General features: G+C 42.2%; 2 protein-coding genes across 4 annotated transcripts; one reads left to right on the top strand and one right to left on the bottom strand.

Moving 5' to 3' along the window:
• Positions 1 to 14,875: 14,875 nt before the first annotated feature.
• On the bottom strand, positions 14,876 to 164,598 carry slc4a1ap (solute carrier family 4 member 1 adaptor protein). The gene is made up of 15 exons (XM_060849116.1): positions 164,509 to 164,598; positions 135,312 to 135,994; positions 125,180 to 125,375; positions 121,905 to 122,027; positions 109,584 to 109,644; positions 108,764 to 108,903; positions 90,637 to 90,797; positions 87,934 to 88,003; positions 80,474 to 80,663; positions 77,624 to 77,735; positions 56,545 to 56,755; positions 39,825 to 39,938; positions 32,900 to 32,970; positions 18,066 to 18,138; positions 14,876 to 15,961 (listed from the first exon to the last, which is right to left on the bottom strand). Exons 1-15 carry the CDS (start codon positions 164,561 to 164,563, stop codon positions 15,912 to 15,914), a joined length of 2,310 nt encoding a protein of 769 aa, XP_060705099.1. The 5' UTR covers positions 164,564 to 164,598; the 3' UTR covers positions 14,876 to 15,911.
• A 58-nt stretch (positions 164,599 to 164,656) lies between these two features.
• Positions 164,657 to 202,456, top strand: supt7l (SPT7 like, STAGA complex subunit gamma). 3 transcript variants are annotated; one of them, XM_060849132.1, is made up of 6 exons: positions 164,657 to 165,101; positions 167,815 to 167,938; positions 181,415 to 182,104; positions 188,787 to 189,111; positions 194,007 to 194,247; positions 199,180 to 202,456. In XM_060849132.1, the coding sequence occupies exons 3-6, from the start codon at positions 181,692 to 181,694 to the stop codon at positions 199,446 to 199,448; spliced, it is 1,248 nt and encodes a 415-aa protein (XP_060705115.1). In that variant the 5' UTR covers positions 164,657 to 165,101; positions 167,815 to 167,938; positions 181,415 to 181,691; the 3' UTR covers positions 199,449 to 202,456. The 3 variants fall into 3 exon arrangements, with proteins under 3 accessions (XP_060705115.1, XP_060705106.1, XP_060705123.1); XM_060849123.1 differs by lacking the exon at positions 167,815 to 167,938; XM_060849140.1 differs by lacking the exon at positions 167,815 to 167,938 and having other exon boundaries at positions 164,657 to 164,971.
• Positions 202,457 to 288,358: the final 85,902 nt, after the last annotated feature.

Consider the following 288,358-nt stretch of genomic DNA (forward strand, 5'->3'; position numbering starts at 1 on the left):
GGGAATACAGAGATGGGCTCAAGTGTGTATACTTCAACGCAAGGAGTAGCAGAAATAAGTTGGGTGAACTTAAGGCGTGGATCAGTACTTGGGACTACGATGTTGTGGCCATCACGGAAACTTGGATAGAAGAGGGACAGGAATGGTTGTTGGATGTTCCTGGTTACAGACGTTTCAGTAAGATTAGGGAGGGTGGTAAAAAAGGAGGGGGTGTGGCATTGCTAATTAGAAATGGTATAACAGCTGCAGAAAGGCAGTTCGAGGGGGATCTGCCTTTGGAGGTAGTATGGGCTAAAGTCAGAAATAGGAAAGGAGCAGTCACTTGGTTGGGTGTTTACTACAGGCCCTCCAATAGCAGCAGATATGTGGAGAAACAGATTGGGAAACAGATTTTGGAAAGGTGCAGAGCCACAGGGGAATAGTCATGGGCAATTTCAACTTCCCAAATATTGATTGGAAGCTCTTTAGATCAAATAGATTAGACGGGGCGGTGTTCGTGCAGTGTCCAGGAAGTTTTTCTAACTCAGTATGTAGATTGTACGACCAGAGGGGAGGCCATATTGGATTTGGTACTTGGTAACGAACCGGGACAAGTGATGGGCTTGTTAGTGGGTGAGCATTTTGGTGATGGTGACCACAATTCTGTGACTTTCACCTTGGTAAGGAGAGAAATAGGTGCGTGCAACAGGGCAGATTTTACAATTGGGGGAAGGGTAAATACAATGCTGCAAGACAGGATCTGAGGAGCATAAATTGGGAGCATAGGCTGTCAGCGAAGGATGTCGTTGAAATGTGGAACTTTTTCAAGAAACAGATACGATGTGTCCTTGATGTGTATGTACCTGTCAGGCAGGAAAGAGATGGTCATGTGAGGGAACCTTGGTTGACAAGGGAGGTTGAATATCTTGTAAGAAGGAAGAAGGAGGCTTACATAAGGTTGAAGAAACAAGGTTCAGACAGAGCGTTGGAGGGATACAGGATAGCCAGGAGGGAGCTGAAGAAAGGGATTAGGAGAGCTAAGAGATGGTATGAAAAGTCTTTGGCGGGTAGGATCAAGGATAACCCCAAGGCCTTTTATGCGTATGTGAGAAACATGAGAATGACAAGAACGAGGGTAGGTCCGATCAAGGACAGTAGTGGGAGACTGTGTATTGAGTCGAAAGAGATAGGAGAGGTCTTGAATGAGTACTTTTCTTCAGTATTTACAAATGAGAAGGACCATATTGCTGAAGAGGAGAGTATGAAACGGACTGGTAAGCTAGAGGAGATACTTGTTAGGAAGGAAGATGTGTTCAGCATTTTGAAAAACTTGAGGACAGACAAGTCCCCCGGGCCTGACGGGAGATATCCTAGGATTATGTGGGAAACAAGAGAGGAAATTGCAGAACCGTTGGCAATGATCTTTTCATCTTCACTGTCAATGGGGTTGGTACCAGGGGACTGGAGAGTGGCAAATGTGCCCCTGTTCAAAAAAGGGAATAGGGAAAACCCCGGGAATTACAGGCCAGTTAGTCTTACTTCGGTGGTAGGCAAAGTAATGGAAAGGGTACTGAGGGATAGGATTTATGAGTATCTGGAAAGACATTGCTTGATTAGGAACAGCCAGCATGGATTTGTGAGGGATAGGTCTTGCCTTACAAGTCTTACTGAATTCTTTGAGGAGGTGACCTATGGATGAGGGTAGAGCAGTGGATGTAGTGTACATGGATTTTAGTAAGGCATTTGATAAAATTCCCCATGGTAGGCTTATGCGGAAAGTTAGGAGGCATGGGATAGTGGGAAGTTTGGCCAGTTGGATAGAGAACTGGCTAACTGGTCGAAGTCAGAGAGTGGTGGTAAATGGTAAATATTCAGCCTGGAGCCCAGTTACAAGTGGAGTTCTGCAGGGATCAGTTCTGGGTCCTCTGCTGTTTGTAATTTTTATTAATGACTTGGAAGAGGGAGTTGAAGGGTGGGTCAGTAAATTTGCAGATGATACTGAAGATTGATGGAGTTGTGGATAGTGAGGAGGGCTGTTGTTGGCTGCAAATTTACTGACATTTGTCCTAGCTTGTCCAATATATGATGCAGAGCTGGGCTGAGGAGTGGCAGATGGAGTTCAACCCTGTCAAGTGTGAGGTTGTATATTTTGGAAGAGCAAATAAGAAGGTGGAATACAGGGTTAATGGTAAGGTTCTTAGTAAGGTGGAGGAGCAGAAGGATCTTGGGGTCTATGTTCATAGATCTTTGAAAGTTGCCACTCAGGTGGATAGAGCTTGTAAGAAGGCCTATGGTGTATTAGCGTTCATTAGCAGAGGGATTGAATTCAAGAGTCGTGAGGTGATGTTGCAGCTGTACAGGACTTTGGGAAGGCCACATTTGGAGTACTGTGTGCAGTTCTGGTTGTCTCATTTTAGGAAAGATGTGGAAGCTTTGGAGAGGGTGCAGAGGAGATTTACCAGGATGTTGCCTGGAATGGAGAATAGGTCGTATGAGGATAGGTTGAGAGTGCTAGGTCTTTTGTCATTAGAACGGTGAAGGATGAGGGGTGACTTGATAGAGGTTTATAAGATGATCAGCGGAATAAATAGAGTAGACAGTCAGAGACTTTTTCCCCGGGTACAACAGAGCGTTTCAAGGGGACATAAATTTAAGGTGAAGGGTGGAAGGTGTAGGGGGGATGTCAGGGGTAGATTCTTTACCCAGAGAGTGGTGGGGGCATGGAATGCGCTGCCTGTGGGAGTGGCAGAGTCAGAATCATTAAGCAACAATTGGATAAGTACATGGATAGGTGCTTAAGCTAGGACATATGTTCGGCACAACATCGTGGGCAGAAGGGCCTGTTCTGTGCTGTATTGTTCTATGTTCTACCCTCTGTCCTCCATGACCAAGCCAATTTTGTTTCTAATTTACCAACTCACTGTGGATCCCAATCTGGATCAGCTTACCATGTGGGTCCTTAGTAAAGTCCATGTGGACAACTCCACTGTCCTACCCTCATCAATCATCATTGTCACTTGCTCAAAAAATTTAATCAAGTTTGTGAGACTAGACCTCACCCACATAAAGCCATGCTGACTATTCCTAATAAGTTCATTGTTTTCCAATGCAAGTAAGTCCTGTCCCTAAGAATCTTTCACTGTTGTAAGGCTCACTGCTTTCTAATTTCCAGGATTAATCCAGCTGCCTTTTTTAAACAAAGGAACAAACTTTGGCTATTCTCCAATAGTCTGAAACCTTGCCTGTGGCTGAAGAGGATACAAAGATCTCTGTCAAGGCCCCAGTGATCTCCTTCAAGGCTTGTCTTCTGTACTTCAAAATGAAGAACCTTTTCTGGATTTTCCCTCTGGGGAAAAAAGTTTCCTTGCAGAACTGGCCAGTCTCAAGATCAGTGAGTCATTGAACTCCATTGCTCAGGAGTCCTGCAAATGCAGCCAGATCTATTCAAACACTGCTGCCTCCAGTTTTCCCTCTACACAAGCGAAGACATAGCATTCATGCCATCCCCCACATGGGAGATGAAAGGCTGAAGAAGAACAGCTGGGATTTGAACTCAAGACCTTCTGGGCCTGAGTCCAGTGTTCCACTTGACTGAGCTATTTGATCTAAATCACAAAAAAAGGCCTGTTACAAAATCACTCTCAATTCTTATTCCCATAGATGGTGCTTGACATTTCCACAACATACAGCGGGTAGGAAGTTGCTTCTTTTGCTTCCTTCGCTTCAGCTTTTACAGAGTAACGTTTTCTGGATTTAAGTAAAAATCTAACTATGGCTCAGCTATCTTCTTTTGGATATTCTAAACCTTCCAACTGGTATTGAGAAGGAGGTTGAGCCTGGGTCATGAGAGGCTGGAAGGAACATCCTGTCTGAATGCAGCCAGGTTTCCTTTGCGTCTAACACACTAACAGCGCCATCATGTGGCCACCTGCAGTTTCTAACATTATTCATTATGAAGAACCTGAATAGTTCTCCATATGGTGAAACCCAACTACCGTTCCTCTTCACCTCTTACCATTCAGCTCACACATGTCAGAACTATTCATTTGACTGAACACTTGAACTCACAACATCAACGGGCAGCCTCTTCCAGGGTCTGGTCACTGCTGTGATATTTTTCTCTCTTTAAAAAGTCCAGTTTAAAAAAAAATTCACTCTCACTGTGCATCTTCCATCTTGCCATTTTCTCCCTGTCCCAGTAAGGTGCAGAACACTGCTCCATAACACAAATCTGGAAGGATTCAGTGGTAGTAATAATGTTGGTGATCAAAGTAGTGATTTATTTATACATAGATCAGACAGCATCTTCCTGTGAGGGTGTGTGTGTGTGTTTTGTTGTGGAGTTTGCTGTCTGAGATTTGCTACAGGGGACTCTCTGGTCCCACATCTGATAAAACTATTGGTAATGTCACTGGATAAGTTAGGGATTCAGAGGACCAGACCAATCCTCTGGGGTAATTGTGATTTTCCAAAAATATCCCTTATCAGATTGGGAAATAGCAAATGTAATTCTAATATTCAAGAAAGAAGGGATACAGGAAGCAGGAAGCTGCAGGCAAGTAGGCTTGACATGTGTCATTGGGAAAATACTGGAATCTATTGTTAAGCAGGTTATAGCATGATGCTTGCAAAATCTTATAACAACTGATCAGTCAAGATGTGTTTAATATGCTTACCTTAATTGTTCAGTACTTTGAGTATAGGAGTTGGGATGTCTTCTTGAGGTAATACAGACATTGATGAGACCTCTTCTGGAGTACTATGTTCAGGTTTGGTTGCCCAGTTATAGTGAGGAGATTATCAGGCTAGAGAGGGTTGAGAAGAGGTTTACCAGGATGTTGCCAGGTTTGGAAGGTTTGAGTTATATAGAAAGCCTGGGACTTTTTTCAGTGGTGCGTAGAAGGTTGGGAGGTTTTATAAAATTATGAGGAGTGGAGATAGGGTTAATTATAGGATTTTATTCTCCAGGCTGGGGGATTTCAAGATATTTTTAAGGTGAGAGGAGAGAGATTTAAAAAATACACGAGGGGTAAATGTTTTACACAGAGAGTGGTTTGTGTATGGAATGAACTTCCTGAGGGAGTGGTGGATGTGAGCACAGTCGCATTGTTTAAAAGACACTTTGGTAAGTGCATGCAGAGGTAAGATTTGGACGGAAATGGGCCAGGAGTAGGCAGAAGGGACTAGTTTAGTTTGGGATAATGTTTGGCTTGGATGAGTTGGACTAAAAGGTCTGTGCTGTATGGTTTTGTAAAAAAGGATATCAGAGTTGCTTAACGAGTCAATGTTCTTTAGGGCGGTAACAAACAATGTGGTAAAAAAGGAGCCTGTAGATATGATGTTCCTGGATTTCCAAAGACATTTGCCAAGGTGCTTAAAAAGTCCAAAAGTCCAGGACATTTCAACATGCATTTGGTTGACCGAAAATAAGCAGAGATTAGGAGAGACAGGAAATTTTCAGGTTGGCAAGGACTGCCAGGCTGAGCAGAGCTTGAGCCTCAACTAGTTACAATCTCCATCAATGACTTAGATGAAGCGTTAAATGCTAAAGTTGCTGAAGGCAAAGCGATAAACAGGAGAGAAGGTTGCGAAATGGGCATAAGGATTCTGCAAAACAATCTGTTGGCTAAGTGGTCAGAAAATTGACAGATGGAGTATAATGTGGATAAACGTGAATTTGTCCACTTTGGCAGGAAGAACAGAAAAATCAGCATTTTATTTCAGTGGAGAAAGATTGCAGGAGTCAGTGGTAGTGAGGGATCTCAGTGACTTTGAATATGAATATCACAAAAACTAAAATATGTAGGTATAGCAAGTGATGAGGAGGCAAATGAAGTATTAGTGCCTGTTGCAAGATGAATAGACCATAAAAGCAGGGAGCTTTGCGACACTTATGAAACAATATCTGGATATCATGTACACTTTTAACATTGGAACATAAAAAATGGCCCTTCACTCCTGCTCTGCCATTCAATATGATCATGGCTGATCATCCAACTGAATATTGTGTGTCCACTTTTTCTCCACATCCTTTGATCCCTTTATCCTGAAGAACTATACCTAACTTGTTCTTGAAAACATTCAATGTTTTGACCTCAATTGCTTCCGGTGGCAGAGAATTCCGTGGACTGACCACTCTCTGGATGAAGAAATTTCTCCTCCTCTTGGTCCTAAATGGCCTACTCTGGATCTTTGGACTGTGACCCCTTCTTCTGGTTCATGTGATTAGCTTATATAAGGTTGGGCAGGTTAAGCCTCTGTGCACTAGAGTTTAGGACAATAACAGGAATCTTTATTACAAGGTTAGTGGAGTTGTGGATAGTGTGGAAGGCTGTTGTAGGTTGCAATGGGACATTGACAGGATGCAGAACTGGGCTGATAAGTGGAGTTCAACCTGGAAAAGTGTGAAGTGATTCATTTTGGAAGATCGCATTTGAATACAGGGACAAAGGCAGGATTCTTGGCAGAGTGTAGGGACAGACGGATCTTGAGGTCCATCTCCATAGATCCCTCAAAGTTGTCACTCAAGTTGATAGGGTTGTTAAAAGATGTATGGTGTTTTGCTTTTCATTAGCAGGGGGATTGAGTTTAAGAGCCATGAGGTTATGCTGCAGCTCTATAGAGCCCTGGTTAGACCAACTTGAAATATTGTGCTCAATTCTGGTCACTTCATTATAGAAAGCTTGTGGAAGCTTTAGAGAGGGTGCAGAGGAGATTTCCCAAGATGCTGCCTGGACTGGGGGGAATGGCTTATGAAGAAAAGTTGAGGGAGCTAGGACTTTTCTCATTGGTGAAGGATGAGAGGTGACTTGATAAAGGTGTACAAGATAATGAGAGGCATAGGCAAAGTGAACAGTTAGAGACATTTTCCCATGGTGGAAATGGCTAACACGATGGGGTGTAATTTTAAGGTGACTGAAGGAAGGTTTAGGGGAAATGTCAGAGGTAGGTTCTTTATTCAGAGAGTGGTGGCGAAAATCTCGACCCCTTGAGGGATCTCTTGGTTTTGTGATTGGTCAGTAAACACTCGCGGGGTGTGTGGAATGCATTGCCAGCAGTGGTAGTAGAGTCAGAAACATTAAGGATATTTAAGTGACTCATGGAAAGGTATTTGAATGTTAGTAAAATGAAGGTTAGCTTGATCTTAGAGTTGGATAAAAGGTTTTATATTCTAAAACATATAAAACCCTGAAGGGACTTGACAATGTGGATGCTGCATAAGTGTTCCCTTTATGAGAGAGACGGGATCTAGGGAATACAGGGGATCTCCTAATGAAGCCAGAGATATGGAGAACTGTTTTTTCTGAGGGGAATGTTCGATGACCTGAATCTACCAGCCCAGCTGCTGCGGGGCCCTTCTCCTTTAGACATTGATGGCAATCTCACATTGGTGTTCCACATAAAATTGCAGGATTCTAAGCCAGATGAAGGAAAGGGGATTTATAATCACAGTCAAAACTGAGTGAGAAATTAAGGTGATTCTATTCCCATGGCCCTGCTGATCTTATCCATTTTCTGCACCTCTGATCCCCCCTGTTCTATCCTGACTGTAACACACAGCATATCTGCCAACCACCATAAACAATAGGATCATAATAAAAACAGGATTAGGCCATTTAACCCATCAAGTCTATTTCATCATTCAGTCCGGCCATGGCTGATCTCATAATGCTCAACTCCACTTTCCTGCCTTTCCCCCATTATCATTGATTGAAAAATCTTTCTCAGCCTTGAATAAACTTAACAAATTTTATTTTTAGGATGGACTTTACTGAGGGAGATTTTGGTTAACTGGCTTGTTTCCAGTCAAAGAGTGGGTTCTTTCTTGATTTGGAATGAGCTGCCAGAGGAAGTGGTGGAGGCTGGTACATTTAAGAGGCATCTGGATGGGTATATGAATAGGAAGGGTTTGGAGGGACACAGGGTGGGTGCTGGGAGGTGGGACTAGATTAGGTTGGGATATCTGGTCTGTATGGACGGGTTGGACCGAAGGGTCTGTTTCCGTGCTGTACATCTCTATAACTCTATTTAAACAGCATCGACAGCCATAAAGTCATAAAGTCAAAGAGATGTACAGCACAGAAACAGATCCTTTGGTCCAACTTGTCCATGCCGACCTGAACGAGTTCCATTCCCAGCATTTGTCTCACATTCCCTTTTAAATAAAGGCCATCATTCCATTTGTATTCTCTACTACCCACTGGACTGAATGCTAGCATTTTGTAATTTGCGGATGAGGACTTCCAAATCCTTCTGTTTTATCCCTTCCTGCAGTCCTTCTCCATTGAAATAATATTCAACTCTTCCATTCTTCCTGCAAAAGAGCGTAATCTCACATTTCCTGACAATATATTCCATCTGACAACTTTTTGCCCAGTCAGTTTGTTTTCCTCCGTAGACTCTGTGTCACACTTGCTTGTCTTCCTATCTGTTCCTCATCATTTGTAAGCTTAGCAATAGTTCACTAGCTTCCCTCATCCAAATCATTCTGTAAATAATTCTGTCCCTAACACTGATCCCTGCGGTATGAGGTTATCATCCTGAAAAATCCCCTTATCCCAAATCTCTGTTTTCTATTAGTTAGCCAATCCTCAGTCCATGCAAAAACATTCCTCGAACACCATGAATCTTATCATATTAAGTAGCCTTATGCATGGTATCAAATACCCTTTGAAATCCAAATACATTACACCTATTAGTTCCCATTGATCTCTCTTTCTTGTCACCTCCTCAAAGAACTCACAAATTGGTCAGACATGACTTTTCCTTCATGAAGCCAGAGCCACTATTTTATTATATGATGTATTTCTGAATGCTCCAATATTATATCCTCTAAATAGACTCTAGCATTTTTCAAATGACATGTTAAACTGCCCCATAGTTAGATTTTTGTTGTTCCCCCTCCTTTTTGAATAAGGGTGTGGGATTGGCAGTTTTCCAAACCTCTGAGGTTTTTCCAAATCTAAAGATTCTTGAAAGATTACTATTAATACGCTGACTATTGCTGTAGCTACTTGCTTAGTACCCTGGGATGCAACCAATCAAATTTGAGGTCCAATCAGCCTTTAACCCCATTGGTTTCTTAATACTTTTTCTCTAATGATAGTTGATGTGCTTATTTCTTCCACATCTTTGCACCATGACTTTATATTTCTAGATTGCTTTTAGTAACCTGTGATGACTCTTCTGCCATTTCTTGGTTCCTCAATAATATTTCCCTAACCCCATTCTTTCAGAGATCTATGTTCACTTTGGCCTCTCTTTTCCTTTCTATACATTCAAAGAAGCTCTTACTAACTGTTTTTATATTACTTGCTGGTTCACCTTCACATGGTTTATTTTCTCCCTATCTTATTATGATGATCATCTCTCGTTGCCTTTTAAAACTTTGGTCTACCATTAATCTTTGCCACATTGTATGTTTTTAATTCCTTTAAATTTGATGCTTTCAAAGAGTCATAGAGATGTACAGCACAGAAACAGACTCTTCGGTCCAACTCATTCATGCTGACCAGATACCTCAACCTAATCTAGTCCCATTTGCCAGCACTTGGTTCATATCCCCCTAAACCCTTCCTATCCATTTACCCATCCAGACGCCTTTTAAATTTTGCAATTGTACCAGCCTCCAGCCGCTTCCACTGGCAGCTCATATCCTTAACTTCCTTAATTGACCTTGGTCAATTTATCTCTTGTGTGGAATCTTTCTTCCAAACTGTCTTAGTTGTGAATCATGAATTATTTTCTTAAATAACAACCATTGTTCATCAACCGTCTTTTATGCTAAACTCCTTTCCCAGTTGATTTCAGCTATTCTGCCCTCAATCTTTGTAATTACTCTTATCATGTAATTTAGCACAATTATTTCTGACTGAATTATTTCTCATACTCAAACTGAGTATTCAATCATATTTGGTCCGTGTTTACTACAGAATCTTATACTTAGAGATGTTTTACTGAACCCACCCCATTATTCATTACCAGATGCAAAATAACCTGATCTTCTTTAGGATCCAGAATGCACCATTTTAGGAAATCGTCCATGAATTCTTGCCTGTGGCTACCTCTGCCGTTTTTATTTTCTCAAATTCCATGAAGGGATATTGATCTGTGATAAAGGTAGCGCCTTTATTTCCTGATTTATTATCTGCCCTACAGAACAGTTACTGATGGACAACAGTGATCCAGTTTGTTGGGTCTAGCCATTTTCCTTGTCTGATACTGGAGATGACGTCTTTGCCATTTTTAAGCAGCGCTACTGGTGTTTCAACTTTCTCAAAATTGCAAACTCAGATGGGTTTACGCTCCACAAACGTAGGAATCAAAACACAGCAGGTGGAAGCAAGAATCTGTTTCCTTTATGTTTCTCTTTCCTTCACCAGAGTCACTGGTGCCAAATAAAGTATCCAAGCTCAAACAGAAATTGCTGGAAAAGCTCAGCAGGTCTGGCAGCACCTGTGGAGAGAAATCAGAGGAATTCTGAGGAAGGGTCACTGGACCTGAAACGTTAACTCTGATTTCTCTCCACAGGTGCTGCCAGACCTGCTGAGCTTTTCCAGCAAATTCTGTTTGAGCTTGAATACTTTATTTGGCATCAGTGACTCTGGGAAAGGTAAAGGAACCAGATTCTTGCTTGTTTCTGATTTACAGCATCCACAGTTCTTTTGGTTTTTGTAAGATATTCAAACAAATGGCATGCTTCAGATTCATTACAACAGCAGAGGGCAAACTGAGAATGGGATCTCCATGGACTGAGACCCATTTCCTTAACTCACAGAGCGCCAACTTATTAACTTACCAATCAGCGGTAACACTAACTCCGTTCAAGCCCTGCCGCAGAGAATTGAGATAACCTGGGAAGTACTTCATTGCACTACTGAGGGAGTTAACGTTGCAAAAAAATGTCAAACAAGGTCCAGTCTGCTCTTACAGAAGGATGCCATTGCCATATTTCGAAAGAATGTTGTGAGGCCTAATCCATGTCCTGCCCAATATTTATCTTGTACCAATATCAATAAAACAAAATTGAATCACTATCACATTTCTGGAAATTCGCTTTGTGGAAATTGGCTCCAGCCCTTTGTACAATTCAACAGTAACCACACACTTCAAAAATACTTGATGAGTTGCAATGGGCTTTGAGTCGTCCTGTGTTTGTGGAAGGTGCTACATAAATGCATGTCTTTCTTTAAAGATTCCTTTGGTTTTTTTTTAGTTATGGAAATATGCAAAAGATGCATTTACAATTTTGCATAATGTAGGCCTCACTTCTAATGTGGTTCTCATCTCTCAACATTTTCAAGGAGTTTGCATTGCATTTTAAGTAAAAAGCAGACCTCTCCATTTCCATCAGCATGGGTAATGTGAAACATAGTGCTGGCGTTGATTTCAGTACTGAGTCACATTCTAACAGTTCCACGAAACATGTGAAGCATAAATTTGCTGCTCAGGTTCTGTGATAACAGTGGGAGCTGTCACTCCCTGGGCTGAGAGGCTGAGGGAACTGGGTTATTCTCCCGATTGTTCAAAAGAGAGGGAATTTCATTGAAACATGCACATTTCTGAAGGGGCTTATTAGGATGGACACAGAGATTGTTTCCTCAGGGAAAACTAGAACATGAGAGTACAGCCACAGGCTGAGGGGTGAGCTCATTAAATCTCTGCAGTGTAGAAAGAGACCTTTCGACCCATTGAGACCTAGCATCCCACCCAGACGCAGACTCCCAACCCTATACTTGTTACCCCACATTTTACCATAGCCAACCCATCTGGCCTGGCCATCCTGAACTAAAGACATAGGCAGAAAGAGAGATGGAAGTCCTGTTCAGGGAGAGGAGTGATTTCTTCATTCAAATGGTTTTGAATGGTTTAAATGTTCTACTCCGGAAGATTGTGAATCACCATTGTCGCATACACTTAAAGATAGAACAGACTGATATTTGGCCTCTTACAGAGTCAAGGGGTAGGGGGAGCAAATGGGAAAGCGTAAATGAATCCAAAAACGGCAGCTATGGTAATACTGAAAGGCTGGGCACCCTTGATAGATAGTTTGGTATACGCTTGCTCTTCGGGCAGGGTGACTGTGTGAGCAGCAATGAACACATATTGATGCAGATACGATTCTCAAATATGAAGACGTTACAGGGAAGAGAGCCAGAAAGTGGGGATCCACAAACAGGAAAGAGTTCAGATGCTTGTAGCAGAAAATGCACAGTGATGGGAAGGAAATAGAGATCACAAAGCACAGTCGAGGACTAAAAACAGATGCAACTGACACAAAACAATATAGATTTAAATAAATGAACTATTTAGTTTTATTTGTTCATTGGGTGTGAGTATCACTGACTAGGCCAGCATGTATTGCCCTGGAGATGGTGGTGGCGAACTACCTTCTTGAACTGCTGCAGTTGAAGTGCTGTACATAGACACTGAGGGACTGCTAGGATTTTGACCTAGCAACAGTGAAGGAATGGCGATACATTTCCAAGCTAGGATGGGAAGTGGCTTGGACGGGAGGTTGCAGGAGGTGGTGTTCCCATGTATTGCTGTTCCTGTCCTTTCAGGTGGAAATGGTCGTGGGTTTGGAAGATGTTGTCTAAGGATCTTTGGTGAATTTCAGCAGCCCATCTTGTAAATAGTACACTGCTGCTACTGAGCATTTCTGGTGGAGGGAGTGGATGTTTGTGGATGTGGTGCCAATGAAACAGGCTGCCTTGTCCTGAACGGTATCAAGCTTGTTAAGTGTTGTTGGAGTTGCACCCAACCAGGCAAATGGGGAGCCAGGAGGCGCAGTAACCATATACCAGTACCTGCTCTTGGAGCTACTATTGTATATGGCATGCCCAGTTCAGTTTCTAGTCAATGATAATCCAGGTTATTGATTGGAAGGAATTCAGTGGTGGCACTGCCACTGAATGTCAAAAACTATGATTAAATCCTCTCAATGAAAACGACAATTGCCTGGTTTTGGAGGGTATGAATGTCACTTGTCAATTTTCAGCTCAAATGTAGACATTGAATCTTAATACAAACCACACAGACTTCTGAAATATTAGAGTTATTGCAAATGTTGCTGAAACTTGTGCAGTCATCAGCAAACCTCAGGAGTGGCACAGTGGCCCAGTGGTTAGCACTGCTGCCTCAGTGCCATGGACCTAGGTTCGATTCCATCCTTGGGTGACTGTTTGCACATTCTCCTTGTTTCTGTGTGAGTTTCCTCCCACAATCCAAAGATGTGCAAGTTGGATGAATTGGCTATGCTATAGTATCCCTACAGTGTTCATTGATGTGTAGATTAGGTGCATTAGTCAGAGAAAGATACAGTAATAAGATAGGGGAATGGGTCTGGGTGGGTTACTCTTCAGAGGGTCGGTATGAATTTGTTGGGCCGAATGGCCTGCATCCACACTATAGGGGTTCTAACTTCTGATGGAGGGAAGCTGGTCGGGCGTCAGACACTACTCTGAGGAACTCCTGCGGAGATGTCTTGGAGCGGAGATGACTGACTACAAACAACTACAGTCATCTTCTGAGTGCCAGGCCTGACTCCAACCAACAGAGCATTTCCCTCCATTTCCAATTAATGCTAGTTTTGCTGCAGCTCCTTAGTGTCGCACTTGGTCAAATGCAGCTTTGACTCCCACCTCACCATACCTCTGGATTTCAGCTCTCTGTTCATGTTTGAACCAAGGCTGTGATAAGGCCAGTTGGCCTGGGTGAAACCAAAACTGAGCAGCACTGAGCAGGTTATTATTATGAAAGTGCTGCTTGACAGCACCGATGTTCACCAGTTAAATCTCTTTATGTAATATCTGAAAGTAATCTGATCACGTAATGAGTAGCTAGGTTGTAATTGCCCTACTTTCTGTGGTCTGGACATACCTCAATAATTTTCTACATTGCTGGGCAGACGCAGTATTGTAGCTGTATTGGTCCAGCTTGGCTTAGGGGCCCCGCTAGTTCTGGAACATATCATCAGTACTATTGTTGGAATGATGTCAGAGCCACCAGTCTTAACAGTATCAGCTTCTTGATATCATATCGAGTGAACCAAACTGGTTCAATACAAACATCTGTGACGCTGACATTCTCAAGGAGGCCAAGTTGGATCATCATCTGAACACTTCTAGCTGAACTTGGATGTTAGTGGATTGTCTCTTGCACTGACGTGCTCAGTTCCTCTATCATTGAGGAGAGAGATATTTGTAGTGTCTTCTCCACCACTAAGTTGTTTAATTGTCTACCACCTCTCACAACTGATGTGACAGGACGACAGAGCTTAGATCTGACCTTCTGGCTGTGGGATCACTCCGTTCTGTCAAATGCATGTGTTGGGGGGAGGGGTGTTGGGCAGGGGAAGAAGGAAAGCATGAGATGATTATGTTGAAAGGTAACAGGAAAAGGGCGTATGGGGGCAGCTCCACCAAACAGCTGTCGCCAGCGCAACAGGCTGGACAGCTTCCACTCGACAATGTAACATTTTAGAAAGATGCCCTTTAGATGAAGCAAAACTGCCCCCACTCCACTACACTCAATGTAACAAAAATCCCAAGAGGCAAAAACAGTAGTTAAACCCTGATACTGTACTTTATTCCTTTTCAAATGAGGTGATTGCAGGGTGGAGGCAATTAAAACAGTGGACTGACAAGAAATATGCTAAAAACTTTGTTTTAGTGCTCCTGTGGGTAGTGTGTTCAGATGTGATCCAAGCTACTGAGGTGAACTATTAAACAGCAGTAAATATAGGTCTGTGAAAAACAAGAACAGGTGTGATCCAGAGCCCATGCCTGGGTAAATCCAATTACAGGTAGCTAGGCATCATAAAGTCCATTTCAATTTACAAATCCCCATGTTATTGCCTAATAACATCAACTATAAATAAATTAACAAAATCATATTCACAGTTCCAAATAAAATGATTTATTCTCATTGTAACAAAGCAACCAAATGCCATATTATTAAAGCATACCCTCTCCCTTTTATTAAAGTGACAGACAGCACAATGTAGTTGCTTTAAATGCACACACACACACAGAAGTTTCTGAAATTCTGGGAGTGCACACTGCATTGTCAATGGTGTGTAAAATGGATGCATGGTACACCCCAGGGAGCTCTGATATGAACTCAGGGTGGGTTTCCAGTTAGTCTGGAATCACAATATTAATCTTACATTGCATCTGAAGATTTCGAAACTAAACATGAACAAGCACTGAAGAAGCCAAAAACCAAGGGTAAATTAAGGCTGTACATAATAAACAGAAGGGAATTCAGAGTAGAGTTATGGCTGTTTCTTGTAGAAACCTTGCCCTAAACTTCTCAAATGATTCCTACACATGGCAGCAGCTACTGGCCACTGTGTCATTTGAGGTCATCCAAAGGCTTGTTGGTGCTGTAAGGATCTTGGAGCCTGAAGCTTGGGTTCATACTCTCAAGGGAAAATGGCACCTCAGGCATCAAATGAAAACTCTGGCTTCATTTCCCACATAGAAGCAGTCATGCTCCACTTTGGATCAGAGAATTAGGAGGATGTCCCACACGGCAACATCAAAATTATAAGCACATCACGTTAGGAGACACAGACCTCAAACTATTCCAAAGTATAATACCATCAGATGTGTCTGCTGGGACATCAGTTGGGACTGCAATTCTGCTCCAGTGGGAATGCAAAAAAGGAGCAACAGAACTTTGTGTGAAAACTGTTCTATGTGCTCAGTAGAGTTCCAAAGAGATCCTAACAGGGATGCAAAGCAACAGCAAAGTGACCTTGATGAGATTCACAGAGTTGTACTGTTCTCTAGTTTCACACAACACCAGCTGGTGCTGTAAGCTTCCAGAATCCAGACGTGGTGCTCTGAAGGTGGCAGTACAGATACAATTACAAATCCCCTCTAATGAGGAGTACGTCCTTGGGATATAGCAACTGCCTTGGGCTTTCAATAGCCATATTTGTCATTCAGATGTGTCCTACCGTCACCTGTTTGACCTCAGGAAAGAAGGAAAAAGGAAGTGAAAACCTGGCCCAACAAATATGAGAAGTGGCATTTTAAATTGAATAAAATTACACAAATTTCAATTGCAACATAATTTTTGCAAATATATGATAAAACAAAACATATTTGCCAATTAATAAAGGTCAGGAACTGTTTGATCAGGAGGTTCTGTGCACAGGAAGTGACCAACACATAAAATGGACTTCTGTATTGGACAATTGAGGCATGAATTCCACTAAATTTGAATATTTTAACTGGATGGATGAATGTAATGTAAACCTTTCTACATTTTAAGCTATAATAGGTCTAGTAATCCATATCTATTTTGAGATATTTTATTATGACCCCTTACTGAATAGAAATAATTACCTTTATTATTTCTAGTGTTACAGGGCATTGCCAAATCCTCAATATTATCTCAAAACACAGAATGCAATTGAATCAAATGAATTTATGTGGTAGCCCCCATCACTTCTGCTAGAAATGTACTTCATACACAATGAAGCAGCACTAAAGGCTGTGGAGATGAATGTTGCTTTGCAGACATTATAAGGTCCCATTAATAGCAATGAGATAAATGATCTTATGTTCAAGCTGGAATTTCAGTGAGGGCAAGGGGGAATAGCTTTTTTTTCTATTAATTCACGGGATGTAGGTGCGCTGATGGAAAGACGAGTATTTATTGCCTGACCCAAATTGCTTGAGAACAAGTATTCAATATTGATACAAACTCTTTGTAGAGGAAAACAGACAAATTATATCAATCAAGGCTTGTTGAAACTCTCCAGAAGTGCAACTGTAAAACTAAAATGTATGACAGAAAGCAACTGCATACTGAAATAACTTTCTGACCAGTTTTATTTCAACAGGAAAAATTGGTATGAGGCATAGCGGAGACAGAATATAGTTTTATATGTTAAAAAGTAAATTTGACAGACTGCAGGAACAGGGCAACTCACAGCTTTCCCTTTCTTTGCTCCACCCTTGTCTTAAGATGTTTTTGCCCTGTAAATTGCTGCATGTTTGAGTTGGTAATGACGTAGCATGGTCACAGGGCATCTGGGACATGGTTGAATTATGGGATCAACAATTTAGCTCCTTACTCAAAAAAGATGGAGAAAGAACCCGAGGAATTACTGAAGAGATAGCTGAAATCAAAGAGAGAGGGGAAAAGACATAGCAATGATTTTAAAAAAGTGCAAAAAATCCAAAATAGAACACCTCCGAAACTTTAAAGAAGTTGCTACGTCAAGGAATAAATCACTTAATTAGTTACTTCCTGGATGAGAAGTGTTTTATGGCAACAATCAACAATTACTTTGCTTGTTTCTTTTATGGGATGTTGTTGTGCAGCTCTAATTTCCCTAGAACTAAGCAGCTTGCTCAGCCACTTCAGGGGACAGTTAATGGTCAATCTCAATTTTGTGCATCTGGAATCACCTGTAAACCACAACAGGTAAGGATGGCAGATCTCTTTCCCAGCGGACATTCATAAACCAAATGGGTTTTTACAACAGTCATGGTCACTATTACTTATTTATTAATTGAATTTAAATTCTATCCGTTGCCATGGTGGGATTTGAACCCAAGTACCCAGAACATTAGTCTGGGCCTGGACATTACAATTATTCCAGTTCCTCACAACCTTTAAAGGTTTCTTAGACTGATATTTAACAGGCTTAAGTTGTTATGTTTTATATTTAAGTGTTTGCAAATACAGCAACATCATGTGAGAATCATGAGATGTAATTTTAAAAAAAAATTGTGGAGAGGTATAAAACAGCAGCAACTTTTCATGATTTATCCTTCCCAGATTATCTCTTCCTCACCACAAGTTACTGTCCATGTTGCACATTTATAGTGGCATATACCACCCAGATAACTCAACCACATTAGGGGCATTTAAACAGTCCTTGGATAAGCATATGGATAATGATGGGATAGTGTTGGGGGATGGGCTTAGATTAGTTCACAGGTTGGTGCAACATCGAAGGCTGAAGGGCCTGTTCTGCGCTGTATTGTTCTTTATATATATATAATATATAAAATTGACTTTTTTTTCAGCAAATTCCAGCCAACGTATTTGCAGAGATGTACCTGAAGGGGGCATCCACACACAATAGTCAGGATCATTCTCGGGGTAGGACTCTGATGAGAGTTGGTGAGGTGGCTGTGGGAAGAGAATGATTAAATGAACAGAAATAATTGGAGGAAAAGTCAAGTAATCAGCATCTGTTATACAATATAAAACATAGAAAAAAACTACAGTATTGGAGATCATTAACAAAATATAAAATACTACATACAGAGAAGAGTTAGATGTTTTAGTCACCTTCCCCGCTGGTAATGTTAAACTATGCACTTCGTTTTTGAAATGAGTAAATGTATTATATCAGTTTTCTTTACATGTGATTGTTTTTGGGGATAAATGGAAATTTATTATTAGTTTTCCTGAGATTATGACTGTGGTGATTGGTCAGCAAGAGTCAAAAATGTGGTGTGGGACATACATGGACTAGACCAGGAGTAAGTGGCAACTGGATTTCACAAGTAACTTTGCCTTACTCTGCCCCACCTTAGCAAAACTGGTCCTGAAATTTTCCATGTTTTCACACTTGACGATCGCAACACTTAACTAGAATATATGAAAGGCAAATAAAGGCTGACAAACTGCTTGAGCTTTTTAAGAATGTAAGGAAGCTATAAAGGCACATCGCTAGGTTAAGTGAATGGACAAAGATCTGACAAATGGAGTATAATGCCGAAAAATGTGACATTGCCTATTTTGGCATGAAGAATAAAAATTAAACACTTAAATGGTCCTACCCCGAGAATGATTATAGATCTCTGAGATAGAGGGATCTGGGTGTTTTAGTGCATGAATTGCAAATGTTTAATATGAAGGTATAGCAAGTAAATAGAAAAGTTACTAAATGTTATTGTTTATTGAGAGGTGAGTTAAGTACAAACATAGTGAGGTAATGCTACAGCTATTTAGAGCTTTGTTGAGACCACATCAGTGTACCATACTTATACCACAAGTCTGACCACATCAGATTTGTTTAGTGACTGCAAGTTAATACACAAGTACAGTAAGCAATTAAGGCAAATGGTTTATTGGCCCTTGTTACAAGAAAATATGAGGATCTGAAAAGAAATCTGCTGTAATAAAAAAACAAAGTGCCTATTGAGACTACAGTTTGCAGATTATTTGCAGATATATAGAGGGAATGCAACTCAACTAATTCATGTGATGGAGAGATTATCATACCAGGACTTAACAAGTGGGCTTATGTTCACTGATACTGAGAAACATACAACATTTGTGCAGGGATTAACAATATAGATGTAGGATGGATGTTTTACTCAGCTGGGTAGTGGTGAGGCTGTGGGGAGCATGTAGAAACAGGACACACAATGTCAGAATAAGGGTCAGGCTAGTTAGGACCAAGATGAGGCAGAATTTCTTTACTCAGAAGGCAATGAATCTTTGTAATGATCTACCACAGAGGTTCAGTTGTTGAACGTATTCAAGAGTGAGATAGATAATTGGCTACATATTATTTAAAAACATCAAGGGTTACGATACAGGAAAATGCTGTTCATGTAGCAGATTTGTCGTAATCTCTCAATGGCAGAGAGAGGTTGAAATGCTGAATGGCCTACTCCTGGTCCTAGCTTCTTATGGTCTTAGCCATTTTACATGAAGTTTAGCTCATCTTCACTCACACCAGGTTCTTTCCACTTATAATGCCACATTTGTTGACTTACCTTAGCTCAAGGCCCAGAAATGACTCAACTTCAAAATCAGTTCCTGAAATCACTCCATGGCCCTATCCCTCCCTAAGGTGTATAACCTTTTCCAGCCCACAACCCACCATTTCTGTGGTCCCAAATTCTAGCCTCTTCTCCATCCAGATGTTAATCTCTTCACCACTGCAGCTGTAAATGGTGGAATTTCATCTTTGAACCTCTTTTCCTTTCTCTCTTCATTCTTTGACCGAGATTTTGCTCCTAATACCAACTCAGATGTGGTTCTATGCCGAATTGTCACATCATGATACTTGATTAGATTAGATTAGATTCCCTACTGTGTGGAAACAGGCCCTTCGGCCCAACAAGTCCACACCAACCCTCCAAAGAGTAACCCACCCAGACCCATTTCCCTCTGACTAATACACCTAACACTATGAGCAATTTCAGCATGGCCAGTTTACCTACTCTGCACATCTTTGGACTGTGGGAGGAAACTGAAGCACTCGGAGGAAACTCATGCAGACATGGGGAGATTGTGCAAACTGCACACAGTCAGTTGCCCGAGCGCTGGAACTGAACCTGGGATCTTGATGCTGTGAGGCAGCAGTGCTAACCACTGAGCCACCGTGCCACTCCCTCTGAAGAAAGTTAGAATACTTTTCTCTGATAAAGTCACTATATAAATACAATTTATCACTGCGCATTGAATTCAATTTTCCAACTTGATGGGATTTGAATTTAGAAATTCCTGTTTGCCAGTTCACCTGTGTAAGTCCTGCCTTAGCATACCCCTTACACAAAACAAACTTTGTTCCCATGGATTTTGGGGAATATGATATGACAGTTGTCCCCTCAGATTTACCAATGAAAACTATGACGAGGGTTTGATCATCAGGGAGAGAGAAAGTGAGGTGGGAGGGGGATTCAATCAAATTGTGTGTGTGACAACTAATAATTTTTAACAATGACATGAAAAAATGAAGATAATTGTTTGAAGTTCTGATTTGTCACTTTCAATCCTTGGGCTCCATGGAAAATGTATAAAATTTTCAGCCTATACTAGTTAGTATTAATTTATATAAAACCTTAACAGATCATCCAGATTCCAGAAAGCGCTTCACACAGGAAATCATCAGTCATGTATGTCAACACATCTGTAATGAGATGAACATCAAGCTGATTTTGCTTTCCACTTTCAGGGATATATGCTGTTCAAGGTTTCAGCTTTGCGTTTAAGATCTTCATTTGAATGCTGTCATAGTAACTATCAGATCATGTAGACATAGCCTTGTCATAACTGCAATGGAGTGCCAGCCAAGATCTTGTGTTCAAATTCCTGTGAGTGAGTCGTGAGCCTATGACTCTCTGGTTCAGTGAATAGTGCACAACTGTAGAGATCATCTGACATTCATTGAAAATAACTAAGCAGCTGATGTGAAAGTTTACTTCCAAAATTACCATGTAGGCTTTGGACTTTTGCCACTGGCATAGGCGAGGGTTGTCAGTTTTGTCAGTGCTATGCCTATCCACCCACGCAACGCTCCAACACATGGAGATTTCCATGATGAGCAATGGAGATATGAATAACATCAATGTGCCCTTACACAGAGCCTTTAAAACAGAATGGCACCCAAAGACTATCTTGTAGAGGTCTAACAATATAAAAATGGCAGAAGTGTCACAGAAGTTGATATTAGGAGCAGCAAACAAAAGCTTGGTGCAATAATTATATCATTCTCTCATGAATGGTAGAAAAACAACAAGCAGCACAGCTGGAGATTTCATCCTTCTGGACTTGAGATTGCATTACACAGAATACTTTGAGCTGTATAACAATGTGGTAAAACATCGCCTCAGTTTCTTCCCATCGTAAATGCATGGGCATCACATAAGAAGCTGTCACAAAACACTGATGTGGATTGGATTCAGGGAGACTGTTTGAATTCATTTCTGGTTATACTGCTGATGCAACAGTAAGTTACAGGCTGAGAGACTAAACAGACTGAAAGGAACAAAATGCAGTGCTGCATGCTACTCAGGAGCAACAATGCATAATATTTAACACAGATAACAGTGAGCAACAGTGAATGAGAGCAGGATTGCAAAACCCAGAAACCAAAGAGGTCATTGAGCAATATGAAATAAAGAGGTGCATTAAAGCCAAGCCTGACAGACTTTTATCACTTTGCTGCTAGTGAGATTCTATTGCAGATGTTGAATTTGCATGGACAAATGTTCTGTAGAGCTTCAACCAATGCCTCCAGGGTTGCTTTCCCTCGGATCAACTTGCAGCTGCCTGTGTGATACATCACCACAACACCACCATGCCAAAATATAAATCCAACAGATTATTCACAGACCTCTTGTTCTCTGGTAGATGACAGCATTGCATTTACACCATTGTGCAGCTTTCTATAAAGGACCGTAATAGTCAAATTTACAGAAGATATTAGAACTATTTCTGCAAAACCTAGTCACTGCTGTTCTAATTTATTGATTCTGGCGTAACTAATAATTCATATAGAATTTTAAATCCAGTTGTGAAGGAGTTTACAGATTCATTCATTCATCTCAAGTGAAACTGGCCATGTCAAATCTGCTGTAAATTCTATGTTACCGAATAACTGAAAGTCTTAATGCATATATTTAAAAAGGGGGTCAGTTAGCTCAGTTGGTTGGTTGGATTGGAATGTCAACAGTATGCATTCAATTCCTGTATAAATTGCGGTTACAATGAAGAACTCCTCTTCCCAACTTGTCCCTTGCCAGAGGTGTGGTGACCTGCAGGCTAAACCACCACCAGTTGCCTCTCGTTAATGAGAGAGCAGCCTTATGGACTGGAAGGATTCCTGAAGAAGGGCTTATGTCCGAAACGTCGATTCTCCTGTTCCTTGGATGCTGCCTGACCTGCTCCGCTTTTCCAGCAACACATTTTCAGCTCTGATCTCCAGCATCTGCAGTCCTCACTTTCTCCTGGTAGGATTATGGCAACTCTACTTTTATTCAAAATTATGTGCAAGGAAATTGTATTTGTGCAATGCCTTTTATAGCTTCAGAATTATTTTCGAAGTATTTTGCTGATTTCTGGGAAATTCTGAAAGTCAATTTACAAACAACAAGTGGTAAACAGAAGAAGTGAGCATTTCATTTGTTATTATTGCTGTTGGTTCAGAGATAAATGTTGGCCAGACAGAGTTCCTGTTCTTCACTGAAGAGTGCCACAGCATTTTTTGATGCCCAGCTGAACAGGCAGACGGTATCTTGGTTTAACATATCGTCCAACAGATGGAAGCTCTGACGCAGCAATGTGGCAATGAAGAGAATGTCTAGATTGTGTGCTGGAGTGCTTGTGGAGTGTGATATACAGGGACTACATAGCTGGAGCATTATTGTTAAAATTGTAAATTGCACACAACCATTCTAAAGGGAAAGGAACACTCCATCCTTGCCTAGTTTGGATAATATACAATTTAAGGTCAATTGATTACCCTTTCAACTGGCTTAGCAAGCCACCAACAATAACTATCCAGAATAGCACATCACCACCTCTCATGGCAACAAAAGAATAGGCAATCAATGACAACTTTGGACACATTCCAAGAATACAAAATAAAACCCACAATATTCTGACTCAGAGGTGAGAGTGCTACCACTGAATCAAGCTGAATTCTTTAATCTGCCTTTGTAATATGAAAAAAAAAGGAGAGGCTCCAGAAGCGACCTGGAAGATCTGTAAGTCTGCTCTCATCCATTACATAACAACGGGTCACTCTAAAGTGTGTGCCTATTGAAAATACATGGATGCATGCCTGAAGGTTGGGGGCTGGAGGAAACAGGGATGGGTCATGTGGAAGAAACCAACTGAGGAGCTGGTTCAGAATCAGTTAAAAAAAAATTAAGGGCCACTGGACCTGAAAAGTTAGCTATGATTTCTCTCCACAGATGTTGCCAGACCTGCTGAGTTTTACCAGCAATTTCTGTTATTGTTTCAGAGTCAATTAACTTTGGGCAACTATGGTATGAGCCACACTCCTGCTTTCCCAGCAGCCTTGATTCGATCCATTGGCCAATTTCAAGTCTCCCTATGCTTTCATGTGGAACACATAGCGTTGATACAGAACGCTATTGTACAGCCACACCAGCATTGTGTCCGTATTATACAAGTGCAGGGCAGCTTGAAGCATTGGCAGCTCCTGCAGTATTGCTACAGTTATGACCTGCCTTGTTACTTCAGGTTCTGATCTAGATATTAATGATTGCTGAGGCCAAGGGAGGAGAAGGATGGATTTCAATTAATTGGAAAATGTTAGCTGAGCCACTCAAATTTTGCAGAAGATCAACGAGCTTGCCCAATTAAAATGTGCTTCTTCAAAATGGCTGAGCAACATATCAGTAGCTGGCAATCCATCCTCACACAGAGTGCCATTTGGATGAGGCATAGTCACCTCTGTAGGCATTGAAAATGAGGGTCTTTATAATGTTACCCTATATGAGAAATGAGACAAGTTCTCGGCCAGAGATACAACTGGCCTTTTTGCCTGAGCTGGGGTGTGAAGAGTGCAATCAAAATCCCTGCTCCTGAACTTTGAAAGAGATTCGGATGTGCAGGCTTGTTCCATTAAGGATAGGACTACAGTAGTGAGTAGAGTGGGGTCCTTCTTGATTATATGCTTTATTGAAATCTGTCGAGCAAATTTTAAAAATATAAACCATAAGTACTAAGTTAGTCTGGAGCACTGCTTTTCAAAGCAAAGTGACGGTGCTATATTCTGGATCTGTAGATTATGAAGTAGCAAGATGGCCTTTAGTAGAGTGATATGCTCTTCCTATCGGATGTGGGAGTTTAGGGAGAGTTTCCATGTTACTGATGATTATGTCTGCAGGTAGTGTCTTTGGTTGCAAATCCTATCAGATCATATGGATTACTTGGAGCAGCAGTTAGAGGCAATGAGAAATTTACAAGAGTTAGGTAGCACGAGCAGCCAAGTTACTGGTACTGAGACAGGCTCTAACGTAATGACGGGGTACGTCGGGTTCCAAGTGATCAATTGTGTTAGGAGAGTCTCTAGTCAGGGGCACAGACAGTCATTTCTGCAGCCAACAGCGAAAAATCAGAAAATTGTATTGCCTCCCTGGTGCCAGGATCAAGGATGTCTCAGAGAGGGTGCAGAATGTTCTCAAAGGAGAAAGGGAGCAGCAGGAGGTCATTGTACACATTGGAACTAATGACATAGGAAGGGAAAAGGATGAGATTCTGAAGGGGGATTATAGAAAGATAGGCAGGAATTTAAAAAGGAGGTCCTCAAGGATAGTAATATCTGGATTACTCCTGGTGCTATGAGCTAGTGATGATAGGAATAGAAGGAAAGAGCATACGAATGCATGGCTGAGGAGCTAGTGCAAGGGAGGAAGGTTCATGTTTTTAGATCATTGGAATCTCTTCGGGGGGTAGAAGTGACCTGTACAAGAAGGATGGATTGCACCCGAATTGGAAGGGAACTAATGTACTTGAGATTTGCGAGAGCTGCTTGGGAGGATATAAACTAGAAACATGGGCAGGGTGGGGCCCAGGGAAATAGTGAGGAGAGAGATCAATCTGAGACTGGTACAGTTGGGAAAGGGAGCAAGTGAAACAGTTAGGAAAGGCAGGAACAAACCAGAGATCAAAGGTAGGACTGATAAATTAAACTGCATTTACTTCAATGCAAGAGGCCTAACAGGGAAGGCAGATGAACTCAGGGCATGATTAGGAACATGGGACAGGGATATCACAACAATTAGAGAAATTTGGCTCAGGGATGCATAGGACTGGTAGCTTAATGTTCCAGGAAACAGTACGAGAAGAAGGATAGAAGGGTGGGGGGGGGAGTGGGAAAGCGGTGTGTGGGCTACAGAAGAGGGAGAGTAGCATTTTTTGTTAAGGGATAGGATTGCTGCTGTACTTAGGAAAGATATTCATGGGAGTACACCCAGGGAAGTTATTTGAGTGGAACTAAGAAATAAGAAAGGGATGATCACCTTACTGGGATTGTATTATAGACCCCCTAATAGCCAGAGAGAAATTGAGAAACAAATTTGTAAGGAGAACTCAGTTATCTGTAAGAATAATAGGGTGGTTATGGTAGGGGATTTTAATTTTCCAAACATAGACTGGGACTGCCATAGTGTTAAGAGTTTAGATGGAGGGGAATTTGCTAAGTGTGTACAAGAAAATTTTCTGATTCAGTATGTAAATGTACGTACAAGAGAAGGTGCAAAACTTGACCTACTCTTGGGAAATAAGGCAGACCAGGTGACTGAGGTGTCAGTAGGGGAGCACTTTGGGGCCAGTGAGCATAATTTTATGAGTTTTTAAATAGTGATGGAAAAGGATAGACTCGACCTAAAAGTTCTAAATTGGAGGAAGGGTAATTTTGAAGGTATTAGGCAAGAACTTCAAAGGATGATTGGGCACAGATGTTCACAGGTAAAAAGATGGCTGGAAAATGGGAAGCCTTCAGAAATGAGATAACTCGAGTCCAGAGAAAGTATATTCCTGTCATGGTGAAAGGCTGATGAGTGCAGGGAATGCTGGATGACTAAAGAAATTGAGGTTTTGGTAAAGAAAAAGAAGGAAGCATATGTCAGGTATAGACAGGATAGATCAAGTGAATCCTTAGAAGAGTATAAAGGCAAGAGTATACTTAAGAGGGAAATCAGGAGGGCAAAAAGGGGACATGAGATAGCTTTGGCCTACTGGGTTACTGACAATCTAAAAGATTTTTTATATAGAATGTGGAGAAATCGGTGGTGACATCTTGAAAAATGTCCATAATACAGAGGAGGACGTGCTGGATGTCTTGAAACGCATAAAAGTGGTTAAATCCCTAGGACCTGATCAGGTCTACCCTAAAACTCTGTGAGAAGCTAGGGAAGTGATTGCTGGACCCCTTGTTGAAAGATCTACATCATCAATAGTCACAGGTGAGGTGCTGGAAGACTAGAAGTTGGCTAATGTGGTGCCACTATTTAAAAAAGATAATTAGATAACCTACAGTGTGGAAACAGGCCCTTCAGCCCAACAAGTCCACACCAACCCTTCGAAGAGAAACCCACCACCCTATATTTACCCCTGACTACTCCACCTAACAGTACGGGCAATTTAGCATGGCCAACTCACCTAACCTGCACATCTTTGGACTGTGGAAGGAAATCGGAGCACCTGGAGGAACCCCACGCAGACACAGGGAGAAAGTGCGAACTCCACACAGACAGCTGCCCGAGGTGGGAATTGAACCCAGGTCCCTGGCGCTGTGAGGCAACAGTGCTAACCACTGAGCCACTGTGCTGCCCTGACCCAAAGGTGGTAAGAAAAAGCCAGGGAACTATAGACTGGTGAGCCTGACATGGGTGGTGCGCAAGTTGTTGGAGAGAATCCTGAGGAACAGGATTTACATGTACTTGGAAAGGTAAGGATTGATTAGGGATAGTCAGCATGGCTTTGTGCGTAGGAAATCATGTCTCACGAACTTGATTGAGTTTTTTGAAGTAAGGATGGACTTCAGTAAGGCGTTCATAACAAGGTTCCTCTTGGGAGACTGGTTAGCAAAGTTAGATCTCATGGAATACAGGGAGAACTAACCGTTTGGATACAGAACAGGCTTGAAGGTAGAAGACAGAGGGTGGTGGAGGGTTGCTTTTCAGACTGGAGGCCTGTGACCAGTGGTATGCCACAAGGATCGGTGCTGGCTCCACTACTTTTGGCCATTTATATAAATGATTTGGATAGGAGCATAGGAGGTATAATTAGTAAGTTTGCAGATGACAACAAAATTGGAGGTGTAGTGGACAGTGAAGGAGGTTACGTCAGAGTAAAAAAGGATCTTGATCAGATGGGTCAAGGGGCAAAGGAGTGGCAGATGAAGTTTAATTTAGACAAATGCGAGGTGCTGCATTTTGGAAAAGCAAATCAGAACAGGACTTATACATTTAATAGTAAGATCCTGGGGAGTGTTGCTGAACAAAGAGACCTTGGAGTGCAGGTCCATAGCTCCTTGAAAGTAGTGTGGAAGGTAGATAAGATAGTGAAGGTGGCATTTGGCATGCTTTCCTTTATTGGTCAGAGCACTAATTATAGAAGTCGTGAGGTCACGTTGTGGCTGTACAGGACATTGGCTTGGCCACTGTTAGAATATTGCGGGCAATGCTAGTCTCCTTCTTATCAGAAAGATGTTGTGAAACTTGAAAAGGGTTGAGAAAATATTTACAAGGATGTTGCCAGGGTTGGAGGAGTTGAGCTAGAGGGAGAGGCTGAACAGGCTGGGGCTGTTTTCCCTGGAGCGTTGGAGGCTGAGGGTTTGTATTTATAAAATGACGAGAAGAATGGGTAGGATAAATAGATAAAGTCTTTTCCCTGGGGTGGGGAATCCAAAACTAAAGGGCATAGGTTTAGGGTGAGAGAGGCAAGATAGGAAAAGGACCTAAGAGCCAACTTTTTCAGACAGAGGGTGGTGCGTGTATGGCCAGGAGAAGTGGTGGAGGCTAGTCCAATTACAGCACTTAAAAGGCATCTGGATGGGTATGTGAATAGGAAGGGTTTAGAGGGATATGGGCCAAGTGCTGGCAAATGGGACTAGAGTAGGTTAGATATCTGGGCGGCATGGACTAGTTGGACCAAGGGGTCTGCTTCCATGCTGTATTTCTCTCTGACTCTATGACTTAACTGCAGAGAGCAGTCTGCTTGATACTCACTGTCGGTGCTCAACAAAAGAGGTCTCTTATAACAGCTCCCAGATAGAAGCCAGTTTCCATGGGACTGGGCTCCAGTGCCTTTGGGAGAGGAGAAAATTGGCAAAGAGTAAAATAAAAGTGAAAATACTGCCTTAAGTATTTTTTGAACCCACCTGTTTATCAATCCTTTAAGTAAGGATAGCAGATGGGCAGAATATTTAAACAAAGATTTTGCTTTAATATATAAAACAGTGCCTACTAAAGGGCCTTCTGTAACAGATTGTATGTGAGTGCTGAAATGCATAAAATATGATTTGAGCAAGTAGGTTTTTTCCATTAGACTTTCATTAAAAAAAAACTTTGTGCATCTTACTGATATCTCCACAAATTTATCTTTCAATAAGTCATGCATGTTTTCAATTGTCTCAGGATGTTCACTTAAATTAAATTCATTATACTGGAGCTGGCTCTCAGTGTAACTCAATATTGAGAGAGGGCATCGGTTGCGAGAGACAGTGATATGTACAGAAGCCTGCACAGAGTTGTTGCTCGAAGTAGATCTGATCGACTAGTTTAGGAAATGATGACCTCTGACCTTAAACAGGACCTCCTAGTTCCTCGAAATTAAAAGAAACACTTGTATGCATACAGCACCTGATAATATTTCAGAAAATTACAATACTTCGTACACAATGAATGATCATGAAGCTGTTCCAGTACACCTTTAATCTTGGTATCTACCGAAGTGGAAACCAGGCATGTACTGTCCACCTACTCAACTATCAGCTTAGCAGTCTACTCACAATCATCAGGAATCACTGCCTATCGCGTGATACTTGCACAACAATAACCTCTGCTCAGTTTCAGTCTTTTCATCTCCAGATCTCATTGGACCAAACATGGACAAAAGAGTTGAATTCCAGCGATGGGTTGAGGCTGTACAGGACATTAGTTAGGCCACTATTGGAATACTGCATGGAAATTTGGTCTCCCTGCTGGAGGAAGGATGCTGTGAAACTTGAAAGGGTTCAGAAAAGATTTACAAGGATCTTGCCAGGGTTGGAGGGTTTGACCTATAGGGAGAGGCTGAACAGGCTGGGGCTGTTTTCCCTGGAGTGTCAGAGGCAATCATGAGGGGCATGGATAGGGTAAATAGTCAAGGTTGTTTTTCCAGGGTGTCATAGTCTGTAAGTAGAGGGCATAGGTTTAGAGTGAGAGGGGAAAGACTTAAAAGGGACCTTACGGGCAACCTTTTCATGCAGAGAGTGGTGTGTATATGGAATGAGCTGCCAGAGGAAGTGGTGGAAGCTGGTACAATTACATTTAAAACACATCTGGATGGGTATATGAACAGGAAGGGTTTGGAGGGATATGGGCCAAGTGCTGGCAAATGGAATTAGTGTTATTTAGGATATCTGGTCAGCATGAACAAGTTGGACCGAAGGGTGTGTCTCTGTGCTGTATTTCTATGACTTTATGCCCTTGTTATCAAGCAGCATCTGTCAGAACGTGGTATTAGGAGCCTTAGCACAAAGAGATGATTGTTGCTATTGGAGCCAGTTATTTCAGCCCCAAACATCACAACACAAATTCCTATGGTTAATATCCTCAGCCCAACCTCTCTCAGCCCCTCTATCAATGATTTTCCCCCCCTCATAAAGTCAGAAACAATAATGTGTGCTGATAATTGCACAATTTTCAGCATCATTTGAGATTCCTCAAACAGAAAGCAGTATGTGCCTACATGCAGCAAGACCTGGGTTGCTAGGAACATTTGCACCACACAAGTGCCAAGCAATGACCATCTCAAATAAAAATGAATTTAACCATAATCTGACATTCAATGACATCATCACTAACTTCTCCACAATCAACATCCTGGGGTTTATTATTGACCAGAAACAGGCCTGGACCAGTCATAAATATTGTGACTACAACAGCAGGTTAGCGGTGATGAATTCTAAGGTGAACTCTGGTAGAGCCAAGGAGACTGTCCACTTGCTTGGATGACAGCACCACATGATAGCAGCTCCGCGCCATCCAGGACAAAGCAATCCACTTGATGGACACACTACCTTTAAATTCTCTCCACCACCGCACACCATGGCTGTCCTATGCAGCAACTACAAGATGCACTGCAGCAAGTCACCACCTCTAGCATGATGGCAATACCAAACACTTTTTCCCATTTCCTGCCCTCTGTATACTGATGTACTGCTGCTTCCACGACACCCCTCAATGCCAGTTGTGTGATCTTTCAATTACAGAGATCCAGCACTTGGCTGTCTACCTTCTCAGCATCCAAGGCCCCAAGACTGCTTCCGCATGAAGCAGTGACTTTGTAAAAATTCCTTCAATTTAAGATACTGAATTCACTGTTCACAATGTGGCACCACAAGAGAATTCAAATACAAATTGTGACAGTGATCTGCAGAACATCTCTATTAAGCCTGCAGGATGTGGTGCTGAGCTTCTGATGCATTGTCATTTCAACTCTCCCTCTGCTACTCCTGCAGACATCTTTGTCCTGGGCCTTGTTCCAATGAAGCTCAATACAAACTAAATTGAAAGCATCTAATCTCTCAACTATGCACTAGACTGAACACCGAGTTGAACAATTTGAGACTAAAATCTGAAGATTATCTGCAGGAAGAGAGAAGGCGGTGGTGCAGAGGGGTTAACAGGGCAGGTGGAGTGAGGGAGAGATGGAGTGAAGGGAGAGACAGTAAGGGGAGGCAGAGATGGGGAGTGGAGGAGAGATAGGGGAGGGGAAGTCAGAGGTGAGGATTCATTGGAAGATGCTGCAGGCATAGGGGTGGCGAAGGAGAAGAAATAAACCACACACAGATTTTATTTCTGAGTTTTACAGTGAAAACATGACAGGAGGAGTGAACAAGTATGTGGAAGCACAAGAAAGGAAAAAATGTTATTAGTTTGTGGAAACAAGAATTTGTCATCTCATCCCCCTCTCTTCTCCCTCCTCCCCCCTCCACCCACCACCACCACCCACCTTGCACTTCAATGGGTGAATTTGTGTCTCAAGAAACCCACAGCAGTCAGGAACTGTTTTGTAAAGATTGCCAATTAACAGTAATGTGTCACACAGTCCCTTTCAGGCAGGCCAGTTGTTTCACAATTTTATACACTATGAATACAGAAAGTGCTGGTATACTCAGCAAGTCTGTTTGTTTTAGTACAGATGCTGCCAGAGTTAATGCTTCAAATCAAATATGACTCGTATTTAGAATGATATTTTAATATTTATCCAGATCTGGGGAGCCCATGCTTTTGTCTTCAATGTCTGTCACCTGGGTGGTTACCAAGGGAGCAGGAAAAGGGAGGGTGGTGGTGGAAAATTACATGGAAAGTTTAAACTCATGTTTCGTGCTAACATGCTGATTTCTCAAATTGCTGATGCTCACATTCCAACTGAGAATTTACATACCATTCAGAATAGTTCATTCAAGCTTCCTGGCCCAGAGAACGCAAAAAAAAGGAAACTGTGTTGGCGTCAGCAAGGTCAAAAGATCCATTGGTGCTGTCTCAGTGGTAGCAAAGCTGAGACTGAACTCAACATCTTGGGAAAACTAAAGTGAACGGTGTGATTGCTCAGTGGTTAGCACTACTGTCTCACAACACTAGAGACCTGAGTTTGATTCCAGCCTCGGGTGATTGTCTGTGTGGAGTTTGCACGTTCTTCCCGTGTTCGTGTGGGATCCCTCTGGGTGCTCCGGTTTCCTCCCACAGTCCAAAGATGTGCTGAATAGGTGGATTGTCCATGCTATATTGCCCATGGTGTTCAGGGATGTGCAGGCTAGGTGAGTTAGCCGTGTGAGATACAGGATTACAGGGATAGGGTGGGGTATAGGTCTCTTTGGATGCTGGTCAGAGAGTGCGACTTGATGGGCTGAATGACCTGCTTTCACATTGGAGATATTCTATGATTTCTTCTATTAATTAACCAGCTCTCTGTCCAGGCTAATATACTGCTGCCAACAGCATGTGATCTTGTCCTATTGGGGTAGCACAGTGGCTAGCTCTGTTGCCTCACAGCGCCAAGGACCTCAAGTTTGATTCCACCCTCCTGCGACTGGGTGGAGTTTGCACATTCTTCGTGTCTGTATGGGTTTCCTCCGAGAGCTCTGGTTTCCCCCCACAGTCCTAAGATGTGCAGGTTAGGTGGACCGGCCATGGGAAATGCAGGATTACATGCATAGGTTGGTGGGTTTTGGTGGGATGCTCTTCATGAAGTGGGGTGGAATTGACGGTCCGAACAGCCTGTTTCCACACAAGGGATTTTATAATAACTGTGAAGTATACCTGCCAACAGTCTGTGACAACATCATGATTCCAGTCACTTTGATACACCTAAAATATTAAATCTAAAATTTTCTTTGCATGACCAATATACACTGACAGATAACACTCTTACCCTGCAGAAGTGATTATATTGATAAGTTACTTACTTTCTTAGGACCATATATTTTCTTCTTCACAACTTTTTCATCATTTTTGTTGGCCTTAGGCTGTATCTTAGCTTTAAAGTAAACAAAAGAATATTCATTTAAAATTAATATATTCATTCAATTCTGAAAATTTGACTTGGTATGTAATTCTCAAAAGATGTACATTATCAGTGACATTTTGGTCCAGCTTATTTTTGTGATCACACATGTTCTGCTCAAGGCCTGGGTCCTTTGGTAAATAGACATCGCTGTGAGGAACATGGAAATTATTAACTTTTAAAGCCCAAGTTTTGCTGCCAAATAGGTTAACTTGTAAGAACATGACTTCCATATGGAGTTGGAACACCAAGTAGGGTTATAAACTGGTATTTTGAAGTCCTGAGCTCCAAGGCTCTAAGGGGAGATGGTTGTGTAGCGGTAATATCAAGACCCCAAGTTAAATGGTCTGGAGACAATGGTTTAAATCCCACCATAGCAGATGGTGACATCTGAATTCGATAAAAACCTAGAATTTAAAAGAAATGCTGGTCTAATGGCGACAATACAATTATTGTCGATTGTAGAAATGACCCATCTGCTTCACCAACGGCCTTATGGGAAGGAGATCTGCCACCTTTACCTTGTCTGGCCTACATGCGATTCCAAACCCACAGCAATGTGGCTGACTCTTAAACTGGCTTTCCAGATGATTTCAGATGTCCAAGGACAACTGGATGGGTGACAAATGCCAGGCTAACCAACAATGTCCAGATTCCCCACCAAAATCAAGGTGTGGCAATTTTCAAGCCTTGAAGTGGGGTCACAATCAGAAAATCTTAGTGAAAACCTGTTGTAAAAGGACCGGGAGGCAGAACATTTATAGGCCAAAATGGTTATGTTAGTTATCGGCATGTTAGCATGTTAAACAGTCAGGTTAGGTGTTATCAAACTTAGTAATATATTTGTTACTGACATCATATGCAGTGAATTCAATCCCAATTGTCTTATTCTGAAAAAAAACCAGCATTTCCTCTTAGAGCTACTGAATTGTAGAATTTGGCAGTACAGAAGAGTCTGTAAAGCCAAACATATACTATTAGTTACACTATTAGAACATAAAACAGTACAGCACAGTACAGGCCATTCGGCTGTCAATGTTGTGTTGGCCTTTTATCCTACTCTAAGATCAGACTAACCTACATACCCTTCACTGTACTATCTTCCATGTGCCTGTCCAAGAGTTGCTGAAATGTCTCTAATGTATCTGGCTCTACTACCGTTGCGGGCAGTGCATTCCACACACCCACCACTCTGTTTAAAGAACCTACCTCTGACATCTCCCCTAAACCTTCCTCCAATCACCTTAAAATTATGCCCTCTTGTGTTTGCTATCTTTGCCAAGGGAAACAATCTCTGGCTATTCACTCTCTCTATGCCTCTCATCATCTTGTACACCTCTATCAAGTCACCAATCAATCATTCTTCTTCTCTCCAATGATAAAAGCCCTAGCTCTCTCACCCTCTCTTCATAAGACATGTCCTCCAGTCCAGGCAGCACCCTGGGAAATCTCCTCTGCACCCTCTCGAATGCTTCCATATTCTCCCTATAATGAGGCGACTAGAACTGAACACAATATTCCAAGTGTGGTCTAACAAGGGCTCTATAGAGCTGCAGCTCGGCTCTTAAACTCAATTCCCCACTAATGAAAGCTAGCACACTAAATGCCTTCTTAACAACCCTATCAATTTGGGTGGCAACTTTATTGGATCAATGGAGGTAGACCCCAAGACTCCTCTGTTCCTCCACACTGCCAAGAATCCTGCCTTTAACCCTGCACACTGCATTCAAATTCGACCTTATGACGTGAATCCCTTCACACTCCTCCAAGTTGAACTCCATCTGCCACTGTGTTGCTGGTTAAAGCACAGCAGGTTAGGCAGCATCCAAGGAATAGGAAATTCGACGTTTCAGGCATAAGCCCTTCATCAGGAATGACCTGATGAAATGCTTATGCCCGAAACGTTGAATTTCCTATTCCTTGGATGCTGCCTAACCTGCTGTGCTTTAACCAGCAACACATTTTCAGCTGTGATCTCCAGCATCTGCAGACCTCATTTTTTATCCATCTGCCACTTATCAGTTCAGTTCTGCATCGTGTCAATGTACTGTTGCAACCTACAACAGCCCTCCACCAACCTTTGTGTCATCAACAAACTTACTCACCCACCTTTCCACTTCCCCATCCAAGCCATGAATAAAAATCACAAATAGCAGAGGTCTCAGAACCAATCCCTGCAGTCACCAAGCTCCAGGCTGAATACTTTCCATCCACCGCCACCCTCTGTCGTCTATGGGTCAGCCAATTCTCTATCCAGACAGCCAGATTTCCCTGTTTCTCATACCCCCTTACTTTCTGAATGAGCCTACCATGGGGAATCTTATCAAATGCCTTGCTAAAATCCATGTACACCATATCCACTGTCTACCTTCATCAATGTGTTTTGTCACATCCTCAAAGAATTCAATAAGGCTTGTGAGGTATGACCTGCCCTCACAAAGCCATGCTGGCTATTTCTCATCAAACTATGGTTTTTCAATGAATCATAAACCCTGTCTCTCAGAATCCTCTCCAATAACTTTACCCACCACAGAAATTAGACTGACTGGTCTGTAATTCCCAGGATTATCCCTGTTCCCTTTCTTGAACAAGGGAATAACATTTACTACCATCCAGTCATCTGGCATGACTCCAGTGGACAGTGAGGATGCAAAGATCACCACCAAAGGTGTAGCAATCTCTTCCCTCGCTTCCTGTAGCAACTAGGGTATGTCCCATCTAGCTCAGAGGATTTATCTATGCTTATGATTTTCAAAGTTTTCAGCACATCCTCCTTTTCAACATCAACCTGTTCAAGCAAATCAGTCTGTTTCACACTGTCCTCAGAAGCGTCAAGTACCCTTTCAGGAACAAATACTGAAGCAAAGTATTTATTAAGGTCCTCCCCTACCTCCTCCGACTCCAGGCGCAAGTTCCCTCCACTATCCCTGATCGGCCCTACCCTCAGCCTGGCCATCCTCGTGTTCCTCATGTAAGTATAGAATGCCTTGAGACTTTCCTTAATCCTACCCGTTAAAGCTTTTTCAGGCCCCCTTCTAGCTCTCCCAAGTCCATTCTTCAGTTCCTTCCTGGTTATCTGTAACCATCCAGAACCCTGTGTGATCCTTGCCTCTTCAACCTTAAGTAAACTACTCCTCTTGACTAGATGTTCCACATCCCCTGTCACCCAAGGTTCTTTCAACCTACCATCCATTCCTTGCCTCAGTGGGACAAACCCGTCCAGCACTATCAGCAGGTGCTTCTGAACAACCTCCACATTTCTGTTGTGAATTTCCCTGAGAACATCTGTTCCCAATTTAGGTGCCCTAATTCCTGCTTAATAGCATTGTAATTTCCCCCTCCCCCAATTAAATACTTTCCCATACTGTCTGCTCCTATCCCTCTCTATGAGTAAAGTAAAGGTCAAAGTGTTGTGATCATTATCAACAAAATGCTCTCCCACCAAGAAATCTGACACCTGGCCTGTTTGGTTGCCAAGCACCAACTTCAAAATGGCCTCCCTTCTATTCGGCCTATCTACGTACTGAGTCAGGAAACCTTTCTGGACACACCTGACAAAAACTGCTCCAACCGAATTATTTGAACTAAGGAGGTTCCAATCCATATTAGAGAAGTTAAAGTCACCCATGACAACAACCCTGTAACTTCTGCACTTCTCCAAAATCAACCTCCCAATCTGCTTCTTCATGTCTTTGTTCCTATTGGGGGTCTGTAGAAAACTCCCAATAAAGTGACTGCTCCTTTCTCGTTTCTGACTTCCCTCCCCATTGGGACTCTGTAATCAAACCCTCCGCGACAACCTCTCTTTACGCAGCGGTGATACGAGGCCTGATTAGCAATGCCACTCCTCTACCTCTTTTACCTCACTCCCATTCCTTCTGAAACATCTAAACCCTGGAACATCCAACAACCATTCCTGCCTCTGTGATATTCAAGTCTCCGTAATGGCCACAACATCATAGTTCCAAATACTGATCCATGCTCTAAGTTAATCACGCTTATTCCTGACAGTTCTTGCATTAAAATAGACACACTTCAACCCCTCACACTGACTGCATCTTTGCCCTATCAAGTGCCTATTCCCCTTCACACACTCTTTGCACGCTGCATCTCATTGTTTACTACCTACTCCATCATCTGATCTATAGCTCCGGTTCCCACCCCTGCCAATCGAATTTAAACCCTCCCGAAGAGAGTTTGCCGAGTTCCACAGTCTGGAATGTTATGACATCTCAGGTGTTCATCCAAATATTTCTTTAAAGGTTGAGAGTTTTCCTCATCAACTACCCACCTAAACAGTGCATTCCAGATTCCCACAAATCCCCTGTAAACCTCTTGCCTTTCACTTTATGACCCCTTGCTGTTAAACCTCTGACTAAGAGGAACAGTTGCTTTGTATTTACTCTGTCCTTGTCCCTCAATTGTACACACCTCTATCAGATGTCCCCTCAACCTTCTCTGTTCCAAAGAACACCACCTAAGCTTATTTAGCCTCCTTTCATAGCTAAAATCCTCCATCACAGGCAACATCCTGGTGATTGTGCTCTGTACCCCTCCAGTGCAATCACATTCTTCCCATAGTGTGGGGACAAGAACTGTACATAGTACACCATCTGTGGCCTAACCAAAGCTCTGCAACATGACCTGCCTGCTCTTACAATCTATGCCATGACTAAGCTAGTGTCCTGTATGCCTTCTTAACTAACCTATTAACCTGTGCTGCGATCTTCAGGGATCTGTGGGCAGGCATCCCATGATCCCTCTGCTCTTCAGAACTCTGTAATGCCTTGCCATTTATTGAGTATTCCCTTGTGTTGTTCCTTCACCCCACATTTATTACATTTAAATCCATCTGTTACTGAGGTGCCATCCTTTTTATATGCTCTGTAGGCGGACTACCAGTTGGGACTAGCTTGATAATCTCAGAAGACCACTGTGCACAGGATGCAGAAAACAAAACAAAATTCTAACCTTGAGCAATCATCTGTAAGTACAATAGCACATTTCTGTATCTCCAAAACATTAGAAATATAGTTACACTCCCTCCTGTAGTTTTCCTATCTCCTTTGGGCACCAACTTTACTGTGAGATCCCTGGCATCTTGTTTCGACAGTGTCAGCAAGCTCTTCAGCCAAGGCTGCATGTCACATCCAAGCTTAATTGTCTCCTCATCAAAAGCCTAAGTACAAAGCTCAGCAGCATTGCAGGCAGCAATTAAAAATGGAAATCCTGCTGGTTGTCCTTTTCCTAGCAAGGATTGACATGTGTCATCATAGGTCTCTGGCTGAGATTAATTAACCTAGTGATGCAGAACGGATTGTGGTTTCTTCTAGGCTACGCTTCTTAGGCAAGCGTGCTAAAGGTCGGTGTCAAACCATTTTGAGTGGCTTCTTTCTCGTGATCATTTTCTCTCCTATTTTCTGTCTATGAAGGCATGAACTAAATATGTTGCAATTGGCACTGGGTGCATTACTCTCCCTGTTCTTGCTTACACTTGTGCAAATATCTCTGGAGAGTACATATGGCCAACTTAACCACATTGGGCATCACAGATTAATGATTCCATTCTCGCTGGAAATTCATCCACAGTTTCAGGAAGAGGTTGCTAGGTAGCAAATCAACCCGATTTCCCACAAGCCTAAATATAGCTGTCAACGATAACTATAGGATCCCATCAACTGCTTGTCTGATGATCAGTGAACTCTGTGGAAAGCAATTAAAAACTAACTCAATGGGAACTAGTTTTAATCTGGAAATCATGTTGCAGGTGTATAGGACTCTGGTGCGGCTGCATCTGGAGTATTGTGTGCAGTTTTGGTCGCTATACTATAGGAAGGATGTGGGGACACTGGAACGGGTGCAGAGGAAGTTTACCAGGATGTAGCCTTGTATGGTAGGAAGATCGTATGAGGAAAGGCTGAGGCACTTGGGGCTGTTTTCATTGGAAAAAAGAAAATTTAGGGATGACTTGATAGAGGTGTACAAGATGATTAGGGGTTTAGATAGGATTGACCATGAGAACCTTTTTCCACGTATGGAGTCAGATATTATGAGGGGGCATAGCTTTAAATTAAGGGGTGGTAAGTATAGGACTGATGTTAGGGATAGATTCTTTACTCATCGAGTCGTGAGTTCATGGAATGCCCTGCCAGTAACAGTGGTGGACTCTCCCTCTTTATGGGCAATTAAATGAGCATTGGATAGGCAAATGGAGCAAAGTGGGCTAGTGTAGGTTAGGTGGGCTTGGATCGGCGCAACATCGAGGGCCGAAGGGCCTGTACTGCGCTGTATTTTTCTATGTTCTTCATATGGTCCAGGTAAACACATGATTCCTAAACAAAATTATGGGCCGAAAGGCCTTTTCGGTACTCTACGACTCCATACCTCTATCAACCAACCTCTGGGGAAAAGACCCCATCCATTTGCATTGAATTTTTGAAACTTAAAATGTGTTTTTTTTATGAAACATTCTCAAGTCTGATAGTCCTTTGGCTGAAGTGAATCCTTCTCAATTGCCAAGTCCACTTCTTGACTTTGTCCACATGGTCAGCTTACTGGGGATGGACGAGCTTTGTAAAAAGACATTTGCTGGGTTAAAGCCTGCATATCACCAGACTGGTTAACTGAAGACAAGGAAGTCCTAAGCAGCATTTAACCCTAGTCAGTAAAAGAAATTACTGTGGTATAGATATTTTACTTCAATCAAACAAAGCTTTACGTGAAACTGAACATCATTTCAACAATCAGTTTTATACAAACTTGACTGTTTCATGACTTTTATTCAATATGTACAAAACTAAGTGGTGATGTGTTTAAGTTGACTATACCTGGCATCAAGTCGTTTGATGGAGAGTTAATGCAATCATCACTGTCTTCTGTTGAAGGAACTGCACCATCCTCATCTCCTTCTTGATTGGAGACCTGAACCGACAGTGAGGTTTCTATTCAAGGGAGTAAAGCAAAACAGATCAGTATGTTCTGTGTCAGACGTTTGTGCGCCAGACTTATTCGGTTGTTGTTATTGAAACTGCACAGTAGTTAATCCCACTGAAAGACATTTCAAATGAATTGCAAAATCAATATCTGAATGGTCTTGCGTGAAATTATCTAATATCACTCGGAAGGTCCATCCTTCGACTGGCTTAGTCAGGTGAGAAATCAGCTAGGTTCCGATGAAGAATTTCCATGGATCATACAGTACATTTCATGGATAGTGGCGCAGGATAGTTGCTTGTGTTGCGTTAATAACTCAGATTTGAACTCCAGCTGTTGGTGAAGAAACAACCTAATCTCATCTAATACAGAATTGTTAAGTAAAGCAAGGGGATCAAATATGAAAGATAAGCATTCAACATTTGCAAGTGGAGCAGTGGGAAGTGACATTTTATTCTCAAAGCCAAGAATCCTGTAAGATTAAGTCACCAATGAGGGCCATCAAGTGGACAGCGGATGGAGGTCACATCTTAGCATGATGTATTTCTGGAGATAGAATATGCTGAGGAAAATGTGGTTGATCCAAACAGGGCTGACTACTTGAGCCCAAGGACTTCCCTAAACTATTGCTAAAACCTGTGTCTCCTTAAGTGCTTGGTTACCACAAACATACTCATGGTAAAAACATGCTTCTAGATGTTATTTACAAATGAATGAAGTTGGATACAATAGTTCAAAAGAGTACATGGAAACACAATACTTTGAGCTACAATTTAATTTCCTTCAATGGAGCTTTACAACACAAGGAAATCAATATTTTGACAAAACTATGTATACTTTTTTAACCAAACAGAAGATTTTTCCACAGGCTATAATTCGGTGTCCCTGACAGAGTTTTCTATTAACCTCAGCAGGCCAATAAAAGGAGCTGAGTGCTTCAAAGAAGCTGCTGAATTGGAGAGCTCACTGAGACCATTCTGAAGGTAAAGAATGTAAAATAAAGCTTTGTTTTACTAAATTCCCTTTTGGACATAGTGATTATCACATATTTATGGTCCTTTCCGTCCCTCAACTTAACTTGAAAATCAACTTGAGTATGTAAAAACGAAAAATATACAAGAACAGAAGAAAGAGGTAAGGAACTGGAATGGGAGTACACAGGACTGTTCACTGAGCTAATGCAGGAACCCTGCTCAGTGCTGTAAGTCCTGACTGTCTAATCAATATAGCAGCAACAATGGCCTCAAACTTCTCTGCTAAAAGGCTCTCTCTCTCTTATTCCTGATGAAGGGCTTATGCTCGAAACGTCGAATTCTCTATTCCTGAGATGCTGCCTAACCTGCTGTGCTTTGACCAGCAACACATTTGCAGCTGTGATCTCCAGCATCTGCAGACCTCATTTTTTACTAAATAGGAATTACACCCTGGTATAAGTGTAAATCCAGTCTCAGTTGATGAGAGGAAGACTCTTCTCTCTGTTGGCTTCAAAGTGTTTGGGCCACATACCTGTAAGCCCTTGTGGAAGTGGGACTGTATATAAAAAAAATTAAAGTTACAATCACACTTCCAGAGAGCTCAAGTATGAGTGATTTTGGAAGCAAATAATCATTTGGCTGCTGTAATGCAGTCCCTGTGAGGGGGCAATGGAGATACATACTGAGGCAAAAGAAACTTCAATTTGCAATTAACTAACTGAGGAATCTCTGATGCTGACACTGGCTCCTTAAGACGTACTAACATCTTTTAAGTTTGCAGACCTCGAAAGCTTAACAAAAAAATGCTAAAGTTCAGCAAAAATAATGATTTAGTCATTATGCATGAATTAGACAGTGTCTGGTGCTTGGAAAGACATCACTCCTGGTGAACCTCTCAAACTTCCATTGCAAGTTTGACTAACAAACTGCTAGTATGCAAGACAAGGAACCATTGCTTTGTTCTTATGCAGGAAAGTACAAAAGCATATGGGGAGGCTTTTTTCAAAGCCCTCACTAGCTATTTTCATGCTTTATTTTGACACTACTCCAAACTTCTACATTTTAAGTACGATGGGAGTGAGTATGAACTAAGGATATCATCTTGATGGATTATATTTTTTGGTCAGCTTATTTGACAACTGCTTCCATTCGTATAAACATTAGAACCGCATACTTATCAAGGTATTACACATGATAAAATGTGACACCATGCCACCTAAGGAAATAGGTTGTTCTTAAGGAGATTTTTAAAAAGAACAGAGAGAGGCAGAGACATTCAGATGTTACTGCCATGTTTCCATAGTCTCCAGTGACAGGATGAAGGTAATTAGAGATGCAGAGAAGGCCAGAACTGGAGAAACAGAGTTTGCAGAAAGGATTGGGTTGTACAGAGGCTACAGATAAATAGGGGCGCTGCTGTGGAGAGACTTGAACAGAATTATAAGGTGTTGATATACTGGAAATAAATGTAGTCTGGCAAACACAGGGCTGATGGGTGAATGGGACTGGATAATGAGTTAGAATATGGATTTTTGAATAAATGAAAGTTATAAAGGGTGCAAACAAAGGCATACATGGGTAATTATAGGAGAGCACTGGATATGTATCCAAATCTAACAAAGACATATATAAGAGTTTCAACAGGAGATAGGTAGTGGAAGGGCAGAGCCAAGCAATGGTACAGAGGTGAAATGGGAAGCTTTGGAGATACAGAGGATGTCCAGTGAAAGTTTAGTTTTTCAGGAACTTGGAGATAGATTAAGATAGTTGGATGATAACTGGCAGTGAACCCATTTCAAATAGTAACTGACAGCAGGTTCATCATCCTAAGCAGAATTCAGTAGAACAGTAACTATCTGTTTGCTACTAACATCAAACACAAATTTGAATGGCCAAATTCAAAAGATTACTAGACAGTTGAATGCTGATGTTAATTTAACTAGCTTAGTATTTGTTCAAGCTTTTCATTGTGAACTCAACAGGACAATTCCCAAGAAATACTAATGTGAAGGGAAAAACATTTTTATACTGTATGAGAAAACAGAGCTGTTTAGTCAGCAAGTATACTCTGATTGGTGTTGCCATGGAGAATGGACCAGTTGGATGATGACTGACAGTTAAATTTAAACCAGGCAGGACAACACCGATTGGTTAAAGCATTGCCTGGAAAAATGAACCAGAGAATATCTGTCATTTATTTTAAGTTGAAATAAGCACAAACTGTGTTCGTGCTGGAGGACACTTGTGGTGCTCTCATATCTGAGCCAGGAGGCCCTAGCTCAAGTCCGACCGGCTCTATTGTTGCGTGATAACATCTCTGAGTGGGTTGATTAGAAAATACTCCTGTATAGATGCTGGAAGGCTATTGTAGCACAGTGGTGGTGTCCTATCTCTGAGCCAGCATGCCCAGATTAAAATCACACCTGCTCTAAGGAGCGTATAACATGTTCTGCCAGCAAAGAACAGGGCCTGTGTATTAATATGTAGCTTCCATCATGCACAGGCCTATCATAGCCTGAGTTACAATCTTAAATTTGTTGTCAGTGCATGTTTTAAAAAAAAACTCAGCATCCTTTAGCAAATGCTATCAAAGTGTGAATCACTCCATTTTATACAAGACTGATCTGTACATCAATCCAACTTACCTGATGCAGTTCTAAATCCCCCAATATCAAGTGATCTGCTTTGCGAGTGTCAATAGCCTGGGCCAAGATAGTGCATTCCTGTCATAGAGTCATAGAGATGTACAGCATGGAAACAGACCCTTCGGTCCAACCCGTCCATGCCGACCAGATATCTCAACCCAATCTAGACCCACCTGCCAGCACCCAGCCCATATCCCTCCAAACCCTTCCTATTCATATACCCATCCAAATGCCTCTTAAATGTTGCAATTGTACCAGCCTCCACCACTTCCTCTGGCATCTCATTCAATACACGTACCACCCTCTGCGTGAGAAAGTTGCCCTTGAGGTCTCTTTTATATCTTTCCCCTCTCACCCTAAACCTGTGCCCTCTAGTTCTGGATTCCCTGTGCCCAGGGAAAAGACTTTTATCTATTTATCCTATTCATACCCCTCATAATTTTGTAAACCTCTATAAGGTCACCCCTCAGCCTCCGACGCTCCAGGGAAAACAGCCCCAGCCTGTTTAGTCTGTCCCTATCCACCAACCCCGGCAACATCCTTATAAATCTTTCCTGAACCCTTTCAAGTTTCACAACATCTTTCCGATAGGAAGGAGACTAGAATTGCACGCGATATTCCAACAGTGACCTAACCAATGTCCTGTACAGCCGCAACATGACCTCCCTACTCCTGTACTCAATACTCTGACCAATAAAGGAAAGCATACCAAACGCCTTCTTCACTAACCTATCTATCTGTAACTCCACTTTCAAGGAGCTATGAACCTGCACTCCAAGGTCTCTTTGTTCAGCAACACTCCATAGGGACCTTACCATTAAGTGTATAAGTCCTGCTAAGATTTGCTTTCCCAAAATGCAGCACCTCACATTAATCTGAATTAAACTCCATCTGCCACTTCTTAGCCCATTGGGCCATCTGGTCCAGATCCCGTTGTAATCGGAGGTAATCCTCTTCGCTTTCCACTATACCTCCAATTTTGGTGTCATCTGCAAACTTACTAACTGTACCTCTTAAGCTCGCATCCAAATCATTTATATAAATGACAAAAAGTAGAGGGCCCAGCACCAATTCTTGTGGCACTCCACTGATCACAGACCTTCAGTCTGGAAAAACAACCCTCCACCACCACCCTCTGTGTTCTACCTTTGAGCCAGTTCTGTATCAAAATGGCTAGTTCTCCCTGTATTCCATGAGATCTAATCTTGCTAATCAGTCTCCCATGGAGAACCTTGACGAACGCCTTACTGAAGTCCATATAGATCACATCTACTGCTCTGCCCTCATCAATCTTTTTTGTTACTTCTTCAAAAAACTGTCCTGCATTGTTTTTTGTTCTTAGGCTATTCCACTCTATCCTGAACATGAAAAAGTGCTTCCTCATTTCACTCTTGAATATCTAGCTCTAACTGTAATTCATGACTCCTCGTTCTCAATTCTCTCACAATGTGAAACCGTTTCTGACACCACTTCACTCTTGCATTTTAAACTGCTCCACCAGATCACCTCTCAATCCTCTATATTTAAAGGAACACAACCCAAGTGCAGGCAAAAAAACCCAGAAATTGCCGGAGAAACACAAAGCCTTACAGCATCAGTTGAGAGAAAGCAGAGTTAATTCTTTGAACTGAAAGTTCTGAAGAAGTGTCACTGGACTTGAAATTATTAGCTCTGCTTTCTCTCCACAGATGCTGTCAGACTGGTTTCATCTCTCCTATATTTTCTGTTTTTTTCAGATCTTTAGTTCTTTGTTTTATTTTACCATACGTCATAATGCAATGATCAAAGCTAGAGAATCTGCACCATACTCCTTCCAAGGCTTAAGATTTCCAAGCAGAAAGCCAAGTAGTTCCAGAAAAAGGTATCACATCAAAAGAGAAAGGCTAATAACTCGATTGTTTGACAGAGCTTTTACCTCAAACTGTCACCTGTCCTTTCATTTGAAGGCTGACAAACTGGCTGTGCAAGTTTTTTTGATTTCCATTCCGATTTCTTCGATTTACAGAACTTTCATTTGTATTTTTCGTAAATTTTTTAAAGCCTCAAACCAGTTACTCATGCTGCAAATGAAATCTAGGTTGAAACTTATGTTTGTCAGCAATTTAAGATTTTACAGGCCAACGATGGACAATGTGCTGGGCTGACATGTTGAGAAGAATGAAAACATGAATAATTGAGGATAAAGCTTACACTTGAATTTAACATTACAAAACTGGAGAGCTTAGTCTTTGCACTGATCAGTTTGCATTTAGAATGAATGGTATTTAGTATGGGAATTCTCTTTGGGACAGGAAAGTGTTAATCTTGTTAACCATATCATATCAAAGGTACGAAGATTATTTTGTGTTTGGAAGCCTGTGATCAGTGGTGTACTACAGGAGTTGGTGAGGGGACACTTGCTGTTTATTATGTATGTTAAAGATTTGGAAGTGAATGTATATGGTATAATTAATAAGTCTGCAGATGGCACAAAAAATTGGTGGTGTTGTTGATAGTAAGGAGATGGTCTCAGGCTCCGGTCTGACATTGATCAGTTGGTAATTTGGGCAGAGCAATGGAATTTAATCGTGGTTAGTGCGAAGCAATGTGTTTTTGGAGGTCAATTAATGGAAGGATTTACACAATGAATGATGGATTCCTAGAGAGTAACAAAGTGACTCTGACGTATGAGTCCATAGATCTCGGAAGGTGTCAGAACAGGTAAAAAAAAAAGGTGGTGAAGGTGGCATTGGTGATGCTTGTCATCATTAGTTGGGGCATAGAATATTGGAGCAAGGAAGTCTTGTTGCACCTTTACAAAGCATTAGTTAGGCCACAGATAGAATATTACATGCAATTTGTGTCGCTACACTATCGTAATGACATGGTTGCACTGGAGAGGATGCAGAGGAGATTCATCAAGATGTTGCCTGGGATGAAACTGGACAGGCTGGGTTTGTTTTCCTTGGAGCAGAGGATACTGAGGGGGAGAGGGAAATCTGACTGAGGGATATGTTCTAAACTTCTCTTTACATTTCTTCTCTTCCTGCCTCCATGACCGTAGGTGTAGGAGGTAATGTTTTCATCCATTAGCTTGTAAATTATGCATACACACATATTTAACATAACTTGGCACAAAGGCAGATATGGCCCAAGGGAAAACAGATAAGTTTTTGGCAACAATGTCAATCTGGATCCTGTATTCTTTTCAAAAGCACCACTAACATTAGAAATTAGGGCAAATTGACTTTTTTTTAAAAAAACGCAATGGCTTGTTCTATTTGGAATGTTTTTGATGATTTTAGAATGTTGTGGATTGCATCAGCTATCAAATGATGTGATGAAACTTTTTCCAGTCATCAAAAAGTTAGCAGAGCTTTTAGAGCATGTTGTTAGAGCATGAAGTGGATTCAGTGAGACAGAAACTCTTAAGAACACCATTTGCTTTGTTGGCTTCGCAATTACAGAGCATCAATCTGGTATATGCAACAGCCTCAGGGAAGAGCTGCGCCATTGCTGGTGTTCTGGTGCGATGAGCTCAAACTGCAGATTGAAGCAGGGAGATTCCTGATTCAGAAATCACACAATGCCTAGAAGACGGGACAGAATCCATTCTGTTAGCTGTTGGGTGCCTCAGGATTCCCTAGTGACAACGGTCCCATTTTCCAAGCTTGTGGCAGAGTGCCTGAACTCAGCTCCATAGCACCATGCTCAACTTTGAACAGAATTAAAATTCAAAATGCAAGAAGTTATCAATATGAAAATTTAATTCAAACAGCTTGGGATGGAAATACAAATCCAATCAATGCAACGGGACTATCAGAGCCATACAAAAACCCATGCAGACAGTAGGTTCAAAATCTAATTGTTCCTTCTGAATGTTTCTTGTTTGCAAGGCTGGTGTGAAATCTTCCTATTAGTGTGAAGTAAGGTACGTCTTGCATTGTTTAATCAATGCTGTCACTCGGTATATTTATCACTACAAATTGCTCTGTAACCACTTCAGCTACTTTCACACATAGCTTGAACTGATCTCTTCAGTCACTTCATGAATTTGGGAAAGATGGCTAGAATTTCCATTTGAATAAAGCACCTAAAGACACCTTCATTTAACAATTAATGAATTACTTTTTAAGTTTGTCACTGCTGTTATGGGATAGTTCATTTGTGATTAGATTAGATTAGATTAGATTACTTACAGTGTGGAAACAGGCCCTCTGGCCCAACAAGTCCACACCGACCTGCCAAAGTGCAACCCACACATACCCCTACATTTACCCCTTATCTAACACTAGGGGCAATTTAGCATGGCCAATTCACCTGACCTGCACATCTTTGTGTCTATGGGAGGAAACCGGAGTACCCAGAGGAAACCCACGCAGACACGGGGAGAATGTGCAAACTCCACACAGTCAGTTGCCTGAGTTGGGAATTGAACCCGGGTCTCTGGCGCTATGAGGCAGCAGTGCTAACCACTGTGCCACCTTGCCGCCAATCAATGTGTGGTATAATTCCACTTTCAACAGATGAGATGTACAGCAACTATGCGGTCTTGCTATTCTGCTGAAGGATGTTGACCAGGATGCTAGGAGGAGTCCTTGAGTAGGAAAGGATCACATTGAGAAGTATCATTGGGCATTTTCTCCTCAACAGTTTAAAGGCATATTGTATTGCATAATTATATTATACTGGAAACCTGGTAAACGTACCAGTTTAATTTAATAATAGGCAAATTATGGCATCAATATACCAAACTAATGTTCGTTCCAAGCAATGCCAAAGCAATCAATGGAGTAGAGAAACCTCGAAATATTTGTTTCTGAGAGACTAAGAATCCATGTTCCAAAGCTGATAGCACAGATGGTGGAGAAAATTGTGGAGAGATTTAAAATTAGAGCTTCATACTAAAACGGAAGTTGGGAGGGGAAACTGGTAGAAACTGTTTCTAATCACAGGTCTTATTTTAAGGTAACAAACCAAAGGGCATGGAAAAATGAAGAAAACATTTTTATTAGGTGTTATGCTGATCCTGGATACATTACTTATAAGACTACAGGGAAAGATCACAAGCATGGGATTGATTGGATAACTCTTTCGGAGTGACAGCATGGCATAATGGGATAAATAGCCTCCATCAGTCCTCGATTCTCAGAATTGCCCTCCTTTGGACATCCCATTGCACTTACACTATCATTTGCTAATGGCAACAGGCCATCTGACTACTACTGTGAAATGCTGTGCCTCCAAGACAGTACTGAATAGAAAAAATGAGACTAAGTCATTCAGAAAGAAGTTACAGTAGTTTTGCTCTGTTAGTTATTTTAACACTGTTGATGGCCTTCAGTAAGTAAGACGTGTGTTGCAACACATGAAGTAGAAATACTGGAATTTCAGAAGATTTGAAACATTAACTCAGTTTCTCTCCTCACAAATGCTACCAAACCTGCTGAGTTTGTCCAGCATTGTTTTCATTTCAGATTTCCAGCTCGGCTGTACTTCGATTCCATCAGAACACTGGACATTCAGTCAAAACCTTTTTTCAGTTGGAAAGTGGAAATTTAGAAACTGTGTTTTATTTTCCCCATTTTCTCAGATCAATCTCCATGTTTTACCCTCTTTCCCAATGAAATCCATTAAACAGCACAAATTTTGTCAACAACTGTGCAGACAAGAGTTAAAACAAAAATAATTCAGAACTGTCGCGTGGAACTGCATCAAACCACTAAGTGCTCAGAAGTGTTGATGCTGATGTGAGGGGCTCTGAAGATGCTAGAAATTTGAGGGTTTACTGAGCACAGCAGGAACAGTAAGCAGCTGCAGGAAGAAAACATAACTTCAATCTGCATTTGTTAGCCTGGGGTTTGCCTGACCAAGTCGAGGGGTCAGGTCCGGTGGTAGAAGAGGGAAAGGAACGCTGAACTGATTTGAGCTGGAGACGAGTTGCTGTGTCTGCTGAGAGGGTTGGGTGAGCACAGCGAATGGGGTGTGCCTGCACCAGTGGAGTGTCCATAAGTAGAGCTGGGGTTGAGGAAGCATGATCTGGTTTCTCATGTATCTTTGTCAAACAAAAAAGAAAAAGCCCAAACCTTCAATAGTGAAGGATTTTAATGTAATGTGTAAAGTTAACTTGAATCCACATCTCTATTAAATAAAGAATTCTCAATGTCCCATCACTACATACACAAATAATCTTCTACAAGCACGCAATGAACTTGGTGTGAATCGAGCTGCTGAGTACACAATCACAAGTTTTGTTTCTACATACAGGTAAAGTTTTAAAGGAATATGGAACTGAAGCAGGAAGATGAACAGTAATGATCTAACTGAGTGGCAGAACAGACTGAAGAGCTAAATGTCATACTCCCGTTTTTGTATTCTGCTCCAATGCTAATGAAGAACTGTGCCTGCCTAAGGCTCAAGATATAAGCTAGTGTAGCCGCTTGCTTTCATGACAGAGGATGGTAACCAGGGTCACTTCCGAGTTGCCAACTTTTCTGAACTACTTGCACAACATTTATTCATGTTTGGGGCGATTTGCACACATTTCAGGAGGAGTGCATTACCAAAAGATAAACTAGAACCAGTCCTGTCCCCTTTTACACTGCTGGAAACAAGTGGATTGTAATTGAGGTCAGGCTCCTTGAAGCAGAACACATTCTTTCAAACCTGAACAACTGAAAAACAACGGGTGTGGAGGGTGAAGACAGCCAAGCAAGAAGGAATGATGATTGAGGTCATGCCAAGAAAATTGTGTGCCACCAAGAATAAAACGAAACAAGTGATGGAGCAACTGGGCTGATCCAAAAGAATTGGGGTTAAGGTGATACACAATTACTAATAGGAACGAGCTAGCTACAACATAGCCAAGTGGTGCAAATATTCCATTTGACAAGCTCAACTCATTGGTATAGAACAGAACTTTCACTCTCAAAAACTCCTGCTGGCATTTATTTATACAGCACCTTTAAGGCACTTCAAAAGGAGTGAAAAAAAAACAAACTCATTACACAGAGTAACTTCATAACAGTAAAGTAATTCACTCAGATTACTGTAATATGCGGAACTTCTCAGCATTTAAGTAGTTGAGGGACAGTCAGCCACTTCAGAAAGTTCTGAGGGTCACTTGTCCCGAAACGTCAACTCTGATTTCTCTCCACAGATGCTGCCAGACCTGATGAGCTTTTCCAGCAATTTCTATTTTTGACACTACTTCAGAAACTTGCTCTAAGTGCCATCTTGTGGTCAAAACTGGTCATTAGACTGTGACAGCTGACATGCCAAAATAAAAAATGTGGCAGAGTGGTAGTGTCTCTAACTCTGGACTGGGCCAAGTCTCATCTACTCCAGAGACATGCAATAGCATAAGTTTAAAAAAGGAAATGTCTGTATGACAATTTCCAATGGCAATTGTTAACATGCAAGTACCACTGAAGGTCGAGACAGTACACCAGGAAGTGCAAGCTGTCAGCATGATACATTTTTTTAAAAATCTGGGACCTAATACTTTCCAATGTAACATAGAAGAAGGTGAAAGTTCAAACTGAGCTTTATGAATAATTAAATTGAATTGACTGATCTGTCACATGCACTTTACAGTAAATAATACAGTAAAATACAGTGAAAACCTTCAACAGTTGTCACAATGTGGCACCATTGTAAACAGTCCAAGAATAAAAGACATACCTGGGAAAAAGTATATCGTTGTTTCTCCGTCTCTGCCATGAGCTGGCTCACCAAAGGCACTTGCACCTCCATGCCTCGCTGCCTCCTTTGTCTGACTCACCAATGTAAGAGTTGCCACTCTGTAGGTACATCTCTTTGCCATTGGGCCCAGCACACTGTTGTCAACGCTGGGTCCCGTGCTGAAAGCACACTCACCCTGCAACCAGGAGGCCCCAGCTCAGCTGCTACTGCTGTCTCGCTGATAACCAGCAGCTGCCGCCTCATCGAAAACTAGGAGTCCCTGCTCCGGGGATACCATGCTACCACCCATTAGTCCCCACCCTCGACGTACTGCAACCAGCTCCACTGTCACGCCAGGCTGCTGCCACCTTGCCTGAAGTCCTGCTCCTGCTGGTTTTCTCCAAGATGTCACCTTGCTAGTATCACTATCTTGAAAGGTCTGCCGCTGCCATCACCTCCGATTACTGGAGGAGCCGAGGCTGCCACCATTCTGCGTATGGCCCGCTCTTGCTGCTGTGCTGGTGCAACCGACTAACCCGCCATAAAAGACTTTGAATAAAAGAAAAAAGCAAGCAGATGGGAGCGGATGAGCATTTGTTCAGCTAGAGGTGATGAGTGGATGATCCATCTCAGCCTCCTCCAGAAGCCCTAACCATTCTAGACACCAGTCTTTAGCCAATTTGATTCACTCCACGTGATATCAAGGAACAGTTGGAGACACTGGATACTGCAAAAAATATTGGCCCTGACAACATTCCAGCAATAGTACTGAAGACCTGTGCTCCAGAAACTGCCGGTCCCCTAACTAGGCTGTTCCAGTACAGTTACAACACTGGCATCTATCCAACAATGTGGCAAATGGCCAGATATGCCCTGTACACAGAAAGAACATAACATAGGAACTAGGAGCAGGAGTATGCGGTTCGGCCCTTCGAGCCTGCTCCGACACTCAATAAGATCACGGCTAAACTTTTCGTGGACTCAGCTCCATTTACCTGCATTTTCACAATATCCCTTAATTCCTTTATTTTTCAAAAAATTAACCACCTGAGCTTAAAAAGTGAGTACTGAAGTAGCACCAACTTCTGGGTGAAGAAGTTCCTTCTCAGTTCAGTTCTAAACTACTTCCTCTACTCTTGAGTGCATGCCCTCTTGTCCTAGTCTCACCAATGAGTGGAAACATCCTATCTATTTCTATGTTATCGATTCTCTTCATAATTTTATACGTTTCTACAAGATTAGCCAAGGATAATAGGGGTATCATGTCGAGATTTCCTGTTCCAGGCTTCCATGGTAATATTTCTGAATCTATAGAATGATGCCTTCCTTTTGTGTGATAAGTGTCTGACAGGAGTTAACAAATGAAATAAGCTGAGGGATGTACAAAGTGATGTACACCTGGGGCAGCAATCCTTCTCACCTTAGCCAGATGTGGTTAAACAAGTGATGGACATGGGATAGGTTGGCAACCCCTAGAAAGAAGGTTTAAAAACAAATGTCAGGAAGAGGGAGAGTTCAGTCTTCTTCAAATGCAAGAAGAATGGAAGCACCCGGTTAGCATGGAGTGACAGAGAATACAAATGAAGAACAACGAACCCACCACCTCCAGGTGTAGAAAATGGCTTCATCCATCTGCTCATCTTCTGGGACTGGCAAACTGTGCTCTCCTGTCATGGGTCATGTGTCTTTTCTGTCTACATCTGACGCACAGGCTCAACTTCTTAAGCAAATTTAGTGTATTTTGTTATGAATGCAATCCTTTGAACAATCCGTAACTCCCAGACTCAAATCTTAGAAAATGATATCAGAAGTGGGTTACCACATTGGTGAGGGTCTGATAGCTCAGTTGGCTGGACGGTTGGTTGGCAATGCAGAATGATGCCAACAGTGGGTTCAGTTCCCAGACTGGCTGAGGTTATCATGAAGGACTCTTCTTCTCAACTTCTCCCCTTGCCTGAAAAGTGATGACCCTCACCACCACCTGTCAGCTCTCACTCATGAAAGAGCAGTCCTGTAAGACTATGGCTACTTTATCATTCTAGTTCAGGTCATGGTTGATGGGGGAAATTATGATTGCATTATCAGTAAGCATATCAGGAAATTAAAGCATAATCTAAAGAAATGATGAGAAAGGTTGAGACAAAGTCTGGTCAACAAGTGCACTTTAAAAATGTCAAGTGAATACTGACACCACATTAGGTCAATGAGAAAGAAGGGGGGAAAAGGGGGCCCAAAATATAGCACAAGATTCTACTTACTGATAACTCAGGATCATTCTTTCTCCAGCAAAATGGAGTGAGTGGACAACAAATACATTTTACAGATAAAGACTATAAAATTAATCCCTGTATGTTGCACCAGTGCGGTCTTCAGATCTGACTCTGAATTAGTGGTGCTGGAAGAGCACAGCAGTTCAGGCAGCATCCAAGGTGCAGCGAAATTGATGTTTCGGGCAAAAGCCCTTCATCAGGAATAAAGGCAGAGAGCCTGAAGTGTGGAGAGATAAGCTAGAGGAGGGTGGGGGTGGGGAGAAAGTAGCATAGAGTACAATAGGTGAGTGGGGGAGAGGATGAAGGTGATTGGTCAGGGACGAGAGGGTGGAATGGATAGGCGGAAAAGATGATAGCCAGGTAAGACAAGTCATGGGGACAGTGCTGAGAAGAAAGTTTGGAATTAGGGGGAGGTGAGGGAAATGGAAATGAGGAAACTGTTGAAGTCCACATTGATGCCCAGGGGTTGAAGTGTTCCGAGACGGAAGATGAGGCGTTCTTCCTCCAGGCGTCTGGAGACACAGAAGACGGTGAAGGAGGCCCAGGCAGTGTGGGAGGGGGAGTTGAAATGTTGGGCCACGGGGCGGTGTGGTCGATTGGTGCGGGTGTCCTGGAGATGTTCCCTAAAACGCTCTGCTAGGAGGTGCTCAGTCTCCCCAATGTAGAGGAGACGGAGCAATGGATACAATAAATGATATTAGTGGATGTGCAGGTAAAACATTGATGAATGTGGAAGGCTCCTTTAGGGCCTTGGACAGAGGTGAGGGAGGTGGTGTGGGCGCAGGTTTTACAGTTCTTGCGATGGCAAGGGAAGGAGCCAGGATGGGAGGGTGGGTTGTAGGGGGGCGTGGATCTGACCAGGTAGTCACGGAGGGAACGGTCTTTGCGGAAAGTGGAAAGGGGTGGGGAGGGAAATATATCCCTGGTGGTGGGGTCTTTTTGGAGATGGCAGAAACGTCGGTGGATGATTTGGTTTATACAAAGGTTGGTAGGGTGGAAGGTGAGCACCAGGGTCGTTCTGTCCTTGTTACGATTGGAGGGGTGGGGTCTGAGGGTGGAGGTGCGGGATGTGGACGAGATGCATTGGAGGGCATCTTTAACCACGTTGGAAGAGAAATTGCGGTCTCTAAAGAAGGAGGCCATCTGGTGTGTTCTGTGGTGGAAGTGGTCCTCTTGGGAGCAGATACGGCAGAGGCGGAGGAATTGGGAATACGGGATGGCATTTTTGCAAGAGGTAGGGTGGGAAGAGGTGTAATCCAGGTAGCTGTGGGAGTTGGCGGGTTTGTAAAAAATGTCAGTGTCAAATCGGTCGTCATTAATGGAGATGGAGAGGTCCAGGAAGGGGAGGGAGGTGTCAGAGATGATCCAGGTAAATTTAAGGTCAGGGTAGAATGTGTTGGTGAAGTTGATGAATTGCTCAACCTCCTTGCGGGAGCATGAGGTGGCGCCAATGCAGTCATCAATGTAGCGGAGGAAGAGGTGGGGAGTGGTGCCGGTGTAATTACAGAAGATCAACTGTTCTACGTAGCCAACAAAGAGACAGGCATAGCTGGGGCCCATATGTGTGCACATGGCTACCCCTTTGGTCTGGGGGAAGTGGGAGGATTCGAAGGAGAAAGGTTTAAGGGTGAGGACCAGTTCGGCCAAACGAATGAGAGTGTCGGTGGAAGGGTACTGTTGGGGACGTCTGGAGAAGAAAAAATGGAAGGCTTGGAGGCCCTGGTCATGGCGCATGGAGGTGTAGAGGGATTGGATATCCATGGTGAAGATGAGGCATTGGGAGCCGGGGAAACGGACGTCTTGGAGGAGGTGGAGGGCGTGGGTGGTGTCTCGAACGTATGTGGGGAGTACCTGGACTAGGGGGATAGGACTGTGTCAAGATAAGTAGAGATGAGTTCAGTGGGGCAGGAGCATGCTGAGACAATAGGTCGGCTTGTGGATCTTGGGAAGGAGGTAGAACCGGGCAGTGCGGGGTTCCCGGACTGAGGTTGGAAGCTGTGGGTGGGAGATCTCCTGAGGTGATGAGGTTCTGTATGGTCTGGGAGATGACGGTTTGGTGATGGGGGGGTGGGGTCACGGTCGAGGGGGAGGTGGGAAGAGGTGTCCTCAAGTTGGCGTTTGGCTTCAGCGGTGTAGAGGTCAGTGCGCCAGACTACTACTGCGCCCCCTTTATCCGCTGGCTTGATGGTGAGGTTGGGATTGGAGCAGAGGGATTGGAAGGCTGCGCGTTGTGAGGGTGAGAGGTTGGAGTGGGAGAGGGGGGTAGACAGGTTGAGGCGGTTAATGTCCCGGCGGCAGTTGGAAATGAAGAGGTCGAGGGCAGGTAATAGGCCAGCACGGAGTGTCCAGGTGGATGCAGTGTGTTGGAGGTGGGCGAAGGGGTCCTCGGAAGGTGGGCGGGAATCCTGATTGTGAAAGTAAGCTTGGAGTTAAATACTCATTGCCATTCGAGCTATGATTCGGATTTAAACTTAAAAATTAGGATTGAATGTATTTTTCAGTGTTTGGGAAATTGGTTGGATTGAGTTTGAAATCATTGAGATGCTAAATTAATTTAGGATGATTAAGCAATCAATCACTTCAACAGAATCACCATTTTTTTCCATGTAGTATTTCACAAAAAAAACATTGTGAAGAGAAAGGATGCTGGATTATTCCTCGAGCATTTTGATTATTTATTAAAAAGTTTGAGAACAGGTGGAGCTGCAGATTTTCCTAGCTTTGATATTTTTCTCCTTCATGCTGTGATTTTTACTGAGGTACGGTACCAGCAACTCCAACCTTATCATGTGCAAATGTCAAAGGTGAGCACCGTGAAACTACTCAAGCACTGACAACATCAAAGCCACTCATTATGGTGTTTGTAATTGACGACCACTCAGTGGGATGGCACATCAGGAGCAAGAATGTAGCCAAGTCAATCTTTCTTTCTCTAACACAAAGGCATGATGGCCTCCTGTAGCACATCTGCAGCGCCTGAAGTGAGATTAATAAAGGACACTTGGAGAGCTCCCTCTTGCTGGTCCATGCTGCCAGAAGTTAACAATTCATGTCTTAACTCACCGTTATCCTGGCTGGGATTCTCCATTAAATCAGTGGGGTAAGACAAGCCTGCCTCTTGTTCTGTCTCTTGCCCTTGGGTCAAACCAGTAGACTTGTTCTTTGGCACTTCTTCCTTTTCCTCCTCCTCTTCCTCCTCCTCTTCTTCAACTACTTGGCTTTCCTTCATGTTAAAACAACTACTAGGTGGCTCAGGACGTTTAGGTGGCAATCTCTGCATGGAAATCAATGATATAAACAGTTTTTTTTTAAAATGCCACCAAGGTTTGGAAGGCTTTTCTTTCAAGAACAGAATAATTTGTCATTAAACCCAAACAATGCACCATTTTATACAGAATAATATTGTCAAATGCCTATTCAGCAGCTGCTTTGTCTCATCAAAATTGCTCTTTTACTTATTCATAGGATGTGGGTGTCACTGGCAAGAGCAGTTTATATCGCCCAATCCCACTTCTCCAGAGAAGGTGGAGATGTGCCCTGATCCTGGACTGTTACAATCCATCAGATGTAGAGGCTGCCACAGTGCTATTAGGGAGTTCCAGTATTTGGGCTGAGATGAAGAAGAAACAATAACATAGTTCCAATTCAGAATGATCTGTGGCTTGGGGGTAATTGAAAGTGCTGGTGCTCCCACACATCTCCTGCTCTGTGCTTCCAGGTGTGAGAGGAAATTGGTTTGGAATGTGCTGTCAGAGAAGTCAGGATGAGTTACTGTACTACATCTTACAGTCATAGAGGTGTACAGCATGGAAACAGACCCTTCGGTCCATCCTGTCCATGCCGACCAGATATCCCAACCCAATCTAGTCCCACCTGCCAGCACCCACCCATATCCCTCCAAACCCTTCCTATTCATATACCCATCCAAATGCCTCTTAAATGTTACAATTGTCCCAGCCTCCACCACATCCTCTGGCAGCTCATTCCATACACATACCACCCTCTGCGTGAAAAAGTTGCCCCTTAGGTCTCTTTTATATCTTTCCCCTCTCACCCTAAACCTGTGCCATCTAGTTCTGGACTCCCCGACCCCAGGGAAAAGACCTTGCCTATTTACCCTATCCATGCCCCTCATAATTTTATAAACCTCTATAAGGTCACCCCTCAGCCTCCGATGCTCCAGGGAAAACAGCCCCAGCCTGTTCAGCCTCTCCCTGTAGTTCAGATCCTCCAACCCTGGCAACATCCTTGTAAATCTTTTTTGAACCCTTTCAAGTTTCACAATATCTTTCCAATAGGAAGGAGACCAGAATTGCACGCAATATTCCAACAGTGGCCTAACCAATGCCCTGTACAGCCGCAACATGTCCTCCCAACTCCTGTACTCAATACTCTGAACAATAAAAGAAAGCATAACAAATGCCGCCTTCACTATCCTATCTACCTGTGACTCCACTTTCAAGGAGCTATGAACCTGCACTCCAAGGTCTCTTTGTTCAGCAACACTCCCTAGGACCTTACCATTGTGTGCAAGTCCTGCTAAGATTTGCTTTCCCAAAATGCAGCACCTCACATTTATCGGAATTAAATTCCATCTGCCACTTCTCAGCCTATTCTGTAAATGGTACACATTGCCGACACAGTGCCTCAGGAAAGGAGTGAATGTTATGACTTATATTTACATCACTCAATTCAGTGTGTTTCTTCTTTACCCCAACTTTGTCTCCTCATATTTTTAATTTCAAATCAGTAATATGTATCTAGAAAAAGCCCAAAAGGTAGTTCACAGAGACTTCAGAGATTAAATAAAAAGAAAATAGATGGTGAATCAATGTAGCAAATATTAGATGACCACAGCATGGCCAAACAGACAGATTTTAAGCATGGAAAAAGATTCTTTGGTCCAACACATCCATGCCAACCAGGTTTCCGAAACTAAACTAGTCCCATTTGCCTGTGTTTGCCCCATCTCCCGCAAAACCTGTCCAATTCATGTAACTGTCCAAAAGTCTTTTATATGTAGCACTTCCAATATGTAGCATTTAGCACTTCCTCTAGCAGTTTGTTCCATATATGCCTCACCCTCTGTGTGAAAATGTTGACCCTCAGGTCCCTTTTAAATCTTTCCTCTCTCACCTTAAACTTAAGCTCTCTAGTTTGGACTGCCCTACGCTAGAGAAAATATCTTCACTATTCACTCTGTCCAAGCTCTTCATGATTTTATAGGCCTCTATAAGGACACCCTTCAATCTCCTAAACTTCAGGAAAAATAGGCCCAGCAGATTCAGCATCTCCTTCTAACTTAAACCCTTCAATCCTGGTAATATCTTTATACCCTTTCCAACTGAATAATATTCTTCCTACAGCAGGGTGACCAGAACTGTCTGCAGTACTCTAAAAGTGGCCAAACCAATGTCCTGTACAACCGCAATATGATATCCCAATCCCTACACTTGTGCCAAACATTCAAGAAACTAGGTACCTGAACCTCTAAGCTTCTCTGCTCAACAACACTCTCCAGGGCCCTATCATTAACTGTGTAAGTTGTTAAAAGAAAAGGAGTTAGTGCCAATTTGGAGAGATTTGAAGAGCAAATTCCAGGTGGGGCAAGGATCGTTTTGCCAGTTATGGGAGGAAATCTAATTTGAAGGATTCAAACAAGGAGCTGTCAGAGAAATACACATTGAAGCTGTGTGGTGACATTCAAGGCCACCAAAAAGGAAATGCAGGAACAGAACAATTAGGAGATGAACTCTGAAAATTCTTATTTAATTCTAAAGCCATCAAGCAGATGACCTTAAAGTCTCTTCACTTCTCCCATTTTATTTGGGGTCGCCACAATGCTGGTAGATTACACACATCTTTTCCTGTCAGTGACTGATTCCTCTTTGAATTCTCCGCATTTCAATCTCTTGCCACCCACCACAATTTACTAAATGGTTTCAGGCCTCCTTTTCCCTGGCTGTCCCATCTCCATCATCTGCCTTGACACATGAGCTCTCTCTCTCTCTTTTTAGAATGATAACCATACCAGTTTAATTGATTCTCAGATTCTTTCTCATGATCTTCACTAATTCCCATGCATTAGTCCCTGATCGTGTCCTTTTTCATCATTCCACACATCCATCTCAGCTTCCACACTTCATTGATATCACACCCATCACAAAACTGTTGTAGATTCTTCAATGATACCTATCAATCATATAACAATCCATTACATCCCTTTCAACTACTCCAACTAGAGCTCATTTGATACTCTAATATTTACTCCAGATACTTGAAGGTATTCACAATCTTGCCATACTTTTTAGACCCGCTTGGCGGGGTGAGGGGGGCGGGAGTTAGCGGCATGGTGGCTCAGTTGTTAGCACTGCTGCCTCATTGCTCAAGGACTCTGGTTCAATTCCACCTTCGGCCAACTGTCCGTGTGAAGTTTGCACGTTCTCCCCATATCTGCATGCATTTCCTCCAGGTGCCTCCAGTTTCATCCTACAGTCCAAAGATGTACAGGTCAGGTGGATTGGCTATGCTAAATTGCCCATATTGTCCAGTGATGAGCAGGCTAGGTGGGTTAACCTTAGGCATTGCTAGCTTATAGGGTTAAGAGGTGGACTCTATGAGCTGATTGGCCTGCTTTCACAATTAGGGATTCTATGATGGTCTTTTCAGTGTCGAAACCTCAAAGTCTCCTGTTGTCTAAGGAAAATGTAGAAGGTATGAACCCATGTTGGAGCCCAACCAGAGATGCTATAAATTAAAATAGAGCAATGACATTAACTGTGACAGAGAGGGGTGTCACAGGCAGATATTTTCCAATCAATCTGTTCAAACAGATGTTAATATACACATCTGGAGCAGGTGGGATTTGAACCTGGGACTCATGATCGAGAGGTGGGGACTCTATCACTGCACTACTAGAGACCCAGGTATGTCACAAATAAAATGGAATAAAGACATCTGTGACCTTTGAGATGGTCAAATTGATGGTATTGTCTGAAGGAAATTAGAACAAAGCAAGTCTATTGCCACTTCAAGCACATAGAGTCATATGTGCTTGCAGCACAGAAACAGACCCTTCGTTCAACCTGTCCATGCCGACCAGATATCCCAACACAATCTAGTCCCACTTGCTAGCACCTGGCCCATATCCCTCCAAACCCTTCCTATTCATATACCCATCCAAATGCCTCTTAAATGTTGTAATTTACCAGCCTCACCACTTCCTCTGGCAGCTCATTCCATACACTATCTGTGTGAAAAAGTTGCCCCTTAGGTATCTTTTATATTTTTCCCTCTCACCCTAAACCTGTGCCATCTAGTTCTGGACTCCCCGATCCCAGGGAAAAGACTTTGTCTATTTATCCTATCCATGCCCCTCATGATTTTATAAACCACTATAAGGTCACCCCTCAGCCTCTGATGCTCCAGGGAAAATAGCCCCAGCCTATTCAACCTCTCCCTATAGCTCAAATTCTCCAACACTAGCAACATCCTTATAAATCTTTTCTGAACCCTTCCAAGTTTCACAACATCCTTCTGAACAATAAAGGAAAACATATCAAACGCCGCCTTCACTATCCTATCTACCTGCGACTCCACTTTCAAGCAGCAATGAACCTGCACTCCAAGGTCTCTTTGTTCAGCAACACTCCCTTGGACCTTACCATTAAGTGTATAGGTCCTGCTAAGATTTGCTTTCCCAAAATGCAGCATCACACATCTATCTAAATTAAACTTTATCTGCAAGTCCTTAGCCCGTTGGCCCACCTGATCAAGATCACATTGTAATCTGAGGTAACCGTCTTCGATTTCCATTACACTACAATTTTGGTGTCATCTGCAAACTTAATAACTATACCTCTTATGCTCACATCCAAATCATTTTAAAAAATGATAAAAAGTAATAACCCAGCACCAATCCTTCTGGCACTCCACTGGTCACAGGCCTCCAGTCTGAAAAACAACCCTCCACCACCACCCTCTGTCTTCTACCTTTGAGCCAATTCTGTACCCAAATGGCTAGTTCTCCCTGTATTCCACGAGATCTAACCTTGCTAACCAGTCTCCCATGGGGAACCTTGTCACATAGAGAGTGAAGTGACACCCCATTTTCCTAAAATTCATTTGGTTTCCTTTGGGATTTGTCCAGAAATTAGCATCCATCTTTTTCATTTGCAACAAGTTTATATTTAAATATATATTAAGATTTTAAAATACTTTGGATATATTAAAAATAACCTTTATTTCAGGTCTAGTTGCCTTCTTTAAGCATAAGCTAGCCCTGAAACATGTGAATCGAATTGATTTGCTCCCAGAACAGTTCTAATGGAAATGTCAGTTCTCTAGACTTTATCAGGCAGTATTCGGTACAAAACCCAACTGTGGAAACTAAGAAGGTGGGTGCAGCACTCAGCTCTGTTGGCTTGAGAGAACCAGGTTAAAATTCCCAATTTCAACAATTTTCCTTAGGGTGATCTGGTAGTTTTGGCAGTGATGATGCATTGTGCTCTGGTCAGGAATTTCACTCATCATTTGGGACAAATTTGCTTACTTGATTGAGATCCCATTCACCATCTTAATTATTCAGTCCCTAACCCACCAGCAGACCATGGTATGGACCATCTATAGAATGCACTGCAGCAAGTTGCCAAAGCTTCTTCATTAATATCTCCAAAACCAGTGAACTTGATCACCAAGTAAATCAAAGGATAGAGGCGAACATTGCCACCTCCAAGATGCGCACCTTCCTAACTTAGAAATATATTGTGTTTCTTAATTATCACTTAGTCAAAATTCAGGAGCTCTCTGCTGAATAGCAGTGTGACAGTATTTTCACAGCACTGATTGTGGCAATTAAAAAAAAGGCAGCTCACCATCAACATCCTAAGATTAACCAGGATTTGGAAGTAAAAGTAGGACGTGCCAACATTGCTAATATCCCATGAAAAATACCAGCTTGCATTGGGGTAGGTCTTTCAGGGGTGATGTAATGGTAATACCAACACAAATTGTAATCCTCAGGATAATGTTTTAGATACATGGGTTTGAATCCCACCATGGTAGGTAATTTGAATCCAATTTAAAAAAAAAAGTCTGGAATTAAAAGCTGTTCGATATTGTAAATACCCATCTAGTTCATTAATACCCTTTAGGGAGGGAAATCCATTACCTTTATCCGGTCTGGCCCACACGTGACTGCAAACCAAGCAAGTGGTTGGTCCTTAACTGACTCTGAACTGGCCCTACAGATCAGTTAGTTCAAGTAGAAGTTAGGGATGGCAAATAATTACTGGCCTGGTCAACATCACTTATAGTCCAAGAACAAATAGAAACAAAACTTAAGGATCTGCTGAAGTACACAAGTGACAAAGCTATACAATTAATTAAAAATATATTCCACAACTGTAGTCACCATTGCAAGATACCGATTATACAAAGATGAAAAAAATTACTTTGCAATTTAAAACACCAACTCAAGACAGATTCAGGCATATTGTACATCAAAGTAAAAGAAATGAATCCCTAGAGCTCTTGACCAGAAACAGCAAGTGACAACTCAAGTCAGGTGGAGAATAATGCTCTCTTTTAATTTGCCTTGATAAGCCTTAATCCCAACCTTATCAATGGCACCCCTACTGTATCAGCATTACACTTCCATCTCTAACAGCTGCCACTTTAATGACACCTCTAATTAAGATTGCCAATTTGTGTCAAATCACTAGCAACTGTGTTTCATGGGCTCACACTTGTTGATCTGAACATGGACAGGGTCATTTTATGTAAGACTCTTTACAACCAGCTGAAATTTGAAAGTTTTGACACGTCAGCCTAGGCTGGGTTGAAACTCTGATTCCAGAAGAATAAGATAATTAAGCAACTTTGAACAAAATAATGAGATATTTTACAAGTATATCAAGAAAAATGGAAAGCTGTGATGCGCCATTAGAGGTTAGACAGGACAATACCACAGGTTAACATGGAAGAGATGGCAGAAATAAGTGTTTTGGTTCGATTTTTACCAGATTGAAAAGGTAAACATGACTTTGAATGATGAGCTGAATAATGGGATAAGAACATTTGAAATAAAAGTGGTGATGTATTGAATGAACTAAACAAACTCAAAAAGAATAAAGACACTGATCTAGAATTTATCCACGTATTTTAAAGAATTTAGGGAACTGATGCCAGAGACATTAATACTCATATTTAAGATTTCATTAAACAAAGGCACGGTGGCACAGTGGTTAGCACTGCTGCCTCACAGCGCCAGAGACCCGGGTTCAATTCCTGCCTCAGGTGACTGACTGTGTGGAGTTTGCACATTCTCCCCGTGTCTGCGTGGGTTTCCTCCGGGTGCTCCGATTTCTTCCCACAATCCAAAAACGTGCAGGTTATGTGAATTGGCCATGCTAAATTGCCTGTAGTGTTTGGTGCAGGGGTAAATGTAGGGGAATGGGTCTGGGTGGGTGCGCTTCGGCGGGTCGGTGTGAACCTGTTGGGCTGAAGGGCCTGTTTCCACACTGTAAGTAATCTAACCTAATCTAATTCAGCAGGTATAAAGTGAAAGGTAAAGTTGCCATAGTCTTAAGAGACCACAGACTGCTCTCCCATTATAGAGGGATGACTAGTGGTGTTTTAACCTGTGGGGAAGAGGTTGAGAAGGTGAGTCATTCATGTAGTGCCAAAAGACTAGCAGATGGCTAATATAATTTCTATATTTAAGGAGCAGAACTGGAAATATCCATGGAACCATAGACAAGTCAGCTTAACATTAATGGTAGAAAAATAATGAATCCGTACTAGAGGACCAAATAGAAAAAAATTATAAATTAGAAAGATAATAATAGACTGTGCAAATGGATTTCAAAAGGCAAAGTCTTGCTTGAAAAACCTTAATGCATTTTTTGTGAAGGTAACAAACCAAATAGACAATGACAATGCCTTACAACGGATATAATTTATATTGATTTCAAAAAGATCTTTCATAAGGTGGCCCACAAGAAAAAAGGACAAAGAGGATAGAGTAAGGTCAAATGGAAGGAGGAATGTCTGGTTTTAAGATGGAAAGCAGAGAATGGAAGCAGAAAATGGGATTAATTAGCAATTACTTGGAGTAGAATAGGGGAGTCTCACAACATGGAATGTGTGCATTGCTAGCAATTCCAATATTTGTTATTTAACTTTGGTTGCTATTAAACTGAATGGCTTGCTAGACTATAGCAGAGGGTAGTTAATAAATTTAATTACATTGCTGTGGGTCTGAAGTTGCATATAGGTCACACCAGATAAAGGTGGTAAATTTCCTTCCCTGAAGGACATTAGCAAACAAAATTAATTTTTATAACAATTTTAAATAATTTCATGCTTTCAATTCCAGATTTTATTAAAGAGTCAGAGTTGAATAGAGTTGTCTGAAACAGACCCTTCAATCCAACTCGTCCGTGCTGACCAGATATCCTAAATTAATCTGGTCTGATTTGCCAGCATTTGGCCCATATCCCTCTAAAGTCTTCCTACTCATATACCCATTCAAATGCCTTTTACATGCTGTAATTGTACCAGTCTCCACCAATTCCTCTGGGAGCTCATTCCATACATGCACCACTCTCTGTGTGAAAAAGTTGCTCCTTAGGTCGCTTTTAAATCTTTCCCCTCTCACCCTAAACTTATACCCTCAAGTTCTGGATTCCCCTAGCCCAGGGAAAAGACATTGTCTACCTACCTTATCCGTGCCCCTCATGATCTTAAACCTCTGTAAGATCACCCCTCAGCTTCCAATGCTCCAGGGAAAACAGCCGAAGCCTATTCAGCCTCTCCCTATAGCTCAAACCCTTCAACCTGTTATTAATGAACCCATGTTGAGGTTTACAAAATTATGAGGGGCATGGATAGGATAAATAGACAAAGTATTTTCCCTGGGGTGGGAGAGTCCAGAACTAGAGGGCATAGGTTTAGGATGAGAGGGGAAAGATATAAAAGAGACCTTTTTCACACAGCGGGTAGTACGTGTATGGAATGAGCTGCCAGAGGATGTGGTGGAGGTTGGTACAATTGCAACATTTAAGAGGCATTTGGATGGGTTTAGGAGTAGGAAGGGTTTGGAGGGATATGGGCTAGGTGCTGGCAGGTGGGATAGATTGGGTTGGGATATCTGTTCGGCATGGACAGGTTGGACTGAAGGGTTTGCTTCCATGCTGTACATCTCTATGACCCTAAGACACTAGTTTGGGCCTCTGCATTACTAGTCTACATTTCCACTGTACCATCATTATTCCCTCCATGAGGGCAACCATTGTTCACAATTTCCATTTAACAATTTGGGTTTTGAAATCAAAGAAATAATTTCTAAATTCCAACCAACCAATACTAAATTTGGGAGAATAATCACAACCATTGAGAATGATTGCAACAAATTACAGAAAATATTAATGTATTTGAAGCAAGGGTAAATACTTATTAAATAAAGTTAATGCACATAAATATGGGATAGCATATTTTGATAACAAAAATAGAAAGTCACTTATTTCTTGCAAGATACAGTCCAATCTAGGTGAATATTTTGAAACCAATTTTGCCCCATCAAACTTGGGTCCTAAATTTTTTATTACAATCAGGGATAACTGAACCAACTGCTTCTCATAAGAGACCAGAACTGAAGTTGTACAATTAATCTGTAAAGGTTCCCTGGTATAGGATCTCAGTCCAGTCGAGGTTTTACACAAACCTAAGGGTTGGAGTCCAGAATGAATTTTTTAAAAGACTAATAATACAGCCATTCCGATGTCAACCTCCATTAGAACAAACTGAACATTCACTGGATGTTTATTTTGATATATTCTGATTTGAATATCACTAAGCAATTTAATTGCTCCAAACCTGATGCATGACTTTCCAGGGTGTGTACTCTCCTGGATACCAGCCTATGAGTTCTCTTACTCAATTTAGGTCTAGTAGGTCTCTTTTGTTGTCTTGATACCACATACTGACATCTTGCTGGCCCTGATCTTGACTTTCTTTTAAACCAATAGGCTGATTCTTGGCTTTGTTTTGGAGTTTTACTGCGGGCTGACCTAGAGTCCCACTGTCCAGGATATGTTCTAAGTTAGGCTGTGTAATTGCCTTCATTCAAGTGATGTTCCTAAGCTCAGTAAGCTGGCGATGGTGTCCACTTCCATCAGAACACCCTGCTCCACTTGCTGCATTTTCCAATATTAAAGCCAGTCGTAGTGCCTGTTTGAAATCCAGTTGGGCTACAGCTAGAGGGTGCTTTTGCATGGCGCATTATTAATCTCACTCTTGTCGCCACTGAAATAACTCCAGAGAGGCCAATATCCCGTCAACCTTTATTTACACTTGGAGAGTCCTTGACACTGATTCAGTTCCCTCAGAGCTAGCTCTGAGAGTGAACAGGATGTCAGACACTCCCATTTTTATCTGTCAGCCAGGCTTCCTGATTGGACCAGATTAATTGCCCCAAATCAGGGAAGACATATTGTATGAAGTCCAATAACCTGGCTGACCATGTTACAATTTCTAGAGTCTTCACCTAAAGCTAGGTTAGATTGTGGGACTTCCTCCTACATTCTAGGGGAGAGTCGGTTGAAGTAAATATCATGACCACATTTAAGGGAAACTTGATAGGCACGAGTCATAAAAGAATGGGTGGTCAAATGGCAATATTGGATGAGAGGAGATGGGGACAGAGGATGCATGAGTGCAGCATAAAAATCTGTATGGGCTGATTATGCTGTTCGGCCTATTTCTATGCCATATAATGAAAGAAAATATACTTTAAACAGTGAAATAAGTCACTGAGTCAACATAATGAATTCTTTGGCTTTCAGATTATAAACCAGAATGGAATAACTCTGGAAATAGGCAATTTATTGACTGGATGGTAAAGAATTTTTCAAAATCAAATCAGTCATGGTAATGTACAGAAGTCCATTTTCTTTGAAGTTGCAAAGTGAGTAGATAAAATTCATGTGTTTCTTTTTAAAACAGCTGATTGTTTAGAACAGGTGAAAGTATAAACTGTAGAATTTTTTAAAATGTTTCAGTATTTGCCACTAAACCAGCTCCTCCAGGCACAGGCCCTACATAGATCAAAGCCTGGCACTGTCCTGTAAAACTTAAGATTTAGTTTTGTACTTGGAAGATTTGAGTGTCAAAACAGCTACTAAAATTAAATTTGACATTTTGTAACTATGTTTGAGTAAGCATATTTGGAGCCTGGATCAGCTGAAATCCAAACTTTGTAAAAGCTGCATGCTCAGTCTGATTAATGGGCTGCAAAATGAACTGCTACAAATTAAACACAGCTCCAGTGTTGGGGTCAACGGAATAATGAGCCCTCCACCCTCAAAAGGGCTCTGCTTTACACAGTGAACTCACCCCCACCAAACTCGCCCTCTCCCCCTTGCCATGGACATACTATTGACCCTGAACCTTTCAGCAACTTGGAAAAACAATTCCTTTTGCCGAACTCTTCCCTTCTCAGCATCTCTCTCTTTCTTGTTCAGTGATAACGTCTGTCACATCTCAGTTGGAAAGTTATGGATTTAAGCCTTAGTCCCGAGACCCAGTGCACAATTCAGTTTCATACTTCAGTGCAGTGCTGAGGCATTGTGTTTCAGTTTGGCTATTCTTGGGAATGTGGGCATCATCAGTTGGGCCAGTATTTATTGCCCATTCTAGTGGCCGAGGTAGTGGTGAGCTGTCTTCGTGAACCGCTGCAGGTCGTGTCCTGTAGTTAGCCCCACAATGCCATTAGGGAGGGAATTCCAGGATTTTAACCAAACAACAGTGAGGGAATGGTTATACGTTTCCAAGTCAGAATGGTGAATGGCTTGGAGGGGAATTTGCAGGTGGTGGTGTTCCCATGTATCTGAGCCCTTATCCTTTCAGATAGAAGTGGTCATGGGTATGGAAGGTGCTGTCTAAGGACCTTTAGTAAATTTTTTGCAGTACATCTTGTAGATGACCATATGCTGCTACTACAGAATGTCACTGGTGGAGGGAATGAATGTTTGTGGATATGGTGCAAATCAAATGTGCTGCATTTTTCCTGGATAATGTTAAGTGTTGAGTGTTTTTGGAGCTGCACTTATGCAATGTAGGAAAATGCGGAGTGGTCCATCACACTCCTGACTTATGTTTTGTTGATAGTGGACAGGGTTTGGGGAGTCAGGAGGTGAGTTACTCGCTAGTTTCTGATCAGCTCTTGTAGCCACTGTTTGTAAGGCTTGTTCAGTTTAGATTCTGGTCAAATAGTGGCACCAGAATGTGGATATTGGGTGAATTCAGAGATGGTAATGGGATTGACCGCTGGGGGGGATGGTTAGATTGCCTCTGGTTGGAAAGAGTCATTGCCTGGCATTTGAACAGTGAATATGTTACTTGCCACTATTCAGCCCCTATTTGGATATCATTCAGGTCTTACTGCACTTGTACAGTAAGATGACATCTAAGATGTCACGAATGACACTGAACTTCGTGCAATTGTTGAACATTTCCACTTCTGACTCTGATGGAGTGAAGGTCATTGATAAAGCAAGTGGAGACGGCTCAGCCTCAGATACTACAGGTAGACAACATTTTATCCAAAATCCTGAAATCTGAAAAGTTCCAAAGTTCGAAGGTTTTTTGTGAAGTTTTTTCTCATTAACAAGGTTGCTTGGCATGCAAACAGTTAACCCAAGTTGATACCCACTCTATGCGTGTCACTCAGACGTGGCACGGAGGGGTGTGGCCCAGTACTGGCAGGCTTTAATTGTGTCTCCAAGGCCCGTCTTACTCAGTGAGTCTGCTCCTCCGTGAAGATTTTGAAAAATTTCACCATCAAACTGCCACTTATTCCGAAATTCGAAAAATTCTGAAAACCAGCTGGTCCTGAGCATTTTGGACAAAGGATTGCGCACCTGTACCCTGAGGGACTCCTGTAGGCATGTCCTTGAGTTGACATGACTGACCTCCAACAACCACAAGCATCTTCCTATGTGCTGTCTGTAACTCCAAGCACAGACAGATTTCTCTGATTCTCACCGACTCCGGTTTTGCCAGGGCTCTTTGATGCCATGCTCAGTCAAATGTGCCTTGATGCCAAGCACAGTCACTCTCATTTCACCCATGGAACTAAGCTCTTTTGTGCATGTTTAAACCAAGGTTGTAATGAGGAGAAGTACTGGTTGGTTCTGGCTGAACCCAAACTGAGCTTCAGTGAGCAGCTTATTGCTGAGCAGGTGTTGCTATAGCACAACTGACGGCAACTTCCATTACTTTACCAATGACAGAGTAGACTGATGGCATGGTAATTGACCTGGTTGGACTTATCCTGCTTTGAGTGTGGAGGATGTGTCTGACCAATTTTCTATATTGTTGGGCCTGTGTTGTAACTAGACTGCAACAGCTTGGCTAGGGATGCAGCAGGTTTGGGAGCACAAATCTTCAGAACTACTGGCAGAATATTATCAAGGCCCATTGCCTTTGCAGTTTCAAGTGTTTCCAACCATTTTGTGGTACCATTTGATGTAAATTGAACTGATTGAAAACTGGCATTTTTGATTCTGGGGACCTCTGATGAGGCCAAGATGGATCATCCATTCGGTACTTCTGGCTGAAGATTATGCAAATGTTTCAGCTTTTTCTTTTGCATTGACCTTCTGGGCTCCCTCATCATTGAGAATGCAAGTACTTATGGAGCCTCCTTCTCTATTGAGATGTTTAATTGTTCACCACCATTCATGACTGGATATGGACTGCAGAGCTTACATCTGATCCATTGGTTGAGGAACTGCTTAATTCTGTCATGTGCTCAGACAAGCTCAATAAATCCCAAGACATTTCTCTCTCTATGTCCTTGCTGACTTGTATTCTTCATTTAAAAGCAGCTCCTATCTATAAATTGGCTGTTGCATCTCAGGGTGACTACACTTCAAAAGTACTAAAGTTGCTATAAAGGGTTTTTGGTACATCCTAATGTTGTGAAAGACTCCATGTCATTGCAAGCCTATCATTCTTTTTATTCAGATAATTTTGCCCAAGGTTAACAGACATCAAATTGCAGCAACAGTAAAGCCCGTTATGTTAGCACAGTTACGATCTGCACTTGGATTACCCAAGGATCCAAAGCCACAGTTGCTGCAATTCTCTCTTAAGCATTCTGAGTCTATGTTTATTTATTTCATAATAGCCTGAAAGCATGCATCCACTTTCCAAAGAAAACATTAACGTTTTGTACCAATTTAGAAAAAAGCATTAAAATGCAAATTTTTCGCAAAACATTTTAAACCTATTGTTGTTCTTTAGAATTACAAAACAAAGCTCATAAAATTCAAGACTTTTTTTTACAACGGGAGTTAGAGTTTTCTGTTTGTAAACATTCATTTTTTTAAAAAAAACACGCTTTTGAAAAAAAGGTGCATGATGTCTATGTATGGGAGAGCCACTGAATGTTTTCTATAGTTAAATGACTCTCTTCAATCACTGGGGTTCAAAGTGGCTCAATTAATTAGAGAAAAACCTTTTTATTGCCTGCTGTCTGTAAGGTTTATTCACTGAATGCTACTGAGTAGCATGAAACTAGTTACTAATGAGCCCGAGTACAGGGAAAATGATCTCCTGATTTAATAATCTTACTCAGCCAAGATATGGGAATAACTGATGTGTAAATTGAAACCAGTCAGGTGTTCTTCTCAAATTTGATCGGAGGCATATTGTTAGGCAAGTTAGAGGACATTCTTCTCAAAATATATCTCTGGTGTTCTTACAATGGAAGCATCTACTATTGACATCAGGTACTCCAAATCTATTCATCAACTAGCAACATTTGTCACCCTTCACCTTTGTTAATGCACCATTAAATTAAAACTGAAAGATTAAAACAGACGTTCATATATTTGATTAGATTCCCTACAGAGTGGAAATTGTAGCTTTAGCTTTATTCAAAACCATATTTGCACATATCTAACACATTCCACATCCTTAGGGTGCCACAAAAAAGGTTTATCTACAGTGAAGCATTCAAAGTAACTGACTGAATTTCAGCTCTCAATTGAGGTGGGCACAAAAAGGAGGAGGTGTGAAAATTAGTGCCTTCAGGTGGTGTGTTGATCTTACTGTTCCTGCTGCTGGTATTTTTCCTTAGTTTGCAGATACATGCCACCTGATTTGAAAATAAGGCCAATAATTATCGGCTTATTGTCAGCTCATTGAGGGGTACTTTGGAATTTTGATGAAAATACATTGAGTAAGAGACTGTATTGGAGGTGACAACCTAATGGGGATGGTGTCATGGCCTCATCATTAACTTAGCAGGGCTCTTAAAAGGGGGCATAGTGAAGGACTATTGACACACAGGTTTCATTGGGTGGTAGAAGTTGTGCTGAGTGTAGTGCCTAGGGGCTTGGACAATGGAAGAGATTGTGACCCTCTCAACTCGGGGTTATAAGAGGAGCAGGTTAGGATCCAGAAATCATTGAGATTACAGCTTAATGTAAGTAAGGTAACTGGATTACAGTTCTTTGATTTTGGGCTGAATGGCAAGGATAATCAACAGTCTCTGTTCCTCAGTAACAGAGACAGAGCTCTGGGCATGAGGCAGATGAAGGTCACTGAGATTTAAATCTTTGTCTTGGAGGAATTCACAACTTGCAGTCCTACTTATCACGTCCTGCCAGTAGCTGTCAAACTCACCAAGACCTTGAGCAACGTCTTTGGCTCCTTTCAAGAATCAGCAATGGACCACTTTATCTCACAGATCACAATGCCCTACATTTACTGGATAATAAGTAACTTTCAGATAGTGGGGCCTTAGAGGCACAAAAGGCAGTGGGTTTTGTCTCCATTACTACAATTGCCATAATGCAGGGTATTATCAATTGTGTATGGGTGAATGGCCAGTGAATTTCATCAATAATTATAAGTATCTAGCTCCCTCAATGTTCATTTGGCTTGCAACTGCAGGAGCTTGCTTTTTGGGGCACCATGAGGTGCATGCTCATTGTTCCAGTAGTTGCCATGACTCCTGCATTGTTGGCAGCCCAAAGCATCACAGTTCTCCACTCCACCCCCAAACCTTGTGGACGGAAGCTAGCGAATAAAGTTGTTCCATAAAGAGATGGCGACTCACCTTCTGCCAAGAGAGAATCACAGAGGCACGACAACCAAAGCTATTTGTTCATAAGGACCACCATTTGGTTGGCCATTGGGCTACTGAATACATGGTTCTGGTGCCTGGACAAATCAGGTGGCACCCTATACAACATTCCTCACACACGGTGGTGTCATTGCATTCTACACAGTGTCTGTTGCACTCACTATAACATGTTTAGAGTCCACACCAACCTGCCAAAGCGCAACCCACCCAGACCTGTTCCCCTACATTTACCCCTTCACCTAACACTATGCCCAATTTAGCATGGCGAATTCACCTAATCTTGTCTAGAAGGTTGTGGACCTTGAAATGATATAGCTCATCACAGTAATAGGGAGCAGGGATGTCATAAAGATATTGCAGAGTGAAGACGTGCACCAGTCATGCTGAGAGGTGGTGGGACTTGTGCAGTACTCAAGGGTATCAGTTCAGGACTCATCTACAATCAATTGAGCTCTCCTAATACCACAGGGGTTGGCCTCTGGAAACCATTTAGTTAGTCTGAGAACACTTTCACTGAAGATATAAATCATGAAATAATGAATAATACACATCTGTTCAGGTGTCTCACTGACCCCTTTCAAACTCTTTCCTTTCCTTCACCATGTCTTCCTTCTTTTACAGTCTTACCACTGAAAAGTGAAAGCTCACACTTATGAAATCATGTTGTCAATATTTATAGGGTATCTTAAAGGTGAAAAGGTACACACTTACAAACGGGGCATACTTCAGTGAACCACATGATGCTCTAGCAGATTTAATGCACTCTGTTCTCGGTGAACTCGAAGCCATGAGCGACATCTAATGGCCTCAGACAAGGCAGCAGCATCCTTCTCTTTGGCATCTGCCTGTAGCTGATAGCCATTGTTCTTGTCACCAAGTCCAAATTCACAGATGGTCCCTCAATCAGAGGGATCAAAAAGGCCACTGATGAAGAATGGTGGCCCCCTTGACCTCCTCAGTGACTGCCTCAGTCCTTCAATGGTGCTCTGGATTGGAGAGGATCACTAGCTGAGGTATAATTGGCATTCACTTGATGCACCATTGTGCACCCTGCACACTGTCCTGTTCTTACAGTCAAGAGGAGTGCTGCCATGTACAGTTTCTCTCACTCATTGCAGAAGCTTGTGTGTTCCAAGTCCTATGGTGATGCAAATAAGCTGAATGAATTCCTTCATTCTCAGCCCACGACTGCTCGCTACCGCAGGGTATTCTGATAAATAGGATAAGATATGCTGCAGTCGAAGTGGATCCCTCTTTTATTTAGGAATCCTGAAGCTCGATATATGTGCCCAGATGAGAATTTGGGCTTTGCTCTTCATCCAGTATTGTCCTTTCTAACCACACATGAGAAACTACTACTATTAATGAAGGTTGCGCTCATAAGGTATGCTGGTGCTGGCTCTGCTGCCTCAGCCATAATCTATCTTCCTGGTGCTGTGGCAGGATGCAGATATGTCACTATGATCGAAACTTTAGGTGATACAAGGGAGATCATCATAAGAACTCTGGCAGAAGCCACTTAAGTGCTGAGGTGTCCCAATTCAGTTGACCTTGGCATGTTGCAAGTTGGGTGGGATGGGCAATGCACTCCAATCCCTTCATCTACAGATTGCAATGAGGGCAGCACAGTGGCACAGTGGTTCGCACTGCTGCCTCACAGCTCCAGAGATCCGGGTTCAATTCCCGCCTCAGGCGACTGACTGTGTGGAGTTTGCACATTCTCCCCGTGTCTACGTGGGTTTCCTCCGGGTGCTCCGGTTTCCTCCCACAGTCCAAAGATGTGCGGGTCAGGTGAATTGGCCATGCTAAATTGCCCGTAGTGTTAGGTAAGGGGTAAATGTAGGGGTAGGGGTATGGGTGGGTTGCGCTTCGGCGGGTCGGTGTGGACTTGTTGGGCCGAAGGGCCTGTTTCCACACTGTAAGTAATCTAATCTAATCAATAACTTTTCATTCTCTCCTCTGAGTTACCTTTCTCCATTGCTCACTTGAATCTACACAACCATGGCTGTTTTCATGGCAATGGTGTGCTGAGCTGCAGCACACCCTCTCCAGTGACAGCCCTCTGCTGGTACTATTTGCCTATTTTCCTCATGCAAAGACAAAGATTAAGAAAGAAAGAGAAAATAAGCCCTGTTCATCCTTTTGACCAATGCCCTTACTCAAACCTAGGAAGCTGCAAGCACGGGTCTTTATCTGTGTTCAGCCTAACTGAGGTGGAATGCAGTCTGCTCAAATAGCAAATACCCTGGACTGTGCTCAGGAACAGCATGTACTATCAGGCTGAGGAAAACTGAATAGTCAGAGGCTTGCCAGAGACTCAGGATGCACTCATCTTACCAGAATGAAGATCACTGCACTTTTTCTTGTATTGCTTCAGGCTACATTTCAGTTGCTTATTGTTTTGCCCAGTGACTGTTTTGTGAGGCTACGTGGGCTTTCTCTTCTTCTCTCTGGAAAGAGGCCTCCCTCTTCTCTCACGACCTCTAGGAGGATGTATAAGTCAGCATTTGAGAACCAAAGAGCATACCTCTTCCTCAAGATCTGATCCCATCTCTCAGGTTCTTGAACATTTTATTTCCCCAGACATCTGCCACAATTGGTTTAAACCAGGCTTGCACTTCAGTAATCCTGTCTGCATCCTGCACTCATTTACATGTTCACTCAATCTGCTCTTCAGTCAATTAGTCCGCCGCTGGAAAACGTGTGGGCTGTGGCAACTTGCTCCTGAATCAGTTCTAAACCCAGAGGCACCATACTGCCCATCACCTTTATTTTATCTCATTGGGGAGCCTAAAACACTCCTCTACAGGGGACAATTTCATAATAAAAAGGGATTCCTACTTAAGGTGGAGATTAGGATGAATTTCACATGTCAAAGGGTTATTAAGTGTATGGAATTCTCTCCTCCAGAGCGCAGTGGAGGCTGCGTCTTTGAGTGCATTCATGGCTGAGTTGGACAGATTTTTGGAGGGAGGCAGGGAGTTAAGGAATGATCAGCTATGACCTTCTTGAACGGTGGAGCAGACCCACTGGGTGAAAAAGCCTGCTTCTGCTCCTATTTCTTGTGATTCTCTATTATTACAACCCCCCCCCCGCCATCCCAAAATTCAGGCATCCATGCTTAATTTGATTCTCCCAACATTTAACCCATTTCCTTTCTCCTTTTGGCTCTCCTTGATTTTGAGGAGAAAGTCAAAGAGGAGCAGAAGTTTCTTGCTGATTAGAAATAAGGTAACTGAAGCTTAGTAATGAAGGAAGCGTGTGATACAACCTGGTTAACTTCCAAAATGCTATCACATGTCAAAAGTAGGAAGTGAACTCAGCCAGAGGGCTCAAAAAGTAAATGGAAAGAATGCTGATTTGTAACAACAGCAATAAACATATTTAAACACGCAAGGTCTGAAACTTTGCACAAAAACAATCCACTTTATCTTCCCTAATCCTTTGCTATTTATAAGGAAACAAACGACTATCAGATTTGGATGAGACTTTGGCTTGGCTTACTCCACAACTCACCATGCTATGAAGAGATGAAAACTAAACTCAGCAGTTAAAAACAAAAACTACTGAGGTGTGAGCAAAACTTAAATTTACCAGCCAAGATCAAGCAGCTAAGTCATTTAGTCCTACAATGAATATCTAGTTAACTGTCAGCAAGAGGGAAAGAGGAGGCAATAATTAGTAGCCTCAGTAAGATCCTTACAGTAACCATTGGAAACACAGACACAACTTACTTTACCCTGTGGCTCAGTCCAATCTCATAAGTAATTTAAAGTTCTGCAGCTAAAAAGGTTTACTACCTCTTTAGCTATCAATAATTCAGATGATAGATTTTCGTGTTAAATAATCAAGCTTCTTGTCATGCTGCATAAATATCTCATTTTACAACCAGAGCAGCCTGTGGGGGGTTTTAAATTCTTAAACACATAGTGATCCAATTTGTTTTTACTGAGACACTCATCTTTAAATCACTGCTACAGGAGAAAGGGGGAGAAAACACCAATATTTTGCCAGTTTGCTGGATTAAAAAAATGCAGGAAGATTTGGTGAAGGACCCCTCAGGTATCACCAAGGCCACCTTATTTAAAAGAAAGAGAGGCATTTTGCATTTTTAATTGGCTTGGACATCCAGCAATTCACAGCCAAGGATGTGATGCATTGCTATACTCACCTCCAGGAATGGTACAGTGGGTTTGAAGGCCTACTTCCCTTCCTCATTTGTTCAAAATTTCTCTTGATCCTGTGCTTTTGACAAAGAAAGTACTCATGTGGAATGGGAACATTGGCAAGGCCCTAGATTAGATTCCCTACACTGGGGAACACAGGCCCTTCAGTGCAACAAGTCCACGTTGACCCTCCAAAGAGTAACCCACCCAGGGCCATTTCCCTCTGATTAATGCATCTAACACTATGGCAACACCAATTCACCTGACCTGCACACCTTTGGTCTGTGGGAAGAAACCCACGCAAACACGGGGAGAACGTGCAAACTCCACACAGACAGTTGCCCGAGGAAGGAATCGAACCCAGGTCCCTGTGCTGTGAGGCAGCAGTGCTAACCACTGAGCCACCTGTTCGACTGAATGGTCAGTTTCTACACTGTAAATACTATGCAACTGACTTTAAAGGGTTGTCGAGTTCAGCAAGTCTCAGAATAAAACTGACAAAGATAATTATTAGTGATGCTCGATTGGGTTAATGACAGTATCTGCACAAATGTTCATTTAACTCCTTCATCAGATCCTGGTAACTCTTTTAAATTGGAGCCTTGGCAAGGTCGTTGACAATCATTCTCAACAAAATTTAAATTTAAATAGATAAAAACAGATGGAATAGATTAACCAGTGAATCTTCCATGGCATTGCTTTGATTGCCTAGTTGTTAAAAGAATATTTATGTCCCGGTAGTAGTAGTCAAATTATGTCAATAGCAAAGTGTGTAGAGTAACTTCTTCTTTAGATAAAAATCATATTTCACTTCACTTACCCCAATGGTGCCTGTCTTCAGTTTATACTTTTTTCCGCCCTTCATTGCGCCAAACATGGGCACAGCAATTTTCTTAGGTTTGGGTTCTGCGTCTCCAGCCTGACTTGCAATCCTTGGAATGAAACGTTTTCTTTTAAACTTAAATCATCTTCAATACTTTTCCCAAGTTGTATTATCCAATTAAACTTTTAAGTAGCAGGAATTTCAGCTCATGCAAGTTGTATATCTATATTCATTCTCATTCTGAAACTTAACTTTTTATATAAGAGTTTTCCAATACCCAATACTGCTCCCTGCAGTATAAGAAGCTTAAACTGAGACTCTCACTAACGCCATTTTTGGTATTAAATAAAAATATTAAATAAAAACCAAACATTCTAAAGAGTTCCATGAGTTTTTCATAAAGTGGGACTTTAGGTCATGAAATCAGGAACTCTCCAAACCAGCAGTGGTCTGCTGGAGATTGTCAGACTGGAGAGCCACAACTTGACTTTGCATCCTTGGGCTGGAGTTGAGGCATCAGTTTATTATTAACAATTAGCTTTGCTACAAGTACATAATTGTTGGGTGAGGATTGAATCAGATCAGATCAGAATTAATGAAATGGCCTGTCAACAACCCATCTGGAAAATATACTCCCTTAACGTATGGAACTGCACCTCCTCACAAGTCATCACCATCTTCAGGATTAGCATGGATGACGTCCCTGATGACTGAAAACTTAAATACTGAGCAGCTGAATCATAAAGCGTCAGCTGTAGCACGGTTGGTAGCAATCCTGTCTCACAGTCAGAAAGACAGAGTTCAAGTCTCACTCCAGAGACTACAACACAAAACTCTGCATAGCATTAAAATTGTGCTACGAGAGGAAACTGTATGAAGGACAGAGAACTCAGATTGTGCATGCACATGTGGGAATGATTATTTACAGGATTATTAAATGAAGTTCTCTATCAAATGATTAATCAAGTTGAATTTGATATCCAAAGCTAAGTTATGAGAAGCTAAAATTCCAACAACTACCATTAAAAATTAGAAAATCTACTGACAGCTTATGGTTCAGTTATATCATCTTCAAATACTGCAATGAGTGACTGTTGAATTGCTTTAGGTGTCAATATAAGATGGTAACAGGTAGGGAATTTCAAGATTTTTATTCAGCATGGTAGAGACAAATGGTGCATGTCTTAGTGAGTTGAGCATTCAGGTAAAAGCACCACTTCAGTCTTGTTGATCTTTGTCCACTTGATGGTAGTAGTCTGAAGGCTAGTCGCTGCAAGATCCTAGCCTCTAATCTGGTTTTGCAGCCACAGTATTTAAATGACAAGTCCAGTTTGGTTTCTGGTCAATGGAAACCCCAGTATGTTGATGTTGGGAGATTCAGCAATGTTAATATCACTGTATGTCAAGGGGCAATGGTTAAAAGGTCTCTTGTTGGAAATGATAAGTGCCTCGCACCCATGTGACACAAATATTACTCATCAGACCAAGCCTGGATGTTGTCCAGGTCTTCCTGCATTTGGATAAAGACGGTTTCAGTATCTGAGGTGCCCCAAATGGCGCTGAACATTGTGTAAACATTGTCTGATATTATCAGACATTGATGAAGCAGCTGAAGATGGTTAAATTGACTCCAGCTAGGGTTCTTTGATGCTAAACTCAGTCAAATGCTGCCATGATGTCAAGACCAGTCACTTTCTGCTCACCTCCTGAGTTCAGTTCTTTTGTCTATATTTGTTGCACAATTAGCCAAGGTTGCTAGATTGGTGTTTAAAGTATGGAAAGATTAGCCCTGCTTCTTGCTATTCCAAAGTAATCTTGTTGAGATTCTATTTTCTAAATGTCAATTCTAGTATTATATGAATCTAAGTAAATTGCAGACAGTATTTTCCAAGTCCCATTGCCAGCATCTAGGCTTTGAGCAACACATCGGGAACACAAAGTATTCCCTCAAAAGGTCTGCCCATGAATGTCAATGGCTGGAGGTTCACCAATGATTTTCCAAAACTTTAAGGCCTGGATGCATTAAAGTCTTAAGAAAATTCCTCTCCATTCTTGAAAAGTTGAAGCAATTGAAGCTTTGTGCTGCAAAATTACTCATTATTTAGAGAAGTGGGATATTTGATAGGCCTTTTGCTTCTTACTCACTCCCACCTGAGGTTACCTAAATAAATAGTGAGATGAAATTAGATGTTGGTAAAATGTGAAGCTGGAAAAGCAGAGCAGGTCAGGCAGCATTGGAGGAGCAGGAAAGTTAACATTTCAGATCGGCACCCTTCATCAGAACTCATTAGGACTCAATTAGATGTTCCTTGTTTCACCATTCGGTAATACTATCACGTATAGTAGCTTATGTTCCTTTGAGGACAGAAAATTAAAAGGCGATTTAATGAAGATGATTAACGAGTTGATAGAGGGAAGCTATTTCCTCCAGTGGGGGAGTTCAGAACAATGGAGTGTGACAATATTATTGTCATTAGGAGAAAATCAGTAAGCATTTTTCATACATAGGAAATTTCAAACCTTGTTTCCCAATAAAGTCTTGAGAGACTGGGCAGGGCAGGGTGAGTACCATTACCATAAATGATGGATTTTTCTTATCAAAGGGTATCATAGGCTATGGATCAAGATGGATAAATGAAGTTAAGCTACAGATGAGTCACAATCTAAGTGAATGGTGAAACAGTTATGAGAGGTTAAATGGCCTAGACATGTTCCTCCTTTTGGCAATGAGGGATTAGCAGTGTTGTTCAAGTGCAGAGGGCAAACATTATCTATCTACTGATGTAACCATATGTAGATTGAATGACAACACTGCAATAAAAGTTTAGGACTGCATACTTGACTTACTCCATTTTCAGCTCTGGTAGATCTGCTGGTGTCACTATCTTTATTAGTTTCTGTAGTCTTTGCTGCTCCCTTTTCAGTTCAAAGGATTTAATGTGCAATTTCTTTCGAGTGACGCTATCTACTGTTGCTCCTGTTCGGATCTTGGTCATGAAGGCATCCAAAGGATCTTCCCCAGGGGCTTGCACACTGTCTGTGATGAAAATGACAGCACAGTTGAAAGATAAGCATTTGAATCCTTATTAAATTGATAACAATCTGAATGATTAAACTCAAGATCTAGTATTGATAAACTAGTTTATGCACTTATTTGGTTACTGCACCCATTTCACAGGACAGATAAGAATTCAAAAGTTAGTTTGATCCATCACAATTCAATCAAAATGACTCAAAAATCTACCTGTCTCCTTCTCTCGGGAAGTTTACTCTCCAGAGTTTCACATCACAGAATGATTGCGCTTAGCAAAGCAGTTCTAGATACACAAGATGCAGACACATCTACTATCTCACTGTCTTCCTGAAACACTTCTTTTGGTTGCAAAATACTAGATACTTTGCTGAATTTAGAACATAGAACAGAGAACAATACAGCACAGAACAAAAACGCAATTGATACACAAAGTCCAAACATTGTACCTTGTTGCTTTATAGCTGTATATCTCTTTTCTAAAGCTTTTCACCTTATATGGTAACTTCATACCCCACTTTGTTTTAAGGCCATAAGATGTGGCAGAATAGACAATAGGTGCAGGAGGCGGCCATTCGGCCCTTCGAGCCAACACCACCATTCATGAGGATCGTGATTCTTGATTGGTAAGGGGATCAAGGTTAAGGGGAGCAGGCAGAATACGGTTGAGAAATAAATTAGCCATGATCGAACAGCAGTGGAGACTTGATGGGTTGAATGGCCTAAGTCTGCTTCTATTTCTTATGGCTTTATACATTTACCTTCGCTTCTTACCCATATACATTTCACTTTTTAAATATTCATGTAATTCCCTTAAAAAAGTTACTACAAATTATGCACATACTACTGTTTTTGGTAAAATCCTCAGAGCGTATCAACACTGTTCATTTGGCGTTGATCTACTGCAAACCAATCATGAAAACCTTTCCTTAACCTCTTCATCAACATATCTGAATTTTGATAAAATTGTCGGGATTCCTTTTTTACTTTTCTTTTGCTCATAAAAGCGACATCCATTTTTTTCAAGTTTCTGCCTCATACCTTATCCTGCGTATTGATTAGAATAGCCCTCCATGACTGAGGCACCTTTTTGAAGTAGGGGACCCAACTATGTTGAATCAAAACAGGCAAGACTAACTGGGTCATATATCCTATACCTGATGATACCTAGCCTGCAATCTATTCAATAATTTGCACAAGTTTAGCAACCCATCATTGCTTTTGTACTCTGTACCACTATTTATAAAATAGAAAAGCTTTTATGAAGGTTTTTCTTTAGAAAATGAGTGTCATCAAAAGGATGGCCTCTTTTAAAGAACTATGGATCTGACTTCTGTATTGCTTAGTGTATGATCACCATTATTCTGTCGCCTAAAATGATTGACTTCACCTTACTCCACCTTAACTTTATTACCTGGTGTCCATTGAAATAAAAACCATCGACTTCAGAATAAGTCAGAAGTCTCATATCTGTTGCGTAGGAATTATTCTGGAAATTGAATTTTACAAAGTGCTTTTAGTAACAAGGAAAGGATACTTGACCTGAGCAATCTTTTTTCCTTTGACTGATCACAACACCACCTATTAATACTATATCCCTCAATCCTTTCCTCCTCCTGTAGAATTATCCCATTACTTGCCAAATCAATTTACATAATCTACTCCACTTGTTTTGCTGATGATTTAGATTTGATGATTCCCTACAGTGTGGAGACAGGCTCTTCAGTCCAACAAGTCCGCACTGACCCTCCGAAGAGCAACCCACCCAGACCCATTTCCCTCTGAATAATGCACCTAACACTATGGGCAATTTATAATGACCAATTCACCTAACCTGCACATCTTTGGATTGTGGGAGGAAACCGGAGCAGCCGGAGGAAACTCACGCAGACACGGGGAGAAACTCCACACAGTCGCCCAAGGCTGGAATGGAACCCGGGTCCCTGGTGCTGTGAGGCAACAATGCTAACCACTGAACCACCATGCTGCCAGTTCCTGCTTATTTTTTTTTCTCTTTCCTGATTCATTGTTACTTACATTTATTAAACTTTGGGTGAAAAAGCTTTATCCCTTTTAGCTTGAAATTGCTCATTTCCAAATTTGCATCTTCAAACGTTTGAGACTTTCACCCCTGAGTAACTTGTCCAGATTACTGACCACGTGGGTCCTGTATAGACTTCAAGGAAATCATTAAAGAATCCACAATGAAGCTTTTCTAATGCTAAGTAATTGAAAACTTCAAGGCAATCTCTCATAGCATTGCAGCTGTGGAAAACATGCAACAGGACAAAAATTGTGGATATTCAAAGGGATAAATTTCTGTGCATTAAAAGGATTTGTGGAGTGGAACATTTTTTAGAACCATTATTCCTTTAGGATACACTACTCATCACACAATTCATCAACTGATTGTGGAAAGATGTGGGTGGAGGAAAAGGGAAGAACAGACAAGAGCGGGAGGAAGAGTGCGAGTGTGTGAGGCACAGTTGGTATTGAGATTTATTATCATGCTGTTCCTGTCTGCAACAGGAGCTTAGGTAACAAATCGCCTGGAGGTCAATCAATAAGATGATGCATGGCAACCTCCACAAAGCACAACCAAGGGCAGATTTAAACTTAGAATTGTTTTGCTCTGTGAGATTCATTCAAAACAAAATAGCAGAACTTAATCTGCATTTCATTGAGATGCACAATGCAGAATTTTATACCAGTCGCCTTTTGTCAGATTAAGTTTTGTGGTCCAATGCAGAATCTTAATTGAGACATGTAAAAACACAAATAAATAAAAAGTTAGCTACATTCAAATGTGTGCCTTTTCACATCAATTAATATGTTCTGCTATATGTTTTTAAAATATTTCAATGACAAAAATGGCATTTTCCCTACAAATAAAATGTTACTGTCAGTGTTGGAACCAATGCATAGGAGTATTTTGACTTGAAACTATGTGCAGAAATGCATTTTGACTGATTCTAATTGCCTGTAGACAGGGCTATTATGAAACAGTCATAAAGCTGTACAGTATGGAAACAGACCTTTTAGTCCAACTCATCCATGCTAACCAGATATCCTAAATTAATCTAGTCCCATTTGCCAGCATTTTACCTATATCCCTCGAAACCCTATCTATTCATATACCCATCCAGATGCCTTTTAAATGTTGCAATTGAACCAGCCTCCAACACTTCCTCTCGCAGCTCATTCCATCCATGTACCACCCTCTGAAAAAACTGCCCATTAGGTCGCTTTTATATTTTTAAGCTTAAACCTATATCCTCTAGTTCTGGACTGCCCCACCCCTAGAAAGACATTGTCTATTTATGTCATCCATGCCTCTCATGATTTTATAAACCTCTGCAAAGTCACCCCTTAGCCTCTGATGCTCCAGGAAAAATAGCCCCAGCCCATTAACCCTCTCCCGATAGATTTAACCTTTCAACCTTGGCAACATGGTTATAAACTTTTTCTGAGCCCTTTCAAGTTTCACAACATCCTTCCTATAGTGGGGAGATGAGAATTGAATGCAGTATTCCAAAAGTGACCTAACCAATGTTCTGCACATTGACCTCTCAACTTCTATACCCAATGCACTGACCAATAAAGGCAAGCACACCAAATGTCTTCTGGTGCGCAAATCCACTTTCAAAGAACTATGATTCTGCACTCCAAGGTCTCTTTGTTCAGCAACACTGACATGTTTCCTGTTAGGCAACTGACATCTGGCAGTACCCATCCTGTCCCTCCCTGATTCTTATATTATTCTACGTGAACTTCTGACTACCCTACTCCAGTAGCTAGCATTCAGATGTGAACCATTGCAATGAGAGTCAGCAGACCCTTTGTTTATGGGTTTCATCATAGCAAGGCTTCATGCTACTTTTTTCCTAACTCTTTCCAGAATAAAATATTGCTGGAAAAGCACCTATGGACATGCTGAGTGAGATTCTTTCCCAACAATACTAATACTCACAGTTTATTTTACCTCCTCACTGTCTGTTGACTCTAGCTTTAAGGAACATTAAATTTCTTACCTTAGCTCCTTAAAAAAACACAAGCAACGCTGTTAGTATCTTTAGAAGTGATATTTCAAGGGAAATGAAGGAAAAGTAGATTAAAAGTAATTGAGGTAGAATTCAATCATGGCCGCAACAAAGTGGGATAGGTTCAATACCTACTGCTGATCTTATGGGCTAGATTTTATGACGGGAGTCAGCCATTGAACCACTAGGCGATCTTTTTTATTTATTCACTCATGGGACATGGTATCGCCGGCTAGCCATCAAGTCTTGCCTGTCCATAGATGTGCTTGGGGTGGTGGTGAGCTGCCTTCTTGAACAGCTGCAGTTCGCATACCGTAGGTTGATCTGCAATACCCTTATGTTTTTGGGGCATCTTTGCTTAAGCTTTGGAAGCGCCTGCTCACTCTTCTCCAAAAAAATGCATTTAAACCGTGGTTTAATGCATTTACATGCTACATTTGGTTTTATTTCTTGTATTTTTAAAAAATACAAGGCTTCGATTTGAAAAAAGGAAAAGAATGAAGAAGTTAATCTTATCTAAACAACATAATTGCTCTGAAAATCAGAAATTACTGGAAAAATTTAGCGCAGAGTCATACAGTCCAACTCGTCCATGCCAACCAGGTTTCCTGAACTGAACTAGTCCCATTTGCCTGCATTTGGCCCACATCCCTCTAAACCTTTCCTATTTATGTACTTGTCCAAATGTCTTAAAATGTTGTAATTCTACTTGCTTCTGTCACTTCTTCTGGCAGTGTGTTCAATTTCCACATCACCTTCTGTGTGAAAAAGTTGCCCCTCAGGTCCCTTTTAAATCTTTCCCCTCTCACCTTAAACCTATGCCCTCTAGAAAGGTCACTGGACCTGAAACATTAACTCTGATTCCTCTCCACAAATGCTAACAGACCTGCTGAGATTTTCCGGCAATTTCCGATTTTGTTTCCGATTTCCAGCGTTCACAATTCTTCGATTTTTCTTTGTTTAATGTAACGGTTATGGTGTTTCCTGCTCAAATCAAAGCAGGAGATACAATTGACAGAGGAAGCCCCACCATAAAGATAATTCTGTGAAGAAATACTAATTAATATCCTTTGGTCTTGGATTCTTTATGAAGTTGCTCCAGTCAACATTTTTTCTTCTCAGCCAACACATTAATGATGCTTGTGGGACATAGCTGGGAACAATTTGGCTGCCTCATATTGTCTTTAAGAAAAAAGTGACAACATTTTAGATACTCTGAAATACTGTGGGATATCCTGAAAGCACAAAAAGTGCTATACAAATGCAAGTTGTTTCCTCTTGATTTTATTTTCCAAAATAATTAAATGAAAGATTCACATTTATAAAGTACTTCCTCATGTAAAGTATTTTATTGACAATGGTTTACTTTTGAAATGTAGTCCTTTATAATGTAGAGCTGAAAATGTGTTGCTGGAAAAGCGCAGCAGGTCAGGCAGCATCCAAGGAACAGGAAATTCGACGTTTCAGGCATAAGTCCTTCATCAGGAATCAGGGCTTATGCCCAAAACGTCGAATTTCCTGTTCCTTGGATGCTGGCTGAAACACATTTTCAGCTCTGATACTCCAGCATCTGCAGACCTCACTTTCTCCTCCTTCATAATGTAGTCATCTGCACACAGCAAACTCTCATGAACAGTAGCCTGCGTTCCTTTGGTGGCACTGAGGCAGGAATATTGGCCCAGATGTTGGAAAAATCCTTTTGCCTCTCAATAAAAAAAATACAAAATCGGTGACATCCACCTAAACACAGGCCCATTTTGTTGCTTAACACTTAATTTGAATAATAGTATCTCTATGAATGCAGTATTCTCTCAGAATTACACTGAAAAGTTCAACTTAGAATCACTTGTGACCAAATCGGTGAAAACATGAAACTTCCAAGCCTTCAACTTTGGCAGGTCTCAACAATCTTACAACTGGTTTGCTGAGACAGCTACTGAGGCTGACTGCAACAGTTGGATGATCATTAGTACATAATGTGTGTAACTATTTAACATTAGCTCTTTATGTTCAGATTTTTCAGTGCCAGACTTAACAGTAATATCTTTTTTCTTCAACCAACACCACCTAAATAAGACTAAATTGTTACTATCTAATGGTCATGCTTAGCATCTTGATTGTGCAAGAATGGCTGCAGTTTTTACATGCATCCCAAATCTTGTTGTGCAAAGTATCTTGGGAGAATTCGAAAGATGGAATCATAATACTAAATACTTACAAGTCAACTGGTTTCTCATCACTAGTTAGGATGAAATGGTGGGGTCATGGTAATATTATTGGACTATTAATCCAGAAATCCAAACTAATGCTCATGAGACATGGATTCAAGTCTCACTATGGCAGCGGATGAATTTATGTTAAAAAAATGGAAAATAACATACCAGTTAATTTAACATCAGTGGTGGGAAAATGCTGGGGTCTATTACAAAAAAATGCAATGACAGAATGTTTGGAAGGCCTTCATGGGTTTGAACAAATCCGCATGGTTTTATGGTGGCAAATACTGCTTAACAAAATCGACTGGACATTTTTGTGATGTAACCAGTAGAACAGATAAGGGTGAACCAGTGGATGTGGTTTATTTCGATTTTCAGAAGGCTTTTGATAAGATCCTTCATTTCAGGCAGTGGTCAAAGATAAAGAACATGATCTGGAGGTTTATATATTAATTTGGATTAAGAATTGGTTTACAGACAAGAAACAGAAAGTAGGAATAAATGGGTCTATTCTGAGTGGCAGGCAGTGAATAGTGCAGTACCAAAAGGATCAGTGCTTGAGCCCCATTTATTCACAACATATAAATGACCAGGATAATACAACATTTCCAAGTTAGCTGATGATACAAACATGAGTAGGTTTGTGACCCATGAGGTGGTGACAAGGAGTCTTCAAGTGATTTAGACAAGTTGAACTTTAGTTTCCTTTCCATTGAGTTCTTGAATTTGACATTCTATTATCACATTACTTCCATGAATTGGAAATGCCTGGATACTCCGGCAAGCAAAGAAAAAACCACAGCCATTAAAGTTATAGCTGAAATTTATCCTACCGTCAGTGCTACAACAAAACTTTCCATCAAGCTCAAGATTTCAGCTGAACTCTTTCATTGACTTGGAAAAGGCTGGTGGTGCAGATTTTGTTTAAAATCTCGGTAGCAGCTCAGCAGAGCACTAAAGCAACATTCTATCGCTCTGGTTCATTCATACATATGTCCTCATTCAGTGGTCTATATTTACCTCTGCCAGACAATTTCAACTTGGCTTCAACATCAGAAAGCTCTTTCTGCACCTCTGTTAACTTGGCAACCTACAGGAGTAAAGAAGTGATTACATGCACAGAATGATTTTGTTGGAGAACACAATTGCCCAAAACCAATGGATGTGCAGCACAAATGACAAGGTGTTTTTAAAAATAAAATTGCTTGACTGAGAAGCTGGAGAAACAAGAGCAGTCCTCTTAAACTATTTTCAATGCAGTTTATACTGGAAACAATATTCCACCCAATATAGCTCTTCTCTTCTCCTTGTAAAGGACCTCTTAAGCCCAAATGATTATTACTGAATTCCTCACCCACCACCCATAATCAACTATTACCATATCGCACGCCCCAATTTCTAGCCATAATTATCTGAATTGGAAGCAGGTGTACTATTAAATTGGTCAACCTGACATTTAGTGGGGATAAAATCCATAATACATTTACAGGAGTAATTCAGATTGAAGTTGTTCCTTTAATGGCTCAATTCTTGAAGACCTAGTCATACTCAAATAATTCTTTCTGATAAGATTTGTCTGGAATTTTGTATAAAGAAGAATACGGAGTGTCATGTCAGACTGTAAGAATCCCTGTTGCCACCACTGGGTAGCACAGCTAAATCTAAGGTCATTTTAGAACTTCTAAATGTAAATACTGTGAAATGTCTCCTTCTCGCCCCCATTAATTTTCTCTCCACTTGCTAGTTCTACAGGTTCCAATATCTCTTCCAAAGGGTATTGGTTTAGCATAAATCTGGATGGACAGCGAACTGATTGAACTGGTGAAATTGAAAATGAATAACAAACTACCTTCACCCAAAATTTGTATATGCACAACTCCAGCAGGTGGTGCTAGTTAGTAACCAGGGATTGGAATCCAGACTGATGGCCTCAGTGGCTTGATGGACAAGGCATCGGCTTACTAAGCTAGTGATTGTTGGTTCAAGTCCCATGTGGGATGCAGTGAGTATTGAGCACATTTGTGGTGCAATGGTAGTATCCCTAACTTTGAACCAAGAGGCTCAGGTTCAAGTCCCACCTGTTCCAGAGTTCTGTAATAACATCGCTGATCAGGTTGATTAAAATAAATTGAAAACCAGACTGGAAAACCCATGTGGTGCCATAGTACTCTACCCCTGAGCCTAAAGGCCTGGGTTCAAGTCCCACCTGTTTCAGAAGTTTGCCATAACATCTCTGAATGGGTTGATTTCTGATCTAGAGATGAGCCAAAACATACCTGAAATCAAGACTGACATTTCACAGTAACTGCAGAGCTACAAGATCAGTTAATGGGTTCATATTACAGTCTAGTAGTGTCCATACCTTCAGTCTAGTAGACCTGGGTTGATAGTCTATTTGCATTTCTCAACAGGTTGATTTGAAAAAAAAATCAAAATTAGCTAACTGAGCATTGGCCAGGCCAGCAGGTCCACGGCAGGGGGTTCCCACATATGAATTCCATAGAGAACTACTGACATGATTTATTATGGTTCCTCTTGGATTTGTGCTCACTTTGAATTATTTTCATCAATTTATTTCACTTGTTAGGTCAGCATTTACTGCCATTCCTAAAAACAGTTAAGATTCAACCACATTGGTCTGCGTTACAAGTCAAATGCAGTCAGACCAGGTAAGGATGGGAAATTTCATTCTCTGAAAGAGATTAGTGAACCAAATGGACTTTTATGACAATTGACAGTGATTGCACGGTTACCACGTGGCTAGCTTTTAATTCCACGTGATTTTGTCCTCTAGGCCTCTATTTATAAAGCCAAGGGTCCTGAAATCCTTTAAAAACAACCTCCTTTGCATGTTCTGCCACCTTCAAAAACTACATTTCTGCAACTCTTTTAAAATTGCACGCTTTAATTTATATTTCCTCTCCTTCCTTCAAACAGTCAGATAATAACAAAACACAAGATTTATCTCTAAATAGTCTCAATGACTGATATCAATGAATAAATCTATAAATACATTGATGAATGATTTCTTCAAGCAAAAAGTTATCAACTACATGGAGAGGTAAGGAGAAAACATCCCATAATGTTTTGAATAATGTAGATACTGTGTTTTTTTTCAGATTAGATTAGACTTACAGTGTGGAAACAGGCCCTTCGGCCCAACAAGTCCACACCGACCCGCCAATGCGCAATCCACCCATACCCCTACATTTACCCCTAACACTACGGGCAATTTAGCTTGGCCAATTCACCTGACACGCACATCTTTGTGACTGTGGGAGGAAACCGGAGCACCCGGAGGAAACCCACGCAGACACGGGGAGAACGTGCAAACTCCACACAGTCAGTCGCCTGAGTCGGGAATTGAACCCGGGTCTACAGGCGCTGTGAGGCAGCAGTGCTAACCACTGTGCCACCGTGCCGCCAGTGTATAAGGGAATTGGAGTCTCTTTCTGGATGAATGAAAGAAGATTAATGAAAGTCTTTCTACTTTTTGCTACAGGATAATCTTATCTATTACCCAAAGGGAGGTGTCACTATTGCTGCAACAAACTCAGTGCTATGGTTGTACAATATAACCTGAAAGCAATGTTTCCCATTATTCTTTTCTCCTACCTACCAAATAGGAAACATACTTTTCATGGAGGCCTTGAATGTCCATGAGACAGTTATGTTCTTTCTACAGTGAGCATATAACTGCAAATAAAACTTTAAAATTCTTACCAAGGAGTCATAAGTTTCCACTTTCTCCTCTACTTTTCCTGCTTTCTTCATTCTGTTCAGCCTTTTCTTTTCAATAGCTCCTGTCCGATCTAAGAAAGTATCTTCGTCACTGTCATAGAAGTCCTCGGCTTCCCAGTTTTTGGATTTTCGCTTCCGAGAGACTGGTAAGGAAATAAATAGTCAGGCTTTTTTTAAAAGGTGGCCGTTTACAATTACAGACCTTTCAACTAATGATGAAAGTCCCTCCTACCTATCAAAGTTATGTCAATGTGCGCGTGTTGTCGTGCTGTAGTGTCTGTGAATAGGGTTCTAACAGTTCATCAGCAAATTGGAAACCAGAGTCCTTTCTGCTGATTACAGCATGCTGAGCAATGTCCAACAGTTCAGTTGTTTTTGCTGACCCTTTACCCAGAGATGACAGCTGAATATCACTAAATCTCCCTATTTAAAATGCGTTAACCTTGCTGCTCACAATACGCTAATACTCCAATTCCAAATGAGTGCATAATGACATGGTTCGTTTCAAGAAGATCACAGCGGTGTTATGGCAATGTCACTGCTTTAATAATCCAGAAGCTCAGACTAATGTTTGGGGTCATGCGTTCAAATCCTTTGTAAGACCCATCTGGTGCATTAATCTCCTTTAGCAAAGGAAATCTGCCATCCTTCACTGTTCTGGCCAACACATGGCAGTGGCTAATTACCATATCATAATGGAAGAAAGCTGGAAGTTTTTGCTGCAAACGTTTCGTTCCCTGGCTAGGGAACATCATCAGTGCTGTTGGAGCCTCGTGTGAAGCGCTGCTTTGATGTTTCTTCCGGTATTTATATTGGTTTGTTCTTGCCGCTTCCGGGTGTCAGTTTCAGCTGCAGTGATTTGTATGTGGGGTCCAGGTCGATGTGTCTGTTGATGGATGTTCTTGCCGTTTCCGGGTGTCAGTTTCAGCTGTAGTGGTTTGTATATGGTGTCCAGGTCAATGTGTCTGTTGATGGAGTTTGGGGATGAATGCCATGCTTCTAGGAATTCTCTGGCTGTTCTCTGTCTGGCTTGTCCTATGATAGTGGTGTTTTCCCAGTCAAATTCATGTTGCTGGTTGTCTGAGTGTATGGCTACTAGAGATAGCTGGTCGTGTCGTTTTGTGGCTAGCTGATGTTCATGGATGCGGATTGTTAGCTGTCTTCCTGTTTGTCCTATATAGTGTTTTGTGCAGTCCTTGCAAGGTATTTTGTAAACTACGTTAGTTTGGCTCATGCTGGGTATTGGGTCCTTTGTTCTAGTGAGTTGTTGTCTGAGCGTGGATGTTGGCTTGTGTGCTGTTATGAGTCCTAAGGGTCGCAGTAGTCTGGCTGTCAGTTCTGAGACGCTCCTGACGTATGGTAGAGTGGCTAGTCCTTTTGGTTGTGGTATATCCTCATTCCTCGGTCTATCTCTTAGGCATCTGGTGATAAAGTTGCGTGGGTATCCGTTTTTGGTGAATACCTTGTATAGATGTTCCTCTTCCTCTTTTCGCAGTTCTGGTGTACTGCAGTGTGTTGTGGCCCTTTTGAATAGTGTCCTGATGCAGCTTCGTTTGTGTGTGTTGGGGTGGTTACTTTCATAGTTTAAGACTTGGTCTGTGTGTGTTGATTTCCTGTGTACCCTTGTGGTGAATTCTCCGTTGGGTGTTCTCTCTACTAACATGTCTAGGAATGGGAGTTGGCTATCCTTTTCCTCTTCTCGTGTGAATCGGATTCCTGTGAGTGTGGCGTTGATGATTCGGTGTGTTTTTTCTATATCTGTGTTTTTGATGATTACAAAGGTGTCATCAACATATCTGATCCAGAGTTTGGGTTGGATTTGTGGTATGGCTGTATATTCTAACCTTTGCATAACTGCTTCTGCTATGAGTCCCGAGATTGGTGATCCCATGGGTGTTCCGTTGATTTGTTCGTATATCTGATTGTTGAATGTAAAGTGTGTGGTGAGGCACAGGTCCAGTAGTTTAAGTATGCCGTCCTTGTTGATAGGTTCGGCCTCCTGTGTTCTGTTATATATGTCCAGTAGGTTGGCTATTGTTTCTCTGGCTAGGGTTTTGTCAATTGAAGTGAACAGTGCCGTCACGTCGAATGATACCATGGTTTCTTCTTTGTCTATGTGTGTATTCCTGATGACGTCCAAGAATTCCTGTGTTGATTGTATGGAGTGTTTGGATCCGCTGACTAGGTGTTTCAGTTTTTGTTGTAGTTCTTTGGCCAGTTTGTATGCTGGTGTCCCTGGTAGTGATACTATGGGTCGGAGTGGGATGTCTGGTTTGTGTACTTTGGGTAGTCCATAGAATCTGGGGGTGTTATTGTTTTCAGGTTTCATTCTTTGCTGGTCCGCTTTGGTTATCTGTCCGTTTTTTTGTAGATTCCTTAGTGTGTTGTTTACTCTATTGGTGAGTTGTGGTGTGGGGTCGGAATCCTTCATTTGGTAGGTGTTGGTGTCTGCGAGTAGTTGCTGTGCTTTACTGATGTAGTCTGATTTATCTAGGATGACCGTCATTCTGCCTTTATCTGCCGGTAGTATGATTATGTTCTTGTCATTTTTTTTTCATACTACCGGCAGATAAAGGCAGAATGACGGTCATCCTAGACAAATCAGACTACATCAGTAAAGCACAGCAACTACTCGCAGACACCAACACCTACCAAATGAAGGATTCCGACCCCACACCACAACTCACCAATAGAGTAAACAACACACTAAGGAATCTACAAAAAAACGGACAGATAACCAAAGCGGACCAGCAAAGAATGAAACCTGAAAACAATAACACCCCAGATTCTATGGACTACCCAAAGTACACAAACCAGACATCCCACTCCGACCCATAGTATCACTACCAGGGACACCAGCATACAAACTGGCCAAAGAACTACAACAAAAACTGAAACACCTAGTCAGCGGATCCAAACACTCCATACAATCAACACAGGAATTCTTGGACGTCATCAGGAATACACACATAGACAAAGAAGAAACCATGGTATCATTCGACGTGACGGCACTGTTCACTTCAATTGACAAAACCCTAGCCAGAGAAACAATAGCCAACCTACTGGACATACATAACAGAACACAGGAGGCCGAACCTATCAACAAGGACGGCATACTTAAACTACTGGACCTGTGCCTCACCACACACTTTACATTCAACAATCAGATATACGAACAAATCAACGGAACACCCATGGGATCACCAATCTCGGGACTCATAGCAGAAGCAGTTATGCAAAGGTTAGAATATACAGCCATACCACAAATCCAACCCAAACTCTGGATCAGATATGTTGATGACACCTTTGTAATCATCAAAAACACAGATATAGAAAAAACACACCGAATCATCAACGCCACACTCACAGGAATCCGATTCACACGAGAAGAGGAAAAGGATAGCCAACTCCCATTCCTAGACGTGTTAGTAGAGAGAACACCCAACGGAGAATTCACCACAAGGGTACACAGGAAACCAACACACACAGACCAAGTCTTAAACTATGAAAGTAACCACCCCAACACACACAAACGAAGCTGCATCAGGACACTATTCAAAAGGGCCACAACACACTGCAGTACACCAGAACTGCGAAAAGAGGAAGAGGAACATCTATACAAGGTATTCACCAAAAACGGATACCCACGCAACTTTATCACCAGATGCCTAAGAGATAGACCGAGGAATGAGGATATACCACAACCAAAAGGACTAGCCACTCTACCATACGTCAGGAGCATCTCAGAACTGACAGCCAGACTACTGCGACCCTTAGGACTCATAACAGCACACAAGCCAACATCCACGCTCAGACAACAACTCACTAGAACAAAGGACCCAATACCCAGCATGAGCCAAACTAACGTAGTTTACAAAATACCTTGCAAGGACTGCACAAAACACTATATAGGACAAACAGGAAGACAGCTAACAATCCGCATCCATGAACATCAGCTAGCCACAAAACGACACGACCAGCTATCTCTAGTAGCCATACACTCAGACAACCAGCAACATGAATTTGACTGGGAAAACACCACTATCATAGGACAAGCCAGACAGAGAACAGCCAGAGAATTCCTAGAAGCATGGCATTCATCCCCAAACTCCATCAACAGACACATTGACCTGGACACCATATACAAACCACTACAGCTGAAACTGACACCCGGAAGCGACAAGAACAAACCAATATAAATACCGGAAGAAACATCAAAGCAGCGCTTCACACGAGGCTCCAACAGCACTGATGATGTTCCCTAGCCAGGGAACGAAACGTTTGCAGCAAAAACTTCCAGCTCGGCGAACAGAACCACAACAACGGATACCCGAGCTACAAATCTTCAATCAGATTTTAAATAATGGAAGAAAGTTTTCATTCATTCTTTAGGAGTCATGGGTGAAAATATCTTGGTTTGCATTCTGTGATTCAAGATCGACAATGCATTGGACACAACAGTGTCCATTTGTGCCTCCTGACATAGAATGAATCAAACTACAGTACTAATAAATGAGAATCATTATTTTTAGACTGTTATGGTGATTTACTTAAGCAAACTTAATGTGCAAATAGGGCAACATTGTGCACCAAGCTGCATTCTGCAAAATATCCAGTGGGTAATCAGTAGGGTGGTTAATGAGTGTACAATTTTTAAAAAATATTCACTTGTGGGATATGCTTATTGCTGGCTGGGTCAGCATTTATTGCACCTCCTTAGTTGTTCTTGAGAAGGTGGTGCGAGCTGCCTTCTTGAACTGCTGTAGTCCATGTGCTGTAGGTAGACTCAAGCCATTAGGGAGGAAATTCCTGGATTTTGACCTAGGTACACTGAAAATACACAGTGATATGTTTCCAAGTCAGGATAGTGAGTGGCTTGAGGGGAACTCATAAGTGGTGGAGTTCTCATGTACTTGCTGTCCTTGTCCTCCTGGAAGGCAGTGGTTTTGGTTTGGAAGGGAATGTCTAAGAATCTCTACAGTCCATCTTGTAGATGGCAACATTGCTGATACTGAGTGTCAGTGGTGGAGAGACTGGATGTTTGTGGATGCGGTTCCAATCAACTAGGTTCATTGTCCTGGATGGTGTCAAGCTTTTTGAGTGTTATTGGAGCTGGACTCATTTTGAAAGGTAGAGAGTATTTCAATACAAGAATTGCGCCCATTACAAATTGTTGTCAGACTCGAGAGAGTCAGGAGGGGATTTACTCACTGCAATATTCCTAGATTGAGCTGTTTTTGTAGCTAGAATATTTATCTGGCTGCTTCAATTCAGTTTCTGGTCAATGATAGCTCCCAAGATGTTGATAGTGGGAGATTTTGTGGTAATAATAGCACTAGTGTTAGATTTTCTTTTATTGATGATGATCATTGCCTGCTAAATTTCTGACTCTGGAATTACTTGCCACTTTTCAGCCTACACCTGAAAATTGCCCAGATCTTGCTGCAGTTGGACATGAACTACTTCAATATCTGAGGAGTCATGAATGGTACTGAGTAGAGTGCAATCAGCAAACAATACCATTTCTGACCTTATGATGGAGGGAAGTTCATTGATGAAGCAGCTAATGATGACTGGGCTAAGGAAACTACCATAAACTTAGTAAACTGAAAAGGATGTAAAAAGAGTTACAAAAATGTTACTGAGACAAGGTTTGAGTTATAAAGACAGGCTGGATTGAATGGAACTTTTTCTCTGGACATAGGTGGCTAAGGGATGACCTATTAGAGGTTTATAAAATCACAAGGGACATAGATAAGGTGAACTGCCAATATCATTCCCTCGGTTAGGGGTCTCCATAACTAGAGGGCATAGGTTTAAGATAAGAGGGGAAAGATATTAGAAGGACATGTGGGGAAACTTTTTTGCACAGTATATTTGGTACAAGCTGCCAGAGGAAGTGGTTGAGGTGAGTACAATTACAACTTTAAAAGGCATTTGAACAGGTAAATGTTTAGGTAAGGTTTAAAGAAATAAGAGTCAAACGCATGGAAATGGAACTAGTTCAGTTCAGCAAATCTAGTCAGCATGGGCAAGTTGGGGCCGAAGGGCCTGTTTCTATGCTATATGACTCTATAACTCCTGCAGAAATGCCCTGGAACTGAGATGACTGATGTCCAACAATCGTAACCATCTTATTAAGTATCATGCATGACTCAAAACAGCAAAGAATTTCTTCCTGGATTCCCATTGACTCCACTTTTGCTAGGGCTCCTTAATGCCACACTTGGTCAAAGGCAGCCTTGATGTCAAGGACAATCATTTTCACCTCACTTCTGAAATCCAGCTCTTTTGTCCATGTTTGAATCAAAGCTGTGATGAGTGACCCTGACGGAACCAAAACTGGGTGTCATCAAGCAGGTTACTGCTGAACAGGTGCTGCTTGATTAGCACTGCTGATGACACCTTCAGTCACACTATTGAGGATCGGAAGACCGATGGGGCAGTAATTAGCCTAATTGGATTGTCCTACTTTGTATGTGCACATCATACCCGGGCAATTTTCCACCGTCAGGTAGATGCTATTGTTGTAGCTGTACTGGGACACTGGAAGACTGGGAACCTCTGGAGTAGGCCGAGATGTATCATTTACTAGCACTCCTCGCTAAAAATTGTTATTAATGTAGAGAAAACTAATAGAGACTCCACTCTACACAAAAGCACCATTCAGTTCACTGCAGGCTCAAAAGGAAACAAAGGGGTCAACACAGTTTCACAAAGCAATAACATTCCAACCAGTTGATATATAGTTTAGGAGATTAAGCACATAATTACCAAATGGCCATTCCTCTCATCTTGGTTTTAGAAAGCTCTAGGCCTTAGAAAATGATTGTTCGAGAGAGATTAATCATTACGTGTATCAAGGCCCATTGGGATTCTAACTTTGTCAATCCTGAAGCATGATGCCTGACCAGATCCAAATATAGTGATTGACATAGTAAGGGAAAAACCAAGCACTAGTAAAACAAGTCAAAAGTTAGAATGGAAACAAACATCAGACTTTGCAATATAGAGATTACCTCACTTATGTGCAAATGAAACAAGGGTGACGTGAGAAAAATAAATTTCACACAGCAAACAGTTAGATTATGAAATGCACTGCCTAGAAATATGGTGGATACAAGTTAAGTGGGGGTATTCAAGAAAGCATTGGATAATTATGGTGCGCAGGGGTATAGGGAAAAAGAAGATAAGCACTAGGTAACAAAAGCAGTAGTCACAACAGACTGAATGGGCTCCTTTTGTGCTGCAACAATTCTGTGATTCTTCTGAGATTGTTTGATTGTCAAATGTACAAAGCTTATTGGGTTGGAATTACTTCAAAACTGAACATTGATGAGCATAACCTTCAATATAGGGAGTTGAAAGACTGACTCAAAATGGATTATCCAGGTTGAATTATTAATCCAATGTGATTCAATTAGATTCCCCACAGTATGAAACAGGCCCTTCAGCCCAACAAGCCCATATCGACCCTCCGACGAGTAACCCACCCAGACCCATTCCCCTACCCTATATTAACCTCTGACTAATGCACCTAATACTATAAGCAATTTAGCATGGCCAATTCACCTGATCTGCACATCTTTGGACTGTGGGAGGAAACTGGAGCACCTGGAGGAAACCCACGCAGACACGGGGAGAATTTACAAACTCCAACACAGACAGTCGCCAGAGGCAGGAATCGAACCTGCATCCCTGGCATCGTAAGGCAGCAGTGCTAACTACTCAGACACCGTGCCACCCCAAATGGGCAATATATGTAGTATGCACATTGGAAACTGGATTTAAAGCAAAGAGGTGGACAAATACTTACAATTTAAATATTTGGCGAGTGAGGAACACATGAAACAGGTTATCCAAACAGACAGTGCAGTTGGAAAAGCATCAAAGATTTCAAGACTAGACAGACATTTGGTAATTGGTACTGGAGAATAAATTTGGGTTTGGCTGCAAAGCAGTCTGAGTAATCTATATAATTTTTCTACATAGCCACCCCATTCTAACCCCAGGTATTTCCTACCAATGACCATTGATGTTTGACTCATTGATTTTCACCCAATGCAGGGTCATGCACAGATCAGCAATCTAAGATGCAGCAACAGCTGGTACGGCTCTCGGTTACTCTTGCCAGGGGATCTGCTGTCATGCAATGCTGCACTCATCTGCTTTGCGTCATCCTCACATCCATTGTAGGCCATCTGCAACCAGTCTGTGACATCCAACAACCCTTTCTCTGCCTTGTTCTCTTGAAGAGATCTCTGTAGTTTTTCCAATTTGGTTAAATGGGACAAATACTGTCATTTTCTTTCCTGGTTGATACATTCAAAGATTATTTTGATCTTGTAATCAAGTGCCCCTTCATTGTCTTTAGTCTGTATTTGGAATTTTTAGAATGTATTTACATTTCACAGGCTTTTATTTTCTTACACAGATTTTTAAGTATCGTTCAGATTTCTGCATCACAAAATAGATCAAATGAAATATCTTATGCACCTTTTTTCTTGTTAAAAGCACCAATCCAATACTGTATTACTTATTGCAAAAAATGAAACAAACTAATCTATGGGAATAAAAGAAGATTTTTAAAAATTGTTGCGCTCCTTACAACTATTTCTTAATAATTTCTTAAAACAGACAACACTGAAGGTACCTACTCCAAATAACTTGGAGGACCATCACTCTTACTCCAATAGGATGTTAAGACGTATTGTATAAACCATGCTGATCGGCTTAAATAAATCAAAAAAATTTATGAAGTAGAGTCATGGAGATGCACAACGTGGAAACAGACCCTTCGGTCCAACTTGTCCATGCCGACCACATATCCTAATTTGACCTCGTCCCATTTGCCACCATCGTATCCCTCTCAATCATTCCTATTCATAAATCCATCAAATGCCTTTTAAATGTTGTAATTGTACAACCCCCCTCACTTTCTCTGGCAGATCATCCCATGCATCCACCACCCTTTGCGTGAAAAAGTTGTCCCTTCAGTCCATTTTAAATCTTACCCCTCTCACCTTAAACCTATGCCCTCTAGTTGGAGACTACCCTACCCTGGGTAAAAGAACTTGGCTATTCACCCTATCCATGCCCCTCATGACTTGATAAACCTTTATCACGTCACCCTTCAGTCTCTGACACTCCAAAGGAAAATTGCCCCCGTCTATTCAGCCTCTCCCTATAGCTCAAACCCTCCAATTCCAGCAAAATCCTTGCAAATCTTTACTGAACTCTTTCAAGCTTCACAACATCTTTCTGACAGCGTAGAGACCCAAACTGAATGCAGTATTCCAAGTGTTGCTTAACCAATGTCCTGTACAAGTGCAACATTACCTCCCAACTCCTTTACTCAATGCACTGACCTAGACAAGCATACCAAACACCTTCTTCACTACCCTGTCTACTTGTGACACCACTTTCAAGAAACTATGAATATGCAAGGACCCTTTGTTCAGCAACACTCCTCAGGATCATACCATTAATTCCTACCCTGACTTGCCCGACCAAAATGCAACTCGTCACATTTATCTAAGTTAACTGCCATCTGCCACCCCTTGGCCCACCTGATCAAGGTCTTCTTGTATTCTGAGGTAACCTTCTTCACTACCTAAAACTGGAGATGAAGCAACACAAATAAGTTTTCACAGCCTGCTGATATGGACATTAACGGGAGGTTTAATCTGTTTATTTTCATTTTGGGGAAGTAGTTGGTTTTGTTTTTTTTTACAAACAGCAGCAAAAACTGAACAATGGAAATCTGAATAAAAATCAAGAGTGCTGGAAATGTACAGTAGGTCAGTCATCATCTCAGAAAGAAAGACTGATTGAACCTGAAGCAGTGACCAGAATTTGATCATTCTGATAATGCATTATTGCTGTTTTACCCATTCAGAATGGATATTTCTTCCTCCTGACATTTCTTTAAACTGAATCAAACAGATTAATTTAAACATTTGTTCAATATGTTACATTGCTCAGGTTTACAGTCTAGTGAACACCATGCTCACCTGCTGTCAGTATTCTCTCTAGCTCTTCCCTCCCGCTAAACTACAAAGTTCTTGAAAATACTTCACTACATTACAGATACTGTAAATGCAGATTGTAGCTGTTACGGCAATTGTATGATCAGCCAATTAGACACATGCTCATGTCGGGTAAGAAAGAGAAATGTCAAGAATTTTCTTCCTTTCTTGTTAAAGAGCACTCTGCATTGGAACCAAGAATCTGCTCAGAATGATTCAAATCGAGAACTCTGACTGACATAAGTTGTGTTTTATTCCAAGAAACCTATGGCCAACTGTATAATGGTAAGTTTCATGTCTTGCTATTGTCCATCACTTTGGATTCATAGAATAATACAAGCAAACAGTATCTTGATGCCTACTTGTATATCACTTATGTAAAAAAGAATTGACAGGAGAATGGAGAGTTGCTGAAGACAGAATCCATCCTACAAACATGCAAGGTTAAACTACTCAACTGAACATGATGTGTGTAGCAGTGGGCTAAAATTATGCAGATACTGCTTAATCGATTTAGTTTTAGTTTGGATAGTGATCGACTAGGAGGGCACTTCCCTCTCTCAAACCCTAGCTCAACATTTTCAACTTTTGTTGGAAATGTTTGAATGTAATTATGGATGAAAGCTTTTAAAATCGCATGCATTTTGCAGGTTCTTCCTACACAGTCAAAATGTCTCAAATGGGTCATGTAACAACTGTCAAACAGGTAACAACTGTTCAGTGATTTTAATAGGGAAAGCTGTTAGGAATTACTGGTAGACACAGTCTCCGTATATATTACTATATCTTCTGTTTTTCTATGCCCCGAAACCTCCTGAGACCAGGTAAAAGTATTGATCAGCTCCAGAACATGTTCTGCTCTTTTGCACAGATGTTTACAAATGCATCTCATTTTCACATTTCAGTTAGGAGGTGCTTAGCTTTCTATGTTGAACCCGCAGAAGATAGGAATTAGCCCTGTCAGGACATGTCAGCAAAATATCACATCAAACAAAGTCGCATTTTGAACCCCCAAACATCCAAAGGAATGAGGAGGCTCCTGAGGAATGAGCAGACTGTCATTATCCTCACCATCAGATGAAAACCAGACTATTTCCATAAACAAATTTGCTGGTTCTGCCAAGGTAATTCTGGTATAGTTTCAGTGGTGTTTGTCTACTCTTCTTTACCTTGATGCTCCCACAATGGAATACATTCTATTTTCACTACGCCACTTAACACATCCAGAATCTCCGAACTGTGACTCATCCATTTTGTCTTCTGACATTTTCACTGCGCACCATCTCCCCATGAGCTTCTGTTGTGTTATTGCCTACCCTTTTTTATCTCAAGTCACAGCTGCATAAAAGGGAGACATTGGCAGTTGTGAAGTGTGACATAAATAAGATTCATCAGTGCTGGCACCAGAACAAATGGTGCAGGTAAAGAGATTGTTGAACACAAATGTGTTTAATAGTCTGTGTCTACCACAGTAGCAGAATAAATTACTGCCCTGTGCATTCATGCTTTAAAACCACAAAAACACAGGCATTATTTACTGTCTTTAGGATTGAAATGCTGAACCAAGAGAATAAAGTTGCTTTAATTCAGTTGCATAACATAGCAGCATCCAGACTTACATATTCAGATCATCCGAAGCCCTTTCCCTTCCCATACAAAAATATTCTGCTTCTCTCACTAATACTAAAGAAGTAGTGTGCAAAGCAACCTTTTGGGGTGGCATGATGGCTCAGTGGTTAGCACTACTGCCTCACAGCAGCAGGGACCAGTATCCGATTCTAGCCTTGGGTGACTGTCTGTGTGGAGTTTGCACATTCTCCTCTGTCTGTGTGGGTTTCCTCCAGCTGCTCCGGTTTCCTCCCACAGTCCAAAGCTGAGCAAGTTAGGTGAATTTGCCATGCTAAATTGCTCATAGTGTTCACAGATATGTAGGTTAGGTCCATTAGCCATGGGTAAATATAGCAGAGCAGGTCTGGGTGGGTTACTCTCCAGCTGGTTGGTGTGAACTTGTTGGGCCTAATGGCCTGTTGGGATCCTATGATTCTTTCCATGATTCTTTGAAATACTTAAAACAGCTGTAAGCAATGGGAGATTTACTTGGCTACACACAAATAAAGAGAACCAAACGTAACTTGAAGCCTCTTTAAAGCAAACTGCTTCTGTTACAGAAGAATGACATGCTGCTCCCAAGACAAGACCTCAGTCCCATTACACTACTGAGGCAGACAACCTTACCAGATTATTTACTGCCTGATGAAAAGCTTGGAGTGTAAATTTCACTGTTTTCTATTTGTCACAAGCAATACAAGAGCGAGTGTCAGCCAGCTTTATCCAAGTGACCAAGCAAAGAAACATTCTTAAATCCATATGGATACATTAAGGAATAGTATGATGCAGCAATTATGCTCTTAAAGGCTCCATGCAACAATTTACTGACCTTGTCTACATTACGAGGCAGCAAGTTGAGGTTAGCTGTGGCCCCAAAGTGAGAAAGAGAAGAGAAAGATGCTAATGACATTGAAAGACTGGTCATTTTGGCAGAATCGGGTGACAAGTACAGTGAAGCCCTTTTCAACATGGAGATCAATCTTTCATGTTGTTCATAAATAGAGTGGCGAGATTGACACAAGGCAGTGGAAAAATGCCAACTGACAGTCATTATTTCTTGAAATCTTGTCAACACGGCAATGTATCTCATTTAGATCCAGCTTTCCATCTTACCAAAGCCACCAAACTGGATGCCAAGGAATTGGAGAATTCAGCTTGCAGTTTGCTCTAAATGACTTTGCACAGGCAATGACATTGCAGGGCATGACCCATGGTCATCAGCCGAATCAGTTCCTTCTCCATGAACACTGGCAGGCGGAACCAACCAATTCCTCATAATCACCCTGACAGACGTGTGCTGGAAGCACAGACTTACGTTGCACAGCACACCATCAACAAACATTCAAAGACTGCAGCAGGGACATTTTAAGCACAGGGTCAGCCATCCTGCTCACAGGCTGGACCAAGCTGCAGCTCAGGGATGCCAATTTGCACACTCAGTATTTATTCATTTAGAGTCTATTTGCACACTCACAGCATCTCAGTATTGCCTTGCCAATTAAAGCAGTCACTCAACTAAGCAGCTTGCATTGCTGAAAAAGAGTCTTCGGTAAGGAGTGGGTGCACATTTGCTGTATGGGTGTGTGCTGCATCAATCCTACATCTGTACCATGTGCATGTGGCGAATCCATTGGATCTGCAGCAAGTATGTACTCATGTCTTAGTGAAATAGCCCTCCACTGAAGTCCAGTGATGCAGCATTCAGTCAGGGAATCCCAGCACTATACGTCAAGGGCAGCCTCCCTCAACAGTCAAGATCAGGAGTCCAATCAAGATGGGGGAGGAGTCTCAGTTAGAGTTAAAGTGTTGGCTTCATTGCATTAAACCGGAGGTATTGAGTTAATGCAGTTGGAGGGATTTATAGACACCAATCAGGCTACGTACTGCTCAGGGCTGTCCAGTCATATTGGTCGAGAGGGTGGACCAATGTAAATTATAGAGTCATAGAAATGTGCAGCACGGAAACAAGACTCTTTCATCCAACTCGTCCACACTGACCAGATATCCTAACATAATCTAGTCCCATTTGTCAGTACTTGGACCATATCTCTCTGAACCCTTCCTATTCATATACCCATCTGGATGCCTTTTAAATGTCATAATTGTACCAGCCACCACCACTTCCTCTGTCAGCACTTTCCATACACGTACCACCCTCTGTGTGAAAAAGTTGCCCTTTAGGCTCCTTTTATATCTTGCCCCTCTCACCATAAACCTCTGCCCTCTAGTTTTTAGATTAGATTAGATTACAGTGTGGAAACAGGCCCTTCAGCCCAACAAGTCTACACCGACCCGCCGAAGCGCAACCCACCCATTCCCCTACATTTACCCCTTCACCTAACACTACGGGCAATTTAGCATGGCCAATTCACCTAATCTACTCATTTTTGGACTGTGGGAGGAAATCGGAGCACCCGGAGGAAACCTACGCAGACTTGGGAAGTATGTGTGAAGTTTGCACAGTCAGTTGCCTGAGGCGGGAATTGAACCCGCATCTCTGGCACTGTGAGGCAGCAGTGCTAACCACCGTGCCGTGTTCTGGCCTTCCCCAGTCGAGGGAAGAGACTTGGTCTATTTATCCTATCCATGCCCCTTGTGATTTTATAAACCTCTATGACTTCACCCCTCAGCCACCAACACTCCAGGGAAAACAGCCCCAGCCTGTTCAACCTCTCCCTATAGCTCAAATCCTCCAACCCCTGGCACCATCCTTGTGAACCTTTTTGGAACCTTTTCAAGTTTCATTACGTCGTTCCGATAGGAAGACGACTAAAATTGCACACAATATTCTAAAAGTGACTTAATCAATGTTCCATATAGTTGCAACATGACCTGCCATCTCCTATACTCAATGCTCTGACCAATAAAGGAAAGCATATAAAATGCCTTCTGCACTATTCGGTCTACCTGCAACTCCACTTTCAAGGAACAATGAACCTGCACTCCATGGTCTCTTTGTTCAGCAACACTCCTTAGGACCTTACCATTAAGTTCTATTCTGATTTGCTTTTTGAAAATGCAGAACCTCGCGTTTATCTAAATTAAACTCTAGCTGCCATCCCTCAGCCCACTGGGCATTCTGACCAATATCCATTGTATTCTGAGGTAACCTTCTTCACTGCCCACTACATCTCCAATTTTGGTGTCATCTGTAAACTTACTAACTATACCTCCTATATTCGCATCCAAATCATTTAAGTAAATGACGGAAGTTGGGCTAGTCCAAAAAAATCTAAAGTGGAAGGGGCCACAGCACTAAGGCACTTAAGTTAGTTGTCAGAACTAGGGGCATCTGGCTTTGGACACAGAATAATTGAGAGGGGTTGGGGATGGAATGTCTGAGGGACCTGAAAGGAGGTGGATATGTTGAAGTATTATTAGGAAGAGTGTAATAGAGGGAATTCATCTTTGGTCAGGAGCACCGTGACTTCAGGGGATGGCAGTATATGACTGTACCACGTCTAGTGTTCATATATGCCAGGGTCCAGATGTGAGGGCTAGGCAGTATAGGTGCATATAGTTTAGGTGGGTGTGCACATGGATAAGTGTGAAGTCTGTGGAGTTAACAGGATGTGATATTAGGAAGGAATGTGCATATCTGGGAGCTTACCAACATGGCCATTTCTGTGTCCTATATGGAAACTGTGGAGGAAAACTGTGCGTTTCCATCTCCTTCTGGTTGTCTGCTGGCACTGCTCTATCTCCTCTTAAGGAGAAGCCACCTGGACTAATGTTCAGGTTCCCTGCCCCTTGGTTTCATGCTTTCTGCCTTGGGCACCTATGCCTGGAGTGCTGGAGTACATGTGGAGCTCCATGGCAGCTTCCAACTTGGCCATGGAAGTAGACAAATAGTTGCACAATTTGTTGCACTTGAGCAGCTTCTAAGCAAAGAGCCCCTTTGCATCCCATTTGCCTGTCTGCCACTGCAACTCCTCCCTGTGTGTTTGGGTGCATTCCCTGATAGCTGACATCACATGGTCTTCTGTTTGGGGCTGAGCAGATGGTTGGTCTACAGCAGTCTTCTTAGTGCCAACGGCCTGCAGCATTTTTTTTCAGCCAACTGTGGAGATGTCACTCTGAAGGTGCTCACCAGATTGTGTAGCGACATTCTTTATGTCTACAGTTCCAACTGAGGTGTTACATCTTGGCTATTAGTGGGTACAGGAGGCAGATTTGCTCATGCTTCCTCCGAGTCCTCAATACATGAGAGTGGTTCTTCTGCTATTGGTAGCTTCTCCGTAGATGTTACAAGTGGGCTTGCAGAACCTGCAAAACTAAAGAGAAAGAAAAAGCAGCTTCGCCAGTGATTGGAAGTGGCATGCATGATTGAGAGTGACAACAGAGTTAATGGGAGAGTGGCGGTTACTCACTTGGTAGCAGGTGGATGTTTCTGCATTTCCACAAGAACAATGCCAGTCCTCTCCTGTGAAGATTAGAACTCTCTCCTTCTATGAGGGGAGGATATGGATGCTCTGACATCCATATAACGAGAAAACGTTGCAACCTTGTCAACCAAGACATACAGCCCCCATTTGGAGAAACACGGTTTCCTTCCCTGACATCTCGTGTGTATGTCCTCGATCAAGCAAGGCAGCTTCAGGATTCAAGAGTTGTCTGAGTGGCATTGCAGCATTTTAAACATGTTGTGGGTGACGGAGTTTTGGTCTTTTGTCAGATATCCGCTGAGTGGCAAGTTGCTCTGGGAGCATCGCATGGCAAGAATATAAAAGCACCATCGTGCTACTGAGACTTTATAAAGCTCTGGTTAGGCCCCATTTGGAGTACTGTGTCCAGTTTTGGTCCCCATACCTCAGGAAGGACATACTGGCACTGGAACGTGTCCAGCGGAGATTCACACGGATGATCCCTGGAATGGTTGGTCTAACATTCGAGGAACGGCTGAGGATCCTGGGATTGTATTCATTGGAGTTTACAAGATTAAGGCGAGACTTACTAGAAACTTACAAGATAAGACATGACTTGGAAAGGGTGGATGCTAGGAAATGGTTTCCATTAGGCGAGGAGACTAGGACCCGTGGACACAGCCTTAGAATTAGAGGGGGTCAATTCAGAACAGAAATGCGGAGACATTTCTTCGGCCAGAGAGTGGTGGGCCTGTGGAATTCATTGCCGCAGAGTGCAGTGGAGGCCGGGACGCTAAATGTCTTCAAGGCAGAGATTGATAGATTCTTGATGTCACGAGGAATTAAGGGCTACGGGAAGAATGCTGGTAAGTGGAGTTGAAATGCCCAGCTATGATTGAGTGGCGGAGTGGACCCGATGGACCGAATGGCCTTACTTCCACTCCTATGTCTTATGGTCTTAAGATGGGACAGAAAGCAGACATGAGACATACTATGTGGCGTGGTAGGTAATGAGCGAGGCAAGTTTGGTAAGATAGGACAAGAAAACACCCTAGACATCATACAGAAATTCTTCAAAAATATCTGATGCAACTTTTGACTTAGCAAAAGAGCATAAGATTCAACTCATACATTATTGAAAGTATGAATACAGGTTGATAAAGCCATAGGATTTATGAATAGCGGATTAAATCGAATACTATAGATACAAAGATGAATTTATAAAAAATATTGGCCAAGCCATAGTATATTATGAAATTATAATAACACAAAGAACATTCAGGTTTTGGAGATCATAGAGTGAAGAACGATCAGGATGATAGCTGTGATGAAAACAGCTTCAAGATATCTCAGAGTATTTTGATCAGAGCAGAGAAGGGCAAGGAAATTTAATTAAAGATTTTAAGAATTATGAAGGGTCAAAAGCGAATAGAATATATTTTTTCAGGTTGGGGAATTCAGTGACAAGGAATTATCAATTTAAAACAATGACTAAGGTAGTGAGGAAAGGCACTAGAGAATGCTTTTGCCTGTAACATGTTACTGCATCATGGAATGTATTTCCACAGAGAGTAATTGAAACAGAAACATCTGCATCTTTAAAGAAAAATGTTGCTACAGACTTGAAAAAAGGAAGAAACAGGCTATGGAAAGGAGCAGTGGGACTACTTTTGAATTGCTCTTGTAAAGAGCTGGCAAAGACATAATGAGTCTAATGGCCTTCATCTGTACTGTAAAACCCTATGTTCCTGAATGTTAACGTTGAACTTTTGATTACTCAATCAATGAAAGAACTGAGCCGGCTTGCTTAAAATCCTTTAGGTATATTCACAACAGTGGCTGTCCAAATAACTTGTACATAAATCATTTCAAATCATTTTCCATTCACTTTATGAATGTCCTTTCAGCAATCCATTGAGTTTTAATTGAAGCTGAAATGTTGCTGACTTTTGAGATAGAGCAAGCAGTTAGGAGGACAAACAGATTTCATTGTTGGCACATTTCCCTGTTATCTTGGTGAAATTTGCTCAAATTCAGACACACAACCACTATTAACAGCATATATTTTACTGGAAAGTGAGTGAAAAGTGTAGCTGGGTTTGTACAAACCTGCTTCTAGGCGCAGAACCCCTCTGGCATCAAGTATCTTGCAGGCCTCCAATGAACACTGAACCATAGCTTCTTTCTTTTTGCCGGTGTGTGTCACTTCTGCAACAAGTTCTCTTCCTAGAGCATCATTTACTGGGAGCCTAATAATGAGGAAGGCAGTTACCTACAAGTACCTCACAAGAACCCGCACAAATTGCAATTAAGGACTTATGAAATTAAAAGAATATATTTATAAAGTAGCAAGAAATTCTAATAAATCTGAACGCCTGAATGGACCCTGCAGTTTCTGAATTCCCAGCACAACAAATTAATTGTCACTTTGGCATTGATCTCAACAACTAGAAGAGCTATAAAAAAAATCAGGAATTAGGGTTTAAAAAAAATTAAGTTACTTGCACTTAAGCATTGCCCGATGTGCAAAATCACAGTCATCCAGTTTAAGAAAGATGTAGGGTTATGCAATGCTCGATAAATAAACGAATCATAACTGAGCAAGAAGGTTTTGATGCCAATCCTTGTTCAACGCAGACTTTTATGGCTAAATTGAACTGACAACATTAAAATTAATTTTAGCACCTATGCAAGTCTGAAACGGTGGAAAGATATGATAAAAAGTCTAATAATTATCCAACAATAAACTTCGGATTTCAAACAAGCGCAAATGTTGGATGTTGAATCCATTTTTAATACCCTATTGTCTGGTCCCCATGGGAGGGAAGAATGACAGAAATGATATAGTCAAATGCCATTGTACAAGTTAACCAGTGATGTCAGTTATCTTTAATATTTCCCTTGTTTTGTCAGACAAAATCTACTATACCTGACTCTACAGACCCAGGTACCACAGCCACGCTCATCATATTCATATTCCAACTCCTCACCTGCCAAGAAAAGAAATAAAAAGGAATGATTAGAAGATGTTTTCAACTTCTGGTTGTAGAAGGTTAATTAGCTATGCAGTTTCATCTTTCACACCATAGAATAACAAGAGGTGGTTTTTGGTGATGAATTGCAACTCTCAGAAATCACTTAAAAGCATCATATACATAATGAGGTACAGTGACTGTTATTCACACAATTGCTGCATACAACAGATTGCAATACAAGAATGATCAATTCAACCACAAACACTCTTGTGGGCCCTCAGTCCCATGACTGTGCTCTCATCGATTGCCTATCCAAAGTTAAATTGCAGATGTCAAAAGCTTGTACCAACTGAACATCAGGGAGACTGAAGCATTTTATCAAAAACTCCATACTTTGCCCATCAATTTCATCGCCTCCCTAACCATTTGTTTGGTCCAAGTGGACTGAAGCTCTGGCACCGCAACATTATAAACCCGATGTTGTCTCTATTTTGAAGGCTGCTCACTTCTCAGACAGAAACAAAATAATGTTTCTACTAGAATGCACACAAACTTGGCAAACAAAACTCACTGCATACAAAATGAAGCTAAGAGGAACTGACACTACAAATGATTACCAAGGCTGCCAGCTTCTGATCAAAGCAAGTCAATGTACTCCTATTCGATACCTCACAACATACTAGGCATCAGTGAACATGAATATTTTCAATGTCCTACTCTCTCAAAAAAGCAGAAATAACATTTCCTAAACATTTCCATGGGGAAAAAATTAAGCAGTATCAAGCTTTAGTAATTAGTCGACAATTCCATTGGACCAATCATCTCAATTCCCCTGCCATCCTTCCAAAGCAAATGAAACAGGGGCAGGTCCCACCCACTCTCTCTTGCTCCTTACATTCATTGTCACTGTCTACAGGCTTTAAGACAGGGATACTGGGATAAAAGGCAGTTAAGTCTTACTGGGTAGGCTCACTGCAGGAAATAAACAAGTGATTTACTTGACTCAGACACACTTTATGCAAATTGAATCAGCTAACACATAATTTATAAACCAGTCAGGTCAGAATATATATATTATCAGCCAGCAGCTATTCTAGGACTGTGAAAATACCACTGCGGTAATTGAAAACGCTGCTAAATATCAAGGGGAGAGGGAACAGTTTTACACTATTAAAAAACCTTTTTCTATAAAAATCGATGCTAACCTCTCTCAACAAAGCTAGCTCCCACAGCAGTACTTCGGTTAATGTGATATGCATAGAATTGCCTGCAGGACAATTTTAAATTGGGGTGCACAGAAATATGTTGGTCTTAACCCATGGTGTTGGCCAATAAGCATTTCTTTATTCTGGTTTTTCTACTGTCAGTCAAGCGTCTCCAAGTGACTGATGGAATTGGGATCAGTGGTTTCACTGATGTGGGTAGAAAAGGTCAGTATCATGCATACCTGTGTGTATATGTATGCATGCATGCGTGTGCATATGTGCATGCATGGAAGCATTTAATTTATTTTTGCAAGTTTAGTATTCGAGTCGTACTTTGCTCATGCCTGAGAATTGAAGAGCTTTCCACCTCACTATCCACAGGGAATAAATTCAGGTCAAAGCAGTGCAAATCATTAGCTTGTAAAGCGCCAGCATAACAATATACAATCAGGCCAAATGTCAGAGCAATATTTTTCCCCACTTCCCATAACAACCACCCTTAGCTAGTCAAGCAGGACTGTAAACACCACGCCAAATGGTGCTGAACTAGGGAGCTATGTGGTATCTGCCCATTCCCATGCTGAACCAGGTTGTGGTTGACAATGTGCAGATTACTTCGCTAACACTGGCTTTAACTTCACCTCTCTGCACTGAAAGCAAGCATATGAAATGGCAATCACTCTGTAGCAAGGTAGTGTCCCAATATTTTTCTCCACATTTCATCATTAGCAACAGAAGATGCGAGTAGCCCTAAGCCACAGATGCATTCAAGCCAAAACTAGATAAGTACACAAAGGAGAAAAAAAGTAAAGAATAAGCTCATAGGTTTCATAATCATTAGGACAGACATGATGGATTAGTCAGAAAATTCCATCTAATTCTGATACACCCCGAGGTCGATAACAGAATATTTTACATGATAGAAACAGAAAATGCTAGAAATTCTAAGGAGGTTAGGCAGCATCTATGGACAGATATAAAGTTAATGGGCTGAATTTTAACAGAAATTGGCAAAGTGACCATTTTGGAGAGCTACAGGGAACATTTCTCTCCACGAGGCCTAATACATTTTCTCTTGCTATCTACCCAAAGTCACCTCATTACCTTTCCATTATGTCCTTATGGCATCTCACCTGTCACATTCTTCCACTCGCCATAGGTAGAAATAGAGTCATAGAGATGTGCAGCACAGAAGCATACCTTTCGGTCCATGCCGACCAGATATTCTAAACCCATCTAGTCCCATTTGCAGCAACTTGGCCCATATCCTTCTAAACCCTTCTTGATCATATACCCATTCAGGAGCCTTCTAAATGTTGTAATTGTACCAGCCTCCACCACTTCCTCTGACAGCTTATTCCTTACCCACTCTCAGCCCAGGGAAAAGACCTTGCCCAGTTACCTGATATATGCCTGTCATGATTTTATAAACCTCTATCAGGTCACCCCTCAGCCTCTGAGACTCAAGAGAAAACAGACCCAGCCTATTCAGCCTTTTCCTATAGCTCAGACCCTCCAACCCTGGCAACATCCTTGTAAATCTTTTCTGAACTCTTTCAAGCATCACAACATTCTTGTCTGTACTGGGACACTGCAATTCTTGGCACTGGGCTATATTTAAAAGGCACTTGCACATCAGGTCTAGCTCTGGAAGTCCGCAGCTGCCCTTCATGGTTCATGGCATTTGCCCCGTACTTCTCAAATAAGGCAAAATCAGTGCCCTGCTTTGCAGACAGAGACATGGAGAGAAGGGTCTTCATCTTCCTGCAGCACCAGCAGAGGAGACTATGGCATCAAACAATGCCAATCTGAGTTGAGTTTATCAGCTTGGGACAGTGTCAACTGTCAATGGAACCATGTAGAAATGACAACATGTAGCTTCACAAGGATAAGTCCCACCATAGTCTATTTGCTACCTCACACATATGCTCACTGCTACTGCATTCACCTTCCATCAAGGTTCATTGTCTACCAATCTCACTGTTGCATATAACATATTCATTTACTTGCTCTGCTCCACAGCACCATCCCCTTCTCCCATTGTTCTCACTATTCTGTCTGCATTGTGTACTCACTCACTCAGCACATATCACATTTCCCCTCCCTGCACTAGCCATGTCCATCTCACACTATTCCTCCTTTTGTCTTATTCCAAGAGAAAATGGCCCATAATAAAAGGAGGCAGACTGAAGACAGGCGGTGGGGCACCTCCCTAGCTTGGCTGGGCGCTGGGGACCTGAGGATAACCCAAACTAGGAAGGAGTTAAAGCTGGTAACAAGAAGTTACTAGGAGAAAAAGTGAGGAGTGCAGATGCTGGAGATCAGAGCTGAAAATATGTTGCTGGAAAAGCGCAGCAGGTCAGGCAGCATCCAAGGAGCAGGAGAGTCGACGTTTCGGGCATGAGCCCTTCTTCAGGAATGAACCTTCTTGAAGAAGGGCTCATGCCCGAAACGTCGACTCTCTTGCTCCTCGGATGCTGCCTGACCTACTGCGCTTTTCCAGCAACACGTTTTCAACAAGAAGTTACAAAATGCTACAAGGGAGAAAGACAAGAGAAACAAAGCTAAACACAAAATATGTATTGAATGTGGAATTATGTCAACAAGACAATAAATTCTAGCATTTTCTATATTACTGATGTAAGCTGACAACTCTATAATTGCCAGCCTTACGTCAGTAATCTAGAAAATGCTAGAATTTATCGTTTAAAAATGTGACAAATGAACACATGCACAAAAATAGTCTTATTGGCATAATGAGCATGGATTTATAAATGGATAATCATACATGACAAACTTGGATGAGTTTTTTTGGAAGATATTTCTAATAAAATTAATGAAGAGGAGTTGATGAATGTAATACATTTGAATTTAGAGAATGCTATTAATAAATGCCCACAGAAAGTTGCTTAGCAAAATTAAAGCACATGGGATAGGAAGTAATAAAATGACAAAGATTAAGGACAGGCTAACAGACAGAAACAGAAATTAAGTATAAATGGGTCACTCTATCGATGGCAGACTGTGGGTTACTGCAAAGATCAATACTAGAGGCCTCAGCTGCTCACAATATACAATGAATGATTTGGATGCGGGGACCAAATAGAATATTCCACAGCTTACAGGTAGTATAAGCCAAAGAGGAATATGCATTGTGAAGATGGAAAGTATTTTCAAGACGATTTAAAAAGGTGTAATGATTGGAAAAGAACATGGGAGATGGAATAGAAGACCAAAAGGTTTAGAAGCAGACTGTTCAGTCCATCAAGTCTGCTCTGCCATTCAATAAGATCATGGCTGATGTGATAATCCTCAACTCCACTTCCCTGCCTTTTCCCCATAATCCTCGATTCCCTGATAACGATGTGGAAAAATGTGTGGTTATTTACTTTGGTAGGAAGAACAAATTTTGAGAGTATTTCTTAAATGATGAGAAGTCAGAAAGTTAATGGACTGTTAGTCTTGATCATTAGAGGATTTGACTATAGTGAAGTCTTACTTTTTCCAAATTTACAGTCTGGGTGTCTAGGTAATACTGTTGTCCTTTGAAGGACCTCACATCACTCAAAGGGAAACCCCCCTCTCTCAAAGAAGGAAATACCCCATACATCTAGGTATGGCGATGACAATTTTCATTTCCACTGCACACTTACTATTTAATTTGATTTGATTTATTATTGCTGAAAATGCACAGCGGGTCAGGCAGCATCCAAGGAACAAGAAATTCGACATTTCGGGCATTTCCTGTTCCTTGGATGCTGCCTGACCTGCTGCGCTTTTCCAGCAAAACATTTTCAGCTCTGATCTCCAGCATCTGCAGACCTCACTTTCTCCTTTGATTTATTATTGTCATGTGCTGAGATTCTGAGTGAAAAGCATTGTTTAGCGTGCTAACCAGACTAATCATACTTTTCATAAGTACATCACAGTAATAGAACAGATTGCAGAATACAGTATTAAGCTACCAGAGAAGGCGCAGAGAAAGTTCAGCTCCAATTTATGAGCGGCCCGTTCATAAGTATGATAACAGCAAGGAAGAAGCTGTTTTTAAATCTGTTGGTACGTGTTTTTCAAACTTTTGTATCTTCTGCCAGACGGAAGAGAGATGAAGAGGGTATAGCAGGGTGGGAGGGACCTTTGATTATTTTGGCTGCTTTCCCAAGGTAGTGAGAAGTATCAATGGCCTAAATAGAAGGAGACTGATATTCGTGTTGGACTGGGCTACGTCCACAACTCTAATTTCTTGCAGTCTTGGGCATAGCAGTTGCCATACTGAGCTATGATAGAGCCATTTGGGTGCTTTCTATGGTACATCTTTAAAAATTGGTAAAAATTGTTTTGCACATGCTGAATTTCCTTAATAAAAACTGAAAGAACTGTGGATCAGAAACAAAGACAGAAGGAGCTGGAAAAGCTCATCAGGTCTGGCAGTATCTGTGAAGAGAAATCAAAGTTAATGTTTCAAATCCAGTGACCCTTCCTCAGAACCAGACCTGAAACGGTGACTTTGATTTTTCTTCACAGATGCTGCCAGACCTGCTGAGCTTTTCCGAATTTCCTTAGCTATCTAAGAAAGTTGAAGCTACGGGGTGATTTCTTGACTGCAGTGTTGAGGTGGATCGACCAGGATAAATTGCTGGTGATATTTAGTCCTAGAAACTGGAAGTTGTCGTCCAACTCCACCTCAGCACCATTGATACAGACACAGACATATCCTCCATGCCAATTCCTGAAATTGTTCACAATCCTTTACACCATGCCACTAAGCTGTCACTTTCCTGTACTCTTTTTGTTATTTGAGATCCGACCAACTAAAGTAGTCATCAGCAAATGTGTAAGTGGAATTAGAGTGGAAGTAGATCATATAATCGTGAGTTATAAGGAAGATAGCGAGCAGCTGAGCACGCAGTCTTGTGGGGCACCGGTGTTGAGGATTATGGTGGAGGACAACGGAAGGAAACAGCAATTGCACTTTACACATTTGTTCAATGCCCAGCCTCTTTCCCCTTAGTCAACTCTCAAACGTACACATTAATTTCAGAGTTGTCCTCCAAGTCAACTGCACAGGCTTTGACCTTCCCCATATTCCCATCCAACTGTCTATCTGTTAATCTCCCCCATTCGCCTTCGGCGCTAGGTGCACTGTGACAAATGTGCTAGACATGGTCATGCAATTTCCACCCACTAAAGCCAGGATGTTGATGAAAAACAATGACTTCCTACATTATCCTGTTCCCTTCTACACATTATTGTTTCCCCTATCCCCTTTTATGTTGAGTTGGTCTCTCCCTTCACAACTGTTATCCAGCATCCTGCCTCCAACTCTACAGTTGAATTCCCTGGCTTCACTCCTGTAGCAGTGGTCCCTGATAATCCCCTCCTTTCCCTCAAACAGGATAACAATTGTTTATTCGACTGAATGCAAGAAGAGTCAGCCTTATCAGTCTAAACCTAAAACTCTGCAAAGGTTTCCAACTTTTATACACACTTAGTAAAATGTATTAAATTCTTATCTGATCAATGCAAACCATATGTTGCTCAGATGTCTCAGCACTAGTTTACTTATTTGGCACAATACATAAAACAGGCATAGTCTGCATTTTACCCAAGGCTTTCTCATCTTTGCTGATAGCTTGGTCTATCCTTTGGTCTGCTTCTCAACATCGATGATTCTTCAGCTTTGTCCCATTTACTTTTACTAAAAGCATTTGTGACTGGAAATACAACCCTTAATGAAACCAAGTCAACTCCTTCAATGTTCAACTTGTGATAAGGTAGAGTAGAGTAAAGGCTTGGGAAAAAATAATTGTAAAAGAGAAAAATGTTAACATGCAGCTTCCCACTCTTCCCAACCAAATCATTTATATCACATGAGCACAGTCCTTCGATAATGTGGAGGTGTTCAAAGAAGTCATAAAGGGTGTTAACTGCACACTATTAGGGTGAAAGCCACCCAATATCATAGCAAACAAATTTCCACCCTAAAGCAACACAGAGCTCCACACTGTCTGACCAAGATGGTCAAAGGACCAGTCCAGGCTTTGGTTTATGTCAAATTAATTGATTGCGTCAATATTGCTTTCATTAACCAGAATTAGTAGTGCTTTGTAAACTAAATTAAAATTAGGGTTAATGTTCTTACTATAGCAGGTAAGGTATCACTTAGGTCTATCACATCCTAATCATGATGCTTCTTCTACAACCCCCCCACCCCCTCACCCCTCCGACCCCCGCAAGGAAACATGGATACAATGCAGTGTTGGACCATGGCACTACAGATTGTGGTGGGTCGTAATGCCGTGAATAGTCCTCAGGGAGTCATAGATGGATATATAAATTGGTTCAGCGAAAAATCATCACAGCAGAAGGAGCTGAATTGTGACTGAACTATGATTACTTGTATTCATAATGCCAACTTATATACAAGCACACAACGTTTAAAAAGAGGATTTCACAATTACAATTATTTTAGTGTGAAACTAATGGTAAAATGCTGCAAAATGCTATTCTCATTAATTTACAGAATAGAAATAAATGTTTTATTGCAATCTCTGCTTTACATTAAAGCCCACAGATCACACATCAGTCTGATTTCATGAAATTTTTGATCATTGAGAGAGAATACTCATGAATTTTATAAACTAAGAGATTGAGTTATCTCATGGCCTATTTGTTCTATATCTTATTAAGGTCTTTTCTCCTTAATTCCACAACACAGTTACATTTTACAGGAGATGATGGTTATGGGAGGCTGGATCCAAAACTTTAAAAAAAAATTGTAGTCTTGACAGTGCTTTTTCCACATTTCAGTAATGTGCGCACACGTTCAGTTGTTTGAATGCATCAGAGCAGCTGTACGTGTTACCTAGGATCAGTCTTGTTACTTTTTTCTGACTATTTTGAAATGTCTTCGCGTGTTGCTGCATATTCAACAATAAATCTTGCACAACTATTAAGTGTAATTTTGACAGTTTGTGGTGTGTTTTGGTGCTTGAGGAGACACAGCATGTAAACTCACCCAACTGCTCTCTTAAGTGCATCATGCACCTGATTATCCTACGTGAAACCACTTTGAAAGTATACCCCCAGAAACCAAATATACACTTATGTCATCATATCTTTTTTTTTGATAGAGGGCAAAATAGTCGTTGTTGTTGTGCATGAAACAATTCCATGACATTGCACTGCACCTCTATGGGCACAATCTCATGTGATTCATTGCTGCTCATTCAATCAAAGTAATTGCCCCTTATGACATGTAGCTTTGATTATGACTCTCCCAAACAGGTGTGGCTATCCGTACATTGATAACAATGTTTAGGGATGATAAATCAATACAAGCATTGTTTATGATGTTCAAAAGTCTAATAGTATCTAACTTAGTTTCTGAATGGGAGCAAGATCATGGCATTATCCAAAAGGAAGAACTTGATTCATATTGAAAGGATTATTGACAACATTGAGACACACAATACAGTACACATGATGGGCTCACTCCTGATTGTTGACCTACACAGTTAAAATCAGTTGGCAATACTATCGACATAAAAATAGAAAATGCTTGTGAAATTCAGCAGGTATGACAACATCTGTGGAGTCAGAAAAAGAGTTAATGTTTCAATTCTGCTATGACATTTTCAGAGTGAAGAGAAGTGGAAGTCTGATGCGTTTAATGCCACTGAAAAATTGGAAACAGCAAGTTAAACAGAAAGGAGAGAACGGAAAAGTCTCTGGCCTCATCCTGCAGCAATGCAAGTTGAAGAAATATCGCCTTATTTTCCATTATGCACTTTACAGTCTTTTGGATTCAGAATTGCCTTCAACAATTTTAGACCATAAACTTTGTGATACCTTTTGATACATTTCGGGCACAAGCCCTTCATCAGGAATTCCTGATGAAGGGCTTGTGCCCGAAACATTGAATTTCCTGTTCCTTGGATGCTGCCTGACCTGCTGCACTTTAACCAGCAACACATTTTCAGCTCTGATCTCCAGCATCTGCAGACCTCACTTTTTACTCGATACCTTTTGATACCCTAACCTCCCCAACGGCTGGTTTCTGTGTTTTTATTTTCAACAGACCCGATCTATACTCTGCTATTTTCACTTATTCTGGATCCGAGAGATTGGGGATAAAGATGAGATGTTAAACTCTCTCTCAATGGATCATTTAGATCCATTGCATTATGTCAAAGGTGGTGAACAAGGAACATCCCCCTGTGGCCTTGCCGGTATTTATCTCTCAATCAGCATCACTAAGACATGTTATTTGATCATTATTGTTTGCTGTTTGCACAAGCTGTGTGTGTAGCTCGAGTGAGACACTGGAAAAAGCACAGCAGGTCAGGCAGCATCTGAGCAGCAGGAGAGTGGACACTTCAGGCAGGACCTCTCATCAGGGCTGATGAGGGATCCTGGCCAAAATGTCGACTCTCCTGGTCCTTAGATGCTGCCCGGCCTGCTGTGTGCTTCTTCCAGCACCACATTGTACCTACACTGACTCACCACCATCGACAGTCCTCACTATCTCCAAGCTTTGTGTACACAGATTGGCTGCGACATTTCCTACATCACAAAAGTTACTATGCTTAAAAAGTAGTTTGATGGCTGTCAAGCAGTTGAACTGTGAAAAGTGCTGTGAAACATCGGTTTTAGTTTACTGCACCAAAAGGTGACAATATCCTCCATCTTTGAGGTTGAAGCAAACCGACTGATTACTTGTTTCAATAACTCAGGATCTTCATTTTCTTATTATAGACAATATACTTCCAGGTTTTCTGATGCAGATGTGCAATTTTTCATTTTACTGGTCAATGGTTCATGATTTTTAGAAGTGGTGCAAGGATTTGGAACAGATTAATTAAATCTAATCATTCAGGCCCCAATTTATTATTTCAAAGCTTTAATTGTGGTCTTTTAACCAGAGTTACCTGAGAATTAATTGCATTTACTTAAATGGACAATGAATGTCAAGAATAGTGTTCACAATAAGGCGTGCCCAATACTAAAATTAAATTATAATTAAAAAACATGCATTTATGTAGCACCTTTAATGTAATGCCTTCACAGAAGTTTTATCGAATAAAATTTGATACTGAGCAACATTGACCAAAATGCTTGTTCATAGATCTGTGTTTCAAGGGCTCTTAAAGGAGGAGGGAGGTGGTAGTGTTAAGGGAAGAATCAGTGCTGGGTCCGCTGCTTTTTGTCATGATTTGGATGTGAATGTTGGTGGTATGATTAGTAAGCTTGCAGGTGACACCAAAATTCGTAGTACATTTGATAGTGAAGAAGGTTACCTCACAGTACATGACCTTGATCAGATGGGCTGGGGAGTGGCAAATGGAGTTTAATTTAGATAAATGGGAGGTGTTGCATTTCGGTAAGGCAATCAGGGCAGGGTTTATAAACTTAATGGTAAGGTCCTGGATGGTGCAGGTTCATAGTTCCTTGAAAGTGGAGTCAGAGGGAATCGAGGTGGTGAAGACAGTGTTTGGTACACTTGTCTTTATTGGTCAGTGCATTGGATATAGGAGTTCGGAGGTCATGTTGCCGCTGTACAGGTCATTGGTTAGGCCACTTTTGGAATGCTGTGTTCAATTCTAATCTCTCAAGATGTTGTGAAACTTGAAAGTGTCCAGAAAAAATTTACAAGGATGTTGCCAGGGTTGGAGGGTGAGGAGAGGCTGAACAGACCAGGGCTATTTTCCTTGGAGCATCAGAAGCTGAGGAGTGACCTTACAGAGGTTTAATAAATCATGAGAGGCATGGATAAGGTGAATAGCCAATGTCTTTTTCCTATGTAGAGGGCACAGGCTTCAAGATAAGGGGGAAAAAGATTTAAAAGGCACCTTAGGGGCAATGTTCTCATGCGGAGTATGCTGCATGTATTGAAGGAGCTGCCGAGGAAGTGGTGGATGCTGGTACAATTACAACATTTAAAAGGCATCTGGGTAATGATACATGAATAGGGAGGGTTTTGAGGAGTATAGGCCAAATACTGGCAAATGGGACTAGATTAATTTAGGATATCTGGTCGGCTAGACAAATTGGACTATTTGTGTTTTACAACTGTACAACTATGAATTAATTGAATAATTTAGGGCCAAGGTAAACGAAGACATGATCATCTCTGATGCAGCAAGGATTTATCAGAGGCCAGAATTAAGACCATAACACATAAGAATGGAAGTAAGGCCATTCGGCCCATTGAGTCCACTCCACCATTCAATCATGGCTAATGGATATTTCAACACCACTTACTTGCATTCTCCCCGAATTGAAGGACCACAGAGAACTTAGACACTTAAGTAGTGGGCGGCAACGCCAGAGACCCGGGTTCAATTCCCGACTCCGGCGACTGTCTGTGTGGAGTTTGCATATTCTCCCCATGTCTGCGTGGGTTTCCTCCGGATACTCCGGTTTCCTCCCACAGTCCAAAGATGTGCGAGTCAGGTGAATTGGCCATGCTAAATTGCCCGTAGTATTAGATAAGGGGTAAATGTAGGGGTATGGGTTGGTTGCGCTTCGGCGGGTCGGTGTGGTCTTGTTGGGTCGAAGGGCCTGTTTCCACACTGTAAGTAATCTAATCTAATCTTAAGTGCTGGAGGAGTTTATAGAGATATGGAAGGGCAAGGTTACGGCAAGTAGAATCATGAATGTGAATTTTTAAAAAGCTGACCACTAGGTTTAAACTCAGATTTTTTACCCCTGAAGGTCTCGAGTATCTGACTCCACCTAGGACATGATGACTTTGTTGTGATGTTTGACCATGGAAGGCATCAAATTGACAATTAATGTCTGCGTTAACAAATGAAGAAATGCTGAAGGGACAAGGAACTGGAAAGCTGACAGATTAAGCAGATTGCATTCCAACAAAGTCTTTTGCCTTCAGGAAAGGCTGGAGGAAACTAAAAATGAAAAGTAAGATCACATAACCTGGCTGCTTTAATGCATAAAATATTACATTTATTGAAATAATGTTATCTTTCCTGACACTGAGACAGTTTTTAATTCTGCAGTGGTCGTTTCATTTTCTGGTAGCAGAGACTTTGTTTGGAAAAAACATACCTTCCCTATCAAAGAAACCCTGGAGTGCTTTCTTCGGGTCTTTGATATAAAAAGCTTCGCGGTCCTCCTGGAATTCAATGGAATATGGGTTGTCTTCACTTTCATCTTCCACTGCATCCTCAACTGTTGAAATATTAAAAAATAAATTCACAAATTTAGCAGACACAACCTACTTTATATGCTAATTCATTGAACTGTAGATCACTGGCTGCCAAGTGAGATACAGTCTCACTTCTGATGGTCTTGGACCAAGTCTAGCAAAAGGAAATAGTTGGGTGCAAATGGGAAGGGAGGGAAACAGTGAGACGGAAGAAGCTAAATTATTTTTCTGGTTGAACTTGATGGGGACTCATTCATCAATCAACATGTTCACTTTTTACTGATGACAGTTTTCATTCCACAAATATTTTATCTTTTTTTTTCTTGATTGGGTTTACTTCTTTAGTGGTAATGTGTTAAATGTTGCAGGGTGGGGCTGATGGTGGCCCAAAATATTAAATGGAGGGTAGAGACAGGGAAAGAAAAGGGAAACACTGAAGGAAAGTTGTCCATTTCTAAATACTGAATAGCTTCACTATCATCTGGTCTCCGTTGACTGCAACATGTAGGTCCCCTGCACTCTGTTGCATAAACACACTGATCTTGAGAAATTTGTCACATCTCAGTCACCTGGAAAATGACTCCTTGCATAAGCCTTTACTGAAAATGTACAATGCAGAAACCTGACAACATGATGATAGGATGGTGCATCAATGCCACAGACTTGGCACAAGATATACTGGGATGAAGAAATCCCCTCAAAACAGTTGGTCATCTATCCAACTGGCTCCTTTATTTTTACAGCATATGGGTCCTTGTATGCAACATTACCTTTTACTCAAGATTGTGAACTGATACCTCTATTTATACATCAAAAAACAATTCAGACTCTACTTACCTAACAGAGCTTAGAGCAAGCAATGGTTGACTTGAATGTGCACAGCAATTAATGAAGGTCAAAAAACACTAATCAGAATGGCTCATGTTTCCGAGCTTGGTTATCGAAACATAGAATGGTGATAGCCCAGGACAGGCCATTTAGCCTACAGTGTGAGGTAGCTGAATAAACTAGCCACCCATTTCAACTCCTTATTTCAGTACCTGATCTACAGGTGACATCCCTTCAGGCACAGATCCAGATTTCCTCAGGGATTCCTTCTCAGTCATGAAGCTGAGCAGCAAATTCCAAGCATTTAACACCCTCTGTGTGAAAAGGTTTTCTCTACATCCATACCCTTCGTTATTTCACACACCTCAATTAGGTCACCCCTTAGCCTTCTCTGTTCCATTCAAAAGTCTAGTCTGTGCAATCATTCCTCACAGCAACAATTTTCATGCCCTGACAACACACATGAAAAGCTCCTCCATCCACCCTCTCCCAAAGCAATTTTGTACTTCCTGTAATGTGATGACCAGGACTGCACACAAAATTCCAGTAGTGGCCTAACTAGCATTTTATATTTCCCATATTATATCCCATAAAGGAAAGCATCTAGAATCATAGAGATGTACAGCATGGAAACAGACCATTCAGTCCAACCTGTCCATGCCAACCAGATATCCCAACCCAATCTAGTCCCATCTGCCAGCGCCCGCCCATATCCCTCCAAACCCTTCCTATTCATATACCCATCCAAATGCCTCTTAAATGTTGCAATTGTACCAGCCTCCACCACTTCCTTTGGCAGCTCATTCCATACATGTACCACCCTCTGCGTGAAAAAGTAGCCCCTTAGGTCTCTTTCATATCTTTCCCCTCTCACCCTAAACCTATGCCCTCTTGTTTTGGACTCCCTGACTCTATCCATGCCTCTCATAATTTTATAAACCTCTATAAGTCACCCCTCGACCTCCGACGCTCCAGGGAAAACAGCCCCAGTCTGTTCAGCCTCTCCTCATAAGTCAAATCCTCCAACCATGGCAACATCAACTCCAAGATAGTATGTTACCTCCCTCGTGCCAGGGGTGTCACGGAATAGCTACAGGGCATTCTGAAAGGCAAGGTCAGAGAGAGATCGCAGTACATATTGGTATCAATGGCAGAGGCAGAACAAAAGGATGAGATTCTCTAAGCAGAACTTTGGAAACTAGGAAGCACATTTGAGAATAGGATTCAAAAGGCAGTAATTGCTGGCACCACATGCTCGTGAGCAAAGAATAGGTCCAGATGAATGCACAGCTGGTACAGAGGGAACAGTGTTGTGGTTCTGGAGCATTACAATCATTTCTGGGGGCAGTAGGACCTGTACAAGGTGGATGAGTTGCAATTAAACAAGAGTAGGACCAGAATCATTGAGGGGAGGCTTGCAAGTCTAATAGACCTTCACCACTTCATTGGCCAGTTCTGCCACCGACAGGTTCCAATAGACAAACAGTATAAGGCTTCTGCTTTCCTCTGTTCTTCCCAATAACCTCCTGTTTATTGTACATTCTTTTGCTTTGTTCGCCCTCCCCAAATTGATATCCTTGCATTTCGACAGTTTGAATTCCACTTTCTACTTTTCTGCCCAATCAACAGTAATAAATTCACCATGCAGAACTCTTCAGGATTTTTAAAGGTGTTGCCTACACATCTAATGCAAACCTAAATCAAAGACAGAAATGCAGGGGGTTGAGTGTCTTTCGCACTTCCTGTCACAGAGAGGTGTGGGGGCAGAACCCTTGTGTATATTCAGGGCTAAGACAGATTCTTGATCATAGGGGAAATCAAGGATCAAGGGGAAAGGGAAGCAAAGCGGATGCGAAGTATGCCAGATCATTCATTACCCTATCGAAAGGCAGATCAGGCTGGAGGGACCAAATGGCCTACTCCTGTTCCTCTTTCTCATGGCCTAATATATGACACAGCCATGCGGCTCAAAACTGCCCTCTGGGCAATTAGGGTGGCTGGTCTAGCCAGCAACACCCACATCACACAAAGTAAAAATCCTCTGTTACTTCTTCAAAGTTTCCTCCAGGTTAGTTAGACATAATTTTCCTGCAACAAATTCATGTTGACTCTTCCAAATTAATCCATATTTTCCCATGTGGCTGACAAGAGAGAGCAGCCCTATGGTCCAGTAGGACTACGACCATTTTTGCTCTTAATCCTACTGTATATAATTGTTTCTGGAAGTGTGTCTACCATTGTAGTTGAACTGATTAGACAGACATTGCTGGGCTTATCTTTAGATTTTTTTTGAATCAGCTCATTAAGCTGGCAATTCTCCAGCCCTCTACGTTGTGGGTGCACCTACCAATTCCCCACGTACAACCAGTGACACTGCTGGCTGCAGGTGGCCTGGGCTGTTCCACTGACTCAACATCCGCACTTTCGTCCTCATCAGAATCTTCACCCAGCATTCGTTTCTCCAGCTGCTTGTGCTGCTGGCTCCTCTGCACCAGCTCAGTCACAGTGAAATCAGATTCCTCATCTTCATCCTCTTCTGGGCCCTGCACACAAATAGCATCATGAAATTTAAAATAAATCTGGAAGATCATAGGATCCTCCTTTAATAACCCGACCAGTCCCATAATACAACTTTAGGACAAAACTCCAGGGATACTTCATTTCAGTTATCCCAGTTTCGTGTTTAAAGTTGAGGTGGCATTGTTCTTGGGTCACTCAAATTAACTGGTTTAAAAAACTGCCCAATAGAACAAATGATAAGTCAGTTTGCGAAGCTAACAAGAACTTACAACAATAAACGTAAAAGAGGGTAACTGCATTGGATAACTGTAACAGTGGCTGCATGGACTGCCTGAGAAATTAGGTTACTATATCACTCTGCCACTCTTTTAACAACATAAATATTTACTTCTATTTGATGCAGGGCTGCAGGAATAGATATGGTTCTGAGGGCTGAAGGGCTCAAAGGGTGTGGGAAGAAAGCAGGAACAGGATACTGAATTAAATGGTCACTCATGATTGTATTGAATGACAGAGCGGGCTGGAGGGGCCAAATAGCCGAGTCTGACTCCTATTTTCTATACAAGAGAAATAAACCAGAACTATCTAGTTATATCTTATTAAAAAATAATCTCTCATTTCATGCATTGATTAAAGGTAGTAGTTATGGAAACAGATGGCCAAAATAAAATTACATCAACAAACAAGGTGTATTAGTGGGAGGGTACATGGTGCAAAGATTTATCTAAATTCTCTAACAATTTTACATTTCATACTCTCGCTCTGTTTTGTTCTTTTCTCTGAATGCTTTCTTCCTGGAGCTTGAATTGAGAGAGTGTTAAAGTGGCAACCGGCATTCATGAATGTGAATGGATCTGAAGAGGAGGGACATAACAAACCAGGAGGATGACAAGTGGTTCACATGTCTTGGTAATTAGTACATGCTTTTGCCTTTCTCTCAGTTTGACTAGAAGCTGGGCAGGTGTTACCCAATCTTATTAGATTAGATTACTTACAGTGTGAAAACAGGCCCTTCTGTCCAACAAGTCCACACTGACCCGCCGAAGCGCAACCCACCCAGACCCATTCCCCAACATTTACCCCTTCACCTAACACTACGGGCAAGTTAGCATGGTCAATTCACCTAACCTGCACACTACTGGACTGTGGGAGGAAACCGGAGTACCCGGAGGAAACCCACGCAGACATGGGGAGAACATGCAAACTCTACAGACGCCGAAGGCGGGTATTGAACCCGGATCTCTGGTGCTGTGAGACAGCAGTGCTAACCACTATGCCACCGTGCCAACTCATTACCTACAGCGATCTCAGAAATCATCCCATTTGTGCCTTTTACATGTCCCTGGTTTTCATTGTTCCATCATTGACATTGTACAAACACTTGCTCAGTTCATAAGCACTGGAATTTCTCCCTGAATCGATCGGTCTTTCTCTCCTCATTTACATAAACCCATTGATTAAGCCCTGTCCTAACATTAGCACATATGGCTTTGTGACAATTTTTAATGATCATTTTGTGTCCCGACAAAGCATCCTGGGATGGGTACTACAGCAAGGCACTTAAATACAAGATTTGGTGCATTTGTATAACCCAGCATCAAGTTTGCTTTTCCAATGATTGGGTGGGCAGCAGTGAGGGAATTAGGAGAGAAATATCTGTGACTGAAACATAGGATGCAAAGGCTCACTAGCAAAGTAAAGATAGCTGAGCATCACCAGAAATACCTTTTGACAGAAAGTAACTGCCTCAGAAATAACATGATAAGAATGGTACTGGATAAGCTGAAGAAATGATATATAAATCAGAGTCATACAGCATGGAAAAGACATTTTGGCCCAACTACTTCATGCCAACCATGTCCCCAAACTAAACAAATCCCATTTGTCTGCATTTGGCCCTTTTTCATCCAAACCTATTCTATTTATGTATTTATCCAAATGTCTTATAAAAGCTCTAACCTCGCATCCACCACTTTGTTTGGCAGTTCATTCCACACAGAAACCACTCTGTAAAAAAAAAAATGCCCTTTTTAACTCTCTCACATCTTAAAATTATTTTCCCTCCTTTTGAACACCCCTACCCTCGGGAAAAGGCCTTTGCTATTCACCTTATCCATGTGTCTCACGAGTTTATAAACCTCTCCGAGGTTACCCCTCATCCTCCTACACTCCTGTGGAAAATTTCTGAGCCTATTTTATGACTCAAGTCCTCCATTCCTGACAGCATCCTGGAAAATCTTTTCTGGATCCTCTCCAGCATAATATCCTTCTCATAGAGGGGTAACATTCTGTGATGTCATGGATTCAAAGGCTCATGGTGCACGGAACAAATGCTAAAACATTTTTTCACATTTAAAAATAAAAATTACAAAAACATTTATAAATAAAGTGCCTACCATTTAAGTCTGCAATGTGTTGAGGGACAGCATAAAAAACAAAGAAAAAGCTGCACCGGCAAAAGGGGACCTCTTCATGCAACTGTGGTATGGCAGGATACAAAGTGTGGGGAAACTATTGGGAGGTTGTAGGGGTGTAGACTTTCTCAAAGGCTACAGCAGAAATAAACAAAGGGCAAAAGTTACCCTGGACTTTTGGTGAACAGGTCTGGTATTGACCAAGGCAAAAAAAAACAGTAAATCCAAAGATACCTGGATACCACAGAGAATGTGCAGATGGGAAATTCCAAAAATCATAGCAAAACGGTTGGAGACCGGACATAAAAAGAAATTGAAGCACACTAAGCCAAACATAGGAAAAATAAAAAGATGCTGACAGAGTGACATCAAAATCGATACAGAGAGAGGAACACCAGAACCTGAGGGGTTTAAATAGAAGGCTTCAATATCTCCACCACATGCAAGCATAACATATTTTAACAGTTAATCAATTCATTGAAGAATTGAACAGCTTGGAGGTAAGGGAGCATGAGGGTCAAGTAGTAAGGTGAAATGACACCTACAGGGGCAGGAGTACTTGGGAAAGAGCAGACTGGCAAGTAGCTAGCGAACAAATTAGGGCAAGTCTTGACTTCAAATCTGTTCTGCTGAGATCCAAATGTAAGATTGGACATTACGTTCATATCTGAATTCATATTCTGTCACGTGGGAACTCCAGACACTTCAACCATACTTATGTGGAGTGTTGTCAGTTGGAGGAGTTTGAGTTCCAGATTTCAGTGCTTGAACAGCAACTGGCATCACAATAGCCGATCTGAGGGGCTTTGTGGATAGCAGGTTATTGGAGGAGGATGGTCACCCTTCAGCTTAAGAGCACAGGCAGAAAAGGGAATGGCAGAAGGTCAGACAGACAAATGTGCACAAGTACAGGACATCGGAATACATTGTTCTTTAACCAGTTTTCAGTCCAGAATGCTGGTGAGGGTGCTGATTCTCTGGGGAGAACAGTCAAAGACTGGCATCATGTCTCATTCAGTCATACAGGGAACAAGATAATTGGGAAAGCAATAGTAATAGCAGGTGCTTCTGAAAGGATTATAATGATTCTGTGGTGATATGGTGCTAGGATCAAGGAAATCACAGAGCATCTGTGAAATATTGAAGGGAATTTACAGAATCCCAATAGTGCTGAAAGAAGTAATCCGCTCATTGAATGTGCGCCAATCCTCCGAAGATATCCCACTCAGACCCAGATCCCCACCCCTGTCTTATTTTATATCGCTAATCTACCTACCCTTCACATCAATTTAGCAGGGCCAGTCCACTTAATCGGCATTTCTTTGGACTGTGGTAGGAAGCCGGAGCTCCCAACTGAAACCCACACAGACTCGCCGGAGGCTGGAACCGCCTCTGGGTCACTGGCACTGGGTGAAACAGGAGTGCAAACCACTACACCACTCCAAATGCTAAACAAAGAGATGTCAACACTCACATTTGTAGCAGATAAGGTTCTGCAGGCAGATTTGAGAGATCTAGCATATACAGAACAACCTCGATTATTCGAACAAGACGGGTGGGGAGTGCTTTGTTCAGATAACGGATCGGGGGGTGGCAACAATAGCAGGAACAGGGTGCCCGTGGCAGCAGCATATAGGAGGAACAGGGTGACCGTGGTGGCGGCATATAGGAGGAACAGGGTGACCGTGGCGGCTGCATATAGGAGGAACAGGGTGACCGTGGTGGCGGCAATAGCAGGAACAGGGTGCCTGTGGTGGCTGCATACAGCAGGAACAGGATGCCCGTGGCGGAGGCATGCAGCAGGAACAGGGTGCCCGCGGTGGCTGCATGTAGCAGGAAAGGGTAGCTGTGGCAGTGTCAATAGCAGGAACAAGGTGCCCGTGGTGGCGGCATATAGGAGGAACAGGGTGACCTTGGCGGTGGCATATAGCAGGAACAGGGTTCCGGTGGCAGTGTCAATAGCAGGAACAGGGTGCCCGTGGTGGCGGCATATAGCAGGAACACGGTGACCGTGGCAGTGGCATATAGCAGGAACAGGGCTCCGGTGACAGTAGCAATAGCAGGAACAGGGTGCCCGTGGCAGTGGCATATACCAGGAACAGGGTGCCCATGACGATGGCAATAGCAGGAACAGGGTTTCCATGGCAGTGGCAAAAGCAGGAACTGAGTGCCCGTGGTGGCTGCGTATAGCGGGAGCAGGGTGCCCGTGGAGACGGCATATAGCAGGAACAGGGTGCCTGTGGTGGCAGCATGTAGCAGGAACAGGGTGCCCGTAGTGGCAGCATATAGCAGGAACAGGGTGCCCGTGGCAGTGGCATATACCAGGAACAGGGTGCCCATGGCGATGGCAATAGCAGGAACAGGGTTTCCATGGCAGTGGCAAAAGCAGGAACTGAGTGCCCGTGGTGGCTGCATATAGCGGGAGCAGGGTGCCCGTGGAGACGGCATATACCAGGAACAGGGTGCCTGTGGTGGCTGCATATAGCAGGAACAGTGTGCCCATGGTGGCAGCATATAGCAGGCACAGGGTGCCCGTGGCGGCGGCTATAGTAGGAACAGGGTGCCCGTGGTGGCTGCATATAGCAGGAACAGTGTGCCTGTGGTGGCAGCATGTAGCAGGAACAGGGTGCCCGTAGTGGCAGCATATAGCAGGAACAGGGTGCCCGTGGTGGTGGCATATAGCAGTAACAGGGTGCCTGTGGCGGTGGCAATAGCAGGAACAGGGTGTCCGCGGCAACTCTCTTCCTGCTCCCGCTGCCAGCTCTCGCTGATGCTTTTATTTAAATTTAATAAAATTTTTCCAGGGTTTTGAGATTTTGTTCGGATAACCTGAAATTCAGATAGAATATAGAACATAGAAAAATACAGTGCAGTACAGGCCCTTCGGCCCTCGATGTTGCGCCGATCCAAGCCCACCTAATCTACACTAGCCCACTTTCCTCCATATGCCTATCCAATGCCCGTTTAAATGCCCATAAAGACGGAGAGTCCATCACTATTACTGGTAGGGCATTCCATGAACTCACGACTCACTGAGTAAAGAATCTACCCCTAACATCAGTCCTATTCCTACCACCCCTTAATTTAAAGCTATGCCCCCTCGTTATATATGACTCCATAGGTGGAAAAAGGTTCTCACTGTCAACCCTATCTAAACCCCTAAACATCTTGTACACCTCTATCAAGTCACCCCTAAGCCTTCTTTTCTCCAATGAAAACAGCCCCAAGTGCCTCAGCCTTTCCTCATACGATCTTCCTACCATACCAGGCAACATCCTGGTAAACCTCCTCTGCACCCGTTCCAGTGCCTCCACATCCTTCCTATAGTACGGCGACCAAAACTGCACACAATACTCCAGATGCGGCCGCACCAGAGTCTTATACAATTGCAACATGATCTCAGGACTCCGGAACTCAATTCCTCTACCAATAAAAGCCAGTACACCGTATGCCTTCTTCACAGCACTATTTACCTGGGTGGCAACTTTCAGAGATTTGTGTACATGGACACCAAGATCCCTCTGCTCATCCACACTATCAAGTATCTGACCATTAGCCTAGTACTCCATCTTCTTGTTACTCTTACCAAAGTGAATCACTTCACATTTAGCTACATTGAACTCCATTTGCCACCTTTCTGCCCAGCTCTGCAGCTTATCTGTATCCCGCTGTAACCTGCCACATCCTTCCTCACTGTCAACAACTCCACCGACTTTTGTATCATCCGCAAACTTGCTCACCCAACCTTGTAGCCCCTCCTCCAGGTCATTTATAAAAATGACAAACAGCAATGGTCCCTAAACAGATCCTTGCGGAACACTGCTGGTAAACTGCACTCCAAGATGAACCTTTACCATCAACTACTACCCTCTGTCTTCTTCCAGCCAGCCAATTCCTAATCCAAACCTCCAACTCACCCTCAATGCCATACCTCCGTATTTTTTGCCGTAGCCTACCATGGGGAAATAACTGAGGTTGTACAGTAAATCAATCAGTAGGGCCTGAAAGATGGTAATTCCTCAACAACTCCTGGGGTCAGTGTGCACAGAAACAAGAGGTTTGTGCAAATGAATGTGTGAATGAAGGTATGGCCCTGGAAGGAGGGCTTTTGAATTCTGAAACTGTTGGATCAGGTCTGCAGAACAAATTTAAGGGAAAATCAACTAAGCAAACGTGAGGACTGCAGATGCTGGAAACCAGAGTTTAGATCAGAGTGGTGCTGGAAAAGCACAGCAGGTCAGGCAGCATCCGAGGAGCAGGAAAATCGACGTTTCAGGCAAAAGCCCTTCATCAGGAGTTAAAGGAGAGTTAAAGTTAAAGGAGCAGTTTCACTGCAGCTGGAGGTGGAGGATATAAACAAGCTTGAAAGAGGGAATGGAGAGCCAGGTGTAGATTGAGAAAACAGAAAAACAATGAAATTTTGAGGCTTGATACATTGAACAAAAAGCAACATTACAGAAGATAAAAAATAGACAAAAGAGTTGCCAGTGATTAATGATGTTTGCTCCAATGAAAGTAGTCTAATAAATAAAGGAAATGAGCTGAACACAGAGACCCACTTGGAAGTATGATATTGTAGCTATTTCTGGGAACGTGGTTTAAAGAATGGTGCAAATTGCAAGCCCACATCATTCATCACAGGGTTTCCATACACGAGAGAAAGGGGGATTTAAAAAGTCATGTCATTTAAAGAAACAAAAATCACAGCTGTGAGGAAGATTGGCAGGCCCAAAGGCAGAACACCTCAATGCAAAAAGTCCTTGGACATGCACTTTAAACACTGTACCACAGGACCAAGAGCTACAATGTACAAATAGGCTGGATAGGTCCTTTTAGGTTGGCAGATACAATGGACTAAATGGCTTTTTAAAAAAAAACCTCTAAATTTCAATAATTCCATAAAACCACACTATCAAGTGGAAGTGATGCAAGGGAGAAAACAAATTAAAGCAGTATCTGTAGAAACCTTGGCTTTTGGTCGCACCGTTTTGAAACAAAAAAAAATCTCTGGTAGGCAATTCAGTGACAGCTGCTCGACAGGGTGTATTGCTCACAAGTAGAAACAAACAGGATTTAGCAGCTTGCGTGATCTTCACTTCAACTTTCATGTTGGTTCAAGAGGATGACCACTTTACCAAGGGTGAGCATTTACTATTTGTACTGTGTCCAATCAATCCTTGAAAAACAATTCTGATTAGATTCTGTCATTCCAAATCTCAAGTTCTTTGTGGACAGAGCATTTTTCTTCAATGTAACAACAGACTGAATTATACTGGCTTAAATTCAGGTTTGTTTTAATATATTGTCAGGGGACAATGCTGGAGTTTAGTGGTCTCTCAGAAACTAATCAGGATGTTTTCTGTTCATCCTTTGCAGTATTAACCAGTACTGCAGCAATTCTTCTAACTGTGAAGAGCAACTCAATAGAATTCTATTATTTGAAAAGAAAGGGCAATATGGTTTTGCTAAGCTGTAATAAAATTTGCAATTGTATAGCACAATTAACATAATGAAGTGTATCAAAGTAGTTCATAGGATCACTGTCAATCAGTTTAGTGACTGGAACAGGGCTTTTCCAGCATCTCAAAGAAGAATGGGGTTATTAGGAAATGAGCCATTCTTTCATTAACTCAGCCAATGTGCCAAGACTTATTTTCTAATTCACTTCAATTGACTGTTTTACACAGAACATACAGCTGCTATTCATAGAATCCCGACAGTGTGCAAACAGACCATTCAGCCCAACATGTCTAAAGCAACTCTCTGAAGAGCATCCCACCTATACTCACCCCACTATCCTGTCACTGTAACCCTGTATTCCCTATGGCTAATCCACCTAGCCTACACATCCTTGGACACTATGGTCAATTCAGCATTGCCAATCCATCTAACCTGTACATCTTCGGACTGTAGGAGGAAACCCAAACGGACATGGGGAGAATGTGCAAACTCCACACAGCCAGTTGCCCAAGGCTGGAATTGTACCCGAGTCCCTGGCACTGTGAGACCAGTGTGCTAACCAGTGAGTCATCGTGTCACCCCTATTTTGATTAAAAAGGCCTATGGTCATCAGTAGTTAAAATTACACTCTGCTGTAGTTAACTGGTTCAACTTAAGGTGTAGCATCAGCAACACAACAGTCCTTGGACAGACGTCAATTGACCCCTTTTTACTGCTGTTCAGGAGATCAATACTGTTTGCAACATGGGCTTGCAGCCGAGAATATGCATTATAAGCAGCCTGAATGAGAATAAACATACACGAACTTGCTATTCCAACCTGGCGTCTGTCAGTGTTGTGGTCAGGAATTGCTTTGTGAGAATATCCAGTTTTGAACTGACTTAACATATTACCAATACTCCAGTGATTATGGATGTGACTAGCTTAAACTTAAAGTTCCCGAATCATTAGCATTTCTCCATTCATGTTATGCTGACATCTTGGGAGAAATCATTTGAAAACTCCAACCTTTGATGTTCAACTGGGTCACTGAGTTTGCAAAAGGGCCCAAATATCCTTCTAATTTATTTTGATCTATTCAAACTCTGTGGAGAAGATTCTCCACAGTCAAATGAATCATTAGTGTGCAAGTAAAATGTGGGTACAAAATCCTCACTTGTCTAAAACTTTTCTCTTGGATATTTATCATATCTAGAATTCACTTCTCTACAGAGTAATATACACTGTACAATGCATTCTGTTGAAGGCAGTACACCCGAACAGAAAAAATATACCACACATTCTGAGGCATTATTAAGCTTAATCTAACAGGTAGAGTCTGCCCTTTTAATCTTGATTCGTTCTTGGGTTGCACTTGGAACTTCAGAACAAGACTGAACAAATGGTTGTCAGTATGCTACGTGATGATGATGCTCCTTTAACAAGGTTACCCTGTCCTTGGTTTTTTTTCAGAGAGGTTGTAAAAGCAGCGATTCCGAAAAGTCTGGCTTTGGATGGGTTTTAGGACCAGTTTGATTATAACTAACAGATTATAGCCCCCTCAGGCAAAAGGCTTACGAGTTTTAAAAAAAAATGTGTACAATGAAAGGGAAATGGCCAGTTCTCTCAGCTCAGTTTTTCTCTGGTTTTGGCAGTCTGGCTAATTACTGAAAGCAGTCAGGTCACTTTGAGGCTGCTGATCCAAGAAACAGCTACATGGAAGAGGGTGTTCCATGCTGCCACCCCTCTCTCTCCTATAAGACCCTGTGTTTGCTTTTACCATTTTGTGCCAAGGGGTGTTTATTGGGATTGTTGCAAATATTTGGAACAGCATAATTAAGTTGGGACGATCTGTTGGGTTTTCAGATAGTTTAAGTTAGTCTGTATTCTGTTGACCAGCTGCATCCTTCCTGCTTAAAACAACTTACAAAGTTAGGGTCTGTGCTGTGTTCTTGAAATGTTTTGAGGATATCTGGCCTGGTCCATAACACACCATTAGGTGTTTTTTAAAAACATTTCAGGACTTTGAATTTAGTATAAAAATAATACACATTCACCATTATACAGCCAACAAGCACTTTCCTTTGAAGTTGACTCCATTCTCACCTGCAACACAAGGAGTCTTGTGCTCCCTCCAAATTTAATAACATGGCCAACTTTAAGTCTTTGGTAGCAGTTCGGTTTGACTTTCTGTTTGTTTACCACTGTCCCGTGAGTGCTGTTCAAGTCATAAACATAAAATCCAGTTCCACTCTCGCCATCAGCAACTCGCCTGTGTTGCACTATGGCATGGTACCGAGAAATGGAAGGATGCTCAAGAGAGATGTCACAGGTTGGAAGCCTCCCAACAACATAAAAGCTCTTTGAATTCAGACTTATGTCCGAGATTATGCTGCCATTCTTGAGGATCTCAAAGCTGTAAGGGGCTTCTGCTAACCCTCCCCATGGTGGCTCCACATATGGGAGTGGAGGGCATGGCTTGTATTTATCTGAAGGTAACCTGGTGGCTGCTGACTTGGGCTTCTTTGGCAGTGATATAAGATTGGGACGAGGTTTCTCAATAGGCCGCTGATCTGGTGCGGGTCTTTCTTGGAGCTCAGGTCGAGTTTCTTCGTCATGATGTGCAGAGCTTTCCACAGCTGGTGCAGCTTTCACCCCGGACTCCCCGACAACATCAACACTTTCAGTTAATTCTGGGCCTGTATGCGGAAGGCTCGAATGGAGAGTTTTCTTCTGTGGTGGAGCCAAAGGGAGTGAAGGTTTCTTAAAACCATCACCATTTAATGCACCTGCCACAAAAAGAACTGTGTTACAAAGCATCACATGGTCCTACAACTCATACATGTGTTGTGGGAGAACAGAACATTACCATCTGAAGCACTAGAAAGATCAGGACTACGGTTAAAATTTAAGGTCGAAGCATTATTTGAAATTATACAAGCAAAGAGCTAGCAACCTCTTTCTTGTTCTACATTTATATGAGTCATTGTTGGTAAAAGTTGTTAAGAGTAAGAGATAAACACAGCACTTACAAGAGAACAACAGTAATAATAAAAACATTTGTATCAAATGACTGATATATTTTGTAGCGAAGATTAACATTTGCTGTCTTAATTCAGCATTTGCAACGAAGTATTGTTCTTAAGTTGCACTCAAATTGCAGCTCTCCAAACACAATGATGAGGTGCTCAATGAGTTTATTTCGAAAGCAGCTAAATTACACACTCCAGGAAGGGCCTTGAGTTCAACACACAGTTATGCCCTGTGGAGCTGTTAATGTGCCACTGTTCGGCTATGAGGAGAGTAGAAGTCGAGGGCTCTGGCTCATTTGACTGCTATTAGTGACTCCCTGAAGGTGTGGGCACATGATTCCCAAAGCCTGCAGAGAATGGGTCTCAATGTAATTGCACAGGCTTGCTCCACAGGTCCCCAGTATCACCGATACCAGTCTTCGGCCAATTTTGATTCACGTGATATTCACACTCCACAAAGGACAATTGGAACTGCAGCCAAGACTTCAACCACTGACAATTCTCACAATAGTGCTGGAGACTTGTGCTCCAGTACTTGTCACCTTCCTAGACGTGCTGTTCCAGTATAGTTACAATACTGGCATCAGCTTGATAATGTTGAAAATTGCCCAGTATGTCCAATAAACAAAAACACAGGACAAATGCAATTCAGCCAATCACCGTCCCACCAATCTATACTCAATAATCAGCGAATGATGAAAGTCATCTTTAACAGTCCTATCAAGCTACTCACCGACAATGCCATCCCCCATTACCACAAATTTTGCAGATGAATATTTGGAGACATCATACACAGTCAGCACATAAAAGGCCATGGGCTAGCTTCAATCTGGGAGAACCACCTTCATGATCATGGCCTCTCCCTTACCAGCTCAGTATAACCCCACAGTACTCTGTGGCAAGGAATTCTGAACACTCTCAATCTTTGGAACAAATTCCTCATTTCAGTCTTATATTGGTGCTTCTATATTTTGAGACTATACCTTCTGGTACCAGATTCTCATGACAGGAACATCCTCTTAGCATTTAGAGTTGGAATACTACAGCAAGTAACTCACCTCCTGATTTTCGAAAACATGTCCGCTATCTACAAAGCACAAGCCAGGGATCTGATGGAATACTTTCAAATCGCCTGAATGAGCGAAGCTCCAACTAGGACCAAGAAGCTTGACATGGGTGGCATGGTGGCTCAGTGGTTAGCACTGCTGCCTCACAGTGCCAGGGAGCTAGGTTCGATTCCAGCCTCGGGCGACTGTCTGTGCAGAGTTTGCACATTTTCCCCATGTCTTTGTGGGTTTCCTCAGTGTGCCTTGGTTTCCTCCCACAGTCCAAAGATGTGCAAGTTAGGTGAACTGGCCATGCTCAATTGCCCAACGTGTTCAGGGATGTGTAGGTTAGCTGCATTAGTTAGGGGTAAATATAGGATAATAAGGTAGGGGAATGAGTCTGGCTGGGTTACTCTTTGAAGGATTGGTGTGGATTTGTTCAGCTGAAGGGCCTGTTTCCACATTGTAGGGATTCTATGAAATTCTATGATATCGCCCAGGGCAATGCAACCTATTTGATTGCCACCATATTTACAGACATCCACCACCTCCACTTCTGACACTCAGTAGCAGCAGTATGTACCAACTACATGATACCCGACAGAAATTCACCAAAGGTCCTTTAAAACCCATGAGCTCTGTCACCTAGTGCAACAGATACATGGGAACACCACCCCTTACATGTCTCCCCTCCAGAACCCTCACCATTCTGACTTTGAAATACATTGCCGTTTTTCTCAGTTCACTGGGTCAAAATCCCGGAATTTCCCCCCCAATGGCAGTGTGCGTTCTGCATGCAGCACAAGGACTGCTGTGGTTCAAGAAGGCAGCCTGTCACCTTTGAGGGCACCTCAGGACTTTCAACAAATGCTGGCCCAACTCACGACGTCCATGTCCTACAAGGGAATAAAAAATGTTTCCTGCCTGTATGGGGCCACATAAACTGTTTGTTCTGACCATAATGGCAAGAGTTCCATTTTATTAATACATCTTATTGTTGTGTATTCAAAAATATTAAAACTTTTATACACTGTATTCCTTCACCTAACATTGCCTGGATGCAAACATCTCAGACTTGCATTACAAACCAACCTGTCTGTCTCTTTTTGAAATAAATATACAGGATGGGCTGGAGAAACTCAACAGGTGTGGTAGTGTTTGTGAAGAGAGAAACAGAGTTAGCATTTCAAGTCCAATAATTTTGCTTTGGAACTGAAGGGGGCCTAAAAACGATGATTCTAAGCCAACAAAGGAGGGTGGACCGAGTGAAACAGATGGTGAGGGTGCGCAGTGTGTGCTAATGGTAAAAAAAAATGATCCAGCTGAAAAATTCTATTCGTTTTAAAGTCGTGATGGGAAAGGATAGACCAGATCTAAAAGTTGAAGTTCTAAATTGGAGAAAGGCTAATTTTGACAGTATGAGGCAAGAACTTTCGAAAGCTGATTGGAGGCAGATGTTCGCAGGTAAAGGGACGGCTGGAAAATGAGAAGCTTTCAGAAATGAGATAACAAGAATCCAGAGAAAGTATATTCCTGTCAGGGCGAAAGGAACGGCTGCTAGGTAAAGGGAATGCTGGATGACTAAAGAAATTGAGGGTTTGGTTAAAAAAAAGGAAGCATATGTCAGGTATAGACAGGATAGATCAAGTGAATCCTTAGAAGAGTATAGAGGAAGTAGGAGTATACTTAAGAGGGAAATCAGGAGGGCAAAAAGAGGACAGGAGATAATGTTGGCAAATAGAATTAAAGAGAATTCAAAGGGTTTTTAAAAATATATTAAAGAACAAAAGGGTAACTAGGGAGAGAATAGGGCCCCTCAAAGATCAGAAGACGGCTTTTGTGTGGAGCCACAGAAAATGGGTGTTACAAAATGAATATTTTGCATCAGTATTTACTGTGGAAAAGGATATGGAAGATATAGGCTGTAGTGAAATAGATGGTAACATCTTGCAAAATGTCCAGATTATAGAGGAGGAAGTGCTGGATGTCTTGAAACGGTTAAAGGTGGATGAATTCCCAGGACCTGATCAGGTGCACCCAAGAACTCTGTGGGAAACTAGAGAAGTGATTGCTGGGCCTCTTGCTGAGACATTTGCATCATTGATAGCCAAAGGTGAGGTGCTGGAAGATTGGAGGATGGCAAACATGGTGCCACTGTTTAAGAAGGGCGGTAAAGACAAGCCAAGAAACTGTCAACTGGTAAGCCTGACCTCAGTGGTGGGTAAATTGTTGGAGGGAATCCTGAGGGACAGGATGTACATGTATTTGGAAAGGTAAGGACTGATTAGGGATAGTCAACATGGCTTTGTGCATGGGAAATCATGTCTCACAAAATTGATTGAGTTTTTTGAAGAAACAACAAAGAAGATTGATGAGGGCAGAGCAATAGATGTGATCTATATGGACTTCAGTAAGGCGTTTGACAAGGTCCCCCATGGGAGACTGATTAGCAAGGTTAGATCTCATGGAATAAAGGGAGAACTAGCCATTTGGATACAGAACTGCCTCAAAGGTAGAAGACAGAGGGTGGTGGAGGGTTGTTTTTCAGACTGGAGGCCTGTGACCAGTGGAGTGCCACAAGGATCGGTGCTGGGTCCTCTACTTTTTGTCATTTACGCAAATTATTTGGATGCAAGAATAAGAGGTACAGTTAGTAAGTTTGCAGATGACATCAAAATTGGAGGTGTAGTGGACAGCGAAGAGGGTTACCTCAGATTACAACAAGATGGGCCAATGGGCTGAGAAGTGGCAGATGGAGTTTAATTCAGATAAATGCGAGGTGCTGCATTTTGGGAAAGCAAATCTTAGCAGGACTTATACGCTTAATGGTAAAATCCTAGGGAGTGTTGCTGAACAAAGAGATCTTGGAGTGCAGGTTCGTAGCTCCTTGAAAGTGGAGTTACAGGTAGATAGAATAGTGAAGGCAGCGTTTGGTATGCTTTCCTTTATTGGTCAGGGTATTGAGTACAGGAATTGGCAGGTCATGTTGTGGCTGTATAGGACATTGGTTAGGTCACTGTTAGAATATTGCGTGCAATTCTGGTCTCCTCCCTGTCAGAAAGATGTTGCGAAACTTGAAAGGGTTCAGAAAAGATTTACAAGGATGTTGCCAGGGTTGGAGGATCTGAGCTATAGGAAGAGGCTGAACGGGCTGGGGCTATTTTCCCTGGAGCCTCAGAGGCTGAGGGGTGACCTTTATAGAGGTTTACAAAATTATGAGAAGCATGGATAGGGTAATAGGCAAAGTCTTTTCCCTGGGGTTGTGGAGTCCAAAACTAGAGAGCATAGGTTTAGGGTGAGAGGGGAAAGATATAGAAGAGACCTAAGGGGCAACTTTTTCATGCAGAGGGTGTTATGTGTATGGAATGAGCTGCCAGAGGATGTGGTGGACGCTGGTACAATTGCAACATTTAAGAAGCATTTGGATGGGTATATGAAAGGAAGGGTTTGGGCTGGGTGCTAACAGGTGGGACTAGATTGGGTTGGGATATCTGGTCGGCATAGATGGGTTGGACTGAAGGGTCTGTTTCCATGCTGTACATCTCTATGACTCTATATGGCATCAACCTAGGCACTGGAATTGACAGTGGCCTAAAAAGCTCTGTTGCTGCTGCAAATTCCTCCTCACTAATACCTAGGAGCTAGAGAACTGCCTCAGACTAGTTAAGCAGCAGCCTGACACAGTCGTACTCAGAGAATCAAAACGTCCAGACAATGTCCCAGATGTCAGCTGGCATGAATCATCAAAAAAGTTGGTTTGCAGGTGCAGCAGGTAATTACAAAGAACAAAGAAAAATTACAGCCCGGGAACAGGCCCTTCGGCCCTCCAAGCCTGAAGCGATCCAAATGTACTGTTTAAACCAGTCGGTCAATTCCTAAGCATTTGTATCTGTCTGCTCCCCATGTACTCATGCATCTGTCCAGATGCATCTTAAATGTATCTACCATGCCTGCCTCCTCCACCTCTGCTGGCAATTCATTCCAAACGCCCACCACCCTCTGTGTGAAGTAGTTGCCGTGTGTATCCCCCTTAAACTTTCCATCTCTCACCTTGAAAGCATGACCTCTTGTTATTAAATCCTTCACCCTGGGAAAAAGCTTGTCTCTTTTCACCCTGTCTATACCCTTCATGATTCTGTAAACCTCAATCAGGACCCACCTCAATCTCCTTTTATCTAGTGAAAATAAACCTAACCTACTCAAACTTTCTTCATAGCTAGCACCTTCCATACCAGGTAACATCCTCGTAAACCTTCTCTGCAACCTCTCCAAAGCGTCCACATCCTTTTGCTAATGTGGCGCCCAGAACTGTATACAGTATTCTAAATGCGGCCGAACCAATGTCTTGTACAATTTTAACATGAGTTGCCAGCTCTTATACTCAATATCCCGTCCAATGAAGGCAAACATACTATATACCTTCTTGACCACTCTATCTACGTGTGCAGCAACCTTCAGGGTACAATGGACCTGCGCTCCCAGATCTCTCTATCCATCAACTTTTCCCAAGGCTCCTCCATTTACAGTATAGTTCACTCTGGAATTAGACCTTCCAAAAGGCATCACCTCACATTTGCCCAGACTGAAATCCATCTGCCACTTCTTCGCCCAATGCCCCAGTGTATCTATATTCTCCCGTATTCGTTGACAGTCCCCTATGCTTTTTGCTACTCCACCAATCTTCATGTCATCTGTAAACTTATTAATCAGACCACCAATGCCCTCTTCTAGATCATTTATGTATATCACAAACAATAGTGGCCCCAGCACTGACCCCTGTGGAACACCACTGATCACCTTTCTCCATTTCGACAAACTCTCTTGAACTACTACTCTCTGTGTCCTGTTGTTCAACCAGATCTTTATCCACCTAGCTAGAATACCCTGCACACCATGTGACTTCACTTTCTCCACTAGTTTACCATGGGGAACCTTATCAAGCCTTACTAAAGTCCACGTATATGATATCAACAGCCCTCCTTCATCTATCAACTCGGTCACTTCCTCAAAAGAACTTTATTACACTGGTAAGGCACGATCTCCCCTGCATAAAACCATGTTGTCATCGCTGATTAGCTCATTCTTTTATAAATATAAATAGATCCTATCTCTCAGTACCCTCTCCAACAACTTGCCCACCACTGACATCAGGCTCACTGGTCTGTAGTTACCCGGAATATCCCAATTACCCTTCTTGTACAGGGGGACAACATAAGCAACCTTCCAGTCCTCCGGCACCTCACCTGTGTTTAAGGATACCACAAAGATGTCTGTCAGGGTCCCAGCTATTTTCTCTCTTACCTCCTTCAGCAACCTGGGATAGATCCCATCTGGTCCTGGGATTTGTCCACCTTAATAACCTCTAGCCTACCCAACACATCTTCCCTACTTATGCCAACGTGATCCAGACCAATCAAACTTCTATCTTTAATCTCAAGATTCATCACGTTCCTCTCTTCAGCCTTCCTTCATTATCCTTTAGTGGAACAATCCTTTCTCTAGTTAAGAATGCAAATGGAATATTGTCCTTCATTGCTAGAGGGATGGAGTTTAAAAATAGGGAGGTCATGCTGCAGCTGTATAGATTGCTGGTGAGACTACACCTGGAGTACTGTGTACAGTTTTGGTCTCCTTGAGAAAGGATGTATAGCATTGGAAGAGGTGCAGAGGACATTCACTAGTCGATTCCAGTGTTGAGAGGGTTGGCTTATGAGGAAAGATTGAGTAAACTGGGACTATTGTCATTGGAATTTAAAAGAATGGTTGGGGAGGGATCTTATAGAAAAATATAAAATTATGAAGGAATAGCTAAGATAGAAGCAGGGAGACTTCTGGTGGATGAAACTCAAACTAGGAGGCCTAACCTCAAAATAAGGGGGAGCAGATTTCAGACGGACTTGAGGAATGTCTTTAACCAAAGGGCTGTGAATCTGTGGAATTCCATGCCCAGTGAAGCAGGTGAGGCCACTTCTTTGAATGCTTTAAAAGCAAAGATACATAGATTTTTGAATAGTAAAGGAATTAAGGGTTATGCTGACCAGTTAGGTAAGTGGAGCTGAGTCCACGAAAAGATCAGCCATGATCTTATTGAATGGCACAGCAGGCCCGACAAGCCAGACGGCTACTGCTGCTCTTATTTCTTATGCTCATACAATATGGCCTGTCACACCAGCAGGAAAGGCCCAGCAGAGATTGTGCAAAGTGGCCCAGCACAGTGGCATACAGTTGGGAGACAGCAGTGCTCGGTGTCCTCAACATTGACTCTGCACCCCATTAAGTGTCATGGTGTCAGTTTAAACATGGGCAAGGAAAACTTCTGCTGATAGCCACATACCTGCCTCCTTTGGCTGATGAATCAATACTCTTTCATGTTGAACAACCATTGGAGGAAGTATTGATTGTGGCAAGGACATGAAAAGTACTCTGGGTGGGGGATTTCGATGTTCACCACCATCAGTGGCTTGAGATCAGTACTACTGATCGAACTGGTTGGTTCTTCGAGGACTTTGCTGCTAGACGGGGCCTGTAGCAAGTGGTGAGGGAACCAACAAGGAAAACATACTTGACCTCATTGTTACCAATCTGCCAACTGTGGATGGGTCGGTCTATGACAGTACTGGTAAGAGTGACTACTGCACAGTCCATGTGAACATGATTCACACGGAGAATAACCTCCATCGTGTTGTGTGGCACTAACATTGTGCTAAATTGGACAGACTTTGAACAGATCTGGCAACTTCAGACTGAGCATCTATGAGGCGCTGTGGGCCATCAACAGCAGCAAAATTGTACTCCAGCACAATCTGCAACCTCACGCCCCAGCATATCCTCCTTTGAACCATTGCCAACATGCCAGGGAATCAACCATGATTCAATGGAGAGTGCAGAAGGGCATGCCAATAGCAGCACCAAGTGTACTGGAAAATGAGGGGTCAACCTGGTGAAGCCACCAAACAGGACCATTGCATGCCAAACACCATAAGCAGAAAGTGATAGAGCTAAGTGATTCCACAAGCAACAGATCAGAGCGAAGCTCTGTAGTCTGACCATATACAGCCTTTAATGGTGATGAACAATTTAACAAATATCCCCATTTTTAATGATGAAGAGCCCAACACATCAGTACAAAAGATAAGGCTGAAGCATGAGCAGCAACCTTCAGCCAGAAGTGCGGAGTGAATGATTCATTGTGGCCTCTTCCAGTGATCCCCACCTTTACAGATTGCAGTCATGGGCAAGTTCGATTCACTCCACATGATATCATGAAACGATTAGAGGCACTGGAGACTGCAAAGCTATGGATCTTTACCACATTATAGCAATAGCACTGAAGACTTGTGCACCAGAACTTGCTGGTTCCCTAGCCAAGTTGTCACAGTACGATTACAACACTGGCATCTACCCGACAATGTGGAAAATTGTCCAGGAATCTCCTGTACACAAAATGCAGGACAAATCCAACCCAGCCAATTACTGCCCATCAGCCTACTCTTGATCGTCAGCAAAATGAGGGGAAGGTATCATCAACAGTGCTGTCAAACAGCCCCTGCTCAGTAATAACCTGCTCAGTGATGCCAAGTCTGGGTTCCACCAGGGCCACTCAGCTCCTGACCTCATTATAGCCTTGATTCAAATATGGACAAAAAAAAGAGCTGAATTCCAGAGGGGAGATGACAGCGACATCCCTTGACATCAGGGATGTGTTAAACGAAGTGTGGCATCAAAGAGCCCTAGCAAAACTAGAAACAATGGAGAAAATCTGCTTCCCTGTCTACCACAGCATGGCCACAAAGAACATAAGGAACCATGTCTGCCTAAGCCATAGCAGAAACTACCCAGAGTGCCTCAGACTTGACCAAACAGGCTAACAAAGACACTAGGCAGCAAACAGCAGATGAATCAAGCCACTTCCAGACTGGGGATACACTTCCTGAGACAACCTGACAATAGACTTCCTAGCCCTCAGTAAGCACAACTGCTCCTGAAGCCCTAAGGACAGCCTCACTCCTCACACACACTGGAACTCCACAAAGGATGCTCAGACTGAAAGACACCAAAGACACCTTACTTGCGGACTAACCACACAGAAACCCAGTGATGTCAGGATGAGAATCATTAGCATTTACTCTCACAAAGGGTGGGAATCTCCTAACTCAATCATTGACTGATTGCTGCTATCGGGATGGCTGATTGTCCTCCCATTGATTATGCTTTACTCTTGATCGTACTATAATTCACACATTACTGTAGACCCATGAAACCCGCCTGTGCCAACTGCCTGAGGAAGAGAACCCTTGATTTAGCTGCACAGACAGTCAGTTTTGTGTCAGCCGAGTCAATTTCTCTTCTAGCGATATGGCTTATCATAAACAGCTTGTCAATTTCACTCATTCCGCGCTTGTATAGAAATTGGGTAATTTCTTCAACAAGGAGCAATTGCTGGTCGGAGTCAGTCCTGGCACACAGGAAGATGGTTGTGGCTATTAGATGTCAGTCACCTTAGTTCCATGACACAACCTCAGGGTAGCTGCTTCATCAATGACCCTCCCTCCATCATAAGGTTAAAAGTGGGGACGTTCGCTGATGATTGCACAATGTTCATCACCATTCACGACTCTTCAGATACTGAAGTTGTCCATGTTCAAATGCAACAAGATCTGGAAAACATCCAGGCCTGGGCTGACAAGCAACATAAGCAGCACACAAATGCCAGGCTATGACCATCATCAATAAGAAACATTTTAACCACTTCCCCATGACATCCAATGGTGTTACCACCACTGAATACCCCATTAGCAACACCCATTGACCAGAAACTCAACTAGACTCACCACATAAACAATGGCTGCAGAGTAGGTCAGAGGCGAGGAATATTACAGCGAGTAACTCACCTAACTCCTCAAAACCTCCATTATGTACAAGGCGCACATTAGTGGTGTGCAACTCCAATGACACTCAAAAAGCTTAACACCATCCCTGGCCAAACTAGCCCACTTCATTGGCACCACATCCACAAGCATCCACTCCCTCCACCACCAATGCTCAGTACACATTGCTGAGTACACATCTACAAAATCCACTGCAGAAATTCGTGCAAAGTCCTCAGACAGCACCATCTGAACCCAAGACCGCTTCCACCTCTAAGGACAAGGGCAATATATTGAAACAAGTTCCCCTCTGAGCCACTCATTATCCTGACTTGGAAATATATTGCTGTTCCTTCACTAAACTGCTGGGTCTAAATACTGAAATTACCTCTTGAATGGTACTGTGGGTCAACCTACAGCAGTTTAAGGCGGCAATTCACCCCCACCTTCTCAAGGGCAACTAAGTATTGCCAAAAACTGCTTATCATCCAGCAATGCCCAAATCCCATCAATGAATTTTAAAAAAGTAAGCTTGTACAGGCCTGAACTACAATATTGCCCTTACTTCTGTCAACACATTTGAGGAAAAACATGCAGGCATTAGAGACAGTACAGAAAAGATTCACAAAACTGGTCCCAGGGATGAGGAATCTTAGTTAGATAAATAGATTATGTTAAATGGCTCCGATTTCCCTGCAAAAACAAAAAGAGGTTGAGACAAGAATTGACAAGTTTTAAAATCATAGTCTAAGGAGAGTGGGGAAAACCTGTTCACATTGCTGAAAGAATGAAGAACAAGAGTAGATTTAAGGTCACTTGCATAAAAAGCAATAGAGAGCTGAGGAGCAATTTTTCATGCAGCAAAGGGTTAGAATGTAGAATGCATATTCAATCAAGGCACCAAAGAAAGAGCTGGATTCTTCTTAAAAAGTAAAAATGCTCAGGGATGCGGAGAAAGGCAGGGAAGTGGGACTCAAATTGCTCACTTGGAGATCACAGACTGAATGGCCTCCTTCCGAGTTGTTAAAAACTTGTGATCTTTGAAAAAAAAGTTTTGTTTTGTATTAATTTCCCAGAAATACCTGCCAATGTGGAGAGGAGGGGCAACCTGCTCCTATAGCTCAACTACTGCCAGTAATTCAGTGGGAAACTTTCTACAAACATAGAATATAGAAGCAGGAAGCTGCCATTCGGCCCGTCAAGCTTGCTCCACAATTCATCATGATCATGGCTGATCATCCAACTCTATAGCCTAATCCTGCTTTCTCCCTATAACCTTTCATCCCATTCAGCCCAAGTGCTACATTTAGCTGCCTCTTGAATACATTCAATGTTTTGGCATCAACTACTTCCTGTGGTAATGAATTCCATTGGCTCCCCACTCTTTGGATGAAGAAATGCCTCATCTCCATCCAAAATGGTCCACCCCAAATCCTCAGACTCTGACCCCTGGTTCTGGACGCATACACCATCAGGAACACCCTCCTTGCAGCAACTCGGTTTACTTTTGTTAGAATTTCATATTCATTGGTCTGAACTCCAGCAAAAACAATCCTAACCTGGTCAATCTCTCTTCATACATCAGTTCCACCATCCCTACAATCAGCCTGGTTAACCTTCGCTGCACTCCCTCGAGAAGAGCATCCTTCCTTGGAAAGAGAGACCAAAACTGCACAGAATATTCTGGGTGTGGCCTCACCTTAACATATCTCTTCTGAATGCCAATAGCATAAAACAGACTAGCATTCAATTATGACAAACAGTGTCAGGAATGGGAATTGTGGTGCTGAGAAAGCACAGGTCAGGCAGCATCCGAGGAGCAGGAGAATCCACGTTTCGGGCATAGATTCCTGATGAAGGGCTTAGGCCCGAAATGGCGATTTTCCTGCTCCTTGGATACTGCCCAATCTGCTGTGCTCTTCCAGCACCACACTCTTGACTCTGATCTCCAGCATCTGCAGTCCTCACTTTCTCCCAGGAATAGCATCGCTGGTGTTAGAAGTTGAAATCTGTTGCAGTTATAGAGTCCTAAAGTTATAGAAATGTACAGCATGGAAACAGACCTTTCAGTCCACCTTGTCCATGCCGAACACATATCCTAAATTAATCTAATCCCATTTGTCCTGTATTTGGCCCATATCCTTCTAAACCCTTCCTATTCAATCACCAATTCAGATGTCTTTTAAAATGTTGTTATTATACGAGTCTCCCCCACTTCCTCTGGAGCTCATTCCATACACACACCACCCTCTGCGTGAAAAAGTTGCCACTTGGGTCCCTTTTAAATCTTTCCCCTCTCACCCTAAACCTATGCCCTCTAGTTGTGGACTCCCCACCATTGGAGAAAAAAAAACCTTATCCATGCCCCTCATGATTTTATAAACCTCTAAATTCACCCTCGGCCTCCGATGCTCTGGAAAAATAGCCTTGGTCTATTCAATCTCTCCCTGTAGCTCAAGCCCTCCAACCCTGGTATTTTCCAAGAATGAGACTGAGGAAGGGACACATCATTGTGGCAAAACATATGGCACTTTGTTCTGTCCTTATCTCACCAGAGTGTTTGAAGGTGAACAACATATCTAAAATGGAAAGTCTACTGTTGCTACATCGTGTTCGAATTCCCTTGGTTGGGACGCACCAAGCTCAAAGAAATGATCAGTCTCATGGCACAGCAGCACGTAATTTAGCTTCCAGATTTGCTGGCAAAATCACAGCTGTAACAGAGCTGTGAATATAAAGAACCATAAAAGTTAACCACTTGAGCTTCACTTGTTATGACCTTAATAAAGTTCTGAAATTAAATCATTTTCATATAATGTATGGGTCATGAGTGGATGTGCTCAACTAAGGAACGCTACCTCATTAATTTACAGTAATTACACCTTCGCTAATCCTTCAGTGTATACAAATCAAATTCAACTGTGACATCAGCGATTAGCAAAAAGTCCTTCCAAATTACAATAAAGAACCCACGCAATCTACAAAATCTAATATACAGAAGCTAAACAGGAGTCGTTTCAAACTCAAAATCTTTTAATATCTACTTCTTTGGGGACTGTCCTATCAAGGACCTTGGGGTGGTTTTCTACATCACAGGCATTTGGCGGTGTTAATTCAGAATTACTTAAGAATACCATCTAAACATCCTTAATAAAATTACTGCATTGTGATTCTTTAGCTACTCCTGCTCTATCAACATATACTGGTTAATTTCAACTAATTCAATTGTTATTAAATATGAAATTCATTTCAGTCCCTTGTCCTTTCCAATATATTAGCATACACAGACTTTACAGAAGCAAAAACACGTCAACACTCAAAGCAGTTTCATCTCTTTCTCAGTCCCATCTTTCTCCTTTGCAATACAGATCATGGCAATCCCCAGATAGTCAGCTCCTGGGTGGTGTGCTGTCTTCCTAGTGCCAGAAGCAGGATGTCACTAAGCAGGCAGAGGGCATCCTGAAGGGTTAAGGTGACAAGACAGAGGTTGTAGTACACATTGGTACCAATGATATCGGTGGAATGAAGTTTTGCATCAAGAATTTAGTAAGCTAGGCTGTAGACTTAACAGAAGGACCTCATAAGTTGTAATCTGTTAATTGCTCTGGTGACATACACTAGGGAGTACAGAAGAAAGAGAATACGGCAGATGAATGTGTGGCTCATAATTTGGTGAAAGAGGGAGGGTTTTAGATTCTTTGATCACTGGGACTATTTTTGGGGAAGATGGACCATCTAAGCGAGTTGATCTGCACCTGAACCAGAATGGGACCACCATCCTTGTGGATGGGTTTGCTAATGCTGGAGGAACAATTGAAACTCATTCGACAGGTGGAAGTTAATACAGACTGTTAATAGAATACGGACACAGCACACTTTAGTATTTCAGCCATGTTGAGTTTCAAGGAGTACGTTGAGGCCAGATGACCTCTGCTTAAATGCTAGGCGTACATTAAGATAGGGACATTGGACCTACTCGACAAACTAATGGCACAGAAGGACTTGCAGAATTGTGATGTTGTTGCCATCACAGAGACATGGTTGAGGGAGGGGGGAGGACTGACAAGTCAACATTCCTGGATATAGATCTCAGGCAGGATGACAGGGGTAGAGGGGTGTAAAAGAGGCGGTGTTGCATTACTCTAAATAGTCAGTTACTGCAGTAAGGAGGGACAGTATCTGGAAGAGTATTCAAATGAGGCTTTGCAGGTAAAAAGGCGGCAAAAAGGAGTGTATTATAGACTCCCCTAAACAAATAGTCAGCAGGCAATAGCAGAGCAGATATGAAGACAACTCACTGAAGTGTTTTACAGTATTCCTGTCACTTTACCAAGCCATTCATTAAAAAAAGGGCGGAGAACGTAAACGCATGCACGAGACTGAGTTCCCGGAAACTGACAAATGCTCTTGTGATCATAGAAGCTGTTCAGGATCTTGGTTAATGCTGTCTTCACCATTCCTTGCCAAATGCTAACTACTGCTGCATTTTTTTTAAAGTTTTGTGTTATCATTGCTTTATTTTGTTCATCATGTGAAATCTTGCGCTCAATACATTAAAATTATAGATCTAAACAAATTCTCTGGTAGAGCACAGCGTTACGCCAGCATGACTTCCCTTGTTTAAGGTAAAATTAATTATCCGAATAATCAATTATCCAAACAAAATAGCGCCTGCCTATCTCGCTCGGGTTCCTCTGTATTGTGATACATAACAGTAACCACAGTACAATCTTTGTGGAGCTCAAACTATACCTTTAAACTGAGAATGTCATATTTAGTGGGAAGAAAACAATTCAAAACAGATCTCACAATTTATAACCACATCACTGAGGCACTGACAGTGATCAAAGTAGCAGACGTGTATTCAACCACAATCTGAAATCATGAGACTTGGCACACCATTTGCCAAGCTTGGAAGGTTTGAGCTTTAGGGAGATCCTGAATAGGCTTGGACTTATTTTCCCTGGAGCATCAGAAGCTGAAGTTTACAACATCATGAGGGGCATGGATAGGGGGACTAATCAAGGTTTTCTCCGCATGCTTGGGGAGTCTAAAACTAGAGGGCACAGGTTTAAATTGTACCCGAAGGGCAATTTTTCCACGCAGAGGGTTGTGTGTCTATGAAATGAATTGCTAGCGGAAGTGATGAAAGCTGGTACATTTACAGCATTTGCCAGGCATCCAGGTGAGTACATGAATCGGAAGGGTTTAGATGGATATGGGCCACATGCTGGCAAATCAGACTAGGTGAATTGAGGATATTTAGTCGGCATGAAGGAGTTAGACTAAAGGTCTGTTTCTGTGCTGTACAGTTCTATGACTCTACCATTCACTCCACCATTGTCTTCAAGCCGTGGGATCAATCCTGGTTGAATCAGTGCAGGACAGCATGCAAGCACCAGCAGCAGGCATTCCTAAAAATGGATGCTAACTTGGTGGCTGGAAATAAGCCTACACTTTAACTCCAAAAAAGAAAATACTAGGTCCAGTTCAGTGCAGCAAGTATGATGGATACGGAGCACCAGCAAGTTATAACTTATGTGAACTGATATTTGTTTCTACATATTTTCTAAAAGAACATATCACCTGTCTTCCTTCATTTCCTGTGTGTCTTTGCGATGTATGGAATAGTAAAGCAATTCGGACACATTTTGAATGTTTTGATACTAAACCCCATCTTTGATTTCACCTTAAAGATTTTTTTCCTGGAGTTTTATTTCTGAAAGTGAACACAGTTCTGGGGAAGAGTTATACCATACTTGAAATAGTAACTATTTCTTGCTTTATAAGTGCTGCTAATGCTGATGAATTTCTCAAACACTTTTAACTTTTATTTTAGATCTCCAATATCCACACAGGACTTTGCTTTCGTTTGAAAACCTGGGCTTGGGGACCATCCCTTAGGTCTATTTCAGTAAAAGAGAAAAAAGGGAAAGGAGTAAGTCAAACAATACCTTGAGGGTTAAGAAGGAAATAGTAAACATAATTTAAATTTATCCCATGTCCATTATGTCTGTGTGTACAGAGGTATTGGATAGGTTGGCTGCTTTAAAGTAGATTAGTCACCAACGGTTGAAAATGTGCATTGGCTTTTGCCCAAAACATCGATTCTCCTGCTCCTCGGATGCTGCCTGACTTGCTGTGCTTTTCCAGCACCACACACTCAACTCTAATCTCTAGCATCTGCAGTCCTCACTTCCTCCTGGAAAATGTGCATCCAAACACATGCAAGCAAATAAGGATGAAATTGCATAGATGGTGGTTGCAATATCGGGAGAAAATTTAAGTAATTTGATAGAGACGGCAGGATGGATTTAAGAGAAAAACCGAGAGAATCTTTTGACGAGGAAACAAACAGAGTTGGTGAGGGTAACACTACTGATGTGGTGAATATGGGATGTCTACCAGTCATTTCACAAAGTAGTACACAACAGACTTACCAATAAAGTTAAAGTTCACAGAGAGAATGGAACAGTAACAATGGAGATACAAAAAGTCGCGAGTGACAGAAAACAGAGGTGGACAGTCATTTTTCGGACTGGAATAAGGTTTATAGTGCGATTAGCTAGGGATTGGGGTTAGGACCCCTCCTTTTTTTGGTCTACAGAACACAATTTCAAAGTCTGCACGTGAAAAATTTGGAAGCATTCTGGGCTGAGAAGATAGCAGTAAACTTGAAAAGGAAACGGATAGGTTGGCGAATGGACAGACAAAATTTAATGCAGAAGTGTGAAGTGATTAATTGTGGAAGTGAGAATAGAGAGAAACAATTTAAGATAAAGGGTACAATTCTAGAGCAGGAACACAGACACATGCAGAAATCATTGAAGATGCCAGGATAGATTGAGAAATTAATTATTAAAGCATTGAGAATCCAGGGTTTTTGTCATAAGGAGCATAAAGAACAAAAGAGAAAATGTTCTGACAAGCCGGCATAAAGTTTGGCATCATTTAGAGTATTATGTCCAATTTTGTCCACATTTAAGGGAAGATGTAAAGGCATTAGAGACAGTGCAAAGATGATTTGTAAGAACGGTTTCAGAGATGATAAACTTCAGTTAGTTATTTAGACAAATGGAGAAGTCAGAACGGTTTCTCTTCAGAGAAATAAAGAGAAGAGATTTGACAGAACGATGTGAACAAAGTAAATGGAGAAAAACGTTTTTTCTCGGTAGATGGAATGAAAAGCAGAGGACATTGATAATACAAAATTGACAAAAGAAAAAACTTTAAAATGCAAACGGTTAGGAGTTTAAATACATTGCAGAGGGTGCGGCGGGAGAAGTAGCAGAGGTAGGAAAGTTTGGAGTAAGCAGGAATGGGGGTTTAGCCATTGCCCAGAAACTGATCCTATAGGCCATATAAATATATTGGCTACAAAAGCAGGTCGAAATGGAGGAGTCTGAGGTCAGTAAATCTCCTTCTGGTGTTATATCTGAATGCATGCAGTATAAGGAAGAAGATAAACGAGCATGTGGCGCAGATTGATATTGACAGGTATGATGTGGTGGGCATCATGGAGACGTGGCTGCAAGGAATCTGGAATAGGAGCTGAATATTTAAAGATGTACATCCTATTGAAAAGATAGGCAGGTGGGCAGAAGGGGTGGGGCTGCCCACTGGTAAGAAATTAAATTAAATTAAATTTGGAATACTGCGTGCACTTGGAATACTGCGAACAGTTCTGGTCGCCCTATTATAGAAAATATGTGGATGCTTTGGAGAGGGTTCAGAGGAGGTTTACCAGGATGGTGCCTGGACTGGAGGGCTTACCTTATGAAGAGAGGTTGACTGAGCTCGGACTTTTTTCATTGGAGAAAAGGAGGAGGAGAGGAGACCGAATTGAGGTGTACAAGATAATGAGAGGCCTACTTAGGGTCGATAGCCAGAGACTATTTCCCAGGGCAGAAATGGCTAACATGAGGGGTCATAGCTTTAAGCTGGTTGGAGGAAAGTATAGAGGGGATGTCAGAGGCGGGTTCTTTACACAGAGTTGTGAGACCATGGAATGCGTTGCCAGCAGCAGTTGTGGAAGCAAGGTTATTGGGGACATTTAAGAGACTGCTGGACATGCATATGGTCACAGAAATGTGAGGGTGCATGACTGCTGGAAATGCATATGGTACAGAAATTTGAGGATCAGTGGTCGGCACATACATCGTGAGCTGAAGGGCCAGCTGTACTGTTCTATGTTCTAAATCAATAGCAAGAAACAAAGTAGGGTCAAATGGTGAAGAATCGATGAGGGTAGAATTGAGGAACTGCAAAAGGTAAAAACAATAAGTCTTGTGTAGGCCTCCAAACAGTAGGCAGGAGCTGAGGTGCAAAATACACCAGGAGATAGAAAAGATGTGTAGGAAAGGCAAAGTTACAGTGATCACTGGGGATTTGAATAGGCAGGTGGACGGGGAAAATCAGGTTGGTAGTGGTTCTCAAGTAAAGGAATTTGTGGAATGTATAAGAGATGGCTTTTTGGAGCAGCTTGTTATGAAGCCCCCTCGGGAACAGGAGCCTAGCAGGAAAGACACTCAAACAGTAATGGCAGGAGTGTCTGGGAGTAATTCAGGAGACAGCAGAGATTCATCCTGAGGGAAAAGCACCATGGTAGGGAGGATGAGGCAACTATAGCTGACTAGGGAAGTCAGAGATAGCATAAAAGAAAAAGAGAAAGCACATAAAGCAGTGAAGAACAGTGAGAAACCAGAGGATTTGGGAAGCTTACAAAGACCAACAAAAAAAAGTGGGAAGATTAAATATGAGGGTAAGCTAGCCAGTAATATAAAGGAAGACTGTAAGAGTTTATTTAGATATATAAACAGCAAAAGAGTCATAGAGATATACAGCATGGAAACAGACCCTTCGGTTCAACCTGTCCATGCCAACCAGATATCCCAACCCAATCTAGTCCCATCTGCCAGTACCTGGCCCATATCCCTCCAAACCCTTCCTGTTCATATACCACCCAAATGCCTCTTAAATGTTGCAATTGTACCAGCCTCCACCACTTCCTCTGGCAGCTCATTCCACACACTTACCACCCCCTGTGTGAAAAAGTTGCCCCTTAGATCTCTTTTATATCTTTCCCCTCTCACCCTAAACCTATGCCTTTTAGTTCTGGACTCCCTGATCCCAGGGAAAAGACTTTGCCTATTTACCCTATCCATGCCCCTCATAATTTTGTAAACCTCTATAAAGTTCACCCCTCAGCCTCCGACACTCCAGGGAAAACAGCCCCAGCCTGTTCAACTTGTCCCTATAGCTCGAATTCTCCACACGCTGGCAACATCCTTGTAAATCTTTTCTGAACCCTTTCAAGTTTCACAACATCTTTCCGATAGGAAGGAGGCCAGAATTGCAGGCATTATTCCAACATTGGCCTAATCAATGTCCTGTACAGCCACAACATGACCTCCCAACTCCTGTACTCAATACTCTGACCAATAAAGGAAAGCATGCCAAACTATCCATCTACCTGCGACTCTACTTTCAAGGAGCTATGGACTTGTATTCCAAGGTCTCTTTGTTCAGCAACCCTCTCTAGGACCTTACCATTAAGTGTATAAGTCTTTCTAAGATTTGCTTTCCCAAAATGCAGCACCTCGCATTTATCTGACTTAAACTCCATCTGCCACTTCTCAGCCCATTGGCCCATCTCATCTAGATCCTGAGGTAACCCACTTCGCTATCCACTACACTTCCAATTTTGGTGTCATCTGCAAACTTACTAACTGTACCTCTTACGCTTGCATCCAAATCATTTATGTAAATGACAAAAAGTAGAGGACCCAACACCGATCCTTGTGGCACTCCACTGGTCACAGGCCTCCAGTCTGAAAAATAACCCTCCACCACCATTCTACCTTTGAGCCAGATCTGTATCCAAATGGCTAGTTCTCCCTGTATTCCATGAGATCTAATCAGTCTCCCATGGGGAACCTTGTCGAACACCTTACTGAAGTTCATAAATATCACATCTACTGCTCTCCCCTCATCAATCTTCTTTGTTGCTTCTTCAAAAAACTCAATCAAATTTGAGAGACATGATTTCCCATGCACAAAGCCATGTTGACGATCCCTAATCAGTCCTTGCCTTTCCAAATACATGTACATCCTGTCCCTCAGGATTCCCTCCAACAACTTGCCTACTACTGAGGTCAGGCTCACCGGTCTATCATTCCCTGGCTTGTCTTTACCTCCCTTCTTAAATAATGGCATCACACTTGCCAACCTCCAGTCTTCCGGCACCTCACCTGTGACTATCGATGATACAACTATCTCAGCAAAGAGAAGCAAAAGTGGACATTGGACCCCTGGAAAATGACGCAGGAGAGATAGTAAGGGGGAACAAAAAAATGACCTAGGAACCGAATAATTAGTTTCAGTATTCACAGTGGAAGACATGAGTAATTTCCCAAAAATTCGAGAACTGGGGGGCAGAGCGGAGTATGATGGCTATCACCAAGGAGAAATTATTCAGAGGCCTAGAGAAAAACTTCCAACAGGGTGACCTCTCCTTTCCTATCTCTAACCTCAGCAGATGAATCCTCAGACATCCTTTCTGCAACTGTATTACTGTTCCTGACTAACAATGCCACACACACCCCCTCTTTTACTATTTCCTCTGTTCTTACTGAAACATCTAAATCCTAGAAGCTGCAATAACCATTCCTGTCCCTGCTCTACCTAGGTCTCTGCAATGGCAGAGACATCCCAGGTACCAACCCATGCCGCAAGTATATCCACCTTATTCCGGATGCTCCTGGTGTTGAAGCAGACACACTTCAGATCAACTTTTTGCTTGCTGGTGCCTTCTTGTGACCATGAAACCTTATTTCTGACCTCACTACTCTAAATTTCCTGTATACTCAAACTACAATTTAGGTTCCCATCCTCCTGCCCGAAAAGCATGAGCAAAGCTCCCCCCTCCCAGGATATTGGTCGCCCTTTGGTTCAGGTGAAGACTGTCCCAATAGTTCCAAAGATGTAGAGAGGAAAGATTAGCAAAGATGATCCTCGATAGGAGCGAGAGTGACAGGTCGGTTGTTATGGAGGACTTTAATTTTCTAAATATTGACTGGGAATACTTTGGTTAAAGTACTTTAGTACGTCAGTTTTTGTCCAACGTGTTCAAGAGGGTTTCCTGATACAGTATGTAGACAGGCCAACTAGGGGTGAGACCATGTTAGATTTGGTACTGGGTAATGAACTTGGCCAGGTGTTAGATTTGGAAATAGATGAGCACTTGGGTGATAGTGACCACAATTCGGTTATGTTTACTTTAGTGATGGAAAGGGACAGGCATATACCGCAGGGCAAGAGTTATAGCTGGAGGAAAGGCAATTACGATGTGATTAGGCAAGATTTAGGACAAATAGGATGAGGAGGTAAACTGCAGAGAATGGGCACATTTGAAATGTGGAGCTTATTCAAAGAACAGCTACTGCGGATCCTTGATAAGTACGTACCTGTCAAGCAGGGAGGAAGCTGTCGAGTGCAGGAGTTGTGGTTTACTAAGGAAATTTAATCTCTTGTCAAGAGGAAGAAGGCGGCTTATGTTAGGATGAGATGTGATAGCTTAGTTGGGGCGCTTGAGAGTTACAAGTTAGCCAGGAAAGACCTAAAGAGACAGGACGGGACAGGAGAAGCCATTGGCAAATACAATCAAGGAAAGCCCCAAGGCTTTCTACAGGCATATCAGAAATAAAAGAAAGACTAGAGTAAGATTAGGGTAAATCAAGGATCGTAGTGGGAAGTTGTGCGTGGAGTCAGAGGAGATGGGGAAGTGCTATTCACACTAGAAAAGGACAATATGGTCGAGGTGAATACTGAGTTACAGGCTATTAGACTAGATGGGAATGAGGCTCACAAGGAGGAGGTGTTAGCAATTCTGGAAAGTATAAAAATAGACAAGTCCCCTGGCCCAGATGAGATTTATCCTAGGATGCTCTGGGGAACCAGGGAGGAGACTGCCGAGCCTTGAGCTTTGATCTTTATGAAGTCATTGTCCACAGAATTCATGCCAAAAGATTGGAGGATAGTGAATGTTGTCACCTTGTTCAAGGAGGAGAAAGTGAGGTCTGCAGATGCTGGAGATCAGAGCTGAAAATGTGTTGCTGGAAAAGCGCAGCAGGTCAGGCAGCATCCAGAACCCCACTGGTTCTCACCCAGGACAAAACCCCACTGGTTCTCACCCAGGACAGAACCCCACTGGTTCTCAACTACCACCCCACCAACCTCCATATACAGCGTATCATCCGCCGTCATTTCCGCCACCTCCAAACAGACCCCACCACCAGGGATATATTTCCCTCCCCTCCCCTATCAGCGTTCCGAAAAGACCACTCCCTCCGTGACTCCCTCATCAGGTCCATACCCCCCACCAACCTCCACTCCCGGCACCTTCCCCTGCAACCGCAGGAAATGCAAAACTTGCGCCCACACCTCCTCCCTTATTTCTCTCCAAGGTCCCAAGGGATCCTTCCATATCCGCCACAAATTCACCTGCACCTCCACACACATCATCTATTGCATCAGCTGCACCCGATGTGGCCTCCTCTATATTGGGGAGACAGGCCGCCTACTTGCGGAACGTTTCAGAGAACACCTCTGCGACACCCGGACCAACCAACCCAACCACCGCCATGGCTCAACACTTCAACTCCCCCTCCCACTCCACCAAGGACATGCAGGTCCTTCGATTCCTCCATCGCCAGACCATAACAACACAACGGTTGGAGGAAGAGCGCCTCATCTTCCGCCTAGGAACCCTCCAACCACATGGGATGAACTCAGATTTCACCAATTTCCTCATTTCCCCTCCCCCCACCTTGTCTCAGTCAAATCCCTCAAACTCAGCACCGCAATCTTCAATCTGCAATCTTCTGCAATCTTCTTCCTAACCTCTCCACCCCCACCTCACTCCGGCCTATCACCCTCACCTTGACCTCCTTCCACCTATCGCATCTCCAACGCCCCTCCCCCAAGTCCCTCCTCCCTACCTTTTATCTTAGCCTGCTGGACACACTTTCCTCATTCCTGAAGAAGGGCTTATGCCCGAAACGTCGAATCTCCTGTTCCTTGGATGCTGCCTGACCTGCTGCACTTTTCCAGCAATACATTTTCAACCTTGTTCAAGGAGAGTAGAGACAACCCTGATAATCATAGACCAGTGAGCCTTACTTCGATTATGGATAAAGTGTTGGAAAAGGATGATAAATCCTATCTCTTATAACATCTTAAGAGGAATAAGTTTTTTTAGGGATAGTCAACATGGTTTTGTGAAGTGTCGGTCGTGCCTCACAAACATTATTGAGTTCATTGAAAAGGTGACCAAACAGGTGGATGAGGGTCAAGTGGTTGATGTGATATATATGGATTTCAGCAAGGCGTTTGGTAACGTTCCCCACCGTACGCTCATGCACAAAATATGGAGGCATGGGATTGAGGGGGATTTAATGGTTTGGATCAGAAATTGACTAGCTGAAAGAGGACAAACGGTCGTGGTTGATGGAAAATATTCATCCTGGATTTGTTACTAGTGGTGTAGCACAAGGACCTGATTTGGGGCCACTGCTGTTTGTCATTTTTATAAATGAACTGGATGGGGGCATTGAAGGATAGGTTAGTAAATGTGCAGATGACACGAAGGTCAGTAGAATTGTAGGTAGTGACGAAGGATGTTGTAGGTTACAGAGGGATGTAGATAAGCTGCACAGCTGGGCTGAGAGGTGACAAATGGAGTTTAATACAGAAATGTATGAGGTGATTCACTGTGGAAAGAGTAACAGGAATAAACAGTACTGGGCTAATGGTAAGATTCTTGGTAGTGTAGATGAGGATAGAAATCGCAGTGTCTATGCACATAGATCCTTGAAAGTTGCCATCCAGGTTGATAGAGTTGTTAAGAAGGCATACGGTGTGCTAGGTTTTATTTGTAGAGAGATCAGGTTTCAGAACCATGAGGTCATGCTGCAGCTGTACAAAACTCTAGTGTGGCCACACTTGGAGTATTGCGTACAGTTCTGGTCACCACATTATCGGATGGATGTGGAAGCTTTGAAAAGGAGACGAGATTTACCAGGATGTTGCCTGGTATGGAGGAAAGGTCTTACGAGGAAAGGCTGAGGGATGTAAGGCTGAGAGGAGAAGGTTGAGAGATAACTGAATTGAGACATATAAGATAATCAGAGGGTTAGATAGGGTGGACAGTGAGAGCCTTTTTCCTCGGATGGCGATGGCTAGCACGAGGGCCTTAAATTGAGGGGTAATAGATATAGGACAGATGTCAAAGGTAATAGTGGTGTGGAATGCACTGCCTGCTACAGTAGTAGACTCGCCAACTTTTAAGGACATTTAAATGGCCATTGGATAGGCATGTGGACGAGGTTTGAATAGTGTAGGTTAAATGGGCTGAGGACCAGTTCCACTGGTCGCAACATTGAGGGCCGAAGGGCCTGTACTGTGCTGTAATGTTCTATGTTCTATGAGAAGGTGCTGGAAAAACTGAATGACCTGAAGATGGATAAATAACCTGGACCAGATGGACTACATCCCAGAGTTCTAAAGGAGATAGCTGAAGGGATAATAGAGGCATTAGTGGCAATCTTTCAGGAATAACTAGAATCAGGAAGGGTCCAGGTGACTGGAAAATCGCTAACGTAACACCCTTGTTTAAAAAGGAGTAAGGCAGAAGATGGAAAATTACAGACCAATTGGCCTAACCTTGGTCATGGTTAAGATCCTGAATCCATTATGAAGGATGAGATTTCTGAATACTTGGAAGTGTACAGTAAAACAGGGCAGAGACAACATGGTTTCATCCAGGATAGGTCATGCTTGACAAATCTGCAGGAATTCTTTGAGAAAGTAATGAGCAAATTAGACCAATGAGAACCAACGGATATTATCTATCTGGACTTCAAGAAGCTTTGACAAGGTGCCACACAGGAGGCCACTAAGAAAGATAAGAGCCCATGGCGTTGGAGGCAAGGTGCAAGCATGCATAGAACCTTGGCTATCTGACAGAAAGCAGAGAAATGGGATAAAAGGGTCCTTCTCAGGATGGTAGCCAGTGATTAGTGATGTTCTGCAAGGCTGGGTTTTGGGTCAACAATGTTTTGTTTATACATTAACGATCTAGATGAAAGAACTGAGGGCATCATGGCTAAACTTGCAGATGATACAAAGATAGGTAGACGAACAGGTAGCATTGAGTTGGAAGGATTCAGACAGGTTAGGAGAGTGGGCAAAGGAGTGGCAGATGGAGTACAATGTGGCAACAAAGAACAAAGAAAATTTACAGCCCAGGAACAGGCCTTTCGGCCTTCCAAGTCTGTACCGATCCAAATCCACTGTCTAAACCTTTTGCCCAATTCCTAAAATCCTTCTGCTCCCCACCTACTCATGCATCTATCCAGATGCACCTTAAGTGAATCTACCGTGCCTGCCTCTACCACCTCTGTTCCAGGCACCTACCACCCTCTGTGTAAAGTACTTTCTGCAGGTATCCCCCTTACACCTTTCTCCTCTCACCTTGAAAGCATGACCTCTTGCTATGAAAACCCTCACGAAAATGCTTATCTCTATCCACCCTGTTTATACCCTTCATGATTTTGTAGACCTCAATCAGGTTCCCCATCAATTTCCTTTTTTCTAATGAAAACAATCCTGACCTACTCAACCTCTCTTCATAGCCAGCACCTTCAATATCAGGCAACATCCTCATAAACCTTCTCTGCACCCTGCCAAAAAGATGTGGATGCTTTGGAGAATGTGGTGAGCAGAACCGTACACAGTATTCTAAATACGGCTGAACCAAAGCCTTGTACACTTTTAAAATGACCTGCCAGCTCTTGTACTCAATACCCCGTCCGATGAAGGCAAGCATACTATATGCCTTCTTGACCACTCTATCCACCTGTGCAGCGACCTTCAGGGTACAATGGACCTGAACTCCTAGATCATTTTGCTCATCAACTTTTCCCAAGGCTCCTCCATTTACAGTATAGTTCACTCTGGAATTAGACCTTCCAAAAGGCATCACCTCACATTTGCCTAGACTGAAATCCATCTGCCATTTCTTCGCCCAATGCCCCAGTCTATCTATATTCTCCCGTATTCGTTGACAGTCTCCTATGCTTTTTGCTACTCCACCGATCTTTATGTCAACTGTAAACTTACTAATCAGACCACCAATGCCCTCTTCTGGATCATTTATGTAAATCACAAACAATAGTGGCCCCAGCACTGATCCCTGTAGAACACCACTGATCTCCTTTCTCCATTTGAGAAACTCCCTTCAACTACTACTCTCTGTCTCCTGTTGGTCAACCACATCTTTATCCACCTAGCTAGAACACTCTGCACACAATGTGACTTCACTTTCTCCACTAGTTTACCATGGGGAACCTTATCAAACACCTTACTAAAGTCCATGTATATGACATCTACAGCCCTTCCTTCATCTATCAACTTGGTCACTTCATCTACTAAGTTGGTAAGGCACAATCGCCCTGCACAAAACCATGTTGCCTATCACTGATAAGTCCATTCTCTTCCAAATATAAATAGATCCTATCCCCCAGTACTTTCTGCAGCAACTTTCCCACAATTGATGTCATGCTCATTGGTCTGTAGTTACCTGGAATATCCATACTATCCTTCTTGTACAGGGGGACAACATTAGCAACTCTCCAGTCCTCTGGCATTTCACCTGTGTTTAAGGATGCTACAAGTAGGGATGTATTTGTGAGGCTTGGGTCAGGCCACTTTTGGAGTATTGCGTGCAGTTTTGGGCCCTAAATCTCACAAAGAATGTACTGGCCCTGGTGCATGTTCAGAGGAGGTTGGATGACACAACTTGATGGAATTTTGGGGGTGGGGGGTGGGTGAATAATCTAATTGAAACTTACAGAATACTGAATGGAAAGAGTGGATGTTGGAAAGATGTAGGAGAGACTAGGACCCAAGGGCACAAAACCATGTAAAGGGAAGACCTTTTAGGACAGAGATAGGGAGAAACTTCTTCAGCCAGAAAATGGTGAGTGTATGGAATTTACTGCCACAGAAGGCTGTGGAAGCCACGTCGTTGAGTATACTCAAGATGGAGATAAATAGGTTCTTGATTGTAAAGGGGATCAGAGGTTACGGAGAAATGCAGGAGAATGCTTTGAGAAACTTATCAGCCATGATTGAATGGCAGAGCAGATGCAATGGGCTGAATGGCCTAATTTCTGCTCCTATGTCTTATGGTCTTCTGACCTGTCTAATCTCTCTCTTCCGAGGCATGCCCTCATGACTATTTTCTTGCATTCCATGTTGTAGGTCTGAGGTTATTATATAGTCCAATATTGGATCCACTAACCAGGAAACAAAGGTATGGGTGGTACTTGTTGAAGCAGGTGGTTGAGATGCTCAAAGTTCTGCCACATGCACTGACCTCCATCTGGGACTGACCGAGACACTAAAAGTTTGGCTCCTTTGCAAGTGGTTACTTACACAATTTGGACTTTAGCGATAAATTCTGGCAAGTCAGAGAGAGGCTTTACCTCTGTCTTGAAGAAGGGTCACTGGATCAGAAATTTTAACTCTTGGTTTCTCTCACCAGATGCTGACAGACCTGCTGAGACTTTCCAGCAATTTCTGTTTGTGTTTCAGATTTTCAGCATCCATGGTATTTTTTTTTCCCTGTTGTTTAGTACTTTTCTCTGCCCTAATGGTAGCGTATTGCCACAATGAAGGTTGTACAGGAGATCTTGTGAGAGGCAAGCAGACTCAACATGATATCCCAATGCAACTGACTCCAACCAGTGACGAACAACATAAATGGCTGGAAAAATTTATCAGGTCTGGCAGCAACCCTGGTGAGAAGTCAGAGTTAATGTTTCAGGTAGAGTGACCCTTTCTCAAAACCGTTCTGAAGAAGGGTCACTCACTTGACCTTAAACATTAACTCTGATTTCTCTCCACAGATGCTGCCTGGCCTGCTGAGCTTTTCCAGCAATTTCTACTCCTATCGCTGATTTACAGCATCCTCAGCTCTTTAGGCGTTGAATGCAGCCAGTGCCTTAATATTGTCCTGAAAGAGGACACTGATACTAGGCTGCCCTACCCTTCCAGTGGGTTTTGCAGAATCTTGTTCCAAATACAAGGCATAGGCGGGGAGTGTGATGGGTTGAAACCCTCCCTTAAAAAAGAAATTGTGGGTCTACCTACATCACATGGACTGCAGTAGTTCTGGAAGACAACTTACCACCTTCACCTTCAGAATTATTAGGAACAGGTAATACACCTTGGGCTAGCCAGCCACGTCCACCTCTTGTGAGTGAATTAAAAATAAAACAACGTGATGAATGTTTACCTCCTGCTGCTGCTGCTGCCGCTACCGGCTCCTCCATCCCTGGGGCCTCCGCCATAGCAACATCCCTCCCCCGACCTCTTCCGGTTGTCTCCAGAACATTGGTTCCGGCCCGAGAGATTTTTCTAAAAAAAAACAAAACATCGGCGTAAAGGGCCTTCCCTCCGCAGCGAGCGGAACTCGCTCCAACTCTCCACTTCATTCCCGATCCATCATATTTCACATTCATGGGGACTTTGTAATCGTCGGTGCGGGGCAGGAGCGAAAAGTAACCCGGAAATAAAACCCGGATTTTAACCCGGCGCGATTTATAATGCCCCCGGGAGGGATGGGGGGATCATTTCAATGTGAATAAGGTTTAAGACGTATTTAAAGAATATGTAATTTCGGTCGAGCGGTAGAGTCGGGAGTGAAGTTCCGGGGGAAGAGAATCAGTGTGGGACCGTCTCTAAGGAGCAGGGAGAAGGTAGAGCTGACTCTAACTCCTTATAATGTTACTGTGAGATTAAACAACTCCAGGATTTGTGTCCAGCTTCCATCAAGTCTGATTCTGTAACCAATTCGAGGAATACATCAGCAAAGGACACAAATACCAGGTCAGAGCACAGGAGATATCACCCTTAATCTCATGGTTAGATTGTCTGAACTCTTTCTTCTACCTACTCCCTCCCCCGCCCCCTTCACTACTCTGGGCCACTTCTGGGAGTCATTCATTCCACAGCACCAAGAAAATAAGGCCCTCATCACATATCTAGGAGGATTTCCTTTCCTTTTCTTTTCTTTTGGATACCTTCTCCCCACCCACCCAAATTAAACACTCCCAGGCACTTACAGGAGTCATTCACTCCACAGCATCCAGGAGATACCTTCCATCAGAGACTGGGCACTGGACTCGAAATGTTAACTTTTTCTCTCTCAACTCTTGCGTTTCTCCAACCTTTTTTCTGTTTTCTTTTTATGCTTTGGAAATCCGGCAGCCAAAGTTCTTTTTTGTGGAACTAGGGAGGATGATCAGGGAGTCCGTTTCAGAAGGTTACTGGGAGTCAGTCAATGGCCTTCTGCTGACGCTGGTTAGAGTTGAAATTAAGAGGGACAGCTGGTGCTTGAGGGAATGTGTATGTGAGCATGTGTATCTTAGGAGTTGTAACTATAGAAATGTTGCACATGGTTTTGAAGGTCAGAACAAAGACTCTTGAGGTTGATTACTTAGATTTCTGTAAGAACTAGGAAAATATGCAAGATATTGTGAAAGTGACTGTGACATTCAAAACTTTGTGGAACTGGAGGATCTAGACTGACACTAGAAAAGTTTTCTCTTGAGTGATGAAACAGGGAATTGAGGTTCCACAACAGTGATAAAGTGATCCTACCAAGATAGGGGAGGAAAAAAACCTTGAAAACAAAACATATGATAGATAATATGTCTCATGAGTCATGCCAATATATTATCCCCTACACCATGAGCACTTTCTGATGTGGTGTCTTGTAAGAATTTGGTTAGGCCACACTTAAAAGTATTCTTTTCAGTTCTATTTGCCACATTACAGGAAGGGTGTGGGGGCTTTAGAGAGGGTGCAGAATGATGCTAGGATGTTGTCTGGATTAGAAAGTATGACCTATAAGGAGAGGCTAGAAAAACATGGGTTGTTTTTCTGGATCGGTGGAAGCAGAGGGGAAACTTGATAGGTCACATGCTGCTGAGTTTCTCTACAACATTCTGTTTTTATATTTCAAATTTGCACCATCCAAAGTTCTTTGTTTTGTGAAAGCAGTGGGGGTGATCAGGGAGTGGCTTTCAGAGGTCAGAATCTTTTTCTCAGAGTTGAAAAGGTCTAGTACAAAAGGGCATACATTTAAGGTGAAGGTGAAAAGTTCAAAGGAGATGTGAATGGCATTTTTTTTTCACACAGAGAATGATAGGAGTCTGGAATGCACTGCCAGGGATGTGCCAGTTTAAGAGACGGTTAGATAAGCACATGAATTTGCAAGGAATGGAGAGAAATGGACCAAGGGCAGGCAGAAGGGAATAGTTTAATTTGGCGTCATGTTTGGCACAACTTCATGGCCTGAAGGGCTTGTTCCTGTGCTGTTCTGTATTCTATCTTACCAAATGCCTTCTGGAAATCCAAATACAGAACAGTCATCAATTCTCTTTTACCTCCAGCCTCTTCAAAAAACTCTAAGTTTGCTAAGTTGATTTTTCTTTCACGCAACCATGTTGAATCTGCCTGATTATGTTGATTTTATTTTAAAAGTACCCTGAAATAACAACCATAATAGCTTCTCAAGCCTTCCTGTGAAAAATATTAAGTAAACCAGCATGTAGTTTCCTGATTCCTTTCTCACATTTAGAATATATTATATTTAGTTATTTTCTAATCTAATGGAAACTTCCCTAAATCAAGGGAGTTTTGGAAAAATAAAACCAAAGTATCAACTATCTCACGAGCCACTCCTTTTAAGACTAGGTTGAAGTTCATCAGAACCTGTAACTTGTCAATCTGTAACTTCAACAATTTGCTGTATATTGCTTCCCTGTTGATTGTATTTCCTATAGTTCCTATATTGCTTCTGTTTCCTGATTTGCAGCTATTTTCATGATATTTTTTATGTCCTCTATTAAGATTGTTGCAAAATATCAGTTCAGTTCATTTGTCATCTTCTTATTTTCCATTATTGATCTGGCAGATTAACTTTCCTTTTTGAATATCTATTAAAAACTTTTGCTACCTGTTTTAGTATTTCTAGCTCATTTTCTCTTGTCTAATTTTGCCTCCTTATTAATCCTTTTGTGAATCTCTTGCTGTTTTTTATATTCTGTCTAGTTTTCTGATCTGCTTGTATCTTTGCCCAAATATATGCTCTTTTTGAAGTTTTAATATTAATCTTTAAATCACAGATGGTAAGTGCACCCCTTAGAATTTTTCTCTCTCAGTGGAATGATTGATTGAAACTGGGCAAGCTATATATGTGGCAAGCAGGAAGTGAATTAAAAACTGACGTACAGACATTTTTGAGGGAGCTGAAAGAGGGTGCCTTTGATTTTGACAATCTTACTCTCAGGGAAAGCATTGGCTTGTCAATTGGTGATAAATAACGAGTAGAGACCTGTAGATGTGGAATTTTCTGACAAACGTGGGGAGATAAAACACTAGAAGATCAGAACCAGATAGCCGTTTGTCTCTGGAGCCAGTAACATCTTTACTGATCTTTGATACAACTCAAGATACCTGTCTTTGACCTGAATTCCATAATAATTTGGTTCACAAAAATCAACTGTTCTAAGATTTAAATGGACATTTTACCCAGAACCCACTGCCATCTGTGAAACTTTAGTCCAAATGTCTCCTAACATGGAAGGAAAGATGTTGGAAGATGGCAAAATGGTCAGTGGTGTTAAGGATATTGGAGAGAACATGAAAAAGAACAGCAGGTAAGAGAATTTCTAGTACTTTCTGCTTCAGTTTCACCAGAATGGACCAGGATGATTAAAAACTTGAAAAATGGGTTCCTTTTTTCAAACAAAAGGTCCAAACAAGGAAGATCTTTAATATGTAATAAATTTAAACAATCCAGATAGACTGTCAAAGTGCAGGTTCTTAATCATGGGGCCAAGGGCAGTATATGGTTCTACAGAATACAATGCTATGTTCTCCAAACAAGAGATGCAAAAAAGTTGTGGATTATAATTGATGCTGGACAGGCTATGATTTAAATGAGATGCTGCAATAGACATTCTTAAGGAATAGGCAAAAATGAGGAATGCAGATATTGGAGATTAGTGTTGAGAGTGTGGTGCTGGACAAATGTAGGAAGGTCCTGATGAAGATTCTGTTTCTTGAATGCTGTCTGACCTGCTGTGCTTTTCCAGCACCACACTCTCGAGTCTTAAGGAATACTCTGTGGCCTTAGCTATTTACAGTCTGTTGTAATGGTTTTGATGAAAGACAGGGAGCAATGCATCTAAGTTTGTTATGATATAAATCTAGATGAGAATGTAAACTATGAAGAGGAAACAACAAGGATGCCAAGAAATAAAGACATCTGTGAGTAGCAGATGCCAAAACACGGTGGCAAAGTGTGAGGTTATTCCCATCACCTGTAAGAATAGAAAGGAAGAATATATTTGAAAGGTGTGGAACTTGTAAATGATGATGGTCAGAGGGATTCAGCATACTTATGGGTCTAGGTTGTGCTTCGGCAGGTCGGTGTGGACTTGTTGGGCCGAAGGGCTGTTTCCACACTGAAAGTAATCTAATCTAATCTTGTCAAAGGACCACAGAAAGTAATTAGGAAATTGACCTCAATTGCAAAGGGATTGGATTAAAGAAATAAAGAAGTCTTGCTCCAATTGTGTGACATTTTGTGAGACCACACCAAGGATATATTGTGCAGGTTAAATTTCCGTATTTAAGGAAGATTATCCTTGCATTAGATGCAATACAATCACGGTTCATCAGATTGTTTCCTTGGGTAAGTGAGTTGAATTATGATAAGCTGAGTAATGTGGGTCTTTCTTCTCTGGGTCTAATTTTAATTTCATTGAAACATCAAACTTCTGAAGAGGCTTAACAGGTTAGATACTGAGGTTGATACCCACAATTGGGGAATCCAGAAGTCGGGTGCATGTTCTCAGGGTAAGAGTGTAATCGTTTAAGTCTGAGATGGCAGAAATTAATTCACCTAAAGGGTTTTTATAGTTTTGGAATTCTCTACTCATACTAGAGTTCACCCTTACATGTATTTAAGACTCAGATACACAGAGGTTTGCTCTCTCAGGAGTTCAAGGTACATGGGTAGCTGGCGGAAAAGTGGAATTGAACCTCAAAATCAGTCAGGTTCATATTGAACTGTGGGGCCAGGCTCCATGCATCTTCTGCTCTTATTCACACTGTATTTCTTATCTTAAGTTCCAGTTGCAACACACCCTTGTCAACACTGTGCAATTTAGGGGCTGAGCTTTCAGCAGGTCACCATTTGTATCCCTTAATATTTTTTCCAGTTCCCTCTGCAGTCACTTGTTCAGATGCCCGAAGCTGCAATGGTGAAAGTTCCTCTCAAGCTCCTCTTGCTATTTGCATTGGTTCAGTCACAAGAGGCATGAAAGACATTTCTTTGTTGGTCAGCTGATGTGTGAGGACTGTAAATGCCTTCAAGCATTGGTCTTTGTGAGTCCTGTAGGTATCATCACAGAATCTCTTAGGATGTTTTCTGCAGATGAAATTGTGTACAATAGTGTGATGATGCTCTGACCTTTAGAAGTTATTTTATCTCCGTTCTTTTTGAAGAGCGGTTGTGAGGCAGAGGTGCCCAGCAGTCTGCCTGAACCGCAAGAGTAAACCGTATGTGAGGCCTTGCGTTTTTTTGTAATAGCATAACTGGGTGTGGCCAAGGGTCTACAATCAGGACTTCTGGGTTTTGAGATTCTGCTTTAAGCAGAGGCTATTGCAGTCTCAATAAAGTTGAGTTTCAGTGAACATCTCCTGGCTGTCACGCTCTCTGTTCTTCTCTTAATGTTTTTTTAACCCAGGATTGAAGAACTGCATGTGAGAATCTTAGTTTGCTGTTTTTTGGAGGGTGGTGGGGTGGAGGAAGGGAGCGGTGATGTTTATGCGATGTCATGACATTGGAACAGTCAATGAGCAATTGTTTGACCAGTCACTTTGCATCTGGAACAGACGCTTTTTAAATGTGACAAGTGTTCTTAATGAGAAAATGTGCCTCTTTCAGGCTGTGATATCAAGGTCTGTACAGTCCTCTGGGTGAACAAAGAAAATCTCTATTGTCCTGTACTAATTACTTTTAAATCCTCTGATTTTGACCTCTCTGCTAAAGAAAATATGTCCTTCCGATCCACACTGTCTAGGCTGCGTAATCATTTTTATATACCTCTCCAATGCAATCATTTCCTTCATATAACGAAAGAGTCAGAACTATGTGCCATTCTTTGGCTGTTACCTAATGAGTTTTTGATAATTCTCGTGTAACCATCCTGTTTCATTATCTGTCTTGGCTAATAAAGGAAAGTTTATTATATGCCTTCTTAACCACCTTAACTACCAGTCCTACTCACTTTTGAGATGTATGGACATATGCTCCAAGATCCTTATGTCCATTTACAATTTATCGGAATCACACCATTTATTTTGTCACCCTTTACCTTGTTTGTCTTCCACAAGTACATTATCTGCCACTTCTAAATTGAATTCCATTTACCATCTGACCAGTTCATGGATAACTTACTGCTGTTTCCAAGGGCAGGAGGATTAGTAACCAGAAGACAAAGCAGCAGAGGGGAGTGAGAAATTTCCTTACCAAGTATGTCACTATGATCTGAGATCAAAAAGAAGATCGGATAAATACATTCGGGGGGAAAAGCATTGTAGGCTTATGGGGAGAGAAAAGTGAGTGTAAGAATAATCAAATAGCTTTTAAAATCCCAGCACAGTCACAATAGTCCAGGTTGTGTGTATTTTCTAATTCTGTAATTGGCTCTGGCCCCTGTATTTAATGCACCTTATCAAGTCGCTGTATTGTGAATCCGTTAACACTTCAGTCATATAGCAGGATGGCTCAGGAAATTACCTTCTTCAGGGAAGCTGGGTGTTGAATTAAATAAACTCTTATTAATTATCATCTCTGTTGGAGGCCTTTTCAAACTCCAAACCACAGGGAGTAAAAGAGCTCGAAATTTGCTGTTTCTGGTCTTTAAACAAACTTTGAAAATTCAGTTGAGAAGGGATACACCTGGGCAGCAGGGCTTGCTGGGTTTTGGTCAGGCTTTTCTTGCTCTGAAATGTGCATTCACAAAGATAGGCCTCGTGAATGCATGTTTGTGTCCCTCTTTATCTGTTCCATGTATTTGGGCAGGGTTGTGGTGGCAGAGCTGGCATTTATTGCTCATCGTTAAGTCTCCCTGAGAACACAGTGATGGTGCTCTTGGTTGAATCTTGATCGTCCCTTTGGTAAGATGAGAGCTCATCATTGTGTTCAGCAGGAATTTCGAAATTCTTTCCCTGCATTGATGAAGGAATCGTGCTGCGCCTCTAAATCATGGCACTACTTCTCTTTTTTTTAAGGGATAGAGGTTGCATGGGAGGGCAGTCCTGCAACTAATTTTGGTGAGTTACTGCAGTGAACGTTGTATATCAACAATACTGCAGGGACACCACTCTTCTAGAGAGTATTGATTTTGGGTGCAGTGGATAGGCACTGATCAAAGAAATCCCTTGGCCTTTGCTGCTGTTGAGCTAAATGTTATATCCATACAAATTTTTAATAATTTAAAATATTGGAAATACTCAGCAATTCAGGCAAAGTCTATGTTGAGAAGTAGACTTCAGGGCATTGATGAACTTGCAGTTTTTAACTGCTGAGCATTTCCAGTGCTTCCGGTTTTTATTTTAGGTTTCTAACACCTGTTGTATTTGCTTTATTTCCATGCAACAATTCAGGGAGACACTCAAATATGGTACTAAGGGCATTAAGGATTGATGCCTTCTCTATTTCATTTGGCTGTACTGCCTCCCACTGTGTGTCAATGACAAGAGAAGGGAATATTGCAGAATAAGAGAGTACTGCTGCTGGCTCACCAGAGAAGTTGCACACCAGTTCTACTGCAAAAAGCGTACTCATCAGTGTGCTGATCAAAGAAAATGATGACGTAGTGTTAATGTCACTAGAAAACAAATCCAGAGGGCCAAATAAATGCTCTGGGGACCTAGGTTCAAATGCCAACATAGCAGCTGGCTGTATTTGAATTAAATTAGTGAAACTGGATTTAAACACTAGTCTGATGGCAACCTTTGTCAATTGTTGTAAAAACCCATCTGGTCCACCAATTCCCAATAAGGAAGGAAATCTGCTATCCTTATGTGCCTACGTTTGAGTTCATATCCATAAAAATGTGGTTGACTCTTCAATGTTCTTTGAAATAGTCCAGCAAATCAGTTTGTCAAATTTATGGCTCTGTTGTCACAAAACCTATAAAAGGAAATGAAACCACACAAACTGTTGGTATTGATACAGGAACTGGAAATGGCAATGGCTTTGCCAGCTCTGGAATTTTTCTGCAAATTTCTGTTTACGATCATCTGGTGGAGAGCTGGCCCATGACTGATCAAACATTGGCCTGAGTTCGTTATACTTGCAGAATTGTACTTTATAATGCCCCAAACACCACCATCACAATCCCTCTGTATTTCTGTTTCACTGACAGGACAGACACTCTGCAAGTGGCAGCACAATGGTAAACAGTTGAAAGAACACTGCCCTCTGTGTCCTGAGCATTTACCCTGTCTCTGAGTCTCATGAAGCCTCATAGTGTCAAGTTAAACATGGGCAACTAAATCTCCTACTGATCACCATTTAGCAACCTCCTCTCAGCTGTTCTGTGAGTACTCTGTGTTGGACATCAGTCAGAGGATGCAATGAAAGTGACAACGACTCAGAATGTACTCACAATTGGGGACTTCAATATTCATCACTGAGTGGCTCGGTTGCATTACGACTGACCATGCAGATCATAAAGCTGCATTACCTAGCTGCTAGACTGATGATGTGATAGGTAGTGAGGGAACCAAAAAGACATAAAGGCCTTGACCTCGTGCTCATCAATCTAGCTTTTGCAGACATATCGTGTTAGATTGTCTGGTGGTCATTCTTACCAGTTCTAGTACACACTAAGTCCCATCTTCATCATATTTTGTGGTGCTAGCACTGTTTTAAATAGAGTAGATTTTAAACAGATCTAGCAACTCAAAACAGTGCATCCAAAGGTCATCAGCTGCAGCAGAAATTGCTATAGTTTGCAATTTCATGGGTCGACGTTTTCCCCACTTTACCATCACCATCAGCCAAAGGATCAAACCAGGTCAAATGTGAATATGAGCGCTGAACTCCAGAGACAAAGTGAGAGTGATGGTATCAAGGGTTGTTGCAGGCTGCAGTGTGACATAGACAGGATGCAGAGCTGGGCTGAGAAATGGCAGATGGAGTTCAACCTGGATAAATGCGAAGTGATGCATTTTGGAAGGTTGAATTTGAACGCTGAATATAGGATTCAAGACAGGATTCTTGGCAGTGTGGAGGAACAGAGGGATCTGGGTGTGCAAGTACATATATCCCTCAAAGTTGACACTCAAGTGTTAAGAAAGCATATGATGTTTTGATTTTCATTAACAGGGGGATCAAGTTTAAGAGCCATGAGGTTTTGCTACAGCTCTACAAGTCCCTGATGAGACCACATTTGGAATATTATGTCCAGTTCTGGTCACCATACTATAGGAAAGATAGAGGCTTTGGAGAGGGTGCAAAGAAGGTTTACCAGATGCTGTCTGGACTGGAGGGCTTGGCTTATGAAGGAAGTTTGAATAAGCCTGGACTTTTCTCTCTGGAGAGAACGAGAAAGAGAAGAGACCTGATCAAGGTATACAAGGTAATGAGAGAAATAGATCGAGTCAATAGCCAGAGACTTTTCCCCAGGGCAGGATTGACTGGTAAGAGGGGTTGTAGTTTTAAGATATTAGGAGAAAGGTAAAGAAGAAATGATGTCAGAGGTAGGTTCTTTATGCAGAGAGTTGTGAATGATGGAATGCATTGCCAGCGGTGGTGGTGGAAGCAGAGTCAATCGGGACATTTAAGCGACTGCTGGACATGCACATGGATAGCAGTGAATTGAGGAGTGAGTAGGTTAAGTTATTATATTTTACATTAGGATCAAATCTCGGCACAACATTGTGGGCCAAAGAGCCTGTTCTGTGCTGTACTTTTCTATGTTCTATGTGACTGCCCTTGACATCAAAACATTAGACTGAGTGTGACATCAAAGAACTCCAGCAAAACTGAAGAAAGGTTTCCGTTGATTAAAGTTATACATTGTACAAAGGAAGATCATTATGGTTGTTGCATATCACGCATCCCAGACCATCGCCAATAGTTCCTAAGGGTAGTGTCCTAGGCCCATTCATCTCTAACCACTTCAACAGCTTACCCTCCATCATTAGGTCAAAAGTGAGGATATTTGCTGAATCATCAGGATTATGCTGGAATACTCCCTGCTTGCCTGGATGAGTGCAGTGCTGAAAATGTGTTGCTGGTTAAAGCACAGCAGGTTAGGCAGCATCCAAGGAACAGGAAATTCGACGTTTCGGGCCAGAGCCCTTCATCAGGAATGAGGAGAGGGTGCCAGGCAGGCTAAGATAAAAGGTAGGGAGGAGGGACTTGGGGGAGAGGCGATGGAGATGTGATAGGTGGAAGGAGGTCAAGGTGAGGGTGATAGGCCGGAGTGGGGTGGGGGCGGAGAGGTCAGGAAGAGGATTGCAGGTTAGGAGGGCGGTGCTGAGTTCAAGGGAATCGACTGAGACAAGGTGGGGGGAGGGGAATTGAGGAAACTGGAGAAATCCGAGTTCATCCCTTGTGGCTGGAGGGTTCCCAGGCGGAAGATGAGGTGCTCTTCCTCCAACCATCGTGTTGTTATGTTCTGGCGATGGAGGAGTCCAAGGACCTGCATGTCTTCGGTGGAGTGGGAGGGAGAGTTAAAATGTTGAGCCACGGGATGATTGGGTTGGTTGGTTCGGGCGTCCCAGAGGCCATATCCGCCACAAATTCACCTGCACCTCCACTCACATCATCTATGGCATCCGCTGCACCCGATGTGGCCTCCTCTATATTGGGGAGACAGGCCGCCTACTTGCAGAACACTTCAGGGAACACCTGAAGAGCACCTCATCTTCCGCCTGGGAACCCTCCAGCCACAAGGGATGAACTCGGATTTCTCCAGTTTCCTCATTTCCCCTCCCCCCCACCTTGTCTCAGTCGATTCCCTTGAACTCAGCACCGCCCTCCTAACCTGCAATCCTCTTCCTGACCTCTCCGCCCCCACCCCACTCCGGCCTATCACCCTCACCTTGACCTCCTTCCACCTATCACATCTCCATCGCCTCTCCCCCAAGTCCCTCCTCCCTACCTTTTATCTTAGCCTGCCTGGCATCCTCTCCTCATTCCTGATGAAGGGCTCTGGCCCGAAACGTCGAATTTCCTGTTCCTTGGATGCTGCCTAACCTGCTGTGCTTTAACCAGCAACACATTTTCAGCTCTGATCTCCAGCATCTGCAGACCTCACTTTTTACTGGATGAGTGCAGTTCCAACAACACCCTAGAAGCTTGACACCATCTAGGACAAAACAGCCCATTTGATTGACACAACATTCACAAGCATCCACTCCCTCCACCACTGATGCTCCGTAGCAGCAGTGTATACTATCTACAGGAGGCACAACAGAAATTCACCAAAGATCCTTTGACACCACCTTCCAAACCCACGACCACTTTCATCTAGAAGGACAAGGGTAGCAGATATGTGGGAATACCACCGCCACCTTCATATTCCCCTCAATACCACTCACCATATTGACTTGGAAATGCGTTAGAGTCTAGATTAGAGTGGTGCTGGAAAAGCACAGCAGTCAGGCAGCATTTGAGGAGCAGAGAAAACAATGTTTTAGGCGAAAGCCCTCCCTATTCCTGATGAAGGGCTTTTGCCCAAAACATTTATTTTTTTTCTGCTCCTTAGATGCTGCCTGACCTGCTGTGTTTTTCCAGCACCATTCTAATCTTGATTCTTAATCTCCAGCATCTGCGATACCCACTTCCACCTTGGAAATATATTGCCATTACTTCACTATCACTGGGTCAAAATCCTGGAATTCTCTCCCTAATGGCATTGTGGATCAACCCATAACAAATGGACTGCAGCGGTTAAAGAAGGCAGCTCACCACCACCTTTTCAAGGGCAACTAGGGATGAACAATAAATGCTGACCTGCTTGCAATGCCCACCTCTTACAAATGAATATGAAAAGTTAATTGCAGTATTCAGTACCATTCATGACTCACATATTGAAACAGCCTGTGTCCATATGTAGCAAGACCTGGTCCAGGCTTTGGCTGCGAATTAGCAAATGACATTCTCATCACACAAGTGTTGGGCAATGACAGTGTCCAACAAGAGACAACCTAATCATTGTCCCTTGACATTTGATAGCATTATTATCAGTCAATCTCTCGCTGTCAACATTCTGAGTTGCCATTGATCAGAAACTGAAATGGATCAAACTATAACCATTGTGGTTATAGGTTTGACCTATCTTGTAATGACTATTTATATGGAAAGTCCACGTGAGTTTCTGGTCAATAGTAACCTAAGGACGTTGCAAAGGCCCTCAACCCTCTGAGAGAAGAAATTCCTCATCAAGACCTAAGGGACAATTTTTTCACACAGTGGGTGGTATATGTATGGAATTAGCTGCCAGAGGAAGTGGTGGAGGCTAGTACAATTGCAACATTTAAAAGGCATCTGGATGGGTATATGAATAGGAAGGGTTTGTGGAGGGATATGGGCCAGGTGCTGGCAGGTGGAACTAGATTGGGTTGGGATATCTTGTCGGCATGGATGAGTTGGACCAAAGGGTCTGTTTCCATACTGTAATCTCTATGACTCTATCTCAATCTTAAATGGGTGCCCCAAGTGCTAAAAACATTAGCTTGGGGTTCTGTATTATGAGTCCGGTGACGTTACGACTATATTGTTGCCTCTCCTCCTTACCATAATAGTAATGACAATAGTTTTATGTTTACTTGTATAAACTTGCATAAAGAAACAGTTGGAGGCAATGGATAGTGGAAAGGCTGAGTCCTGACAACATTCAGGCAATAGTACTGAAGACTTGTGCTCCAGAACTTGCCACACCCCTACGTAATTAACATCTACTCAACAATGTGGAAAATTGCCTAGATGTGACTGTGCACTAAGTGCAGGACAAATCCAACCTGGCCACTACCACATCATCAGTCTACTGTTGATCATCGGTAAAGTGATGGAAGATATCATCAATAGTGTGTTCAAGCAACTTCTACTCAGTAATGCCCAGCTTGGTTTCCATCAGGGCCACTCACGTCCTGACCTCATTATAGTCTTGGTTCAAATATGGACAAAAGAGCTGAATTCCAGAGGTGAGGTGAGAGTTGGGAGTGTGGTGCTGGAAAAGCACAGCAGGTCAGGCAGCATCCGAAGAGCAGGAGAATCAATGTTTCAGGCAAAAGCCCTTCATCAGGAGAGTGAGAGTGACGGCCTCGACATCAAGACCACACTCAACCAAATGTAGCATCAATGTGTAAGAGAGGTCAAATTCTCAACTGGTCAGAGTCATACCTGGTACATAGGAAAAGGGCTATGGTTGTTCGAGGTTAGTCATCTCAGCTTCAGGACATCCCTGCAGGAGATCCTCAGGGTAATGTCCTAGGCCCAACCATCTTCAGCTTCAGCAATGACCTTCTCTCCATGATAAGGTCAGAACTCAGGAGGTTCGCCAATGATTGCAGGATAATCAGCACCATTCGTGATTCCTTGGATACTGCATATTCAAATGCAGCAAGGTTTGTACAATATCCACAGGTGGGCTGACAAGTGTCAAGTAACATTCACTACACACAATGTCAGGCAAAGACCCATCTCTAAAACTCGAATCACTGCCTCTTGACATTCAATGGTATTATCATAACCTAATACCCCACTGTCAACATCCTTGGATTACTGTTGACCACAAACTCACGTGGACTTGCCATTTAATACTGTCATTACAAGATAGGTCAAAGACTTGGACCACTGTGATAAGTAATTCTCACCTCCTGACAATCCAATACCTATCCATCATCTACAAGGCACAAGTCAGGGCTATGACAGAGTGCTCCCATTTATCTGGATGGGTGCAGCTCCGACAGCACTGAAGAAGCTTGACACTGTCCAGAACAAAGCAGCCTGCTGAATTAACACCACATCTACGAACATCCACTCCCTCCACCAACCAATGCTCCGTAGCAGGAGTGTGTACTACTACAAGGTTCAGTGCAGAAATTCACCAAAGATCCTTAGAGGGCACCTTTCAATCCTACGACATTTCCATCTAGAATGACACAGGCAGCAAATATATGGGAACACAACCTTCTAGCTACTCATCCAAACATAGAAACATTCCTTTACTGTCTTTGGGTCAAAATTGTTGAATTCCCTCCCAAAGGGCATTGTGGTTCAACCTATACCACCACCTTCTCAAGGGCCACAAGGGACAAGCAATACATTCTGGCTAGCCAGCGATGCCCACATTCCAGGGTAAATTAAAAATATATATATATAAATACAGAAACCTTGCAGTCGTCAAAAAGTCCAAAAGAACTTGCCATATCACTCGTAAACATTTGAAAACCCTTTTCAACAACTATAGAAAGCACAAAATCTTTGCTTCTCTTCTGGCTTTTAGTACAATTCTACAATGTGGATGGGGACAGAAGATGTCAGTGTGTAAAGGATGTTTCCACGTGTGAGGCAATCAAACACGAGAGGTCAAAGCTTTAGAATCAAGTGCCAGATTTTAAAACCAAGATGAAGATAAATTACTTCTCTTCAAGGATAGTGAATCTGTGGAACAAAACAGAAATTACTGGAGCAACTCAGCAGGTCTAGCAGCATCTATGGCGAAAAAAAACAAAGATAACATTTCACGTCCGGTGACCCATCTTCTGAACTAGGGTGAATCTGTGAAGTTCGCTACCCCAGAGTGTGATGGATGTTAGGACATTGAGTAAATTTAAGGAGGAAATAGACCGATTTTTAATTAGTAATGGGTTGGAGGGTTATGGAGTGCAGGCAGGAGAGTGGAGTTGAGGCAGAGATGAGAGCAGCCATGATCCTAGCAAATGGTGGACCGGGCGCGAGGGCTGAATTGTCCACTACTCTTGCTTGTTCTTAGTTCTCCTGTTGAATGTGTGTGGTTAAGAGTGGGCAATGCCAGATCTGTTGACTGCACACCAGGGATCAAATTGGCATTGCCCACTGGTGACACGATCTTCTGTCCTGTCTATATCGAAAGCGTAATCACCGGTACCTACTCCAACATGGTGTCTGGGGTGATTTGCTGTGCAGGTGCATGTACAACTAATGCCTTTGTGCAGCTCTTGGGGCACACACTGCCAAAAACAGGGCTCGAATGAGTGGAATTCCTTGCCCAAATTGTCAACAAAGCAAACTTAGAGATGTGACTGAATCTGAGGGCAGGATGGAGATAAGAGAACTTCAATAATGCGATACTTCAGGCTAACTCAGCCCCTTGCTTCTATCATTTTCTGCCACTCTCGCTAACCAGCTCTCTTGATGAGGCCATTGATGATTGAAATAGCAATATTCCACACAAATATGAAAGGAAATTGATTTCTTTTCAGAGTTAATCAGAATTCTTTACATTATTGAAAGGGAAGCTACATCTTCATTCTGTCAAGATGAGATCAGCATTATCTGCTGACTGGAATATTGATCCCTGAGTTTCATTTAAAAATGTAGCTTTCATGTTGGGGTCTTCAGACATTGTCGGGGTCTATCAGGAGTTTCTTTTGAGCTGTGTATTTTACATTGTTTTCCTGGATCCTATCCAGGTTTTGCTGCAATATGGACTGATTCAGTATCTGTTCAGTCACAAGCAAAATCCAGATTGTTATGTTGATACTTATTTTGACACCAGGCTATTTTTTTTCTGAAGTTGGGATGGGCAAATGGTGAAACATGGCAATAATTGTAGTGTGTTCCCTGGAGAAGGGCAGTGTTTTCATAGGGTCTGTGTTGGTCTTTATAGTTGGTCCCTGGAAGTATTTTTAAGGTTAAGAGAAGACCTTGAGTGTGTGTTGGATTTTACAAGGGCTCTTGGTTGTTTCTTGGTATTTGCAGGGAATATCAGAGTATCATGGTATTTTTTTAAGTTGGTACTGAGGATATAGTCCAACGTTTATTGCACATCCCTTGAGAAAGTGCTGTCTAAAGAGTTTTCTGCAGTGCATTTTGTTGATGGAACACGCTACTACCACTGAATCAATGGTACAGAGAGTGAATGTTGTAGGTTGTGCCAATCAAGCAAGCTGCTTTGTCATGATTAGTGCCAAACTTATTGACTAATATTGGAGCTGCTCTTCTTATCAAGGTAAGTGGGGAGGATTCCATCACACTCCTAATCTGTGCTCTGTAGATGATGGACAGACTTTGCAGAAACAGATGGTGAGATACTCAGTCCATCATTCCTAACCTCTGAGCTCCTGTTGTAGCTACAGTACTTAAGCAGCTAGTTCAATTCCGTTTCTAGTCAATAGTAACCTTCAGGAAGTTTAAAGTGGGCGATTCCGTGATGATAATGTTATTGAATTTCAAGGGGTGATGGTTAGATTCTCTTTTTGGAGATTGTTATTTCCTGCAATTTGTGTGGTCTGAATGGCAGTTGCCACTTGCAACCCAGGCCTGGATACTATCCAGGTTTTGCTGCAATTGAACATGAACTGCTTGTGTCATATTCAGTATCTGTGCAATTTTGAACATTATGCACTCAGCAGCAAACGTCTCCCTTCTAACCTTCTAATCGACTGATTTGAGGTTGGGATGAGGCCAGAAGCTAGATTGCCCTTACCTAAGATGCCAGTGTTGTAGCTGTACTGAACAATTTGCCTTTGGGCATGGCAATTTCTGGAGCACAAGTCATCACTACCATTGCCAGAATTGCAGGAATGTTGCAGGTAGTGGTGTCCCTGGGAGCATGTCATTTTCACAGATGATTCAGAGGTGAGCCTGCATTTTCAGTGGATCCCTGAGAGCATCTTGGCATTTTTAGAGGCTCTCTAGAAATGTTGTCAGTATTTGCATAGTTTCCAAAGCGGTTATCATTATTTGAAGGTGGTCTCTGAGGCTCCATAACAAGATGCACACCAGGAAGTGCATTTCCGTGTTTATGTTTTCGGGCTCTGCTGTTGTATTTACTAAACCCAATCCACTGGCAATGTGAGAGTCTTAAAATAACCATGTCTCTTTTGCATCTTGACAGATTTCACTTGAGATGTTGCAGCCAGTTTGAAGGGGCCTGAGGCAGCTGACAGTACAGAAGAATGAGCCTTTACTTCTGCTTTTTATGCTTCTACGAAAAACACATCAGTTAATTGAGTGTCACTGAACCTAGAAATTCATAACGGGCACATGTCCAAAGCAAATCTGTAGCTAACCCAGTACACTGCAGTTTTGACTCCTCTTTATGTTAATTCGCAAGTTTCTTGGGCTTTCCCCATACAAATTTTTGTTTGATCAGCAGTAAAGGTGAGGTGAAAATGATGAAGTACTGGGGTGAGATTCCCGTGTCCTCTGCTCAGCCCAGTCGGAGCTCATTTGATCTGTTGCAGCGGGAGTTCCGGACGGTGGAAATTCAAGACCCTCCGTTGCACCAACCGTCAGCTGATCGTCCCCGGCCGACGACCATGCTAGACGTGCCGTCTGAGCCCTGCGGCCTGACCGTCCACACCATCCAGCTACTGCAGTATAACCGCCGGCTACGGAGTCTTGTTGCTGCAGCACAGGCACAGGGCCAGCCACAGCTGGAGGGCGTGAAGGCCGAGGAGGCTGAGGCCCTGCCGCCTGCACCTGACTCACCGCCCATCCCAGATGAGCTACTGCCGCTGGATAGCAAAAGCCCAAAGCTGCCTTTCCAATTGAGGCACAGTGACCCAGAGAGCGACTTCTACAGGTGAGCTCACAAATGCAAATATTGTAAGGAAAGAAAGAAACCCTGAATTTGCATAACATCTCTGATATACTCAGGCTATCTCAAAGCAGTTTACATCCAGCTATGCAGTATAGTCACAATTGTAATGTAGAAAATAAAACAAGGAGTGTTGCTGAGCAAAGAGACTTTGGAGTGCAGGTTCATAGCAGTTTGAAAGTGGAGTCGCAGTTAGATAGGATAGTGAAGAAGGTGTTTGGTATGCTTTCTTTTATTGGTCAGAGTATTGAGTACAGGAGTAGGGAGGTCATGTTGCAGCTGTACGGGACACTGGTGAGGCAACTTTTGGAATATTGCATGCATTTCTGGTGTCCCTCCTATCGGAAGGATACTGTGAAACTTAGAAGGGTTCAGAAAAGGTTGACAAAGATGTTGCCAGGGTTGGAGAATGTGAGCTATAGGGAAAGGCTGAATTGGTTTGGGCCGTCTTTCCCTGGAGTATCGGAGGCTGAGGGGTGACCTTTATAGAGGTGTATAAAATCATGAGGGACCTGGATAGGATAAACAGACAAAGTCTTTTCCCTGGGGTGGGGCAGTACAGAACAAGAGGGCATAGGTTTAGGGTGAGAGGGGAAACATATAAGGAGCAATATGTTCACACAGGTTGGTGCATGTATGAAATGTGCTGCCAGAGGAAGTGGTGGAGGCTGGTACAATTACAACATTTTAAAAGGTGTCTGGATGAGTATATGAATAGGAAGGGTAAAGAGGAATATGGGCCAAGTGCTGGAAAATGAGACTAGATTAGGTTGGGATATCTGGTCGGCATGGACGAGTTGGATTGTCTGTTTCGTGCTGTACATCTCTATGACTGTAACTAGCAGATTGCCATCTAGTTCCTATTCATTGGAGTTTGAAGGATAGATATTGGTCAGGGAATTTCTTTGAAAAAATGCCATGATACCTGCGAGGGAAGACAGGACTTTGGGTTAATGTTTCGTGAGCAGGTTTACACCTCCGACAGGGTAGCATTCTTTCAGTTCTCGCTCTCAATTAAGGGCTGTGATCTTTGGAGTGAATCTTGAATCCACAACCTTTGACTCAGGCAAACGTGCTGCCACTAACCTACAGTTGAGATTGTGTCATGAAGTAGGAATGATCTGTGAAGTTGTTGCAATAGAATGTTCTTCAAGGCATCATCATGATAACTGGGAAAAAAAGCAATGAGTTATATCTTGACAAGGCACTTAAAAGGAGAGCAGTATCCTTCTATATTATCACAATCGATTTTTCTTTTACACTGGCTATAAATTTGCTCTATCGATCTTTCTATGGTTAGGTCAAGTGATTTGTTACAACAAATCTTCTGCTATCGTTAAGATCTACTTGACACAGCACTTTGACTGCATCTGCAAATTGCAGGACTTGGCCACAGCTCGTGCTTGTGTAGAAATTCATGGGATTTGTTGCAGTTGCACATGAATGTGAAGGGAAAATGGGTGTGTCTGTCTAACTGATTGGTTAGCTCTTTGAAAGAGCTAGTATAATCAAGTTGGGCTGAATAGCCTGTGTTCTATGAATGTTATGGAATTTAATGGGTTTCAAATCATTTTTATATGGACTGTCAGGTCTTATTTGTTCCTCTTACTTCAAGTGTCCAACTCTCTATGCTTACAGTTTGTTAAATTTGAGATCTATCTCATGTTATGGACCAGGCCAGACTCCCTCAAAACATTTCAAGAAAGTAGTCCTGGTCCCAACTTTGGAAGTTGTTTTAAGCAGGTGTATTGTGGAAGGAGTCATAAAGTCATAGAGATGTACGGCGCAGAAACAGACCCTTCAGTGCCGACCAGATAGCCTAAATTAATCTAGTCCCATTTGCCAGTACTTGGCCCATATCTCTCTAAACACTTCCGATTCATATACCCATCCAGATGCCTTTTAAATGTTGTAATTGTAGCCTCCACCACATCCTCTGGCAGCTCATTCTATCAACACACTACCCTCTGTGTGCAAAAGTTGCCCCTTGGGTCCCTTTTATATCTTGCCCCACTCCCCCTAAACCTACGCCCTCTAGTCTGTACTCCCCCTAACCCAGGGAAAATAACTTGTCTATTTATTCTATTCATGCCCCTCATAATTTTATAAACCTGTATAAGGTCACCCCTCCGCCTCTGATCTACAAAGAAAACAGTCCCAGCCTACTCGGCCTCTCCCTGTAGCTCAAATCCTCCAATCCTGGCAATATCCTTGGAAATCCTTTCTGAACCTTTTAAAGTTTCACAACGTTAAAAATCTCACAACACCACGTCACAGTCCAACAGGTTCATTTGGAAGCAAATAAACCTTGTGGACTATAAGCTGGTGTTGTGTGATTTCCAACCTTGTCCATTCCAGCAGTGATTAGATTACTTAGTGTGGAAACAGGCCTTTCGGCCCAACAAGTCCACACCGAACCGCCGAAGCGCAACTCACCCATATCCCTACATTTACCCCTTCCCTAACACTACAGGCAATTTAGCATGGCCAATCCACCTGACCCGCACATTTTGGACTGTGGGAGGAAACCGGAGCACCCGGAGGAAACCCACGCAGACACGGGGAGAATGTGTAAACTCCACACAGTCAGTCGCCTGAGGCGGGAATTGAACCTGGGTCTCTGGCGCTATGAGGCAGCAATGCTAACCACTGTGCCTCCGTGCCGCCAGTGATGCAGCTCATCAAAGCCCCTCTATTTTAAATAAAACAGAATTTATTTACATAGTACTGAATGAAACACTAACAAAAGAGAACAGAATACAGAATAATTGAATACTGAAAACCCAACAGATTATCCCAACTAAATGATGCTGTTTCAAATTCCTGCAAACATCCCCATAAACACCTCTTGCCAAAAAAAGGTAAAATCAAACACCGGGTCTTAGAGGAAAGAAGTCAGAGAGACGGAGGATCAGCATGGACCTGCTTCCAGGTAGCAGTTTCTTGGACCAACAGCCTCAAAACTGCCTGTTTTCAGTGAACAGCCAGACTGCTCTAACCAAACCAAACCAGGGAAAATCTCAGCTCGGAGAATTGGCCATTCTCCTTTCATTGTACAAGTGTTTTTTTTAAACTTGAAAGTATTCTGAAGTAGTTAAACCCAAGACTTTTCAGAATCGCTGCTTTTATGACCTCTGGAAAAAAATCCCAAGGAGAGCATAACCTTGTTAAAGGAGCAGTATAGTCACACTCACGGTATTGGATGCAAGTGTCAGGATGTCATGTTGCAGCTTGTATAAGACTTTAGGTCGAGCACAGTTAGAATATTGCATTCAATTCTGGTCGTCACATTACAGGAAGGAACTGGAGGCTTTGGAGAAGGTGCAGAAGTGATTTACCAGGATTCTGCTTGAATTTAAGGGTAATAGCTAAAAGGAGAGGCTGGAAAAATTCCGGTTCTTTTGTCTAGAGTGACAGAGGCTGAAGGGAGACTCGATAGAAGTCAAAGTTATAAGATGCATAGATTGGGGGAAAAGGTTCTGACTTCCAACCAGATTTGAAAATCTAGTACTAGAGGGCATGTGTTTAAGGTGAAGGGGGAAGAATTCAAAAGAGATGTGAAGGGGCAAGCTTTTTACACAGAAAATGATCAGAGTCTGGAGTGTACTGCCAGGGTGGTGATGGAGGCAGATACAATGGGGATGTTTGAGGGACTTTTAGATATACACGTCAATATACAAGGAACGGAGAGATATGGATCAAGGGCAGACAGAAAGGACTAGTTTAATTTGGCGTCATGTTTGGCACAACATTGTGCACTAAAGGGCCCATTTCTGTGCTGTTCTGATCTATGTTCTATCTCTTTCCCAACTCTAAGTTTTCCATAATGCACATCAAAAATGTGGAGTTTCGTGCCTCTGTTTATCTTATCATAAATCTAAAACTTTTCTTCAGAAATAATATAGACTTGATCCACTTTGTTTCCATTCCACTTTGTTTAGTGGGTGGCACGATGGCACAGTGGTTAGCACTGCTGCCTCACAGCTCCAGAGACCCAGGTTCATTTCCTACCTCAGGCGACTGACTGACTGTGTGGAGTTTGCACGTTCTCCCCGTGTCTGCGTGGGTTTCCTCCGGGTGCTCCGGTTTCCTCCCACAGTCCAAAGATGTGCGGGTCAGGTGAATTGGCCATGCTAAATTGCCCATAGTGTTAGGGAAGGGGCAAATGTAGGGGTATGGGTGGGTTGCGCTTCGGCGGGTCAGTGTGGACTTGTTGGGCCGAAGGGCCTGTTTCCACACTGTAAGTAATCTAATCTAATCTAATTCTTGCCATTTTTCAGTCACGGTAGGGTTATGCATTGATTTTCTCAGTAGGGCAGTTTGCACTACAGCCGAATTGCACAGTCAGGTTTGTTGTTCATTTTCTTTTTAACTCTTTCATCCTATCAGTGCTGGGGTTACAATTAATTACAACATATATTAATGATTTGGATAAGGAAAGTGAATATACTGTAGCCACGTTTGCAGATGCCACAAAAATAGATGGGAAGGCAAGGAGTGAGGAAGACACAGCTTGTAGAGGGATGTAGAAAGGTTAGTGAGTGGGCAAAAACTTGACAGCTGAAATATAATGTGAGGTTATACACTTTGACAAGAAGAATACCGGAACTCCATATTATTTAACTGGAGAAAGACTGCAGAAATATGCAGAATATAGGGGATTTGGGTGTCCTTATCCATGAATGAAAAAACAGCTAGTGTCCAAGTACAGCAGGGAGGCATGTTGAATGGAGTATTAAAAGTATGGAGGTTTTGCTAAACTGTACATGACACTCTGAGAAAGTGAGGACTGCAGGTGCTGGAGATCAGAGTCAAAAGGTGTGTCGCGAGAAAAGCACAGCAGGTCAGGCAGCATCCGAGGAGCAGGAGAGTCGATGTCCTGATGAAGGACTTATGCCTGAAATGTCGACTCTCCTGCTCCTCTGATGCTACCCGACCTGCTGTGCTTTTCCAGTGCCATACTTTGATTCTGTGCAAGACACTCGTCACATCACAGCTGGAATACTGTTTTGGAAACCTTATCTAAGGAAAGATATACTGGCGTTATAAGTAGTCCACTAGGTTAATATCACTTACAGAGAGACGGTCAAATGAGGAGAGATTGAGTAACTTGGTACAGTATTTATCAGAATTTATAAAAATAAGAAACAACCTTTATTGAAACTTTCAAGACTCTTGGAGACTTGGCAGGGGAGACGCAGAAAGGTTGTCTCTCCTTTTGGGAAGTCTAGGAGCGGAGGATATAATCTCCCAAATAACTGATCACATTTTTATGACAGAGATGAGGACAAATTTCTTCTGAGAGTCCTGAATCTGTGGAATTCTGTACCAGTGAGGGTTGAGTCATTAAGTACATTCAAGTCTCAGATTTATTTTCAATCCATAAGCGAGTCAATAGTCATGGGTAAAGGTAGGAAAGTAGAATTGAGGATTATCAGATCAGCCATGATCTCACTGAATGGCAGAGAAGACTTTGGACTGAATAGCTTACTTCTGCTCCTGTGGTGTATTAGGTAAAAACAATGACTGCAGATGCTGGAAACCAGATTCTGGATTAGAGTGGTGCTAGAAAAGCACAGCAGTTCAGGCAGCATCCGAAGACCAGGAAAATCGACATTTCGGGCAAAAGCCCTTCATCAGGAATACAGGCAGAATGCCTGAAGGGTGGAGAGATAAATGAAAGGAGGGTGGGCGTATTGTCTAATGTGAGCATTGGTAGACTAGTTTTGTTGCCCATCCCTTACTGCCATTAAGAAGGTGGCTGAGAGTTGCTGCAATCCAGCTGATGGAAGTAGACCTGAAGTGCTTTTAGGAACAGACTTCCAGGTCTTTGGCCCAGTAACAATGAAGGAATGATGATACAGATCCAATCAAAATGGCATGTTTGTAGTGGAACTTGGAAATGGGAGTGTTTTTCCATGCATCTGCAGCCTCAGTTCTTTAAGTGGTGGTGGTCATGAGTTTGGAAGCAGTTAGAGTCATACTGCGTGGAAACAACCAGCCGGTAAGCTTTGATTAGTTGCCAGAGTGTTTTCTGTTGATGGTACAAACTGCTGCTACCATGTGTAAAAGGTGGAGGGAGTAGCTCTTAAAGGTAGTGAATGAGGTACTGATTATGTGGTATGTTTTGACCTGGGTCACGTTGATCATCTTTTATTGTTTAGAATTCCACCCATCCAGGCAAGTGGATGATAAATAGAATCTGAAGGCATAAAAAATTGTTTGTACCTATGTAGGCTCTTTGATAGAATTAGACCTTGACCTTGACCTTCTACCAGATCCCTAAAGATCTTTGTGTAAAATGATGATGAAAATTGATGGTGTGAATTGATAGCTTGGAATGTAAGAGATGAGTGGTCTCTCAGATATCTTCTGCCAATCTGTTTGATGCCTGATGTGCATTCAATTCCCATTTACCCACCCTAAGTCCATGCATTATCTGAAAATGTTGAATTGAGTTTGCAAATCCCAACTGATTCAGACACAGCATCTTGCTGGAGAAAAGAGTTTCATTTTTTTTTCCCATTAATGGTTTTCTGTAACAGACAGCTGACTGTAAAAGAAAAGTTTTGCGGCCCTATTTTTAGTGTGGTATCACCATTAACAGCATCAACACCTCCGCTTCCCAAAATGAATTAGCTGAAATGTTTATTGTTTGTGGTCTTAGAGGAAAAGGTGAACCTGTGACAGAGCTCAGTTGGACATCTTGTCGGCAGTTGCTTTACCAGTCAGTTGCCACCATTCTGGCTCACGCGGGCTTCGAATCTGCCTACGAGGGCGTTTTGGAAACGCTGACGGATATTGCCAGTGACTACTACTTCAAATTTACACGACTTCTGCGTTTTGCCACGGATCGAGAAGCACGGGTCGGCCAGACCCCATTCCAGGATGCGATGGAGCAGGTCTTCCACGAGATGGGAATCGGCAGCGTGCTCTCCTTGCAAAGGTTCTGGCAACATCGTATTAAGGATTATCATAGCTACACTCTCCAGGTTGGTAAACAACATAATGAACATATTGAAATATTTCAGAACCATCTGTATCCTGCCAGCAGGACTCGAAAATGCCACTTTGGCAACTGTTCATTCGGCTTTGGAAATTTGTCCGTGTTCCTGACCAGCCACTCATCTTTAAGCCATTGTTTGTTTTTTTTTCCTTAAGTTTGATGTTTTCCTCCTTTAGTTAGCCTTGGATGTTTTCTTTATCACAGCTTCGTACTGATTCTGAGTATTCGGAAATATCCTTATGTATGTCTGCACTGTTTCTCTATTGATCTACTCCCAGCCGAGTATCCAGTTCACTACAGCTCGCTCTATTATTGTGCTCATCGAGTTGTCCTTATTTAAATTTAAACTACCAGCCTTAGACCCACACCACTCCCTTTCAAAATAATTGTAAACTTCAATGATTTTGTGGTCACTGCTGGGGTGGGTTTGCCCTGAGGTCATTCATTAATCTGGTCACATTACTCAGCCTAGTATACCCTACTGCCTGGTTGGTTTTGGTGTGTGCTACTCTGAGAAATTATCTCAAATGTATTCACTGAATTTTTCTTCCAGGTTAAGATTACCAATCTGATTTTTCCAGCGTGCTTGTAGATTAAAATCACCCATGATAATTGCTATCACTACATAATAAGCACCCAATATTTCCTTACAAATACTTTAACCTACATTCTTGTAGTTAGTGTTCAGGGATTTGTAGACCATTTCCACTCGTGACTTTTCCTTCCCCTAATATTCCTCACCTCCCCCAAACTAATTTATCTATTTCCTGATCTCCTGGGCCGAGGTTATTTCCAACTGTTGTACCAATGACATCCTTGATTACCAGTGCTGCTACTCCACTTTCACCTTGCTTCCTATTCTCTAACTGATGGACTCCTTATTATTCAGGACCCCATCCTTGTCATTATACAACCATTTCTCTGAAGTGGCTATCGGATCATTTTTATTTGCTTCACCTTGCGTTATCAATTTATTTACTTTGTCATGAATGCTATGGTCATTCAGGTCCAGTGTCTTCTTCAGTTTTGTCTTTTTGTTATTTTCGTAACGTGTAGTCTTGGAATTTGATTATTTTCTCTGTTCCTTCCTGTTGTTCTCTGGCCTTCACTTCCCATATTACTGTATTGATCTCCTGCCTTGATTCTACCACTTGATGAACTGCATCTACCCAAACATGATCCCTGAACCTCATTGTTTCATTGAACATTTCTCTGCTTCCCTACTGATACTGTGTGCTAAAGCACTGGTCCAAGCGTTGTTCAGGTGCCTACCATCCCAAAAGTACAACCATCCCTTGACACCACCCCCCCACCTTTCCCCAGTAATGATGCTAGTACATAATGAACTAGAAACCCACTTCTACCATACAAGCCTTTTGAGCCATTTGATTTTATTAACCCAGGTACCTTCTGCCAATGGATTGACTCAGGTAGTAATCCAAAGATTATTGCCCTTCTGCCAAAGGAGGACCTCTTGCCCACCTATGTTGTTGGTACCTGCATGGGCCATGATAATGGGAGCACCTACCCATACTCCAATTTCCTGTCCATCCCTGAGCAGATGTCCTGAACCTTAGTACCAGGTAGGCAATATAGTCTCCTGATCTCATGTTCTTGGTTGTACAAAGCAATATCAGTCTCCATTACTGTACTGCTCTCTTCTACAACCAAGTTCCTTTCTGCTTCCCCCACCCCCACCCCCAACTTGAAGGCCTCTGATTCAATGGTGCTATGGTAAGTTAGATTCTTCACCCTATAGCCCTCAATATGTTCAAAAAAGCAGAAAAACCTTAAACCAGGAGAATTGCAAATTCTGGGGCTTCTGCATTCTGACCTACTTTCCAGCTCGAATATATACTTTGGTGGCTTGCTGTTGTTGTTTATTAGATAATGTTTCTGTGAACCACATTAGAACATTTTATTATTTTAGCAATGGTATATAAATCAGTGTTTCTGTGAGATTATTGTCGGTTAGTACTGAACCATGCAGACCAAGAAGATCCCAGGCTTGCATATGCAATTGTGCTGTGCGAGCTGACCTTGCCGGGAGTAGCAGTGTGATCATGGTTGATACAACAATTGTTAACGAGTGTGGTGCTGGGCAAGCGCAGCCAGCCAGGCAGCATCCGAGGAGCAGGAGAATCGATATTTCAATCATATTCCCTTAATCAGGAATGAGGGGGGTGACCCAAGGGGGCTGAGAGGTAAATGGAGAGTGGAGGGATGGGGGTGGGGGTGGGGGTGAAGGTAGCTGGGTAAGGGTAATAGGTAGATGAAGGTGGGAGTGAGAGTTCCAGGTCGAAGAGGAGGATGGAGTGAAAACCTAGGAAGGAAGATGGACAGGTAGGACAAGTCAAGGAGGCGGTGCCGTGGTGGAAGTTTGGATCTGGGATAAGGTGGGAGGAGGGGAAATGAGGAAACTAGTGAAACCCGCATTGCTCCCGTGTGGTTGGAGGGTCCCAAAGCAGAAGGTGAGGCGTCCTTTCTCCAGGCGTCGGGTGGTTCATGTTTGGCGGTGGAGGAGGCCCAGGATTCGCATGTCCTTGGCAAAGTGGGAGGGGGGAGTTAAAGTGTTCGGCCACAGGGCTGTGGGCTTGGTCAGTGCGCGTGTCCCAGAGATGTTCTCTGAAACACATCGGAAGCAAGGGACACAATAGATGAATATGATACAGGTAAATGTCTGTCTGATGTGGAAGGATCCTTTGGAGCCTTGGATGGAGGTGAGGGGAAAGGTGTGGGCACAGGTTTTGCACTTGCAGTGGAAGGGGAAGGTGCCGGAAATGGAAGGTGGGTTGTTCAGGGGTGTGGGCCTAACAAGGGAACCGCAGAGGGAATGGTCTCTCCGGAATGCAGATAGGGATTGGGAGGGAAATGTATCTCTTGTGGTGGGACCTGTTTGCAGTTGGCGGAAATGGTGGTGGATGATGAATTGTATCTGGAGGTTAATGGGGTTGAATGTGAAGATAAGGGGATTCTGTTCTTGTTGCGATTCGGAGGGATGGCGTTCAAGGACGGAGGTGCGGGAAGTGAAGGAGATGCGTTAGAGGACAACATCAACCGCATGGAAGAGGAGATTGTGGTCAATGAAGAAGGAGGCCATCCGGGATGTTCAGTGGTGGAATTGGTCCTTCAGGGAGCAGATGGGGTGGAGGTGGAGAAATTGGGGATAAGGGATAGTGCTGTGGTGGAAATTGGTCCTCTTGGGAGCAATTTATTCTTCTGTGTCATCAGTGATGCCCCCGCCCCCTCCCAAACCTTATCCCAGATTCAAATTTCCAACTCTGCACTGCCCTCTTGAACTGTCCTACCTGTCCATCTTCCTTCCCACTTATCTGCTCCAGCCTCCTCTCCGACCTATTACCTTCATCTACTTATCACATTCCTGGCTACCTTGCCACCCCTTGCATTTATCTCTCAGCCCCCTTGGGCCACAAGCCTCATTCCTGATAAAGGGCTAATGCACAAAATGTCAATTCTTCTGCTCCTCAGATGCTGCCTGACCAGCTGTGCTTTTCCAGCACCATATTCTTCTATTCTGATCTCCAGCATCTGCAGTCCTCATTTTCTCCACAATAATTGTCAAGTCCTCTTTCCTGCCTTTTCCCCAGAACCTTTGATTCTCTGAAATACTCAAATTCTGCCCATATCAGCCTTGAATACACTAAGTTACCCAGCCTCTACTCTCCCCTTCAGTAAAGAAATCTGTATATTCGCTACCATATGGGAGAAGAAATTTTTCCTTGTCTATCTAAAGTTGGCAACTCCTTCCTCTGAGATTATGCTGTGTGGTCCCAGACTCTTCTACAAGGGGAACCACTCTGTTGTTACCTGTTGATGAGCAGGTCTATTCCTGGTTATAGTCCAACAGGTTTAATTGCAAATGTGTTGCTGGTCAAAGCACAGCAGGTTAGGCAGCATCTCAGGAATAGAGAATTCGACGTTTCGAGCACAAGCCCTTCATCAGGAATAAGAGAGAGAGAGCCAAGCAGGCTGAGATAAAAGGTAGGGAGGAGGGACTAGGGGGAGGGGCGATGGAGGTGGGATAGGTGGAAGGAGGTCAAGGTGAGGGTGATAGGCCGGAGTGGGGTGGGGGCGGAGAGGTCAGGAAGAGGATTGCAGGTTAGGAGGGCGGTGCTGAGTTGAGGGAACCGACTGAGACAAGGTGGGGGGAGGGGAAATGAGCACCGCCCTCCTAACCTGCAATCCTCTTCCTGACCTCTCCGCCCCCACCCCACTCCGGCCTATCACCCTCACCTTGACCTCCTTCCACCTATCCCACCTCCATCGCCCCTCCCCCTAGTCCCTCCTCCCTACCTTTTATCTCAGCCTGCTTGGCTCTCTCTCTCTTATTCCTGATGAAGGGCTTGTGCTCGAAACGTCGAATTCTCTATTCCTGAGATGCTGCCTAACCTGCTGTGCTTTGACCAGCAACACATTTGCAGCTGTGATCTCCAGCATCTGCAGACCTCATTTTTTACAACAGGTTTAATTGGAAGCACTAGCTTTCCGAGCGCCACTCCTTCATCAGGTGGTTGTGGAGTGTGCACAATTGTAAGACACACTATAAATTCTGTGTCTTACAATTGTGCACTCCACAACCACCTGATGAAAGAGAGGTGCTCCGAAAGCTAGTGCTTCCAATTAAACCTATTGGACTATAACCTGGTGTTGTGATTTTTAACTTTTGTACACCCTAGTCCAACACCAGCATCTCCAAATCAGGTCTATTTCTAGCATTGTTATGGACTCATGAAGAGAGTACAAATATTTTGCAGTAATATTGCCCTCCAAGATATTAGTGCATCTTTCTGAAAAGAACACAATGCTTACCTACTGGCTGTTTTGTTTTCACCTGCATTGTTTTGTATATTTTGTTTACAGGTGAGCAAGCAACTGGCTGAAGAGTATGAGAAACTGGTTAGTCCTGAGAAGATCTCCACTGAGGACACTAAACCATTGAAAATAAAGGATGAGCCCATTAGTGATATTGCTTTCCCAGTCAATGAAGAGAATGAGTCTGATCTGTCTGCAGGTGAGCAGGCCCTACAACTTGGAGTCCTGGCACAGGCTCATGAACGTTTTGCTGCTGCCCTGGAGGTTGATGCATCCCCACAGACATCAGGTAACGACACATTTCAAATTCCACCTTCATGCCTCAATGAGCTACCCTTACATAAACAGAAAATAGACTGTGCATTATGGAGACTTTGGCGTATGGTAACTGTTGGGCTATTTTTACAGCTGTCCTTGTGGATATTATGCTTACTCTAATTAAACAAAAGCAGAAAAACAGTGAAATATTTATCCATAACCACAGGGAAAAAACTCTTATCCGAAAAATTTTGATGCAAACATTTAATCCCCAATATAGAGTGGCTGTTTAGCCACAGTGGTGGGTGGGTAAAGAGCTTGCCACTCCATGAAAAGATTTATTTTGCAAACTGGCTGCTATGTCATCTCACTTGTGATTAAAGCTTGAAGTCTTCCTTCTACCAATGTCTAGTGACACCAATTCTGACCCTCAATGTGTGGAGAGAACACTGTTCTGCCCTGCTGTTTGATCTAACAAGCCCCATAAAAAGGGTAAAGCTTCCTTTATAGCATGCATTCCTCATCATGATGACATTCTAAAGCATGATGCATTGCTTTGAGCTGATTTGTAGATAAAACCTGATAAGGCAGTTTGCACAGATGCTACAGGCTTCCAGGACTAGTTACTAACAAAGTTCATGGCACAGAATCAGATAAGTTAATTGTTTTAAGTGGACTACAGAAAGTCTGCAGTAGTGAGTAGAGTGGGTTCTTTCTTGATTATGTTTTTAGAGATGTCTCCTATTTAAACTTAAAATAATAACCATAACTATTAATTTAACCTGGTGCAGTGTTTTGTAGAGAAAGAAGACGGTGTTATTTTCTGGGTCTGTAGATTGTGAAGGAGCAAAAATGGCCTTTAGTGCAGTGATATGTGCTTTGTGTCAGATGTGGGAGTTTTAAAGATTGTTTAAGGGTTACTGCGGATTATATCTGCAATAAATGCTGTTAGTTGCGAGTCTTATCAGATCAAATGGGTCGGTTGGAGAGACAGTTAGAAGCAATGAGGAATTTGCAACAGCAACATTATGTAATGGAAGGCAGTTATAGGAAGGGGGGAAAGTCTCAGATGCAGTCACATAGATGGGTTAACTCCAGGAAATGTAAGAGAGATAGGCAGCTAGTGTAGGAGCCTTCTGTGGTTATATCCATTTCAAAAAAGTATGCTGTTTTGGAAAATGTAGGGGGTGATGGATTCTCAGGGGAGTGTAGCACAAACAGCCAAGTTTCTGGTATTGAGACTGGCGCTAATGCAATGAGGGGTACATCGGGTTCCAAGAGACCAACTGTATTAGGGGATTCTGTAGTCTGATGTGTTGCTTCCGTGGTGCCAGGATCAAGGATGTCTTGGAGAGGGTGCAGTATGTTCGCATGGGGGAGACGGGCCAGCAAGAGGTCATTGTCCACATTTGAATTGAGGACGTAGAAAGGGAAAAGGTTGAGATTCTGAATAGAGTTAGACAGGAATTTCAAAAGGAGGTCCTCAGGAATAGTAATATCTGGATTACTCCTGGTGCTATGAGCTAGTGAGGCAGGAATAGGAGGATAGAGCAGATGAATGCATGGCTGAGGAGCTGGTGTTTGGGAGAAGGATTCCCATTTTTGGATCATTGGAATCTCTTTTGGGGTAGAAGTGACGTGTACAAGAAGGACGGATTGCACCTAAATCGGAAGGGGACTAATGTACTGGCAGGGAAATTTGCTGAAGTGGCTCGGGAGGATTTAAACTAGCAAGGTGGGGGGTGGGACCCAGGGAGGGAGTGAGTGAGGAAAGAAATCAATCTGAGAGTGGTACAGTTGAGAACAGAAGCGAGTCAACAGTCAGGGCAGGCAGGGGCAAGGTAGGACTAATAAATTAAACTGCATTTATTTCAATGTAAGGGGCTTAATAGGGAAGGCAGATGAACTAGGGCATGGTTAGGAACATGGGACTGGGAAATCATAGCAATTACAGAAACATGGCTCAAGGATGGGCAGGACTGGCAGCTTAATGTTCCAGGATACAAATGCTTCAGGAAGGATAGAAAGGGAGGCAAGAGAGGAGGGGGAGTGGCAATTTTGATAAGGGATAGCATTACAGCTGTGCTGAGGGAAGGTATTCCTGGAAATACATCCTGGGAAGTTATTTGGGTGGAACTGAGAAATAAGAAAGGGATGATCACCTTATTGGGTTTGTATTGTAGACCCCTAATAGTCAGAGGGAAATTGAGAAACAAACTTGTAAGGAGATCTCAGCGATCTGTAAGAATAATACGGTGGTTATGGTAGGGGATTTTAACTTAGACTGGGACTTCCATAATGTTAAGGGTTTAGTTGGAGAGGAACTTGTACAGTGTGTATTTTCTGATTCAGTATGTGGATGTCCCTTCTAGAGAAGGTGCAAAACTTGACCTCTTCTTGGGATATAAGGCAGTGCAGGTGACTGAGATATCAGTGGGCGACCATAATTCTATTAGATTTAAAATAGTGATGGAAAAGGATAGAGCAGATCTAAAGGGACGGCTGGAAAATGGGAAGCCTTCAGAAATGAGATAACGAGAATCCAGAGACAGTATATTATTGTTAGGGTGAAAGGAAAGGCTGGTAGATACAGGGAATGCTGAATGACTAAAGAAATTGAGGGTTTGGTTCAGAAAAAGAAGAAAGCATATGTAAGGTATAGACAGGATAGATTGAGTGAATCCTTAGAGGATAAAGGAAGTAGGAGTATACTTAAGAGGAAAATCAGGAGGGCAAAAAGGGAACATGAGATAGCTTTTGGAGTTAAGAAGAATCCAAAGGGTTTTTACAAACACCTTAAGGACAAAGGGGTAACTAGGGAGAGAATAGGGACCCTCAAAGATCAGCAGGGCAGCCTTTGTGTGGAGCTGCAGAAAATGGGGGAGATACTAAATGAGTACTTTGCATCAGTATTTACTGTGGAAAATGATATGGAAGATACAGAATGTAGGGAAATAGATGGTGACACCTTGCGAAATGTCCAGATTACAGAGGAGGAAGTGTTGGATGTCTTGAAACACAAAGGTGAATAAATCTCCAGGACCTGATCAGACCTAGAACTCTAGCGATCTAGAGAAATGATTGCTGGGCCTCTTGCTGAGATATTTGTATCATCGATAGTCACAGGTGAGGTGCCGGAAGACAGGAGGTTGGCTAAGGTGGTGCCACTGATTAAGAAGGGTGGTAAGGACAAGCCAGGGAACTATAGACCAGTGAGCCTGACGTCGGTAGTGGGCAAGTTGTTGGAGAGATTCCTGAGGGACAGTATGTACATTCTTTCCAAACACAAGGAGTAATTAAGGGTAGTCAACATGGTTTTGTGAGTGGGAAATCATGTCTCACAAACTTGATTGAGTTTTTTGAAGAAGTAATAAAGATGATTTGATGAGGGCAGAACGGTAGATATGATGTATATGGACTTCAGTAAGGCGTTCGACAAAGTTCCCCAAGGGAGACTCGTTAGCAAATTTATTTCATGGAATACAGGGAGAACTCACCATTTGGATACAGAACTGGCTCAAAGGTAGAAGACCAGAGGATGGTGGTGGAGGGTTGTTTTTCAGACTGGAGGCCTGTGACCAGTGGAGTGCCACAAGGATCAGTGCTGGGTCCTCTACTTTTTGTCATTTACATAAATGATTTGGATGCAAGCATAAGAGGTAGAGTTAATAAGTTTGCAGATGACCCTAAAATTGGAGATGTAGTAGACAGTGAAGAAGGTTATCTTAGATTACAACAGGATCTTGACCAGACGGGCCAATGGGCCGAGAAGTAGCAGATGGAGTTTAATTCAGATAAATGCGAGGTACTGTATTTTGGGAAAGCAAATCTTAGCAAGATGTATACACTTCATGATAAGGTCCTGGAGTGTTGCTGAACAAAGAAACCTTGGAGTGCAGGTTCACAGTTCCTTGAAAGTGGAGTCCCAGGTAGGTAGAATAGTGAAGAAGGTGTTTAGTATGCTTTCCTTTATTGGTCAGAGTATTGAGTGCAGGTGTTGGGAGATCATGTTGCAGCTGTACAGGACATTGGTTAGGCCACTGTTGGAATATTGCGTTCAATTCTGGTCTCCTTCCTATTAGAAAGATGTTGTGAAACTTGAAAGGGTTCAGAAAAGATTTACAAGGATGTTGCCAGGGTTGGAGGATTTGAGCTATCGGGAGAGGCTGAACAGGCTGGAGCTGTTTTCCCTGGAGCGTCGGAGGCTGAGGGGTGACCTTAGAGGTTTCCAAAATTATGAGGGGCATGGACAGGATAAATAGACAAAGTGGGATGGGGGAGTCCAGAACTAGAGGGCATAAGTTTAGAGTGAGTGGGGAAAGATATAAAAGAGGTCTAATGGGCAACTTTTTCAGGCAGAGGGTGGTACGTGTATAGAAAGAGCTGCCAGAGGAGCTGGTACAATTGCAACATTTAAAGGCATTTGGTTGGGTATATGAATAGGAAGGGTTTGGAGGGATATGGGCCGGGTGCTGGCAGGTGGGACCAGACCAGATTGGGTTGGGATGGTCAGCATGGACGGGTTGGACCGATATAATTTAATGTGGACCAGGAATGCTATTACCCTTTGCATTTATATTTAGCTCCTGTAACATAAAAACAAATGAAAACTTTGAGATAAAACATTGTGAGAGCTAATAGCAAAGAATAGGCATACAACGTATATTGAACAGAAAGATATCCTTCGGCATGAATGAATAAAGATATGTCAGACTTTGAATACAAAATCCACAGAAATTGAGAGTGCAGCTAGATGGTGTCAGAAGCTTGACCAATAGATTATTTGACTATATAAATTGGAACATAAAATGCAAGAATCTAGAGTGTCATGAATGCCATCTCTAACCAACATGAGGTGGGTAATAAATGTCAGCCTTGCTATCTCCGGTCATGTTGTATTACTGCTTATGGTACAAGAATTGTTTGGTTTCATTATTTTGTTTTCCTGCTTTGCTTCGTTCAGGGCCTGAGGTAAGCAGCTCTCCATTGTGGAACCTGACTCAAGTTAAAATGGAGCCTCAGGAGAATGAAGAAGGCAATGGACCTCCTCATGGTGTTTTGGGCAATGATGTTTTTGAAGAGCCAATGTCTGCCATGAGTGACTCTGGTATCCCGCAAACCCCTAACACTGCTGGTTCTGATGGCAGCTACATGTCCCACTCACCTGACAGCCTGATCGCCTCTTCTCCTGTTTTCAATCAGCGACCAAAGAAAAAGATGAGAAAGATGTGAATACGCACTGGGCATGAAAATGTCTCTTTATTTTTCTCTCTACTTTTACTTTTCAGGTGCTTATTTGAAACAGTTCTTTTCCATAATAATGACTGCTAAATTGAAATATTTTTCGAACCAAAACAGGAATTGAATTCAGAATCATTATTGAGTTTACTGTCAGTGGGACAAGAACAAAACAATAATAAAAACTGCTTCAAGCAGCCTGAAGTTCCTTCCGGTTAATTCTAATGGTGCTGAAGAGGAAAATTGGGGAAAATAATCTGGACTTTTGAGGATCTGTATGGATGCAATGCTACATTTCCACTCATGAAATGTGAGTTGGTTTCAAGTGAAGAAGAGTTCTTATTCGGAGAGAATTTTTGTTTCTATGCCGTTAATACAAACTGTTCACTTATTGTATTGCTTGTTATGTAACCAACATGACAGCCATTATGGATAATCAGATGTAGCTAATTTGCCTAAATCATAGAAACATGGGATCCCTACATTGTGGAAACAGGTCATTCAGTTCATCAAGTTCACACTGACCCTCTGAAGAGCATCCAACCCAGACTCACCCCCTTTCCTCTCACTATAACCTTACATTTTCCATTGTTAATCCATCTCGCCTACGTATCCCTGGACTCATTGGGCAATTTAGCATGGCCAATTCACCTAACCTGTACATCTTTGAATGAAATCAGCATGCTTACTAAGTAAGAAGGAATTCATCGTTATTTTAATCCACCTGTTTGGACATACGGTGACACACTTCTGGGAACTTTGACCTGGATCATCTTGCTGAAAGGTAGAGACAATACCATAATGCCATATAGTGACAGCTATAGAATTATAGAATCATAGAATCCTGATTGAAACTTAATATTAACATTTAATTAATAAATCTAGAATAAAAATCTAGTCTCTATAATTGCGAATATGACAACTGTCATGAATTGTTGTAAACGTCCATCAGTTTCTTCTGTATCTTTTGAGGAAGGAAATCTGCCATCCTTACCTGATTTGGCATCTGTGTAACGTAGGTGACTCTTAACTATTCCTTAAAATGCTAAGTTATCCACTACATTTAAAAGGTCATTAGGGATGGCCAAAGAATTCTGACCTTGCCAATGACAGTCCTGTCCCATCAAAGAATCAAAACAATCTTTCAACGACAGAAATTAAACCTCGACTCTTTCTCCATTCCTGACTGGGTAACTGTGCTTTATAAAACCAAGGTGCTAACTTCCTCACTTGGAAATAACACCAGCTTTGTACAAATGAAACCCAAGTTTGGTGTTTAATCCCCAAGAATCTAACAATTCTGGCATAAAATCTGCTAAAGTATCTTGTGTGTCTGAAACCTTGCAGAGTGACATTCCTTCAGAGTTAACGAGAGGAGGTGGTGTGAAAGAAGAAATTGAGTGATGCAAGAAGAACTAGTTTAGTTGAATTTCCAACCAGTGAGTGCTGACATTGTAGCAGTCTGCACACAACTTGCGCTGGCTTCATAATGGACAGCTTTTTCCTTCTTGCTGGTTTTTCATCTCCCCTGTGCAATCATTGAGTTAAGAGGCAGTGTAATTGTATGAATCCAAGCTGTTAGCACTCCACTCAGATTGAATGTTCATTCCTCATATATTTCTGACTATGAACTTCAGACTCCCTCCTAAATGCACAACATGGATAAAACCCCCTTAAGGTAGAACTGGAGCATTGAGACTTTGTGGGTATTTCTTTTCCTGTCTGGGTCTTCCTCTGAATATTTGGGCATCTCAGCCACATGTTCACAATTTAAACAAACTATTCATAGGCACTTTTTTTTTATTAATATCAAATTAATTTAGGAGCTTGTTCACCTAAGACAAGACATTTCATGAGAAAAAACATAACCATTTTGATTTGTTATCTGAAAATGTGTTTTTCGGCATGACCAATGTGCAGAGCAGGTATTTTCTAACCATGTTTATTATTCAATTATTACTTGCACTGGCAACTCTCTATTTTACTGTGACACAAAATATTAAACATACTAGCAATTAAAGAATAGCTTAGAACTTGTTTGTGGTGTTTCCAGAACAGTTGGTTTCTGTGGTAAACTCACGCAGTTCAGAGAACCAAATAAAAACCTGTTTTATGAAATTAAATGTTGTAGCCTTTGACAATCTGGAAAGCTGTCTGGGCTTGGACCATGGGAATTCAGAAGTGTCCTGGGAACACACAGTGAGTTCATAGAACTGTCTTCAAACGTTATAGGAAAGGGTCTGCTCCCTGAAATGTCTACTTACTGTCAACTTTGCTGAACATTTCAGGCATTCTTATTTGTTTGTTCTCTTCAAAGAACTGTTTGTTTCTATTATTTGAAACTAAGCCAACCACTGGTGTCTACCAATCATTTATGAAGTGCAGTGCTCATGTGGAGGAAGGTTAAGATAATAAAAGTCGTCTTTCAAGTTCCTCAGTAAAGCAGCCAGACTCAATAAGATAGGCTGGTGCTCTCTTTTATTCTCTCAGTGAACAATATGAGGCATTTTGAATTTACCTTTTTCAAACCCTGCAGGCAAATATTTTGTGAAGCTACCATTTTTACATGCTATTGGTTGGGCATGTGCATTACATCCATCAACAAATGTTGACATATTTATTTCCATAAGTGCTTAGGCATTGTATTAGGCACATCCAGGTTCAATAATCAACTGATCTAAATATTAGAAGCTTTAAAAGATTCATTTCACAAAAAGAGTTTACAAGACAGGAACATCCTGGATGCATTATCTCACATCAGTCTGTTCTCATCCTTGCCACTCATTGGACAAAATTGAGGCATCATCTGATGAATTAGGCAGAAAAAATTCTGAAAGAAATTTGTTTCCGGTCTTTTATTGATCAATATTTCTGGTATGGGTGTTAAAATTATAGAAGACTTTGATCAATAAGTAGAAAAAAAGGTTTTGTTTGAAATGTTCCAGTTCAGGTAGGAGAAAGTAAGGACTGCAGATGCTGGAGATCAGAGCTGAAAAATGTGTCGCTGAAAAAGCGCAGCAGGTCAGGCAGCATCTAAGGAGCAGGAGAATCGACGTTTCGGGCATAAGCCCTTCTTCAGAAAGAAGGGCTTATGCCCGAAACGTCGATTCTCCTGCTCCTTGGATGCTGCCTGACCTGCTGCGCTTTTCCAGCAACACATTTTTCAGTCATGTTCCAGTTCAGATCAAGATGTTGCATTTGTATAATGCCTTTTTAATGTAAGGCATAAGTGCTTAAGGGAAGTGAATACCACATGATGATAAATTTGGAAATGTGCCCGAATGGTGTATCACAGATGAGAGGCATTTGTATCAAGGTGACACTGGACTTTCTTCAGCATCAGAGAATCAAAGGAAGTCGTCAACTGCATTTCTAAATTATTTTTGGCAAAGGCAAAAATATGTGTAATTAGCAAGTTTTGAGAAGATTTGTAGCTTGGGTTGAGGTTCTGGATATAGGTTTGCTCGTTGAGCTGGAAGGTTCATTTTCAGACGTTTCATCACCATACTAGGTAACATCTTCAGTGAGCCTTTGGACGAAGGCTTAGCCTAGAGGTTAATTGAAGATGTTACCTAGTATGGCGACGAAATGTCTGAAAATAACCTTTCAGCTCAGTGAGTAAAGCTACATCTATATTTATAATTCAGATAAATAGACCTGTCTTATTAATTGACCCCTTTCAGCAATTGTATTAGTTGTAGAAACACATGTTACAGAGCCCTCATAGTCAAACACTGATCTGAGTGGAATCTTTTTTGATGAAATAGTGTTTAACATCAATTATATTTCTGTACAGTACAGAAACAGTATAGGAAAAAATGCATTTTTGTCACAATTGTCATTTTGCTTGAGATGAAGGCTTTTGCTTTTAGTGTTGTTGCAGAGTTTTATATTAAAATAAATCAGGAAATTTTGTTTACAGCAAGTCATTTTCTATGATTCTATAGTGAGATTTTAGACTGGTTGCTTGGTGAATTACCATTGCTGCAGGCTTAGGTGCACATGGGATGTTATAGCTTTGATGCCTTGTAACTTTTTAGTTGATTGATAGATCTATTGAATTCGGGGGTCAGGTCTCTCACGTAGGCACAATGAGCTGATTGAACACATTTATTTCCAATGAAAATATTATTGTGTAGGTCATGTTTCATTTTTCCTTGTAAATTTTAATTTTTTTTGCTGCTTTTACACAGTGATAGCTTTGTTTTCAGTGATACCAATAAATTTCAATTTATTTCCAACAGAAGGCTACATCTGGAACATGTTTTTTCTGCTGTGCATATCATGAATTTCCATCACATCTTGTCACTCTAAATGGCTGACTATTCAAGTTGTACATTACACAGAAATCATAATTCATGGGAATTATGTACAATAATTCATATTTTGCAATCTATTTGCTCATAATGTGAAATCAATACAAACGTAAACTGAAAGCCAAGCAGAAATTGCTGAAGAAACTCAGCAGGTCTGGCAGCATCACTGGGAAGAAAGCAGAAGTTAACGTTTCAAGTCAGGTGGCTCCTCCTCCGAACTGTTAGTTGTCAGGAAAAGGTGATATTTATGCTGAAGCTGAAGTGGGAGAGAGGAAGGGGAAAAGTGAGTGAGCGAATAGATGGGGATGGAACCCAGAGAGAGAGAGAGAGCGATAAGGTAGGTAAATAAAGAAATTTTTGGATAGCAAGCCAGGACAGAAGAAAAGCTGAGTAAGTGATAGTGAGAGCTAAGAGTAGCAAAGATTTGGTGAGCTGTGCTGAAAACAACCCATATCATGTGATAATATGCCTTGAAGTAGATGAGAATGAATGACTGTGTTAAAAACAACACATGTTATAACAGGACATGCTATGAGGATGGGTAAAAAAACGCGGAAGGATGGAATTGGCTCGAAAGTTATTGAACTCCATGCTGGGTCCTAGAGACTGCAGTGTCCCCATGTGGGAAATGAGCATGTTCTTTGAACTTGCACTGGTGCTCTTTGGAACACTGCAGCAGGCCTGAGACAGAAATGTTGATGTGGGAACATGGTGGTGTATTGAAGTGGCAGGTGACTGAAAGTTCATGGTGATTTTTTCAGACAGAGCATAGTTGGACTGCAAAGTGGTCATTTAGCCTGCATTTCATATTCCCAAGGTAGAGGAGACCAGATCATGAACAGTGAATACAGTTGTGCTATGAAGATGTAGGCTTTTTAAGAGACTTAAAAGCAGCACCAAGTATACTCAAAAATGGTAACAATGTAATACTGTGTAGAGCCACTCAATTAATTCGTTGCTTGGAGACAAAAACAAATTCTAATTTGGCCAAACAATTTAAATTTATGCCCGAAACATAACAAACTCCAATTTTGAATTGAGTATATTGACAATCTTAAAAGTCAATGACACAATCCAATGCTCTGGAGTATAAGACCGGGGAAAATTGAACAGTTGAGAGGTGATCTGCCACGTACTAGCGTGTAAGAGATTGCTTGAAAAAATATCTTTCTCAAAAGAACCTTTTCGATCAGTAATCTGTAACACAGAAATTCCTAATACAGAGAAAAGAAGACACAGGAAGATCCAAAGGCAAGAACCTACAGCTGCCTGGTTTTGAGATGAGAAATGTTGTTTTGTAAATTTTAATTGGGAGTTTTTTTATCAGACTAGTATAGACGGAAAGGTAAAAGATAGGTTAGAAAAAGAAATTGTAAATAGTGGTTAGTTAATTATTCTGTTATACTTTAAGGAATAAATTTGTTAATTTTTACTTCAAATAGTTCTTGGCCACTCGAGTTTTAGCGATTATTGCACGGGGATAAATCTTTTTGGTGTTGCTGGTTTTAAATTAAGCACGAGGGTTTACCCCATGTCATAACAGCAGACTGGACTAAATGAAGTACAAGTAAATGTCTGTTTCACCTGAAAGGTATATTTGAGGCATTGGATGGTGAGAAGGAAGGAGGTAAGCAGGCAGGTAACATATCTCCTGTGATTGAAGGTGCCGGGGGGTATGTGGAGATGTTAGAAATGGAGGAGGAAGGGACTGGAGTATCCTGGAGGAAATAACCCCTGTAGAATGTTGTCAGGGATTAGAGGGGAATATGTTGGATTGTGGCATCCTGTTAGAGGTGATTGAAATGGCTGTTTACAATCGGTTATATGCGGAGGCTGGTGAATTAGCAACTGCGAACTGTGTGGGGGACCCTATCATTGTTGTGGGATGGAAGGAAGTGGTGGGACCAAAAGTACAGGAGATAGGTTGGACATGGCTAAGGATCCTGTTGACTGTGGTAGTGAGAAATCCTCAGTTGAGCCAAAAAGGTGGATATTACTGAAGCATCCCATTCCCTGTTGAAATGAACAGATGCAATGAAACAAAGAAACTGGAAGAATGGAATGGAGTCCCTAAAGTAAGCAAGGTGTGAAGATGTATTGTTGAAGTAACTAGAGATCAGTGAGTTTGTAGTGTATAATGGTTGCCAACCTATCCCCAGAAATGTAAACTGAGATATCAAGGGGAGTTGTCTAGGATAGACCAGGTGACAATGAGGGCAGGGTGAAAATTTGAAACAAAACTGATAAATGTTTCAAATTCCAAATGATAGTGGGAAACAATTTCAATATTGTCATAAATGATTCTGAGAAAGAGTTCTTGGGAGAGACTCAAGTAGAATTGGAATAAGGAATGTTTCACATTCCCCCATAAAGAGATAGGTGTAACTGGGCCCATGTGGGTACCCATGGCCAGCCCTTTGATTTGAAGGAAATGAGAGGAGTTAAGAGGAGAAATTGTTCAGAGTGAGTACGGGCTCAGTCAGGCAGTGGAGGGAGGTAATGGATAGAGATGGTTCAGGCCTTCTTTCCAAGAAGTGGTGAGCCCTGAGACCATCCTGATAGAGGATGGACATATGAAGGGCTTGCATGTCCATCGTGAGAAGGAGGTGGCTGCTGTCTGTGAACTGAAAATTTTGAAACTAACATCATATGTCAGAGGAATCCTTGATGTAAATGGGAAGGAATTGGACAAGAGGAGGAAAAAACTGAATCAAGGTAGGAAGAAATAAGTTCTTAGAATCCAAATGAGTGGAAGCAGGTTATTCAGCCAATTGAGTCCACACCATTCCTCCTGAAAGCATCATACCTAGACCTACTCCCCACCCCCACCCCACACCTAATCCCTGCATTTTTCAGGGCTAATCCCCCTAATCTGCTCATTTTTGAACTGGGAGGAAGCCCATGCGGACATGGGGAGAATGTGTAAAGTCCACACAGACAAGTTGCCCGAGAGTGGGATCGAACCCAATCCCTGGTGCTGTGAGACAGCAGCGCTAACCACTGAGCCAACATGCTGTCCAATTCTGTGAGGCAGGAACAAGCAGAAGCATTGGATCCGTGTGTGCTGCCCTGGCTGTGGATTTTGGGGCAAAAGTAGAAGTGGGTTGTTCAGGGTTGGAGGACTGAGCTGGGAGGCTGTCGCAGTGTTAAAAGTGAACTGATACTATCCTAGCAGATTTAGAAATTTATGTTAATTTAGAATACTGGAATGAATTATTCAGTACTCTTACAGATAGATTTTAAAACTCGAAACCCCTATCATCCACCTTGATCTCTCCACTGTCCATATTGCAGAATCTGACTTAATTCTTACCCCTTTTTAAATGGTGGTGGCATTTTCCCCCCAATACTGTTTAACAATTCTGACTCTGTGAAGATCACAATAACACTGTTGTAACATTAAACCAGAGCAGCGTTTAGTTCGCACACACTTAAACTTTGGGATTGCAGGCAGCATTGTGAATGCTTCTCAACACAGACACATGTACAAACAGACAAGGAGAGATTGAGTTGAAAGCCTTCAAAGAGAAAATTTAATATTGACATTTAATAACTTAAGGAGAAGGCAATTGAGGATTAATAATTTATTAATGTACTTGCTTTTAAAATGGAGCATAGATATAGAAAGCTAAATGTAGTCATGAAGAATTGACTCATACCCCATTCTACCACTTATCTATCTGCATTCATAAGGTTGGCAGTACCTCATTGCTTTGTAAGATTGATATATTGAAGGGATACTCGCAAGTACCATTAACATCAAAGACAAAAGAAATATCCACATTGGTCTAGCCTATTTGGTGGAACAAATGTTGAGTGATACCATTTGGATTAAGGAATGGCTTAGCTAGATTTCAGAGGGATATGAATCATATCAGAACTGACGTCTGTTATTATGCAGTTCATTCCGATGTATATCGTGATACATAAGACAAATAGGAAACAAACCTGTTTAAGCAGTTCAGCCAACTGTTATCCTTGCTACTACAGCCTGCATCAGCTTTCTAAAATAGTACCATTCACCAAACATTCAAATTTGCAAAGTGGAGACTTTGTCCTTTCCGATATGTGCATTATGTTAAATTTAAAAGAATGAATAATGACTCCAGCAACTATAACCTCTCTGACCTTTCATTGCCTATGGGAATTTTCTGGCTATAGATCTCCCAAGGATGCCAGAACTCAGAAGAACGAGGAACATGAATAGGCAATTCAGTCCCTCGAGCCTACAGCACCATTTGACATGGTCATGACTGACTTCATTTGGGTTCAGCTCTACTTAACTGCCCACTTCGCATAACCCTTCAACGCATTAGTAATTTAAAAATCTGTCTGTCTCCTCTTCAAATGTACACCATCCTAGTATCCACTGCAATCATTGACCATCAGATCATAAGAAATAGAAGTGGAAATAAGGCCATTCAACCCATCGCGTCCACTCTGCCATTCAATCATGGCTGATGGGCATTTCAACGCACTTACCCGCACTCTCCTCATATCCCTTAATTTCTTGCGAGATTAAGAATTTACCAAATCAGCCAGATTGACTGGATAACCTGAAATTATCTAATCCCATGTGCCTGCATTTAGCCTGTATCCCTCTAATCCTTCCTATTCATGTACCCATCCAGATCCCTTTTAAATGTAATTGTATCACTTCCTTTGGCAGCTCATTCCATACTTGCACCACCCTCTGCATGAAAAGAATTGCCCATTAGATCCCTTTTAAATCTCCCCACTCTCACCTTATGCCTACTAGTTTTGGACTCTCCCACCCCCAGGGAAAAAGACCTTGACGATTCACTCTATTCATGCCCTTCATGATTTTGTAAACCTCTATAAGATCTCCCTTCAACCTTCGTCACACTATTTAGCCTCTCCTTGTAGCTCAAATACTCCAATCCTGGCAACATCCTTGTAAATCCTTTCTGCATCCTTTCAGGTTTTACAACATCCTTCCGATATGAGGAGACCAGAATTGAAATTGCATTCCAAAAGCGGCGTAACCAATGACCTGTAGAGCTGCAATATGACATCCCAATTCCTACGTTCAATGCATTGACCAATAAAGGAAAGCGGACCAAACACCTTCATTATCTGTGAACCTGCGATTCCACTTTCAAGGAACTGTGAACCAGCACCTGAAGTTCTCTTTGTTTGGCAACATTTCCCAGGATCCTACCTTTAAATGTATAAGTCCTGCCCTGATTTGGTTTACAAAAGCTCCTCACATGGATGGACTGACTTTGGAGCATACGCGATGCTGAGGGGATTGTGGATAACCTGTTTAGTGAATTGGTCACACTGCAGGTTAGGATTGCTAGGGAGAAATGGAATAGGTGACCAAAAGGTAGAGAAAGAGTAGGAAGGCAGTGCAGGTGAACCCTGCGGTCACCTCCCTCCAAAACAGGTATACTGTTTTGAATACTGTTGGGGGAGATGGCTCACCAGGGGAAGGCAACAGTAGCCAGGTTCATGTCACTGTGGCTAGCTCTTCTGTACAGACAGGCGAGAAAAAGAGTGGAAGGGTTATAGTCATAGGGGATTCAATTGTAAAGGGAGTAGATGGGTAGTTCTGTGGTTGAAAACTAGACTCCTAGGTGCATGAGTCAGGGATGTCTCACATCAGCTGAAGGGGGAAGGTGAACAGCCAGTTGTCGTGGTGCATATAGGCACCAATGATATAGGTTTAAAAAAATGGGATGAGCTGCTACAAGTAGAATTCAGCGAGTTTGGAGCCAAGTTAAAAAGTAGGACCTCAGAGGTAATAATGTGCCATATAGTGCCATGTGCTAGTCAGAGTAGAAATGAAAGAATAAGCAGGATGAATGTATGGCTTGAGACATGGTGCAGGAGGGAGGGGTTCAGATTTTTGGGACATTGGGACCGGTTCTGGAGGAGGTGGGACTATTACAAATTGGACAGTCTACACCTGGACAAGACTGGAACCAATGTCCTTGGGGGTGCTTTTGCTAACACTGTTGGGGAAGGTTTAAACTAATGTGGGAGGGGGATGGGAACCAAATGAGGAGCTTAATGGACAGGAAGGAGGTAGTAACTAAAGTCTGTAAGGAACTAGGTAATGAAGTCAGCATGACTAAGGGGAGAGTCAGCAGGAAGCAGATGATGAACACAAAGGGACTGCTGGTCTGAGGTGCATTTGTTTTAATGCAAAAAATTTAGTAGATAAGGCAGATTAACTTGGGACTTTGATTAGTACATGGGAGCATGGTGTTATTGCTATTACTGAGACTTGGTTGAGGGAAGGGCATGACTGACAACTAAATATCCCAGGATATCAATGCTTCAGACAGGATAGAGAGGGAGGTAAAAGGGGTGGAAGAGTTGTACTGCTGGTCAGAGAGGATATCACAGCTACGCTGAAGGAGGGAACTATGGAGGACTTGAGTAGTGAAGCAATATGGCAGAGCGCAGAGGAAGGGTGTAGTAACAATGTTGGGGCTGAGCGTGAGATAGAGGTACAAATATGAAAGCATTATGGAAAGATGTAGCATCAACAGGGTGATGGTGATAGGAGATTTTAATTTTCCCAACATTGACAGAGATTCACTTAGTCTTAGAGGTCTAGATGGAGCAGAATTTGTAAGGAGCACCCAGGAGCAGTATGTAAATAGTCCAACTTGGGAAGGAGCTATATTGGACATGGTGTTAGGGAATGAGTCCAGCCTGGTGGTTAAAGTTTCAGTAGGGAATCACTTTGGGAATAGTGATCACAATTCTGTAACTTTTAGAATACTCATGGACAAAGATGAGAGTGGTTGTAAAGGAAGAGTGCTAAATTGATGGAAAACCAACTGTACCAAAATTCAGCAGCAGCTGGAGAATGTAGATTGAGAGCAGTTGTTTGATAGTAAATCCATATTTGAAATGTGAGAGGCTTTTAAAGAGAGGTTGATTAGAGTGCAGGAGGAACATGTTCCTATGAAAATGAGGGATCAAAATGACAAGATTAGGGAATCATGGATGACAAGTGAAATTAGGTAAGAAGAAAAAGGAAACATACATAAGGTCTCGATAACTGACAGACAAAGCTTTGGAAGAATATTGGGAATGTAGGACTAATCTGAAACGAGGAACTAAGAGAGCTAAAAGAAGTCATGAGATATCTTTAGCAAACAGAGTTAAGGAAAATCCCAAAGCCTTTTATTCAAATATAAGGAGCAAGAGAGTAACTCGAGAAAGGGACTCCAGGACAAAGGAGGCAAGGTATGTGTGGTGGCAGAGAAAATGGGTGAGATTCTTAACGAGTACTTTGCATCGGTATTCACTGAGAAGAGGGACATGATGGATGTTGAGGTTAAGGATAGTACTTTGAGTACCCAAGGTCAAGTCAGCTTAAGGAGGGAGGAAGTGTTGGGTATTCTAAAGGCATTAAGGTGGACAAGTCCCCAGGTCTGGATGGGATCCATCCCACGTTACTGAGGGAAGCGAGAGAGGAAATAGTTGGGGCCTTAACAGACATTTTAGCAGTGTGCTGCATTTAACCTAGTCGACTTCATTCGCTGCTCACAATGTGGTCACCTCTACATTGGGGAAACAAAGTGTAGGCTGGATGACTGCTTCACAGACCACCTATGTTCTCTCCACAAAAAAAGACCCTGAGCTTCCAGTTGCCCGCTACCTCAACATACCACCTTGTTCGGTGTCCAACACCTCTGTCTCAGGCTTGCTGCAGTACTTCAGCTGAAGTTCAGAACAAGTTGGAAGAAGGCAAGAAAGCAGAGTTGAGGATTACCAGATCAGCCATGATTTCATTGAATGGCAGAGCAAATTTGATGGCCTTCTTCTGATCCTAAATCTGATGATCTCATGGTCTTGTTAAATGAGCTTGAATAAATAAGAGTGGTATCTCTCGGTAGGAAGAGTAAAGAGGTCAGATGAATTCTTCAAAAATAAATGTTTAAGCTGGAGAGTTCTGAAGTTGCAGATTCATAAATCAGTAAAACTAGTGATACAGATTAATACCTTTTTCAAACAAAGAATGAGTACTAATATCTAAAGGAATAAAATTGAAAAGCAGAGAGATTTTGGTAAAATACTTAGAAGATAGGTTTGATGCCACTTGAAATATCAGGAAAAGTTCTGGTCTCCATAAAATGAACACATTGAGATAGTGTAAAAGATGCAGAAAAACAGGTCACAAGACCTCAGTGGTTACACCTATCAGGAAAGATTAAAGAGGTTGTTTCACTAAAGTAAATATGGTGTAAGATGTTCATAGTGGAGGATTTAGCGATAGCAATGTCTTTGATAATACAGCAGGGAATGTTTGTCTTATTCTTGGTCGAGATCATCATTATCTGATACTTGAGCTGCTCAGTTGGTATCTTTCATCTGTCTCAAGGCTTAATCTAGATCCAGCTGCTTTTTCATTACCAGAGGATTTCTGAAGCTGAACAATTAACAAACAGCTCCAGCATTGACTTTGTGATGGACAGTAACCCAATGATATTCAGACATTTGATCAAACAGATACTTCACTGATGATGTTGGTGGGCATGGAGTGCTGTTTCAGTTTGGTTGAAATTCAGGTTATTTGGAAAAGTCTCGAAGACTGGAATTAGCATCCTGTTCATAAATGCAAACCTGATTAACATGTCAATAGCAAATCAATATCTGCTGTCAGATAACACAATTCTTAGTATGGCAATAACATTTTACCAGGGACATCCAATTTAGTGATTGGCATTTTGAAGGGGCCTATTTTAATGTATTTCATTGGGTTCTGAATTGTAATTACAGTTGATTCCTCTTCAAGTTACTTAATTAAAATTATTTGATAAATCAATCATTTTTAGAACAAAATTCACATTTTGCTACGTTATTTATGTTTCCCCAAACTCAAATCACAGGATAATTCTAATTATTTGCTGTAAGAAATGGCTTTGAGTTATTAGATGTAGACTGTATTATGATGCACTGTCCATGTAGTTTATGTTTTATTCAGACGGTCAGAAGTAAAATGTTTGAATTATATATAAACCACGCAGTAAGTTATTTATTGCGGCTGTACATTTCAAATATTATTAATCTTCTCTCTTAGTTATAGCCATCTGCCTGATTTGGGATCAACAGGATGGTTCTTTGAATAGGTTGTTTAGATTAATCTCAAAATAAATCAGTCTGCAAGCTAAATGCACATCACTTGTGTTTACTTTACAATTAAAATATATTTTCTCTTATTACTTCTTGATAGATGTCAAGGCAATATGTGCTGAAGCTATTAGGGGTCTGTTTGAACTTTCATCAGCAGAAATTCAAACCAGATGTTAAACCACATCCGAATCCTACTCTACTCCCATTTACCCTCTGTCCAACTTAGTGTTTGAGAAAAGTATCCTTCCTTGAGATAAGAGGGAGATTCCTGGTGGATGGAGTGCCAAAAATGTCTGTCTGATCACATGATGTGGAGGTGTCAATGTTGGGCTGGGGTGGACAAAGAAGTCACATGAGACCTGGTTATAGTCTAACAGCTTTATTTGAAATCACAAGCTTCTGGAGTGTTGCTCCTTTATCAATCTGCGCTTCATCTGATGAAGGTGTAGTGCTCCAAAAGCTTGAGATTTCAAATAAACCTGTTGGATTATAATCTGTTGTCGTGTGACTTCTGACTTTGTCTGATCACAAGCAGATAGTCCAACATACTCTGACACTTTTGACATCATTGGTGGGTTTACAATTGACGAAGATATAAAGTGAGTATCAACCTGATTGGAATAGTCATGGATAGATATGAGGTTGGTAGGGAGAGGTGGAGGGGGATGGATTTTTGCAAGATCTAGCACAAATTTAATGTTCAAAGCATTTCATGGAAAAAAAATCTTCAACTCAGTCTAAGTTGTAGGTCATGTAAATATTAATTCACGCATGTTCATTAACATCTGGGTTTATCAACCATGTTGGATGCTCCATTGGGACAGCTAAGGTGACAAACCAGGTCCTCTTTCTCTTAGATAACACAACATTCCTTAAATAGAACCAAAAACAAATCTGAAGGGAGGTACCTGAGATACTAACTGTCTGAGTTCAAAATCAATTTAGTGAGACAGAAGCTTCTGTTTTCTGATCAGGATTGCAAGGATGGGATTCTTGAATGCTGTCTCTATATCTTTGATTCAGTCTGTGTCACAGCAGTTTAGTTCACTCCAGCACTTCAATCTTTCTCTCACTCCACATGTTTCAACTCCAACTGTATCATCCAAAGCACAATCTTCCCTCATTGCATCACCACAGGATGCTCCTTCACAATGGACACATTTGTGGCCACAAATCTACCCTGTTAATCCAGAATATATCTGAATCAGCATTAAAAGTATTCAATGACCCAGCCTCCACTGTTCTCTGAGTGAGAGAATTCCACAGACTAATGATTATCTGAGTGAAAAATAAATCCTCATCTCCATCTCAAAGTTCCATGTTCTAGTCTTTCCTATTAAGAGAAGATATTCATTCAGCATCTCCCCTGAGAAAGTTCCCTCAGGACTTTATATGTTTTCATAGAATCCCTACAGTTTGGAAACAGGCCATTTGGCCCAACAATTCCACACTGACCCTCCGAAGAGGTCCATTCCCTTACCCTATTTTGTTTTACATGTACCTCTGACTAATGCTCTTAATCTACACATCCCTGAACACGATGTACAATTTAGCATGGCTAATTCACCTAACCTGCTCATCTTTGGACTTGTGTGAGGAAACTGAAACACCTGGAGGAAACCCACACAGACAAGGAGAGTTGTTTTAATGAGATCACAGCTAATTTATCTAAACTCCAATTGGCAAGAGGTCCAACTTGCCATACCTCTCCTCTTTAAAAAAAAGTTTTTATCCCATGAAGCAGTCTAGAGGACATTTTTTGAACTGCTTCTTGTGCTATTTCATTCTTTCATAGGAAAGAAGACTGTTCATAGTGTTCCAGATGTGGTCTCACTAAGATCCTACACACAAAAAAAAGTCCTCTTGTAATACATGATTCTTTTTTCAATTAACATCATTATTCCATTTGCCTTCCTAGTCGCTTCCTTTGCCTGCATACTAACTTTTGTGGACCAGCACACCGAAATCCTTTGGTACCACAAAGTTCTGCAATCTCTCCCCATTAAATAATATTCTGCTTTTCTATTATTCTTGCTGAAGTGGACAAGTTCACATTTTCCTACATTATACTTCATCTGTCAAACTTTGCCAACTCACTTTGCCTACAAAGTATATCCACTTTGCAAACTTCTTATGTCATCTTTATAAGTCCTATTCTATTTTTGTGACATTATCAAATTGATCAATCATATATATACCTAATGTATTGACATAGATTTAACATTTGAGACCTCAACACTGATCCTCAGTATGTTCCATGCATTGCAACTTGCTAACCTGTAAATGGCCCATTTATCCCTACTCTCTGCCTTGTATAGGCTAGCCTGTCCATACAAACATGATCTCTTGTTTGATGATTATTGAATGCAATTTGAACATTCAAGTACAACATATAAAACCCTTTCATCGAAGTTGCTGATTCCTTCTTCAAAAGACATGATTAAGTTAGTCAAAAAACTGTTTCACTTTCACAAAACCATGTTCATTCTGCCTAATTGCATTCAGAGTTTCTAAATATCATGCCATGACAACCTCATTAATAGATGTGAAAATTTTCTCTGTGATAGTTTCTAAGCTATCCTGTCAATAGTTTGTTGCTTTCTGTCTCGCTCTATTCCTGGAATGGAAGGGATACATTCATGACTTTCCAATCTGATAGGATCTTTCCAAAATTTAGGGAATTATTTAATGTTCATCCCTCCCTTCTTGATTTACAAATTTTCTGGAGTGTTATTTATGACTCACACAGTGAAAACAGACACAAAATATCTGTTAGGCGAAAGTGAGGACTGCAGATGCTGGAGATCAGAGTAAAGATTAGAGTGGTGCTGGAAAAGCACAGCAGGTCAGGCAGCATCTGAGGAGCAGGAAAATCGACATTTTGGGCAAAAGCCCTTCACCAGGAGTGAGGCAGGGGGCCTCTGGGGTGGAGAGATAAATGGGGGGGGGGGGGGGGGTGCTGGGGAGAAGGTAACTAAATGGTGCTTTTCCAGCACCACTCTAATCTTGACAAAATATCTGTCCAACACTTCTACCATTTCATTATTTCCAATCATTAATTCCCAAGTGTCACTTTCTAGATAACAAATGCTGACTTTATATCCACTTTTTCCTTTTAAATACTTTCAGAATCTGTTTTAATAGTTCTAATTATCTTCATCTCATTCTCTCATTTCTCCTTTTAATTTGTCATCATTCTTTGCTTATTTAAATATTTTATCCAATCTTCTGATCTACCACTATTCTTTGAGGAACAATGCATTTTTTATTCAATTTGAATCTAATTTTAATGTTCTTTGGCTTTGCCACATCTTTCTTCTGGAGTAATTCTTTCTATCTAGAATTTATCTTTGTAGAATGTTATGAAATATTCCTTTTGATATTCATCACTTCACCTCTATTGTCCTTCCTATTAAACGTATCTCCCAGTTCTCTTTCGCCAGCTCAGTCTTCATAGCCTATTAATCGCCTTTATTTAAAATCCAGCCTCAGATCCAACCTTCTCATTTTCAAAATGTATTCAAAATTCAATCATGTCATGGAACTCTTGCTGTTCCTGATATATATCGATGATCTGGATCTTACTGTGCGGGGGGGAAATTTCAAAGTTTGCAGATGACACAAATCTTGGAAGAACTGTAAATTGTCAGGAGGACAGTGTGGAACTCTATAAAGGCATTGGCAGGCCACTGGAGTGGATGGAGAAATGACAGATGAGGTTCAGTGCAGAGAGGTGCAAAGTGATATATTTTGTGAAGAAAAACACTGAAAGATAATATAAAAGATTGGATATGTTTCTGAAGGAGGTGTCAGAGCAGGAGGACCTGATATCCACATATCATTCAAAATGGCAGGACAAGTGGAGAGATCAGTAAATAGTGCATACAGTATTCTCAGCTTTATTAATACAGACATGGAGTACAAGAGCAAGGGAATGATTTTGAACTTGTAAAGATCTTGTAAGATCTCAGCTGGAATATTGTGTATATTTGAAGGCACCACATTACATGTGTACAAGATGATTAGGGGTTTAGATAGGGTTGACCATGAGAACCTTTTTCCACATATGGAGTCAGCTATTACGAGGGGGCATAGCTTTAAATTAAGGGGTAGTAGGTATAGGACTGATGTTAGGGGTAGATTCTTTACTCAGCAAGTCGTGAGTTCATGGAATGCCCTGCCAGTAGCAGTGGTGGACTCTCCCTCTTTATGGGCATTTAAATGGGCATTGGATAGGCATATAGAGGATAGTGGGCTAGTGTAGGTTAGGTGGGCTTGGATCGGCGCAACATCGAGGGCCAAAGAGCCTGTACTGCACTGTATTTTTCTATGTTCTATTACAGGAAAGATGTGAACTCACTGGGGAGAGTGAAGAAGCGATTTACAAGAATAATTCCAGGAATGTGAAACCTCAGTTATGATGACAATTTGAAGAAGTTGGAATTGTTTCCCTTGGAGAGAAGGCTGAGGCAGGATTGATAGAGGTTTTCAAACTCACAAGCAGGCTGGACAGAGAGATAGGGAGATGCTTGTTCCACTCATAAAAGAAAAAAAGAGCAAGAGCTGGTGGAAGTATTGTGCTCCGTTTTGGTCACCTTCCTTTAAGAAAGATGCAACTAAAGTGGAAAGAGTGCAGAAGAAATTTACAAGGATTTTGCCAGGACTCAAGGGACTGAGCTATAGAGAGTGGTTGGACAAGCTAGGATAGTTTTCTTTTGAGCAGAGGAGGCTGAAGGGTGATCTTATATAAGTGTACAAGATCATGAGAGGTGTGGATAGGATGAATTCACTCAGTCTTTTTCCCAGAGTTGGGGAATCGAGGACTAGAGGACATCAGTTTAAAGTAATGGGAAAGAACAAATGGGAACCTGAGGGACAACGTTTTTACACAGGGTTCTAGGTAGGAATGAGCTGTCCACCGAAATGATTAAAGGTGGTGCATTAATAAGATTTAAAAGGCATTTGGACAAAAACATGGATAGGAAAGATTTAGAAGGGTATGGGCCAAGTGCAGGGTTAGTGTGGACGGACATTTTGGTCAGCAGGACTAGTTTAGGCTGAAGGGCCTGTCACCATGTTGTAGGACTCTATTTGAAGAAGGAAGGGTGATGTGATTAAAAAACATTTTCACGAAGTGAGTAGCTAGGGGCTGCCTGGAGATGTGGTAAAGGCAGGTTTAATTAGCCATTCAGGTGGGACAACGGATGATTAATTAAATAGAAATATTATGTAAGGGTATCAGGAAAAAACAGAAAATTCACACCAGTTAATAATGCTCATTTGAAGATCCAGTGTAGGCATGATGGGCTGAATGACCTGCTTCTGTGCCATAACAATTCTGTGATGGTAGCTGTCAATTAGAGATTATGTCACAGGGAGTCATAAAGTCATAGAGATGTACAGCATGGAAACAGGTCCTTTAGTCGAACTCATCCGTGTCGACCAGATATCCCAGATAAATCTGGTCTCATTTGCCAGCATTTGGCCAATATCCCTCTAAACCCTTCCTATTCATATACCAATCCAGATGCCTTTTAAATGTTGTAATTGTACCAGCCTCTGCCACTTCCTCTGGCAGCTCATTCCATACACGCACCACTCTCTGTGTGAAGTAGTTGCCCCTTAGGTCCTTCTTAAATTAGATTAGATTAGATTCCCTACAGTGTGGAAACATGCCCTTCGGTCCAACCAGTCCACTCCGACCCTTCAAATAGTAACCCACCCAGACCCATTTCCCTCTGACTAATGCACCTAGCACTAGGGACAATTTAGCATGGCCAATTCACCTGACCTGCACATCTTTGGACTGTGGGAGGAAACCAGAGCACCCAGAGGAAACCCATGTAGACACGGCGAGAACATGCAAACTCCACACAGTCACCCGAAGCTGGAATCAAACCTAGGACCCTGGTGCTGTGAGGCAGCAGTGCTAACCACTGAACAACCATGCCACCTTATCTTTCCCCTCTCACCTTAAATCTATGCCCTCTAGGTTTGGACTCCCTCACGCCAGGGGAAAGACCTTGTCTATTTACTCTATCCATGTCTTTCATGATTTTATAAACCTCTACAAGTTCACCCCTTAGCCTTCGACACTCCAGAGAAAATAGCTACAGCCTCTCCCTGTAGATCAAACCTTGTAACCCTGGCAACATTCTTGTAAATCTTTTCTGAACCCTTTCAAGTTTCACATCATTCCGAAAGGAGGGAGACCAGAATTGTATGCAGCACTCTAAAAGTGGCCTAACCAACGTCCTGTACAGCCGTAATGTGACCTCCCAACTCCTATACTCAATGCAATGACCAATAAAGACAAGCACACCAAAACACCTTGCTCACTACCCTGTCCACGCAACTCCACTTCCAAGGAACCTTGAACCTGCTTTCCAGGGTCTTTTGGTTCAGCAACACGCCCCAGGACCTTACCATTGTGTCTCAGTCCTGCCCTGATTTGCCTTTCCAAAATGCAGCACCTCACATTTATCAAAATTAAACTCCATCTGCCACTTCTCAGCCTATTGGACCATCTGATCAAGATCCCGTTGCACTCTGAGGTAACCTTCTTTGCTGTCCACTACACCCCCAATTTTGGTGTCATCTGCAAACTTACTCATCATGCCTCCTATGTTCACATCCAAATTATTTATATAAATTAAAAGGTTATTATGTTCTTATGTTTTTATTGATTTGTTTTGTCTCACTGGTCACTATCAGGTCTAGAATAGTTTGTTTTCTGGTTGCTCTAGAATGTCATGTTCGAAGATATTGTTGTCCAGGCTTCCTGTGGCAATCTGATTCACCCCAATGGGTAAGTTCACTAAAATCACCCATGACTATTCCTGTACCATTCTTAAAATCCCTCATAATTTCTTCATATATACTCTGCCCTACGATGTAGTTACTGCTGGAATGCCTAAAGACTGCCCCCAAAAATGACTTATCTTTGCTATCTCTTTTCTCTGTCAAACTGATCCCACATCTTGATGTTTAGAATTAAGATAATCTCTGAAATATTGTCATAATCTCACTTATTAATATTTGAAATGAAATGTACAAAAGGATTTCACTCTATTTTCTTTGCTGCCCTATTAATGTGGGAGGGATAAATTAAGTTAGTTTAACAGCAGCTGCCTGCAGTTGAGCATGTGTTTTCCTTATATGCCTTACATCATGGACCCTTTCATCTTTTGACCTGCTGTAAACCTCTTCTTTTGTTTCTCTTCCCACCAGCCCTATTTTCACTCGCTCAAAACCCTGTTATGTTTCTCTTTGTTTCCAATTCTAATGAAAGGCCATAGGCCTGAATGGTTAATCTGCTTCCCTTTCCACAAAAAGTGCCTGGTCTGCTCAGTATTTCCAGTCTTTACGTTTTTATATCATTAACAGTTCCTGGCAGATGGTTGATGGTCCTTTGAGGTCTTCAAGATCCAGGTTCTAAATGTCAGACACAACTTTGCTCCCAGTTTAGCACTCCACCTGTTTTACTGCACTGTATCTGCCAACGGCATCTACCTGTGCTGTTTTGCAGAAAATTTAATACTTTGAAATATCCTCTTCATTAAACTTATTCTGATGAAACATTTCACTTTCCAATTTCCCTCAGCAGGAGTCCACCCTTGATGGTGTTAACACTAGTTTAACGAGCAGAAGTTGATTCTGTTTTCTTTTCAATTCCCTTTTATATGTTTCATTTCCGGAGGTATAGCAAAGCTCAGAGCTCTGCAAACATCCACACTCTGTTAGCCTTTTCTTCCAATATTTATGGTCCTTTCGATCTGTTTTATTAAAGTGAACAAAGTTATTCCCAGTGTAAACAGGCGGCATATGCCATATGTGAGAAAAATAAGTCTTCTCCCTGACTAAAAGAAAGCTCACTGAACACATTTCCATATCATCAGCATCCCTTTAAATAGCCATTTGAGCAAAATCGTGGGTCTAATGTCAGCCAAGCCGATAATTTTGAGCTAAAGTTCAGTGATCTCACAATCTAGGTAAAAATGCAATTGCACAAAAAGGCAGCTAAAGGTTTATAAAAGATCAAATTAGCCTGAATTGGCTGAGCGCCTGACAAATAAAATAGCTAATCAGGACCATTTTGATAGGATAAGACCAGACAGGTTCATAATAAGTTTATAAAGGTTTAACCATAAGAGAAGTGATTGAGATCATTAAGGCCAATTGTGAAGTGATTGTCACAGTTGTGTTGCTGGTGGCTCTTTGCTGATGTGAGTTCATTGTTTTTCCCAGGAGAAGTCTTAGAATCAGGCTGCACAGAAGGAGGCCCTTGGGCTCATCAGACATATGCTGGCTTTTGGAATATGCTGCACATTTCTCCTCCTTAAGTATGCTTCCAATCGCCTTATGTAAGTTAGTACTGAATCTGTTTCCACCATTCTTTCAGCAAGTGTAGTCTAGATAACAGCATCCCGCTATGTACAGAAAGCTTCCGTCATCTCTCCTATGGTTCTTTTGACAATCATCTTAAATGTGGGATAAATGCAGAGAATTGTGGATAAAATACTGAACCAATTTTAGGAAAATAAGGCTTGATCTGTGTAAGGATGTAGGTCTATCAGTGTGGTTATATGGTGTGGCATCTTTGCACATTCTCCCCGTGTCTGCGTGGGTTTCCTCCGGGTGCTCCGGTTTCCACCCACAGTCCAAAGATGTGCGGGTCAGGTGAATTGGCCATGCTAAAATTGCCCGTAGTGTTAGGTAAGGGGTAGATGTAGGGGTATGGGTGGGTTGCGCTTCGGCGGGTCGGTGTGGACTTGTTGGGCTGAAGGGCCTGTTTCCACACTGTAAGTAATCTAATCTAATCTAATCTAATCTTTATGAATCCAAACTATACTACTACAAGGGATTGGCTTACCTCTGGGACTGAGACATTGGATGACACCAGATACCCGAACTGAGAAATTGATTGGTTAAGTAATGTCAATTTAACAGTGTGCAGTTTTGGTCTGGTTATCTGGGGAAGGATGTTCTATCTAGAGATGGAATACAACAAAGATTTATCAGAATAATTCCTGGGGTGGTAGGACAGCATCTTCTGAACGTCTGCTTGGACATTGTCATGGCGATGGACTGAGGGACCTTGACCTCTCTCCAAATGCTCCCCACCCCCCCCACCCCGAGCTATGAAGAGAGACTGGATCGATTAGGACTATATTCATCAGAGTTTAGAAAAGTTAATGAGCAGAACCTCATAAAACCCTATAACGTTTTAACAGAACTAGACACAGTAAATGCAGGAAGGTGACCGGGGACTCCAGAACCAGAGGTCACAGTCTAAAGATACGGAGTGAGCCATTTAGAACTCTGACAAGGAGAAATGTCTTCAGCCAGTGTGTGGTGAACCTGTGGAATTGTCTGTCACAGAAAATGGCTGAGGTCAAAACATTGAATATTTTCAAGAAGAATTTAGATACAAATCTTCAAGAGAAAGGGATCAAAGGGTATGGGGAGAAAGTGGGAACAGGAGACTGAGTTAGATGGTCAGCCATTATCATACTGAATGGCCAACCCCTGCTCCTATTTTCAAAGTTTATGTTTCTAGTTGTTTCAACATTGTGTAAGAGATACACAAAAAACTCAATGGAATATTGACATGTTGTTTTCTTTCCTCCTTGCAGTTAAAGGACTTTGATCAGTCTGTGCAAACTGGGGAAGTTCAGGGTGGTGAAATTTTGCCTTCCCATTTTACAGGTTGTGACATCAAAAGGGATGGAAAAATATATGGAGGTTGAGTCTGTTATCAAACAGATTCAGAAAGGAAAACACCTTTGACATTTCAGCCTAAACATTTTGAAAGAAATTATCTTTGTTAAGCTGCAGTGTTCCAGAGTGCAAAGTATACACAGACCACTCCCTGTTCTCAAGCTGAATATCGATAGTTACTGAAGGGAGATTTAGCACTTCCTTCTTAGAAAAGAGTTTCAAATATTACCAGCCCTTCTGTCAGCAACTGTGTTTCCGAGGAGGGATTTGAGAAACAGAGACTATTTCCAGAAGCAAAGAAAGCTACCAATGAGATACATTGCTCAGGCCTATAATTCCCTTGTGTTAGGTGAATGAAAAGTATTCTTGTTCTAACCTTTAACATAGAGGACTTGATGGAACACATTCTGAACAGATAGCACCATCAGACACCTGAAGCTGGAGGTGGTGTAATGATGGAGGTGTTTGATGCTCAGGGAGCTGTGTGATTAAAGGCTGCTATTGGGCCCAGTGCAGATGGTGATGCACTGATCCTTAACGAGTTCAGAGATACAAAAGAAGAAAGCAGTGGAATGTCATGAGTACACAAGCTGGAGTGAAGGGTGGAGGAGGCTGTTTCTGTTCTGTCCTGAGTAGATGCTCTATTATGTGAGCACATGACTTCCACCATGGACTGAAAGCATCTTCCGAACGTGTGCTTGGACATTGTCCTGGTGATGGACTGAGGGACCTTGACCTCTCTCCAAATGCCCTGCCCCTGAGCTAAGTTCCATTGCATGCCAACAGGGAAAAAGAAGCAGCAGACAGGCACCCAGCCAGGCCAACTTTCCTCTGCCAGGGAGCCACCTGCTTCCATCAGCTCAGACCAAGGAGATTGCAGCTCCACTGAGGGTGAACCCTAGACTGAGGGCCACCAGAGGAGGTTCACCAGAGACATCTGAGACAAAGTGGCAAAGCAGTCATCAGGTTTTGATCAGCTCAGCTGCTGAGATAGCCTCAGACACAATACAAAGAGAAGTGGAGAATATTGAAGTCACTTTGGATGCAAAGGTGTCAACCTTCTATCAAGCAAAGAAATGTAACATAGATTTCCACATTCCCATGTTCTGGTGCAATCTGTTCACACTTCCAACAGTTCTGTATTCCCTTCTATAATAGAATTAGGGTGATTGATGCCATCAAACACTCATAAGTATTTAAGGTGCAGGGTTAAAGCTCTGATTGTGATGGGTGAATGTTCCTTATATGCAAATGTTTGGATGTGCAGCCTTATGTAAGCCTTCAGAATGCAATCCTGATGTTCTGGTCATCAAACTGGTCTGGAGTTTAGTAGTCTAAAAGAAATAAGGATATATACAATGCATGATAAGCAGAACAAAATAAAGTTTCATTGTTTTTCAACAGACGGCATTTCCCAAACCCACGACCACTTCCATCTAGAAGATCAATGGCAACAGATACATGGGAACACCTTGCAAGGTTCCCTCTAAGCCACTCACTATCCTGACTTAGACAAATATTGCTGTTCCTTCAGTATCACTGGGTCAAAAGCCATGAACTTGCTCAACAACAGCATTGTGAGTCTCCCTTCAGCATATGGGCTGCAGTGGTTCAAGAAGACCACTCCCACCACCTTCTCAAGGGTAAGTAGGGATGGGCAATAAATACAGGGCCAGCCCACACCCCATGAGAGCATTAAAAAAAACCACAAGCAATCCCTTGAGTGCAGTGCGGCCAATTCGTCAAGGGTAGCTATCCAATCGAATGGTCATTCATCTTCAAATCTTGTCTTTATCAGGTTCTCTCATGGTTGGGTGCCTCATCTCACGACTGCCCTGACCTCCTCAACAATCCCATCATCAGCATTTGCTCCCTCAGTATCTCTACCAGACTCCCCTTTCTTGTCATCTGAAGAGATGTGGTTGATCCAAGCCCCTCTTTCGTCCTTTCTCACCCCATCATTGAGCTCGGTTGCGCAGGGTGCAACCAACAACCACTGTTCTGGAGGTTCCTGTCTGGTGAGTATTGGAGTGCCCAAGCCACGGAAGGTCATCTTCAGAAACCCAACTGTGTGTTGAATGGTGGCCTACGCGGCGAGACGGACGGCATTGGAGTGTGGTTCAGTATCCATCTGCGGGTTATGCACAGGGATCGTTAGCCATGTTGTAATGTGTCTTGTTTTTCATTATGGTTGACATTTGAGTAACAACATGGCATTCCATGTTTTTGATTCAATTTGTTAATGTTGCCAACCCCTTGCCTCGACAATGCAATTTAACCTAAACCTACAACATACCGACTCAGAATGCAGACTCCTCTCACCTGGACAACCCAGGATGGATCATTTTAAGAGGGTTTATAACCAAACGTTTCCTATGCTGCTCAAATAAAGACATATTGCTTTTGTTTTCTAAAACCTGTGTTTACTTTCCCTGTACAGACAATAATAGACAATAGGTGTAGGAGTAGGCCATTCTGCCCTTCGAGCTTACACCACCATTCAATATGACCATGACTGATCATCCTTAATTAGTATCTTGTTCCTGCCTAATCTCCATAACCCTTGATTCCACTATCCTTGAGAGCTCTATCCAACTCTTTCTTAAATGAATCCAGAGACTGGGCCTCCACTGCCCTCTGGGGCAGAGCATTCCACACAGCCACCACTCTCTGGGTGAAGAAGTTTCTCCTCATCTCTGTCCTAAATGGTCTACCCCGTATTTTGAAGCTGTGTCCTCTGTTTCGGCACTCAACCATCAGCGGAAACATGTTTCCTGCCTCCAAAGTGTCCAATCCTTTAATAATCTTATACGTCTCAATCAGATCCCCTCTCAGTCTTCTAAACTCAAGGGTATACAAGCCCAGTCGCTCCAGTCTTTCAGCGTGAGGTAGTCTCGCCATTCAGGGAATTGACCTTGTGAACCTACGCTGCACTCCGTCAATAGCCAGAATGTCTTTCCTCAAATTTGGAGATCAGAACTGCACACAGTACTCCAGGTGTGGTCTCACCAGGGCCTTGTACAGCTGCAGAAGAACTTCTTTGCTTTTATACTCAATCCCTCTTGTTATGAAGGCCAGCATACTATTAGCCTTCTTCACTACCTGCTGTACCTGCATGCTTACCTTCATTGATTGGTGTACAAGAACCCCCAGATCTCTCTGTACTGCCTCTTTACCTAACTTGGTTCCATTTAGGTAGTAATCTGCCTTCCTGTTCTTGCTTATGCTCGAAACGTCGAATTCTCTATTCCTGAGATGCTGCCTAACCTGCTGTGCTTTGACCAGCAACACATTTGCAGCTTGTTCCTGTTCTTGCCACCAAAGTGGATAACCATATATTTATCCACATTAAACTGCATCTGCCATGCATCTGACCACTCACCTAACCCGTCCAGGTCATCTTGTAATCTCCTAACATCCTCATCACATTTCACCCTGCCCCCCAGTTTAGTATCATCAGCAAGTTTGCTAACGTTATTACTAATACCATCTTCTATATCATTAACATATATTGTAAAAAGCTGCAGTCCCAGCACTGATCCCTACGGTACCCCACTGGTCACTGCCTGTCATTCCAAAATGGAGCCGTTTATCACTACACTTTGTTTCCTATCAGCCAACCAACTTTCAATCCAAGTTAATACTTTGCCCCCAACATCATACGCCCTAAGTTTGATCACTAACCTCCTATGTGGGACTTTATCAAAAGCTTTCTGAAAGTCCAGGTACACTACATCTACTGGATCTCCCTCATCCATCTTCAGAGTTACATCTTCAAAAAATTCCAGAAGATTAGTCAAGCATGATTTCCCCTTCATAAATCCATGCTGACTCTGACCTATCCTGTTACTACTATCTAGATGTGTCATAATTTCATCCTTTATAATGGACTCCAGCATCTTTCCCACCACTGAGGTCAGACTAACTGGTCTATAATTTCCTGTTTTCTCTCTCTCACTTTTTCTTAAAAAGTGGTACAACATTAGCCACCCTCCAATCTGTAGGAACTAATCCCAAATTTATCGAACTCTGGAAAATAATCACCAACGCATTCATGATTTCTCGAGCCACCTCCTTCAGCACCCTGGGATGTAGACCATCAGGCCCTGGAGACTTATCAACCTTCAGACCTAACAGTCTCTCCAACACCAATTCCTGGCAAATATAAATTCCCTTAAGTGCAGGTCCTTCAGCCACTGTTACCTCAGGGAGATTGCTTGCGTCTTCCCCAGTGAACACAGATCTGAAGTAACAATTCAATTCTTCTGACCTTTCTTTGTTCCCCGTAATATATTCCACTGTTTCTGTCTTCAAGGGCCCAATTTTAGTCAACCATTTTTTTTTGCCTTTCACATAGCTAAAAAAGCTTTTACTATCCTCCTTTATATTTTTAGCCAGTTTACCTTCGTTACCTTCTCTGCGTATTTCCATCTTAGTAATCCTTGGTTGTTCTTTAAAAGCTTCCCAGTCCCCTGTTTTCCCAGTTACCTTTGCTATGTTATACTTTTTCTCTTTTACCTTTATATGTTTCATAACTTCCCTCATCAGCCACAGATTCCCATGCCGCCTCCTAGGATCTTTCTTCCATTTTGGAATGAACTGATCCTGCATCTTCTGCATTATGGTAATGCACCATTGACCTTTGGCCAGCTCCTCCCTCATAGCTCCATGGTTCCCTTTATTCAACAGAAATATTGTCACTTCTGATTGTACCCTCTTCCTATCAAATTGCAGATTGAAGCTTATTGTATTATGGTCACTACTTCCCAATGACTCCTTCACTTCAAGGTCCCTGACCAATTCTGGTTTGTTGCACAATACCAGATCCAGAATTGCCTTCTCCCTGGTAGGCTCCAGCACCAGCTGTTCTAAGAATCCATCTCTGAGGCACTCCACAAAATCTCTTTCTTGAGGTCCAATACCATCTTGATTCTCCCAATCTACCTACATGTTGAAATCCCCCATAACAACTGCAGTAACATCTTTGCGACAGGCCAATTTCAGCTCCTGATTCAACTTACATCCGACATTCAGACTACTGTTTGGGGTTCTGTAGATAACTCCCAAGAGCGTCTTTTTACCCTTAGAATTTCTCAGCTGTATCTACACTCTACATCCCCTGATTCTAGGTTCCCCCACGCAAGGGACTGAATATCATCCCTTACCAACATGGCCACCCCACCCTCTCTGCCCATCAGTCTGTTCTTACGAAAGCACGTGTAACTTTGAATATTCATTTCCCAGGCCCTGTCCACTTGAAGCCATGTCTCAGTTATCTCCACAATATCGTATCTGCTAATTTCCAAAAGAGCCTCAAGCTCATCCATCTTATTTCTAATGCTTCATGCATTCATATATAGTATTTTCAATTTGTTACTGCCCTCACCCTTCCCATCAACTCCTATTTCACTCAACCTTACAGCATGATCCCTTTTTGAGTTTTCTGCCTCATTGATACAGTTGTCTTTCTTGACTTCCCTTGTTCTAACTTTCCCTTCAATTTCCTTCTTAATCCAGTTTGTCCCCTCCCCCCCCCCGCTACTTAGTTTAAACGTAGCTGTGTTGCAGTAGCAAACCTACCTGCCAGAATGCTGGTCCCTAACCTATTAGGGTGCAAACCATCTCACTTATATAATTAATGCTTACCACAAAACATACCCCAGAGATCCAAGAATTCAAATCCTTGCTTCCTGCACCAGTTCCCCAGCCACACGTTCAAGTCCATTATTTTCCTGTTTCTGGCCTCACCAGCCCGAGGAACTGGAAGGAAACCGGAGATAACCACCCTGGATGTCCTGCTTTTCAGCCTTCTTCCTAGTTCTCCGAAGTGCCGCTGTAGTATGTTCCTGCTCTTCTTCCCGACATCATTTGTGCCGACATGTACCACCACCTCTGGCTCTTCACCTTCATCCTTGAGGATTTCCTGCACTCTGTCTGTGATGTCTTTAACCCTGGCACCAGGAAGGCAACACACCATCCTTAAGTCCCGCCTGCTGCCACAAAAACCCCGGTCAGTTCCTCTCACGATGGAGTCCCTTATTACCACAGCTCTGTGCGATGTCCGACTCTTCCACTCTGCCTCCACGTCAACTTTTGATTGACAGACCTGGCCGCCTCGCGGACTGGCAGTGTCATCTGTCTCTACTGTTTCCAAAAGATTCAACTTGTTCCTGACAGGTACACACCCACTCAAATAACAATCACGTGCCTTCCCGACCGGCTTTGCGCTCCGACTTTACTTCCGCCCAGCTCCCGCCGCTCTCTGCTGTGGAAAGTATTGGAATCGCTACTTTCCCATGCACTTTGAGCAACTGTGTGCTTCCTACTACTAAATGTTGTCACAATCATGACAAGTCTCTGCACGATCACTCAGACCATCCGCAGAATCCCCAAAAAAGAAGCCTCACAACTGCCATTACTAAAATACAGCTTATGGAACTGCAAATGAATGTCCGAAGGCTTCGTCGCAGAATTATGTTTGAAGGAGCATCTTAAAGGAGGTGAGAGGGTTAGAGAGAATTAGGAAGGGAGCTGCTGGATCCAGACAACTGAAGATCAACAAAGTCAAGGATTCACAAGAGATCAGAGTTAAAGCAATATGGGGACAGTCACAGGACTGGATGAGATTTCAGAAATTAGGAAAGGTGCTGAGGTAAAAGGAATTTGAGAAACATTGCTTTGAGCTCTTATAATCTTCCTCACCAGAACTAACTGTCAAAATCCCTCCATCTTGTTATTGCTCTCTCTCGCTTAATGATTGCCCCTAGCTTTGATGTCTCTTTATGAAACACAACACCAAAACAAGCAGGCAAAACTAAACCAAAACACCAGACTGAATAACCCAAAATCCATCCCCTTACGTATAAATATCTTTGATATTTTCACTGTATTGATCATTTTATTTATTATCTGTCAGAAAAAGTCAGCCCAATGGATCAGAGACCACAAATGAGGTTTGTGGTGAAATTGATAAGCGGTTTATTACGCAGTGATATCGTGGAAGAGAAATTAACCAGGCTGACACAGAATTGATTGTTTGCACAGATGGCCAGAATGGCCTTCCCAGAATAGAAGGTGCAGGCAGGCTTTATAGGGGTACAATGCAAAGGTGACAATCGTAAAGCTGTTACAGTACAATGGTGAAAATGTAAAGCGGTTGAAACTAGAATAAACTGAATAGAAGTTAATCAAGCGTCCGGCAGCAGCAGTTCATTTGTAATTGTCACAGGAGATTCCAGCCATCTCCGTCAGTGGGTGAGAATGTCTTCTAGAGGATTCTTCATTGTATTTATATGTGAATGTGTGTAAATTTCCCTTCTCCTGGCTTTCAGGTGTGTGTCTGTTGTGTTCCTCCTGCGAGCCGAAGTCTTCCGGAGTCTCTCGGTCTGCCTCTTTGTTTATGTGTTATCGATTTCAATGGAAAATGAGCCTGCCCTGAGGGTATTGGGACCACAATGCTAATCAGGGTTGGGAGCTTTACTGTGAAGGTTGTTTGGGAAGCGTCGTCTCTGGTTTGGAAATAGCGTGGCCACGTCTGGTTTCTTTGTTAGCCTGTTTGGCCAAAACTGGGGCATTGTGGGAGTGTTTTGTATGTGCTAGCAGGCTTGACTTCTATGTTTTGCAGGCCACCTTCTGTGCTTTTTTATGTGGCCATGCTGTGGGTGGGCAGGGTGGCTGATCTTTTTCCCACATTATCACATGTATTTTGTTAAAAAATACAGTGAAAAGTGTTGTAATCATGTCGCCACTCTCTGACACCACCTTAAAACACAGAAAAATAAACCAAAACATAGAACATAAAGGCAGAAAATTCTTGAAAAAAAGAAAAGCTGTTCAGCCTTACAGTCCTTTTTGTTAAGTGCTTCATCACTGGCCATGTGCCTGATACCAGGCATGAGTTCCCTTCGTCAGTCTGCCACTGGAATGAATCTCGCCAGTATTTTGGAGCCATCTCACCTCCACCAATGCCCTTGCCATATGAATCCTGGAGGACTCTGGAGATGCCACTGATGCTGTTGGGTACCAGAGTGGCCTGCGTGGTATTTAAAATTTGATTTGACCCAGATAAAATCCTTGCATCATTAATATATTAAGTTAGATAGGTAGGCAGGTCTGTTTCAAATATTTATCCAAACTGCTCAGCAATCTGCCTATATGTGGTTTTACAACTCATGTTCTCATCATTTGATACGTCCATCTAACAGTGCAGATGTGCTAAGCACAGGATCGGGTGTGTAGCACAGTTAAAGTTAGCAAGATTTACACAATCTAATGATGAGCTTCATTGTAAACTCTGAGACAAAATTGCCAAAAACTGTAAAAACAGATGGCACGCCTGGATAAAGTGAACAATCCAAAATGAATCTATGGTTTTCTTTTATTGAATAGTTAACACCATAAGAATGGGAAAACTACTCATGACCTCTATCACTAAGAAGGACAAGGCCAGCAAGCAGATGGGAGCATCACCATCTGGAAGTTTCTCTCCATAATATTCTTGGTATTGTTTGATGAATACAGAATATTTACAGATACCACTGAGGTAAGGATAATACTAACATGAGGCGGCACGGTGGCTCAGTGGTTAGCACTGTTGCCTCACAGCACCAGGGTCCCAGGTTTGATCCCAGCCTCGGGTGACTGTGCAAACTCCACACAGGCATTCTCCCCGTGACTGCGTGGGTTTCCTCCGGGTGCTCCGGTTTCCTCCCAACGCCCAAAGATGTGCAGGTTAGGTGAATTGGCCATTCTAAATTGCCCGTAGTGTTAGGTGCTTTAGTCAGAGGGAATGGATCTGGGTGGGTTACTCTTCAGAGGGTTCCGTGTGGACTGGTTTCCATACCATAGGGAATCTAATCTAAAACATTATTGCAACACAACCTACTGTGGATTACATCTTACGACAAAGCTGGACAAGAGAGCACAAGGAGATGTGACGTTGTATCACTGCCTCTGATGAAGTGTATAGTTTTTCATTATTATAACACACTCTTAGAATTAACTACACCTACAACATTGGAATCCATCCTGACTTGGAAATATATTGCTGTTGCTTCACTATTGGTGGGTCAGAATCCATTCAGTCGATTGAGTCTGTTCTACCATTCAATGAGATCATGGCTGATCTGATAATCCTCATCTCCAGTTTTCAGCCTTTTCCCTGCAATGCTCGATTTCTCCTTCCCCTAAAACTCTGTCTGCTCCTTCCCTCCCTTACAGCATTGTAGGTGCATCCATGCCACACAGACTGCAGGGATTCAAGAAGTCTGTTTACCATCACCTTATCAAAGGCAATTTGGGCTGGGAAATAAATTCTGGCCTCATCGACGATCATGGAAAACGAAATCTTAGAAAACACAAACATTAAAAGGCAACCATTCAGCCCATCATGTTCATGCCTGTAGGAAGCTTAGGCTCTGACCAGGGTTTAGATGCAGGTCATTACAGTTAAGCACCAGACTTTAACCACTAGATCACCAGGAAATTTAAGAATGCCCAATAATTAATTTGAAAAAATGCTCCTCCGAAAAGTACAGAAGGAGCACAACGTTTGTAATATGTGGGTACATTATGGGGGTATCGGCACACAGCGTGCCTACTGAACCTTTACTTACTTGCCTGAAGATACAGATTAGTTACTGACGTCGGGGATATACAAGTATTTGGTCTTGGACACAGCCTCCATGCAGTGCCTTCCATTGGGGCTATCTGACCAGCCACAAAGTGAACATCTTGGAATTGTGAAAAATGATATAAAGTTCCAGTTAATTTGTGAACTCTCTTTTAAAAGTTGCAATGGTGTGAGATGAAATGAGTGTCCTGTTGGGGAGTAGGGTGAAGGATTGTCCCAGTTCAGGATTTTAAGACTGAAGAATACAGTGGACAAGCTCACCCAGACAGATGGTTCCCTGTGACGGCGGGTTCAAATCCCATGGGACTCTAATTAAAAACTGAGAAGCTACAAGTAAGCAGGGTAGTCAGGTGGAAACACTTTCATTCAAAGGTTAATTGAGTTGGGGAATGAGAATCTAAGGAACATCAATAAAGCAGATAATTCCAAAGGTTCAACTGTCAGACAGAGGGATTTTTGGAGATAGGAAGACATTGAAGAATATAGTCAGAAAACAGATAGGTCAGGTTCATCTGTGAAAGAGAAGCAGCCTCATTTGAGCCTGATAGCTTTTTTCAGTTATGAGAACTTCTACTCTTATTATCATAGAACAGAAGCATTAGTTACTTGCAGGATAACAGAACTAAATGTAGCAATAAATATAAAGATCTTAAAGGAAAAAGGAACTAAATTGCCAATATGATAAGCAAAGTTCAGCAGACTTGTTCCTGGGTTGACAGGGCTTTCTTGTGAAGAGTGATTGGAGAAACAGCCTGTATCCTCCAGAGTTTCAAAGAAAACTAGCTGACAAGAGACAAGGTAGATGCAGGTAAGATGTTTCCCCCGGTTGCCAGTCTAGAACCAGGGGGCACAATTTAAAAAATAAGGAGGATGCCCCTTAGGTTTGAGATGAGGAAATTTTTATTTGCTCAGGGGATTGTAAACATTTGGAATTCTCAACTGTAGAGGCCTGTGGAGGTTGAGTCTTGTGTAGGTTTAAGATAGATTAATGGATATCTGATTACCAGTCACATACAGGGGAGGGGGAATGTTGTGAGGAAAAGGTAGTGAAGTGTTCAATCAGCCATGATCGTATTAAGTGGTGGGATAGGTTTGATGGGCTGAATGGCCTGTTCCTATTCATAATTTCCTATTAAAATTCTACTGAGGAACCTCCAAGTGACTAACTCAAACCACATTGTACTTACTGATAAAGAATCATTACTATTTTTGAATCTGTTTAAAAAAGGTGCAGGACTGACTAAAAGAGACCATTTGTCTCTGATTTGATCCCCAGTCTACTGCTTGTCTGAAATGGGATGGGCGCAGAGTTTTTGCAGTTAGCCCTGATGTGGGCGACACGGTGGCACAGTGGTTAGCACTGCTGCCTCACAGAGCCAGAGACCCGGGTTCAATTCCCGCCTCAGGCGACTGACTGTGTGGAGTTTGCATGTTCTCCCCGTGTCTGCGTGGGTTTCCTCCGTTCTCCGGTTTGCCTCCCACAGTCCAAAGATGGGCGGGTCAGGTGAATTGGCAATGCTAAATTGCCTGTAGTGTTAGGTAAGGGGTAGGGGTATGGGTGGGTTGCGCTTTGGTGGGTCAGTGTGGACTTGTTGGGCCGAAGGGCCTGTTTTCACACTGTAAGTAAATTAAAAAATACTAATCTGATGTCTCTGAGGTGGACAAAAATCAGCCAGGTTTTTTTGGACAATGATGAGCATGTTACTCAGACTTCGTGGTGGAGGGGACAAAGCCACAATCAACATGCCAAAAAAACTCTGCCACCAAGTCTGCATGGCCATTCAATCATTGATGATAAATTTCTCAACCCCATTCTCCCATCTTCTCCCCGTAACCTTTGATTCCCAAGATAATCAAGCAGAGGTGAGAATGTTGGCCATCACCAAGGAGAAGGTGCTAGAATAGCTGACTGGCCTGAAGGTGGATAAATCACCTCGGCCAGATGGACTAAACCTTAGAGATCTGAAGGAGACAGCTGAAGTGATAGTGGAAGCATTAGTGGTGATCTTTCAGGAATCACTGGGGTCAGGGAGTGTAATCACCGCACCACCCCCCCCCCACCACCCCCCCCCCCCCCCCCCCCCCCCCCGTTTAAGAAGGATGTAAGCAAAAGAAGAACAATTACAGGCTGTTCAGCCTGACCTTGGTCATTGGCAGGATTTTGGAGTTCCATTGCGAAGGATGGGAATTTTGAATTCTTGGAAGCGCATGGTAAAATAAGACAAAGTCAACATGGTTTTATCAAGGGAAGATCAATCCTGACCTGTTGTTGACCAATTCTGTTAGAATTCTTTGAGGAGGTAATGAGCAGGTTAGATCAAGGAGAGCCAATGGAGATTATCAACTTGGACTTCCAGAAGATCTTCGACAAGGTGTGCTCAGATGGCTGCTGAGTCAGATAAAAGCCCATAGTGTTAGAGGCAAGGTACTAACATGGATAGAAGATCAGCTGTCTGGCAGAAAGCAGAGAGTGATGTTAAAAGGATCCTTCTCAGGATGGCAGCTGGTGACAAGTGGTGTTTTGCAAGGATCAGTGCTGGGACCACAACTTTTCGCTTTATACATTAATGATCTAGATGAAGGAATTGAGGGCATTTGAACTAAGTTTGCAGATGATACAAAAATAGGTGGAGGGGCATATAGTATGGAGGAGATGGGCAGGCTGCAGAAAGATTTGGACAGGCTAGGAGACTGGGTCAAGAAGTGGCAGATGGAATACAATGTAGGAAAGTGTGAGGCCATACACTTTGGTAGGAAGAATACAAGCATGGACTATTTTCTAATTTGGGAGACTTGGGAGTCCTAGTCCAGGATTCTTTTAAGATTAACTTGCAGGTTGAGTCAGTAGTTAGGAATGCAAATACAATGTTGGCATTTATTTCGAGAGAGTCTGATGAAGGGCTTATGCCTGAAACGTCGAATTTCCTATTCCTTGGATGCTGCCTAACCTGCTGTGCTTTAACCAGCAACACATTTTCAGCATTTATTTCGAGAGGACTGGAATATATAAGCTGAGATGTACCTCTGAAGCTTCATAAGATTCTGCTCAGACCATGTTTAGAATATTATGAGCAATTTTGGGCCCAATATGTCACGAAGGATGTACTCGCCCTGGAGCGTGTTCAGAGGACGTTCATGAGATTGATCCTAGGAATGAAAAGCTTAACATATGAGGAGCGTTTGAGGACTCTGAGTCTATACGCAATGGAGGTTAGAAGGATGAGAGGCGATCTAACTACAGAGTACTGAATGGTCTGGATAGAGTGGACATTGGACATTGGGAAGATGTCTCCATTAGTAGGAGAGACTAGGACCTGAGGGCACAGCCTTAGAGTAAAGGTAAGGCTCTTTAGAATGGAGTTGAGGAGAAACTTCTTCAGCCAGAGAGTGGTGAATTTATGCAATTCATTGCCAGAGAAGGCTGTGGAGGCCAGATCATTGACTATATTTAAGACGGAGATAGATAGGTTCTTGATTATCTTGGGGATCAAAGGTTACGGGGAGAAGATGGGAGAATGGGGTTGAGAAATTTATCATCAATGATTGAATGGCTGTGCAGACTCGGTGGGCTAAATGGCCTAACTTCTGCTTCTATGTCTAATGGTCTTATAGTTGTGGAAGGACCAGAATGGACCACTTTGGGCAAGCTACCCTGCCCAGACTTTATAGTTACTTTTCTGAAAGAATGTTCCTGGCACCAAGTGTTGCCCATTAAGAATACCAGCCTAGAAATGTAGTGCCTGTATATGCAGCACCCATTTACCATGCTCTACTCAGTTCACTAAGACCCAAACATGGCAGAACTCTGCAGCCATTATCAGCCTCTTTCTCTTTTCCATTAGAATGGATGGCTTTGAGATATGTAGGGAAGAGCTGTTGGAAATTCTGGAAAGGGTGAATATAGATAAGTCCCCTGGGCCTGATAGCATTTATCCTAGGATTCTCTGGGAAGCAAGGGAGGAGATTGCAGAGCCATTGGCCTTGATTTTTATGTCCTCATTGTCTACAGGAATAGTGCTAGAAGACTGGAGGATAGCAAATGTGGTTCCCTTGTTCAAGAAGGGGAGTAAGGATAACCCTCATAACTATAGGCCGGTGAGTCTTACCTCTGTTGTGGGCAAAGTCTTAGAGAAAATGTAAGGGATAAGATTTATGAACATCTGGATAGGAATAATGTGATCAAGGATAGTCAGCATGGTTTTGTGAAGGGTAGGTCATGCCTCACAAACCTTATTGAATTCTTTGAGAAGGTGACTAAGGAGGTGGACGAGGGTAAAGTGGTCGATATGGTGTATATGGATTTTAGTAAGGCATTTGATAAGGTTCCCCATGGTAGGCTACTGCAAAAAATACGGAGGTATGGCATTGAGGGTGAGTTGGAGGTTTGGATTAGTAATTGGCTGGCTGGAAGAAGACAGAGGGTAGTAGTTGATGGTAAAGGTTCATCTTGGAGTGCAGTTACCAGCGGTGTTCCGCAAGGATCTGTTTTGGGACCATTGCTGTTTGTCATTTTTATAAATGACCTGGAGGAGGGGCTAGAAGGTTGGGTGAGCAAGTTTGCGGATGATATGAAAGTCGATGGAGTTGTTGACAGTGAGGAAGGATGTGGCAGGTTACAGCGAGATATAGATTAGCTGCAGAGCTGGGCAGAAAGGTGGCAAATGGAGTTCAATGTAGCTAAGTGTGAAGTGATTCACTTTGGTAAGAGTAACAAGAAGATGGAGTACTGGGCTAATGGTCGGATACTTGGTAGTGTGGATGAGCAGAGGGATCTTGGTGTCCATGTACACAGATCTCTGAAAGTTGCCACCCAGGTAAATAGTGCTGTGAAGAAGGCATATGGCATACTGGCTTTTATTGGTAGAGGAATTGAGTTTCGGAGTCCTGAGGTCATGTTGCAGTTGTATAAGACTCTGGTGCGGCCGCATCTGGAATATTGTGTGCAATTTTGGTCGCCATACTATAGGAAGGATATGGAGGCACTGGAACAGGTGCAGAGGAGGTTTACCAGGATGTTGCCTGGTATGGTAGGAAGATCGTATGAGGAAAGACTGAGGCACTTGGGGCTGTTTTCATTGGAGAAAAGAAGATTTAGGGGTGACTTGATAGAGGTGTACAAGATGATTAGGGGTTTAGATAGGGTTGACCATGAGAACCTTTTTTCCACTTATGGGGTCAGATATTACGAGGGGGCATAGCTTTAAATTAAGGGGTGGTAGGTATAGGACAGATGTTAGGGGTAGATCCTTTACTCAGCGAGTCATGAGTTCATGGAATGCCCTGCCAGTAGCAGTGGTGGACTCTCCCTCTTTATGGGCATTTAAACGGGCATTGGATAGGCATATGGAGGAAAGTGGGCTAGTGTAGGTTAGGTGGGCTTGGATCGGCGCAACATCGAGGGCCAAAGAGCCTGTACTGCACTGTATTTTTCTATGTTCTACGTTCTATTATACCATGTTTCCATATTCTATGTTTCCAAACTGTTTTTTTTCCCCAAGCAGAAACAGGTTGGGAAAACCTCCTTTGCACATGCAGAGGAGTCAATCTAACACCCTTCTGGTGCCAGATATGGCTTCAACCAGCAGAGAGTTTGTCCCCCGATACCCATTGGTTCCAAGTTTTCTCAGGCTCTTTGATCGGTCAAATGCGCCCTTTATGTCAAGGGCTGTCACTCTTACCTCACCTCTGGAGTTCAACTCTTTTGTCCATGTTTGAACTAAGGCTGTAATGAGATCAGGAGCTGAGTGGCCCTGGTGGAACCCAAACTGGGTGCCACTGAGCAGACTATTACTAAGTTGGAAATGCAACTGATGACACCTTCCACCACTTCACTGATGATCGAAAGTAGTAGACTGATGGCGTAATAATTGACTCAGCTGGGTTTGTCAATTTTGCTTTTGAACTCCAGGTTTATAGAGGTCTTGAATTCTTTTCTTAATGTGTGATTAAAGGTATTGCATAGCTTGGGAGAGGAAGTGATGTTACTTCTTACAAGCTCCCTAGAGCAATAAGATGTATTGCCACAAGACACATGGCAGTTAACTAGGTGCCAAGCCAATGAGGCAAATGAAAACTTGAAGAGGTACATTGTCTGTAGCTTTGTTATTTAACTGCTTGAACTGACAGTCTTTCACCTGCTGCCAATCTCTACCAGACTGATTCGATTCAATCTTCTCAGATGACTGCTTTGAAGCTGGCTTTTATCTTTTTGTGTGAAAGGCTTTTGCTGTTTTCAGTGTTGCAGCCTGATCTCAGTAAGATCAGGATTGAATCTTAAGTGAAATGGTCTTTATTCTGACAGAAGCTTAATGGGACATCTTTGCCAACTGAAGACATGGAGATCTTCCAGAGGGAAACGTAACTGAACCCCAAACCAGGTCGTGTTTGGTGACAATGTATGGCAAAGGTCCTTTCAATTCCCTCTTTTTATATCTTATGGTATTGCCCTGTCCGCCCAACTCTACCAAATCCTTTTCATCCTGAGATGCTGCTTCATTCTGAGGTATAGATGCAGTATTGACTTTATCTGTTCTCTAGTTAAAGAGAACACTGATGTGTAACTGTATATTTTATATCCCTAAGTTATTGCTACAGTTTATTTATGTTTGATTGAGTCCTCAGTTAGCATGAACTAATCAAACACACTCACCTTTAATATGAAACAGACTTGATAGACCTTAAATTTTGTTTTTACGATTTGGTTACTTTATTCATAAATAGCCCAAAGAAATATCCTTTACCCCAGTGGAGTATTACTCCTATCTTCATTTTAAATTTTATTTCACGAATTGACGAGGTCACAAGTTTTCCCTTTCAGTGACTTTCTGCACATTTACCCTGAGACATACAGATGGGCTAGCTCGCTAATGTTTCATTGCTGAACCCTAATAAATTTTCAGCCCTGTCTACTCGGGCTAATAAAATGAACTCTGATTTCTCTCCAGCTGTGTAGGCCTGAAGGCTGGTGCGAAGTGAACTCTCTTTCAACTGACAGGGACCATTCCTTCTGAATTCAAACTTTTTGTGGCCTTTGGTCATCTTCTTTCCTGTGTATCATTAAAAAAAAGCTCACTTACCAGATAGCTTCTGTAGTCATTAAAGTCATATGATTGCTTGAAAATGCTTTGCTGACCCAATGGGAAAAAAAAATTAGTTTACTAAAACAAGTCATAGAGTCCATATGACCATAAGACATAGGAGTAGAAGTAAGGCCATGAGGCCCATCAATTCCACTCCACCATTCAATGGGCATTTCAACGCCACTTACCCGCACTCACCCCATATCCCTTAATTCCTTGCAAAATCAAGAATTTATCAATCTCTGCCTTGAAGGTATTTTAACGTCCTGGCTTCCAGTGCGCTCCGTGGCAATGAATTCCACAGGCCCACCACTCTCTGGCTGAAGAAATGTCTCCTCATTTCTGTTCTAAATTGACCCCCTCTAATTCTAAGGCTGTGCCCATGGGTCCTAGTATCCCCGCCTGAAGGGAAACAATTTCCTAGCATCCACCTTGCTAAGCCATGCATTATCTTGTAAATTTCTATTAGATTTCCCCATTATTTTCTAAACTCTAATGAATATAATCCCAGGATCCTCAGCCGATCATCGTATGTTATGTATACCATTCCAGGGATCTCTCCACTGGATGCGCTCCAGTATGTCCTTCCTGAGGTGTGGGGCCCAAAACTGGACATAGTATTCTAAATGGGGCCTAACCAGAGGTTTATAAAGTCTCAGTAGCACATCACTGCTCTTACATACATCATGAGATAAATGACAACATTATATTTGCTTTCTTAACCATGGACTCAACCTGCAAGTCAACCTTAGAGAATCCTGAACCAGCATTCCCAGATCCCTTTGTACTTTGGCTTTATGAATTTTCTCATCTTTCAGAAAATAATCCATGCCCATGTTCTTTTTTCCAAAGTGCAAGACCTCGCATTTGCTCACATTGAAATTCATCAGCCATCTCTTGGACCACTCTCTGAAACTGTCTAAATCTTTCTGTAGCCTTCCCCATCTCCTCAGTATTACCTGCCTTTCCACCTAACTTCGTACCATCGGTGAACTTCACCAGAGTGCCCCCAGTCTTTTCATCATTAATATATAAAGTGAACAGCTGTGGCCCAAACAGTGAACCCTGAGGGACACCATTTGTCATTAGCTGCCATTCCAAAAAAGAACTTTTTATCCCAACTCTCTGCCTTCTGTCAGACAGCCACTCCTTGATCCATGCCAGTAGCTCACCTTGAACACCATGGGCCCTCACCTTACTCAGCAGTCTCCCGTGAGGCACCTTATCAAAGGCCTTTTGGAACTCTAGGTAGATACGTCCATTGGGTTTCCCTGGTCTAACCTACTTGTTACCTTTTCAAAGAATTCTCACAGGTTTGTCAGGCATGACCTCCACTTACTAAATCCATGCTGACTTGTTCTAGTCTAATCCTATACTTCCAAGAATTTTGAAATCTCATCCTTAACGATGGATTCTAGACTTTTATCCACAACCAAGGTTAGGCTAATCGACCTATAATTTTTCATTTTTTGTCTTGATCCTTTCTTGAACAAGGGGGTTACAACAGTGATTTTCCAATCATCTGGGACTTTCCTTGACTCCAGTGAATTTTGAAAGATCACAACCAATGCCTCTGCAATTTCTTCAGCCACCTCCCTCGGAACTCTAGGATGTAGCCCATTAGGGCCATGAGGTTTATCAATTTTTAGACCTTTTAGCTTTTCAAGCACTTTATCTTTTGTAATGGCTACCATACTCAACTCTGCCCCTGACTGTCCTTAATTGTTGGGATATTACTCATGTTCCACTGTGAAGACTGACACAAATTATTTATTAAGTTCTTCAGCTATTTCCTTATCTCCCATCACTGGCCTTCCTGCATCAATTTGGAATGGCCCAATTTCTACTTTTGCCTCTCATTTGTTTCTTATTTATTGAAAGAAACTTTTACTGTCATTTCTAATATTACTGGCTAGCTTACCTTCATATTTTAACCTCTCCTTCCTTATTTCTCTCTTTGTTATCCTCTGTTTGTTTTTGTAGTTTTCATAATCGTCTGATTTCCCACTGCTCTTGGCCAATTTACAGGTTGTCTGTTTCTCTGTGATACATTTCCTGACTTCCTGTGTCAGCCACGGTTGTCTAACCTCCCCCAACTCCCCCGGTAATCTTTCTTTTCTTTGGAATGAAACTCTGTACTGTGTCCTCAACTGTCTTCCCCACTAGGCTCTGTTTCCAGTATATTTTCATCAGTTCCTCTTTCATGCCACTGTAATTACCTCTATTTAACTGTAACACCATTATATCTGATTTTGCCTTCTCTCTTTTGAACTGCAGATTATGATCGCTGCCTCCTAAGTGTTCCCTGACTTTAAGATCTTTGATAAAATCTGGCTTGTTACATAGCACTAAGTCCAGAATAGCCTGCTGCTTTTTGGGCTCCATCACAAGCTGTTCCAAAAAGCCATCCTTCAAGCATTCCATGAATTCCCTTTCTTTGGATCCACCGGCAACATAATTCACCCAGTCCATTTGCATATTGAAGTCCTCCATGTTCACCATGACCTTACCTTTCTGACATGCCCTATCTATTTCCCAGTACATCTTGTGGCCCTGGTCCTGACCACTGCTGGGAGGTCTGTACATGACTCCCATTATGGTTTGTTGTTTTGCCTTTGTGGTTCCTCTACTCCACCCACACAGACTCTACTTCATCTGACCCTATGTCATTCAGTCATAGGTTTAACTTCATTCTTAACCATCAAGGCAAGCCCCCCCCACCTCTGCCCACCTCCCTGTCTTTGATAAGTTGTAAATCCTTGGAGTTTAACTGCCAGTCCGACCCCCCTGCAACCATATCTCTGTGATGTCTACCACATCATTATCATTCACGATGATTTGTGCCGTTAATTCATCTACTTTGTTACGAATACTATGAGCATTCAGGTAAAGCGCTTCATGCTAATTTTCTTATCCTCATGATTTCCATCACCTTTACTAATATATCCTAAGTTATCTTTCTTTTTTGCTTCATTCCTAGTCTGTACACATGTTAACCTGTTGCTTATCTTTCTACCTGACTCCATACTCCTTGTTGCTTTTGCTTTCCCTTCTCCCTGACTCACAAGTTTAAAGTCCTAGTGACCACCCTATTTAGCCTTTTTGCCAGAACACTGGTTCCAGATGGGTTCAGGTGGAGACCGTCCCATCGTTACAGATCGCCCCTGTTCCAAAACTGATGCCAATGCCCCACGAAATGGAACCTCTCTTTTCCACACCAATCTCTTAGCCACGTGTTTACTTCCCTAATTTTCTTATCCCTATGCCAATTAGCACGTGGCTTGGGCAGTAATCCAGAGATTATGATCCACAAGGACCTGCCCTTCCTCGTGCTTGATACTCCCCAAACATGTCCTCCTTCCTAGCCTTGCCAATGTTGTTTGTGTCAACGTGGACCACAACAACTGGATCCTCCCCCTCCTGTTCCAATATCCTTTCAAGCCGTTCGGAGATATCCTGCACTCTGGCATCGGGTAGGCAACACACCATGCGGGACTCCCGATCCAGCTCACAAGGATACTGTCTTTCCCCTAATTATGGAATCGCCTATAACTACCACTTGTCCTTTGCTCCCCCCTTTTGAATGGCCTTCTGCACCATGGTGCCGTGGTCAGCTGGCTCATCCTGTCCACAGCCCTTTTCCTCATCCACACAGGGAGCAAGAATCTCATACCTGTTGGATAAGGTCAAGGGCTGAGTCTCCTGCCCTCCTGAACTCAGAATCACCCAACCTACCCCATTTACAGTCACACCCTGTTGTCCCTGAACACTTACTGAATTTGAATTACTTAATCTACCGGGTGTGACTGCCTCCTGAAACAAAGTGTCCAGGTAACTCTTCCCCTCTCGGATGTGCCGCAGTATGAAGCTCAGATTCCAGCTCATCAATTCTGATCTGGAGTTCTTCCAGCAACCAACACTTGCTGCAGATGTGGTCACTGCCGTTCCCAATGGGATCAGCCAGCTCCCACATCATACAGCTACAGGACATCACCTGTCCAGCCATCTCTACTTATTTAATTAATTTGTACAAATTTATGAGTTAAATAATTTCTAGTACTTCTGCCGTGCATCACAGAGGCTTACAGTGCAGAAAAAGGCCCTTTGGCCCATCAAGTCTGTGCCAGTCAAAACCAAGTATTCTAATCCTGTTTCCTAGCAGGTGGCCTATAGCCTTTTATACCTTGGCATGAGCTGAAAAATGTGTTGCTGGAAAAGCACAGCAGGTCAGGCAGCATCCAAGGAGCAGGAGAATCGATGTTTTGGGCATAAGCCCTTCTTCAGGAATCCTTGGCATTGCAAGTACACAGTTAAATGCTACGTAAATGTTATGTGCGTTTCTACCTCTGCCACACTTTCAGGCAGTGGGTTCCATCGTCCCACTATCCAATTTCTTCACCTCCCCTCTAATTATAGAATCCTGTCCATTACCTTAAATCTATGCCCCAGTCATGATCCTTCCCCAAATGGAAAAAAGTTCCTTCCCATCTATCTTGTCTGTGTCTCGTAACAGTATACATCTCAATCATGCCCCAACCTCAGTCACCTCTATTCCAATGAAAACAATCCCAATCTATCCCATTTCTCCTCATAACTAAAACTCTCCAGCCCAGACAGCATCCTGGTAGATCTTATCTGCAATCACATCCCTCCATTAATGTGGATTCCAGAGCTGCATTCATTACTCTCATTGTAGCCTTACCAATGTTCTAAATGGTTCTAACATGACCTTACTTGTCTTAAACTTATGTCTCAATTAATAAAGTCCAGCATCCCATATGCCTTCTTAATCACTTTATCCACCATTCCTACTACTTTCAGAGAGTGGTCGACATGCGCACCAGGGTCCCTCTGATCATTGGTGTTTACTAGGCTCCTAATAGCTCATCATCCCTTGTATTCTTTGTTCTGCTCAAGTGGATCACCTCACTGACTGAGTTCCATTTGCCACTGATCAGTGCATCTGATCACCCCATTTATGTCCTCTGTAATCTAAAGATATCCTCCTGCCTACTTACCACCAATTCTTTATCATCCGTGAACTTACTGATTAACCCTGCTACGTCTCAGTGTAAATTATTTATCTGTGCAAGGCATAAAGCAAGGGCCCCAACACTGACACATGAGCAAACCCACTGGGCATAAGCTTCCAGTCCCAAAACATCCTTGATCATCATTCTCTGTTTCTGGCAGTCAGCCAATTCTGGATCCCATTTATTAAAATTCCGTGGGTCCTGTGGGCTTATCTTTGCTATCAGTCTCCCATGTGGGACCTTATCAAAAGCCTTACTGAGACCAAGTATGCTACGACAAATGCAGTGTCTTTATCTATAAACCTTGATTACCTCTTCAAAAAATTCAATCAGGTTGGCCAGACACGACCTCCCTTGAAGAAATCAATGCTAACTGTTCTTGATTAATCTCTACTGCAGATTATAAAGCCATAGAGTCATATGTTAGGAGCAGACTCTTCAGTCCACCATGTCCATGCCAATCAACAAACACCAAATTATACTAATCCCATTTCCTGCACTCGGCCTGTAGCCTTGACGTTTTAAGCGCTCATCCAGATGTCTCTTAAATGCTGTGAAAGTATCTGCCCCTATGCCCTCTCAGATATCACTTTCCATATTTCTACCACTCTCTGGGTGAAATTTCTTTTGTCAGATTTTCTCGAAGTAAATATTAGTCACTAGGGACCTACCATCCATTGTGTATGTCCTTTCTTTATTAGATACCCAAATATATCACTTGCAACTTATCAGGATTAAATTCCATCTGCTAATGCTTTGCTTGATTGTTCTCAGCCCTCAGAGTTGCTTCACATTTTCACCTTCACAGAACTGAAACCACAGAAGAATATAATTACCTCCACTTTTGAACCACTTTACAAAACAACAACAATACGTTATAAGCTTTCATCACAAGGTGCACAGGGTTTACTGTGTGTTTTTCCTATTCAAGCTTTGGGAGTGGGCATTGCTGGCTGAGTCAGCATTTATTGCCATCCCCAGTTGCCCTTGAGAAGATGGTCATGGGCTACCTACTTGAGCTGCTGCAGTCCATGTGGGGTAGAAATATACACAGTTTTGTTAAAAAGGGAGCTCCAGGATTTTGACCCGGCTATAGATCACTAATGGTGTAAGCAATTAGATTAGATGAGAAAGCCTGGATCCTTTGGAGCATAAACACCACAGTAAACCAATCGGACTGAATGGTGTGTCTCTGAGTTTTTAAAAATTCATTCATGGGATGTGGGCATCCCTGGTTAGATCAGTTTTATTTGCCCATCACTAATGGCTCAAAGGACAATTAGGTGTCACGCACATAGCTGTGGGTCTGAGAGTCACATGTAGGACATTAGTGAAACAGGTGGGTCTTTGCAAAGATGACAGTGGTAATATGGTCACCATTAATCAGCTTGTTATTCAATATATTTACTGAATTCATATTTCACCATATGCAATGGTATGAGTCAAACCCATGTCCTCAGGGTAACATAAAATAAAAAAATCTGTGGATGCTGAAAATCTGAAACAAAAACCAATCCTGAAGAAGGGCTTATGCCCGAAATGTTGAATCTCCTGTTCCTTGGATGCTGCCTGACCTGCTGTGCTTTTCCAGCAACACATTTTCAGCTCTGATCTCCAGCATCTGCAGTCCTCACTTTCTCCTTGAAGATTCTGACCCCTTCTTAAGACAAGTCACTGGACTCAAAATGTTTTTTATCCACAGATGCTACCAGACCTGTTGAGTTTCTCCAGCAATTTTTGATCCATGCCTTCAGGCCATTTGTCTGGGGTTCTGGATATTACCATGTCACCACTGCCTCCCCACATATACTATATTGTGCATATTGTATACTGTACATAGTTTTATGTAGTAACCTCCTTGAGCATACAAATCTCTGAGGTATCAGTGTTCCTCCATTTTTGGGATTGTTTGTTTTAATCACTTCATCACTGGTAAGCATGCCTTCAGCTCCTAAGGCCATAACTTTAAAATTTGATCCCTACACTTCTTCACCTTTTTACTTTACTTTCGGTTGTCAGATGGATCCTTGCCATCATATTCATTGTGTTAGATTTGCTGCCAACATCATCCTTCAGGGTTGGTGTTGACAAAGCTTGGTTCAAAGCAGTACAGAGAACTGCATGGTATTTCATGTTCTTGTCTTAATACAATATGTAGTTGATTTCATAATAGCAACTGTGAGTAAGTTGGATCAATAAGCTGGAAATTGTTACAGGGACTGTGAGGAAAGTTGGTCTTACTCCTTCGAGATCCTAAGCTGTTCCCTACCCATCCATGTATGTGACAACATCATATCAGGTTGTGCTAATGCACTCATCGCAATTAACCCTTTCAGACTTTTCCACTCTTAAAAAACAATTTCCTCCTTGAAGACATTACTTCTGTGATGGCATTATGGCTTTAAGAGTTGCAGTTTGTCCTTGTTTCTTTTATGAAGAAAAGTTGAGAAAAAGGTGGTGAGTAGTCTACTCAGAGCCAATGGATTAAACAGGTTTTAAGGCCTGGGGTTTCTTTTTAAAAGTTGGAATAATAGAAGCAGCCTGAATGGGTGGGGTCAAGCTCCCACAGAACCAAGATTTTTTAGTTTTTGTTTTTCAGCAGCAGTTTCTGTTGGGGTCTAGAAGCTGGATTTGGAAGCTGTCTTTCCTCTTTCTGTTCAAGCTAAAAGCTGGGGTTCTCTTCCTGCTGTCTGAATTGCATGTGAGACCATCTGTTTGTGTACTATATCGGAACAGTTACTGTTCAGTAGTTAAATAATCTATTGTTTTATTACATTTTTCAATAGAGTTAAGTTATTCCAATTTTTTCTTTTGTTGTATTTTAACTACCGTGTATGAAGAAAATTAATATTGTTTCAAGACTGATGATTTGACCTATCGAATTGTATCTAGAATGCAATGTATCTAGCACTTACCTTTAAAATAAGAAAATGTTAGGGTCTGGGCTATCTTCTTAATACATTTTGGTGGGCTTTGGTCTGGTCCATAGCACTTCAAACCTATCTACTTCAATAATCTTTTAAGTCACCTGACATATTAATGCTAGGGGAGGTGGTGCTATAGTGATCGTGTCAATGGACTATAACTCCAGAGGGCCAAGATAATATTTAGGGGTCATGAGTTCAAATCCCACCTTAGCTGAGGGTCAAATTCAATAAATTCCACAATTAAAGCAGAAAATGGTGACCATGCAATAATTGTCATAAAAGCCTATCTGGTTCACCAATATGCTTTCGGTAAAGATATCTGCTATCCTTACCTGGCCTGGCTTATATGTGACTCCAGACCAAGGGGCACGTGGTTGAATCATAGCTGCCTTCTGAAATGACCTAACAAGCCACTCAGTTCAATGATAATTAGGAACAGGCATTACTGCAAAGATAGCTGATTACTGTGTGATGTGCTGAAAATGCGTTGGTCTATCTAAAACTGAGGCCCTGTAAATGTCTCTAGTACACTCCATCTTCACAAAGCTAGTGCTCACAAGGAACTGACACCCTCCTGGATGGCCAGATGCTGAGGCACAATCTGTATCCTCTTTACCCTCACAGGACTCCCATCGTCAAAACTAGATTAAAATAAAATTAAAACCCACAGCCACCTCCTCAATAACTGGACAGGACCTCATGGAGCTCACAGGTCAAAATGCTAAGCTACGATGCTCTTCCTGTCATGTATGTAACAGCAGAGGACTATACCACAGTATGGTATCAATGTATCCAACTAAATGTATCGATGTGCAACTCAGTTCAATAATACTCACAATTTGACCAACTCATCTCCGTTTGGCTTCCAACCCTGAACAAAATTACTTCCCCATCACCACTCCAACGTCAGGAGGGGAATTACAACAGCTAAGCTACTGGAGAAGATCTACTCCAATCCAAGACTAATCCTATTTGATGACCACGTCAACCTGCCAACACTACAACTTCTCTCACACTACTGTCTATGATCAAGCAGTAACAGCTGAGGACTGAGAAGATTGACAGGGGAAAGCAAGAGGATTGACAGGAGAAAGCATTTACCAGAAACTGATGCATTCCTTGTGCCCTTCTATATGTTTAGCTATTGTTTAAAAAAAAATCATTGACTTGGGTTCTTATTAAGTTGGATATCTGGGAGTTTATTAATGACTAAGTACATACACAAAATGCCATCTCAAACATATATGCAATGGCATTTATATGTTTACTTACATTACTGTTATATTAGGTATATATTTGACCAGCTGACTAACAGATTGGCTAATAATTAAGTACAATAAAATGGAAAGCTGTTATAATAGAAGATCACATGTTGTAATGTCATCCAACTATCATAAAGGTGCAATGCTTTTCTGAGATCTGTGCAGTAGTACAACAGAAAGCATAGGGTAGACCCTACAGTATGTCTACCTCACTTTTATCTCCAATGGTAACAGGGGGTCCATCAGGAGAATCCCAAAGTCTATTCAGCTTGCAGCTTTGGGGCCTGTTCAAACAATGATTCACATTGTTGAGGATTTAGACAATTTTGTTTAGCTGTTGACAATGTTATTGGTGGACTCTTTAACAATACACACGCTAAATACAAATAGCAGGAGGAGGCACTGAGAAGGGTATCCTTCATGAATGGGAATGCTAGCTGGTTTCTGCCTTACTAAGAATAATGAACTTAATTATAGATATTTTAAATCAACGTATTCCAATGTGTTATTACATACCTCTAGTGTAGGTGGGACTTGATCCTGGGCCTCCTGGCCAAAAGATAGGGTCAATATCATCCTGTCTCAAAAGCCCTCTATGGATTTGATTGTAAGATGTCTAGCAGACATCAGCTAAGTTAACACTGACCAGCATTTGAAACTGAAAGCTCCCAACAACCATCGTGAAATGCTACATTGCATAACAAAGTTACCAGCTGGGCTCAGCAAGTTCAGAAATTTGCACATTTGCCCCGTGTCTGCGTGGGTTTCCTCCGGGTGCTTCAGTTTCCTCCCACAGTCCAAAGATGTGCAGGTCAGGTGAATTGGTCATGCTCAATTGCCTGTACAGCTAGGTGCATTAGTTAGGGGGAATGGGTCTGGGTAGGTTACTCTTCAGAGGGTCGGTGTGGACTAGTTGGGCTGAAAGGCCTAATTCCACACTGTAGGGAATCTAATCTAAAATAAGGCTTTCTTCAATGTTAGTGCTGTTCAAAGCAGTTAGCATCTGAAAGGGTTAACTGACAAACTCCATCCATCAGGATAAAAAAGAAGTTCCTGAGAAGTGATAAACAATTGTTCTAAGTTGAAAGATCAGTTCTAGTGCTAAATTCATGCAGTCAACGGTCATATTTATTTACTCTCAAATTGAGCTTAATGTTCTAGTCTCCAAAGGAATGTAAATCAGATGTAATGTAGTGGCCTACAGGAACTGTGTAAGAAAATCCTATCTTATTTTTCATGATTGAGCCTATCTTCTGCCAAAAACTTTGTGTGAGCACTTTCCTTGTTGATATCAGTAACTTAGAATGATACCACTGAGAAGAATTAGTGGCAATGAATCTATCCAGGACATCTCATACTGGTACCAGTGAACATGAGCACAGATGCCGTGGTGTCAGAGGGGTGGAGGATTTTGCCATCTATGTAATTTGGAGGGCTGATTCAACCTGGCAAAAATGACACAATGACATTAGTGACCACTGTGAACTCTAAAATTGCTCCTTACTTTTAAAATAAAGATTGCCTTTATTGGCTTGTGACTGAATGTATTTAAAATGCTGAAAGACACAAATCATAGAGTTGTGAACAGTACAACTTAGGATAAGATAAAATTCAAAGTCCTTTGTTGCTTCATTTCCTATATGCAGCCATGTGCTAATATACCTCAACAATTGTAAAAAGCCTTGACATTTGTGAAAGGCACTCTATAAAGGCATGTTCTATCTTTCACCTCAACTTATACTCGAAATTCAAAGAACATTTTTTCACTGGAATATATGGAACAATTCCCAGCAAAAACAATTAATACCATGATAATTGATTCTTTTCAAAAGATACACATACTCAGTTAAGAATAGAACTGAAATTATCAGTAGATGTATATACACAATAGATTAAGTGCTGGATAGAGTATAGTTTTCCAGTTATTTTCACATCTGATGCTCTGCGTATGTAAAAGCTGCATTTAAAAAGTGCAGAATCCTATCAAATATTCATGTTCTACAGGAATTCAGGTATTGGTGTAAGCAGCTTGTTTTCAACATTTTATAGCTCAACAGCTATTTGCATTTCACAGTTTGGAACTGAAACATGTGGATCAGGAAGAGTGATTCATGATCACACCAGTGCTGGGAGCAGGAAGAGGCAACATCCTAAGCAGACAAACTTCCATTTTTGTTCCCCTTGTTTTACAGAAAATATTCTACTCTGGTTTGATTCTTGCCCTACACCTAGTTGACCTGGCTTTGGGTAAGGAGTGAAGAAAAGAAGGAAACATAAACCAGACATGGATCCATCTTGCCATCATGGTGGCTCGGTGGTTCGCACTGCTGCCTCACAGTGCCAGGGACCTGGGTTTGATTCCAGCCTTGCCTGATTGTCTGTGTGGAGCTTGCATTTTCTCCCCATGTCTGCATGGGTTTCCTCTGGGTGCTCCAGTTTCCGCCCACAGGAATGTGCAGGTTAGGTGGATTGGCCATGCTAAATTGCCCATAGTGTTCAGTGTTGTACAGGTTGGGTGCATATGTCATGGGAAAATGTAGGATGATATGGTAGGGGAATGGGTTTGGGTGGGATAGACTTCAGAGGGTTGGTATGGACTTGTTGGACTGAAGGGCCTGTTTCCACAAAATAGGGATTCTATGATTCTATGATAGGTTCTGCCTAGTCCTATTGTGCGGCGGCACGGTGGCTCAGTGGTTAGCACTGCTGCCTTATACCAATAGGGACTCGGTTTTGATTCCAGCCTCTTGTGACTATCTGTGTGGAGTTTGCACATTTTCCCCGTGTCTGTGTCGGTTTTCTCTCACAGTCCAAAGATATGCAGGTTAGGTGAATTGGCTGTGTTAAATTGCCCACCGTGTACAGGTATGGTTAGGTGCATGAGTCAGTGGTAAATGTCGGGAAATGGATTTGGGTGGGTTACTCTTGGAAGGGTTTGTCTGGGCTTGTTGTGCCGAAGGGCCTGTTTTCACACAATAGGAATTCTAATTCTCCATGTGTCTATGCGATTTTGCTCTGGTTTTATCCCACAGTCCAATAAGGTGAATTGACCGTGCTAACAATTGCCCATAGTGTCCAGGGATATATAGGTTAGTGATGGGAAAAATACAGGGTTTCAGGGATTGGGTATGGGGGTGAGTGATTTTTGGAGAGTCTGTGTTGGTTGGTCTGGACTTGTTGGGCCAAATGGCCTGTTTCCACACTATGGATTTCTGTGGAAGCTAAACAGTATACATGGACATATCAATGACAAGTGAGGGTGGGAGAGTGATAGATATGATGATAGAAGAGGGAATTACTATATTCTTTGTGATCTATACACTGTATCAGAGACTGGGGGTAAGTGCAGATGTACGTAAGAGGGAGAGAAGTAAAAAGTTAATAGAATTACAGTGCATTTCAATGGAAGGCTTGTTTCTCTAATGGAAGAGATGCCCACCAATGATTCAATCAAACACTGATCTTGTTGTGTTGGACTGCACTGAGGAAATAAAATCAAAGAGTTCCTTGGCAGCACCCACATATAACCCATTGGGTGTTGTGGCAAATATCAAGAAAAATTTTGGTTAGTTATGTTATTGTGCCCACAAATTACTTATGACTAGATTTTCTTTAATTTGTTTATGGGACATATATGTTGTTTTGGATGTAGGTTTGCTCGCTGAGCTGAAAGGTTCATTTCCAGATGTTTCATTACCCTACGAGTAATATCTTCAGAGGGCCCCATGAGAAGCAATGCTGAAAATTCCTGCTTTCTATTTATATATTTGGGTTTCTTTGGGTTGGTGATGCCATTTCCTGTGATGATGTTATTTCCTGTGGTGAAGTCACTTCCTGTTCCTTTTCTCAGGGGGTGGTAGATGGAGTCTAGCTTGATGTGTTTGTTGATAGAGTTCCGGTTGGAATGCCATGCTTCTAGGAATTCTCGTTTGGCTTGTCCGAGGATGGATGTGTTGTCCCAGTCAAAGTGGTGTCCTTCCTTATCTGTGTGTGAGGATGCTAGTTAGGGAAGGTCATGTCTTTTTGTGGCTAGTTGGTGTTCATGTATCCTGTTGGCTAGTTTTCTGCCTGTTTGTCCAATGGAGTGTTTGTTACAGTCCTTCTAAATGACGTTAGTTTTGCTCATTGTCTGTATAGGGTCTTTCAAGTTCATTAGCTGCTGTTTTAGTGTGTTGGTGGGTTTGTGGGCTACCATGATGCCAAGGGATCAGAGTAATCTGGCAGTCATTTCTGAGATGTCTTTGATGTAGGACAAGCTAAACAAAGACATGCATGAGAATTCCTAGAAGCATGGCATTCCAACCGGAACTCTATCAACAAATACGTCAAGTTAGACCCCATTTACCACCCCTTGAGAAAAGGAACAGGAAGTGACTTCACCACAGAAAATGACATCACCAACCCAAAGAAACCCAAATATATAAATAGAAAGCAGGAATTTTCAGCATTGCTTTGCACGAGGCCCACTGAAGATGTTACCTAATAGGGTCACAAAATGCTTGGAAATGAACTTTTCAGCTCAGCGAGCAAACCTACATCCAAAACCCCAACCTGAGCTACAAATCTTCTCAAAACTCGCTAATATCAGTTGTTATTAAGTCTAGCATGTATTGTCCATTTCTGGTTGCCCTTGAAAGGATTATGGAGCCATCTTGATTGCAAACCTGCTAGGTCATTTCAAAGGGCAGTTAAAATCAACTACATTGCTATGGGTCTGGAGTCACGGGGAGGCCAGACTGTTTAAGGATGGTAGGTTGTTTACCTGAAGGAGATTAGTAAACTGGATATTACAATCTGGTAGTTTCATTGTCACCATTACTGAGGCTAACTTTCTGAGCCAGACTTGTTTAATGAACTTAATTTAAAAATCCAAGTTCTTGTGGTGGATTTTGAATTTGTGTCTCTGGTTCATTAACCTAAATGAAGAGAGGTATACTATATTAGGCACAGTGGGTACTTAAAGACTGAATCAGAAAGACAACCCAGCAATGAGAGATTTTATGACTAGATTGTATCAGTTTTTAAACCAGTCACAAACCTAATTCTGTCAGCTTTGCAATGATGTAGTTAACCCGCAATGGTTAACCTACATTTGCAAATTAAGCCTTTAAGGCTTCAATTGCAGAATGATAACACATTACACTCTGATGGAGTATGGACACTTGAAAAAGTGCTAATGCAAAATAATTCCTTTGCATGTTGGATTTATTTATTTTTGGAGGTTAATTGTATATGATTTAGCCAATCTTCATTTTATAGATTTCTCTATTAGCACTGCCTATCCACCCCGATCTCAAATCTCTCCGCTCCAACACTCTCCCTTAATTTGGACCCCCACGCCCCCCAACCTCTGGCTCTTTATCTGCACTCGATCTATTAATTGAGAACTGTTGACATAACATTAGTCACCTCAATTTTTCTGACCCCTTTATCCAATTCAACTTATGTCCCTCTGAACTGACTGCACTTAGAACCAACCCTGAATTAACTATAAATAAGTACAAGTGTGTTATCATTACCTGTATCCAATGTTTCTGTGTGTGGGTATGCGTCTGATGTTGTACCAACTTGGGTAAGTGTGTGAGATGAATGACCATCTTTAACTTCCAGCTTGTAAGACCATAAGACCTAGGAGCAGAAATTAGGCCATTCAGCCCATCAAGTCCACTCAGCTCATAAGTTTCTCAACTCCATTCTCCTGCTTTCTCCCCTTAACCATTGATCCCATTGATATGCAAGAATCTATCTATTTCAATCTTAAATGCACTCAGTGACCTGGCTTCCACTGACTTCTGTGGAAATGGATTCCAGAGATTGACCACTGTCTGGCTGAAGACGTTTCTCCTTATTTCTGTTCTAAAAGCTCTTCCCTTTACTTTGTGGCTATGCCCTCAAGTCCAAGTCTCTCCTACCAAATGGAAAATCTTCCCAACATCTCGTCTGCCCAGGCCATTCAGTATTCCATATGTTTCAGTTAGATCCCCCCCTCCATCCTTTTAAACTCCATTGAGTATAAAGCCAGAGTCCCCAAACATTCCTCATATCTTAAAACTTTTCATTCCTAGAACCATTCCCGTGAAGCTCCTCCGAACATGCTTGATGGCCAGTACATTCGTCCTGAGTTATGGGGCCCAAAACTGCACAAAAAAGTCCAAGTGTGGTCTAATGAAACTCTACTGCTAATACAGAGTCATAGAGTCACAGAGGTGTACAGCGTAGAAACAGACCCTTTGATCCAACCCGTCCATGCCGACCAGATATCCCAACCCAATCTAGTCCCAGCTGACAGCACCCGGCCCATATCCCTCCAAGCCCTTCCTATTCATATACCCATCCAGATGCCTCTTAAATGTTGCAATTGTACCAGTCTCCACCACTTCCTCAGGCAGCTCATTCCATACCTGTACCACCTTCTGTGTGAAAATGTTGCCCCTTAGGTCTCTCTTATATCTTTCCCCTCTCACCCTAAACCTATGCCCTCTAGTTCTGGATTCCCCAACCCCAGGGAAAAGACTTTGCCTATTTACCCTATCCATACCCCTCATAATTTTGTAAACCTCTATAAGGTCACCCCTCAGCCTCCGACGCTGCAGGGAAAACAGCCCCAGCCTGTTCAGCCTCTCCCTATAGCTCAAATCCTTCACACCCTGGCAACATTCTTGTAAATCTTTTCTGAACCCTTTCAAGTTTCACAACATCTTTCCAAGAGGAAGGAGACCAGAATTGCATGCAATATTCGAACATTGGCCTAACCAATGTCCTGTACAACCGCAACATGACCTCCCTACTCCTGTACTCAATACTCTGACCAATAAAGGAAAGCATACCAAATGCCTTCTTCACTATCCTATCTACCTGTGACTCCACTTTCAAGGAGCAATGAACCTGCACTCCAAGGTCTCTTTGTTCAGCAACACTCCCTAACACCTTACCATTAAGTGTATAAGTCCTGCTAAGATTTGCTTTCCCAAAATGCAGCACCTCGCATTTATCTGAATTAAACTCCATCTGTCACTTCTCAGCCCATTGGCCCATCTGATCCAGATCCTGTTGTATTCTGAGGTAGCCCTCATCGTTATCCACTACACCTCTAATTTTGGTATCATCTGCAAACTTACTAACTGTACCTCTTATGCTCGCATCCAAATCATTTATGTAAATGACAAAACGTAGAGGGCCCAGCACTTATCCTTGTGCCACTCCACTGGTCACAGGCCTCCAGTCTGAAAAACAACCCTCCAAACCATCCTCTGTCTTCTACCTTTGAGCCAGTTCTGTATCCAAATGGTTAGTTCCTCCTGTATTCCATGAGATCTAACCTTGCTAATCAGTTTCCCATGGGGAATCTTGTTGAACGCCTTACTGAAGTCCATATAGATCACATCTACCACTCCGCCCTCATCAATCCTCTTTGTTACTTCCTCAAAAAACTCAATCAAGTTTGTGAGACATGATTTCCCACACACAAAGCCATGTTGACTATCCCAAATCAGTCCTTGCCTTTCCAAATACATGTACATTCTGTCCCTCAGAATTCCCTCCAACAACTTGCCTACCACTGAGGTCAGGCTCACTGGTCTATAATTTCCTGGCTGGTCCTTACCACCCTTCTTAAACAGTGGCACCCTCTTAGCCAACCTCCAGTCTTCCGGTAACTCACCTGTGACTATCGATGATAAAATATCTCAGTAAGAGGCCCAGCAATCACTTCTCTGGCTTCCCACAGAGTTTTCGGGTACACCTGATCAGGTCCTGGGGATTTATCCACATTTACCCGTTTCAAGACATCCAACACTTCCTCCTCTGTAGTCTGGACATTTTGCTCAACTGTTCTCCAAGGACAAGAAAAGGAATTCCTCCTTCCATATAAAACATACTTGGCAGAAAGTACATACATTCTGTCTGTGTCAAATGTCAATTGAGTTGAGAAACAGTGATAAACAGATAGACCCCAAACAGATGGATAAAAGTCAACCTAATGTAATTGGGTCAATCAAATGACTAGATGGCATTATCGGCAGAATGGCCCAAAACAATTTACTAGAATGCAACATCGGCTGAGTGGGTCAAGTATATGATTAGAAGAGTTCATTAATGGCACATTTTAAAAATCATCAATTTATTTGGAAGAAATGTATTTGGCTTTTTATGCTCTCAGTTATGTTTTCAGTGGAAGATGAGAGGGGGGATGTTGACTAATTGCATTTTGACTTTAAACATTAATTACTACTGTAGTTCCATAGATAGCACAAGTCAGATAGATCCACATTCCCAGTAATAATCATTTCAACTTTTCCTGTAACGGGTATCTTATCTTCTGAATTCTCAAATTCTGTCCATCATCTAAAGGAGTGTGATAGAATGATCCCCACTTGCCTGGATAAGTGCATGTCCAACAACACTCAAGCTTGACATTATCCAGGACAAAGCAGCTCACTTGCTTAATATCCTATCCACCGCCTTCAACATTCACTCTCTCCACCTCTGATGTTCAGTTGCAGCAGTGTCACCAATCTACAAGATGCACCGCAGAAATTCACAATATCTAATTTGACAGCATCTTCCAAAGCTATGACCTCTATTGCCTCAAAGGATAAAGGCAGCACATGAAAGAGTGCAACTCTGCCTGAATATTTCCCTTCAAGTCACACATCATCTTGACTAGGAGCTATATTGCTGTTCCTTCACAGTTGCGAGATCAAAATCCTGAAACTTGTTGCTTAACAGCGCAATGGGTGCATCTACATATGATGGACTACAATGATTCAAATGACTCATTACCACTTCTCAAGGGCAGTTGGAGAGAGGCAATAGTTCCGGTCTTGCCAATGATGTTAACATCCCAAGAAAATATAAACAAAAACTGCTTAGGATATAGAACAGCAAATCAACCACATCAAGCTCAATGGATAGTGTTGGATTGGACTTGTGTGAAGGATAACAGCAGCACAGATCAACTGGGCTAAATAGTCTGCTTTTATTGTGCGTTTTTAATGTAATTCTATTAATATTGCTCTGTAATATAATTATGATCCAGGACATTTAACTTTGGGCTTGTTAAGAAGAATGTGAAATCTATTTATATATGTTTTGTCATTCAATTACAGCCAACAACCAGATGTAACACAAGTTTGCAAAATGATGAGCTTGTAGATTATCTGAAGCCAATAAAATGTTCATTAATTATAAGTGGGCTGGCTCTATCTGTATTTTGTTGTATTCAATTAAACATTATTGATCACCAGATCATAGATTTACAGGTTTACTGTCTCATGCAAGGGAGCTTTCTCTATTAGGCCAGTCAATCATTCCTTCAATTAATAGATAGGTTTTTCAAATTCAGGTCCCTGAGGAGAATTTTATCTAAAATTCAAATTTGTAAACACTTTCTCCATTCATTGATTATTGGAACATTACTTCTGTTCCTGTATCTATTGTATGAACTATTTTTTTTGACGCAAAGAGTAGGTTTCTCTTTCAGCTTTATAAGACTTTGGTTAGGCCACACTTGGAATATTGCATTCAATTCTGGTCACCACATTATTGGAAGGATATGGAGACTTTGCAGAAAGTGTAAAGAGGTTGACCAGATTACTCCCTGGTTTAGAGAGAAAGAGCTATAAGGAGAGGCTACAAAAATTTGGGTTGTTTTCACTAGAGCAGAGGTGGCTGTGGGGAGACCTGATCGAAGTCTATAAAATTATGAGATGCACAGAAAGGGTTGATGGTCAGAATCTTTTTCCCAGAGTTGAAATGTCTAATACTAGGGGACATGCATGTAAGGTGAGAGGAGATGTGTGGGGCAGCTTGTTTTACACAGAAGGTAGGAGTCTGGAACGCACTACCAGGGTGGTGGTGGTGGGTGTGGTGGGTAGTGCAGATACTATGGGGACATTTAAGGGACTTTTAGGTAAGCACATGACTATGCAAAGAATGGAGGGATACGAACCAAGGGCAGGCAGAAGGGATGAGTTTAATTTGGTTCCCTGTTTGACACAACATTGTTCTTGTGCTGTAATGTTCTATGTACTATGGTAGGCCTTTTTTCTAGTGTAAGGAAGAGGAAACCTTTACCGAGAGGTCAGGATTTTCTTCTTTTCGAGGCTTGTGAATATTTGTACTTCTCTTCACCATTCACTGTAACCAAGAACATAATTGATTGGTCTTTGGGCATTGAGAAGATAAAGAGATATGTGGATAGATCAGAATGTGGATTGAGGTAGACCATCGACATGGCCTTTTTAGAAGGCTTGAAAGTCCACATGGCCTCTTTTTGTTATGATTCCTTATGTTCTTATTGGCAGGAGTCTTGGAGGATGTTTTAATATTTGCGGAGGTTTCCCTACCCAGGATTGTTTGATATGAATCACTCCCAGAAAGTGATATGGGACAGTAGGCGTTTAGTTACTCATCTTAATGAATCATAAGTGGGTGTTTTTTATTTAACAATTCATAAATTTTCATCCATTTTACTAGTTTCCTGCATGAGCTGACTACGCTTGTTTCTATTGCCACTTTTAAAATATTTTCCATCTATGTTTTTGAAGAGGCAGAACATCAGCGCTGTGTTAACAACACATGTTATCCTTTGGAAGTGAGGTTAGTGATGTTTGGGGGGGGAAGGATCATCAATTTAACATCATCTCTGATGACAACACATTTAAGGCGAAAAGACTGAGGAAAGATGTTAAGGGAATTCTTTCTTGCATTGTATGGATGAGGAAATGGTCTCTGGACAGGATGAGCCAGCTGACTGTGGCACCATGGTGCAGAAGGCCATTCAAGAGGGGGGAGCAAAAAGACAAGTAGTTGTTATAGGGGATTCTATAATTAGGGGGACAGATAGTATCCTTTGCAAGCCGGATCGGGAGTCTCGCATGGTGTGTTGCCTGCCCGGTGCCAGGGTGCGGGAACATCTCCGACCGGCTTGAAAAGATATTGGAGCGGAAGATGGAGGATCCAGTTGTTGTGGTCCACGTTGGTACTAACCACATAGGCAAAACTCGGGTGGAGGACCTGTTTGGGGATTATCAAGCACAAGGAAGGAAATTGAAGTACAGGTCCTCAAGGGTCATAATCTCCGGATTACTGCCCGAGCCACATGCCAATTGGCATAGGGATAAGAAAATTAGGGAAGTAAACACGTGGCTAAGGGATTGGTGTGGGAAAGAGGGATTCCACTACATGGGGCATTGGCATCAGTTTTGGAACAGGGGGGATCTGTACCGTTGGGACAGTCTCCACCTGAACTGATCAGGTACCAATGTTCTAGCGAAGAGTATAAATAGAGTGGTCAGTAGGACTTTAAACTTTTGATTTGGGGGGAAGGGAAAGTGAAAGCGACAGGGAGTATGGAGTGAAATGGAAAGATAAGCAGCAGGATAGCATGTGTGCAGGCGGATTTAAACTTGAGGCAAACTGGGAATGCAGCAAAAAGGAAGGATAACTTAGGACATCTTATGACTTCCAATATCTCTAATGATAAGAAAGTTAGCATTAAGGCACTTTACCTGAATGCTCATAGCATTCATAACAAAGCAGATGAACTAATGGCACAGATCATCGTGAATGATTATGATGTGGTAGGCATCACAGAGACGTGGTTGCAGGGGGGGTCAGGACTGGCAGTTAAACATCCAAGGATTTTCAACTTATCGAAAAGACAGGGAGGGAGGCGAGCAGAGGGGGTGGGGTTGCCTTGTTAGTTAAGAACAAAATTAAATCTATGGCACTGAATGACATAGCGTCGGATGATGTGGAGTCTGTGTGGGTGGGATTGAGGAACCACAAAGGCAAAAAAACCATAATGGGCGTTATGTACAGACCTCCTAACAGTGGTCAGGACCAGGGGCGCAACATGTACCGGGAAATAGAGAAGGCATGTCAGAAAGGCAAGGTCACAGTGATCATGGGAGACTTCAATATGCAGGTGGATTGGGTAAATATGTTGCAGTGGATCCAAAAGAAAGGGAATTCATGGAATGCTTACAGGATGGCTTTTTGGAACAGTTTGTCATGGAGTCCACAAGGGAGCAGGCTATTCTGGACCTAGTGCTATGTAATGAACCAGACTTTATAAAAAATCTTAAAGTAAGGGTACACTTAGGAAGCAGCAATTATAATATGGTAGAGTTCAGTCTGCAGTTTGAAAGAGAGAAGGCAAAATTGGATGTAATGGTGTTACAGTTAAATAAAGGTAATTATGAGGGCATGAGAGAGGAACCGACAAAAATAGACTGTAAGTAGTGCCTAGTGGGGAAGATAGTAGAACAAAAATGGCAGGAGTTTGTGGGTATAATTGAGGACACTGTACAGAGGTTCATCTCCAAGAAAAGAAAGATTATCCAGGGAGGGATTAGACAGCCATGGCTGACAAAGGAAGTCAGGAAATGTTTTAAAGAAAAAGAGAGATCCTACAAAGTGGCCAAGAGCAGTGGGAAATCAGAAGATTGGAAAGGCTACAAAAACAAACAGAGGATAACAAAGAGAGAAATAAGGAAGGAGAGGATCAAATATGAAGGTAGGCTAGCCTGTAATATTAGGAATGATAGTAAAAATTTCTTTCAATACATAAGAGACAGGCAAAAGTAGACATCGTGCCACTTCAAACTGATGCTGGAAGCCTAGTGATGGGAGATAAGGAAATAGCAGGAGAACTTAACAAGTACTTTGCATCAGTTTTCACAGTGGAAGACATGAGTAATATCCCAATAATTAATGGGAATCAGAGGGCTGAGTTGACAATGGTCGCCATTATAAAAGAGAAAGTGCTAGAAAAGCTAAAAGGTCTTAAAATTGATAAATCTCCTGGCCCCGATGGGATACATCCTAGAGTTCTGAGAGAGGTGGCTGAGGAAATAGGGGAGGCGTTGGTTGAGATCTTTCAAAAGTCACTGGAGTCAGGGAAAGTCCCAGACGATTGGAAGGTTGCTGTTGTAACCCCCTTGTTCAAGAAAGGATCAAGACAAAAGATGGAAAATTATAGGCCAATTAGCCTAATCTCGGTTGTTGGTAAAATTTTACAATCCATCATTAAGGATGAGGTTTCTAAATTCTTGGATGAGCAGGGTCAGATTAGAACAAGTCAACATGGATTTAGTAAGGGGAGGTCATGTCTGACAAACCTGTTGGAATTCTTTGAAGAAGTGACAAGTAGGTTAGACTAGGGAAACCCAGTGGATGTGGTCTATCTAGACTTCCAAAAGGCCTTTGATAAGGTGCCACTCGGGAGGTTGCTGAGTCAGGTGAGGGCCCATGGTGTTTGAGGTGAGCTACTGGTATGGCTGTCAGACAGAAGGCAGAGAGTTGGGATAAAAGGTTCTTTTTTGGAATGGCAACCGGTGACAAGCGGTGTCCATAAGACCATAAGACCATAAGACATAGGAGTGGAAGTAAGGCCATTCGGCCCATCAAGTCCACTCCGCCATTCAATCATGGCTGATGGGCATTTCAACTCCACTTACCAGCATTCTCCCCATAGCCCTTAATTCCTCGAGACAACAAGAATCTATCAATATCAGCCTTGAAGACATTTAGCATCCCGGCCTCCACTGCACTGTGTGGCAATGAATTCCACAGGCCCACCACTCTTTGGCTGAAGAAATGTCTCCGCATTTCTGTTCTGAATTGACCCCTCTAATTCTAAGGCTGTGTCCACGGGTCCTAGTCTCCTCGCCTAACGGAAACAATTTCCTAGTGTCCACCCTTTCCAAGCCATGTATTATCTTGTACGTCTCTATTAGGTCTCCCCTCAATCTTCTAAACTCCAACGAATACAATCCCAGGATCCTCAGCCGTCCCGCAGGGTTCAGTGCTGGGGCCGCAGCTGTTCACATTATATATTAACGATCAGGATGAAGGGACTGGGGGCATTCTAGCGAAGTTTGCTGATGATACGGAGTTAGGTGGACAGGCAGGTAGTATTGAGGAAGTGGGGAGGCTGCAGAAGGTTCTAGACAGTTTGGGAGAGTGGTCCAGGAAATGGCTGATGGAATTCAATGTGAGCAAATGCGAGGTCTTGCACTTTGGAAAAAAGAATACAAACATGGACTACTTTCTAAACGGTGAGAAAATTCATGAAGCCAAAGTACAAAGGGATCTGGGAGTGCTAGTCGAGGATTCTCTAAAGGTAAACATTTGGAGTACTGTGTCCAGTTTTGGTCCCCACACCTCAGGGAGGACATACTGACACTGGAACGTGTCCAGCGGAGATTCACACGGATGATCCCTGGAATGGTAGGTCTAACATACGAGGAACGGCTGAGGATCCTGGGATTGTATTCATTGGAGTTTAAAAGATTAAGGGGAGATCTAATAGAAACTTACAAGATAATACATGGCTTGGAAAGGGTGGACGCTAGGAAATTGCTTCCGTTAGGTGAGGAGACTAGGACCCGTGGACACAGCCTTAAAATTAGAGGGGGTCAATTCAGAACAGAAATGCGGAGACATTTCTTCAGCCAGAGTGGTGGGCCTGTGGAATTCATTGCCGTGGAGTGCAGTAGAGGCCGGGACGCTAAATGTCTTCAAGGCAGAGATTGGTAAACTCTTGATGTCACAAGGAATTAAGGGTTATGGGGAGAATGCGGGTAAGGTAAAAAACTCGTTGGATGCTGCCTGAACTGCTGTGCTGTTCCAGCACCACTGATCGAGAAAGCGGGTAAGTTGAGTTGAAATGCCCATCAGCCATGATTGAATGGCGGAGTGGACTCGATGGGCCGAATGGCCTTACTTCCACTCTTATGGTCTTATGGTCTAATGGTCTTATAAGGTTCAAGCATGGATTACTATACCTCAAAAGGCATTAGAAGGTGAGACCTTCCTTCAATGAAATATGGGCATTGTTTGCTAAGATAACAGTTTGAACATTTGCTGGGGAGCTGCCTTATTGACGTGTAGACACTTTGTAAGGCCACTTCAGAGACAGTTCAGAGTTAACCACATTGATAGCTCTTGAATCATATGTAGGCCAGACAAGGTAAGGATCGCAGAAATGGTAGACACATAGGGACTTATGTAGTTCCCTACAGACACACAATTTATTTGGATGAAGTGAGTGGAATTAAACAAGAAGTTGGTTAATAATTAGAGTGGTAGTGGAAAATCACAGCAGGTCAGGCAGCATCTGAGGACAGGAAAATCGATGTTTCAGGCAAAAGGCCTTCATCAGCCATTCCTGATGAAGGGCATTTACCAGAAATGTCGATTTCAATGCTCCTCGGGTGCTGCCTGACCTGCTGTGCTTTTCCATCACCACTGTAATCTTGACTCCAATCTTCAGCATCTGTAGTACACCCCCACCCCCCCCCCCCTCCACCAAGAAGTTGGTTAATGTTCACCCAGGGAGTGAGTTGGGCCTCAATTTGAGGAAGACATTGTTGGAAGTATATAGATGATTGTGCATCTGTGGTGAAAAGTATAGTGTTAGGTTTAGAAAGTTCCAACTGCAACTGGTGGATAGCTCAAATAAATGCAGTGTTTCCTGCCTTTTTTTTCAGATTTCCATTATTAACACCAAAGGTTAAGTGTTGGTTAGACAGAGTGCAAGAATGTATTCTTCCAGTTCAAGTTTTGTTTTGATTGACAGATCTCAAAGCCCCACCCAGACTGCGTGTTGCTCCGTATAGTTATTTTAATTAACCTGATTCAGACATGCTGTCATACAGCTCCAGGACAAAAGGGACATGCACATGAATCTTCTGGCTCAGAGGTAAGGAGCACCACAAGGCCCTATCAAGTGTTCTTGAACATAGAACACATAACTGTGCACCACAGGAAGAGGCCTATCGGCCCACAATGTCTGTGTTGACTATGATGCTATTCTAAACTAATCCCATCTGCCTGTACATTGTCCATATCTCTCTATTCCTTGTCTGTGTATATGCTTCATAAACTTTGCTGCTTCTACCATCTCCCTGGCAATATGTTCCAGGCACCTACCACCCAATACACAAAAAACTTTCCTTGCACATCTCCTTTAAACTTTCCCCCTCTCATGTTAAACCTATGGCACATTAATATTTGGCGTTTCCACTCTAAGAAACAGACTCCATCTATCCACCTCATGATTTTAATAAACTTCTATCAGATTGCCCCTCAGCCTCTAACCTCGAACAAACAGTCTGAGTTTGTCCAACTTCTCCTTATAATTAATACTCTCCAGTCCAAGGTCACCCAATTATCTCTGAACTATGATGGAGCCATCATCCATTTATAGTTCCATTTGGTGACAGACATTCAGGCCAGACCCTGCCAGCTGATAACACATCCCCCATTTCTCTTTTCTGAAATTCATAGATATGCAATAATATCGAGAAACAAACAAAACATAAATAAAAATTGACAACATATTGTGCAGAGCGACAACATATTTACCCACTTCCTTTTTCTAAGAGTACATAAAAGTTCCATACATTCTTTTTCGAGCATTTCTAATAATTTATTAGAGCTTGCACCTTTCTTTGTAAAGCTAACGGATAGCTGGCTGCTGCTAACCTTCATTTCCAGCCTGTGTTCTAAGTCTGCAATATCAATTCACAGTCATTTTGAGTTTGCAGGCAATAGTTCAACTGTTCAATTGATTTTGCAGATCCTCTATTTCATTTTAGAAGCTGCTGCATCTTTTAGTGAGGCTGTCTTTAACTAAAAGCACTTGAGCTATCATTTGAAATGTGATTGCTGATGCAGCATATCTATTTCCAATCAATGTATTTAAAAGCCCCAGGAACCTAACGTGCAAATTTGAACTTTCTTTTAAGCTCTTTTATGGCAATGTTTCAAAGCCATTGCTACTACCACAGGAATATATCATCTACACGCATCATAAATACACCTGAAGTCGGTCCGTCCTGATACTAATAAAATGTTACAGTGTTTGCTTTCAAATGGAGACAGCCTAATTTAATAAGATAGAGCTTTTTGAGAAATTCTAAAGTCTTGAGGCATCATTCAAACCATTTAAGTATTTATTTAATTTCCAGAGTGTTCCCAGTCCTTCTGAGCTGATTTCCTTGCAACAAAATGTAGCTTCATCATCAACTGATCCAAATATTTGTTGCTAACAGAGCCATGAAAACCTTTAAAATCACTTTTCATGCTCTGGTAATTTTACTCGTATTTTGGTCCCCCAGTTTTCTTTAAAACCTTATGCCATTAGCCCAGCTTTAGCATTCTATGTCCCATCCGAAGGCACATTTTTCAGGCCTACCCATCTAAGTGATAGGGTATCTCTGCACACAACCCAAATTCTCCCCAGTTTTGTAATTCTTCCCGTTTGGCATCTTTTATTAAACTTGTCTTCTAACGCATTTATAGACATTAAGACTTCTTGATCACATTGGCTTCTGTTCCTGATGCTATTCCTAGTTTATATTCCTTGACTGTATTAAGTCATAACCTCAACCCTTCCTTCTATCTCTTTCTGGACATTTTCTATTTAAATTCCCCTCTCTATTAATAGAATTCCTTTCAACAGGCCATGATTTAGGGACATGTTTTTTTGAACTTGGGTTGCATTTTCCTGATTTCTATCTTTATATTTCATGTTCCCATATCCATATGCCTAACCTCGTATCTTTCATCCTGTATGTCAACCAGTTGCGATATTTTCTAGTGACATTCCCTGCTCTACTTATAGTCCCATTTCTCCCCTTCTGGTAAATATTTGACTTTAGTACCAATTTTGACAGTGGTCTTTTGTGACTAATAGTTTCTCCTTGACTATCATAACATTTCTGTTCTTCATCAGTCAGCAGTCTAATCTTCATAGCATAACAGGTCAGTAGGCAAAATACTCAGATCCTTATTTTCCATAGTCAAAAAGTGTGGTGCTAGAAATGCACAACTGGTCAGGCAGGATCCAAGGAGCAGGAGAGTCGACATTTGAAGCATAAGCTCTTCATTAGGAATGATGAAGAGCTTATGCTCGTAACGTCAACTCTCCTGCTCCTTGGATGCTGCTTGACCGGCTGTGCTTTTCCAGCACCGGACATTTTGACTCTGATCTCCAGCATCTGTAGGCCTCACTTTCTCCTCCTTACTTTCCAAAACTCCCTTAGAATCTGATGATTACAATCCATAACAAGCAACTTTGAAAACTGGACCCAAACAATCTGATTCCCATATTTTACTATTAATATCTTTCCACATTTATCAATTACCTTCCTCGGACCTCTCCACTTTATAAGACCCTCTTTTCTTTATAATAAACCATATCTCTCAGATTGAAACTAGTTTGTTATAGATCAGACCAAACCAAACCCCCTCAAAATGTATTAAGAACATAATCGAGACACTAACTTCTTATTTTAAAAGCAAGTGCCAGGAGTTGTGTTTCAGATACAAAATGATTAGTCAAACCACCAGTCCTGAAACAAAATATACTTTATTCATACATTGTAGTTAAAGAACAACAAAAGAAAGAAGAAATTAGGATAACGGCTCTAATGCAAAACCTCAGAGAATAATAAACTATTTAACTACTAAACAGTAATTGTTCCAATATCATAACATCCCATAAACACACCCTTGGCAAAGGCAAATTCAATTGATTGTCTCATATGTAATTCTCTAGTTTAGGAGGAAAAACAACAAGGGGTAAACTCTGAGTCAGAGAGTAGCAGGAAGAGATGTACTGCAGCTTCCAAACCCAGTTTCAAAACACAGCAGCTATGACTGAAAAACTAAAACTAAACTTCTGGGAGCTTGACCACACCCATTCAGACTGCTTATATTGTTCCAACTTTATAAATAAAAATCCAAGGCATTGTAAGCTGTTTATTATTTTAAATAGACAACTCGCCATATCTGTCTTAAAATCTGTCCTCAATAAAAGGACAAAATACACACTTAAAGCCAATATCTTCACAAGTTTCCAATGGAAATTATGTTTTAACTATGTTACATTATGTCTGAAGGCATGCCAAGTTATTTCTCAGATATTGGCTTCAATGCAAACAATTCTGCTTGCATTCAGTGTGTGTTCAAACTCTGCTGAGAAATAGAACTAATTGCAACCCCTTCCCCAGCTAGGGGATGATCATGTCTTACTGATAGACCTTTACAATGCCTACCATAAACTAACTGATGGGGATTTCATCTTGTGACCACGTGCAGCAAATTCTGAGCATTGTCAGCCCATATTAATGCAAATGGAAATTTGCAGCTTGGCTGATCTTCCAAGATTTTATGAAACATTTCATCAATTACTGCATGGTTTCTTTCACACATGCTGTTGTGAAAACAGCTTTCAATTGCTGTAATCCTGAGCATTGTGAGTGCTTGCACACATATCTTTCAAATTATAGTTTGATGAATTTGACCACATTATCAGGGAAGCAGAATACCAATGGTCCAAGTCCAGGCTCCATTCACTTTTCCATTCATGAATATTCTCTTATCTTTAATAAGCATTATTGTTGACTGAGTAAATCTGGTTGTGAAATCTACAAAATGTAAAATGAATTATTTTTCTTTATTCCACACCTTTGAATTCATAGCCACTGCCTTGTTGTAATTCAGTGCTGAAGGCAGACTTACTATGGGCCATAACTGTATCCACTGGTATCTCTTACAAATCTCACATCCATCAATTATCTATACTGTAAGCCTGTTGAATACCTCATCTTTTATTCATGCAACATTCCTTCACAATTTTAACCTTTTGGGGATGAATGTGCAATTTAGCAATGTCTTCAAAATTTCGGCCCCGATGTCAATATCACATCATTAGTTTCTTAAGTCAAGAGGTTATTCTCCATCAAAGGAATAGGATAGTGCTCAAATTGTTAACTGAAATTGCACAAATTTGTTGTGCTCTATACTCAGTTTCATTTGTCATTTTTTCATTATTTGATCTGCCTAATAACAGCAGTATTTTATTGGATACTGGCTGTAACCTCTGCTTCTTCAGCCATAGTAACTAGTCTGATAGATTATTATCTTGGCACTTGTATTAACTTTATCAGGATATCCTTTGATGTGAACAAGTGAAATGTAAGCTGTTGGGATCATAAGGGTCCCCTATGATTGCCTTAGATTATTAGACCATACAAAAATGAATGGGAATAGGTCACTCAGCCCCTCAAGTCCGATCCACCATTCAAAATTCTCACACCCACTTTCCTGCCTTTTCTCCATAACCCTTGATTCCACACTGATCAAGAATCTACCTACCTCAGTCTTAAACATAAAAAGGACTCTGTCCTCACAGCTCTCTGAGGTAAGAAATCCCAAAGACTCATCATCCTCTGAGAGAAGAAATTCCTCCTCATCCTAGTATTAAATTAATGCTGCTGAATTCTGAGAAAATGCCTTCTGGTCCTAGACTCTTCCATCGGGGAAAGCATTCTGTCAGCATTTACCTCATCAAACTCTTTAATAATCATGTATGCTTCAGTGAAATCACCTTTCATTCTTCTAAACTCCAGTGAGTAAAGTCCCAACCTGTTCAGCTTTTTAATTTTTTTCTAAAGAAGATGGCTGCACCTTATTGATCTCTCTGCATGCATAGTCTTTTCCCTACATTGGAGCTTTGCAACTGAGTTGTACTTCTGGACATGTTTTGGAAGTATCGTAAAAGCTTACGGATGTAGTATCTGTTGCTTGCCATAGTTGGCATTGTCTATTTTTAAGATTTTGTAGTTCACTGGTTCTGAGTGTCTGATATTGAGTATAATTGTGTCTTAACTGGAAGGGCTTCTGACATAAAATTTAGTTTTGAAACAATTCTGTACCATAAGAATTATTTATTCTGGATGCCCTATATATATATATAGATATATATATATATATATATATGGTATAATCCATCTCTGAACTTGAATCTTTGAGAAAGCTTTACGTCCCTTCTCAATGTTATGTCCTTCTTGTCAGATATGGGAGTTTAAAGAGAGTTTAAGGGTTACTGCGGATTATATCTGCCATAAATACTGTTGGATGCAAATCTTATCAGATCGAATGGATCGGTTGGAGAGACAGATAGAAGCAATGAGGAATTTGCAACAGCAACAGTTTATGTGATGGATGACAGTTATAGGAAGGGGGGAAAGTCTCAGATACAGTCACATAGATGGGTTAACTCCAGGAAGGGTAAGAGAGGTAGGCAGCTAGGGCAGGAGTCTTTTGTGGATATACCCATTTCAAACAGGTATGCTGTTTTGGAAAATGTAGGGGGTGATGGATTCTCAGGGGAACATAGCATGAAAAACCAAGTTTCTGGTATTGAGATGGGCTCTAATGCAACGAAGGATACGTCGGCTTCCAAGAGGTCAATTGTGTTAGGGGATTCTGTAGTCAGAGGTACAGACAGACATTTCTGTGGCCAGCAGAGAAAAAGCAGAATGGTGTGTTGTTTCCCTGCTGCCAGGATCAAGGATGTCTCAGAGAGGGTGCAGAATGTTCTCACAGGGGAGAGGGGCCAGCAGGAGGTCATTGTCCACATCGGAACCAATGATATAGGAAGGAAAAATGTTGAGATTCTGAAGGAGATTACAGAGAGTTAGGCAGAAATTTAAAAAGGAGGTCTTCAAGGGTAGTGATATCTGGATTACTCCCAGTGTTACGAGCTAGTGAGGGCAGGAATAAGAGGTTTGAGCAGATGAATGCATGGCTGAGGAGCTGGTGTATGGGAGAAGGATTCACATTTTTGGATCATTGGAATCTCTTTTGGGATAGAAGTGACCTGTACAAGAAGGACAGATTGCACCTAAATTAGAAGGGGACTAATATACTGGCAGGGAGATTTGCTGGAACTGCTCGGGCGGATTTAAACTAGTAAGGTGGCAGGGTTGGGATCCAGGGAGATAGTGAGGAAAGAGATCGATCTGAGATGGGTACAGCTGAGAACAGAAGTGAGTCAAACAGACAGGGCAGGCAGGGACAAGGTAGGACTAATTAATTAAACTGCATTTATTTCAATGCAAGGGGCCTAACAGGGAAGGCAGATGAGCTCAGGGTATGGTTAGGAACATGGGACTGGGATATCATAGCAGTTACGGAAACATGGCTCAGAGATGGGCAGGACTGGCAGCGTAATGTTCCAGGATACAAATGCTACAGGAAGGATAGAAAGGGAGGCAAGAGAGGAGTGGGATTGGCATTCTTGATAAGGGATAGCATTATAGCTATGATGAGGGAGGATATTCCCGGAAATATATCCAGGGAAGTTATTTGGGTGGAACTGAGAAATAAGAAAGGGATGATCATCTTATTGGGATTGTATTATAGACCCCCCCAACAGTCAGAGCGAAATTGAGAAGCAAACTTGTAAGGAGATCTCAGCTATCTGTAAGAATAATAGGGTAGATATGGCATGGGATTTTATCTTTCCAAACATTGACTGGGACTGCCATAGTGTTAAGGGCTTAGATGGAGAGGAATTTGTTAAGTGTGTACAAGACAATTTTCTGATTCAGTATGTGGATGTTCCTACTAGAGAAGGTGTAAAACTTGACCTGTTCTTGGGAAATAAAGCAGGGCAGGTGACTGAGGTGTCAGTGGGGGAGCACTTTGGGGCCAACGACCATAATTCTTCTCATTTTAAAATAGTGATGGAAAAAGATAGACCAGATCTAAAAGTTGAAGTTCTAAATTGGAGAAAGGCCAATTTTGATGTTATTAGGCAAGAACTTTCGAAAGCTGATTGGAGGCAGATGTTCACAGATAAAGGGACGGCTGGAAAATGGGAAGCCTTCAGAAATGAGATAATGAGAATCCAGAGAAAGTATATTCCTGTCAGGGTGAAAGGGAAGGCTGGTAGGTATAGGGAATGCTGGATGACTAAAGAAATTGCGGGTTTGGTTAAGAAAAAGAAGGAAGCATATGCCAGGTATAGACAGGATAGATCGAGTGAATCCTTAGAAGAGTGTAAAGGAAGTATGAGTATACTTAAGAGGGAAATCAGGAGGACAAAAAGGGTACATGAGATAGTGTTGGCAAATAGAATTAAGGAGAACCCAAAGGGTTTTTACAAATATGTTAAGGACAAAAGGGTAATTAGGGAGAGAATAGGTCCCCTCTAAGATCAGCAAGGCGGACTTTGCGTGGAGCCACAGAAAATGGGGGAGATACTAAATGAATATTTTGCATCAGTATTTACAGTGGAAAAGGATATGGAAGATTAAACTGTAGGGAAATAGATGGTGACATCTTACAAAATGTCCAGATTACAGAGGATGAAGTGCTGGATGTCTTGAAACAGTTAAAAATGGAGAAATCCCCAGGACCTGATCAGGTGTACATGAGAGCTCTGTGGGAAGCGAGAGAAGTGATTGCTGGGCCTTTTGCTGAGATATTTGTATCATCGATAGTCACGGGTGAGGTGCCGGAAAACAGGAGTTTGGCAAACGTGGTGCCACTGTTTAAGAAGGGCGTAAAGACAAACTAGGGAACTATAGACCAGTGAGCCTGACCTCCGTGATGGGCAAGTTGTTGGAGGGAATCCTGAGGGACAGGATGTACATGTATTTGGAAAGGCAAGGACTGATTTGGAATAGTCAACATGGCTTTGTGCGTGGGAAGTCATGTCTCACAAACTTGATTGAATTTTTTGAAGAAGTAACAAAGAAGATTGATGAGGGCAGAGTGGTAGATGTGATCTATATGGACTTCAGTAAAGCGCTCAACAAGGTTCCCCATGGGAGACTGATTAGCAAGGTTAGATCTCATGGAATAAAGGGAGAACAAGCCATTTGGATACAGAACTGGCTCAAAGGTAGAAGACAGAGGATAGTGGTGAGGAAGCTAAGGGGGTTACCTCAGATTACAACAGGATCTGGACCAGTTTAATTCAGATAAATGTGAGGTGCTGCATTTTGGGAAAGCAAATCTTAGCAGGACTTATACACTTAATGTTAAGGTCCTAGGGAGTAATGCTGAACAAAGAGACCTTGGAGTGCAGGTTCATAACTCCTTGAAAGTGGAGTCACAGATAGATAGGATAGTGAAGAAGGTGTTTGGTATGCTTTCCTTTATTGGCTAGAGTATTGAGTACAGGAGTTGGGAGGTCATATTATAGCTGGACAGGACATTGGTCAGGCCACTGTTGGAATATTGCATGCAATTCTGGTCTCCTTCCTATCGGAAAGATGTTGTGAAACTTGAAAGGGTTCAGAAAAGATTTACCAGGATGTTGCCAGGTTTGGAGGATCTGAGCTACAGGGAGAGGCTGAACAGGCTGGGGCTGTTTTCCCTGGAACGTTGGTGGCTGACGGGGTGACCTTATAGAGGTTTACAAAATTAAGAGGGGCATGGATAGGATAAATAGACAAAGTCTTTTCCCTGGGATGGGGGAGTCCAGAACTAGAGGGCATAGGTTTAGGGTGAGAGGGGAAAGATTTAAAAGAGACCTAAGGGGCACCTTTTTCACACAGAGGATGGTATGTGTATGGAATGAGCTGCCAGAGGATATGGTGGAGGCTGGTACAATTGCAACATTTAAGGGGCAATTGGATGGGTATATGAATAGGAAGGGTTTGGAGGGTTATGGGCCGGGTGCTGGCAGGTGGGACTTGATTGGGTTGGGATATCTGGTTGGCATGGATGGTTTGGACCGAAGTACATCTCTATGACTCTAAGATGCTGTACATCTCTATGACTCTACTTTATTAATACATATTACTGTAAAGCCATGTTATATCCGAATCATTTTAATATTGCTTATAATGTACTGTTCTTTAAGTTTGTGTTCTTGAATCCAGCAATGCTGTTATTGATTTCAGTTACTGTGGAGATTGCTCGACTCTTTAAAATATTTTCTTTATTTGCCATTCTTTTTAAATTTCCTAATATAGTATTATATTCTTCACTGAAGCTTTAAATTCTATTCACTAGCTACTCTATATTGATTTATAGATATCAAGCTTTCATAATTCCCCCATCTTTGAAATACTCTTTCTGTAATATTTACTGGGGCTTTCCTCCTTTTTCAGAGATTTCCCCACCATTTGTCTTCATTAAAATAGCTGCTTCCCACCTTTTCCAGTGTTTCACTCCTTCCACAACCACGAAGGAGCTTCCCTCCTTCCTCCTTGGCCAACTTAACATTTTCCCTTCTCAAAACAGCTTCTTAGTACACCTTTTTAATTTAAAATTTCTGGCTGTGACTTTTTTAGAAAATTACCTAGCTGGAATTATGTTTAATTATCGAGTCCTCGTCCTTTTAAATCTTTAATTTCGCCAGATATTCTTTTTATCTGCTTCTGCTAAATTCTTTCTTGAATTTCTTTATATTTACTCTTTTCCAGTTTGAAATTATTCTGATGACATCTTCACTCCTAAGCCTCAGTATGAACTAATTCTCAGGCTATTTCACTGTCCTTTGTAATTGTTTTAGGGAACTGACTCTCAGTGGTGGTGGTGTTCTTTGTGAGAGGTGTGAACTTTCTTTTACAGTCTTTTGTCTTCCCATTCTGAACCTTACACTACTTTCATCCTCTTTTCCCCTCGGATATCACTCTTCAGCACCGAAATGTTCTCTTGCTCCTTACAGAGTCTCTTTTACAGAGATCTCTGTATTTTTCTATTTGTGGCTTGACTCTTCTCTTTCCTTGTACATAGAACATAGAACATAGAATAATGCAGCACAATGCAGGCCCTTCAGCCCTCGATATTGTGCTGACCTTATTTCCAATTCGAAGATCAGATTAACCTAATAGCCTTCGTTTTACTATCATCCATATGCTTATCCAAGAGTTGCTTAAATGTCCCTAATGTACCTGACTCTACTACCACTGCTGGCAGTGCATTCCATACATTCACCACTCTCTGTGTAATGAACCTACCTCTGACATCTCCCCTAAACCTTCCTCCAGTCACCTGAGCCATTTCCACCCTGGGAAACAGTATCTGGCTATCAACTCTATATATGCCTTTTATCATCTTGAACACTTCTATCAAGTCTCATCTTCTTCACTCCAATGAGAAAAGCCCTAGCTCACTCAACCTTTCTTTGTAAGACATGCGCTCCAGTCCAGATCCTAGCAAATCTCCTCTTCACCCTCTCTAAAGCTTGCACATCTTTCCTGAGGTGACCAGAACTGAATGCAACATTTCAAGTGTGGTCTCATTAGGGCTTTATAGAGCTGCACCAAAACTTTGCGACTCTTAAACTCAATCCCCCGCTAACGAAAGCCAACACTCCATATCCCTTCTTAAACAACTCCTATCAATTTGCGTGGCAACTTTGAGGGATCTATGGATGTGGACCCCAAGATTTCTCTGTTCCTCCACACTGCCATGAATACTGCCTTTAACCCTGTATTCTGCATTCAAATTCGACGGATCAAAATGAATCACCACTTTACACTTTTCCAGGTTGAGCACCGTCTACCACTTATCAGCCCAGTTGTGCATCCTGTTGAAATCTACAACAGCCCTCCACACTATCTACCACTCCACCAACCTTTGTGTCATCTGCAAACTTAATAACCCAAACTTCCAGTTCCTCATTCAAACCATGCGTAAAAATCACAAAGAGCAGAGGTCCCTGTGGAACACCATGGGTCACCGAGCTCCAGGCTGAATACTTTCCATCTACTACTGCTCTCTGTCTTCTATGGGCCAGCCAATTTTGCATCCAGACAGCCAGATTTCCCTATATCCCATAGCTCCTTACTTTCTGAATGGCCTACCTTGGGGAACCTTATCAAATGCCTTGCTAAAATCCATATACACCACATCCACTGTGGATAGAGCAGGGTGAGGAATGGATGTTGCTGGTCTTTCATTAAGAACAGCCAAGGAGCTAAAAGAGGGGGAGGCGTGGCCTTGTTAGTCAAAGATTGTATAATGGTGGCTGAAAGAACTTTTGATGAGAACTCGTCTACTGTGGTTGTGTACGCTGAGGTTAGAAACAGGAGAGGAGAGGTCACACTGCTGGGAGTTTTTTTAAATAGGCCTCCTCAGAGTTTCAGGGAAGTGGATGAGAGAATTGGAAAAAATTACCCTGGGTAGGAGTGAAAGGATAGGGTGGTCATTATGGGGGACTTTTACTTCCCCAACACTGACTGGAAATGCTATAACTCTAGTACGTCAGATGGATCAGTTTTTGTCCAATGGGTACAGGAGGGTTTCCTGACTCAGTACGTCAAAGGGCCGACAAGGGGGGAGGGCCACACTGGATCTGGTACTTGGTAATGAACCAGGCCAAGTGTTTGATTTAATTGTAGGTGAACACTTTGGACAGAGTGACCATAATACCATTACGTTTAGTTTAGCAATGGAAAGGGATAGGTACATGCTACAGATCAAGAGTTATCTATGGGGCAAGGGCAATTATAATGCGATTAGGCAAGAATTAGGATGCATAGAATAGGGTAGCAAAATGCAGGGAATGCAGACAATGGAAATGTGGAGCTGGTTTAAGGAACAGATATTGCTTGTCCTTGATAGGTATGTCCCTGTCAGGCAGGGAGGAGGTGATAAGGTAAGAGAACCATGGTTTACTACAGAGATTGCATCTCTTGTTAAGCAGAAGAAGGAGGCTTATGTGTTGATGAGACAAGATGGTTCAGATGAGGCGATGGAGAGTTACAGATCAGCTAGGAAGGATTTAAAGAGAGAATTAATAAGAGCAAATAGTGGACACGAGCGGTCTTTAGCAAATAGAATAAAGGAGAACCCTAAAGCTTTCTATAGATATGTGAGGAATAAAAGGATGACTAGGGTAGGAATAGGATCAGTCAAAGACAAAAGTGGAAAGTTGAGTGTGGACCCTGTAGAAATCGGAGCGGTGCTAAACGAACATTTCTCATCTGTTTTTACTCAGGAAAAGGAGAATATTGCAGAGGAGAAGAATGATATATGAGATATTAGACTAGAAAGGATCAAGGTTAGTTATGAGGAGGTGTTATCAATTCTAGAAGGAGTGAAAGTTGACAAGTCCCCTGGGCCAGATGGGATTTATCCAAAGATTCTCTGGGAAACTAGGGAGGAGATAGCAGAGCTTTGATGTTTGAGTTGTCATTGTCACCAGGTTTAGTACCAGAGGACTGGAGGATTGCAAATATTGTGCCCTTGTTCAAGAAGGGCAGTAGAGATGACCCAGGGAATTATAGACCAGTGAGCCTGCTTCTGTTGTAGGAAAGGTTTTGGAAAGAATTATACGATATAAGATTTATAATCATCTAACAAGCAACAATTTGATTTCAGATAGTCAACATGGTTTCGTCAAGGGCAGGTTGTGTCTCACAAACCTCATTGAGTTTTTTGGGAAGTTGACCAAACATGTAGATGAGGGTAGGCAGTTGATGTGTGGTATACATGGACTTCAGCAAAGCCTTTGATAAGGTTCCAAGTGGTACGCTGTTGGAAAAAATGCAGAGGCATGGGATTGAGGGTGATTTAGCAGTTTGGATTAGAAACTGGCTTTCTGAAAGAAGGCAGTGAGTGGTGGTTGATGGAAAATATTCAGCCTGGAGTCCGTTACTAGTGGTGTGCCACAAGGATCTGTTTTGGCACCAATGCTGTTGTCATTTTTATAAATGACTTAGATGCAGGCATAGGTGGATGGATTAGTAAATTTGCAGGTGACACTAAAGTCGGCGGAGTAGTGGACAGTTTGGAAGAATGTTACAGGTTGCAGGGTGACTTGGATAAACTGCAGAATTGGTCTGAGAGGTGGCAAATGGAGTTCAATGCAGCTAAATGTGAGGTGATGCACTTTGGGAAAAATAACAGGAAGGCAGAGTACTGGATCAATGGAAAGATTGTTGGTAGTGTGGATGTGCAGAGGGATCTTGGAGTCCATGTACATAGATCCCTGATTTTTGCTACCCAGGTTGAAAGTGCTGTTAAGAAGGCATACAGTGTGTTAGGTTTCATTGGTAGAGGGATTGAGTTCCGGAGCCGCAATATCATGCTGCAACTATACAAAACACTATTGCGGGCGCACTTGGAATATTGTGTACAGTTCTGGTTGCCATATTTTGGGAAGGATGTGGAAGCTTGGAAAAGGTGCAGAGGAGATTTACCAGAATGTTGCCTGGTCTGAGAAAAGGCTGAGGGGCTTGGGTCTGTTCTCATTGGAAAGAAGAAGGCTAAGAGGGGATTTGATAGAGACATATAAGATGATCAGAGGATTAGATAGGGTAGACAGTGAAAGTCTTTTTCCTAGGATGATGACGTCAGCGTGTACAAGGGGGCATAACCACAAATTGAGGGGTGATAGATTTAAGACAGATATCAGAGGCAGGTTCTTTACGCAGAGAGTGGTAAGGGCGTGGAATGCCCTACCTGCCAATGTAGTCAACTCAGCCTCATTAGGGAGATTTAAACAATCCTTACATAAGCACATGGATGATGATGGGATAATGTAGGGGGACGAGCTGAGAATAGTTCACAGGTTGGCACAACATTGAGGGTCGAAAGGCCTGTTCTGCGCTGTATTGTTCTATGTTCAATGTTCTAAATCTGCAGATTGAAAGTTTTCGGGCAGTTCGGAGGGGACCTGACTGGAACTAAAGGCAAATCTAGTTTGAGTCCTAAAAATATGATAAACAGAACAGTTCAGGGAAAGCACAATTACTTCAACAGGAAAAAAACGAACGTTTGTGCAATTTCTAGAACAGTAGTATTTGGTTAGAAATTTGCAGGTTATACAAAGCTGAGAAAGTCTGAGTTCTTAATTCTGAATATTAGTGTAAGAAGATGTTACAGTTCACAGGAATGAACTGGGAAAATCAACAACTCAAGCTTACACATTTGTTATATGCGGGTAACTTAATTGGAATTGAATCATTGGAAAATAGTAATGTTGGAGAATAGATTGAAACTTTGTCTTGCTGGGTGTTGTATTGTTTTTTCTAATTGTGTTCTATATAAATTTATTGACTGATCAAGTCATACTTCACAGAAACGGACCCTTCAGTCCATGACAACCATAATCCCAAACTACACTAGTCCCAGTTTCCTGCGTTTGGCCCACATCTTTTTAAACATTGTTTTATTCATGTACATATCCAAATGTTGTAACTGAACCCGTATCCAGCACTTCCTCTGGAAGTTCATTCCACACACGAATGTGTAAAGAAATTTGCCCCACACATCTTTTTCAAATCTTTTTTCTCTCACCTTAAAGATATGCCCCCTAGTTTTGAAATCCTCAACCTGAGGGAAAAGGCACCTTCCCCTCACCTTATCTACACCCTGAATAATTTTATAAACCTCTACAAGGTAACCCCTCTTGTTTTATTTTTATTTTCATCTTTTGCACAATAAACGGTTCTGTTAGAGAAACTCTGCTGGCTCACGTGACTCATTGTATGGCCACTAATGTATCTAATAAAAAAAACACATGATTCCCCCAGACCAGAATTCATTCTGATATCTAACGTATCCTGTATTACCATCAGCTGGGAATGTAACAACAGAAAAAAGTCATTGGACAACAATAGACATGAAAAACAGCTCAGATGCTCAAGGCTCTATTTGGCAATGAATACATTTTCTTAATCTTGCTTTCAAGATGCATAATCATTACTTCAAATACCAATAATCTGAAATGCATCAGTGGCTCCTTAAAGCAGATAATCCTGAATGATTAAGTATTGAATTGCTGTTATCACGTTTTCAGCATTGAGTAAATTTCTCTGGGTATTTTAAAGTTTATCACAAAATCTGCCTGATGCTTAAATAGTCCTTTGCACAATAAACTGCCAATTGCTATTTTTAACTCTTTGAAGGATGAACCCTTATTGTTACTGAAAGTATATGGTACTTGGCATTTTATTTCTCCAGTCCAAGTTAAACTTTGTTTTTCTGAAATGGGCAAATATAGCACAGGTCAATAGCAAAGGTTCTCTCTTCTTTGGTGACTATAGCACCACAAAAAAATGACGCAGAAGCTGTTTTGAACCTTCAGGTCCATGAAAGGTTTTAGGGTTGACAAACTCATTTGCACAAACCAAAACCACAGAATTGTAGATGTAACAGTGTCATGGAAATATTTATAAAATGCTGGTAAATTATCTCAACATACCTCATGGAAGCATAAAGAAAAACGAAATGGGTCTTCAACGCTTAAAGATTGGAGGGATAGCCAGAAACTTGACTAAGGAGAGCAAGGAGGAGAGCCTTGGTATTGTGAAACACCCAGACAACTGTTTCAACAGGTAAGCTGACTGAGGGGAGGCATTGGATGGCATTGTAACGTGGATGGAGACGACAAAGTTAAAAATCACACAACACCTGATTATAGTCCAACAGGTTTATTTGCTATAAATTCTGTATCTTATGGTCCTGTTCCACAACCACCTGATGAAGGACCAGTGCTTCAATAGCTAATGCTTCCAAATAAATCTGTTGGACTATAACCTGGTGTTGTTGATTTTTAACTTTGTCCACTCTAGTTCAACACTGGCTCCTCCAAATCGTAGATGGGGAGATTATAGGGTCCAAGAATGCTGGTCAGAGTCAGCAGAATGTCAAAGTTGTCAATGTGGTAATTCCTGAGAACTTTGAGTATTGGAGTTGGGATATTATAATGAGGTTGGAGAGGATGTTGGTCAGTCCGCTTCTGGGGTATTGTGTCTAGTTATGTTCTCCCTCTTAGAGGAAAGTTATTGTTAAGCAGGAGGAGATTCAAAAAATATTTACCAGGCTATTGCTAGGAATGGAGGGTTTGAGTTATAAGGAGAGGCTAGATAGAATCATAGAGATGTACATCATGGAAACAGACCCTTCGGTCCAACCCGTCCATGCCAACCAGATATCCCAACCTAATGTAGTCCTACCTGCCAGCACCCGGCCCATCTCCCTCCAAACTCTTCCTATTCATATGCACATCCAGATATCTTTTAAATGTTGCAATTGTACCAGCCTCCACCACTTCCTCTGGCAGCTCCTTCCATACACGTACCACACTCTGCATGAAAAGTTTGCCCCCTTAGGCCTCTTTTATAGTTTTCTCCTCTCACCCTAAACCTTATACCCTCTAGTTCTGGACTCTCCCAGTCCAGGGAAGAAACTTTGTCTATTTACCCTATCAATGCCCCTCACGATCTTATAAACCTCTATAAGGTCACTCCTCAGCCTCCAACAATCCAAAGAAAACAACCCCAGCCTATTCAACCTCTCCCTATAGCTCAAATCCTCCAACCCTGGAAATATCCTTGTAAATCTTTTCTGAACCCTTTCAAGTTTCACAACATCCTTCCAATAGGAAGGAGACCAAAGTTGCACACAATATTCCAAAGGTGGCCTAACCAATGTCCTGTACAGCCACAACATGACCTTCCAACTCCTGTATTCAATATTCTGACCAATAAAGGAAAGCATACCAAACGCCTTCTTCACTATCCTATCTGGTAAAAAATGAGGTCTGCAGATGCTGGAGATCACAGCTGAAAATGTGTTGCTGGTTAAAGCACAGCAGGTTAGGCAGCATCCAAGGAATAGGAAATTTGACGTTTCAGGCATAAGCCCTTCATCAGGAATGAGGAGAGTGTGCCAAGCAGGCTAAGGTAAAAGGTAGGGAGGAGGGACTTGGGGGAGGGGCGATGGAGATGTGATAGGTGGAAGGAGGTCAAGGTGAGGGTGATAGGCTGGAGTGGGGTGGGGGCGGAGAGGTCAGGAAGAAGATTGCAGGAGCTTTGAACCCACACTCCAAGGTCTCTTTGTTCAGCAACACTCCCTAGGACCTTGCCATTAAGTGCATAAGTCCTGTTAAGATTTGCTTTCCCTCAACACCTCAAATTTATCAAAATTAAACTCCATCTGCCATTTCTCAGCCCATTGGCCCATCTGGTCAAGATCCTGTTATAATCTGAGGTAAGTGGGGGAATTTCAAGCCTGGGGACTGTATTTTTAAGGTGAGCGGAAAAAGATTTCAGAATGACACATGGGCAATTTGTTTGCACAGAGAGTGGTTTGTGTGTGGAATGAGCTTCCAGAGGAAATGGTGGATGCTGGTACAGTTACAACATTTAAAAAACATTTCGACAAGTACATGCATAAGAAATGTTTGGAGGGATATGGGCCAAGCGCAGGTAGGTGGCACTAGTTTAGTTTGGGATTATAGTTGGCATGAACCGAAAAGTCTGTTTCCTCACTGTATCGTTCTAGACTAATCTGGGCAAAGCCTGTGCCAATGGCAAGGGAGGGAAAAGGAGAAGGTGTTGTATTGTCCCTAATATTAGGTAGTGAAGCCAGACAAGTGGTAAATGCATCAGTGGGGGTGCATTTCAATGGTGGTGACCATAATTCAGTAAGATTTAAAGTTATTATGTATAAGGACAAACTTGGAATAGAAATAAAAGCTCTGAATTGGAGGAAGGCTGGTCTTAATTGGATAAGGCATGGTCGAGCCAAAATGGACTAGTAGCCGCTCCTTGCAGGAGAATCCACATCAGACCAGTTGGGGACATTCCAAAGGGTCAGAATGAAAGTACAAGGCCAACATATCCCCACGATTAACAAATCCAGAGAACTCTGGCTGGTGAGGGCCATAAGACCGGATAGGAAGAACAAAGAAAGCTTATGACGGATACCACAGTTCCCCAAACAGCAGATGCCCCAGAGAAGTATGGAAAGTGCAGATAGTTTCTAAAGAAAGAAATTAGGGGAGCAAAGAGAGGGCATGAAAAACATTGATGGATACATCAAGGAAAATCCAAAAGCGTTTTGTAAGTATCTGAGGGGCAAGAGAGTAACCAGGGAAAGGGCATGGCTCATTAAGGGCCAAAGGGTCAAACTGTGCGTGGAACCAGAAATCATAGCTGAGCAATTAAACAAATGCTTTGCATCTGTATTCACTGCAGAGAAGGATTATGTAAGTATAGAAATCAGGGAGGGGGACAAATTAAAAAATGTGGGCAGAGTGGATCAGAGGGACTTTTGTGTCCACGTCCATAGATCCTTAAAGGCAGCAAGACAGGTAGATAAAGGTGGTAAAAACAATGACTGCAGATGCTGGAAACCAGATTCTGGATTAGTGGTGCTGGAAGAGCACAGCAGTTCAGGCAGCATCCGAGGAGCAGTAAAATCGAGGTTTCGGGCAAAAGCTCTTCATCAGGAATACAGGCAGAGAGCCTGAAGGGTGGAGAGATAAGTGAGAGGAGGGCGAGGGTGGGGAGAAAGTAGCGTAGAGTACAATAGTTGAGTGGGGAAGGGGATGAAGGTGATAGGTCGGGGTGGGGAGGGTGGAGTGGATAGGTGGAAAAGAAGTTAGGCAGGTAGGACAAGTCATGGGGACAGTGCTGAGCTGGAAGTTTGGAACTAGGATGAGGTGGGGGAAGGGGAAATGAGGAAACTGTAAAAGTCCACATTGATGTTCTGGGGTTGAAGTGTTCCGAGGTGGAAGATGAGGCGTTCTTCACAACCCCACCGACTCCCACAGCTACCTGGATTACACCTCTTCCCACCTTACCTCCTGCAAAAATGCCATCCCGTATTCCCAATTCCTCAGCCTCCGCCGTATCTGCTCCCAGGAGGACCAGTTCCACCATAGAACACACCAGATGGCCTCCTTCTTTAGAGACCGCACTTTCCCATCCCACGTAGTTAAAGATGCCCTCCAACGCCCTCGTCCACATCCCGCACCTCCACCTTCAGACCCCACCCCTTCAACCGTAACAAGGATAGTACACCCCTGGTGCTCACCTTCCACCCTACCAACCTTCACATAAATCAAATCATCCGCCGACATTTCCGCCACCTCCAAAAAGACCCCACCACCAGGGATATATTTCCCTCAATACCCCTTTCCGCCTTCCGCAAAGACCGTTCCCTCCGTGACTACCTGGTCAGGTCCACGCCCCCCTACGACCCACCCTCCCATCCTGGCACTTTCCCCTGCCACCGCAGGAACTGTAAAACCTGTGCCCACACCTCCTCCCTCACCTCTATCCAAGGCCCTAAAGGAGCCTTCCACATCCACCAAAGTTTTACTTGCACATCCACCAATATCATTTATTGTATCCGTTGCTCCCGATGCAGTCTCCTCTACATTGGGGAGACTGGGCGCCTCCTAGCAGAGCGCTTTAGGGAACATCTCTGGGACACCCGCACCAATCAACCATACCGCCCTGTGGTCCAACATTTCAACTCCCCCTCGTACTCTGCCGAGGACATGGAGGTCCTGGGCCTCCTTCACCGCCGCTCCCTCATCATCCAATGCCTCATCTTCCACCTCGGAACACTTCAACCCCAGGGCATCAATGTGGACTTCAACAGTTTCCTCATTTCCCCTTGCCCCACCTCATCCTAGTTCCAAACTTCCAGCTCAGTACTGTCCCCATGACTTGTATGTTCTTGTCCTACCTGTCTATCTCCATTTCCACCTATCTACTCCCTCCTCCCCCCTACTCTATCACCTTCATCCCCTCCTACACTCACCTATTGTACTCTATGCTACTTTCTCCCCACCCCCACCCTCCTCTCACTTATCTCTCACCCTTCAGGCTCTCTGCCGGTATTCCTGATATATAGCGTTTGCCCGAAACGTCGATTTTACTGCTCCTTGGATGCTGCCTGAAATGCTGTGCTCTTCCAGCACCACTAATCCGGGTAGATAAAGGTCATCAGGAAGGTATATGAGATACTGTCTTTATTTGTTAAAGCATTGAATGTAAGATCAAGGAGTTTATGATGAAGTTATCACTCCATAGCTAGAGTACTTTGCGCAGTTCTGGTTATCACATTATACGAAGGATGTGATTGCACAGAGAGGGTACAGAGTAGATACACCAAGGTGGAATTCCTTATGAAGGGCTTATGACTGAAAAGTTGATTGTCCTTTTCCTTGGATTCTGCCTGACCTTTTCTTTTCCAGTGCCACACCTTTTGAGTTTTAGTAGAGAAGATAATTACCAAGGGGCCCAGTTTTCAGAACTGGAGCAGGAGGTTTACAGGCAATTTGAGGAAAAACATTCCACCCATGGGATGGTGGATATGTGTAACTCACTGCCTTAAAGGGTGGTAGAGGCAAAAACACTCAATATTCCATAAGCATTTAGATTAGGGCCTGAAATGTCATAGCACAAGGCTACAGGGCAAGTGTTGAAGTAAATGGGATTAGAATGTAATTAGTTTGATGACCAGTGTGGACAAGATGGGCTGAAGGGCCTTTTTCTGTGCTGTAAAAACTGTATAACTCTCTACAGATGGGTATTAGCTTTGGGTGGAGTAGGTATGTCACATGCCTGAGGGCCACTCGAAGCTCTTGATTGGATAATGAATGCTTATTCAGTTTCTTCCCACTTCCACACTAACATAATAGGCAGGAAGTGGCGAGTAGCCGGATAGCAGTAACTCCAGGGGCTTTTGACCTGAGTGCATTTAAGACAGAGATAGGTAGGTTCTCGATCAATAAGAGGATCAAAGGATACTTTAAAAAGGCAGCAGAAAGGGGCTGAGAAACAAATTAGCCATGATTGAATGACAGAGCAGACTTGATTTGTTGGATGGTCTAATTCTGCTCCTATATCATAGATGGTCTATGGCCTTATGATGGAAATTTTTCCTTGGCAAAGACAGAATTTCTTAGTTGGGTGGCTGCTATAGATTTCTTAGCAATAAAACCAGAGACATCTTTATGAGTGTGCTTTAACCATCAAGTTGTGAATTTAAACCTCCAGTCAATGATAACCCCGCCCCCACCCCACTTTGAGAGTTGGTTAAGGAGTGTAAAATGTTCCCACCGATGGTCTTTGTTCCCTGAAATCAGTTGCGTGGTTTCATTGACAACTCAATCAAGGTGAATCCACAATGAAGAGTAGGAATAGTTTCCGTTAAAGCTGAAACGATGTCACCTAATTGATCAGATCATTTGGAGACATAGAGGGTCCAAATGAATATTATGCAGGTCAAAGAATGAATATTACTGGGTGCTGTGCTAATGACTAGTCAGGTTTAATGCACTATTTATTTGCTCATGGCCACTCAGCACATTGTGTTTTATTATCCAAATAGCTCAAACTGATCTGTGACCAAGCTCTAGACCCAGCTAATCAGACCAACATATTTGGATTTGTGATGCCTCTTGAATTTCGGGTATCTCATCACCCAGCAGAACCGACATAATTTGCTTTTTTTTTAATGCTCTCAGCTTGTTTTATCATCATTTCTTCCAATTATTTGCCAATTCATGCCTGACATGTTGATCTTTCTCTGCTAACCTTCTGTTCCATTAAAAGTAGTAGGTGATGCACTTAAAGTAATGGAAGTAGATGGATGCTTGATGACTGGGCTGATGTAATGGTCTGAAGGACCTTTTTCTGTGCTGGCTCAAAAGTTTCCTTCTTCTGGTGTTGGGGAATAGATGGCCTTATATATAAGTAATTGCACAAGACAATAGGAATTTAGCAATGAAAAAATGATTATCAGTGATTTACAATAAGATGTGACAAAATGAGGTTGAAACATCCCTTGGTGACTTAGACTAACCTTTTATGTGGTGTGCCAGAATTAAGGAAGCCTACATCTAGTTATGTCTTCAGGTATTATTTGAAAAGAACGAACTCGCAATTATATAATACTTGGCATGACTTCAGTAAGTCTCAAAGCGCTGTAAGACTAATGAAGTATTTATGGTGCAGTGCGGTCACTATGCTCTGCAGCTTCACATAAACATTAAAGTGCACTGTGTCTGGAGAAAGTTGGCTGTGTAGAGCAATCTTAAAGGAAACATTGGCCCTTGCTTTACAAAGTTACACATCCCTATCCATTCAAATATCTTATCCAAAATAAGAACATCACATCCCTTCACCATTTTAAAAACACAAATCATTCCTAGACTTGACAGTTGAATGTACAGTTAACGGAGAGCTTCAAACCAGCATCTACAGAAAAGCAACGAACACAGATCGAATACTTAACTTCAGAAGCAATCATCCCAACATCCACAAACAGAGCTGTGTCAAGTCATTATTTCAACAAACTATATCATGCTGCAGCACCCAAGAACTAGGAAAAGGCAGAAGAAAAATATCTATACAATGTTTTCAAGAAAAACGGGTACCCAATAAACACAATCCGCCGATTTCTCAGAAACAAACCCAAACAAGAAGACACAACACAACCAAACACTATAGCACACCACCAAACACATTACATCAAAAACATATCAGAAATTACCTCCAGACTACTCAGACCCCTTGGCATCATGGTAGCCCACAAATCTTTCAACACCCATTAAACAGCGACTAATGAACCTAAAGGATCCTTTCGACACTACCAGCAAAACTAATGTCATTTACAAGATACCATGCCAGTACTGTAAAAATAACGTTACATCGGACAAGCTAGCAGGAAACTTGCCACCAGGATACATGAACTCCAACTGGCCACCAAAAGACATGACCACTATCATTAGTTTCTATACATACAGACAAAGAAGGACACCACTTTGACTGGGACAACACACACATCCGAGGGCAGGCACGAGAATTCTTAAAGGCATGGCATTCTAACCAGAACTCCATCAATAAACAAATCATTTTAAATCCTATCTACCTTCCTTTGAAAAAAAAGAACCGGAAATGACCCTCCTTAAGAAACCAAGACCTATAAATAGAGAGGCAGGACATCCCACCAGCACTTCACCAGAGACTCTCACTGAGGGTGTTACCTGGTATGGTGACGAAAGGTCTGAAAGCAAACCTTCAAGCTCAGCGAGCTAACTTACATACATAACATAATCTGCTTGTATTTCTCCAGACATTTCTTAAGCCTTAACATAGTACAATTATAGTGTGCTGTTCACTTAGGGTTCTTGTCAGTCACGGTAGCAGTAGTGGTAGTGTCCTTCTCTCCAGAGTAGGAGTTCCGGATTTGAATCCCACCTATTCTAGAGGTGAGTAATACCATCTTAATGTTAGTTGATTTAAATAACTGGTGCGTTCAGTAGTGTTCATGTTTTTTTTGAGCTGAACATTGGAGGATATACAGACATGGTTGTGTGTTTGATTAATTAGACACTTGAATAAATTTATCATTTGTTTGTTATTGGTTTGTTTTATATATATCTGTCATTTACCTTTGGTCAGACGACTGATTGCTGCTGCTGATCCTCCTACTGTTCTTCCCTACACCTACAGAGCAAAGTTTCACATCTGCATGCATTTCCCTCCAGAAACATCAGTGGTGTGGGTGATGCCTCGAATACTGAATCAGTTCACGTACATGCGCGCAAGATGTAGACAACATTCAGGCTTGAAATGTGTTGCTGGAAAAGCGCAGCAGGTCAGGCAGCATCCAAGGAACAGGAGATTCGACGTTTCAGGCATAAGCCCTTCTTCAGGAATGAGGAAAGTGTGTCCAGCAGGCTAAGATAAAAGGTAGGGAGGAGGGACTTGGGGGAGGGGCGTTGGAGATGCGATAGTTGGAAGGAGGTCAAGGTGAGGGTGATAGGCCGGAGTGGGGTGGGGGCGGAGAGGTCAGGAAGAAGATTGCAGGTTAGGAAGGCAGTGCTGAGTTCAAGGGATTTGACTGAGACAAGGTGGGGGGAGGGGAAATGAGGAAACTGGAGAAATCTGAGTTCATCCCTTGTGGTTGGAGGGTTCCTAGGCGGAAGATGAGGCACTCTTCCTCCAGCCGTCATGTTGCTATGGTCTGGCGATGGAGGAGTCCAAGGACCTGCATGTCCTTGGTGGAGTGGGAGGGGGAGTTAAAGTGTTGAGCCACGGGATGGTTGGGTTGGTTGGTCCGGAGGTGTTCTCTGAAACGTAGGCTTGGGTTGATAAGTGGAAAGTTACAATTCTTTTCTTATTTGTTGTTTATTTATTCATTTATAGCATATGGATGTTGCTTGTTAGGTCAGAATTTATTGTCCTCAAACTACTCTTGAGAAAGTGGAAGTGAGTTACTTTCTTGAAATGCTGCAGTCCT

The sequence above is a fragment of the Hemiscyllium ocellatum genome, chromosome 3 (genome assembly GCF_020745735.1).
Source record: "Hemiscyllium ocellatum isolate sHemOce1 chromosome 3, sHemOce1.pat.X.cur, whole genome shotgun sequence".
NCBI classification, from domain to species: Eukaryota; Metazoa; Chordata; class Chondrichthyes; order Orectolobiformes; family Hemiscylliidae; genus Hemiscyllium; species Hemiscyllium ocellatum.

Coding starts and splice junctions, on each gene's coding strand:
- slc4a1ap (XM_060849116.1), bottom strand. CDS start 164,563: ATGGCGGAGGCCCCAGGGATGGAGGAGCCGGTAGCGGCAGCAGCAGCA. Junction 135,995..164,508: donor GGCAGCAGCAGCAGCAGGAG/GTAAACATTCAT, acceptor TTTTTGTGGCAG/GTGCATTAAATGGTGATGGT. Junction 80,664..87,933: donor GTTGAAATTGTCTGGCAGAG/GTAAATATAGAC, acceptor TTTTCATCACAG/ACAGTGTGCAAGCCCCTGGG.
- supt7l (XM_060849132.1), top strand. CDS start 181,692: ATGATGAAGTACTGGGGTGAGATTCCCGTGTCCTCTGCTCAGCCCAGT. Junction 182,105..188,786: donor CCAGAGAGCGACTTCTACAG/GTGAGCTCACAA, acceptor TTGTGGTCTTAG/AGGAAAAGGTGAACCTGTGA. Junction 189,112..194,006: donor ATCATAGCTACACTCTCCAG/GTTGGTAAACAA, acceptor TTTTGTTTACAG/GTGAGCAAGCAACTGGCTGA.